Below are 288,358 nucleotides of genomic sequence, written 5' to 3'. Positions count from 1 at the left end.
AAATATAGCAAGTTTTATCCAATGACCATTGGTTTTCCTGTTTTTCTAAATAAGAGTCAAAGTTATATAATAGTTTAATACTAATGAATAAGTTTATCTTATAGGGTTTTGACATGGATTATTCCTCTACTTCCTTTTTCCATTTAAAGATAGAATAGATTGCACTCTCATGCAGCAACCTCATTCGCCTAGAAAGCATGAGTAATTAATTTCCTCATTCATGCCTTGGGGGGCAAGAGCTTTTAAATTAAATATCCATTTGCATTCATTCTGTAAAAGTTTTTTATCCAGATCATCACCACTCTCTCTGAGATCAATTTTTTGCAGACCCCTAAATTTTAATTCATGCTTATTACTATTATGAAAATAGAAAAAATGTCGGGCTACACTACTAATGTCAATCAATTTATTCTTTATATCTCTCTTATGCTCTTTAATTCTTTCTTTGAGCTCTCTGTACGTTTTTTCCTACGTAATAACAGGGACAATTACAGTACACTAAGTACACTACTCCTAAGCTTACACATTTTATGTGCCCCTGGATGTACCATTGTTTGCCAAATTTATCGATGAATTTATTCCCAGTACTCATATTTGGACATACTGAACATTTAGAACACTTAAAATTGCCATCTTTACTTTTATATTGTGACAGCCAGGTTTCAGACTTATTCATATGAAAATGGCTTCTGACTAATTTATCCTTAATATTGGGGGCTTTCTTTGCTGTCATTTGGGGAACACTGCTTATTTGTTTTGTTATAGTATTGTCTAAAATTAGGATATGCCAATGTTTTAGCAATATTGTCCTAATTTTGGCCCAGGAGTCATTATAGATGCTAATAAATCTTACTGTATCTCCTTTTAAATCATCCTTTTGTTTATACAGTATTTCCTGTCGATCCTTATATCTTGCTTTTGTGTATGCCTGTTTTAGACAATTTTGGGAATACCCCCTTTCCCTAAATCTTTTTTGTAGGTCACAAACCTTAATTTTAAATGTTTCAATTTTTGTACAATTTCTCCTATGTCTGAGATATTGGCCATGTGGTATATTGAATAGTAGATGAGATGGATGATGGCTATCAGCATGCAATAGTGTGTTGCCAGCAGTGGGTTTCCTATGGGTTGAGGTAGTAATAAATTGATTTATATTACTAATATTTAAGTCTAAAAAACTTATTTCTGTTTTGCTACTAGTATATGTAAATTTCAGATTGAAGGTATTCTGGTTCAAAACCTCCATAAATTTAATTAATTCTTCCTCAGACCCTACCCATAGCATTAACGCATCATCTATAAAGCGTATCCATAATCCTATTTTGTCCTTGTATTCACCATCCTAAATTACTTCTTTTTCCCAATACCCAAGGTACAGACATGCGTACGTAGGTGCACAGCATGTACCCATGGCTGTACCAAGGTTTTGTACATACATCTTTTGATTGAATATAAAGTAGTTATGTTGCAACAAGAAGTTTAGGAGTGTTAATACAAAATTAGTATGTTCAGAATATTGTTTCCCCCTTTGTTCCAGAAAATACCGACAAATTTCAACTCCTTTTAAGTGTGGAATTGAAGAGTATAACCCTTCAACATCAATTGTTACTAGGAGTGTATCCTTTTGGACTGTTAAGCCCTCTAGTTTTTTAAGTACATCAAGTGAATCTTTCACAAAGGATGGCAAATTTTCAAGAAATGGTCTTAAATTATAATCAACATATTCAGAGATTTTTTCTGTCAGGTACCCCATACCTGAAATTATTGGTCTGCCTGGTGGTGGTAACCTCCCCTTATGTAATTTTGGTATGGTATAGAAGGTAGGTATAATTGGAAACTTAACTTTAAGATAGTCAAACTCGTATTTGTTAATGAGAGCTTCTTTTAAGGCTGCAGATAATATTTGGTCCAATTCAAGAGAATATTGTTCAGTGGGGTCATTTTAAATATTTTTATAGTGGGTTTTATCTTGGACTTGGAGAATACATTCTTTTAAATAGTCTTTTTTGTTCAAGACTACTACATTTCCGCCTTTATCTGACGGCTTAATGGTAATTTCAGAATTTGTTTGTAGCTCTCTTAATGCTAACTGTTGTTTAGTTGTTAAATTTGGTTTTATATCTGTATTCTCTTCCATCTCTATGATATCTTTTTCTACCAGTTTGACAAAATTCTGCACACATGGTACCATTGATAAGGAGGGCATATAAGTTGACTTACTTTTTAAAGTGCTGAATCCTATGTGAGATATAGATGGTTTCTCTTGTGGATCTCCCCCTGAGGCCAATTCCTCTAAGCCAATTAAAATTTGGCGATCGTGAATATCCAGAGTTGTTTCTGGTATTTTATTTGCAAATGATTTCTTTAAAATTAATTTGCGTGCAAATAAATTTAAATCTTTTATTACTGTGAATTTGTCACATTTGTTTGTGGGTGCAAAGGATAGACCCTTGCCTAATACTTCTAACTGAGAATCCATGAGCTTGGCGTCAGAGAGATTAACCACTTTTTTTTATTTTATTAATTTTTCTGCTTCTCTTTCATTTGATTTCTCAATGGATATTTTCTCCCTTCCTGTGAAGCTTGTTTTATATCTCCTCCCTCCTCTCCTGGTTCTTTTGTTTCCTGTTGTCTCTGACCTAAAAAATCCCTTCTTCTACCTCTTCTGGATCTAAATCTTTGTCTATTTGTATCCTCAGTTGATGAACCTCCTGATTCTGAACTACTTGTCTGGAATGTATAATTATAGACTTGATTTTTTTGATTTGCAACATTCAGTTCTGTCTGTACTTGCTGTAATCTTAATTCATTCTCATCAATCATTAACTTCATCCAGTTAAAGGCACATTCACTTGCATAATTATCCCATTTTTTCTGAAACTCATCTAAAAAAGGTTCATTCAGATTGGAGCCAGGTCTTTTTCTCACTCTTAAGCCTCTAGGTATCATTTTGGCTTCTAAATATTTATTGAGGCTTGAAATTTCCCATTTTAGTTTTTGTTCTTTTAATATTTTGGATTTATAAGTTTTAAATACTTTAAAAATATTTTGGCTCTCTTCTGTTTTTGATTAGTGTTTGCTGTATTGCCGGCAAGTGAGAAGGTTTCATCCATGTCAAAATCCCATTCTGTCTTATCAAAACCTGCCATGTCTCAATATGCTCACCTAAAGATATACCTCCCTTAAAAATATGCCTATATTATACAACTTGATGTGCAGGGCAACTTAGAAAGGCCACTTAAATGGTCAGAAATTTAATAGAAAAAGAGAGGGTTGTTGTCAGCACTATCAGTTTTACCAATAAAAGGGGTAGTATACAAAGGTCCAAATATTTAGTACTTATCAGACCTTTGGTGCAAGGGGAAAGTAGAGAATTTTTATTCACAAATGTAGAGATAATGAGCCTCTCCTTTCCAGCACTAACCAATCCCTAAAAAATGTAATGGAATAAGCAATTCTAAAGTGACAAACCCTATAGAAGCATAAAGAATTAGTAAATATCAAAAACATCAATCAATGCTGCAACCAGGGAGCATTAAAAGGAGCATTAAAAGGAGTGATTTATTGGAAAAAAACCATGAGAGTAATATTAAGCAACCTGAAGGGTACTCAAAACAATTCCGATCATAGTGCACTATGAAATATCCTACCAGCTGGATGCAAAAACATAAAATTAAAAATAATAAAGCTGAAACAATATAGAGCTAAATACTTCAAATACCCAAAAAGAAAAAACCTGTTTAGAACCACAGGTAATAAAGTCCCAGTAGGTAGTATAAAGAGAGTTCCCAGCAGATCAATCATAAATATTGTAGCAACCTGCAAAAATGGTTACATTATCTTCCTTGTTATGCAGAGATTCATGAAATGGATATTCTAGTGTGATGCAAGATATAATCCACACTTCACTTCCAGACACTATTTTAACTAACAATTCCACCTTTGCGGTAAGTATTAACCAGTTCTTGGCTGTCAGCAATACTTCATATTGTTAGAGAAACAGACTCCGCTGTATTTTATTGGTAAAACTGATAGGGCTGACAACAACCCTCTCTTTTTCTATTACATTTCTGACCATTTAAGTGGCCTTTCTAAGTTGCCCTGCACATCAAGTTGTATAATATAGGCATATTTTTAAGGGAGGTATATCTTTAGGTGAGCATATTGAGACATGGCAGGTTTTGATAAGACAGAATGGGATTTTGACATGGATGAAACCTTCTCACTTGCCGGCAATACAGCAAACACTAATCAAAACACAGAAGAGAGCCAAAATATTTTTAAAGTATTTAAAACTTATAAATCTAAAATATTAAAAGAACAAAAACTAAAATGGGAAATTTCAAGCCTCAATAAATATTTAGAAGCCAAAATGATACCTAGAGGCTTAAGAGTGAGAAAAAGACCTGGCTCCAATCTGAATGAACCTTTGTTAGATGAGTTTCAGAAAAAAAGGGATAATTATGCAAGTGAATGTGCCTTTAACTGGATGAAATTAATGATTGATGAGAATGAATTAAGATTACAGCAAGTACAGACAGAACTGAATGTTGCAATTGAAAAAATAGATGAATGGAAAACAAATGAACAATATGAAAAATGAATGGGAGTGGCCAAATTAGAAGTGAGAAAAATTCAAGATACAATAAAATTTAGAAAAAGGAGAAAGTTTGAAAGAGATTGGGATGACTATCAAAAAAATCAAGTCTATAATTATACATTCCAGACATGTAGTTCAGAATCAGGAGGTTCTTCAACTTAGGATAAAAATAGACAAAGATTTAGATCCAGAAGAGGTAGAAGAAGGGATTTTTTTAGGTCAGAGACAACAGGAAACAAAAGAACCAGGAGAGGAGGGAGGAAATATAAAACAAGCTTCACAGGAAGGGAGAAAATATCCATTGAGAAATCAAATGAAAGAGAAGCAGAAAAATTTATAAAATCAAAAAAAGTGGTTAATCTCTCTGACGCCAAGCTTACGGATTCTCAGATAGAAGTATTAGGCAAGGGTCTATCCTTTGCACCCACAAACAAATGTGACAAATTCACAGTAATAAAAGATTTAAATTTGTTTGCACGCAAATTAATTTTAAAGAAAACATTTGCAAATAAAATACCAGAAACAACTCTGGATATTCACAATCGCCAAATTTTAATTGGCTTAGAGGAATTGGCCTCAGAGGGAGATCCACAAGAGAAACCATCTATATCTCACATAGGATTCAGCACTTTAAAAAGTAAGTCAACTTATATGCCCTCCTTATCAATGGTACCATGTGTGCAGAATTTTGTCAAACTGGTAGAAAAAGATATCATAGAGATGGAAGAGAATACAGATATAAAACCAAATTTAACAACTAAACAGTAAACAACAGTTAGCATTAAGAGAGCTACAAACAAATTTTGAAATTACCATTAAACCGTCAGATAAAGGCGGAAATGTAGTAGTCTTGAACAAAAAAGACTATTTAAAAGAATGTATTCTCCAAGTCCAAGATAAAACCCCCTATAAAAAAATTAAAAATGACCCCACTGAACAATATTCTCTTGAATTGGACCAAATATTATCTGCAGCCTTAAAAGAAGCTCTCATTAACAAATACGAGTTTGAATATCTTAAAGTTAAGTTTCCAATTATACCTACCTTCTATACCATACCAAAATTACATAAGGGGAGGTTACCACCACCAGGCAGACCAATAATTTCAGGTATGGGGTCCCTGACAGAAAAAATCTCTGAATATGTCGATTATAATTTAAGACCATTTCTTGAAAATTTGTCATACTTTTTGAAAGATTCACTTGATGTACTTAAAAAACTAGATGGCTTAAAAGTCCAAAAGGATACACTCCTAGTAACAATTGATGTTCAAGGGTTATACTCTTCAATTCCACACTTAAAAGGAGTTGAAATTTGTCGGTATTTTCTCGAACAAAGGGGGAAACAATATTCTGAACATACTAATTTTGTATTAACACTCCTGAACTTCTTGTTGCAACATAACTACTTTATATTCAATCAAAAGATGTATGTATAAATCCTTGGTACAGCCATGGGTACATGCTGTGCACCTACGTACGCATGTCTGTACCTTGGGTATTGGGAAAAAGAAGTAATTTGGGATGGTGAATACAAGGACAAAATAGGATTATGGATATGCTTTATAGATGATGCGTTAATGCTATGGGAAGGGTCTGAGGAAGAATTAATTAAATTTATGGAGGTTTTGAACCAGAATACCTTTAATCTGAAATTTACATATACTAGTAGCAAAACAGAAATAAGTTTTTTAGACTTAAATATTAGTAATGTAAATCAATTTATTACTACCTCAACCCATAGGAAACCCACTGCTGGCAACACACTATTGCATGCTGATAGCCATCACCCATCTCATCTACTATTCAATATACCACATGGCCAATATCTCAGACATAGGAGAAATTGTACAAAAATTTAAACATTTAAAATTGAGGTTTGTGACCTACAAAAAAGATTTAGGGAAAGGGGGTATTCCCAAAATTGTCTAAAACAGGCATACACAAAAGCAAAATATAAGGATCGACAGGAAATACTGTATAAACAAAAGGATGATTTAAAAGGAGATACAGTAAGATTTATTAGCATCTATAATGACTCCAGGGCCAAAATTAGGACAATATTGCTAAAACATTGGCATATCCTAATTTTAGACAATACTATAGCAAAACAAATAAGCAGTGTTCCCCAAATGACAGCAAAGAAAGCCCCCAATCTTAAGGATAAATTAGTCAGAAGCCATTTTCATATGAATAAGTCTGAAACCTGGCTGTCACAATATAAAAGTAAAGATGGCAATTTTAAGTGTTCTAAATGTTCAGTATGTCCAAATATGAGTACTGGGAATAAATTCATCGATAAATTTGGCAAACAATGGTACATCCAGGGGCACATAAACTGTGTAAGTGTAGGAGTAGTATACTTAGTGTACTGTAATTGTCCCTGTTATTACGTAGGAAAAACGTACAGAGAGCTCAAAGAAAGAATTAAAGAGCATAAGAGAGATATAAAGAATAAATTGATTGACATTAGTAGTGTAGCCCGACATTTTTTCTATTTTCATAATAGTAATAAGAATGAATTAAAATTTAGGGGTCTGCAAAAAATTGATCTCAGAGAGAGTGGTGGTGATCTGGATAAAAAACTTTTACAGAATGAATGCAAATGGATATTTAATTTAAAAGCTCTTGCCCCCCAAGGCATGAATGAGGAAATTAATTACGCATGCTTTCTAGGCGAATGAGGTTGCTGCATGAGAGTGCAATCTATTCTATCTTTAAATGGAAAAAGGAAGTAGAGGAATAATCCATGTCAAAACCCTATAAGATAAACTTATTCATTAGTATTAAACTATTATATAACTTTGACTCTTATTTAGAAAAACAGGAAAACCAATGGTCATTGGATAAAACTTGCTATATTTGAAAGTAATATAGTTATTTAGTAAGTTATGAAAGCATGTTCCACTTATGATAAGATAATATTGTTATTGTTAATTGTAGAGTGGATTTCCACATATTAGCATCGACCGGTGCTGCATCACAGGGAAGCATATTTATTTTGTCATTATTATTTTACTACGTTACTTTTTACAATTCCGTAGTTGTTTGACACATAAATATGTATAAAATAATGTTGATACAATTTAAATTTTTAGTCCAAACAATAGTTACCATTTTACCCCAAGAACAACATTGAATTGTTAAAGGCTTCAAGGAAGGGTGGAGTTTTCCTCCGTGATGTTTCTGTTAAAGGTACACCTAATACACCTGCAAGGTATTGACTGAATTTGGAGCCGGAAGAAGCCCCACAGCCTTAGGGGTGAAACGCACATAGCTGGCTGGAGTGTTTGTTTGGGAACTCCATGAGACAAAGAATTCTGGCGGAATTGTTCGAGATAGTAGCAACTTTGGAATCTGTGAACAACTGCAAACTAAAGGTTACTAAGATGTGCGAGAGGAGCACCCCTGGAGGTGTGGCACCGTGATTGTGGGACTCTCAAACAACGCAAGTATAACTGCTACGGCGGTAGATATTTTCAGACACAGTATCTGCCATTTGTACCAACACTGGTAAACCACATTACCGCTACAGCGGAGTCTGTTTCTCTAACAATATGAAGTATTGCTGATAGCCAAGAACTGGTTAATACCACGAAGGTGGAATTGTTAGTTAAAATAGTGTCTGGAAGTGAAGTGTGGATTATATCTTGCATCACACTAGAATATCCATTTCATGAATCTCTGCATAACAAGGAAGATAATGTAACCATTTTTGCAGGTTGCTACAATATTTATGATTGATCTGCTGGGAACTCTCTTTATACTACCTACTGGGACTTTATTACCTGTGGTTCTAAACAGGTTTTTTCTTTTTGGTTATTTGAAGTACTTAGCTCTATATTGTTTCAGCTTTATTATTTTTAATTTTATGTTTTTGCATCCAGCTGGTAGGATATTTCATAGTGCACTATGATCGGAATTGTTTTGAGTACCCTTCAGGTTGCTTAATATTACTCTCATGTTTTTTTTCCAATAAATTACTCCTTTTAATGCTCCCTGGTTGCAGCAATTGATTGATGTTTTTGATATTTACTAATTCTTAATGCTTCTATAGGGTTTGTCACTTTAGCTGGAAAGGAGAGGCTCATTATCTCTACATTTGTGAATAAAATTCTCTACTTTCCCCTTGCACCAAACGTCTGATAAGTACTAAATATTTGGACCTTTTTATGCTACCCCTTTTATTGGTAAAACTGATAGTGCTGACAACAACCCTCTCTTTTTCTATATATATATATATACATACACTATTGTGCCCTTCCCAGTCAACAACTTTTAACCCCTTAATGACCACAATGTACCCTGTATGTCACTGGTCGTTAAGGGTTTTTTTCGGACATAATAGCACAAGTCTAGCAAGAACACGCTATTAATGCCCTCCCTCCAGCAGGCTTTGTGGAATAGAGCAGTCTCAACGTTGGTGGCAAGACCACACTATAAAACAATCAAGTCCCAAAAAAAGGCCAGTGACATACAGGGTACGTCGCTGGTCCTTAAGGGGTTAAACATATATTTGCCCGTTTGCTGGAGGGCAATAATTTAGTGTTCCACTTGTAATCTAGCCTTTATTGAGTATGTAGATCAGTGTTTTATTGCTTAGAAATGCAGTGCTTGTATAAAAAAAATTTATAAAGGGAGATTAAACACACTCAGATTATAATAAAAAAAGGTTTGATTATGTGTAGTAAATACACTGTCATTATTTATTTTGACCCCTTTTTCTGTAATTCAACTTTGAAAACTGTAGACTTTTCAATTCGCTTTAAAGTATAAAAGGGAATCCTAATTAAGCCCTGCTATATTCCACAAAAAAATTGGCCGCACACTCGAGTGACTGATTTATAGCTGTGCCTCAAGAGAGACTTCTGGGCTTTAAAACAAGGGGCATAGGGGTATCTAATCATTTTTGATCACATGTAACAGGAACTTATAGACTCCCTTCCAATAAAATGTTTTTTTTTAAATTTATTTTAATTGGAAAGGGCAGGCGATTACCTATCCAACGATGTGTCTCCCATCCAGCTCCCTTATCCTATTCACTGTGCCTGTTACTTCTGGGGTTTCCGGGTCTAAGTGATCTCCCCACCCCCAAAACCTGTTGACGTCACTTACATCCCAGGAATCCCCCAACTTAGGTCTAACCCAAAGCCGCCTTGTGAACCACCCAAAAAGCTGAACCAGTGCACAGGTGAAATAATCAACTGATTGGTGAGAGCAGATTAGTAACCATGGTGTTACTGATCAGCTAATTACTTGACCTGCGCACTGGTTCAACTATAATGAAAACATTGCCTGTTGGGGGTACTTGAGCACCGTGGTTGAGAAACACTGGGTTAAACAAGTAATATAATTTTAAAAAATTAATCTGCCTATTATTTTCAGGTTGATTTTTTATTTAAACACATAATTCCATATATATATATAAGTATATATATATATATATATATATATATATATATATAGGCATACCACATTTTATTGTGCTTTGCTTCATTGCTTCTTGCAGATATTGCTCTTTTTGCAAATTGAAGGTCTATGGTAACCCTGTGTCGAGCAAGTATCTCAGAGACATTTTTCCAACATATATACATATAAACACATACATACACATGAGTACACATATATATACAAACCACCACCACCAAGATTATGGGTGCCAATTTATTAAATGCCGGGTGGACATGATTCACTGTAGCAAATCATGTCCGCCCAACATCACTAAATGCCGACATTTAACATTGCACAAGCATTTCTGCATTATTGCAGTGGTCTCAAACTAAACCTGCAATATCTCTGAGGTACACCTGTATGTATATATATATATATATATATATATATATATATATATATATATATATATATATATATATAATATGTATAACATATATTTAGGTGTATTGTGGTATAAACGTGAAACAATATAAACTTAAAACATTTCTTTAACAGGTTATTTATGACACCTCTGAAAAGGATTTTAATTGACTAAAAAAAGAGGTCCAAAAAGTTTATCCATCGGCTAACTTGGAGTTCTAGACAGATGTATTAAATATCTTGGTTTGATTATGTTTAACAGTAGTTGTATATATAAATAAGAAGAGTAAAGTGTGTATTAAAAGTAAAGGGAGTAATAAGAAGAGTAAAGTGAGTAATAGGAAAAGTAAAGTGTGTAATAAGAGTAAAGGGAGTAATAAGATGAGTAGAATAATAAGAAGAGTAAATTGAGTATTAAGAAGAGTAAAGTGAGTAATAGGAAAAGTAAAGTGTGTAATAAGAGTAAAGGGAGTAATAAGAAGAGTAAAGTGAATAATAAGAAGAGTAAAGTGTGTAATAAGAGTAAAGGGAGTAATAAGAGTAGAGTAATAAGAAGAGTAAAGTTAGTAATAAGAAGAGTAAATTAAGTAATAAGAACAATAAAGTGAGTAATAAGAAGAGTAAAGTGAGTAATACGAAGAGTAAAGTGACTAATAAAAAGAGTAAAAAGAGTAATAAGAAGAGTAAAGTGTGTAATAAGAGTAAAGGGAGTGATACGAAGAGGAAAGTTAGTAATAAGAAGTTTAAAGTGAGTAAAGAAAAGAGTAAAGTGAGTAATAGGAAGAGCAAAGGGAATAATAAGAAGAGTAAAGTGAGTAATAAGAAGAGTAAAGTGTGTAATAAGAGTAAAGTGAGTAATAAAAAGAGTAAAGTTAGTAATTAGAAGAGTAAAATGAGTAATACGAAGAGTAAAGTGAGTAATAAGAATAAAGTGAGTAATAAAAAGAGAAAAGTGAGTAATAGGAAGAGTAAAGTGAGTAATAAGAAGAGTAAAGGGAGTAATAAGAAGAGTAAAGTAAGTAATTAGAAGAGTAAAGTGAGTAATAAGAAGAGTAAAATGAGTAATAAGAGTAAATTGAGTAATACAAAGAGTAAAGTGAGTAAAAAGAAGAGTAAAGGAAGTAATATGAATAAAGTGAGTAATAAGAAGAGTAAAGTGAGTAATATGAAGAGTAAACAGAGTAATAAGAATAAAGTGAGTAATAAGAAGAGTAAAGTGAGTAATAAGAAGAGTAAAGGGAGAAATAAGAAGAGTAAAGGGAGTAATACGAAGAGTAAAGTGAGTAATAAGAAGAGTAAAGTGAGTAATAGGAAGAGTAAAGGGGGTAATAAGAAGAGTAAAGTGATTAATAAGAGTAAAGGGAGTAATATGAATAATAAAGTGAGTAATAAGAGTAAAGGGAGTAATATGAAGAGTAAAGTGAGTAATAAAAAGAGTAAAGGGAGTAATACAAAGAGTAAAGTGAGTAATACAAAGAGTAAAGTGAATAATACAAAGAGTAAAGTGAGTAATACGAAGAGTAAAGTGAGTAATAAGAAGAGTAATGTGAGTAATAAAAAGAGTAAAGTGAGTAATAAGAAAAGTGAAGGGAGTAATAAGAAGAGTAAAGTGAGTAATAAGAATAAAGTGAGTAATAAAAAGAGAAAAGTGAGTAATAGGAAGAGCAAAGGGAGTAATAAGTAGAGTAAAGTGAGTAATAAGAAGAGTAAAGTGTGTAATAAGAGTAAAGTGAGTAATAAGAAGAGTAAAGTTAGTAATTAGAAGAGTAAAGTGAGTAATAAGAAGAGTAAAGTGAGTAATAAGAATAAAGTGAGTAATAAAAAGAGAAAAGTGAGTAATAGGAAGAGTAAAGTGACTAATACGAAGAGTAAAGGGAGTAATAAGAAGAGTAAAGTAAGTAATTAGAAGAGTAAAGTGAGTAATAAGAACAGTAAAATGAGTAATAAGAATAAATTGAGTAATACAAAGAGTAAATTGAGTAAAAAGAAGAGTAAAGGAAGTAATAAGAATAAAGTGAGTAATAAGAAGAGTAAAGTGAGTAATACGAAGAGTAAACAGAGTAATAAGAATAAAGTGAGTAATAAGAAGAGTAAAGTGAGTAATAAGAAGAGTAAAGGGAGAAATAAGAAGAGTATAGGGAGAAATACGAAGAGTAAAATGAGTAATAAGAAGAGTAAAGTGAGTAATAGGAAGAGTAAAGGGGGTTATAAGAAGAGTTAAGTGATTAATAAGAGTAAAGGGAGTAATAGGAAAAATAAAGTGAGTAATAAGAGTAAAGTGAGTAATAAGAAGAGTAAAGTGAGTAATAAGAAGACTAAAGGGAGAAATAAGAAGAGTAAAGGGAGAAATACGAAGAGTAAAATGAGTAATAAGAAGAGTAAAGTGAGTAATAAGAAGAGTAAAGGGGGTAATAAGAAGAGTTAAGTGATTAATAAGAGTAAAGGGAGTAATAGGAAAAATAAAGTGAGTAATAAGAGTAAAGGGAGTAATATGAAGAGTAAAGTGAGTAATAATAAGAGTAAAGGGAGTAATAAGAAGAGTAAAGGGAGTAATACGAAAAGTAAAGTGAGTAATAGGAAGAGTAAAGTGAGTAATAGGAAGAGTAAAGGGAGTAATAAGAAGAGTAAAGGGGGTAATAAGAAGAGTAAATTGATTAATAAGGGTAAAGGGAGTAATAAGAAGAGTAAAGTGAGTAATAAGAAGAGTAAAGTGCGTAAAAAGAAGAGTAAATGGAGTAATAAGAAGAGTAAAGGGAGTAATATGAAGAGTAAAGTGAGTAATAAGAAGAGTAAAGTGAGTAATACAAAGAGTAAAGTGAGTAATACAAAGAGTAAAGTGAGTAATAAGAAGAGTAAAGTGAGCAATACGAAGAGTAAAGTGAGTAATAAGAAGAGTGAAGTGAGTAATAAGAAGAGTAAAGTGAGTAATAAAAAGTGTAAAGTGAGTAATAAGAAGATACAAAGAGTAAAGTGAGTAATAATAAGAGTAAAGTAAGTAATAAGAAGAGTAAATTGAGTAATACAAAGAGTAAAGTGAGTAATACGAAGAGTAAAGTGAGTAATACGAAGAGTCAAATGCGTATTAGGAAGAGTCAAATGTGTAATAAGGAGAGTAAATGGACTAATACGAAGAGTAAAATCAATAATAAGAATAAAGGGAGTAATAAGAAGAGTAAAGTGAGTAATAAGAAGAGTAAAGGTAGTAATAAGAAGAGTGAAGTGAGTAATAAGTGTAAAGGGAGTAATAAAAAGAGTAAATGGAGTAATAGGAAGAGTATAGGGAGTAATCAGAAGAGTATAGTGAGTAATAAGAAGAGTAAAGGGAGTAATAAGAAGAGTAAAGGGAGTGATATGAGTAAAATTAGTAATAAGAAGAGTAAAGTGAGTAATACGAGTAAAGGGAGAATTACGAAGAGTAAAGTGAGTAACAAGAAGAGTTAAGTGAGTAATTAGAAGAGTAAAGTGAGTAATAAGAAGAGTAATGTGAGTAATAAAAACAAAAAAGGGAGTGATAAGAAGAGTAAAGTGAGTAATAAGAGTAAAGGAAGTAATAAGAAGAGTAAAGTGAGTAATAAGAAGAGTAAAGTGAGTAAAACGAAGAGTAAAGGGAATAATAAGAAGAGTAAAGTGAGTAATAAGACGAGTAAAGTGAGTAATAAGAAGAGTAAAGGAAGTAAAAAAGAGGAGTAAAGGGGGTTATAAGAAGAGTAAACTGAGTAATCCAAAGAGTAAAGTGAGTAATAAGAAGAGTAAAGTTAGTAATAAGAAGTAAAGGGGGTAATATGAAGACTAAAGGGAGTAATAAGAAGAGTAAAGTGAGTAATAAGAAGAGTAAAGTAAGTAATATGAGTAAAATTAGTAATAAGAAGAGTAAAGTGAGTAATAAGAGTAAAGGAAGTAAAAAAGAAGAGTAAAGGGGGTAATAGGAAGAGTAAACTGAGTAATACAAACAGTAAAGTGAGTAATAAGAGTAACGTGAGTAATAAGAAGAATAAACGGGGTAATAAGAAGAGTAAAGGGAGTAATAAGAAGAGTAAAGTGAGTAATAAGAAGAGTAAAGTGAGTAATTAGAAGAGTAAAGTGAGTAATCAGAAGAGTAAAGGGAGTAATAAGAAGAGTAAAGACAGTAATAAGAAGAATAAAGTGAGTAATACTAGTAAAGGGTGTAATAAGAAGAGTAAAGTGAGTAATAAGAAGAGTAAAGTTAGTACTAAGAAGAGTAAAGGGAGCACTAAGAAGAGTAAAGTGAGTAATAAGAAGAGTAAAGGAAGTAAAAAAGAAAAGTAAAGGGGGTAATAAGAAGAGTAAAGTGAGTAATAAGAAGAGTAAAGTGAGTAATAAGAAGAGTAAAGGGAGTAATATGAAGAGTAAATGGGGTAATAAGAAGCGTAAAATGAGTAATACAAAGAGTAAAGGGAGTAATACGAAGCGTAAAGTGAGTAATACGTAGAGTAAAGGGAGTAATAAGAAGAGTAAAGGGGGTAATAAGAAGAGTAAAGGGAGTAATAAGAAGAGTAAAGTGAGTAATAAGAGTAAAGTGAGTAATACAAAGAGTAAAGAGAGTACTAATGTAACATATCTCAGCCTAATGTCACTATCCCTTTAAGACTTCCTTCTCTGACTGCTGCATTTGGGCAGTATTCACATTCAGCTTGCTTGCCTGCCTGGTTAATCATTCATGCACCTGATTACCTCAGCCTCTTTTTAAGCCTTCTCAGGTCTAATGTGCTTTGCATTAACATTGAAGTGTGATCCTGAACAACAGAGGCTTGTGTCAGTTTCCTGCTTGAACTTACCAACTATTCCAAGATACAGCAATTTCTTTTACCTATGCTAAATATCATCAAAGCGCAAGTATCAATAATATCTCCATTCTGTTTCCTGGACACAGCTGCTTAACAATCTCTGAACTTTATTATAAATCAACTATGCTTTTGCTTACCATTACTCTCTAATTACAATAACATCATCTTACTCAGAACTTTATATCCATTTCTGTGCTTCTAGTTGTCATTGCTGAATTAACCTGCAACAAACCTAGTTTGATCAAACAGTAATTAATGCCTGAGACTTGTAACTTGTCTATCACCTATGCTGCTCTGATTATACTGATATACAGCTTTACATAATTTAATGAACTGTGAACCTGCAACAAACCTTGGTTTGCATATAAATGCACAAAACAGTAATTAATGCCTAAGACTTACAACTTGTCTCATTTGTGTTACTCTGCTTATACTGATGTACAGCTCTACATAATATTATGAACTGCGAACCTGCAACAAACCTTGGTTTGCATATATATGCACAAAACAGAAATTAATGCCTAAGACTTGCAACCTGTTTATCACTTGTGCTGCTGTGTTTAACCCTGACATACAACCTTATAAAACATTATGTACTGTGAACCTACAACAAACCTTAGTTTGCATCTAAGTATCAAACTTCTACCTGTTTACTTTGGAGCCTGAACATTGCTATATATTTCTCTCATTGAATCCTGCAGCTACTCCTGTTAACTAATTATAACTCACAGTGAAGCCAGAATATATTGTAAACAAATATTGCACCCTCCATTAATTCTTCAATAACTTCTAGCAACTATGAATCACAGAATATCATCTATTGACGTCCAGGATACTCTTCCCCGGGTCAGGGGTCGGTGTCTTCAAATCCCTACCACTGCCCCGAGGGTTTGTTTCCTGAGCGCATGTACACCGGATCATGACAGAATGTTAATGCCACAAAAAGGGATTCGCAGTGGTAGTGGATGCACCGACCCTCAAAGGAAAATAAAAAATTAAAACATATCTCAGACCCAAGCAATCCCTAAAGGAAAAACAGAAGATTTTCAAACTTTTAAAAATTTAAAGACACAGTACTCCCATTCTAGACAATCCTCTACTCATGTTCGTGGTTACCATTTTGGTGAAACTGATCCTGAATCTGACTATGAAAATGAAGAGGATTTAACCATAGCTTCAGCAGAAAAAATTCAGATTTTTAAAGATTTAAAGAGACAGAACCACTTTTCTAAAATGTCATCTGTTCCTCAATTTCATGCTTACCATTTTGGTGAAACTGATCCTGAATCTGACTATGAAAACGAAGAGGATTTAACCATAGCTTCAGCAGAAAAAATTCAGATTTTCAAAGATTTAAAGAGACAGAACCACTTTTCTAAAATGTCATATGTTCCTCATGTTCGTGATTACCATGTTGGTGAAACAGATTCTGAGTCTGACTATGTAACTGAAGAGGATGCATTCATAGATTCAGCAGAAAAAATTCAGACCTTTAAAGATTTAAAGAGACAGGACTACTGTTCCAGATTACCATCTAATCCTCCTATTTATGATTCCTATCCTGGTGATACTGATTCTGAGTCTGAATATGTCAACAGGGAGGATGACTTCACGGATCCAGCTGAACTGGCATTAGACTGGTATGAGCGCAAGTGTAATTTGCCACAGACTCAGACAAAACCTCAATCTATTGTTTATAATGACATGCTTGGTTGTTATATTTATGAAACAGACAGCTCCCATCAAGAAACCTCTCATGGAAATACTGATCTTCCTATTTCTGATACTCTCATGGATTCGTTAGATTGGACAGATTCAGAGCCAGAAGAAAAAACATCTGGTTTACAGACCGCTGTATGGAGAAAAAGTTCCCTCAACTACTATGCTGATTTATTATATCAGAATTATGCATCCAGTGATGAAGAGGATTTCTGTTCTCAACCTGATATAAGGTACTACAAGCCACAATGGCAGCAACCTAAGAAGCCTCATACTGGGAAGAAATATCAGTTATCTAAGCTCTCTAAGAAAAAGAAGAAGAAAATCCTTCTGCCCACAGAAAATCAGAAGTGCAAAGAGGAAACTCAGCCTGATTCCCCTGTTTTAGTTTCTGTTGTACCAGACCCTCTCTTGCCTCCTGACACTGTCAACACCGAGCTGGATCATGTCTATAGTCACTATCAGTCTGTTCTTAAAGCATCTAATGGTATCTCTTCTCAGACTCTACAACAACTACAAAAACTGTTTCCAACTATTGATTTCTTGCATCCCACTCATGCTGCCTCAATGTCTATAAATCCTGTGCTAGAAACAAAAGATAATTTTGTTCCAGATATACAATCTAACAGTTTACCAGAGATAGTCCCTGGAGAATTTAGCTCTGATATTCAAACTCAAATAAGTATGCCTGCTGAACCCCAGACAACTTCTCAGTCAGAATCTTGTGTCACAATTCCTCCGCATCTACCTGAGTGTGGCATATTTCAGTACACTTCACCTTCTCAAAATTCTTCTGTTACTGCATCTAAGAAATTGTTTCCCTTGGGAGATACTTTGCACCAAATTAAATTTTCTACTACATCAGTTTCCTGTACAGGAATTCCTGAAACTGAATCCTGTGAGGACAACATTGAACCAAGTTCGCAAGTGGACATTCTTGACCCTGAAACTTGTACAAAAGTTCTTCAAGAAGATTCCCTAGTGGTCAATCCTGTCCCTGTTTTCCATGATGATACCACTAAACCTGGCATCAAGGTTGTCTCTCCTGTTTTTGACCCTGGTATGGGTATTCCTTTGTTTAACCCAGAAATGGGTGTAATAATACTTGATCCTGAAGATAGCCATGCCCTCTGCTCAGAAGCGAGTATGGTTCTTGGCTCTAAAGTGGGTCTTGTAAATTCTTTGTTTGTGAACCCTGAAGAAAGCCTTGCCCTCTGCTCAGAAGAGAGTATGGTTCCTGGCTCTAAAGTGGGTTCTTTTTCTTTCTCTATAGTTGAACCTTGCCCTGGCATGGGCATTCCTTCACCCGATCCTACTGAGGATATTCCTGAACCTTGCCCTGGTGAGGGCATTCCTACACTTGATCTTATTGAGGATATTCCTGAACCTTGCCCAGATGTGGGTATTCCTGAACCTTGCCCTGGTGTGGGCATTCATATACCTGTTCTTAGTGAGGACACTTTTGATTCTGAATCCAGTAAGGAGACATTTCATATTGAATTAGAAGATGGCAAGAACTGGACAAATCTTGCACTCTACACTCCTATCTCCTACTTTGAAGAAAGCCCTGCTATTGCGTTAGAAGTGGCTATAGCTTTTTCTTTTGGAGTATATCTAATCCTCAGCCAAGAGGTTAATTCTGAGGATACTCAAATCTCTGACCCAAAGGTGGTTAATCTGGTTATCAATCCAGAATGCTGCATCTCTATTTCTGAAGCTGAGGAAAGCCTATTCATCTCTCTAGGACTGGCTGCCTTTTCATTGGCTATGTACATGGTCATCTATCATGAAGAACATCCGCCTATCTACCCTCATGATGATTCTGTGGTAGGAAGCTTATTGTATGTTACGTTCATGCATTCTCACGATGACTACAAGAAAGATGACTTCAAGTTTTGCTCTCATCATTGTCAAGATCTTTTGATACCTGAATTACATGGCCTTTGCTTCATCATTCAACTTTTTCAAGAGATATCCAACCCTCCTTTCTTGATTTCCGATTGGACTCACTACCTCCATACACCTACTACCGGTTCTCCATATCATTTTTGTTCTCTCTCCTTTTGGATTGTGTTGGGCGCCCGGAGGTCACCTTTGAGGAGGGGGATCTGTAACATATCTCAGCCTAATGTCACTATCCCTTTAAGACTTCCTTCTCTGACTGCTGCATTTGGGCAGTATTCACATTCAGCTTGCTTGCCTGCCTGATTAATCATTCATGCACCTGATTACCTCAGCCTCCTTTTAAGCCTTCTCAGGTCTAATGTGCTTTGCATTAACATTGAAGTGTGATCCTGAACAACAGAGGCTTGTGTCAGTTTCCTGCTTGAACTTACCAACTATTCCAAGATACAGCAATTTCTTTTACCTATGCTAAATATCATCAAAGCGCAAGTATCAATAATATCTCCATTCTGTTTCCTGGACACAGCTACTTAACAATCTCTGAATTTTATTATAAATCAACTATGCTTTTGCTTACCATTACTCTCTAATTACAATTACATCATCTTACTCAGAACTTTATATCCATTTCTGTGCTTCTAGTTGTCATTGCTGAATTAACCTGCAACAAACCTAGTTTGATCAAACAGTAATTAATGCCTGAGACTTGTAACTTGTCTATCACCTATGCTGCTCTGATTATACTGATATACAGCTTTACATAATTTAATGAACTGTGAACCTGCAACAAACCTTGGTTTGCATATAAATGCACAAAACAGTAATTAATGCCTAAGACTTACAACTTGTCTCATTTGTGTTACTCTGCTTATACTGATGTACAGCTCTACATAATATTATGAACTGCGAACCTGCAACAAACCTTGGTTTGCATATATATGCACAAAACAGAAATTAATGCCTAAGACTTGCAACCTGTTTATCACTTGTGCTGCTGTGTTTAACCCTGACATACAACCTTATAAAACATTATGTACTGTGAACCTACAACAAACCTTAGTTTGCATCTAAGTATCAAACTTCTACCTGTTTACTTTGGAGCCTGAACATTGCTATATATTTCTCTCATTGAATCCTGCAGCTACTCCTGTTAACTAATTATAACTCACAGTGAAGCCAGAATATATTGTAAACAAATATTGCACCCTCCATTAATTCTTCAATAACTTCTAGCAACTATGAATCACAGAATATCATCTATCGACGTCCAGGATACTCTTCCCCGGGTCAGGGGTCGGTGTCTTCAAATCCCTACCACTGCCCCGAGGGTCTGTTTCCTGAGCGCATGTACACCGGATCATGACAACTAAGAAGAGTAAAGTGAGTAATAAGAGTAAAGGGAGTAATAAGAAGAGTAAAGTGAGTAATAAGAGTAAAGGGAGTAATAAGAAGAGTAAAGGGAGTAATAAGAAGAGTAAAGTGAGTAATCCAAAGAGTAAAGGGAGTAATAAGAAGAGTAAAGTGAGTAATAAGAAGAGTAAAGGAAGTAGACAAGAAGAGTAAAAGGAAGTAAAAAAGAAGAGTAAAAGGGTAATAAGTAGAGTAAACTAAGTAATACAAAGAGTAAAGTGAGTAATAAGAAGAGTAAATGGAGTAATAAGAAGAGTAAAGTGAGTAATAAGAAGAGTAAAGCGAGTAATACGAGTAAAATTAGTAATAAGAAGAGTAAAGTGAGTAATAAGAAGGTGTAAAGTGAGTAATAAGAAGAGTAAAGTGAGTAATAAGAAGAGTAAAGTGAGTAATAAGAGTAAATTGAGTAATACGAAGAGTAAAGAGAGTACTAAGAAGAGTAAAGTGAGTAATAAGAGTAAAGGGAGTAATAAGAAGAGTAAAGTGAGTAATAAGAGTAAAGGGAGTATTATGAAGAGTAAAGTGAGTAATAAGAAGAGTAAAGGGAGTAATAAGAAGAGTAAAGTGAGTATTAAGAGTAAAGTGAGTAATACAAAGAGTAAAATGAGTAATAAGAAGAGTAAAGTGAGTAATAAGAAGAGTAAATGGAGTAAAAAGAAGAGTAAAGTGAGTAATAAGAATAAAGGGAATAATAAGAAGAGTAAAGTGAGTAATAAGAGTAAAAGTAGTAATAAGAAGAGTAAAGGGAGTATTAAGAAGAGTAGAGGGAGTAATAAAAATAGAAGATGGAGTAATAAAAAGAGTAAAGTGAGTATTAGGAAGAGTAAAGGGAGTAATAAGAAGAGTAAAGGGAGAAATAAGAAGAGCAAAGTGAGTAATAAGAAGTGTAAGGGGGTAAAAAGAAGAGTAAAGGGAGTAATAAGAAGAGTAAAGTGAGTAATACGAAGAATAAAGTGAGTAATAAGAATAGTAAAGTGAGTAATACAAGTAAAATTAGTAATAAGAGTAAAGTGAGTAATAAGAAGAGTAAAGCAAGTAATAAGAAGAGTTAAGTGATTAATGAGAAGAGTAAAGTGAGTAATAAGAAGAGTAATGTGAGTAATAAAAATAGTAAAGGGAGTAATAAGAAGAGTAAAGTGAGTAATAAGAAGAGTAAAGTGAGTAATAAAAGTAAGGGGAGTAAGAAGAAGAGTAAAATGAGAAAAAGGAGTAAAGTGAGTAATAAGAAGAATAAAGGGAGTAATAAGAAAAGTAAAATGAGTAAGAAGAGTAAAGTGAGTAATAAAAAGAGTAAACTGGGGGGCGGAGCTGGCCGCAGCTAAGATGGCTGCATAACTCCGATGCTCTGAACGCCAGCTTCAAGATTTTAGCCACACCATGCCTTAATCTTTATTAAATAGCCCCAAGACCTGCTACTTAGATACGGAACAGCAGGGAGCATACAGTGATACCACATTTGGCCGAGAAGACAGCAAAGACACACATCCCTCACCCTCTAAGAACTAGTGTCGCACATGGAAATAAATATTACAGTGACACGTAGGAGCCGGAAGACAGACGCGGCGGAGAGGCGGTAACAGGTTAGTCGCGGAGAAGTGCAGGGCTCTAAAGAAAGGGCATCACCCGGTCCTTAAAACAAACAAAAAAACGGAGCTGTCACACGCAAAAAATATACAGACATAAAGGACACAACACCGAACGAGACAGCAGGCCCGCACATCCCCAGAGACAGGATTGAAAGCATTACCTGCATCAAATACCCCTTAAACAATCACGTCACACAAATAATTGGCAGGCCTAATTTAAAAATAACAAGGGCAACTTTGGTCCATGTATTTCTTAAGCTACAGTTCTACATAAGGCACAGAGAATAGGAACTGAGTCACTTTGTAGCTCCAAGCTTTACCGTGTGATACACTGGGCTCAGGAAAAGTAGTCTCAGGCAGGAAAGTCACAAAACCTATGAGAGATACAGAACGGCCTGTACTGCAACTCTTAAGGCATTCTAAAAAGCAACCCAAGGACCTAGTGAGAAGTTTGTGTGTCTATAAAGTGGATAATTTTATTAACACAGCAGCTACAATTAGATAAGGGGGAAAGTACAGTCTTATCTTTTCTGGATCTCTAACAGTACCCCCAGCACACGTGGCTGCGCTAGAACTACCTGAAATATGTATAGCAAACGCACATCTAAACCCACAAAACCACCTAAGACTCCCAGCCAAAAAGATAACTCTGTGGAACAATTTTTTTCCCCATCAGGCCCTAAAACTAGGATGGAGAGAATGGGAATGATAACCCCAGGGCAGAAGGAAGCCTCGCCACAACGCCTCACAGATTCTTTAGAAGAAAACACACAAGTACCTAACACCCTGCTACCCTCTCTAGCGTCTAAGCAGGACATAGCGGATATAATCCGCTCCTGTATTAGGGAAGAAATTGCAGAAATAAAGCAAGACTTGCATACCATGGGTAGCAGGATAGAGGCTATAGAAGAATATACTGATACTTTGCAGGAAGACATCAACACTGTCCAGGATTCTACTACACAACACACAACCCTGATAGCAGAATTGTATGACAAAATAGAGGACTTGGAGAACCGGAGCCGCCGGAAGAACCTAAGAATACGGGGCATCCCAGAATCAGTGCTCCCTAAAGACCTTCCAACATATCTACCGGCTCTGTTTGGCCACCTGAGAAATGCTGCACCAACAACGGATATACCATGGGTTAGGGCTCATAGGGCATTAAGACCGAGACCTCCCGATACAGCCCCTCCTAGGGACATAATTATGAAGTTCAAAGAATTTACAGAGAAGGAGGAACTTCTAAATCTTTCCAGAAAAAATCAACCTGTAAAATTTCGAGGAGTAGTGCTGCAATTCTATCAAGATCTGTCTCAACGCACACTACAAAGACGAAGAGAATTGGCGCCACTTACTACTCTGTTACGCCAAAAGAAAATCTTATATAGATGGGTTTTTCCCTTCCATCTATATGTCTTACATGGCAATAGAAAAATCCTGTGTAAAAATATTGAGGACATAAGAGACTTCTGTTCGGCACTGGACTTAGAACCACCAAGGATGGAAGAACCTGAGGAAATACAACCACCACCAAAGAAAAAAGCAACATATACAGATCCAAAAAGATGGCAAAAGATAAATTCTAAAGATAAGGCCCACAAACCTTCGGGCTCCTAACAGCTTATTGCAAAGACTTCCTGGGACGACATGGGCTGCTGGCTCAGTCTACAGTTTCTCTGCTTATAACTCGTTTATCCTAGGTACAAGTGGTTAAAGGACCCCAAGGATGGGTAAGGTTGTAAGACTCTTCTTGTTGCTCCAAAATTGTTCTTACAGATACTAGAGACTTTAGTAAATGATGGTAATGTATAAGTTAGAAATGTTTGGTAATCTGCAAAGATCTTTTGAATTGTAAACCAATGTAGAATGCAGGCCTATATTTTAGACAGGCATGCGGTAGGCTCTAGTTAGAATTTAAATTGTGAGCTTGTAATTGAGCTGGTAATATCCCCGTCTAAAAGACTTATGTTACTTGACATTATATCTGTTTTTAAAATACCAGTAGGGTATCTTTTGTTTCTATGTTATATCAAGTTCTACAGTCTGTTTTTTCAATATCTTTATCATCAGTTTAAAAAAATGTACGTTGTTTTGTTTTTGATATTATTCCGTATAGATTCAGATGGAAAACAAACCTTTGAAAAATGGTTATCATTAGATATATTCATGTCTTGAGGTACAGGCTAAACTACCACCATGACACATAACAGTAGAAACATTGTACTTATCTCACAGAACACCAAAGGCTTAAACTCCGCACAGAAAAGAGCTATGGCCTTTTTAGATCTTTCCAAAAAGAAAGGAAACATCCTTTTCCTACAAGAAACGCACTTTATAAATCATAAAGAACCGAGATATTTCGGGAACCAGTTTACTCAACACTTCCATAGCTCAGCTACCACCAAAAAAAATGGAGTAAGCATACTGCTCCATAGGGATATCCCTTTCAAGCATATACAGACTCACAGAGACTCAGAAGGTAGATTTTTAGGTATCTTTGGCCTTTTGTATGGCATCCCGACAACCCTAGTCAATATATATGCACCGAACTCCAAACAAAGACATGAAAACAAAGACAGGAAATCATTTAATAGAATTATAGATATAACAAAAGGAGTATTGGTGGTGGGAGGTGATTTTAACCTCCCCCTTAATCCAGTAGTTGATACTTCAAATCCTAGCAAAAATACACCAAATAAAACCGCTAGAATCCTAGGGAAAATGCTAAAAGATTGTAACCTGCACGACATTTGGAGACTCTTACATACGGATAAGAGAGACTATACATTCTTCTCACACCCACACTGCACCTATAGCAGAATAGATTACACACTCACAAATGCTGATGGCCTAGCGCTCACACAAACATCCAGAATCTCTCACACCAGTTGGTTTGACCACTCAGCAGTAATCACACAATTTCAGTGGCCAAACCTACCAATACACCCCTATACCTGGAAACTAGATGATGCTTTATTAGACCCAAAAACTCTTTTTGAACAAACCGCAAATACACTCACTGAATATTTCACTTTCAATGCTTTAGAAGAGAGTGACCCATTTGTAGTGTGGGAAGCGCACAAATGTTATATGAGAGGAGAATTTATCAGGATAAAGTCGCATCTAAACAAAATAGCTAGGCAACAATATCTAACTCTATCTCAAACCTTGACAAGGACAGAATATGCACACAAACAGAAACCTAATGATACACACATATACACCCAATTGCAAAAACTAAGAGAAGATTTACAGAACTTACTTCTCAGGGAATATAACCTGATGGCGCAGCGCACCAAGCAGAAATTTCATTTTGAAAGCAACAGAGCAGGGAAAATGTTAGCCCGCTCATTGAAACTGAAGAAACTCAAAACATATATACATAGCGTCAAGTCACAGACGGGCAAGACAGTACACGCCACCCCAGATATCATGAAACAATTCGAAACTTATTATAAAAACCTATATGACATAGGCAGCAAAGAGAAACTAAAAGCTTCCCCGCTGGCAGTATCCTCATATTTAGAATCGGTACAAATTCCCCAACTGACTAAAGACCAGAAAGAATCAATGGATAACCCAATACTGGAATCAGAAATCAAGAAGGCTATTACCCTATTAAATAGTGGAAAAAGCCCAGGGCCAGATGGTTTCTCGGTCAAATATTATAAGAAATTTCAACAAATATTGATCCCTCATTTAAAAATAGTCTTTAACAGTATAAATGATAAAACTCAATTTCCCCAGTCAATGCTAGAGGTCCAAATCTCAGTTATACCGAAACCAGGAAAACCTAACGATACGCCCTCAAATTTTAGACCGATCTCACTCTTAAATGTAGATTTAAAAATTTATGCTAGAATTATCGCAACACGCATTAATGCCTTTTTGACACAATTGATACACCTGAATCAAGTAGGTTTTGTTCCTCATAGAGAAGCGCGTGATAACACCCTTAAAGTATTAAACTTACTAGAATATGCGCAAACGCATAAGATACCAACGGCCTTTTTGGCAATAGATGCGGAAAAGGCCTTTGACAGGTTAAATTGGTCTTTTCTTAGAGAAACCCTATATAAATTTGGATTTGGACACACAGCGATTGACCGAATACTGGCACTATATACCAACCCCGTAGCCCGCATAAAATTAAACGGCTCCCTCTCAGATAAAGTGTATATTCGTAACGGAACACGGCAGGGCTGTCCTCTGTCCCCGATTCTATTTATATTAGCTATGGAGATATTGGCATCTAGAATCCGGCAGAATAAGGATATTAGAGGGCTAAAAGTAAATAATATGGAATATAAGATGTCACTTTACGCAGATGACGTACTATTAACACTTACGTCACTGATAAGTTCTTTAGAAGCTCTGAAAACTGAATGTAACACATTTGGTTCATTATCCTTCTATAAAATAAACACTACCAAATCGGAACTATTGGGTATAGGGATCCCAGACACAGAAAGCAAACAGATAGAATTCACATACGGATTTCCTATCCAACAGAAGTCTATAAAATATTTAGGAATTCAAATAGCTAAAACTCCACAGGAATTGTTCTTATTAAATTATCAAAAACTGTTAAAAGATTTACAAACAGACTTTCATAATTGGCACCCGAAACCTCTCTCCTGGTTAGGTCGTATCCATTCCTTCAAAATGACCATGCTTCCGAAAATACTTTATCTTTTCCAAACCTTGCCCATACAATTGCCTGAGACATACATCAGGACCCTACAAAACCTCGCCTTTGAATTTATATGGCATAACAAACCACCTAGACTAGCTAGAACCTACATGTACAGAGACCGGGATAACGGGGGGTTGGGAGTACCAAACTTGTCTTATTACAGGGTAGCTACGCATCTGACTAGAATCATAGACTGGAGTAAACACACTGAACATAAGGAATGGATAGAACTGGAACATAATATGGCAGAAAGTATATCCTTAAGCAGTCTCTGCTGGCTACATAAACTGAAGCGCCACCTCCCTCCACATCCCTCAAGTATAACTCTCGAAACTTTTAACACTTGGGACAAACTGCTCAGAGGGGCAACTGCAATCTCCAGCATACCTTCGCCACTAACCCCACTTCTATCTAACCCCGATATCCCATTACTACAAATAAAAAATGAAACACTCTCTGCTTCCATACACTCACTACTCCCAATATGCACGATATTAAACAAAGGCAAACTGATATCTGTAGCAGAATTAAGAGATAGAACACCAATGATAGAGCAAAACTGGTACTCACATTTTCAAATGTCACACTACATACAAAGTAACATGAACAAACCGGACCTCACTAGACAACTATCACCGTTTGAGACCTTATGCCACTCCCAAGGTCTTACTAAAAGAGGACTCTCATTATCCTATAGGATAGTGTTGGATACCTACACGAAACACCTCCCACGATATACCAAGCACTGGGAAACAGAACTAGATATAGCAATCACTCCCAAAGAATGGCAAACCATTTTCAAACACATGGGAAAATCACCATCTTCAATGAGTATCACAGAAACAAACATGAAAATTTTAACTAGATGGTACTTATACCCTGTAAGATTAAATAAAATGTTCCCATTGACTAGCAAGCTGTGCTGGAGAGAATGTGGAAATGATGGCACATTGTCTCATATATGGTGGAGCTGTCCGCATATTATAGATTACTGGGAAAAGGTAAATAGGGAAATTTCAACAATTATAGCTCAGACTCAGATATTAGACCCCAAAATATTCCTCTTTAATAAACCACCGAAAATCCCATGTCATTACAGACTAACACTGTTCTATCTGATGGTTAGCGGAGCCAAGCAATTAATCCCAAGATTATGGAAAACGTCACAAATCCCAACAATAACAGAGTGGAGGGCCAACGTGACTAGATTACTGTCCCTAGAGGAATACCACTATCGCCAAACCAATAGGTTAGACTATTATTACTCAATGAGATTCTTCTGGGATAAGTCATAACTATAATAAGGCTGGCTGTAATATAGAACACAAGGGATGCATACCCCACACATTCAGATAAGGAGTAAGAAGAAGGCCATAGAAATAGCCTATATAAAAACAGACTAACATCAAAGAGACAATATAAACTAGATTAACAGGATATGTTGGAGGATGACCTACACAATAAGGGAATGAACACTATCAAAGTGGAATGATAACCTCTATATGCTTGCTAACTATACTGATCAACATGCATTAAGTTCATTGATATAATACTGAATCTATGGGGGTTTTTTTTGTTTGTTTTTTTCTTTTTTCTATGTTCTTGTATTTTTGATTTTGTTTGTTAGGGAGAATTTCTTATGTACTCCCTTATTGTCACATGTATGTTCTAATTATTTCAATAAAGCTTTTTCAAAAACTAAAAAAAAAAAAAAAAAAAAGAGTAAACTGAGTAATACTAAGAGTAAAGTGAGTATTAAGAAGAGTAAAGTGAGTAATAAGAAGAGTAAAGTGAGTAATAAGAAGAGTAAAGGGAGTAATAAGAAGAGTAAAGGGGGTAATAAGAAGAGTAAAGGGAGTAATAAGAAGAGTAAAGTGAGTAATAAGAGAAAAGGGAGTAATAAGAAGAGTAAAGTGAGTAATAAGAAGAGTAAAGACAGTAATAAGAAGAGTAAAGTGAGTAATAAGAAGAGTAAATGCAGTAATAAGAAGAGTAGAGTGAGTAATAAGAGGTAAGGGTGTAACAAGAAGAGTGACGTGAGTAATAAGAAGAGTTAAGTGAGTAATTAGAAGAGTAAAGTGAGTAATAAAAATAGTAAAGGGAGTAATAAGAAGAGTAAAGTGAGTAATAAGAAGAGTAATGTGAGTAATATGAGTAAAGGTAGTAATACGAAGGGTAAAGTGAGTAAGAAGAGTAAAGTGAGTAATAAGAAGAGTAAAGTGAGTAATAAGAAGAGTAAAGGAAGTAAACAATAAGAGTAAAAGGAAGTAAAAAAGAAGAGTAAAAGGGTAATAAGACGAGTAAAGTGTGTAATACAAAGAGTAAAGTGAGTAATAAGAAGAATAAAGGGGGTAATAAGAAGAGTAAAGGGAGTAATAAGAAGAGTAAAGTGAGTAATAAGAAGAGTAAAGTGAGTAATATGAGTAAAATTAGTAATAAGAAGAGTAAAGTGAGAAATAAGAGTAAATGAAATAAAAAAGAAGACTAAAGGGGTAATAAAAAGAGTAAACTGAGTAATACAAAGAGTAAAGTGAGTAATAAGAAGGTGTAAAGTGAGTAATAAGAAAAGTAAAGGGAGTAATAAGAAGAGTAAAGGGGGTAATAAGAATAGTAAAGGAAGTAATAAGAAGAGTAAAGTGAGTAATAAGAAGAGTAAAGTGAGTAATAAGAGTAAAGGGAGTAATAAGAAGAGTAAAGTGAATAATAAGAAGAGTAAAGTGAGTAATTAGAAGAGTAAAGTGAGTAATAAGAAGAGTGAAGGGAGTAATAAGAGTAAAGGGGGTAATAAGAAGAGTAAAGAGAGTAATAAGAAGAGTAAAATTAGTAATAAGAAGAGCAAAGTGATTAATAAGAGTAAAGGGAGTAATAAGAAGAGTACAGTGAGTAATAAGAAGAGTAAAGTGAGTAATAAGAAGAGTAAAGTGAGTAATAAGAAGAGTAAAGGGAGTAATAAGAAGAGTAAAGTTATTAATAAGAAGAGTAAAGGAAGTAAAAAAGAAGAGTAAAGGGGGTAATAAGAAGAGTAAAGTGAGTAACACAAAAAGTAAAGTGAGTAATAAGAAGAGTTAAGTGTGTAATACGAGTAAAGGGAGTAATAAGAAGAGTAAAGTGTGTAATAAGAGTAAAGGGAGTAATAAGAAGAGTAAAGTGAGTAATAAGAAGAGTAAAGTGAGTAATAAGAAAAATAAAGTGAGTAATAAGAAGAGTAAAAGGAGTAATATGAAGAGTAAAGTGATTAATAAGAATAGTAAAGTGAGAAATAAGAATAGTAAAGTATTTAATGAGAGTAAAGGGAGTAATACGAAGAGTAAAGGGAGTAATACGAAGAGTAAAGGGAGTAATAAGAAGAGTAAAGTGAGTAATAAGAAGAGTAAAGGGAGTAATAAGAATAGTAAAGTATGTAATAAGGGTAAAGTGAGTAATAAGAAGAGTAAAGTGAGTAATAAGAAGAGCAAAGGGAGTAATAAGAAGAGTAAAGTGAGTAATAAGAAGAGTAAAGTGTGTAGTAAGAGTAAAGGGAGTAATAAGAACAGTACAGTGAGTAATAAGAAGAGTAAAGTGAGTAATAAGAATAGTAAAGTGAGAAATAAGAATAGTAAAGTATGTAACAAGAGTAAAGGGAGTATTAAGAAGAATAAAGTTAGTAATAAGAAGAGTAAAGTTAGTAATAAGAAGAGTAAAGTGAGTAATAAAAAGAGTAAAGTGAGTAATACGAAGAGTAACGTGAGTAATAAGAAGAATAAAGGGAGTAATACGAAGAGTAAAGGGAGTAATACGAAGAGTAAAGTGAGTAATAAGAAGAGTAACGTGAGTAATTAGAAGAGTAAAGTGAGTAATACGAAGAGCAAAGGCATTAATAAGAAGAGTAAAGGGAGTAATAAAAAGAGTAAAGGGAGTAATTAGAGTAAAGGGAGTAATTAGAGTAAAGGGAGTAATAAGAAAAGTAAATGGGGTAATACAAAGAGTAAAGTGAGTAATAAGAAGAGTAAAGTGAGTAATTAGAGTAAAGGGAGTAATAAGAAGAGTAAAGGCAGTAATAAGAAGAGTAGAGTGAGTAATAAGAGGTAAGGGTGTAACAAGAAGAGTAACGTGAGTAATAAGAAGAGTTAAGTGAGTAATTAGAAGAGTAAAGTGAGTAATAAAAATAGTAAAGGGAGTAATAAGAAGAGTAAAGTGAGTAATAAGAAGAGTAACATGAGTAATATGAGTAAAGGTAGTAATACGAAGGGTAAAGTGAGTAAGAAGAGTAAAGTGAGAAATAAGAGTAAAGTGAGTAATAAGAAGAGTAAAGTGAATAATAAGAAGAGTAAAGTGAGTAGTTAGAAGAGTAAAGTGAGTAATATAAAGAGTAAAGTGAGTAATAAGAAGAATAAAGTGAGTAATAAGAAGAGTAAAGTGAGTAACACAAAAAGTAAAGTGAGTAATAAGAAGAGTAAAGTGTGTAATACGAGTAAAGGGAGTAATAAGAAGAGTAAAGTGTGTAATAAGAGTAAAGGGAGTAATACGAAGGGTAAAGTGAGTAATAAGAAGAGTAAAGTGAGTAATAAGAAGAATAAAGTGAGTAATAAGAAGAGTAAAATGAGTAATATGAAGAGTAAAGTGCTTAATAAGAATAGTAAAGTGAGAAATAAGAATAGTAAAGTATTTAATAAGAGTAAAGGGAGTAAAAAGAAGAGTAAAGGGAGTAATAAGAATAGTAAAGTATGTAAGAAGAGTAAAGTGAGTAATAAGAAGAGTAAAGGGAGTAATAAGAATAGTAAAGTATGTAATAAGGGTAAAGTGAGTAATAAGAAGAGTAAAGTGAGTAATAAGAAGAGCAAAGGGAGTAATAGGAAGAGTAAAGTGTGTAATAAGAAGAGTAAAGTGTGTTGTAAGAGTAAAGGGAGTAATAAGAACAGTACAGTGAGTAATAAGAAGAGTAAAGTGAGTAATAAGAATAGTAAAGTGAGAAATAAGAAGAGTAAAGTGTGTAATAAGAGTAAAGGGAGTAATACGAAGAGTAAAGTGAGTAATAAGAAGAGTAACGTGAGTAATTAGAAGAGTAAAGTGAGTAATACGAGGAGCAAAGGGATTAATAAGAAGAGTAAAGGGAGTAATAAAAAGAGTAAAGGGAGTAATTAGAGTAAAGGGAGTAATAAGAAGAGAAAAGGGGGTAATACAAAGAGTAAAGTGAGTAATACGAAGAGTAAAGTGAGTAATTAGAGTAAAGGGAGTAAAAAGAAGAGTAAAGTGAGTAATAAGAGTAAAGTGAGTAATAAGAAGTGTAAAGGCAGTAATAAGAAGAGTAGAGTGAGTAATAAGAGGTAAGGGTGTAACAAGAAGAGTAATGTGAGTAATAAGAAGAGTTAAGTGAGTAATTAGAAGAGTAAAGTGAGTAATAAAAATAGTAAAGGGAGTAATAAGAAGAGTAAAGTGAGTAATAAGAAGAGTAACGTGAGTAATATGAGTAAAGGTAGTAATACGAAGGGTAAAGGGAGTAAGAAGTGTAAAGTGAGTAATAAGAAGAATAAAGGAAGTAAACAATAAGAGTAAAGGCAAGTAAAAAAGAAGAGTAAAAGGGTAATAAGAAGAGTAAAGTGAGTAATAAGAAGAATAAAGGGGGTAATAAGAAGAGTAAAGGGAGTAATAAGAAGAGTAAAGTGAGTATTAAGAAGAGTAAAGTGAGTAATATGAGTAATATTAGTAATAAGAAGAGTAAAGTGAGTAATAAGAGTAAATAAAATAAAAAAGAAGACTAAAGGGGTAATAAAAAGAGTAAACTGAGTAATAAAAAGAGTAAAGTGAGTAATAAGAAGGTGTAAAGTGAGTAATAAGAAGAGTAAAGGGAGTAATAAGAAGAGTAAAGGGGGTAATAAGAATAGTAAAGGAAGTAATAAGAGTAAAGTGAGTAATAAGAAGAGTAAAGTGAGTAATAAGAGTAAAGGGAGTAATAAGAAGAGTAAAGTGAATAATAAGAAAAGTAAAGTGAGTAATTAGAAGAGTAAAGTGAGTAATAAGAAAAGTAAAGTTAGTAATAAGAAGAGTGAAGGGAGTAATAAGAAGAGTAAAGGGGTAATAAGAAGAGTAAAGAGAGTAATAAGAAGAGTAAAATTAGTAATAAGAAGAGCAAAGTGATTAATAAGAGTAAAGGGAGTAATAAGAAGAGTACAGTGAGTAATAAGAAGAGTAAAGTGAGTAATAAGAAGAGTAAAGGAAGTAATAAGAAGAGTAAAGTGAGTAATAAGAAGAGTAAAGGAATTAAAAAAGAAGAGTAAAGAGAGTAATAAGAAGAGTAAAGTGAGTAATATAAAGAGTAAAGTGAGTAATAAGAAGAGTAAAGTGAGTAACACAAAAAGTAAAGTGAGTAATAAGAAGAGTAAAGTGTGTAATACGAGCAAAGGGAGTAATAAGAAGAGTAAAGTGTGTAATAAGAGTAAAGGGAGTAATAAGAAGAGTAAAGTGAGTAATAAGAAGAGTAAAGTGAGTAATAAGAAAAATAAAGTGAGTAATAAGAAGAGCAAAGGGAGTAATAAGAAGAGTAAAGTGAGTAATAAGAAGAGTAAAGTGTGTAGTAAGAGTAAAGGGAGTAATAAGAACAGTACAGTGAGTAATAAGAAGAGTAAAGTGAGTAATAAGAATAGTAAAGTGAGAAATAAGAATAGTAAAGTATGTAACAAGAGTAAAGGGAGTATTAAGAAGAGTAAAGTGAGTAATAAGAAGAATAAAGGGAGTAATACGAAGAGTAAAGGGAGTAATACAAAGAGTAAAGTGAGTAATTAGAAGAGTAAAGTGAGTAATAAGAAGAGCAAAGGGATTAATAAGAAGAGTAAAGGGAGTAATAAAAAAAGTAAAGGGAGTAATTAGAGTAAAGGGAGTAATAAGAAGAGTAAAGGGGGTAATACAAAGAGTAAAGTGAGTAATAAGAAGAGTAAAGTGAGTAATTAGAGTAAAGGGAATAATAAGAAGAGTAAAGTGAGTAATAAGAGTAAAGGGAGTAATAAAAAGAGTAAAGGGGGTAATAGGAAGAGTAAAGTGAGTAATACAAAGAGGCCCATTTCCCGTGTTTCTGGCGAGTCTTCGTAGTCGCCAGAAAAATGCAAGTTGTGGAGCAGCAGCTCCATAACCTGTCCTCCTGCTCTGATGAGGCGGACAGAGATCGCCACAATTCAACCCGATCGAGTACAATCATGTTGATTGACACCCCCCCTGCTGGTGACCGATTGGCCGCGAGTCTGCAGGGGGCGATGTTGCCCCAGCAGCTCACAAGAGCTGCTGATGCAATGCTGAATATGGAGAGCGTATTTCTCTCCACTTTCAGCGATGTCTGTCGGACCTGATCCACACTGTCGGATCAGGCCCGACAGACCTTTGTTAAATAGGCCTCAAAGAGTAAAGTGAGTCTACATATACTGAGAATAATGATTTTTACCCACTTCTAAAGGTAAACTTACCAAGCACCTTAGCTAACATTGCACTTGTCCAATTCTTTGTTTATTGTAGATGTGGAATTTTAATACACAGAACTTTTTCACCTCATAAGATTTCTACAGAGTCACATAAAAACCGAGCAAACAGCGAGCTTCTCCCTGTGGATAAGATTTTTTGGTTACAAAATTGAATGTCACACACTTTTAGATTTACATCCGCAGAGACGTTTTGAAACATTTGCTTATTTCATCTTAGAATCTCAAAAAAAAATGTGTTTTTACTTTTATGGCCAGTATAAATAATAAATATTTCTGAACTACAAGAGTGTATGATAATTACACTTCCTGCGCTTGGTGTAGCTATATTGGCTCCAATCTAATTAGGTTTACAGGAAATATTGGATTAACTATGCCAACTATATCTTAATTAATGCATTTATCTTGGATTTCTCTTCAGTATATTCTTTTTTTTTAAATCTGTTTATATATCAGCACTATCATTAAATTAAATCACATTTCATGCCTTGAAGAATCATGGTTCATTTATGGAAGTTAACTAAGTTAAAAAAAAATTGCCAAATACATTACTTATTGGAAGATTTTATAAAGTTTTGTCTGGGAAATGTTAAAGGGACACTGATTATTACAAGACATTTATATTGTCTTCCTAGTTTTTATTTTTATAACTAATTTGCTGCAATTATTTTTAATTGCCAAACTCCATCCAACATTTGCTTTATTTGGAGGAACTAAACTATGTTTACTGTTCAAGTTACCATTTCATTACACATTTATGAAACTCTTTGGCCGATTGCTTTTTAGGTGAGGCAGTAGGATTTAAATATATGTTTCCTTCACAAATAATAGTGCATTTGTTTAAAAATGCTTGACCCTACGTTATTGAGCTCACGGTCACGAATGTGCGTTCCAGTTTGAAAGTTCAATAATGTAGGTGCAAGCTCTTTAAAACTCACTTTTGTGAATGAGTTTGTACTTAGTGTGCATGGAGGCTTATCCCCTATAAAAAACCCAGTCATGAAGGCATTGGGGCCGAATTATCAATGCCCCTGTTTCCGTGCAAGCCTTCAGGCTCACCGGAAACAGCTGTTATGAAGCAGCGGTCTTAAGACCACTGCTCCATAACTGGTCTGCTGCCTCTAAGGCTGCGGTCTGCAATCCGCCCAATCCTATACGTTCGGTCTGATTGACACCCCCTGCTAGCGGCTGATTGTCTGCAAACCTGCAGGGGGCGGCATTGCACAAGCAGTTCACAAGAACTACTTGTGCAATGATAAATGCCAACAGCATATGCTGTTGGTATTAATCGATGTCTGTCAGACATGATCCACTGAGCGGATATGTCAGACAGACCAATGATAAATGGGCCCCATAATCTAGTTTAAGGGTCTTCTAGGCAGATACAAGGTAGCGAGGCTTTGGGTTCAGGATTTACAGTTTAAAAAATGGTTAGATCCAGTAAAAGAAGGTATTATAAATCTTTTGAATAGAAAGCCTTAGTCACCATTTCATTTTCAGTTCATGCCAAAATAAAAAAAATAAAAAAAATGCTTCAACAAACAATAGGTGTAAAAATTGTCAAATAAATACTTGTCAAAGTTTAAAAAGCGACCGTTTAGTGATAGAAAAATAGTGCATAGTCTGCCCAATATAAAAGATGCATTCAGATGATTTAGCAGTGGTGCTGTATGAAACAGATTACAATAGGTTCTTATGAAATTTGCGATTGAGAGATCCCCTTTTAAATCCTTATTTAAAAGACGCCATCTAGAGGTGTTGAATTCAAAAAGCCAAAACTGACCTTGAAAAGGGTGCACTCAAAAGTGGATTGTAATTTTTAAAAATATTTTGGCCCATGGTAGAAATAGAGCTTTTATCAAGGATCCAAAAACCCATGTGCGAGTGATATTGTGATAGATACAAATAAAAAAAATAGACTGATAGATTGTGATGTAGACCTATAGGTTTTGGTTAAGGCCATACTAATTGACTATACAATGCTGATCTCACATACGTTTTTGAACTTATTGTCCCCCCCCCCTAATACCTAAAACTGGAAGAAAACTTTTTTTTTTTTTTTTTTAAAGGGGCAATAATTAAACCATTTTCTTCAGCTTTCCAATAGATTGAAGGGACATGAAACCCAACATTTTTCTTTCTTGATTCAGAAAGAACATACAATTTTAAACAACTTTCCAATTTGCTTCTATTATATAATTTGCTTCATTCTTTTGTTATCCTTTGTTGAAAAAGCAGCAATGCATTACTGGGATCTAGTTAACGTATTGGGTGAGTCATTCATGAGGCATATATATGTGCAGCAACCAATCAGCAACTCCTGAGGCTACCTTGGTATCCTTTTCAGCAAAGGATACCAAGACAAAAAAACAAAACAGATGACAGAAATAAATTGGAAAGAAGTTTAAAATCACATGCTCTATCTGGATCATGAAATAAAAAAATGTTTTTTTTGTACCTTTAACATATAAGCAGAATAATACTAGAACAGAATAACACCTTGTTTTCTGCAAATGTTTTTCAATAGTCAAAATGTAATCAATACTTTCATTTTTTGGAGGAGCCAATCTGGAGATGAAAGGGGTTCATACTCTTATTGTGTTAACATAATCTCCATTGATTGGCTTAAGCAGAAAAGATTAGATAAAAAATGCAAATTAGGAAGAGGTATGTAGTGAGGTTATGCTTGTGAAGCCTGCCGTGTGATCTTCAGTTTTCAGAACTGGAAAATCCATCATTTTCAAGTTCAAATTGCAGGAGAAAGAGGCAAAATATATAATCAAAGTTATTATTATTATTATTATCAGGTATTGGTAGAGCACCAACAGATTCTGCAGTGCTGTAAACATAGTCGGTATACAGGATAACTTTTGTAGCGATCAAATGGGTAGAGGGCCCTGCCGAGAGTTTTACTGTTGTAGTCACCTCTTATGAAGGCGATCTGCAAACAGCTGGGCTCATAGGCTTACATTCTAAGGGGTTCAAGGGGAAACCAACGGAGTTAGGGAAGTTTAGTGTAGGTTGTATGCATCCCTGAATTGTAGAGTCTTTATGGAGTGCTTGAAGCTGTTAAAACTAGGGGAGAGTCTTTGGGAGCAAGGCAGGGAGTTCCATAAGATGGGGGCCAGTCTGGAGAAGGCCTGTAAATGGGAATGTGAGGAAGTAACAAGAAAGGAGGAGATCATGAGCAGATCGAAGGTGACGGGAGGGAGAGTATCTGGAGACAAGTTCTGAAATGTAGGGGGGAGCAGTGCAGTTGAGGGCTTTGTATGTCAGAGTGAGGATTTTGTGTCAGTGAGCCAGTGAAGGTATTGGCAGAGAGGTGCAGCAGATGAAGAGCGACGTGTAAGGAAGATGATCCTGGCAGAGGCATTCATAATGGATTGTAAAGGAGCTATGCGGCAGCTAGGTAGACCAGAGAGGATGGAGTTGCAGTAGTCGAGGCAGAAAGGATGAGATAGTGGATTCAAATCTTAGTTGTATCTATTGTAAGGAAATGATTAATTTCTCTTGCAAGATGTATCAAGTCCACGGATTCATCCAAAACTTGTGGGGGATATTCTCCTTCCCAACAGGAAGTGGCAAAGAGAGCACCCACAGCAGAGCTGTCTATATAGCTCCTCCCCTAACTCCACCCCCCAGTCATTCTCTTTGCTGGCTCTAAGCAATAAGGCAGGGTAAAGTGATTGTGGTGACAAAATGTTAGTTTTTATTTTCTTCAAGCAAGAGTTTGTTATTTTAAATGGTACCGGTGTGTACTATTTACTCTCAAGCAGAAAATAGATGAAGATTTCTGCCTGGAGGATGATGATCTTAGCATTGGTAACTAAGATCCACTGCTGTTCCCACAGAGGCTGAGGAGTACAGGAAACTTCAGTTGAGGAACGGTTTGCATGCTATGCTGCACTGAGGTATGTTCAGTCATTTTTTCTAGAAAGACTGTGATATTTCAAGAAAAGGCTCACAGTATAGCCATGAGGGGAAGGGGAAGCTGTAATCAGAGACTTATTGTAGTATTACAAGCTTGCATAAGGGCTAAGTTACTTTCTGGTTGACACTTATATAATAGAGGAAACGTTTTTATTGAGAAATATGGTAAAACGTTTTTGGGACTTTTATTTAGAGGGTTCATTTGGCTTATTTTGAGGTTTTACATCCCACATGGCTGTTTGAAACACATGAGGTGTTACATTAAGGCCCCACAGACATCGAGTAAGAGGTGGGTGGGGCCTAATTTCACGCCTTAACAGTTGTTTTTCATTCTGGACAGCAAGCGGCAACACAGGAGGGTCCTGACTCGATTTTGGGGCCAAAACAGAGCCTTATTCCCTCAGATTCAACCCCTAAGGGCAGGTAGGTGCCACAGCAGAGCTGTGGCAAGGTGCTAACTGTATATTTTCCGGGGGTTTTTTTACACTTGTCAATCCGGTTTCGTTATTAAGGGGTTAATTTCTTCTTTTACTAGTGGTGCAACCTTACTAAGGCTTACTACATATACTGTAAAAAATTAGAAGAGTTTGTTGCATTTTTAAGCAGTTTTGCAGAACGTGTACATCTTTTTTCTCTTAAAGGCACAGTACCGTTTTTTGAAATTGTTGTTTTACATTGAATAAAGTGTTTTCCAAGCTTGCTTGTCTCATTACTAGCCTGTTAAACTTGTCTGACATCAAGGAAACTCCTTGTTCAATGTGTTTAGAAGCCATTGTGGAACCCCCTCTTAGAATGTTTCCCACTTGTACTGATATGTCTATAAATTTTAAAGATCATATTGTAGCACTTAAAAATGTAGCACTAGAGGATTCTCAGACAGAAAGAAATGAGGTTATGCCATCTAGTTCTCCCCAAGTGTCACAACCAGTAACTTCCACACAAGTGACGCCAAGTACCTCTAGTGCGTCTACTTCATTTACCTTACAAGACATGGCAGCAGTTATGAATTCTACCAGAGGTTTTATCTAAACTGCCTGGGTTGCAAGGGAAGTGTGATGGCTCTGGGTTAAGAACAAATGCTGAGCTTTCCGATGCTTTAGTAGCCGTATCCGATATACCAATGTTCTGAATTAGGCGTACGGGAGTTGCTGTCTGAGGGAGAGATTTCTGATTCAGGAAAGACGCTCCCTCAGACAGACTCTGATATGACGGCCTTTAAATTCAAGCTAGAGCACCTCCGCTTGTTGCTCAGGGAGGTATTGGCGACTCTGGATGATTGTGACCCTATTGTGGTTCCAGAGAAATTGTGTAAAATGGACAAATACTTAGAGGTTCCTGCTTACACTGATGTTTTCCCGGTCCCTAAGAGGATTGCGGATATTGTTTCTAAGGAGTGGGATAGACCAAGTATTCCGTTCGCTCCCCCTCCTACTTTTAAGAAAATGTTTCCCATATCTGACACCATGCGGGACTCGTGGCAGACTGTCCCTAAGGTGGAGGGAGCTATTTCTACACTAGCTAAGCGTACAGCTATACCTATTGAAGACAGTTGTGCTTTCAAAGATCCTATGGATAAAAAATTAGAGGGTCTCCTAAAGAAAATTTTTGTTCATCAAGGTTTTCTTCTCCAACCTATTGCATGCATTGTTCCTGTAACTACTGCAGCTGCTTTTTGGTTCAAGGCTCTGGAAGAGGCTCTTCAGGGGGAGACCCCATTAGATGATATTCTGGATAGAATTAAGGCTCTTAAGCTGGCTAATTCTTTCATTACAGATGCCGCTTTTCAACTGGCTAAATTAGTGGCAAAAAAATCAGGTTTTGCCATTTTAGCGCGTAGAGCGTTATGGCTTAAGTCCTAGTCAGCTGATGTGTCATCAAAATCAAAGCTTTTGACCATCCCTTTCAAAGGAAAGACCCTATTTGGGCCTGAACTGAAGGAAATTATTTCAGACATCACTGGAGGGAAGGGCCATACTCTCCCTCAGGATAAAACAAATAAGATAAGGACCAAACAGAATCATTTTCATTCTTTTTGAAACTTCAAGAGTGGTCCCGCTTCAGCTTCCCCTGCTGCAAAGCAAGAGCGGAATTTTGCTCAATCCAAGTCAGTCTGGAGACCTAACCAGGCTTGGAACAAGGGTAAACAGGCCAAGAAGCCTGCAGCTGCCTCCAAGACAGCATGAAGGGGTAGCCGCCGATCCGGGACCGGATCTAGTAGGGGGCAGACTCTCTCTCTTCGCTCAGGCTTGGGCAAGAGATGTTCATGATTCTTGGGCTTTAGAAATTGTTTCCCAGGGATATCTTCTGGACTTCAAAGATTCCCCCAAGGGGGAGATTTCACATTTCTAAATTGTCTGCAAACCAGACAAAAAGAGAGGCTTTCTTACGCTGTGTAGAAGACCTACATACCATGGGAGTGATTCACCCAGTTCCAAGAGCGGAACAGGGGCAAGGGTTTTACTCCAATCTGTTTGTGGTTCCCAAAAAAGAAGGAACATTCAGACCAATCTTGGATCTCAAGATCCTAAACAAATTCCTCAGAGTCCCATCTTTCAAGATGGAGACTATTCGAACTATTCTGCCACTGATCCAGGAGGGTCAATATATGACCACCGTGGACTTAAATGATGCGTATCTGCACATCCCTATCCACAGAGATCATCACCGATTTTTCAGTTTTGCCTTCCTGGACAGACATTACCAGTTCGTGGCCCTTCCCTTCGGGTTGGCCACGGCTCCCAGAATTTTCAAAAAAGTGCTAGGGTCCCTTCGAGCGGTTCTAAGACCATGGGGTAAAGCAGTGGCGCCTTATCTAGACGACATCTTAATTCAAGCAATCAACTTTCCAACTAGCCAAGTCTCACACGGACATCGTGTTGGCTTTTCTGAGATCTCATGGGTGGAAGGTGAACATAAAAAAGAGTTCTCTCTTACCTCTCACAAGAGTTTCCTTCCTTGGAACTCTGATAGACTCGGTAGAAATGAAAATATTTCTGACGGAGGTCAGGAAATTAAAACTCGTAACCACCTGCCAAGCTCTTCATTCCATTCCTCGGCCGTCAGTGGCTCAGTGTATGGAGGTTATCGGACTAATGGTAGCGGCAATGGACATAGTTCCGTTTGCTCGCCTACACCTCAGACCACTGCAACTATGCATGCTCGAACAGTGAAATGGGGATTATGCAGATTTATCTCCTCAGATAGATCTGGATCAGAAGACCAGAGATTCTCTTCTCTGGTGGTTGTCACAGGTTCACCTGTCTCTGGGAATGTGTTTCCGCAGACCAGAGTGGGTCATAGTTACGACAGATGCCAGCCTACTGGGCTGGGGTGCAGTCTGGAACTCTCTGAAAGCACAGGGGTTATGGTCTCAGGAGGAGACTCTCCTCCCGATAAACATTCTGGAACTGAGAGCGATATTCAATGCGCTTCAGACGTGGCCTCAACTGGCTGCGGCCAAATTCATCAGATTTCAGTCGGACAACATCACGACTGTAGCTTATATCAATCATCAAGGGGGAACAAGGAGTTCTCTAGCGATGATAGAGGTTTCCAAAATAATCCGATGGGCAGAGACTCACTTTTGCCATCTTTCAGCAATCCATATCCCAGGGGTATAGAACTGGGAGGCGGATTTCCTAAGTCGTCAGACTTTTCATCCGGGGGAGTGGGAGCTCCATCCGGAGGTGTTTGCCCAACTGATTCAGCTATGGGGCACACCAGAATTAGATCTTATGGCATCTCGTCAGAACGCCGAGCTTCCTTGTTACGGGTCCAGGTCAAGGGATCCCCAGGCAGTGCTGATAGATGCTCTAGCAGTGCCCTGGTCCTTCAACCTGGCCTATGTGTTTCCACCATTCCCTCTCCTTCCTCGTCTGATTGCCAGAATCCAGCAGGAGAGAGCTTCAGTGACTTTAATAGCACCTGCGTGGCCACGCAGGACTTGGTATGCAGACCTGGTGGACATGTCATCCGTCCCACCATGGACTCTGCCACTGAGGCAGGACCTTCTGATTCAAGGTCCATTCAAGCATCCAAACCTACTTTCTCTGCGTCTGACTGCTTGGAGATTGAACACTTGATTTTAGCAAAGCGTTGTTTCTCTGAATCGGTCATTGATACCTTGATTCAGGCTCGAAAGCCTGTCACCAGAAAAATCTATCATAAGATATGGCGTAAATATCTTTACTGGTGTGATTCCAAGGGTTACTCATGGAGTAAGATCAGGATTCCTAGGCTATTATCTTTTCTCCCAGAAGGATTGGAGAAGGGATTATCAGCTAGTTCCTTAAAGGGACAAATATCTGCTTTGTCTATCCTTTTACACAAGTGTCTGGTGGATCTTCCAGACGTTCAGGCGTTTTGTGAGGCTTTAGTTAGAATCAAGCCTGTGTTTAAACCTGTTGCTCCGCCATGGAGTTTAAATTTAGTTCTTAAAGTTCTTCAAGGGGTTCCGTTTAACCTATGCATTCCATAGATATTAAGCTCTTATCTTGGAAAGTTCTGTTTTTAGTAGCTATCTCTTCGACTCAAAGAGTTTCTGAGTTATCTGCTTTACAGTGTGTCTCACCTTATCTTGTTTTCCATGCTGATAAGGTGTGTTTTGCGTTCCAAATCTGGATTTCTTCCTAAGGTTGTTTCTAATAGGAATATCAATCAGGAAATTGTTGTTCCTTCTCTGTGTCCGAATCCTTCTTCCAAGAAGGAACGTCTGTTGCACAACCTAGATGTGGTTCGTGCTTTAAAGTTCTACTTACAAGCAACTAAAGATTTCCGTCAAACATCTTCATTGTTTGTTGTCTATTCTGGAAAGCGGAGAGGTCAAAAGGCTACGGCAACCTCTCTTTCTTTTTGGCTGAAAAGCATCATCCATTTGGCTTATGAGACTGCTGGCCAGCAGCCTCCTGAAAGGATTACTGCTCACTCTACTAGAGCTGTGGCTTCCACATGGGCTTTTAAAAATGAGGCTTCTGTTGAACAGATTTGTAAGGCGGCGACTTGGTCTTCGCTTCATACTTTTTCCAAATTTTCCAAATTTGATACTTTTGCTTCTTCGGAGGCTATTTTTGGGAGAAAGGTTCTACAAGCAGTGGTGCCTTCCGTTTAGGTACCTGTCGTGTCCCTCCCTTCTTGTCCTAAAGCTTTGGTATTGGTATCCCACAAGTATTGGATGAATCCATAGACTCAATACATCTTGCAAGAGAAAACAAAATTTATGCTTACCTGATAAATTTCTTTCTCTTGCGATGTATCGAGTCCACGGCCCGCCCTGTCTATTTAAGACAGGTAGTATATTTTATTATAATACTTCAGTCACCTCTGCACCCAATAGTTTCTCCTTTTTCTTCCTAGCCTTCGTTCGAATGACTGGGGGGTGCAGTTAGGGGAGGAGTTATATAGACAGCTCTGCTGTGGGTGCTCTCTTTGCCACTTCCTGTTGGGAAGGAGAATATCCCCCATAAGTATTGGATGAATCCGTGGACTCAATACATCGCAAGAGAAAGAAATTTATCAGATAAGCATAAATTTTGTTTTTAGAAATGTTTTTAAGGTGGAAGTGGCAGGCTTTAGCCAAGGATTGAATGTGAGGAGTGAAGGAAAGGTCTGAGTCAAGTGTGACCCCAAAACATCAGGCATGCGGGGTAGGGATAATAATGGAATTATCAACAGTTATAGAAAATTTGGGTTGGAGATATTGGAAGAAGTGAGAAAAATAAGGAGTTTAGTTTTGGAGAGATTTAGCTTAAGGTAGTGAGAGGAGAACCAAGATGAGATATGAGGAAGACAGTTAGTGACACGGGTTAGAAAGGAAGGAGGTAGGTCTGGTGAAAAGAGGTAGATTTGGGTGTCATCGGCATAGAAATGATATTGAAACCCATGGGACTTTATTAAGGAACCTAATGATGATGTGTAGATTGAAAAGAGAAGGGGACCGAGGACAGAGCCTTGAGGTACCCTAACAGAAAGTGGTAACGAGGCAGAGGGTGCTCCGGAGAAGGCTACACTAAATGTACGGTTAGTCAGATAGGAAGAGAACCACAGGAGAGTTGTGTTGCAGATGCCAAAGGATTGGAGGGTTTGGAGCAAAAGAGGGTGGTCAACAGTGTCAAAGGCTGCAGACAGGTCAAGGAGGATAAGCAGAGAGAAGAGACCTATGGATTTTGGTGTAAGCAGGTTGTTGGTACCCTTGACAATTGCTGTCTCTGTAGAGTGATGGGGACTAAATCCAGATTGCAGTGGGTCAAGAAGAGAGTTTAGTGTAAGGAAATGGGATAGACATGCGTATACTAGCTTTTTGAGGAGCTTTGAGGCAAGAGGGAGTAGGGAAATAGCGCGGTAGTTGGATGGGGAGGTTGGATTAAGGGAAGGTTTTATGTTTTAGAGATGAGGGAAATATACCAGTGCTGAGGGAGAGGTTGAAAATGTGTGTGAGTATGGGAGTGAGGGTAGAAGAGAGCGAGGGGAGTAGCTGTGAGGGGATGGGGTCGAGGGGACAGGTAGTGAGGTGGGAGGACAGTATAAGGGCAGAAACTTTGTCCTTGTTAACAGGGGCAAAAGTGCTGCATTTTTGGATATTTGGGTTTTGGATGATTGTGAGCTTTTGAAGGGGTGGGAGATTGGTAGTATGTTGAGAGCTGATTTCACTTCTGATGGAGTCAATTTTGTTATTGAAGTGGCTGACAAAATCTTGAGCTGAGAGAGAAGTTGTATTAGGAGGTGGGGGTGGACGGAGAAGAGTATTGAACGTGGAAAACATTTTGGGTTAGAGGAAAGAGTAGAGATGAGATTAGAGAAGTATTGTTGCTTATAAAGATTAAGGGCAGAATAGTAGGAGTTCAGGATGACCTTGTAGTTAAGAAAGTCAGCTGAACTCCAAGATTTCCTCCAGTGTCGCTCAACAGTATGGGAATATCTGCTTAGGTACCGTGTCAGAGGAGTATGCCAGGGCTGAGGATGAGAGTGTGGTTTCTGAGCTATGGTTGGAGGGGCCAGATTGTCAATGACAGATGTAAGGGTGGAGTTATTATGGCAGATAGATTGGTCAGGGGAGGAAAAGGAGGTGATGGATGAGAGGAGAGGTTTGAGAGAGCTAGTGAGCTGTTGCAGATCTTATGACTTAGTGCTTCTGTGAAGTTTGGTGTGAGGGGTAGAGGGAGTTGGAGTTGTAGGTAGGGGAGGGATGTTGCAAGTTAGGAGATGATGATCAGAAAGAGGAAAAGAGGAGTTTGTGAAATTTGAGATTGCATTGATGCATTGATAGGTGAAAATCAGATCAAGGGAATGACCATCTTTGTGAGTGGGAGTCAGTCCATTGTGACAGGCTGAAAGAGGAAGTGAGTTGAAGAAGTTGTTTGGCAGAGGAGGCAGTGGGATTGTCAAGAGGGATGTTGAAGTCGCCAAGAATTAGGGCAGTGGTGTCTGAGGAAAGGAAAAAAGGAAGCCAGGCAGCAAAGTGATCTAAAAATGATCTTGATAAAGGCCACCTGGGCCGAAACTGGTAGAGAGTTCACTGTTACTTTGACATTTGTTTGGAACTTTAAATAACACTGCATTTAGGAGTCCTCGGTGCAAATAATTTTTAACTTAGTGATTGGCAGGATCTCGCAGTTTACTTGAACTTAGAACAGACACTGTCTGTCAGGAAATCCATTGTTTTACACAGACGCTGTCTGTAAGAAGTCACTACAGCCTCTGATTTGCTTCATCACCTGTGGGAAACTATCAATCAAACGCTGTCTTTCTGGAATATCAAAACACACAGACGCTGTCTGTTGGAATTGTAGCACTCAATTACAGACGCTGTCTGTTGAAGCTATTGCTTAAAGTAACCCACCAATCCCAAGATTTGGATTGTGAGCTGACTTAGCTGTCACTCTTTCCTCCTACGACACACTCTGGAGTGAATTACATGATCTACTTTCTCCACCTAACCCGCAAAATCAAAAAATCAACACTTTTTTAGCTTTGTTCTTTCATTAGCGATTGTTGAAAGATATAACTGCTCATCCTAATCTGCAAATCTGCAAAATCATCAAAATCAACACTTTTTTTTATCCTTGTTCTTTCATTAGCGGTTGTTGAAAGATATAACTGCTCATCCTAAACTGCAAAATCATCAAAATTAAAATTTTTTATCCTTGTTCTTTCATTAGCGGTTGTTGAAAGATATAACTGCTCATCCTCGCAAAAGGATTGTTTGGGCTCTTGGTCTATTAAGGTACTATTTACTGTTATTTAACCACCGCTCTAAGAGACATTATTTTAGACTTGCATTGTACTCCTATCAAGAAATGCACTTCTAATTTTATTAATTTAATAGATTTTTTAGATATTGTTGTTATTGTACTTGTTTGCACATATTGTTCTTAAAATATTGTTCCTGACATATTGCATCTCACTCAATGGCCCCTATTTAAGAAAGGTCTTGCGGACCTGATCCGACAGTGCGGATCAGGTCCGCAAGACCTCGCTGAATGTGGAGAGCAATACGCTCTCCACATTTAACATTGCACCAGCAGCTCACAAGAGCTGCTAGTGTAACGCCGCCCCCTGCTGACTCGTGGCCAATCGGCCACCAGCAGGGTGTCAATCAACCCGAGCAGCGGTTATGGAGCAGCGGTCTTTTCTGAAGACTCGCCAGAAACACGGGGCCCACAAGTTCCCTACAGAGCTTGTTAAATGGGCCCCAATGCCATTTTAGTTTAGCTAATACTTTGCAAGGTTTAGTGTTTTTAATGTTTATATGAATGTACTCACCTGCATATTAAAGTGTTTACATTTTTAAACAGAGCTTTAGGTCTCTTTTAGTCCTTTATATAGTATAACAGTTATCATAAACTATTACATTTTATACTATCTCATTTAGTGCTCACCTTATATATTAGGTATCATATACATTTTTATACATTATCACATATTTTATTTTCTCAATTTGCTATTAATTTAGCGCTTTGTGACCGCTGCTTCATAACTGCTGTTTCTGGCGAATCTGAAGACTCGCCAGTAACACGGGCCGTCAAGCTCCTTTCGGAGCTTGATAGATTGGCCCCTTAGAAGTGTTTCCCTCATATTGTTGTTTTCTCAGAAAGGAAAAAATTAAGCCAGGCAGCAAAGTGATCTAAAAATTGAGTTGGGGAGCCAGGGGGGCAGTATATGACTGCAACACGTATAGAGAGGGGAGAGAATAAATTAATCATGTGTGCTTCAAATGAAGAAAATGTGAGGGAAGAGAAGGGTTGTATTTGTTGAAAGGCGCAATGAGAGGAAAGTAAAATGCCCACACCACCTCCTTGTCTATTACCAGACCTAGGAGTGTGACTGACATGGAGACCCCCATGTGACAGTGCAGCAGTGGATGCTGTGTCTGACGCAGAGAGCCAGGTTTCTGTAAGAGCCAGAAGGTTAAGAGAGTGGGAGATAAAGAGATCATGGAAAAAAAGTGAGCTTGTTGCAAACAGAGCAAGAGTTCCAGAGTGCACAAGTGAAGGGGGAGGTGGTTTTAGATGTAAGAGGAATGAGATTAAGGTTACCAGAGTTTTGTTTATGAAGTCTATTGAAAGGCACACGAGGATGTGAAAGGCTAGGAAGTTGTGAGGGACCAGGATTAGGGGAGATGTCGCCAGCAGCTAGTATGAGCAAGAGGGAGAGTGACATGAGATGAGAAGCAGATTTGCAGTAATGAGGGCTGATTGGGCTGATTGGGCTGAAGTGCAAGGGGGAGAGAGAGTGTTTAGGAATAGGTAAAGTTCATGAGTACAAAAGTAAGGTGAGTATAAGAGAGATGGGCTAACGAACAGTGCAAGTGGAGAGGGAGAAGGAGTAATTGAGTAATGTAGTTTGTTATAGAGATAGGAGGTAGCAAAAAGGAGTATGAACATATGCTATTGTTACAATATACACTGCCCAGGCAAAGTTGTTTTACAAATATCTGTTATTATAGAACAACTTTATAATAATAAATTATATTATATGCAGACTATACAAAGATATTTAACATCAAAACCTTCATTATTGAAGATAAAAAAATTAGTTAAAATGTTAACATATATTCAGCTCATTGGGCTCATACATTTGCACAAAATGAAGCTTTTCTGCCCGCTATTGAAAGATTGCAAGTTCTAACATTTTCAGTTACTTTGTATGTAACAAATAATGTGAATTATCCCAGATGGGGATAAAGAAAGCGCGCTGAAAAAAAGTGTGAAGCATAAAACATATCTTAACTAACAAAGTCAGTATGCAACTCTACCGTAAAACCGGTTAGTGATTATGTCCTTGATACAAAAGGGATTCCTGTTGGTTCGTTTCAATATGTTTGTCCCTTTTCGGAAAAGAAGATGGTAAATGTATTTCTTCTGAGATGAAGTGGTGAAGTAGACGTAGGCAGCTCCTCTTGGTCCCAGAGAGTAGGGAATAGACTAATGCAGGAAGGAAAAGAGAGAGGGCGCCACAATAGCGTAATATTGTCTGGTATTGTGAGCAAACATATGTAGACAAATGGTGTGCTTACCAGAACTAGAGGCACTGTGCTGTGACCAGTGCGTGATAGCTTGCTAGCACTTAACAGTGGCTAGTACACTGGATGGATAACGTTCCTTGGAGTCTTTGCTGGTGCCCCCTAGGCAACCTTTTTCTTAGTATGGATAATTTCAACTGGAAAGTAGAACTTGGTGTGTTGTTGTATGGTATTGGAATACCACAAAGCATAGACAACTTCTTGTAATAAAAAGCTTTAATATATGACGCGTTTCTCAACCCCAACTGGGTCGTTTCCTCCGATAAAAGCGCTCTTTTATCTGAGGAAACGACCCAGTTGGGGTTGAGAAACGCGTCATATATTAAAGCTTTTTATTACAAGAAGTTGTCTATGCTTTGTGGTATTCCAATACCATACAACAACACACCAAGTTCTACTTTCCAGTTGAAATTATCCATACTAAGAAAAAGGTTGCCTAGGGGGCACCAGCAAAGACTCCAAGGAACGTTATCCATCCAGTGTACTAGCCACTGTTAAGTGCTAGCAAGCTATCACGCACTGGTCACAGCACAGTGCCTCTAGTTCTGGTAAGCACACCATTTGTCTACATATGTTTGCTCACAATACCAGACAATATTACGCTATTGTGGCGCCCTCTCTCTTTTCCTTCCTGCATGTAACAAATAATGCATGCAATTTAGGATAGTCCAGATATTTACCGATCCAATCACTCATAGGTGTTTCAGCAAATCAGCTTACAAAACCGAAAGAGGGCGTAACTACAATGAGCCCCAAATTAGCATTAAGGATACACCACTTCATACTTCCCAATCACGTGGCCACCAACACCCAATAGGAAGCTAAATAACAATCGATTTCACAACCCAGGAGTTTAACCACTTACTTCTAAAGAAGAAGCGATATGCGTAAGATGTAGCTGTTAGATCTCAACACTTTATATTGTGTGTGATTTTAAGACACTACTACCTTCCTTATACAATTGAGGGTTTGTATGTGAGCGTAACTTTATAACTCTACACTGCTTTAATTTATTAAACATATATATTAAATATTCTGCATTATGCTTATATTTGAGAACTGCTGACAACCGCTGCCAAATTAATTCAACTGGATACTGCAAAATTTCTACCTATTTCTCGAGACCCTGAAGTACGGTCACTGTGAGAAGTTTCACCCAAAGAGTGCATTACTAACCTCATCAGATTGAGGGTTATTTATGTGAGTAGATTGTTTGCTAATTTTTCCCAGTTATCATTCTGCCTTTCTAAAACGCATTATTGTGAAGAATCTTACTCAACATAAGAATAACCAGAATTTATGGACTCCAAATGATAATCCTGTGTATAAGGACTCATATGTACATATAGTTTTACTGGCTGTTTTATGGATCTATTTTGATTTTTAGAATAGAATCTCAGGAATTCTGAATATATGATAAATATCTATATCAACACCCACATAAGAATATTATATAGAGACACTTCTGTACCTCATTGTTTAGATTCTATCATTAGCGCTGCAAACTTTCCTTTTTCTGTTCAAATCATATATATATATATACACACAATACAACACACATAAAGTCCAGTACTCACTTAAAAGCTCTCAGCTAGGATTAAAAAGCAAAACCGGAAGAGTTAGTTACCGCATTTGGCCAAATGGGACAAGTCCAGGTACCACGTCAAGGTCTCTTCCACAAACCTGGGACCCTAATACAGCCACACAACTGCAGCTGTGCCCACAAATGCAAGCTAATAATCAAACAAACTGGGAACAAGTCAGGGTTCACAGACTTATGTAATCACTCTGGGCATAAGCAGAATTAGGAAAAAGGACAGCACATCCAGACTGGACCGGGTACACATCCCATGACCCTTAAACAGGCTCAGCTTTGGTTGCTATCGCACTCACATAAAGCTCCACTATTTACAGAGTCACAGGCAGTTAACCTCGGACCTGCCAGGGTGCAAGTCCTTAGGGAGAATTACAAAAACAGACAATACAACACACATAAAGTCCAGTACTCACTTACAAGCTCTCAGCTAGGATTAAAGAGCAAAACCGGAAGAGTTATTTACCGCATTTGGCCAAATGGGACAAGCCCAGGTACCACGTCAAGGTCTCTTCCACATACCTCCCTAATACAGCCACACAACTGCAGCCGTGCACACAAACTGCCTGTGACTCTGTAAATTGAAGAGCTTTATGTGAGTGCGATAGCAACCAAAGCTGAGCCTGTTTAAGGGTCATGGGATGTGTACCCATTCCATTCTGGATGTGCTGTCCTTTTTCCTGATATTTCTTATGCCCAGAGTGATTGCATAAGTCTGTGAACTCTGAATTTTTCCCAGTTTGTTTGATTATTAGCTTGCATTTGTGTGTACGGCTGCAGTTGTGTGGCTGTATTAGGGACCCAGGTATGTGGAAGAGACCTTGACTTGGTACCTGGGCTTGTCCCATTTGGTCAAATGCGGTAACTAACTTTTCCGGTTTTGCTTTTTAATCCTAGCTGAGAGCTTGTGAGTACTGGACTTTATGTGTGTTGTATTTTCTGTTTTTGTAATTCTCCCTAAGGACTTGCACCCTGGCAGGCCCGGGGTTAACTGCCTTTGACTCTGTAAATATAGGAGCTTTATGTGAGTGAAGATAGCAACCAAAGCTAAGCCTGTTTAAGGGTCATGGGATGTGTACCCGGTCCAGTCTGGATGTGCTGTCCTTTTTCCTGATTTTGCTTATGCGCAGGGTGATTACATAAGTCTGTGAACCCTGACTTGTTCCCAGTTTGTTTGATTATTAGCTTGCATTAGTGTGCACGGCTGCAGTTGTGTGGCTGTATTAGGGTCCCAGGTATGTGGAAGAGACCTTGACATGGTACCTGGGCTTGTCCCATTAGGCCAAATGCGGTAACTAACTCTTCTGGTTTTGCTTTTTAATCCTAGCTGAGAGCTTGTAAGTGAGTACTGGACTTTATGTGTGTTGTATTGTCTGTTTTTGTAATTCTCCCTAAGGACTTGCACCCTGGGTTAACTGCCTGTGACTCTGTAAATAGAGGAGCTTTATGTGAGTGCAATAGCAACCAAAGCTGAGCCTGTTTAAGGTTCATTGGATGTGTACCCGGTCCAGTCTGGATGTGCTGTCCTTTTTCCTGATTTTGTATATATATATATATATATATATATATATATATATATATATATGTATATACTAAAACAATAGTTCAAAAGTTGCGCACACAGAGTCCCAACGTAGACAAATCTAGTAATAACTAGAAAACAACAGTACCTGATGCATGCTGAAAAATCATCTCACGGAGAAAAGGAGGTGTGTTCCATTGTAGGAGATCTGCAGCTGTGACGCCCTGAGCTTGTCTGAAGCGGCTCCAAACAGTAATTAGTGATCCAAAGATAGGTGGGCGCCTTAGAGCGCAATAAGGACTCCAATGATTAGTAAAAAATATGAAACTTTATTTCGTTGAAGGGTAAAATCATGACAGCAAAAAAAGCAGCTGTTAAAGCACTTTAAAATGGAATAGATACAATGTCAGTGATCAGACCTCACGCAGACATGGGATCATTGTCATGCTGAAAGACCCAGCCACGTTTCATCTTCAATGCCCTTGCTGATGGAAGGAGGTTTGCACACAAAATCTCACGATACATGGCCCCATTCATTCTTTCATGTACACGGATCAGTCGTCCTGTTCCCTTTGCAGAGAAACAGCCCCAAAGCATGATCGTGCCACCCCCATGCTTCACAGTAGGTGTGGTGTTCTTTGGTTGCAACTTCTCTCTCCTCCAAACATGACAAGAAGTGTTTCTACAAAACAGTTCTACTTTGGTTTCATCTGACCATATGACATTCTCCCAATCTGCTTCTGGATCATCCAAATGCTCTCTAGCATACTTCAGATGGGCCCGGACATGTACTGGCTTAAGCAGGGGGACACGTCTGGCATTGCAGGATCTGAGTCCATGGTGGCGTAGTGTGTTACTGATGGTAGCCTTTGTTACGTTGGTCCAAGCTCTCTGCAGGTCATTCACTAGGTCCCCCTGTGTGGTTCTGGGATGTTTGCTCACCGTTCTTGTGATCATTTTGACCCTACGGGGTGAGATCTTGCGTGGAACCCCAGATCAAGGGAGATTATCAGTGGTCTTGTATGTCTTCCATTTTCTAATTATTGCTCCCACAGTTGATTTCTTCACACCAAGCTGCTTACCTATTGCAGATTCAGTCTTCCCAGCCTGGTGTAGGTCTACAATTTTGTTTCTGGTGTCCTTCGAAAGCTCTTTGGTCTTCACCATAGTGGAGTTTGGAGTGTGACTGTTTGAGGTTGTGGACAGGTGTCTTTTATACTGATAACAAGTTCAAACAGGTGCCATTAATACAGGTAATGAGTGGAGGACAGAGGAGCCTATTAAACAAGAAGATACAGGTCTGTGAGAGTCAGAAATCTTGCGTGTTTGTAGGTGACCAAATACTTATTTTCCACCATAATATGCAAATAAATTCTTTCCAAATCAGACAATATGATTGTTTGGATTTGTTTCCACATTTTGTCTCTCATAGTTGAGGTATACCTATGATGAAAATTACAGGCCTCTCTCATCTTCTTAAGTGGGATAACTTGCACAATTGGTGGCTGACTAAATACTTTTTTGCCCCACTGTATATAAAACGCATTCTACCTTATGCTTCTTTTGAAGCGCAAACTGACACTATAAAAATCATGTAACAAGAGATATATGTATCCCTTTACTGTGTCTTTACCTGTATTTGCAATTGGTACATATATTTCATGAATAGAGAACTCCTAAAGCTTGTTAGCATCCTGTATTACTAAGGGGCCTATTTATTAATGTGCGAACGGACATGATACGATTTAGCGTATCATGTCTGCCCCACATCGATAAATGCCAACAGCATATGCTGTCAGCATTTATCATTAAACAAGCAGTTCTTGTGAACTGCTTGTGCAATGCCGCCCCTGCAGATTCACGGCCAATCGGACTCTAGCAGGGGGTGTCAATCAGCCCGATCGTATAGGCAGGCAGACAAGTTATGGAACATCGGCCTTTAGACTGCTGCTTCATAACTGCTTCATAACTGCTGGGGCATCAAGCTCCATTCGGGGCGATGAGCAGCGGACTGTTGTTAACTAACAGTTATCGATCTCGCTGCTATTTGGCTTTTTACCAACTTTATTTATACCCTGTCACTAAACGCCGCCACTATACTAAAATGTTTAATCCCTATCCCGCCACTCACGGACCCCGCCGCAACTTTAATAAAGTTAATAACCCCTATCCCGCCGCTCCCCGAACCCGCTTCAACTTTAATAAAGTTATTAACCCCTATCCTGCTGCTCCCGGACCCCGCCGCCACTAAATAAACGTATTAACCCCTAAACCTCTGGCCTCCCACATCACTACCATTAACTAAAACTATTAACCCCTAAATCGCCAGCCCCCCACATCTAGGGTGACCATATTGCCGCTTTAAAAAGAGACACATATGAAAAATACATATGTCAGGGTTTTTATACATATATTTATTTAAACAGTCCTGAAACCAGCCCTGACATATGTATTTTTCATATGTGTCCCTTTTTAAACCGGCAATATGGTCACCCTACCCACATCGCCATAAACTAAATTAAGCTATTAACCCCTAAACCTAACAACCCGCTAGCTTTACATTAAAATTACAACATCCCTTTTTTAAAATAAATTTAAACTTACCTGTAGAATTAAAAGACACTAATTCTAAACTATTAATTAACCTACCATAACTATTATACTAAAATTACATTAAACTAGCAATTAAATTAACTATATTACATATTAAAAAACCCTAACCCTACTCAAATTATTTAAATCTACTATTAAAAATTACTAAATTACAAAAAAATAAACGCTAAGTTACAAAAAATAAAAAACACTAAATTACGAGAAAAAACCCCCACAGTATCAAAAATAAAAACGAATTACACCTAATCTAATAGCCCTATCAAAATAAAAATGACCCCTCAAAATAAAAAAAAACCTAGCCTTCAACAAACTACCAATGGCCCTTAAAATGGCCTTTTGCGGGGCATTGCCCCAAAGAAATCAGCTCTTTCACCTGTAAAAAAAAAATACAAACACCCTCCCACAATAAAACCCTGAAAAGGGCATTTGTATGGGCATTTCCCTTAAAAGGGCATTTAGCTCTTTTAGCTGCCCAGACCCTACTCTAAAAATAAAACTTACCCAAAAACCCTAAAATCACTAACCCCGATGATCCACTTACAGTTTTTGAAGTTCCGCTTGAAGGATCCATCCAGTCGGCAAGAAGTCTTCATCCGGACAGCAAGAAGTCTTCATCTATGTAGCCTCTTCTATCTTCATCCATCTGGCACGGAGCGGGTCCATCCTGAAGACATCTGGCGTGGAGCTCCTCTTCAATACGGTCACCGCCGTAAACTGGAACTTGAATGCAAGTGACATCATCCAAGAGCTCAAACCTATTGGCTGTTCCAAGACCGTTGCTCCATAACCTGTCCGCCTGCTCTGAAGCGGCGGACAGACATCTCCGAAAATCAATCCGATTCAATCCGATTGGGTTGATTGACACCCCCTGCTAGCTATGGATTGGACGTAATTCTGCAGGGGGTGGTATTGCGCCAGCAGTTCACCAGAACTGTTGGTGCAATGATAAATGCAGAGAGCGTATGCTGTAGACATTTATCGATGTGCAGCTGACATGATCCACAATTGGATCATGTCCACTTGCATCATGATAAATCATGTGAAGAAGAGGGATGGATTAGTGCTGCTCTCCAGCATGCTAAAGGTATTTTAACTATTTAAAGGAAATTAATTACTTTTCTTTAAATTTTGCGTTGCATTCGTTCAGATATATGTTATTAAAAACAAGACAAATATCCGTGTTTCATTAACAAATGTGCATTTGTAACTAAACAAATGCATATGTCTAGTATTGATGCACATCCACTTGCAAATAAACAAAACATATTTAAATGCTGCAACAATTGCCTGCAAAATGCACCTGTCCTTTTTTAATAAAATTGTGGTCTTTGTCACACAATATGGTCATATTCAGCTTAGCAACTCACCAACTTTCAAGATGTCAAAATGTTGACTGGTCCTAACACTACAATACTTTACCTATATGGGCTGTATCATTCCTGCTTTTTCTCTTTATAATAGAACTAGACGATAAGCCTGCCCAGAGGACAGTCTATGTTTAAAAACTACAAACCCCCAAGCTAAAGTTACAAAAAATAAAAAAGTAAAATTGCTGAAAAAAATAAACAAAGCTATCCAAAATAAAAAAAAATTAAGCCTAAACCAATACCCCTATAAAAATACTTCCCCAAATAAAAGCACCCCCAAATCTATTACTAAACTATCAATAGCCCTTAAAAAAGGCATTTTGAAGGGCATTGCCCTAAGTTAAACAGCTCTACCAATTACCAATTACCCCCTAACAGTAAACCCTTACCCACCCACAAAAGCCCCAAAATAAAAAACCTGGAGGGACTTTTTTATTTTCATAGGAATTAGGTTTTAATTTGTTTTTTTATCATTTTGTTTATTTTTTTCTGTAATTTTAGTGTTTTTAATTTTTTGTAATTTTAGATTATTTTTCTTTTGTAATTTAATGTTAGGTCTTATTTAAGTGTTACTTATTATTGGGGTTAATTTATGGGTGTTAGGTTAGGGGGCTTAGTAATTAAATTAGTTATTTACCTTGTGGAGGGGTTGGCGGTTTAGGGGTTACTAAGTTAATTATGTTTATTGCAATGTGGAGGTTTGGCGGTTTAGGGGTTAATAGGTTAATTAGGTTTATTGCGATGTGGGGTTTTGTTGGTTTAGGGGTTAATAGGTAAATTAAGTTTATTGCGATGTGGGGGTTTGTCGGTTTAGGATCTTTTTTAATTTTTTTTAAATATATTTTTTATTGAGATTTGTAATACATATAACATTGTCAATATGTTCAACAGTACAAAAACAAAGTCTTACAAATGTTTTAACAGGAACAATAAGCATATTATGCAACACATGTATGGAAGCGCCTGTGTTAAACTGGTTAATATGAAATCTCAGTTTTTAGGATAGTGGAGAAGATGAATGAAGATCATGTTATATGAGTAAATAGGTAGATTCAGGAGGGGGGGGGATGATTTTCTTCTTATCTGCCAAAAGGGAGGGGCAGGATCATATCAAGGTATCATTTTTAGGTGACATAGTAGTTAAGAGTACAGAGCAGATAAGTACCGCTTAGGATATGAGATATATGATAAGGCAGGCTGTGTGGGGGACAGGGACGAAGTTAACATGTGGGAGGTTCAATGCTCATTATAGATAAATCAGCATCTTAGAGAATGATATTACATATATTATATATTATGGGGCCAACAGATAAGGAGGCAGAGCATACATATCTGAGTCACATCTGTATAGGGTAAGCTATAGGAGAGGTACCTATATCATATGGGAAGTTAGAAGATGTTATGTGTGCAATATCGTCTAAATAGGATATGAACTGGGGCATGCTAGACTAAACAGATATCTGAAGTTAATAAATGTTCCTATTGAGGGTGCTCAAGCTAATGAGATCTATGTTAGCGACACACGCTGAACCTTAAGACTAAAGCCATAAAATATATTCAAAGACTGTTATAGACACGAGAGACTACAATACTAATTCCTAAATTGAAGTATAATAGGTCCACTCTTGCCGTCCCGGCCGCAGACAACCCGAGATGAACCCTTCACCACAGTATGGGATATAATATAAGTATTATATGGCTAATAGAGTATAAGCTGAGATCTAGCTAGATAAAAACTATTATTCCTCTTATCAGAATAGACCCATACATTGCGTATTAAACAAGCATATAAATTATAGCATACCTCAGATTATTACTCGTGGGAGCAGTTAACAGGAAAATTGTATGTATAGTAACTATATAAAGTGAGGGCTATACGTATTGCATAGGTATTATGTTCATACAGTTTCACGGCCAGTTTCAAGCTATACACCTACTGTAAAATGCATTAAAACAATAAATAGAGATTCACAATCCAACCCACCTACATGTATTGCCTCAAAAAGAAATAACTGTCTCATTAGAGCATTCTGAAGGGCAAAATCCCTCTGCATGATTAATTAGGTACAACATCCTTAGTAAGTAGAAAACAATATAACAAACCAACCAAGCTTATACATTGCATTTCCCATAAATATAAATTTGTTTGTATACTAACATCTTCTCAGGTTGTATTGTGCTTATGAAGTTAACAACAGGGGTAAGCATAAGTGTGAAAAGAACCCACTCTATAACTCGAATACGCTCGCCGTATTCAGCATTGCACCAGCAGCTCACAAGAGCTGCAGGTGCAACGCCGCCCCCTGCAGACTCCGGGCCAATAGGGGGGTGTCAATCAACCTGATCGTTCTCGATAGGGTTGATTTCTGGTGATGTCTGTCCGCCTGCTCAGAGCAGGCCGACAGGTTATGGAGCAGCAGTCTTTGTTTAAAGAGAGATGAGACCCCCTAGTAGGGATGGGCGAATGTTTCGCAACATTCAAAAACGGAACGAATTTTAACACATTCGTTCGTTCGAATCGAATTTCGAATGTTTACATAACATTCTAACATTCAATTTTCGAATGTTCGATTTCGAATTTTATGATTACATTCGAAAATATTCTTTTCAAAAATTCGAATTTAGATTGTAATAGTATTTCTAATGCTTTTTCTTTAAATGTAATATTCGAATTATGCAATATTCGAATTCGAAAAATTCGAATTTCGATTGTAATAGTATTTCTAATGCTTTTTCTTTAAATGTAATATTCGAATTATGCAATATTCGAAATTCGAAAAATTCGAATTTAGACTGTAATAGTATTTCTAATGCTTTTTCTTTAAATGTAATATTCAAATTATGCAATATTCGAATTCGAAAAATTCGAATTTAGATTGTAATAGTATTTCTAATGCTTTTTCTTTAAATGTAATATTCGAATTATGCAATATTCGAATTCCAAAAATTCGAATTTATATTCGAATTCGAAAAATTTGAATTTATATGTTTGTAATAGTATTTCTAATGCTTTCTTTAAATGTAATATTCGAATTATGCAATATTCTATATGGAAACATTCGAAATGATATATTTGTATCTATTTATGTATCAATTTACTAGATTCCCGCCCTACCACATAAACTATTGAACTTCTGAATAGTATTTGTTAATAGAATGTTAAATTCGAAAATTTAGAATGTGGACATTCGATATAATTATAAAAATTCGAATTCGAAAGTGACATTCAAAAACTGTAAATAACATTCGATTTTCGAATTTTTAAGAATATTCGTTCTTATCGACATTCGGATTTAGAATTCGAATTTCGGTAATAACATTCGTTCTACATCCGAAATTCGAAAATTTACACATTCGCCCATCCCTACCCCCTAGTAGTGAAGCTACATAGTTAGCTATGTAAGAGTATTTAAAATAAAAATATAAGGCTTTATCCTGCGGCCAACTGACATTTAAGAACTACATAATAAAGATAGACACCCCAAATAAACCCACAGCACTAACAGAATCATATGAGTCTCAAAGGCATAGCGTGAACATTTAAACAGTTATGAAAACAGAGAGTATCAAAACTTTTCTGGCAAACGCAGAGAAAACGATGGGATATCACCTAATATGCCGTATATACATGACCTAATTGTCTCAGGTACCTTCATGTTACCCATAATATACATTAAGTGTACACAATAGTGAGCAAGTAGAAACATATTACTGTGGACGAATACAAGACAGGTAAAATTGGCATTAATATCTAGAACGCTATTAATGTTGGTGTAACTTTTACATATATAATTCTATAATAACTGCAGACTAATCAACCAATGTCAGCTCTTAACTAGTATAATATTAGATGAACTAATACATTTCTGGAACATATGTATCTGGAACCGTTCATTTCAGGGTTTGATTGAAAGGCATAAAGTGTGCAGCAACACAAAACTATCTTAAAGTCTGATAGAGAGTTCACATAATCAAGAGTGAACTGGAAATGTCCTTAGATTCAGTGAACAGCCACTAAAACATGCAGAGCTGCAAAACAAACAGGCAGATCCAAGAAATAGTGCAGACCATGTACAGGAGCCATACTGAAAAAGCCTGGATCAACAGTAGATAGGTAACAATGTAGCCTGTTTTGTAGAGTTAACAGCCTCTCTAGAGTTAACCGATACCTCTCCTATGCAGCTGTACAGATCCAAGTATAGGTGGCAGGGAAGGTTGAGAGAGTTGATAGACATGCTGCCACAAAACGGGTGATGTTAGTTAACAAAGGTTGTCATATATTAGTAGGATTAAGCAGCTGCATGTTACCTTTGGATCACACTGAGCTGTATGGCCACAAATGTTATACTGGGGTCTTCCGCTGGTTCTTAGTTTTGCTAGTGACTGTATCACAGCCCACAAAGCCCTGATCAGTTCAACATCGCTCGCCAGGAGACCAACACCCCTATCCAAGATCATGAGCATGGAGAGCTTCAAAAGATTAGACTGCTCAAACTGCCACTCAGGCAAACCAGTATGTGACTCCGTTTCCCCTACATCAACCTGCGATGCTCGGCCTCGAATCAGCAGTGCAAAAAAATACCTATATTTTTATATTAAAAGTGGGATCTTAGTCACACAATGTGGCCATATCACAATGTTGTGTGACTAAGACTAATACTGGGACTAAGACAAGGGCCTCTATTTATCTATTTATCAAGGTCTGTCGGACCTGATCCGACAGTGCAGATCAGGTCCGACAGACCTCGCTGAATACGGAGAGCAATACGCTCGACGTATTCATCATTGCACCAGCAGCTCACAAGGGCTGCTGGTGCAACGCGGCCCCCTGCAGACTCGCGGCCAATAGGCCGCCAGCAGAGGGGTGTCAATCAACCCGATCGTACTCGATCAGGTTGATTTCCGGCAATGTCTTTGTGACCACTGCTTCATAACTGCTGTTTCAAGCGAGCCTGCAGGCTCGCCAGAAACACGGGGCATCAAGCTCCATTCGAAGCTTGATAAATATGCCCCTAAGGCTCCGACAGTCAAAACATTTTCCAGACTGATGAGAAACTGACTGCTTGAGTTTGCCAGGCTCGCAGTCCATCTGTCGATATATTCAAAAAAAGGGGGTTGAACTGCAAAGTGCTGACGAGTGGCGATGTATCTCCCATAGGATATAATTGGGATCGCTACATGTGCAAAAGTCCCCAGGCATCGTCACTCATCTGGCTATCAGCGGATGGGGCTATATTTCAAGTATTGATACGCAGCACAGATGAAACAAAAAGACATTTCTGTGTAGGAACACTTCAAATACTACATACCTAACCCTACATCTACTGAACCTACACTACCTGCATCACATTGGGAAATCTCGCCACTGAAAAGTTGGTGAGACAAATATGGCTGTAAACCTGTACCTAACCTGCAGGGCACTGCTTGGAATATATTGCACTACTGGCGACGTTTCCCAAGTAAAATGCAGGTTACTCCCCTGGAACACTGAGCTAACTTACCCATATAAGTCATGTTTGCAATCTACCTTACTAATAAAAAGCCAGATTACAAGTGGAGCACTAATTAATGCTCTCAATTGAGCATTAACTGCGCTAGAAATAAGCTTGTTGCGATCATCGGGTTGCGCTCATATTATGAGTTGAAAGTAAACAGTTTTCGCTAGCACAATAATCCGACAAGTGCAAAAAGATGAATTTAGAATATCACACGTGCAATAACCTATTCCCCCATAGCAGTCAATGGAGAAAAAAACCTACTCGCACGCAAAACCCGATAGCATATTCTCAAGTGCGCTAACCTGACATGAAAATATGAAATGTTCTATGTTCTTCACATAGAATAATATTTTCTATTTATTTATAAATACCTATTTCTACATCTATATGATGGTATTTTTGTAAAATATAATATATATATATATATATATATATATATACAGTATATATATATATATATATATATATATATATTTATATATAGAAAGAGAGATTATATATAGGTATAGATATATATTAATATATATATATATATATATACACACTTTATATATAACACCATATTCTGCTATGCGCTGAACATTGAAATGACAAATATTTACAGTGAATACACTGTATAACACTTTATTAAATGTGAATATTGCATAATTATGTTTTTACATGTTTTCATCTACTTGACTGCAAAGTGCTCCAATACACTTGTACATACACTCACCAGCCACTTTATTAGGTGCACCTGTTCAATTGCTTGTTAACACAAATTGCCAATCAGCCAGCAACTTAATGCATTTAGGCATCTAGACGTGGTGATGACAACTTGCTGAAGTTCAAACTGAGCATCAGAAAGGGTAAGAAAGGGGATTTAAGTGATTTTGATGGGCTGGCCTGAGTTTTTCAAAAACTGTTGATCTACTGGGATTTTCATGCACAACCATCTCTAGGGTTTACAGAGAATGGTCCAAAAAAGAGAAAATATCCACTGAGCGGCAGTTGTATGGACGAAAATGCCTTGTTGATGTCCATTGTTCGGGATGATAGAAAGGCAACAGTAACTCAATTAACCACTAGTGATGTCGCGAACCTAAAATTTTCGGTTCGCGAACCGCGGACTTGAACTTCCGGTATTGTTCGCGAACGCGCGAACCGCGCGAACCACCATTGAATTCAATAGGCAGGCGAACTTTAAAACCTACAAGGACTCTTTCTGGCCACAATAGTGATGGAAAAGTTGTTTCAAGGGTCCTAACACCTGGACTGTTGCATGCTGGAGGGGGATCCCTGGCAAAACTCCCATGGAAAATTACATAGTTGATGCAGAGTCTGCTTTTAAGCCATAATGGGTCTAAATCAACTAACATTCCCAAAGTGGCTGTCTCAAAACATCCCGGACAGAAGATAGATTGATAGTGATAGATAGGATAGATAGATATACATAGATTGATAGTTAGATAGAATCGATAGAAGAGAAATAGATATATTTGTTAGATATATAATTACCCTAATAAATTCTAATAATCAAACATGCGTTCTTGGACCCAACTAGCTTGTGTCAATTAGTACTTTTCTTAGCACTTTAATCCCTGTTCCCCCCCCCCCCTATCGTGGGAGTTCTATATGGCCTGCCAGATTACCCTGAAAAATTATAAGTTTTAAGTACTACCATTCTTAGCACTTTAATCTCTGTAACTCCCCCTATTTGGTGAGGTCTATACGGCCTGGATGATTACCCATACAAAATATAATAATAAGACATCTGCTCTTGGTCTGCGACCCATGGTAACTATGTTGTGTTAATTAGTAATGTCCTTCGCATTTTAATAGCTGTTACTCATACTCACCCTAACGGTGGAGGTCTATATGGCCTGCATGATTACCCTTACAAAATATAACAACCAAACATATGTTCTGGGACCCATGGTAAGTAGGTTGTGTTATGTAGTACTGTTCTTTGCATTTTCATACCTGTTACAACACCAAATGGTGGCAGGTCTATCTGTCCTTCATGATTAGCTGCACCCAAACCCAAAAAAAAGCTGAGTGGTCTTAGACTAACACCCATGGCTAACTCTGTTGTTTCAATTAGTACTATTCTTAGCACTTTCATCCCTGTTACGGGCGGTCTACATGGCCATCATGATTAGCCGAACAAAATACTACAATCCAATCTTTGCTCAGTCTTCATAGGCCCTTCATTGTCTGTATTTTGATAGTACAGTTCTTATTATTTTTATAGCTGATACAACACCGAATGTTGTCAGCTCTATATGGCCTGAAGGATTAGCTGCACCCAATACAAAAATAAATCCAAGCGGTCTTGGATTAACACCCATGGCTAACTCTGTTGTTTCAAGTAGTACTATTCTTAGCACTTTCATCTCATCATCCCTGTTACTTCCAGGACTCTCGGTGGTGGTGGTCTACATGGCCATCATGATTAGCCTAACCAAATACTACAATCCAACCTTGGCTCAGTCTTCCTAAGGCCCTTCATTGGCTGTATTTTGCTAGTACTGTTCTTATTACTATGGTGGTCTACATGGCCATCATGATTAGCCTAACCAAATACTAAAATCCAACCTTGGCTCAGTCTTCCTAAGGCCCTTCATTGGCTGTATTTTGGTAGTACTGTTCTTATTAGTTTAATAGCTGATACGACACCGAATGTTGTCAGCTCTATATGGCTTGCATGAATAGCCGCACCCAAAGCCAAAAAAAAGCCAAGTGGTTTTGCACTAACACCCATGGCTAACTCTGTTGTTTCAAGTTCTACTATTCTTAGCTCTTTCATCTCATCATCCCTGTTACTTCCAGGACTCTCGGTGGTGGTGGTCTACATGGCCATCATGATTAGCCTAACCAAATACTACAATCCAACCTTGGCTCAGTCTTCCTAAGGCCCTTCATTGGCTGTATTTTGGTAGTACTGTCATCCTTTTGAATAAAAGATTACAGTAAAGGCATTGATTTTAGAAAGCCACAGATCATTATTTGCAACCGTGAATTTAGAAAAAAAAATTGATTACACAGCCGTGACACTTATTTATGCTCAGGCCTTTTTAATACGAGGGTCCCGGAGCCTCAACCGAAACAACAGCATGAAAGAGGAGATATGTCATCCTTTTGAATAAAAGATTACAGGAAAGGCATTGATTTTAGAAACCCACAGATCATTATTTGCAACCGAGAATTTAGAAAAAAAAATTGATTACACACCCATCACACTTATTTATGCTCAGGCCTTTTAATACGATGGTCCTGGAGCCTCAACCAAAACAACAGCATGAAAGAGGAGATATGTCATCCTTTTGAATAAAAGATTACAGGAAAGGCATTGATTTTAGAAACCCACAGATCATTATTTGCAACCGTGAATTTAGAAAAAAAAAAATGATTACACAGCCGTCACACTTATTTATGCTAAGGCCTTTTTAATATGAGGGTCTCGGAGCCTCAACCGAAACAACAGCATGAAAGAGGAGATATGTCATCCTTTTGAATAAAAGATTACAGGAAAGGCATTGATTTTAGAAACCCACAGATCATTATTTGCAACCGTGAATTTAGAAAAAAAAATTGATTACACACCCGTCACACTTATTTATGCTCAGGCCTTTTTAATACGATGGTCCCAGAGCCTCAACCGAAACAACAGCATGAAAGAGGAGATATGTCATCCTTTTGAATAAAAGATTACAGGAAAGGCATTGATTTTAGAAAGCCACAGATCATTATTTGCAACCGTGAATTTAGAAAAAAAAATTGATTACACAGCCGTGACACTTATTTATGCTCAGGCCTTTTTAATACGAGGGTCCCGGAGCCTCAACCGAAACAACAGCATGAAAGAGGAGATATGTCATCCTTTTGAATAAAAGATTACAGGAAAGGCATTGATTTTAGAAAGCCACAGATCATTATTTGCAACCGTGAAATTAGACAAAAACATTGATTAGACAGCCGTGACACTTATTTATGCTCAGGCCTTTTTAATACGAGGGTCCCGGAGCCTCAACCGAAACAGCATGAAAGAGGAGATATGTCATCCTTTTGAAAAAAAGATTACAGGAAAGGCATTGATTTTAGAAACCCACAGATCATTATTTGCAACCGTGAATTTAGAAAAAAAAATTGTTTACACAGCCGTCACACTTATTTATGCTCAGGCCTTTTTAATACGAGGGTCCCGGAGCCTCAACCGAAACAACAGCATGAAAGAGGAGATATGTCATCCTTTTGAATAAAAGATTACAGGAAAGGCAATGATTTTAGAAAGCCACAGATCATTATTTGCAACCGTGAAATTAGACAAAAACATTGATTAGACAGCCGTGACACTTATTTATGCTCAGGCCTTTTTAATACGAGGGTCCCGGAGCCTCAACCGAAACAGCATGAAAGAGGAGATATGTCATCCTTTTGAATAAAAGATTACAGGAAAGGCATTGATTTTAGAAACCCACAGATCATTATTTGCAACCGTGAATTTAGAAAAAAAATATTGATTACACAGCCGTCACACTTATTTATGCTCAGGCCTTTTAATACGAGGGTCCCGGAGCCTCAACCGAAACAACAGCATGAAAGAGGAGATATGTCATACTTTTGAATAAAAGATTACAGGAAAGGCATTGTTTTTAGAAAGCCACAGATCATTATTTGCAACCATGAAATTACACAAAAACATTGATTAGACAGCCGTGACACTTATTTATGCTCAGGCCTTTTTAATACGAGGGTCCCGGAGCCTCAACTGAAACAACAGCATGAAAGAGGAGATATGTCATCCTTTTGAATAAAAGATTACAGGAAAGGCATTGATTTTAGAAACCCACAGATCATTATTTGCAACCGTGAATTTAGAAAAAAAAAATGATTACACAGCCGTCACACTTATTTATGCTAAGGCCTTTTTAATTTGAGGGTCCCGGAGCCTCAACCGAAACAACAGCATGAAAGAGGAGATATGTCATCCTTTTGAATAAAAGATTACAGGAAAGGCATTGATTTTAGAAACCCACAGATCATTATTTGCAACCGTGAATTTAGAAAAAAAAATTGATTACACACCCGTCACACTTATTTATGCTCAGGCCTTTTTAATACGATGGTCCCAGAGCCTCAACCGAAACAACAGCATGAAAGAGGAGATATGTCATCCTTTTGAATAAAAGATTACAGGAAAGGCATTGATTTTAGAAAGCCACAGATCATTATTTGCAACCGTGAATTTAGAAAAAAAAATTGATTACACAGCCGTGACACTTATTCATGCTCAGGCCTTTTTAATACGAGGGTCCCGGAGCCTCAACCGAAACAACAGCATGAAAGAGGAGATATGTCATCCTTTTGAATAAAAGATTACAGGAAAGGCATTGATTTTAGAAAGCCACAGATCATTATTTGCAACCGTGAAATTAGACAAAAACATTGATTAGACAGCCGTGACACTTATTTATGCTCAGGCCTTTTTAATACGAGGGTCCCGGAGCCTCAACCGAAACAGCATGAAAGAGGAGATATGTCATCCTTTTGAATAAAAGATTACAGGAAAGGCATTGATTTTAGAAACCCACAGATCATTATTTGCAACCGTGAATTTAGAAAAAAAAATTGATTACACAGCCGTCACACTTATTTATGCTCAGGCCTTTTAATACGAGGGTCCCGGAGCCTCAACCGAAACAACAGCATGAAAGAGGAGATATGTCATACTTTTGAATAAAAGATTACAGGAAAGGCATTGTTTTTAGAAAGCCACAGATCATTATTTGCAACCATGAAATTACACAAAAACATTGATTAGACAGCCGTGACACTTATTTATGCTCAGGCCTTTTTAATACGAGGGTCCCGGAGGCTCAACCGAAACAATAGCATGAAAGAGGAGATATGTCATCCTTTTGAATAAAAGATTACAGTAAAGGCATTGATTTTAGAAACCCACAGATCATTATTTGCAACCGTGAATTTAGAAAAAAAAATTGATTACACACCCGTCACACTTATTTATGCTCAGGCCTTTTTAATACGATGGTCCCAGAGCCTCAACCGAAACAACAGCATGAAAGAGGAGATATGTCATCCTTTTGAATAAAAGATTACAGGAAAGGCATTGATTTTAGAAACCCACAGATCATTATTTGCAACCGTGAATTTAGAAAAAAAAATGATTACACAGCCGTCACACTTATTTATGCTAAGGCCTTTTTAATATGAGGGTCCCGGAGCCTCAACCGAAACAACAGCATGAAAGAGGAGATATGTCATCCTTTTGAATAAAAGATTACAGGAAAGGCATTGATTTTAGAAAGCCACAGATCATTATTTGCAACCGTGAATTTAGAAAAAAAAATTGATTACACACCCGTCACACTTATTTATGCTCAGGCCTTTTTAATACGATGGTCCCAGAGCCTCAACCGAAACAACAGCATGAAAGAGGAGATATGTCATCCTTTTGAATAAAAGATTACAGGAAAGGCATTGATTTTAGAAAGCCACAGATCATTATTTGCAACCGTGAATTTAGAAAAAAAAATTGATTACACAGCCGTGACACTTATTTATGCTCAGGCCTTTTTAATACGAGGGTCCCGGAGCCTCAACCGAAACAACAGCATGAAAGAGGAGATATGTTATCCTTTTGAATAAAAGATTACAGGAAAGGCATTGATTTTAGAAACCCACAGATCATTATTTGCAACCGTGAATTTAGAAAAAAAAATTGATTACACAGCCGTCACACTTATTTATGCTCAGGCCTTTTAATACGAGGGTCCCGGAGCCTCAACCGAAACAACAGCATGAAAGAGGAGATATGTCATACTTTTGAATAAAAGATTACAGGAAAGGCATTGTTTTTAGAAAGCCACAGATCATTATTTGCAACCATGAAATTACACAAAAACATTGATTAGACAGCCGTGACACTTATTTATGCTCAGGCCTTTTTAATACGAGGGTCCCGGAGGCTCAACCGAAACAATAGCATGAAAGAGGAGATATGTCATCCTTTTGAATAAAAGATTACAGTAAAGGCATTGATTTTAAAAAACCCACAGATCATTATTTGCAACCGTGAATTTAGAAAAAAAAATTGATTACACACCCGTCACACTTATTTATGCTCAGGCCTTTTTAATACGATGGTCCCAGAGCCTCAACCGAAACAACAGCATGAAAGAGGAGATATGTCATCCTTTTGAATAAAAGATTACAGGAAAGGCATTGATTTTAGAAACCCACAGATCATTATTTGCAACCGTGAATTTAGAAAAAAAAATGATTACACAGCCGTCACACTTATTTATGCTAAGGCCTTTTTAATATGAGGGTCCCGGAGCCTCAACCGAAACAACAGCATGAAAGAGGAGATATGACATCCTTTTGAATAAAAGATTACAGGAAAGGCATTGATTTTAGAAACCCACAGATCATTATTTGCAACCGTGAATTTAGAAAAAAAAATTGATTACACACCCGTCACACTTATTTATGCTCAGGCCTTTTTAATACGATGGTCCCAGAGCCTCAACCGAAACAACAGCATGAAAGAGGAGATAAGTCATCCTTTTCAATAAAAGATTACAGGAAAGGCATTGATTTTAGAAAGCCACAGATCATTATTTGCAACCGTGAATTTAGAAAAAAAAATTGATTACACAGCCGTGACACTTATTTATGCTCAGGCCTTTTTAATACGAGGGTCCCGGAGCCTCAACCGAAACAACAGCATGAAAGAGGAGATATGTCATCCTTTTGAATAAAAGATTACAGGAAAGGCATTGATTTTAGAAAGCCACAGATAATTATTTGCAACCGTGAAATTAGACAAAAACATTGATTAGACAGCCGTGACACTTATTTATGCTCAGGCCTTTTTAATACGAGGGTCCCGGAGCCTCAACCGAAACAGCATGAAAGAGGAGATATGTCATCCTTTTGAAAAAAAGATTACAGGAAAGGCATTGATTTTAGAAACCCACAGATCATTATTTGCAACCGTGAATTTAGAAAAAAAAATTGATTACAGAGCCGTCACACTTATTTATGCTCAGGCCTTTTTAATATGAGGGTCCCGGAGCCTCAACCGAAACAACAGCATGAAAGAGGAGATATGTCATCCTTTTGAATAAAAGATTACAGGAAAGGCAATGATTTTAGAAAGCCACAGATCATTATTTGCAACCGTGAAATTAGACAAAAACATTGATTAGACAGCCGTGACACTTATTTATGCTCAGGCCTTTTTAATACGAGGGTCCCGGAGCCTCAACCGAAACAGCATGAAAGAGGAGATATGTCATCCTTTTGAATAAAAGATTACAGGAAAGGCATTGATTTTAGAAACCCACAGATCATTATTTGCAACCGTGAATTTAGAAAAAAAAATTGATTACACAGCCGTCACACTTATTTATGCTCAGGCCTTTTAATACGAGGGTCCCGGAGCCTCAACCGAAACAACAGCATGAAAGAGGAGATATGTCATACTTTTGAATAAAAGATTACAGGAAAGGCATTGTTTTTAGAAAGCCACAGATCATTATTTGCAACCATGAAATTACACAAAAACATTGATTAGACAGCCGTGACACTTATTTATGCTCAGGCCTTTTTAATACGAGGGTCCCGGAGGCTCAACCGAAACAACAGCATGAAAGAGGAGATATGTCATACTTTTGAACAAAAGATTACAGGAAAGGCATTGATTTTAGAAACCTACAGATCATTATTTGCAACTGTGAAATTAGAAAAAAAAATTGATTACACACCCGTGACACTTATTTATGCTCAGAACTTTTTAATACGATGGTCCCGGAGCCTCAACTGAAACAACAGCATGAAAGAGGAGATATGTCATACTTTTGAATAAAAGATTACAGGAAAGGCATTGATTTTAGAAACCCACAGATCATTTATATGACCCGTGTAATAGAAAAAAACATTCATTAGACACCGGTTACACTTATTTATCCTCAGGCCTTGTTAATACGAGGGTCCCGGAGCCGCAACTGAAACAACAGCATGAAAGAGGACATATGTCAATCTTTTTGAATTATAGATTACAGGAAAGGCATTGATTTTAGAAACACTGAGATAATTACTTGCAACCGGGAAATAAAAAAAAAAATTGAACAGACACCCAGTACACTTTATTATCCATAGGCCTTTTCAGCAGAGGCTCCAGGACCCTCAACAAAAACAAGAGCAGGGAGCTGGGCATAGGAGTACAATGGAGTGTGACAATAATAATCTGAAGGTGAAGATTGCATAGTTGTGGCATTTTAATTTTGTTATCGTGGGAACTTAGTACTTGCAATGACCTTGCTCTGGTGAATCCATATCGCAAATGTGTTATTTAAGGCACTGTTTGTCTATTTTTTTGAATATCAGCATTTGTTAAATGAAGCTCAACTTAGGCTGGTGAGAAGCGACCTTTCTTCTGGCTGTTTGCAAATGTTGTGGCTCTGGACAAACATGTGAATAAGGGGCCATCAGCCATATTCTGCACTCAACCCCTTTGATGATTGACGATAAACATGTGTCACCTGCAAGCAGAGCTCGTTACTTCTGTCTAAATTATCTTCCTGGTATGGACAGGCCACTGTTTCCCACAGCAAGTACGAATTTTGAAATACAAGATTGTCTTGAGTATGGTAGGAAACCAAAGTTTATTTAATTCAGTACTATCTATCACCACAAAAAATGAACTTCTTGAAGCAACAAAAATGCCAGCAATTTCATGTGCTTATGGATGACAAGGACGTCATGTCCTTTGGTGCACAGAGATGGAGATGATTTTTGCCCTCCCTGTACACTACCCAGATGTCTCAAACATCACCAGAAACACAATACAGCCACTCTTGTGAAGTTCCTGGTGTTCCGGTAGCCATCTCTTTGCGCTCCTAAAGGAATACTTTATCAGTGTTTTTGTATACATCCGACAACAGCTTCGGAGACTGTGGTGACGCACATGTTATTTACTGTTGTTCCAGCTGTGGCAATATCAATTGGCATGAAAAAGTTAAGATTTTTGGGTTGTGGAGCCTATAGCTGTTAAGGTAGGACGTGTGTTTGAGGAGCTCCAGGTCTTACAAGTTACTTTGGAGTTAGTTTTAAACCTTAATTTAATTTTCTTTTTGGGATTCATAGTCACACTTTCTGGGGCTATCCAAGAGGAGCCTGGTAAAAGCAGTAGTAGTCACCCCTTATATCAACGGGTACGGAGACCTGTTTTTTGCGTTTCCAATATTGCGCCGTACCCCAAACTAATCCTGAATGAAAAAAAAAATATTAAAATTTGGACTAGTGACGCACATTTTATGCACGCTGTGGCAATTGCAATTTGCAATAAAAATAATCTGCTAACAACAACCACTACCTACGACCACACCTGACTCCTGAAGTCATGCTTCAGTTATTAAGTCAAGTTAAATTAATTTTTCTTTATTATGCGCAGCAGAGGCTCCAGGACCCTCGACAAAACCAGCAGCAGGAAAGAGGACATATGGCATCCTTTTGAAAAAAATGATTATAGGAAAGGCATTGATTTTAGAAACACAGAGATCATTAGTTGCAACCGTGAAATCACAAAAAACTTCGACTATACACCAAGTACACTTATTTATCCTTAGGCCTTTTTAGCAGAGGCTCCAGGACCCTCCACAAAACCAGCAGCATGAAAGAGGACATATCGCATCCTTTAGAAAATTAGATTACAGGAAAGGCATTGATTTTAGAAACACAGAGATCATTAGTTGCAACCGTGAAATCACAAAAAACTTTGATTATACACCAAGTACACTTATTTATCCTTAGGCCTTTTTAGCAGAGGCTCCAGGACCCTCCACAAAACCAGCAGCATGAAAGAGGACATATGGCATCCTTTAGAAAATTAGATTACAGGAAAGGCATTGATTTTAGAAACACAGAGATCATTAGTTGCAACCGTGAAATCACAAAAAACTTCGATTATACACCAAGTACACTTATTTATCCTTAGGCCTTTTTAGCAGAGGCTCCAGGACCCTCCACAAAACCAGCAGCATGAAAGAGGACATATGGCATACTTTAGAAAATTAGATTACAGGAAAGGCATTGATTTTAGAAACACAGAGATCATTAGTTGCAACCGTGAAATCTAAAAAAACATAGATTATACACCCAGTACACTTATTTATCCTTAGGCCTTTTTAGAAGAGTGTCCCGGAGCCTCAACAGAAAGAACAGCATGAAAGAGGACATATGGCATCCTTTTGAAAAATAGATTACAGGAAAGGCATTGATTTTAGAAAGACAGAAAAAAATTGTTACAAACGGGAAATCTAAAAAAACATTGAATAGACACCCAGTACACTTCTTTATCCTTTGGCCTTTTGAGCAGAGGCTCCAGGACACTCAACAAAACCAGCAGTAGGAAAGAGGACATATGGCATCCTTTGTGAAAAAAAGATTATAGGAAAGGCATTGATTTTAGAAACCCGGGGATAATTTGTTGCAACCGTGAATTTGAATTAAAAAAAAAGATTGGATGGACACCAGGTACAATTCTTTATCCATAATGCCTTTTTATAAGAGGATCCAGGACCCTCAAACAAAAAACCAGCAGGAAAGAGGACATATGGCATATTTTTGAACAATACAGTAAGAGTACAGGAAAGGCATTGATTTTAGAAACCCATAGATAATTTTTTGCAAATGTAAATTTGAATCAAAAAAATGATTCGATGGACACCCAGTACACCACTTTCTCCTTAGGCCTTTTTATAAGAGGGTCCTGGACCCTCAAAAAAAACACCAGCAGGAAAGAGGACATATGGCATACTTTTGAAAATTAGATTACAGGAAAGGCATTGATGTTAGAAACACAGAGATCAGTTATATGACCCGGGAAATAGAAAAAAAACATTGATTGGACACCCAGTACACTTCTTTATCCTTAGGCCTTTTTAAAAGAGTGTCCCGGAGCCTCAACAGAAAGAACAGCATGAAAGAGGACATATGGCATCCTTTTGAAAAATAGATTACAGGAAAGGCATTGATTTTTGAAAGACAGAAAAAATAAGTTACAACTGTGAAATCTAAAAAAACATTGAATAGACACCCAGTACACTTCTTTATCCTTCGGCCTTTTTAGCAGACGCTCCAGGACACTCAACAAAACCAGCAGTAGGAAAGAGGACATATGGCATCCTTTGTGAAAAAAAGATTATAGGAAAGGCATTGATTTTAGAAACCCGGGGATAATTTGTTGCTACCGTGAATTTGAATTAAAAAAAAAAATTGGATGGACACCAGGTACAATTCTTTATCCATAATGCCTTTTTATAAGAGGGTCCAGGACCCTCAAACAAAAAACCAGCAGGAAAGAGGACATATGGCATACTTTTGAACAATAGAGTACAGGAAAGGCATAGATTTTAGAAACCCATAAAAAAAAATTTTAAAATGTAAATTTGAATAAAAAAAATGATTCGATGGACAGCCAGTACACCTCTTTCTCCTTAGGCCTTTCTATAAGAGGGTCCTGGACCCTCAAAAAAAACACCAGCAGGAAAGAGGACGTATGGCATCCTTTTGAACAATAGAGTACAGGTACAGCATTGATTTTACAAACCCAGAGATCATTTTGGTCAATTGTTAAATAGAAAAATAAAAATGAGTGGCCAACCAGTACACCTCTTTCTCCTTAGGCCTTTTTATAAGATGGTCCTGGACACTAAAAAAAAACACCAGTAGGAAAGAGGACGTATGGCATCCTTTTGAACAATAGAGTACAGGTACGGCATTGATTTTGCAAAACCAGAGATAATTTAGGTCAAATGAGAAATAGAAAATAAAAATGAGTGGACACCCAGTACACCTCTTTCACCTTAGGCCTTTTTATAAGAGTGTCCAGGACCCTCAAACAAAATACCAGCAGGAAAGAGAACATATGGCATACTTTGGAACAATAGAGTACTGGTACGGCATTGATTTGTGAAACCCACAGATAATTGTTTGTAAAAGTGAAATAGCACCAAAAACCATGCTTGGACTCCCACTCCAGGTCGTTCACCTTCAGCTTTTTTATAAGAGGGTCCAGCACCCTCAACAGAAACAACTGCAGGAAACACCACCACATATGCCATCCTTTTGCACAAGCGAGTACAGGTATGGCATCCATTTTAGAAACCCAAAGATAATTGAGAGGAACCAGGAACATTTTTATAAAAACTGGATGGGGCAACCATTACTACAGGTCGTTCTCCTTCAGCCTTTTTATATCATGGGCCACGACCCGCAACAGGCACAACAGCATGAAACAAAACATATTCCACCCTTTTGCACAATAGAGTACAGGTATGTCATAGATGGAACACGGAGATAATTTAGATCAACCAAGAGACGGATAAAGATGCTTGGTCGGTCCTACTCTTTCAAATTTGTTGCATTTTGCGTTCAATTGAATGGTCCACCGGATATGAGTTGTGTGTAAAGTTGTACAATTCATAACAGTTTAATCACTAGTGTTATGTGCCTTATTTTTTTATTTGAGTTTTGTACCCACAGAGATGCAGCAGAGGCCAGAAAAATTAGGAATGTACAAATGACTGAAACATTGGGGTATTGTTGGAGCAACTGCTGTAGCAGCGGCCAGAAAAATCGATGTTTGTAAAACATTTATAAAGTGCCCTAAAAGCTTGTGGCTTGAACACTAGTTGTTGGCGTATAAGTCAAGCAAGTCCTCCGTCTTTATAACCAAAAAAAAAAGGCCAGCCTGTGTACCAGTTGTAGCCCAATGCAGCTCATATCATCATCAGTAGTTTTTTATTCAAATGTATCTCCCAATGTCAGTCCCTTCGGGATCCAGCCCTCATTCATTTTTATAAAAGTGAGATAGTCAAGGCTTTTTTGACCTAGGCGACTTCTCTTCTCAGTGACAAAACCTCCTGCTGCACTAAATGTCCTTTCGGACAGGACACTTGAAGCGGGGCAGGCCAGAAGTTCCATTGCAAATTGGGATAGCTCAGGCCACAAGTCCAGCCTGCACACCCAGTAGTCAAGGGGTCCATCGCTCCTGAGAGTGTCGAGATCCGCAGTTAAAGCTAGGTAGTCTGCTACCTGTCGGTTGAGTCTTTCTCTAAGGCTGGATCCCGAAAGGCTCTGATGGTGCATGGGAGTTAAAAAGGTACGCATGTCCTCCATCAACAAGACGTCAGGAAAGCGCCCGGTCCTTGCCACCGTGGTCGTGGGAGGAGGAGGATTAATTTCATCTCTTCCCCTGTTACATTCCCGTGGTGCTGTGACATCACCCTTATACGCTGTATAAAGCATAGTTTTCAATTTATTATGAAAATGCTCCATCCTTTCCGACTTGCGGTAATTTGGTAACATTTCAGGTACTTTATGCTTATACCGGGGGTCGAGGAGCGTGGACACCCAGTACAGGTCGTTCTCCTTCAGCTTTTTTATACGAGGGTCCCTCAACAGGCACGACAGCATGAAAGAACCCATTTGAACGAGGTTGGATGCTGAGCTAATCATGTCGCGTTCCTCCTCCTCACTGATCTCACTGATGGTATCTTCTTCCCCCCAGCCACGTACAACACCACGGGTACCAGAGAGGTGACAACAACGAGCACCCTGGGATGACTGTTGTGCTCGGTCTTCCTCCTCCTCATCCTCCCCAAAGCCACATTCCTCCTCTGACTCCTCTTCCTTACAATCCTCTTCCTGCGTTGCCGCAGGTCCAGCAAGCAATGCTGATTCGGCTGCTTGCGGGGGTGATGGACACCACAACTCTCTCGCTTCCTCTTCACGCTCATCTACTACCTGATCCAGCACTCTTCACAGGGCACGCTCCAGGAAGAAAACAAATGGTATGATGTCGCTGATGGTGCCTTCGGTGCGACTGACAAGGTTTGTCACCTCCTCAAAAGGACGCATGAGCCTACAGGCAATGCACATGAGCGTCCAGTAATTTGGCAAAAATATCCCCAGCTCCCCAGAGGCTGTCCTAGCACCCCGGTCATACAAATACTCATTAACAGCTTTTTCTTGTTGGAGCAGGCGGTCAAACATTAGGAGTGTTGAATTCCACAGTGTCGGGCTGTCGCAAATCAAGCGCCTCACTGGCAGGTTGTTTCGACGCTGGATATCAGACAAGTGCGCCATGTAGGAACGCCTGAAATGGCCACACACCTTCCTGGCCTGCTTCAGGACGTCCTGTAAACCTGGGTACTTATGGACAAATCGTTGTACAATCAGATTACACACATGTGCCATGCACGGCACATGTGTCAACTTGCCCAATTTCAATGCCGCCACCAAATTACTTCCATTGTCAGAAACAACCTTGCCAATCTCCAGTAGGTGCGGAGTCAGCCACTGATCCACCTGTGCGTTCAGGGCGGTCAGGAGTGCTGGTGCAGTGTGACTCTCCGCTTTCAGGCAAGTCAACCCCAAGACGGCGTGACACTGCCGTACCCGGGATGTAGCATAGTACCTGGGGAGCTGGGGGGGTGCCATAGATGTGGAGCAAGACGCAGAAGTTGAAGAGGACTCAGCCGAGGAAGAGGTTATGGAAGAGGATAGAGTAGGAGGAGTAGAGGAGGTAGCAGCAGGCCTGCCTGCAAGTCGTGGCGGTGTCACCAACTCTTCTGCAGAGCCACGCATTCCATGCTTGTCAGAAGTCAGCAGGTTTACCCAATGCGCAGTGTAGGTGATATACCTGCCCTGACCATGCTTTGCAGACCAGCTATCCGTGGTCATATGGACCCTTGCCCTAACGCTGTGTGCCAGACATGCCATAACTTCCTTTCTCACAACAGAGTACAGGTTTGGGATTGCCTTTTGTGAAAAGAAATTTCTGCCAGGTACCTTCCACTGCGGTGTCCCAATAGATTCAAAATTTTTTGAAAGCATCAGACTCCACCAGCTTGTATGGTAAAAGCTGGCGGGCTAAGAGTTCAGACAAGCCAGCTGTCAGACGCCGGGCAAGGGGGTGACTTTGAGAAATTGGCTTCTTACGCTCAAACATGTCCTTGACAGACACCTGACTGTGGGCAGATGACCAGGAACTGCTACGTAAGAGAGACTGAGTGGAGGATGGTTGAGAGGGGGCAAGGAGGACAGCACTGGTTGACGTGGCTGAAGATGCTGGAGCAGGAGGAGGAGGGCGGCTTTCACTTTAGGTGGCTGTTGGACTTCCCACGACTCAGTTTCTTTTGGCACAGGTTGCAAATGGCATCGCTGTTGTCAGAGGCAGACACACAAAATAAATGCCACACTGCTGAGCTCTGCTCTGCGATGACGGCATTCTGGTGGTGGCAACAGCATGCGTTGATGGGCGTCGGCGGGCTGTCTGGCTGACCCCTGGTGACGATGCATGCTGTCTGACTGTGCCACTAGCTCCTTGAGACGACCTCCCCGTGCTTCCAAATCGTCTCCTCCTCCTCCTCTCTGTCTCCCCATCTGAACTTTCCCCCTCTTCTTCTTCTCTTCTAGCAGGCAACCACGTGACATCCACCGACACATCATCATCAACCGCTTCACTTGTATCTGAAATATCAAGAAAGGAAGCAGCAGCGGGTACAACATCACCATCATCATCACACCGTACCTCCATGTCGGTAATGCTGCCTGACTGAGACTGATCACTATTATCTACATCCTCTGTCAATGATGGTTGCGCATCACTCATTTCTTCAAAATGATGTGTCAATAACTCCTGTGACAGATCAAGTGAAGCGGCTGTGGTGCTAGTGTTGGTGGTGGCGACAGGCGGCGGAGTGTCACTGGTCACTTGAGACCTGCCCAAAGCACAGCTGGACTTAGTGCGTCAAGGTTAGGAGGACTAGCAGCGGAAGCTGAAGAAGATTGGGTTTCCTGTGTTAGCCATTCAACTAGGTCCTCCTGAGAAGTTTTTGCATCCCCCCTGGCACCCGGCGTCTGAACAATGTGCATATTTGTAGGGTCTAAAGGAATCACAGCACCACGACCACGACCACGGAACCTGCGGGGTGGCCTGCCTGTGCCTGTCATTTTTTTTTAAATGGACACTAACAATACTATTACACCAATTGAGTGGTGGCACTGTGAAAGTGGGCACAGTATACGCTGTGAGACTGACAACAACAATAAAGACAGATGTTTTAAAAATCACAAATTGTTAATTTTTTTAAATATTACTAGTACTGTGGCAACAAATATGATTGTTTGGCACTATTTGGCAAATGAGTCTGTCTGGCACACACGCTGGGAGAAATGAAACTGCAATTCAATGGCACTAGGAGACTGAAGAATCACAGTCAAAACAGTTATGATTAACAAAAATTCCAATCCTGTTACAATAAATATGAGTGGTGGCACTAATTGGCTAGTTGGGACTGGCACACAGGCAGGCAGGCAGGAGTAAAATGCAATTCAAGGGCACTAGTAGACTGCAGATTGACAGTCAAAACAGTGTTGATTGACAAATTTTGCAATACTGTTAAAAGAAGTATGATTGCTAGCACTAATTGGATAGTTGGGCCTGGCACACAGGCTGGCAGGCAGTAGAAAAGTGCAATTCAATGGCACAAGCAAAATGAGGATTAAGATCAACCATCAAGATTTATTTTATTTAAATTAGTAACTATACTGTGACAACAATTAGAATTGGTGTAAATAGTTGGCAAGACGGCCTGGCACAAAAGGATGGCAGGCAGGAGGGAGATGCAATTCAAGGACACTAGGAGACTGATTAATGACAGTCAAAACAGTGATGATTGACAATTTTTGCAATACTGTTAAAAGAAATATGATTGCTGTCAACAATTGGCTAGGTGGGCCTGGCTCACAGCAGGCTGCAAGGCAGGAGGAAAGTGCTATTCAATGGCACCAGCAAACTGACGATTCAAATCACAGCAACAATTACCAAAAATTGTAATTTTTAATTATTAGAATACTGTCACAACAAATATGATTGGTGTAAATATTTTTTAAGTAGGCCTGGCACACAGGCTTGAAAGGCTGTAGAAAAGTGCAATTCAAAGGCACGAGCAAACTGAGGGTTAAGATCATCAACAATAAAGATTTTTTTTATTTTAATTAGTAACTATACTGTGACAAAAAATTAGGATTGGTGTAAATAGTTGGCAAGACGGCCTGGCACAAAAGGATGGCAGGCAGGAGGGAGATGCAATGAATCAAGGACACTAGGAGACTGATTACTGACAGTCTAAACAGTGATGATTGACAATTTTTGCAATACTGTTAACAGAAATATGATTGCTGACAACAATTGGCTAGGTGGGGGCCTGGCTCAAAGCAGGCTGCAAGGCAGGAGGAAAGTGTGTTTCAATGGCACCAGCAAACTGACGATTCAAATCACAGCAACTATTACCAAAAATTTTAATTTTTAATTATTAGAATACTGTGACAACAAATATGATTGGTGTAAATATTTTTTAAGTAGGCCTGGCACACAGGCTTGGAAGGCTGTAGAAAACTGAATTCAAAGGCACGAGCAAACTGAGGGTTAAGATCATCAACAATAAAGATTTTTTTAATTATAATTAGTAACTATACTGTGACAAAAAATTAGGATTGGTGTAAATAGTTGGCAAGACGGCCTGGCACAAAAGGATGGCAGGCAGGAGGGAGATGCAATTCAAGGACACTAGGAGACTGATTACTGACAGTCTAAACAGTGATGATTGACAATTTTTGCAATACTGTTAACAGAAATATGATTGCTGACAACAATTGGCTAGGTGGGGGCCTGGCTCACAGCAGGCTGCAAGGCAGGAGGAAAGTGCGTTTCAATGGCACCAGCAAACTGACGATTCAAATCACAGCAACTATTACCAAAAATTTTAATTTTTAATTATTAGAATACTGTGACAACAAATATGATTGGTGTAAATATTTTTTAAGTAGGCCTGGCACACAGGCTTGGAAGGCTGTAGAAAACTGAATTCAAAGGCACGAGCAAACTGAGGGTTAAGATCATCAACAATAAAGATTTTTTTAATTTTAATTAGTAACTATACTGTGACAAAAAATTAGGATTGGTGTAAATAGTTGGCAAGACGGCCTGGCACAAAAGGATGGCAGGCAGGAGGGAGATGCAATTCAAGGACACTAGGAGACTGATTACTGACAGTCTAAACAGTGATGATTGACAATTTTTGCAATACTGTTAACAGAAATATGATTGCTGACAACAATTGGCTAGGTGGGGGCCTGGCTCACAGCAGGCTGCAAGGCAGGAGGAAAGTGCGTTTCAATGGCACCAGCAAACTGACGATTCAAATCACAGCAACTATTACCAAAAATTTTAATTTTTAATTATTAGAATACTGTCACAACAAATATGATTGGTGTAAATATTTTTTAAGTAGGCCTGGCACACAGGCTTGGAAGGCTGTAGAAAAGTGCAATTCAAAGGCACGAGCAAACTGAGGGTTAAGATCATCAACAATAAAGATTTTTTTAATTTTAATTAGTAACTATACTGTGACAAAAAATTAGGATTGGTGTAAATAGTTGGCAAGACGGCCTGGCACAAAAGGATGGCAGGCAGGAGGGAGATGCAATTCAAGGACACTAGGAGACTGATTACTGACAGTCTAAACAGTGATGATTGACAATTTTTGCAATACTGTTAACAGAAATATGATTGCTGACAACAATTGGCTAGGTGGGGGCCTGGCTCACAGCAGGCTGCAAGGCAGGAGGAAAGTGCTTTTCATTGGCACCAGCAAACTGACGATTCAAATCACAGCAACTATTACCAAAAATTTTAATTTTTAATTATTAGAATACTGTGACAACAAATATGATTGGTATAAATATTTTTTAAGTAGGCCTGGCACACAGGCTTGGAAGGCTGTAGAAAAGTGCAATTCAAAGGCACGAGCAAACTGAGGGTTAAGATCATCAACAATAAAGATTTTTTTTATTTTAATTAGTAACTATACTGTGACAAAAAATTAGGATTGGTGTAAATAGTTGGCAAGACGGCCTGGCACAAAAGGATGGCAGGCAGGAGGGAGATGCAATTCAAGGACACTAGGAGACTGATTACTGATAGTCTAAACAGTGATGATTGACAATTTTTGCAATACTGTTAACAGAAATATGATTGCTGACAACAATTGGCTAGGTGGGGGCCTGGCTCACAGCAGGCTGCAAGGCAGGAGGAAAGTGCGTTTCAATGGCACCAGCAAACTGACGATTCAAATCACAGCAACTATTACCAAAAATTTTAATTTTTAATTATTAGAATACTGTCACAAAAAATATGATTGGTGTAAATATTTTTTAAGTAGGCCTGGCACACAGGCTTGGAAGGCTGTAGAAAAGTGCAATTCAAAGGCACGAGCAAAATGAGGGTTAAGATCAACACTAAAAATTTTTTTTATTTAAATTAATAACTATACTGTCTGACTGTGACAACAATTATGATTGGTGTAAATAGTTGGCTAGACGGCCTGGCACAAAAGGCTGGCAGTGGCAGGCAGGAGGTAAATGAAATTCAATGGCCCTAGGAGACTGAATATTTGCAGTCCAAAAAATTATGTTTTTTTTATTTTTTTATTACTGTTACAAGAATTGTGATTGGTGCCACTAATTGGCTACTTGGGCCTGGCAGACAGGCTGGCAGATATGAGTCGTGGATGGTAGGTAGGGCAGTAATTTAACACAGTATGCTGTGTAAGTGACAAAAACACAGGACTGATAGAAAATTAAGTTACATTACACTAGCAAAATATTTTAAAATTTTAGATTTTAATATTAAAATTATGTTAAGAAGTGCAATGCACATATGACTCTATGAGTGGTCGCACTGGCTGGCTGCTACGTAGGGCAGCAATTATAACAACAGTATGCTGTGTAAGTCAGATAGACAGTTAGACACAGGCCTGATAGAAAATACAATTAGATTACACTAGCATAATGATTTAAAGACTTTTTTTTGGAAATTTTACGAAAAAGGTTAAGCACATACATATGAGTCGTGGCTGATAGCCTTGGAAGGGCAGCTATTAAAAACAGTAGGCTATGTATGTCGGATACACACACGCCTGATAGAAAATACTATTAGATTACACTAGAAAAATGATTGAAATTATTTTTTGGGGGGGGGGAATTAAAAAAAGGTTAAACACATATGAGTCGTGGCTCATAGACTAGGGAGGGCAGCAAGTAAACACAGTAGGCTCTCTATGTCAGCAAAACACACAGGCCGGATAGAAAATTAGATTTTGATTACACTAGCAAACAAATTTAAACTTTTTTTTTTTTATATTAAAATTAAGGTGAAAGAAAAATAGATATGAGTGCTGGGTGGCTGCCTGGCACAGACCAATTAACCAAAAGACTGAAAAAAAAGAGGTATATTAATGCTGAGTGAGCCTGACAGACACAGGCCTGATAGTAAATGTAATTAGATTACACTAGAAAACAATTTTTTTGTGTTTTTTTTTTTAAATAAAAATAATGTTATTAACGGATATTAACACTGCTGGCTGCTGGCTGGCACAGAGCAATGAACCAGATGTTAACTAATGTTGTTAGAGAGATATCAGTGGTGGCAGTAGTCACAGCATATGCTGTGAGCCTTAAACACACAGCTGAAAGCCAGGCAAATGCTAATAAAAAAAAAAAACGGCACGAAATATAGCCCTAAAAGGGGCTTTTTGGGGTGCTGTGCTTGCAGCAGAGATGAGTGGAGTCCTTCTGGACTGTAAATACACTAGCCTAGCTATGTTTTTCCTATTAATGTCAGGAGCAAAAACACAACACGTCCTCTCATTAAAAAAGCAAGGTCGTTATGAGTCTAAAATGGCGGATTCCGAGTAGCTGGGAGTGTCTGTGAGGGAGTGTCTGATGTTGATTGGCTCTAATGTGTCAGGCGGCTGTGACATAAAGGGTCAAAGTTTCCACAATGATGACACATAGGGGCGGATCGAACATCGCCATGTGTTCGCCCACAAATGCGAACGCGAACAACCTATGTTCGCTGTGAACCGTTCGCGGGCGAACAGTTCGGGACATCACTATTAACCACTTGTTACAACCAAGATATGCTGAATACCATCTCTGAACGCACAACACTTTGACGGCCTACCTGAGTATTGTTGCTGACCATGTCCATCCCTTTATGACTACAGTTTACCCATCTTCTGATGGCTACTTCCAGCAGGATAATGCACCATGTCGCAAAGCTCAAATCATCTCAAACTGGTTTATTGAACATGACAATTGGGCATATTTATCAATGTGCAAGCAGACATGATACGAAGTAGCGTATCATGTCCACTGCACATCGATAAATGCCGACAGCACATTGCTGGTGCAATGCTGCCCACTGCAGATTCGCGGTCAATAGGCCGCTAGCAGGGATGTCAATCAACCCAATCGTATTAGATTGGGTTGATTTCTGTCTGCGGCCTCAGAGAAGGCTGACAAGTTATGGAGCAACGGTTTATAGACAAGGGGCATCAAACAAGGGACCTCAAGCTCCATACAGAGCTTGATAAATATGCCCCAATGAGTTCACTGCGCTCCAATGGCCTCCACAGTCATCAGATCTCAATCCAATAGAGCACCTTTGGAATGTGGTGGAATGGGAGATTTGCATCATGGATGTGCAACCGACAAATCTGCAGCAAGTGTGTGATGCTATCATGTCAATATGGACCAAAATGTCTGAAGAATGTTTACACCTTGTTGAATCTATGCCACAAAGAATTAAGGCAGTTCTGAAGGCAAAAGGGGGTCCAACCCCGGTGCTAGAAATGTGTACCTAATAAAGTGGCCGGTGAGTGTATATATATATATATATATATATATATATATATATATGTGTGTGTGTAGCATTTACCCTATGTAGAGAATAAAATGCTGCACTCACCGGTCTTCATGAAAAAATGTTTTCACTTTAATCTCATCAATTCAGCATAGTCGATATACATAGTATGCTGAATTGATGAGATTAAAGTGAAAAACTGTTTTCATGAAGACCGGTGAGTGCAGCGTTTTATTCTCTACATAGGATAAATGCTACTGATGTATACACTTTGCGCAGCACCCCGGCGGTTGTTGATTTGTAACAGTGAGTGCACTTAATCTGAACTTTTATATATATTTATATGTCTATATGTGTGTACAATACATATGTATTTATGTGTTTATATATGTCTGTAAATATATAAATACACATACAAATACATAAATACATATGTACACACATATACATACATATCCTTCTTTACACATGTATATGTGTGTACAATACATATGTATTTATGTGTTTATATATGTCTGTACATATATAAATACACATACAAATACATAAATACATATGTACACACATATACATACATATCCTTCTTTAGACATGTATATGTGTGTACAATACATATGTATTTATGTGTTTATATATGTCTTTAAATATATAAATACACATACAAATACATAAATACATATGTACACACATATACATACATATCCTTCTTTAGACATGTATATGTGTGTACAAAACATATGTATTTATGTGTATATATATGTCTGTAAATATATAATACACATACAAATACATAAATACATATGTACACACATATACATACATATCCTTCTTTAGACATGTATATGTCTGTGGGGTCTATTTTTGAAAGGCCTGTCGGACATGATCGGACATTGCGGATCATGTCCGACAGACCTCGCTGAATGCGGAGAGCAATACGCTCTCCGCATTCAGCATTGCACCCGCAGCTCTTGTGAACTGCTGGTGCAACGCCACCCCTGCAGATTCGCAGCCAATCGGCCGCTAGCAGGGGGATGTCAATTAAATTGCGGCAATCTCTGTCCGCCTCCTCAGAGCAGGTGGACAGGTTATGGTGCAGCGGTCTTCATAACTGAAGGCTCGCCAGAAACACGGGCGCTCAAGCTCCAAACGGAGCTTGATAGATAGGACCCTGTATGTCTATGTGAAAGCCTGTTGCCTGTTTTTTTTCTCTAACACCTGAGACCTCATATATTTGAACCCTTATAACTATTTTGTGCAATATTTTTTTTTTCATAATTTTATTAGATGGTGTTATTATGAGTATAATGTATTTTTGTTGTGTTTTATGACACTTTTTTGTTTTGCAAAACAGTTAACCAGAGCTCTGAGGATGTGCCTACCCGACGAGCGTTAACTTGAATTACACGCAAGCAATCGCGTTTAAGTTCAACTTCTAATACCAGCGATAAACCTGATGCAAACACCCACAATAAATCCCTTATGGCTAGTGCGCACACGTTTGCACGCCACTAGTAATCTGGGCCAAATAAATAAAAAAAACTTCCTATTAAAACTATAAGAGCTATGTCGATACGTATATCAAATGTTTCATGTATATGCATTTTCTGGTACAATGCATATTATTGTAATTATTATTTTGATTTTAAACAGTCGTTTGCATGTTTTTTTAACAGTAATATTTATTTGTAATTATTTTAAAAAAGAAAGTAGCGGCAACTAAATAAATAAATATTAATGTTTAAAAAAAAAATTGTACTACCCAAAGTTACACAAAATAAAAAACACTAGCATTACAAAAAATTAAAAATTACCAGAAATAAAAAGACATTACCAAAAATAAATTCTCCCAACCAGTAAGAAATATCCTAAACCTAAAGTCCCCTTAAAATAAAGCCAACCCCTAAAAAAAACAAAAACTAGCACTAAAACATTTCTAAAAATTCCCCAAGTTAAAATGATTAGCTCTTTTGCATAAAAAAAAACCAATACTAAAACCATAGTAACCCTCCTTATTTAGAACATTGTTTTTAATATAGGTATTTTTGGAGATTGTTTTTTTTTGGGAGGATGGGGGTTACTTTGGTTTTAGTATAGGGATTTTTTTTTATCCAAAAGAGCTAATCACTTCAACTAGGGTACTGCCCACGAAATGGCCTTTTCAGGTTTAAGACCTCTACTTATCAAGCCGTCGACTTTCTTGCATTCGTCAGCACCAATACACTCTCCTAAGATCGCCTAACATCGCTGACGTGGACCTGAATACGCTCGCCAAAATTATCAAGAAAGCTGTCAAAAAGCAGCGCACCAAGTACGGACTGTTATTAACTAACAGTCATCGATCTCGCTGCTCTTCACAGCTTTCTTGCTATACTGTCACTAAGCACTACTATACTGTTTACCCCCTAAACCGCCGCTCCCGGAGCCCCCCGCAACTAAATAAAGTGTTTAACCCCTAAACCGCCGCTCCCGGTCCCCGCCACCACCTACATTATACCTATTAACCCCTAATCTGCCGCCCCCTATACCGCCGCCACCTGCATAAAGTTATTAACCCCTATCCTGCCAATCCCGGACCCCAACGCAACTAAATAAATTGTTTAACCCCTAAACTGCCGCTCCCGGAGCACACCGCCACCTACATTATATTTATTAACCCCTAATCTGCCCCCCCCTACACCGCCGCCACTATAATAAACAGTTAATCTATTTAATTATTTTAATTATAGTGTAGTGTTAAGTGTAATTTTTACTTAGGTTAGGTTTTATTTTACAGGTACTTTTGTCTTTATTTTAACTAGGTAGCTATTAAATAGTTAATAACTATTTAATAACTATTGTACCTAGTTAAAATAAATACAAAGTTGCCTGTAAAATAAAAATAAACCCTAAAATAGCTACAATGTAACTATTAGTTATATTGTAGCTAGCTTAGGGTTTATTTATAGGTAAGTATTTAGTTCTAAATAGGAATAATTTAGTTCAGTGTTTTTCAACCAGTGTGCCGTGGCACACTAGTGTGCCGTGAGATCCTCAGGTGTGCCACGGCAGACTGACAACAGTGTGATATATTTTTTAAACTTTGCTTGTTTTTTACTCCCAGTGCAGGGGTAGTTTGTAGGAGGCATGGCATAACAGCACAATACATACAGTATGTGTGTGTGTGTTTGTGTGTATGTGTATATATATATGCTGTATTAGGCTACAATGCGTGATTTTTTTTAAATTTGGGATGGTGGTGTGCCACAGGATTTTTTAATGTAAAAAAGTGTGCAACGGCAAAAACAAGGTTAAAAATCACTGATTTAGTTAATTGTAGTAATATTTATTTGGAGTTATTTAAATTATATTTAAGTTATTGGGTGTTAGGTTTAGGGATAGACTTAGGTTTAGGGGTTAATATGTTTATTATAGTGGCGGCGGTGTAGGGGGGGGACATTTTACAGTTAGAATTATGAAGAACTGATATTTAATTATTATATGTAAAGGGAGTATTTTTGAATGGGGTATCAAGTTGATACTTATGTTTAAGTGAGGGACGTATCTATTGGGGAATCACATAGAGGGCTCGATCGGACATGAAACATTTTAAAGGCAGAGGCAGAATCTGTATAGTAGCAGCCGGTAGCTGATTTACTGAAGCTGAAACACTGTTCGGGTTAATTTGGGTTGTGCTGGGTACAATAGGGGCTTTACAGCTTGAGGTAACAACCAGATGCAAGGAGCCATTATCATTTAGTGACATGTAATGGTTCTCTGCAAATAAATTATGGAGATCTGGGTGTGATCTGCTAAAATGTAGATGCTATATAGGGCTCCAATTAAGTCTATGGGGAGAAGAAGCTAGCGTGGTCATGATATACTAAGGGGCCCATTTATCAAGCTCCGGATGGAGCTTGAGGGTCCGTGTTTCTGGTGAGCCTTCAGGCTCACCAGAAACACCAGTTATAAAGCAGCAGTTTAAAGGCCGCTGCTCCATAACCTGTCTGCCTGCTTTGAGCAGGCGGACAGACAACACCGTAATTCAACCCGATCGAGTACGATCGGGTTGATTGACACCCCCTGCAATCAGCCAATAGGATTGTATTCTATTGGCTATTCCAATCAGCCAATAGAATGCAAGCTCAATCCTATTGGCTGATTGGATCAGCCAATAGGATTGAACTTCAATCCTATTGGCTGATTTCATCAGCCAATAGGATGTTTTCTACCTTAATTCCGATTGGCTGATATAATTATATCAGCCAATAGGAATCTAAGAATGCCATCTTGGATGACGTCACTTAAAGGTACCTTCATTCTGTTTTAGTCGTCGCCAGAAGAGGATGCTCCGTGTCGGATGTCTTAAAGATGGACCCGCTCCGCGCCAGATGGATGAAGATAGAAGATGCCATCTGGATGAAGACTTCTGCCCGTCTGGAGGACCACTTCTGCCTGGCTTGGATGAAGACTTCTGCCCATCTGGAGGACCACTTCGCCCAGCTTGGATGAAGAGTAGACGTCTCCTGGTAAGTCGATCTTCAGGGGGTTAGTGTTAGGTTTTTAAGGGTGTATTGGGTGGGTTTTATTTTTTAGATTAGGGTTTGGGCAGCAAAAGAGCTAACTGCCCTTTTAAGGGCAATGCCCATCCAAATGCCCTTTTCAGGGCAATGGGAAGCTTAGTTTTTTTAGATAGTATTTTATTTGGCGGGTTGGTTGTGTGGGTGGTGGGTTTTACTGTTGGGGGGGTTGTTTGTATTTTGTTTTACAGGTAAAAGAGCTGATTACTTTGGGGCAATTCCCCGCAAAAGGCCCTTTTAAGGCTAGGGTTTTTTTTATTGGGGGGGGGGGGTTATTTTAATAGGGCTATTAGATTAGGTGTAATTAGTTTACATTTCTGTAATTTGTTTATTATTTCTGTAATTTAGTGTTTGTTTGTTTTTGTACTTTAGCTAATTTAATTTAATTTAGGTAATTGTATTTAATTTAGTTAATGTATGTAATTGTAGTATAGTGTTAGGTGTTAGTGTAACTTAGGTAAGGTTTTATTTTACAGGTAAATTTGTATTTATTTTAGCTAGGTAGTTATTATATAGTTAATAACTATTTAATAACTATTCTACCTAGTTAAAATAAATACAAACTTGCCTGTAAAATAAAAATAAATCCTAAGCTAGCTACAATGTAACTATTAGTTGTTAGACTTTTTTTTCAGCCGGCTCTCCCCCGTTGATTCCTATGGGGAAATCGTGCACGAGCACGTTACATCAGCTCACCGCTGACTTAAGCAGTGCTGGTATTGGAGTGTGGTAATGAGCAAAATTTTGCACAACACTCACTTCTTGTCTTTTAACGACGGGTTTCTGAAAACTTGAAATACCAGCGCTGTAGGTGAGTGAGCGGTGAGGGAAAACTGCTTGCTAGCACCGCATAGCCTCTAATGCAAAATTTGTAATCTAGGTAATGGTTTCTTACTTTCTTTTCTTTTTTGTGTGAATTTAACAACAAATCCATATCAAAGATAGATAGAAATCTTAAAATATAATACATACAATTCATCAATTACTATAAACTTAATAACTTAATTTACAAACTGAGTTTAGGCCTAAATTAGCCGGAAAAGAGATTCATTAATTAATTTTAAACTCTCTTGGATTTCCTTTGTTGTAATATTAGGAAAATATCTTAACCATTTATTTTGTATTCCTTCCAACTGCAACATGTTGTTAAAATAATTTAAAGTATTATAAAAAGGTGATATAGAGTAGGTAACCTGTTTAAATAATTGTATTCTACTCGCCAATGTACCCAGTGTCCACTCAGCCTTATATATGTAGGCTTCAGCTCTGTGATGAAATGCCTGATCTGCAGGTAAGCAAAAAAATCCTCTTTGGGAATGCTAAATTTCTGGCTTAAAGGGACAGTCAACATCAGAATGTTTGTTGTTTAAAAAGAAAGATAATCCCTTTATTACCCATTCCCCAGTTTTGCATAACCAACACTGTTATAGAAATACACCTTTTACCTCTGTGATTACCTTTTATCTAAGCCTCTTCAGACTGCCCTCTTATTTCAGTTATTTTGACAGACTTGCATTTTAGCCAATCAGTGCTCACTCTAGGGTAACTTCACGTGCATGAGCTCAATGTTATCTATATGAAACATATGAACTAATGCCCTCTAGTGGTCAAAATGCATTCAGCTTTGAGGCAGTCTTCAAGGAGGTCTAAGAAATTAGCATATAAACCTCCTAAATTTAGCTTTCAACTAAGAATACCAAGAGAACAAAGCACAACTGGTGATAAAAGTAAATTGGAAAGTTGTTTAAAATTGCATTCCCTATTTAAATCATGAAAGTTTTTTTTGGACTTGACTGTCCTTTAAATGTCTGAAAGACTCAATTGACCCGTCATGCATCAATAATTGATTAATCCAAATCATGCCCTTATTCTCCCATGTGACAAACTCCTTATGCAGTAGACCTGGAAGGAATTTAGGATTACCCCTATACGGGAGGAATTCTGTTAGATATGGCGTAAGACTAATCTCTGTACAATATTTTTGCCAGGCTGCGATTATGTTTTTAAAGGTCAGAAGATTAGAAACGTTGGAGGGTAGTTTCAAAATAGGACAATGTATGATGGCTTTTAAATTTAAGGGAGCTATCAGATTAGATTAGATTAGCAAGCATAAAACGTATAGTGTTCCTTAGCTGTAACTCAATAGAGAATTTAAATAATGCAACTATATTATAATGATTAATATTGGGGAATGCCAAACCAGCCGCTAGTCTTGAACTCATCAATTTACTCAAAGCAATTAGTGGCCGGAATCCTTTCCAGATAAATCTGGTACAAAGCTGATTAAACAAATTAATGTCTCTCTCCACTCGTATTACAAGTTGAAAGTAAACTAGATTGCTTAAGTTCATTTCAAGTTAACTCTAGTCAGGTTAGCGAGTCTTTAGAGCTCTGGTTAAATGTTTCAAGAAACAAAAAAGTGTCACAAAATTACATTACAAAGTACAGTTACACTCATAATAACGCTATCTAATAAAAATATTGCACAAAAAAATCATAAGGGCTCAAACATATGAGATCTCGGGTGTTAGAAAAAAAAGGCAGGCAAAGGGCTTTAACCTAGAGATACATTCATATACATGTCTAAATATGTATTTATGGATATATATATATCTATATATGTATTTGTGCATTTATAAGTGTATACATATATTTACAGTCAAATATACACATATAAACACATAAATACAAATATACACACATATAAACATATATAGAAATGCATTGGAACCCTTTGCAGTTAAAGGGACACTAAACCCAATTTTATTCTTTCATAATTCAGATTATGGGGCCTATTTATCAAGCCGTCAACTTACTTGCATTCAACGGCACCAATACGCTCGTCTAAGATCGCCTAACATTGCTGCTGCAGAACTGAATACACTCTCCAAAGTTACCAAAAAAGCTGTCAAAAAGCCGTGCACCAAGTACGGGGTGATGAGCAGCGGACTGTTGTTAACTAACAGTCATCGATCTCGCTGCTCTTCGGCTTTTTCCCAGATTTATTGGTAAACTGTCATTAAACACCGCCACTATACAATACTGTTTTACCCCTAAACCGCCCCTCCCGGAGCCCACCACAATTCGAATAAAGTTATTAACCCCTAAACCACCACTCCTGGACCCCGCAGCAATTAAATAAACTTATTAACCCCTAAACCGCTGCTCTCGGACCCCGCCTCAACTAAATAAAATTATTAACCCCTAAACCACCACTCCCAGAGCCCACTGCCACCTACATTATGTTATTAGCCCCTAATTGGCCACCCCCTACACCGCCGCCACCTACATTACATTTATTAACCCCTAATCTGCCGCCCCCAACGTCGCCGCCACTATTCTAAATGTATTAACCACTAAACCTAAGTCTAACCCTAACCCTAACACCCCCTAACTTAAATATAATTTAAATAAATGTAAATAAATATTACTATCATTAAATAAATTATTCCTATTTAAAACTAAATACTTACCTATAAAATAAACCCTAAGCTAGCTACAATATAACTAATAGTTACATTGTAGCTATCTTAGGGTTTATATTTATTTTATAGGCAACTTTGTTTTTATTTTAACTAGGTAGAATAGTTATTAAATAGTTATTAACTATTTAATAACTTCCTAGTTAAAATAAAGACAAATATACCTGTAAAATAAAACTAAGTTACAATTACTTAGTATATACAAGCTAAAAAAACCCACCAAACACCACCAATAGCCACTACTCCTAAAATACTTCAAGCATTCCACTCATATTATTCTGATCTATACAACATATCACCAAATGTCAATCTGTCTGGTTTGCAATTAGATGAATATATGGGGAAATGCCCCTTACCCACACTGACAAAAACCCAATTAGAACAACTTAACTCCCCTTTCTCTTTACCAGAAATTAAAAAAGCAATACAGACGATGAAAAACGGGAAAAGCCCAGGCCCTGATGGGTTCTCTGCGAAATATTATAACATTTTTCAAGATAGTATAGCCCCGCAACTAGCTACAATCTTCAACGAAATTAGTCAAGGGGCCAAATTCCCACCCTCAATGTTAGAGGCACATGTAGTAGTCTTACCTAAACCAGGCAAACCAGCCACGACCCCGTCAAATTTTCGGCCCATATCATTATTGAACGTGGATGTTAAGCTGTATGCTAAGATTCTTGCCACCCGTTTAAATAGAGTATTCCCAGATCTAATCCACCTTAACCAAGTGGGATTTACCCCAAATAGGGAGGCTAGGGATAATACCACTAAAATTATAAATCTTATAGAATTTGCAAACACGCACCATATCCCTTCAGTGGTCCTTTCTATGGACGCTGAAAAAGCATTCGACCGATTGAACTGGTCCTTCCTAAAGCATACGTTATTAAGATTTGGATTTAATGTTGAGTTCCTCTATAAGGTCTTTGCCCTATATAACACCCCTACAACAAAAATTAAGCTAAACGATTCTTTATCTGAACCATTCCAAATTGCTAATGGAACTAGGCAGGGCTGCCCCCTATCCCCTACCCTATTCATTCTAGCAATAGAAGTTTTGGCCACATACATTAGACACAACCCAGCGATAAAAGGGATAGTGGTGGGTCAGGATGAATACAAGACGTCTCTGTATGCGGACGATGTCATACTAACCCTAACAAATTTACAAACCTCAGTCCCCGCACTTATGTCAACATTACATGAGTTTGGAAGGGTGTCATTCTTTCGCATTAACTACTCAAAGTCAGAGTTCATTAACATAGGAACACCGCAACATGAACTACATCCTCTTATGATCCACCAATTCAAGCAACAACCCATAGCACTTAAATATCTGGGCGTTTACATAACTCCCTGTTTACATAAAATAATCCCTTTAAATTTTGAACCTCTTAAAACACATATTGTATCTACCTTAGCCTCGTGGAGAAGCAAACCTTTATCATGGTTAGGCAGGATTCTATTAAAATGATCATCCTCCCGAAAATCCTCTATCTTTTTCAAACAATTCCTATTAACATCCCTGACAAAACAATACACCAACTACAAAAAATAATAAACTCATTCATATGGAACAATAAAAGACTGAGAATTGCTACACAGACTTTATACCGAAATAAGTTAAATGGCGGAATAGGGGCACCAAACCTACAGCTGTACAGATATGCAACTTATATGTCTAGAATTGTAGATTGGTGTAAGCATGCTACACATAAGGAGTGGGTAAACTTAGAAGCTAAAATATGTAACGATACTCAATTAGGAAGCCAATGTTGGATATCAAATAAACAGGATCATAATAATTATGCTCAATTTAGCGGAACTTCAATAGTTCAAGAAACATTCAAGACATGGCACAAAATCCTAAGATCACACAAGTCTATCTCGACTATCCCTTCTCCTCTGACTCCAATATCCTGGGACATTAAATCTCTTAACCAACCTCACTCGCAGAATCTGCACTCACTAACAATGCATCAGATGGCAACTTGGCACAAAGTCTTACAGAATGGCAAACTTAATCTTCTACAAGAGATCCTAGATACTTTAGGCCTTGAACACACCAATTGGCTGTTATATCACCAGATATCACACGGACATAGACAACATCCGCATAGGAAGGATATCTCTAGATCTATGACACCTTTTGAATCCATATGCTATGCACCATTACCACATAGCGGCACCCTATCCGTGTCTTATCGACTTCTTCTCACACACCAGACCACACGACCACCAACTTACGTTGCCAAATGGGAGTCAGAGCTGAATGACAATTTACCACAAATTGACGTGGGATATAATATTTAGACAGATGAGCTCCTCAGCCTCATCAGTGCAGGTAGCTGAAATGAACACCAAACTGCTATGTAGATGGCACTATACCCCAGATAAACTGGGGAGAATGATCCCCAATTATGACGCGAGGTGTTGGAGAGGATGCGAAGATAGAGGCACTTTCACGCACATATGGTGGTCTTGCCCACTTGCACAACAATATTGGTTAGATATAGGTAGAGAAATGAAGACAGTCTTAGGGTCCCCAATTCCTCACACACCATGGACGTTTTTGTTTAACGTTCGCCCTAAGATAAGGTGTACATACAGACTAAAATTGTTGACAATTATGATTAATACAGCTAAAAGATATGTTCCATATAACTGGAAAAAATGCACATTACCTACGGTACAGTTTTGGAGGGACAGGGTCACGGTAGCCTTAAACTTAGAACAATACCATTACACCAAAATAGACAAATTAGGGGATTTCTATGACATTCGCTTCATCTGGGAAGAATATACTCACTCCTTAGCGAACACTATCCAATCCACCTCTGTCCCTACCCACTAATCTCACTGTCACCTGTACATTATTTAAGGGCTTGAGTGATTATTCATAAATGAAAATGGTACAAGAAACGTTTAATGATGTTACGTATATATGTTGTATCAAGTTAATAAATGATGTTACGTATATATGATGTATCAAGTTAATAAAATGGTAGATGGAAAGGACTAAGTAATACATGGACCCATGATGATACCGATCTAGATAAGCCACTGTTTTTGTTTGTAACAGGTCCATGAAAAATTTCTGTTTTTGTGGTTATGTATATAATGATGACATGTGATATGTTTGATATTTTTCTTTTACAAATAAAGTTCATTTAAAAAAAAAAAATAATAATTACAAGATTTTTAAACTAATTACGCCTAATCTAATCCCCTAACAAAATAAAAAAGCCCCCCAAAATAAAAAAAGCCCTACCCTACACTAAATTACAAATAGCCCTTAAAAGGGCCTTTTGCAGGGCATTGCCCCAAAGTAATCAGCTCTTTTACCTGTAACAAAAAGAAATACAACCCCCTTCCCAACATTAAAACCCACCATCCACACAACCAACCCTACTCTAAAACCGACCCAATCCCCCCTTAAAAAACCTAAAAAGCATCCTCTTCATTCAACGGCAACTGAAGAATGAAGGTTCCTTTAAGTGACATCATCCAAGATGGCCTCCCTTCAATTCCGATTGGCTGATAGAATTCTATCAGCCAATTGGAATTAAGGTAGGAAAAATCCTATTGGCTGATCTAATCAGCCAATAGGATTGAGATTGCATTCTATTGGCTGATTGGAACAGCCGATAGAATGCAAGCTCAATCCTATTGGCTGATTGGATCAGAAAATAGGATTGAACTTCAATCCTATTTGCTGATTGCATCAGCCAATAGGATTTTCCTACCTTAATTCCGATTGGCTGATAGAATTCTATCAGCCAATCGGAATTGAAGGGACACCATCTGGGATGACGTCACTTAAAGGAACCTTCATTCTTCAGTCGCCGTCGAACGAAGAGGATGCTCCGCGTCGGATGTCTTGAAGATGGAGCCGCTCCGGGCCGGATGGATGAAGATAGAAGATGCCGCCTGGATGAAGACTTCTGCCCATCTGGAGGACCTCTTCTGCCCGGCTTGAATGAAGACTTCTGCTCGTCTGGAGTACCACTTCTGCCAGATTAGTTGAGGACTTCGGCCCGGTTGGGTGAAGACTTCTCAAGGTAGGGTGATCTTCAAGGGTTTAGTGTTAGGTTTTTTAAGGGGGGATTGGGTGGGTTTTAGAGTAGGGTTGGAGGTGTGGATGGTGGGTTTTAATGTTGGGGGGAGGTTGTATTTCTTTTTGTTACAGTTAAAAGAGCTGATTACTTTGGGGCAATGCCCCGCAAAAGGTCCTTTTAAGGGCTATTTGTAATTTAGTGTAGGGTAGGGATTTTTTATTTTGGGGGGCTTTTTATTTTATTAGGGGGATTACATTATTTGTAATTAGTTTAAAAATTGTAATGTATTTTATTATTGTAATTATTTTATTATTTTCTGTAATTTAGTGTTTGGTTTTTTTTTGTACTTTAGATCACTTTTTTAAATTGTATTTAGTTTAGTTAATTTATTTAATTATATTGTAGTGTTAGGTGTAATTGTAACTTAGGTTAGGTTTTATTTTACAGGTATATTTGTCTTAATTTTAACTAGGAAGTTATTAAATAGTTAATAACTATTTAATAACTATTCTACCTAGTTAAAATAAATACAAAGTTGCCTGTAAAATAAATATAAACCCTAAGATAGCTACAATGTAACTATTAGTTATATTGTAGCTAGCTAAGGGGTTTATTTCACAGGTAAGTATTTAGTTTTAAATAGGAATTATTTATTTAATGATAGTAATATTTATTTACATTTATTTAAATTATATTTAAGTTAGGGGGTGTTAGGATTAGGGTTGACTTAGGTTTAGGGGTTAATACATTTAATATAGTGGCGGCGGTATAGGGGGGTCAGATTAGGGGTTAATAAATATAATGTAGGTGGCGGTGGGCTCTGGGAGCAGCGGTTTAAGGGTTAATAAGTTTATATAGTTGCGGCGGGGTCCGGGAGCGGCGGGATAGGGGTTAATAACTTTTATTTAGGTGGCGGCGGTGTAGGGGGGCAGATTAAGGGTTAATAAGTATAATGTAGGTGGCGGGGGTGTAGGGGGTGTTTAGACTCGGGGTACATGTTAGGGTGTTAGGTGTAAACATTCCCATAGGAATCAATGGGATATCGGGCAGCAGCTAACATAAGCTTTCGCTGCTTTCGGACTCCCATTGATTCCTATGGCATCCGCCGCCTCCAGGGCGGCGGATTGAAAACCAGGTACGCTGGGCCGGAATAGTGCCGAGTGTACCTGGTAGACGTTTGATAACTTACAAAAGTAGTCAGATTGTGCCAAACTTGCGTTCAGAACATCTGTAGTGACGTAAGCATCGATCTGTGTTGGACTGAGTCCGGCGTATCGTATTTTACATCACCAAATTCTACTTTTGACGGTTTGTAGGGTTTGATAACTAAGGCGAATCAGTCTCGCCACAAATACGCTGCGGAATTCCAGCGTATTTGCGGTTGACGGCTTGATAAATAGATGCCTATGCATGCAATTGTAAGCAACTTTCTAATTTACTCCTATTTTCATTTTTTTTGTTCTCTTGCTATCTTTATTTAAAAAGCAGGAATGTGATGCATAGAATTCGGACCATTTTTGGTGTAGAACCTAGGTTATGCTAGCTTATTGGTGGGTAAATGTAAGCCTCCAATAAGCAAGTGCTATCCATGGTGCTGAACCTTTAATGGGCTGGCGGCTAAGATTTACATTCCTGCTTTTAAAATAAAGATAGCAAGAGAACGAAGAAAAATTGATAATAGGAGTAAATTAGAAGTTGCTTAAAATGTCATGCTCTTTCTGAATCATGAAAGAAAACATTTGGGTTCAGTGTCCCTTTAAGTAGAAAAAAAAACATGTAAAAGCATATTTATGCAAAATTCATTTTTAATAAAGTGTTATACTGTGTATTTACTGTAAATATTTCTCATTCCTATGTTCTGCACGTAGCAGAATATGTTCTAAGTATTTATAAATAGATATTCATATATATATATATATATATATATATATATATTTATGAAAAATGGTGGAGTCACGAAAATCACACTTTGAAGAAGCCACATAGAGTATCCCTTGTGGCAAAACGCGTGTAGCGTTGTTTTGCACTATCACACTGGCTAGGCCAGCCAAGGGTCTTGCATCCTGTTGCCCATTGGGGAGATCATCCACCACACCTGTCTACCTCCACCAGTAATAAGGGTTAGTCAAAAGTACAGCACGTTGCAGAGCACACAGCAAACACATAAGGGAAGCAGCTTTCAGGCATCTACTATACAGAGAGCCGTTTTCCGGATCATCATAATCGACGGGTGAGATATAACCAGTTTCCCACTCCTGACGAGGGGTTCCTTGTGCAAGGGTATATCCTCAGTAGGTTGTACCCTGTTGATGAGTATCTTGTGGCTATTTGCTGGGGACCTACACCTGATATACTGACACACGGCTTGTGTACATCTATATGCACTGTTAAGCTGGCTGCTTTAGCGCTTCTCTGCCTATATGTGTTGCTTATATGTGCTGCATGAATTGCTATTTGGCTACTAACATCTCTTCAGACTACATTGCTACTGAAATGTACCTTATATATATATATGTGTGTGTGTTTATATTTATATATATACATATTTGTGTGCATTTATATATATATATATGTCAATGTGTATTTATATATATATATATATATATATATATATGTGTGTGTTTTATATATATATATATATATATATATATATATATATATATATGTGTGTGTGTATTTATATATATGTGTGTGTAATTATATATATGTGTGTGTAATTAGCCATGTGTTTACCTATGAGTTTGTTTCAGGGTTTATTTTAGGGTTTACTCATGTTTTCTTATCCATCTAGGTATATAACAGAATAGGAATGATAATGATTACAAATTTAGCAGAAGTACAGGCTGTGTCTTATCCTAATAGAATTTGATGATTAAGTGGGCAATGTTGCTTATGTTTCTTATGCTTATGTTTGTATTTCAGTTGTATATATTAATAATGTAATGTTTACACTTTTGTTTTTCACAGGGTTTTAGTGTTGACTATGCGATCACTGATATTTGAGCCTCCAGCCACATACAACGTCTATTCTGACGTATACTTGCTGTGGTTGGCACGGGTAGGTGGTTGGCGGCTTCCGGGGGTGTAACCCAATAGAGTGCGGTGTCTCCTCTCTGATGACGCAATTGAAGTGCCAGGTATGCACTGCTGTGAGCCGGATCATGAGGATGAGGAAGTTTAGGTGATTGTATCTTATATTGTTTATTACATTATTGTTTTATTGAATGCATAATTGGTGTAAGGGGGGTATAAGTATGTCACAGTTCTTTAGTCACTGTTGTTATAAGTCTGAGGACGGGGGTGAAACCCCGAAACGTCATGTAGTAAATTATTTTGAAAATTCAAACGGAGAGTGCCTGCTTCTTTTTGGGATTGTTTGTACTTATGCTGTGCACCCCGGACTTTAATTGCGAGTGCTTCACCACTGGATTTTGCTATATATATATATATATATATATATATATATATACATATATGAATAAATAGAACATATTCTTCTATGTGAAGAACGTTGGAATGTTAAATATTCATATTTTCATGTCAGGTTAGCACACTTGAGAATATGCTATTGGGTTTGCGTGCAAGTAGGGATTTTTTCCACTTTTTTTCTCCATAGACTGCTATTAGGGAATAGGTTATTGCACGTGTGATATTCTAGGTTCATCTTTGTGCACTCATCGGATTATTGTGCGTGCAAAAACTGTTTACCTTTAATTCATAATATGAGGCCCATTTATCAAGCTTCGAATGGAGCTTGAGGGCCGTGTTTCTAAAGAATGCTGCTCAATAACCCTGTCCGCGGACAGGAATCCCCACAATTCAACCTGATCGGGTACGATCAGGTTGATTGACACCTCCCTGCTGGTGGCCAATTGGCCGTGAGTCTGCAGGGGCGGCATTGCACCAGCAGCTCTTGTGAGCTGCTGGCGCAATGCTGAATACGGAGAGCGTATTGCTCTCCGCATTCAGCGATGTATGTTGGACCTGATCCGACAGACATTTGATAATTCGGCCTCAATGAGCGCAACCTGATGCTCGCAACAAGCTTATTTCTAGCGCAGTTAACGCTTAAGCGGGAGCGTTAATTAGTGCTCCACTTCTAATCTGGCCCTTTTTCAGTAAGGTAGATTGCAGACATGATGTAGATGGGTAAGTTAGCTGGGTATTCCAGGGGAGTAACCTGTATTTTACTTGGGAAACATTGCTAGTAGTGTCATATATTCCAAGCAGTGCCCTGAAGGTTAGCTACAGTTTTTCAGCCATATTTGTCTCACCACCTTTTTAGTGGCGAGATTTCCCAATGTGATGCAGGTAGTGTAGGTTCAGTAGATGTAGGGTTAGGTATGTATTATTTGAAGTGTTCCTACACAGAAACATCTTTTTGTTTCATCTGTGCTGTGTAGGAATACTTGAAATACAATTTATCGCACTTTAGAATATGCATTCGGGTTAGCGTGCGAGTAGGATGTTAAGTTTTTTTTTCACTTTTTTGCTCCTTTGACTTCTATGGGGGAATAGGATATCACGTGTGCTTTATTCTAAGTTCAGCTTTTTGTGCTCGTTTTCAACTTGTAATACGAGCTCAAGCCGACGTGACCTAAAAGCTTACTTCTAGTGCAGTTAACGCTCCACTTGTAATCTGGCCCTAAATGAATCATAGCTTGAATTATGTATTCAGAGCAAAGATTAGCCTGAGAATATTCTGTACATGTATTTTTAAAAATTATTTTTGTTGTTTTAATCTTAAGAAAATAAGGGTAAAGTTACTGTCTATAAAGCAGTGGGTGCCATCATATTGTAACTTAGGTTACCTTTTCTGCTGAGGCCAATTAGGAATGGTTATAAAAGGCTTACTAGAGTGTGTAAACAATGACTGTGTGCGATACAGCTGTGTCTGAACTTCCATGTTTAACAGGAATTGGAAAGCCCACAATATTCAGAATCAAATGACAGGAACAGAGAACAAAATAAATAATGGAAGTAAATTGCAAAGTTTTTCTACTACATTTATTTAAAATATCCCTTTAAGGGTCTCTTAGTAAGATACAATGTTGCAAGGCAGTGGGGTCACATTTTAGTTTATGTTAAAATCCAGTAAAACATTTTTTATCTATATAAACCAATAAATTCATAGTCGCCATTTTGTTTTTAGTTCACTCCAAAATGGAAAAAGTGCTTTAACAAACAATCGGCTAGATTATGAGTTTTGCGTTATGAGGGGTGCGGTGCTAACTTACATGTTATTGTCACCGCTCGCTTACCTACAGTGCTGGTATTACAGGTTTTTATAAACCCGGCGTTAAAAGACAAGAAGTGAGCATAGAGCAAAATTGTGCTCCATACCACACTCCAATACCAGCGCTGCTTAAGTCAGCGGTGAGCTGGTTGTACTTGCTCGTGCATGATTTCCCCATAGACATCAATGGGGAGAGCCGGCTGAAAAAAAGCCTAACACCTGCAAAAAACAGTGTAAAGCTCCGTAACGCAGCCCCATTGATTCCTATGGCGAAACTAAATTTATGTTTACACCTAACATCCTAACATGAACCCCGAGTCTAAACATCCCTAATCTTACACTTATTAACCCCTGCCGCCCCTGACATCGCCGACACCTACATTATATTAATTAACCCCTAATCTGCCGCCCGACATCGCCGACACCTACATTATACTTAATAACCCCTAATTTGCCGCTCCGGACATCGCTGCCACTATAATAAACATATTAACCCCTAAACCGCCGCACTCGCACATCACAAACATTAGTTAAATATTATTAACCCCTAATCTGCCGCCCCTAACATTGTGTAAGGACTACCCTGTTAGCATCTGGAATTGTGTACTATACCTTTAAATCTAAACACCTCTCCCTATTTAAGCTCCCTCCTACTCGCCTTTCATTGCTGGCAAATTGAGTTACTGAGAAGAGGTTTAATTGCTCAGTCCTAATCCCTGCTGCTCTTCCAAGTAGAATTACTCGAAACCTGGCAGTTCACATTGGTTTGTTACCTTGATTATCCTTAGAACTATACCGGGCCTGAGGGTTGTCAGCGGCTCCTCCGCTAACACGCTACATCTTCAATCACTGACAGCCTGCTTCCTCCCGCTGACGTAATCAGCTACGGACAGTCAGCGTCTCCTGCAGTCTTCTGTGTGGGTAATACCGGTAAAGGTTCTGCTCTGTCTCAGCGTGTGAGTTCTCCAGCGTCACCTCAGCTCCTTCTGACCAGTTCACGGAACATATGAGGTAAAAGATACTTCTGCTTAACGTCAGCTCTGTCTCAGCGTGTGAGTTCTCCAGCGTCAACTCAGCTCCTTCTGACCAGTTCACGGAACATATGAGGTAAAAGATACTTCTGCCTAACGTAACATTGTATTAGTGTCTCTCTTATTTAACTACTAGTTACTTGGCACATATTAAGTCACAAATGTAACCTAGGAACTCTCACATTGGTTACCTTTGTGACACAAAATTCCACTTTACTTCTTATGCATATTACTCTAATTTGTTAAATTGATTTATCCAGTTAACCTGAACACGCAGGTAGTACATGATCCCTATATAATTTGCCAGCCACAAAAGGAATTTAGAGGAATTATTCTCACCTAAACTAAATTCCAGTGTACTACTATCAGGCAACACTTTAGCTAACCAGATTCAAGCTTTATCTGATAGAATGGGTATTATAACTAACTATTTCATTGAGTTGCAAGTTGAGAATCAGGCTTTAAAGGCCTGTCTGAGGGAGGTTCTCTCTACAAAACCTAATCCCTCAGAATTACACCCAGAACCCCTAGTCTCTCCCCCTGAAAAATTTACTGGTACTCGCTCTCAATTTAGGGAATTCAAAAACTCCTGTTTGCTACTCTTCTAACTCAAACCCAGAACAAACCTTTCAGAGAGAGTTAGAGTCTTGACTGTGATCTCATATATTAGGGGAGAGCCTAGACCCTGGGTGGACTCATTTTTTTATAGACAAGATTCTATCCTGGATTCCTTAGATGGTTTCTTTGCTGAAATGTTGGCTTTATACGATGACCCATTTAAACAAATCTCAGCAGAAAACACCTTGAGATCCTTGAGACAATCAAAGAACCCAGTGGAAGTATACATTACTCTATTTAAAATTTCTGCTACTGATTCCATGTGGAATGAAATCTCACTAAGGACATTAAAGATGAGTTTTCTCATACAGGAATTCCGGATACCCTTGAGGAACTGTATGCTCTTTCTACTAGTATACACAGATGCCTCAGAGAGAGGCGTTCTGAGAAGGCAAGTTCCTTTCCTCAAAGAAATATTTCCCTTCATCTTAACATTATTCTTGGCATAAATTGGTTACAATTGCATAAACCACTTATTAACTGGTCTGACCTTAGCCTAACTATCCCTTCTTCTACATCACATGACACCATTAACAGTTCTCCCCTGTTACACTTAACAGATATCAGTGTATAACATTATTCTGATTTTGCAGAGAGTTTACCCCCTCATTGTGCTTATGATTGCCCGATTGATTTGCTTCCAGGGGTTTCTATCCCCTTTGGGCATATATACCCCCTATCCAAGCCTAAACTAGAACACCTTAAAATTTACATAGATGAGAACCTCAGGAAGGGGTTTATAAGACCTAGCACCTCCCCTGCAGGAGCAGGCATGTTTTTTGTCACTAATAAAGATGGCTCCTTAAGGCCTATCATAGACTATAGGGAGCTTAACAAACACACCAGGAAAAATAGATACCCGCTCCCGCTTATCCCTGAATTGATTGAGAGATTGAAAGGTGCCTCGATTTTAACAAAATTGGACCTCCGGGTGCCTATAATTTAATCAGAATGAGAGTATGGACTATTTGAGTATACTGTAATGCCATTCAGCTTATGTAATGCCCCAGCAACATTTCAATGTTTGATCAATAAAATTTTCAGGGACATACTGGATGTGTATGTAGTCGTATACTTAGATGATATTCTCATCTACTTCCAAAATCTCACTCAGCATAGGTTACATGTTAAGAATGTTCTGACCAGGCTTAGGGGACATCGGCTTTATGCTAAATTATAAAAATGGATTTTCGACACTAATGATATCACATTCCTTGGATATCATATTACACCACTTGATATAAGTATGCAAAATGACAAAGTACAAGCCATACTAACCTGGCCTGTTCCTTCCTCAAAGAAGTATGTCCAACATTTCTTGGGATTTTCTAATTTTTATAGAAAATTCATTCCTGAATTCGCTAGAGTAACCAAACCCCTGTCTGATCTCACCAAGTTAAAGTCAGTCTTCAGATGGACTACTCACACACAAACCGTATTTGACCTCCTAAACATAAAATCTCCTCAGCACCTATTCTACAATTTCCGGATTTAGATAAACAGTTCATACTCAAGGTTGATGCCTCAGAGTTCGCTATTGGAGCTATTCTTTCACAAAAGAAGTCCTTCAAGGACCCCCTGCATCCGGTGGCTTTCTTTTCCAGGCTCATGCATCCAGTGGAATTGAATTATCCTGTCAGGGAAAAGGAGCTATTGGCGATCAAGTGTTCTTTCGACCATTGGCGTCACCTTTTGGAAGGTGCTGCTCATCCTATTGTTATTTATATGGACCATAAAAATCTGCAATATCTACAGTCTAACAGAACGCTCTCTTCCAGGCAGGAACGCTGGAGCCTTTACTTCTCCAGATTCCAGTACATCATTTCTTATAGACCAGGAATAAAAAATGGAAAGGCAGATGCTCTTTCTAATAAGGAACACAGATTATCCATAACCCAGTCTCCTTCTACCATAATACCCAAAGAATGCATATTAGGTTTACTAACAGATATAATCCCACGTCTTAAAAAGGCACAAGCATCTGACACCTCTAAACCGGTTGAGGCTTTATGCACGGATGGTGAAGGCCTGTATCGAAAGGACGGAAACCTGTATGTTCCACCCTCTCTTAGACCTTTGATTTTTTACATGATACACACTTCACCTCTTGCAGGGCATATGGGAATAACAAAATCTTTGGATCTCCTGAAGCGGTCCTTTTGGTGGCCTTCCATGTTTAAAGACCTAAAGCTGTTCTTGTCGCAGTGCCCTGTATGCACTACTTCTAAACATTCTAGACAACTGCCCACTGGGTTACTCCATTCATTACCTCTACCTCAGGTTCCTTGGAAGACAGTTTCAATGGATTTTATAGTTGACCTTCCTAATTCCATGTCCCACACTACCATACTGGTTCTTACTGATATTTTCTCCAAGATGGCACATTTCATCCCTATAACAGCTCTTCCCAATTCTGAAAAGACAAGTGACATATTCATAAAGGAGGTGATACGATTGCATGGCATTCCTAAGGTTTTGGTAAGCGATAGAGGGACTCAGTTCACCTCCAGATTCTGGAGGCATATCTGTAAGGCCTTACATATCGACCAATGGTTTAGTACTTCCTTTCACCCTCAGACAAATGGGCAGAAACAGCGTGTGAATCAATGGCTCGAACAATACCTGAGATGTTTCTGTTCACACCAGCAGGATTCTTGGGCCTACTATTTACCTCTAGCTGAGTTTGCCTGCAATAATAACAAAAGCACCTCAACTGGATTCAGTCTCTTTTTATCAATTATGGCCTGCATCCCCGATTCGATCTTCTACCAAAGATCGACACTCCATGTCCATGAGTGAATGATCTTGTAAATGACATATCCCGAACCTTCCCCTTAGTAAGAGAAAATATTCTACAAGCTCAGTCTGCTCAACAGAGGTACTATAACTTTTGCCATCAGAAGAGTCCTGAGTATGCTGTGGGACAACATGTATGGCTTTCTACGAAGAACTTGAAACTTTCCTACCCTTGCCAAAATCTCAGGAAATTATTAATTGGACCTTATCCTATCCTCCGTATGTACAACCCAGTCACCGTCACTTTGGACCTTCCCTCATCCTTCAAGATTCATCCCACATTCCACATTTCGTTAGTTAAACCTTGCACCTCGCCTCTGTCAACTCTTGGTGCCACAGACGGTTCCTGAGTGGGGGTTCCTGATGACCAGTATGAAGTGCATAGTACCCTTGATTCTTGTTTCCGTTATGGTACATTATACTATCTCATACACTGGAAGGATTATGGTCACGAAGAAGACTCTTGGGAACCTGCCTCCAACATTTCCACCCCTAAATTGATTTCTCTTTTCCATTGGAGAAATCCAGATAGACCGAGACCCTGAACTTCACTGTGGTTCTTTACTGGGGGGCCTAAGTAAGGACTACCCTGTTAGCATCTGGAATTGTGTACTATACCTTTAAATCTAAACACCTCTTTCTATTTAAGCTCCCTCCTACTCACCTTTCATTGCTGGCAAATTGAGTTACTGAGAAGAGGTTTAATTGCTCAGTCCTAATCCCTGCTGCTCTTCCATGTAGAATTCCTCAAAACCTTGCAGTTCACATTGGTTTGTTACCTTGATTATCCTTAGAACTATACCGGGCCTGAGGATTGTCAGCGGCTCCTCCGCTAACACGCTACAGCTTCAATCACTGACAGCCTGCTTCCTCCCACTGATGTCATCAGCTACGGACAGTCAGCATCTCCTGCAGTCTTCTGTGTGGGTAATACCGGTAAAGGTTCTGCTCTGTCTCAGCGTGTGAGTTCTCCGGTGTCACCTTTGCTCCTTCTGACTAGTTCACGGAACATATAAGGTAAAAGATACTTCTGCCTAACGTCAGCTCTGTCTCAGCGTGTGAGTTCTCCAGCGTCACCTCAGCTCCTTCTGACCAGTTCACGGAACATATGAGGTAAAAGATACTTCTGCCTAACGTAACATTGTATTAGTGTCTCTCTTTTCTAACTACTAGTTACTTGGTTGGCACATATTAAGTCACAAATGTAACCTAGGAACTCTCACATTGGTTACCTTTGTGACACAAAATACCACTTTACTTCTTATGCATATTACTCTAATTTGTTAAATTGATCTATCCAGTTAACCTGAATACGCAGGTAGTACATTATCCCTACACATCGCCGCCACCTACCTACAATTATTAACCCCTAATCTGCAGCCCCTAACGTCGCCGCCACTATACTAAAGTTATTAAACCCTAAACCTAAGTCTAACCCTAACCCTAACACCCACTAACTTAAATATAATTAAAATAAATCTAAAGAAAATAACGAAATAATTCCTATTTAAAACTAAATACTTACCTGTAAAATAAACCCTAAGCTAGCTACAATATAACTAATAGTTACATTGTATCTAGCTTAGGGTTTATTTTTATTTTACAGGCAAGTTTGTATTTATTTTAACTAGATAGAATAGTTACTAAATAGTTATTAACTATTTACTAACTATCTAGCTAAAATAAATACAAATTTACCTGTAAAATAAAACCTAACCTGTCTTACACTAACATCTAACCTTACACTACAATTAAATAAATTACATAAATGAAATACAATTAACTAAATTAAATACAAATACCTACATTACAAAAAAAAACCCACTAAATTACACAAAATAAAAAACAAATGACAAGATATTTAAACTAATTACACCTAATCTAATAGCCCTATCAAAATAAAAAAAAAACCTAGCCTAAACTAAACTACCAATAGTCCTTAAAAGGCCTTTTGCGGGGCATTGCCCCAAAGAAATCAGCTCTTTTACCTGTAAAAAAAATAGAAACAACCCCCAACAGTAAAACCCACCACCCAGACAACCAGCCCCCCAAATAAAACCCTAACAAAAAAAACCTAAGCTCTTCATTGCCCTGAAAAGGGCATTTGGATGGGCATTGCCCTTTCTTAATCTAAAACTAAATTTTGTGTAATTTAGTGTTTGTTATTTTTGGTAATTTAGGTAATTGTGTTTAATTTATGTAATTTATTTAATTGTAGTGTAAGGTTAGGTGTTAGTGTAAGACAGGTTAGGTTTTATTTTACAGGTAAATTTGTATTTATTTTAGCTAGGTAGTTAGTAAATAGTTAATAACTATTTAGTAACTATTCTACCTAGCTAAAGTAATTACAAACTTGCCTGTAAAATAAAAATAAACCCTAAGCTAGATACAATGTAACTATTAGTTATATTGTAGCTAACTTACGGCTAGATTTAGAGTTTTGTAGGTAACGACCCTCGTAGCTAACGCTGGCTTTTTTCTGGCATCACCTTTTAAATAACTCTGGTATTGAGAGTCCACAGAATGGCTGCGTTAGGCTCCAAAAAAGGAGCGTAGAGCATATTTAACGCAACTTCAATTCTCGATACCAGAGTTGCTTACGGACGCGGCCAGCTTCAAAAACGTGCTTGTGCACGATTCCCCCATAGGAAACAATGGGGCTGTTTGAGCTGAAAAAAACCCTAACACCTGCAAAAAAGCCGCGTTCAGCTCCTAACGCAGCCCCATTGTTTGCTATGGGGAAACACTTCCTACGTCTGCACCTAACACTCTAACATGTACCCAGAGTCTAAAGACCCCTAACCTTACACTTATTAACCCCTATTCTGCTGCCCCCGCTATCGCTGACCCCTGCATATTATTATTAACCCCTAATTTGCCGCTCCGTAAACCGCTGCTACTTACATTATCCCTATGTACCCCTAATCTGCTGTCCCTAACACCGCCGACCCCTATATTATATTTATTAACCCCTAATCTGCCCCCCACAACGTCGCCTCCACCTGCCTACACTTATTAACCCCTAATCTGCCGACCGGACCGCACCGCTATTATAATAAAGTTATTAACCCCTAATCCGCCTCACTAACCCTATAATAAATAGTATTAACACCTAACTTCAAACATTAACCCCTAATCTGCCGACTGGAGCTCACCGCTATTCTAATAAATGTATGAACCCCTAAAGCTAAGTCTAACCCTAACACTAACACCCCCCTAACTTAAATATAATTTAAATCTAACGAAATTAATTAACTCTTATTAAATAAATTAATCCTATTTAAAGCTAAATACTTACCTGTAAAATAAACCCTAATATAGCTACAATAGAAATTATAATTATATTATAGCTATTTTAGGATTTATATTTATTTTACAGGTAACTTTGTATTTATTTTAACCAGGTACAATAGCTATTAAATAGTTAAGAACTATTTAATAGCTAAAATAGTTAAAATAATTACAAAATTACCTGTAAAATAAATCCTAATCTAAGTTACAATTAAACCTAACACTACACTATCAATAAATTAATTAAATAAAATACCTACAATTACCTACAATTAAACCTAACACTACACTATCAATAAATTAATTAAATAAAATACCTACAATTACCTACAATTAAACCTAACACTACACTATCAATAAATTAATTAAATACAATATCTACAAATAAATACAATGAAATAAACTAACTAAAGTACAAAAAATAAAAAAGAACTAAGTTACAAAAATAAAAAAATATTTACAAACATCAGAAAAATATTACAACAATTTTAAACTAATTACACCTACTCTAAGCCCCCTAATAAAATAACAAAGACCCCCAAAATAAAAAAAATGCCCTACCCTATTCTAAATTACTAAAGTTCAAAGCTCTTTTACCTTACCAGCCCTGAACAGGGCCCTTTGTGGGGCATGCCCCAAAGAATTCAGCTCTTTTGCCTGTAAAAAAAAACATACAATACCCCCCCAACATACAACCCACCACCCACATACCCCTAATCTAACCCAAACCCTTAAACCTAACACTAAGCCCCTGAAGATCATCCGACGGCTGAAGAAGTCCAGAAGAGGCTCCAAAGTCTTCATCCTATCTGGGAAGAAGAGTAGATCCGGACCGGCAACCATCTTCTTCCAAGCAGCATCTTCTATCTTCATCCGATGAGGACCGGCTCCATCTTGAAGACCTCCACCGCGGACCTATCTTCTTCTTCCGACGACTTCCCGATGAATGACGGTTCCTTTAAGGGACGTCATCCAAGATGGCGTCCCTCGAATTCCGATTGGCTGATAGGATTCTATCAGCCAATCGGAATTAAGGTAGGAAAATTCTGATTGGCTGATGGAATCAGCCAATCAGAATCAAGTTCAATCCGATTGGCTGATTCAATCAGCCAATCAGATTGAGCTCGCATTCTATTGGCTGTTCTGTTCCGATCCAATAATAACTTTATTATAAGTGTAGGCAGGTGGAGGCGACGTTGAGGGGGGCAGATTAGGGGTTAATAAATATAATATAGGGGTCGGCGGTGTTAGGGGCAGCAGATTAGGGGTACATAGCTATAATGTAGGTGGTGGCTCTTTGCGGTCGGCAGATTAGGGGTTAATTATTGTAGGTAGCTGGCGGCGACGTTGTGGGGGGCAGGTTAGGGGTTAATAAATATAATATAGGGGTCGGCGGTGTTAGGGGCAGCAGATTAGGGGTACATAAGTATAACGTAGGTGGCGGTCGGCAGATTAGGGGTTAAAAAAATTTAATCGAGTGGTGGCGATGTGGGGGGACCTCGGTTTAGGGGTACATAGGTAGTTTATGGGTGTTAGTGTACTTTAGAGCACAGTAGTTAAGAGCTTTATAAACCGGCGTTAGCCCAGAAAGCTCTTAACTACTGACTTTTTTTCTGCGGCTGGAGTTTTGTCGTTAGAATTCTAACGCTCACTTCAGACACGACTCTAAATACCGGAGTTAGAAAGATCCCATTGAAAAGATAGGATACGCAATTGATGTAAGGGGATCTGCGGTATGGAAAAGTCGCGGCTGAAAAGTGAGCGTTAGACCCTTTCCTGACTGACTCCAAATACCGGCGGTAGCCTAAAACCAGCGTTAGGAGCCTCTAACGCTGGTTTTCACGGCTACCGCCAAACTCTAAATCTAGGCCTTAGGGTTTATTTTACTGGTAAGTATTTAGTTTTAAATAGATTAGGGGTATGTGGGTGGTGGGTTGTAATGTTGGGGGGGGTATTGTATGTTTTTTTTACAGGCAAAAGAGCTGAATTCTTTGGGGCATGCCCCGCAAAGGGCCCTGTTCAGGGTTGGTAAGGTAAAAGAGCTTTGAACTTTAGTAATTTAGAATAGGGTTGGGCATTTTTTTATTTTGGGGGTCTTTGTTATTTTATTAGGGGGCTTAGAGTAGGTGTAATTAGTTTAAAATTGTTGTAATATTTTTCTGATGTTTGTAAATATTTTTTTATTTTTTGTAACTTAGTTCTTTTTTATTTTTTGTACTTTAGTTAGTTTATTTCATTGTATTTATTTGTAGATATTGTATTTAATTAATTTATTGATAGTGTAGTGTTAGGTTTAATTGTAGGTAATTGTAGGTATTTTATTTAATTAATTTATTGATAGTGTAGTGTTAGGTTTAATTGTAACTTAGGTTAGGATTTATTTTACAGGTAATTTTGTAATTATTTTAACTATTTTAGCTATTAAATAGTTCTTAACTATTTAATAGCTATTGTACCTGGTTAAAATAAATACAAAGTTACCTGTAAAATAAATATAAATCCTAAAATAGATATAATATAATTATAATTTATATTGTAGCTATATTAGGGTTTATTTTACAGGTAAGTATTTAGCTTTAAATAGGAATAATTTATTTAATAAGAGTTAATTTATTTTGTTAGATTTAAATTATATTTAACTTAGGGGGGTGTTAGTGTTAGGGTTAGACTTAGCTTTAGGGGTTAATCCATTTATTAGAATAGCGGCGAGATTCGGTCGGCAGATTAGGGGTTAATAATTGAAGTTAGGTGTCGGCGATGTTAGGGAGGGCAGATTATGGGTTAATATTATTTATTATAGGGTTATTGAGGCGGGAGTGAGGCGGATTAGGGGTTAATAACTTTATTATAGTAGCGGTGAGATCCGCTCGGCAGATTAGGGGTTAATAAGTGTAGGCAGGTTGAGGCGAAGTTGAGGGGGGCAGATTAGGGGTTAATAAATATAATATAGGGGTCGGCGATGTTAGGGGCAGCAGATTAGGGGTACATAGCTATAATGTAGGTGGTGGCTCTTTGTGGTCGGCAGATTAGGGGTTAATTATTGTAGGTAGCTGGCGGCGACGTTGTGGGGGGCAGGTTAGGGGTTAATAAATATAATATAGTGGTCGGCGGTGTTAGGGGCAGCAGATTAGGGGTACATAAGTATAACGTAGGTGGTGGTCGGCAGATTAGGGGTTAAAAAAATTTAATTGAGTGGTGGAGATGTGGGGGGACCTCGGTTTAGGGGTACATAGGTAGTTTATGGGTGTTAGTGTACTTTAGAGCACAGTAGTTAAGAGCTTTATAAACCGGCGTTAGCCCAGAAAGCTCTTAACTTCTGACTTTTTTCTGCGGCTGGAGTTTTGTCGTTAGAATTCTAACGCTCACTTCAGACACGACTCTAAATACCGGAGTTAGAAAGATCCCATTGAAAAGATAGGATACGCAATTGATGTAAGGGGATCTGCGGTATGGAAAAGTCGCGGCTGAAAAGTGAGCGTTAGACCCTTTCCTGACTGACTCCAAATACCGGCGGTAGCCTAAAACCAGCGTTAGGAGCCTCTAACGCTGGTTTTCACGGCTACCGCCAAACTCTAAATCTAGGCCTTAGGGTTTATTTTACTGGTAAGTATTTAGTTTTAAATAGGAATTATTTAGTTATTAATAGTAGGTTTTCTTTAGATTTATTTTAATTATATTTAAGTTAGTGGGTGTTAGGGTTAGACTTAGGTTTAAGGGTTAATAAATTTAGTATAGTGGCGGCGACATTGGGGGCGGCAGATTAGGGGTTAATAATATTTAAATAGTGTTTGCGATGCGGGAGTAAGGCAATTTAGGGGTTAATATGTTTATTTTAGTGGCGGCGATGTCCCGAGTGGCAGATTAGGGGTTAATAATTTTATTTTAGTATTTGCCTCGGTTTAGGGGTTAATAGGTAGTTTATGTGTTAGTGTACTTTTTAGCACTTTAGTTATGAGTTTTATGCTATGACTTTGTAGTGTAAAACTCATAACTACTGACTTTAGAATGCGTTATGAATCTTGCGGGATAGGCTGTACCACTCACTTTTTGGCCTCCAAAAAAAAGCTTGTAATACTGGCGCTATGGAAGTCCCATTGAAAAAAGTCTTTACAAAAATCGCGTAAGTTAATTTGCGGTACGGCCAAAAAAGTGTGCAGGACAGGTGTACCTACAAGACTCGTAATAGCAGCGGTAGTGAAAAGCAGCGTTATAACCCATAACGCTGTTTTTATACTCATAACGCAAAACTCGTAATCTAGCCGAATATAAATAAATATTGTTTAAAGCAATACTTGTGAAAGTTGGAAAGCTTCCATATAGCGAAAGATAAATAGTGTGCAGACCGTCCATCCTGAAAACATAAAAGATGCATTGATAGTTTGGAGTGGTGAAGATGGAAACAGATTACAAGATTTAGCTATGAAAGTTATGACCATGTATGTTAATACATTTCTAGAAGGTTTCCTGTGGCCATTTCAGTGATTTTAACATATGTGCAAGATAAAAGACTATTTGCAAATAGCTGTGAAATAGTGTTAAAGATGTATAAATTGCATTTTCGAGGACTTATCAAGTGCCTTGAGGTTTTGAATTCAAATAGCCAAAACTAGGTTCGAAAAAGGTGTCAAAAATGTATAGTGATTGCTGAGAACTTTTCGGCCCCATAGAACAAAATTGGGTTTTCAAATGCAAGAATCAGTTGAAAAATCACTATTGGGATAGAGCCGGCGCCATATTCGAACAATAGGTTTTTCAGCCAGAAAAAGAGCCAAAAACCCCCACTGCCAATAGATTGTGATCAAGGCCCAAATTCTAAAACTTAGAGTCACCAGTGTTCTATTTTATCTATTCTAGCAATCTTCTTTTTGTCTGAGACATATTTGTCTTTTATCCTAGCTGTTCATTATTAGTCTGGAAGAGAAAAAAGAAAGCTTTACAAGATTTAACAAAGTGGCACCTGCTTATATTCTCTTGTCAGTACTGCCTTAGTTTTTAGAGTTTATTTTTAGAGCTCATATTTTTATGGCCTTGTGTTGAGCAAAGTCCTTGCAGTAAACAGACATTTCTAAACAGAAGTTTTCCATAGCCTAGGATATCAGTACAGCTTAGCACATTCAATTGCATTACAGAACAAAAATGGAAGCATTGAAACAGCAACACGCAACTGTTTGTGGATTGTTTGTAGACTATGGAGCAAAGGTATTGGGGTCAATTTATTATAGTGCAAGCGGACATGATACAATGTAGCGTATCATGTCCGCTGCACATCGATATGCACATCAATACGCTGTTGGCATTTATCATTGCACCAGCAGTTCTTGTGAACTGCTGGTGCAATGCCGCCCCCTGCAGATTCATGGCCAATTGGCCGCTAGCAGGGGGTGTCAATCAACCCGATCATATTGGAACGGGATGATTTCTGACCGCCGCCTCAGAGCAGGCGGACAGGTTATGAAGCAGCGGTCTTTAGACCGCTGCTTCATAACTTCTGTTTCCAGCGACTCTGAAGGCTCGCACGGAAACAGGGGTCTCAAGCTCCATACGGAGCTTGATAAATCAGCCCCTTAGTCTTTTTAATTCCCCCCACACTTTTTTTTCTCTCTTTTCCGGCCAGTTTAGGCCTAAACTCAGTTTGTAAACCAATCGTCCGCTAGCAGGGGGTGTCAATCAACACGATCGTATTCAATCGGGCTGATTGCTGTCCGCCACCTCAGAGGTGGTGGATGAGTTAAGGAGCAGCGGTCTTAGGACAGACCTGAAGCGGAGTGGGTCAGAAGCAGCATCCTGTGCTTCATAAATTGACCCCTTAAACTTAAAAGGATACTAAACCCAATTTTTTTATTTCATGATTCAGATAGAGCATGAAATTTTAAGCAGCTTTCTAATTTACTAATATTATCAATTTGTCTTTGTTCTCTTGCTATCTTTATTTGAAAAAGCAGGACTAAAATCTTTCAGAGCTGGCCCATTTTAGGTTGAGAACCTGGGTTGGGCTTGCTTATTGGATGGCTAAATGCAGGTACCAATCAGCAAGCCCTATCCAGGGTACTGAACAAACAAATAGGCCAGTTCCAAAGCTTTCATTCCTGCCTTTTCAAATAAGGATAGCAAGAGAATGAAGAAAAATTGATGTTAGGAATAAATTAGAAAGTTGCTTAAAATTGCATGCTCTATCTGAATCATAAAAGAAAAAAAATGGGTTTAGTGTCCCTTTAAAGTTAAAGTAGTAGCTAGTGCTACTGCTACAGCTCTTTAACTGAGTCAGGACTGTCCAAGAACAAAAATAAAGCTCACATACTCATTGGCTGACACAGGAATCAATCTAGTCACAAGGTTATTGCTAAATAGTTATTGAATAGTGTCAATTTAATTTTTAAGCATGTCCTGCCTGCACAAAAGCTATTGTTAATAAAATACATTTTTTTGTTGCATACATTTTTCTGTTAATTTCCTTTAGAGGGTCTTCTCATTAATTACATTAGAATAGTTTTAACGTTTTATAAGTTAAAATATTATGTAAATTGCAAGAATGATTTGCCATAATTATAATATGTAGTGTAAGCACTGGGCATTTTGTAATTATCTAATACATGATACAATAAGCAGTGTGTTTTCTATGATTCCACTGTCGTATAAAATTATATGCCATTTATTTACCCATTGACATTGTGTTAGAGTTGTATTTACACTGTTAAACATTAATCTATGGAAAATAAGGTGGATCAAACTGTACTTATTTTATTTCCCATAACCAGCATGCCTATCTGGCACCTAAAAGCTACTGGCTTTTAATTTATGAAAGCTATATTTGATATCCCGAAGCAGACATTTTGCAGTTCAGAACATATCACTTACATGATGTAATTAATGTTGCTAATTAATGCTTTGTACATTTCTGGTAACAACGTGTGTGCGCTACATAAAAATTCATTAATACTATAAGGAATCAATTAGAAATAACAGTGCTCATATGGATAAATGTATCATTGCCAACCTTATGAATTTTTAATAACAATTTGCTGTGTATAATATTGTTCTCATCTATATAGAAGATACTGTACTAAAACATTACTCATTAGATAAAAACCAAAACCATTCAAGGTATTTTATAAATATCCAAGGCCTTTGTAAATGTATTAAATATAGATGTATAAATATAAGTACACATAGATTTAAATATGTACGTTCTAGTATATAAACTTTATTAAACCCCTTAACAACAGCCGACGTACCCTGTAGGTCAGATGTCGTCTTCACATTAAAGGGTTAAATAATGCAGCTCTAACCGAGTGATATTGCCAAATACCTCCTGTTGGGGAAGGCATGTAGTAATAGGTTGTCTTAATGCTGTTGGTAGTTGGTAAGCTGAAACTTAGCTTCTTTACATAATAGCATACCTAGGTATGCCCAGAAGCAAGCATGTGTTTTTACCCTGTACATAAATATATTTTATATTTATGTATCGAAAATTCAGGCACTGCACATGCTGGAATTTTCACATCTGTGCAATAAGTTTATTTTGTTGTGTTTTGTGGGGACTAGCTCACCGTTTGTCTGAAGAGGGGGAACCAGTCCCTGAAACGTACCAAATACAATTTTTGAACAGATGTGAAAATTCCAGTGAGTGCAGTGCCTTCCTTTCATATATATATATATGTGTGTGTGTGTGTAAGCATACCTGCCAGACTATGTTTATCTCATTGTACAAAAATGCATCTCTTTGAGGGAGCATAATATAAAAACTTACTGAAAATGAAAGAAAATGAATTATGTATACAGAGTCAGAAATTAAACTTGTATTCCAAAAGCCTGTACTGTAGATATGCACTAAACAACCTTTTGTAAAATGAAAAAGCCAATCTGTAACTTGCTAGTCGAACAACACATCAACAACTGTTAGAGCTGACTTGAAGGTTAAATATTAGGAAGGAATCCAATTTCTCTTGTCTATTCAGCTCAGCGGTGTGTTAGATTGCGGTTGGAGTGCTTATGGAGTGTGGGATATGAAGTAGTCTAATCAATCCCTGCTGCTTCATTTTGTGATTCCTCTCATATCAGGTCCCTGCCCTAAGGCAGCGTTCAGCTTTCCAAAAGCCAATTCCATACAAATAAAAATTGTGACCTGCAGCTAAAGGGTAAAGCTGAGTTTCCCCTTGTGATTAATCTCTTCTTGGGTGGCTCTCGGTGGTAAAAAAAAAAAAAAAAAAAACACATATAGTCTGCAGCCTTGTGAAAGTTTCCTATTGAATAAGCCCACTGCTCTGTAGCCAGCTTATCAAATGAAAGAATTCATTTTTTTTTTCAACACTGCCTCATGTTGACATTGAGAAAATGAGCTATCAAACAGTATGATTAAACTTCAGCTGCCATAATTGTCGTCCAAGCAACTGCATGGTACATCTGAAAAGCATTTTTTAACCAGCTCTATACGGTTCAACAGTAATACTCCATTTTAAAAGGTTGTTGCTGCTAGCAAGAGAAACAAGGCTTGAAATTAACTTTTTCCAATCCGCAGACAAAATTAAACAGAGGTACTTGAATCACATCAGAACTAGATTAATGTAAGTGCTTCTAAATTTCATTTTCAATGCCAGAAGGTTGGTTTGGACTGCCGCAGAGTCCATATTTTGTTTTATATTAGAAAATATGAGAACTCCTCCATCTCATGCAGGAAATGCAGACTGCACTTATCTACAGTGGCTTGAAAATTCAAGATCTCCTACTGACTTTTAGTAATTGGTTTATTTACTGTGTTTACATACAGTTAAACAATACCGTTCAATGTTTTTTGATCCCTTTAGAGCAGTTTTCTAAGCCATGTGGTAGCAATGGAACTTCTGTACGTCTGCTGTAATGGAGTGTTTAAAACAATTCCTCTCTGAGGAATAGTATGTATACCAGGGTTTTGTAAGCACTAATGTAAGTCTTGTAATTCAAAAGTATAAAATGAAAATGGGTTACATTTTGGAGTTTTAAATATTTAAGGGTGTTATAAAAAGGCTTGGCAATGCAGGTACATAACTATATAAAGTGCAAGATATTTTTTAGCTTTTGTACTATTTGCAAAACACAAAACTATAACAAGAAAAATAGAATTAGATCACCAGATATTAGTCTCTGTCCTGTTCTTCTGTCCCTGGTGCAGTGCATTAGGCTGGATTTAATTGGAAGGAAAATGTATTTTAATCTACAGTAATTCTCTGAAACTTCTTTCTAATAGACAGTTACGGGAATGAAGCAAAGAGGGATCCAAATATAACACTGCAAATATATAGAAGAGCAAAGCTTGGCATTATATCAAACACATTGCAGTTTTGAGTAATACGGTATATTACTCTGGATAATACCAGTTTCCATATATGCAGATGGTCATAGTAAAATCACTCCAGTGAGAAAATGAAGTATATAAAATGTGCCTATTTAGTTGTCGATGCTTAAATATTATACTGTATATTCAGGTACCCATACTGTAGTAGACTTTTATTACTGTTTCTTTATAAGGAGAAAAAGAAAGTTTCCTAGCCCTGGCAAATGGGGGGAGGGCATTACCAGCGAGAGGACAAGTAGATGGGGCACATCCAGGCTAATGGTATTACCATAAGACCTAAAGCTGCTCTGCTTCAGTGGTTAAGGTTAAGGGACGCATTAGAACTATTGGGCTAAACTTGCTTTATATTTGCTACTGGATGAGGCTTTGAAGCCAATATGTCAGGGTAACAGGGCTGTTCAGGGGTGATCAATAATGGTGGCTGGCCCTTGTAGACACATTTTGGTCTCTGACAGTTTTTGGTTGCCCAAGACTTCTCAAGAAAATAGCATAATCTATTTTATCTAAGGATCTGAGACATTTTCTAAAGGGTAAGAGGTCATAGGCTAATTTCCTTTTTCCTCCGCTCCCAAGGCTTGGTGCAATGTGAAAATGAGCTTGTATGCATGGGAAGACATACCTAATACCATGGGGACCATAGGTTGCACCAATGTGGCACTCAGGGCACCCAAAAAACAATAAAATATTTATAATGGCCTCAACATGTTTTACTGTATCAGTCTTTACATTTTTGCGATCACCCATGTACATTATAAATGTTTATGTAGTATTTCCTTGTAACACATGTATAATGTGTCAGTCTTCCATCTTTAGCATTCCTTTATCATAGTCAATATTATTGTATAAAACCAAAACATTTTTTTAATATACCTTGAAATTCATTAAAGTAGATGATGTATTAATATTAAAGGGACAGCACATTTTCTGTATGTAAAATATATATCTTAAAATACATTATAATAAATAAAGACATGGTAAAATAATGTCAGTTTACGATGTACCCACATACGGATACACAATTAAACAGATATCAATGATTTATTTAATTATATTTCAAGAAAAGTTTAATAATAAAGTTACATAACATTATTTAGTTTTCAACATCTATATATCTTAATAGATAGATAGATAGATAGATAGATAGATAGATAGATAGATAGATAGATAGATAGATAGATAGTGTATGCTTGATGTGTTTAATTACAGTTACAATGTCTGGACCACTCAGATGTCACTTCTACAATACTCTCCTCAAAATGGCATTAATATTATTTATTATTTTAATATTATTTATCATCTTGTAGACTAAACTCAGAAAAATTGCTTTCTGGTTGACTCTGATTATGAGGATTAGCACATCCATTTGGGTAAGTGGAAGCTGTCAGACGATAACCGGAGTTATACGTGAGGTTTTTCTCAAGGTATAGTGATTTTAAAAAGAAAAGGATATGGAGCACATATACGCTAGGCCAAGCCAATGTAGTGTCACAGTGATGACGAAGTGGTAAATCCAAGCCAGCTTTAAAGAGTAGCGAGTTCAGGCAATTGCTACCCCAGGAGATGGTGGAAAGATCGAGGATCCCTCACTATTCACCGTGACAGTGTCTCAAGAGACAGACCATGTGGTAGGAAGAACGCTCCATCGATGATCAGATATGGTACAGAGGGAGGAAGTACTCATACTTTAATGAGGTTTTGCTCGTGAGTGTAATTTTATCTGAATAATATTAAGGGACAGAATTATCAAGCCCTGAATTGAGCTTCAGGCTCGCTGGAAACAGCAGTTATGAAGCAGTAGTCTTAAGACTACTGCTCCATAACTGATCCACCTGCTCTGAGGCTGTGGACATCAATCTGCCCGATTCTATACAATTGGGCTGATTGACACCCCCTGCTAGTGGCCGATTGGACTCAAATCTGCAGGGGGCAGCATTGCACAAGCAGTTCACAAGAACTGCTTGTGCAATGATAGATGCCGACAGCGTATGCTGTTGGCATTCATCAATGTCTGTCGGACATGATCCGCTGATATCTATACTTTTAAATCCACATATCTATACTTTTAAATACTACACTCAGAGTGGTGTTTGTACTCTCCATATAATTTTCTTTCACCTAGATTACAAGTTTTACGTTATGGTTTTAATGCTGAAAAAAATGACAATTTCAGCTTAAAAACAGTAACGCAGGCATTACGAGTCATGTTGGTATAGCTATACCACAAGCATTTTAGCCTGTAACGTGTCAATCCCACACTAAAAAAAAATGACTTTTTTGTGGGGGATTTCCATAACGCCGGTATTACAGGTTGTGCGGCAAGGCTAAAATGCTTGCATTACAGCCTATACTGACGCAATTCATATTGCCATCTGAGAGTAGTAGTTATCGATTTTGAGTAAAAAAAATGTTTCACAAAACTCATAACTAAACTGTTACAAAGTACACTAACACCCATAAACTACCTATTAACCCCTAAACCGCCACCCTCCAGCATCGCAAACACTATCTTAAACTTATTAACCCCTAAGCTGCTGCCCGCCCACATCCCACCACTATAATAAAGTTATTAACCCTTATCCTGCCGCTCCCCGACAGCGCCACAACTGACTAAACCTATTAACCCTTAAACTGCCAGCCCCCCACATCGCCACTACAAAATAAACCTATTAACCCCTAAACTACCAGCCCCCACACAGAGATCGCAAAAGAGAGGGGGAGACAGAGAGCAAAAGAGAGGGGGAAAGAGAGCACAAAAGAGAGGGGGAGAGAGAGAGAGCAAATGAGAGCTGGAGAGAGAGAAAAAGAGAGGGGAGAGAGAGAGCAAAAGAGAGGGGAGAGAGAGAGCAAAAGAGAAGAAGGAAGAGAGCAAAAGAGAAGAGGGGAGAGAGCAAAAGAGAAGAGGGGAGAGAGCAAAAGAGAAGGGGAGAGAGAGCAAAAGAGAAGGGGGAGAGAGAAAAAGAGAAGGGGAGAGAGCAAAAAAGAAGGAGGGAGAGAGCAAAATAGAAGGGAGTGAGAGCAAAAGAGAAGGGGGAGAGAGCAAAAGAGAAGGGGGGAGAGAGCAAAAGAAAAGGGGAGAGAGCAAAAGAGAGAGGAGAGAGAGAGAGAGAGAGAGAGAGAGAGAGAGCAAAAGAGAAGGGGCGAGAGAGCAAAAGAGAAGGAGGATAGAGAAAAAGAGAAGGGGAGAGAGCAAAAAAGAAGGGGGGAGAGAGCAAAAGAGAAGGCAGTGAGAGCAAAAGAAAATGGGGAGAGAGCAAAAGAGAAGGGGGGAGAGAGCAAAAGAGAAGGGGGGAGAGAGCAAATGAGAGGGGGGAGGGAGAGCAAAAGAGAGGGGAGAGCAAAAAAGAGGGGGGAGAGAGTAAAAGAGAGGGGGAGAGCAAAAGAGAGGGGGAGAGAGAGCGCAAAAGAGAGGGGGAGAGAGAAAGCAAAAGAGAGCATAAAAGAGAGGGGGAGAGAGAGAGCAAAAGAGAGCGTTAAAGAGAGGGGGAGAGAGAGAGCAAAAGAGAGAGGGAGAGAGAGAGAGCAAATGAGAGCTGGAGAGAGAGAAAAAGAGAGTGGAGAGAGAGAGCAAAAGAGAGGGGAAGAAAGCAAATGAGAGGGGAGAGAGAGAGAGCAAAAGAGAGGGGTGAGAGAGAGCAAATGAGAGGGGAGAGAGAGAGCAAATGAGAGGGAGAGAGAGAAAAAGAGAGGGGGGAGAGAGCAAAAGAGAGGGAGGAGAGAGCAAAAGAGAGGGAGAGAGAGAGAACAAAAGAGAGGGGGAGAGAGAGAGCAAAAGAGAGGGGGAGAGAGAGTGCAAAAGAGAGGGGGAGAAAGAGCACAAAAGAGAGGGGGGAGAGAGCAAAAGAGAAGGGGAGTGAGAGAGCAAAAGAGAGGAAGAGAGGGGGAGAGAGAGAGAGAGTAAATGAGAGCTTGACTAAGAGCAAAAGAGAGAGGAGAGAGAGCAAAAGAGAGGGGAGAGAGAGCAAAAGAGAGGGGAGAGAGTACAAAAGAGAGGGGAGAGAAATAGTAAAAGAGAGGGGAGAGAAAGAGCAAAAGAGAGGGGGAGAGAGCAAATGAGAGGGGAGAGATAGAGCAAAAGAGAGGGGTGAGAGAGAGCAAATGAGAGGGGAGAGAGAGAGCAAATGAGAGGGAGAGAGAGAAAAAGAGAGGGGGGAGAGAGCAAAAGAGAGGGAGGAGAGAGCAAAAGAGAGGGGGAGAGAGAACAAAAGAGAGGGGGACAAAGAGCACAAAAGAGAGGGGGGAGAGAGCAAAAGATAGGGGGAAAGAAATTGCAAAAGAGAGGGGGAGAGAGAGTAAAAGAGAGGGGGAGAGAGAGAGTAAAAGAGAGGAAGAGAGGGGGAGAGAGAGAGCAAATGAGAGCTTGACTAAAAGCAAAAGCGAGAGGAGAGAGAGCAAAAGAGAGGGGAGAGAGAGCAAAAGAGAGGGGAGAGAGTACAAAAGAGAGGGGAGAGAAATAATAAAAGAGAGGGGAGAGAAAGAGCAAAAGAGAGGGGAGAAAGAGAGCCAAAGAGAGGGGAGAGAAAGAGCAAAAGAAAGGGGGGAGAAAGAGAGCAAAAGAGAGGGAAGAGGGGGTAGAGAGAGCAAAAGAGAGGGGGGAGAGAGAGCAAAAGAGAGGGGGCAGAGAGAGCAAATGAAAGGGGGGAGAGAGAGCAAAAGGGGTGGTGAAAGAATCCACCTGGATGGCAGGGTGGTGAAAGAATCCACCTGGATGCAGCATAAGCTGCATCCTGGTGGATTCCGAAAATGGCAGGATGGTGAAATAATCCACATGGATGCAGTATAAGCTGCATCCAGGTGGATTCTCTCACCACCCTACCATTTTTCTGAAAATGGCAGGGTGGTTCCATCACCACAATAGAACGCCCTTCAAAAAATGGCAGGGTGATTCTGTCACCACAACATACTGCCCTCTGGGCAGGCTTTCCCACTTATTTGTATAAAAGAAGAGTTACAAAATAGGTTGTTTCTACATCTGTAGCTTAAACAAAAATTAGACTGCCCTTTGGGCAGGCTTATCAACTAGTCAATCATAAAAACAATTACACCTAATCTAATAGCCCTATAAAAATACCCCCCCCAAATAAAAACACCCCCTAGCCTACAATAAACTAGTAATAGCCCTTAAAAGGTTTGTAGGGTATTGCCCTAAAGAGATCAGCTATTTTACCTGGATAAAAATACAAAGACCCCCCAACATTAAAACTCACCACCCAACCAACACCGCAAAATAAAAAAACTAACTCTAACAAAAACCTAAGCTACTCATTGCCCTTAAAAGGGCATTTGTATGTGCATTGCCCTTAAAAGGGCATTCAGCACTTTTTCATTGCCCTGAAAAGGGCATTCAGTTCTTTTACCTAAAGACCAAAAGCCTAATCTAAATAAAAAAAACTCCCAAAAAGATTTAAAAAAAACCTAACACTAACCCCTGAAGATCCATTAACAGTTTCTGAAGTCCGGACATCCATCCTCATCCAGGCGACTAGAAGTCTTCATCCAGGCGGCTGAATAAAAGAGCTGAATGCTCTTTTAAGGGCAATGCCCATATAAATGCCCTTTTCAGGTTTTTTCAGGTTTTTTATTTTGAGGGGTTGGTTGGGTGGTGAGTTTTACTGTTGGGGGGGTATTTTTTTTTTTGTATTTTTTTCCAGGTACAAGAGCTGATTTCTTTAGGGAAATGCCCTACAAAAGGCCCTTTAAGGGCTATTGGTAGTTTATTGTAGGTTGGGGGGGTATTTTGGAGGGCTTTTTTATTTTTATAGGGCTATTAGATTAGGCGTAATTGTTTTTATTTTTGATAATTTCGTTATTTTTTATAATTTAGTATTTTTAATTTTTTTAATTTTAGACAATTGTTTTTAGCAGTGTTAGGTTTTTTTAATGTGTAATTTAGTTTTTTTTAATTGGTAGTTATTTTAATTTTAGTATAATTAGTTATGTTAGGTTAATTTATAGTTTAAAAAACAAAACAAAAAACAAAAAACATTATTGATCAATACATCCTCCAATGAAATTTGAGCACTGGATATTTAAGCCGGTGTGTATTAACTTGTTTTAATGACTATGAGTACGGCTTTCCCAGCCGAAACGCGTTAGTCAGTTCTGCTGGAGGGTACACACTCTCTTTGTATCTTCTATATATTTTTAATGTATACTAATAAAGCTTGATATATTTTATATATTTGAGTGCTGGGCTTTGTTCCTGCTTTTTTGGCTAATTTATAGTTTAAACATAGTTTTTTTTTATTTCATAGGTAAGTTTTTATTTAATTTAAGATACGGATATTGTAATTTTAATATAAAGTTAGGGGGTTGTTAGGTTTAGGGGTTAATAACTTAATTTAGTTTTTTGAGATGTGGGGGATTAGTGGTTTAGGGTTTAATAGCTTTGTTTAGTGGCGGTAATGTGGGAGGCCAGAGGTTTAGGGGTCAATAAATTTATCATAATGGCAGCGTTGTTGGGGAACGGTGGAATAGGGGTTAATAACTTTTATTAGTGGCAGCAATGTCGGGAGGAGCAGATTAGGGGTTAATAACTTTATTTTGTGTCAGCGATGTCGGGGGGGGGCGGCGGATTAAGGGTATTTAGATTTGGGGTTTATGTTAGGGTGTTAGGTTTAAATGTAACTTTTTTTCCCCCATAGATATCAATAGGGTTGCATTACGGCGACTGCCATTCCGCACTTCAGGTTTTAATTTTTTTTCTAACACTCTCTCCCCATTGATGTCTATGGGGGAAAGTGTGCATGTGCACGTCAAAGCAGCCCCTGGATTTTGTGAGGTATGGAGCTTAACGCCACCATATCGCACGCACAAGAAGTATTTTCAGTAACTGGCAGCGCTATGGAGGGTGAAATAACGCAATCTTTGCATTTTTTTCGCACCCTCGAAAGAGCAAAACTCGTAATCTCGTAATTCCTGTTTGAGTTACGCAGCCACAAACATTTAACCGGTGGGCTTAAAATGGAGCGGCATGTCACCAGAAATACTGAGTTAATTATTTGGCTTCCTGGATTTGGATGTTTATCTTTTGAAAGAAGGTTTTTTAACCAGGACTTTCAACATATGAATGTTACTAGATGTGCATATAGTCCTCTAGAATGTGAACAACAATCTGAACAAATGGGTGTTTTATTGATTGATATAAATTGCTCAGTAACTTTGAGAAAAGCAAAGGGACATTATTTTGCAACCCCACACAAAAGCCCTATATATATATATACACACAGTATATATATTCCATTTCCCTTCCTATCATCATTGTTACTTTCCCATTAATAAGTTGTTTATACAACTTTAATTTGACATCACATTTAATCATTTTACATCATATAACTTATGTGAAAATTATCACTTTTAGGGCAAGATTAAAAGTGGAGCTGTATTTTGCGTTTCCGCTGTAGCGATAACTCAGCTAGAATTAAGATTTTTGCGTTGGTATTAGAAGTTGAAAGTAAACTGTTTTGCTCCAGCGGTAACCCGACTAGCGCAAAAATGAAAACTTAGAATATTGCGTGCAGGTTTACGTCTTCCCCCAAAAAAGTCAATGGAGAAAAAAAGTGGGAAAAAAACTAACACCCCAGTCTCACGCCAACACCATCGCATATTCTCATTAGAGCTAACCAGACATGAAATTATGAATATTTCATATTCCAATGTTCTTTACTAAACAGAATATGTTCTATTTATTCCTAAATAAATATTTCTACATATATCCAATGTTTTTTTAAACAAATATATATTTATACCTACATATATACATGATTATATATAGGTATAGATATATGTTCAGAACATTTGAATGTGAAATGTTTACATTAAATACATAGTTGAAACCTTTATTAAATATGAACACTGCATAAATATATTTTTTACATGTTTTCATCTACATAATGGCAAAAGGCCCTAATACACTTATATATATGTCTATGGGGCCGATTTATCATGGCCCAAATGGGGCCAGACACATCTGTTTCTGTGCGAGCCTTCAGGCTCGCCGGAAACAGGAGATAAGAAGCAGTGGTCTTAAGATCACTGGTCCTTAACTCATATGCCACCTCTGAGGCATCGTACAGCAATCAGCCCGATGACATACGATCGGGTTGATTGACATCCCCTGCTAGTGGCCGATTGGCCGTGAATCTGCAGGGGGCGGCAATGCACAAGCAGTTCCCCAGCATTCAGCGTTGTCGGGTGTACAAATATATATATATATATACACATATAAATACATAAATACATAAATACATATGTACACACATATATATATATATATATATATATATATATATATATACAGTATATATATATATATGTAAAAGACAGTGTTATTATAAGTGTAACTGTACTTTGTAATGTATATTTGATATGGTTTTTGACACTTTTTATTTTCGCCAAACAGTTAACCACATCTAAAATCGCGGTAATTATTCTAGCATAAATTACAATTGCGCTCAACTTGTAATATCAGCACAATTTTTTTTATTTTTTTTTTATTTTAATTTTTATTGATTTTTAAACAAAAAAGATCTCAACAATTGCAAATTCCACATTCTGTAGGTAGTTTGCCTACCCAAAAACATCATTCCATCAAAATACAACAAAATACAAGACCAAAATACAGTCCAGTGAAGTGTATCGTGCTTCACTGGCTCTCAATCCGTATTCACATTGTTGCCAAATCGTTAAGACGCTGGAACCCGGGGGAAAAAAAATAAAGAGAAAAAGGGGGGGGGGGGGGGACAAAAACTCCCCGACTCGCCATTACCTTATTCAAATGACCATGTTCTTGGGAACCCTCCTGCCTGTATCTGCTGTAGAAACCACTCGGACTTCTTGAAAGCTGCCACTATTTGCCTTTGAATAGTTAAGGGGAGAGATAGAATCATCAATTTCCATTTAGTGAAAAATTGCCATAATTGTTTATTGTTGCTAATTTTTATATTGTGCTGATCCAATATTATTTTATACTGAGCTTTCCTGCAAAATTCAGACAACTTAAGGTGACACCTATTCTTCCAATTGGTGAGGATCACATTTCTCCCTACTAATATCATTGTGTTCAGGAATTTGTGGTTAATTCCGGGTTTACTATACTGAAAAAGAAAAAATACCTCCAGCTGTGAAAACTCCACCTGGGCTCCCATAACCTTATTACACCAGTAATTAACTTTATTCCAGAATTGCCTGACTTTAGGGCACTTCCACAAGCAGTGAATTAAATCTGCCTTGTCTTGTCTACACTTGGGACACTCCCCTGATGTCACATTACCGCTCCATTTGGATACTCGAGCGGGGGAAAAATATGCCATATTGAGTAATTTAATGTGGGATTCCCACCAGGTAACTGAAATCGTTGCTTTCATTGTTAACCTAACACTGGTGGTAATCCACTCTTTCTCCACTAATGATACCACCTTATCCCATTTTCCAAGTAATTTATAAGTATGGGCTTCCCCTTGGATATTAATTAAGGTTTTATATACTTGTGAGATTCTGTTGAGCCCATCTGTGTAGAATTGAATTACTCTACCTAGTTCCCCCCTTTCCAGATCCATCCCTGTTTCGGTTCTTAAATTCGAAATCCAGTGACATACTTGCAGGTAAGCATAAAAGGATGACCCTGCTATATTATAGCACAATTTAATAGGCGCGCAAACACTCGCTTGTAATCTAGCCCTAATGTGTTCTTATATGACAAGATTATAAGAAGTGAAAACAAAAAGAAAGCGCCTCATGGTGTAGTAATGTCAACTAGATGTGAAGCAATATGTAACAATGGTGAACAGGTACTCACAAGTGTGATGGCACTCTTAGTGAAAAAAGTGCAAATGAGCAGGGTGACCTTTAACAGCAGTCAGTACGCTGGAAGGACGATGTCTTAAAGGTAGCAGGGTGAGACAGAATAGATATCCATAGTCAAGCTGATATCCCGTTATCCGTATGGGGTAATGAACATATCCTCCAAATGGAGAAAGGTAAGACCTCCGGATATCGTCTCGGCTACGAAGAGTTCAGAGCGGGAGGGCAAGGTGAAGCCTCCGGATGTCGTCTCAGCTGCAGAGGATTTGGACCAGAGGGTAGCGATATAGAGGAACCTGCAGTCTGCAGTCAGGAATCTACTGGTCTGTAGGCCGAGTGTTATTCTACTTTCCGTTCATCTGCATCCTGTGCTGCTTTGCTGGCAGAGACTAACATGCTTTGATATTGTACCTAATGGAACCAAAGCAGATGGTGAAAGTACAGCATACTCGACCAGACCGGGTTTTATCGATTTCTGCCCAGGATTTTTGGAGTGCTTTGAAAAGTTTGCAACTGCCGCTTGCTGAGTTGCTGAACCACTGTTTGTGGGATAAGGTTTTCATCAATGATTCAAACACATTGTGTTACATGCTGATTTTATTGGTCTATCTTGTGAGTGGCCATTTTATCTGTGTGCGTAAAATTAAAGAAATTTTACTCTGCATTTGAGTCTGCACTCTTCTCCTTTCTTTCAGATATAGAGGAACCCACAAGGAAGGAGTGATGTTTGCTCCTAATAACTGGTCTGACAATGTAATATGGGAGTTCAGAAAAGGATTAAAAACATCTGAGTATGATAAAAACAATTTCTAATACTTTGTTGGTCGCACTCAGACACTCTACGATTGCATTGCACTCATGCAGGTAATACTTCAAATTATATAACATATAGTTCAGATGCAGGTGATACTCCAAACTGTGTAACAGTATAAGTGCAAATATGCTCATATGTGATCCACTGTAGAACAGAGAGCATTAAACTCCTGACTTAAGGTATAAATAGTATGGACAGTAAAAAACCAGTATCTAAGCATATAAAGATTACCTGGTGTCCGTTATGTATCTCTTCATGGGTGATAAGAAAATACCTTATGTCCGTTGTGTGTCTCTCCGTGGATGATAAGGCTCCTTGTGTTCGGAAATAGAGACACTCCTCAGTCTCTTGTGAGAAAAGCTTGAATACTGATAAGAAGATCCGTTACAAGGGAAAAAACAACAGCCGCAAACATTGCAAATAAAGGCCGACTTTATTGAAAGTCAAGGTGAAGCCCAGGTACATACAAGCTCGGGAGGGAGCACAAAAAATGAAACGTCCAACGCGTTTCCTGCCCGGAGGCACTTCGTCAGGGACTTACACACAGTAAAACACTTGGTTCTTTTAAACATGTATTGCTTCCTGTTACGTATGCTCACCTGTGTTGCAGCACACCTGTTGTCTTAGGTTAATCACATCCGGCTGTCTGCATTCCTGGTCTGGTCGTATCCAGCTATTGCGGTCATGCGCCAACGGTGGTTCACAGTCAAATATACACTTTTAGTATATGGATCTTATATCCACAAGTGCCGCTGTCAGTCCGTTAGCTGTCTACGACAAGACCACAAGGCATCCGCTAATGGTTGCATATTATCGCAAATACAGCAGATAAGACAAATACGTAACAGTTTGTTACCAATAGATATGTACATTTTTAATATGGAACATCACACTAAATGTAAAAAAAAAATTTTATATATAAAATTTGAACCAAAAAACTATTTCTTGCCTGACATCTAAGTCTATTCTCATGTTACTTGATAGTATTTCACAAACCTATTGAATCAAGCACTGAGAGGGAAAAGAAATTCCCAGAATCTAGAACTGAAACATATATTAATTATATATATATGTATGGATATTTAGATATTTAGATGTCCAAAAATTCCCCTTTTATGAAACGTACCTACGAGTTGTGTATGCTTCTACCTAATTATAAGTATTTTATTTTACTTGGTTTCTTTTGTTTTGTTTAACATTTCATCTCATAACATTCTACTTTGTTTTCTAAATATTACAAATATTTCTAAAGAAGTGGAGTTATTTAGTGTCCTTTTTGACTGGTTTAACTCAGTATACCTGTATATGTATATAGTGTATTATGTATTATATATATTGTTATACCAATCGTTACTCCACCTAATACGCAACCCCAATATTATAAACTTAGATATAGATATATGGCCTTTAATCTTTATTCTAGCATATTTCTTGACATTATGTGAACTACGTGTCTGTGTATGCTGATGTTTAATATAGTGACTGACTCTATTTAGAATCTAATTCCTTCTATACCCTAAACCTTGTGACTAAAAATGAAACAAAATTAATTAAAATTGATGAAAATTGTAAAAATTGATAAAGAGATTGTGACAACATTTGGTGATCTCAGTGCATGAAGTGTTATTAATAAAATAATAATTTAACAATATCTTATTATCATTGTATTCATTATTATTGTGTGTAAATAACTTCTGTGATTCATGAACACTTACTGTACTAACTATGACAGTTAGTATGTGACTAATGTGTCTTTTGAAACAGTGAACTAACAAATAAATGTGAATGAATATTAACTTTAACGTGACTAGACCACTCACTAATAGAATTATAATTGAGATTAAAGTTGATTAAGATTTCCTCAATGGAATTAATATTATAGTTAGTAACTATCTTGTCATACCAATGAGGTAATTGTTATATGTATTGTGTACCTCCTATGCATCAATATCCTGCTTAAGTAGAGAAAATGCTTCTCCTTATAAGACTATGTATGACTCATTATAAATATTCTGGGTTGTGTATATCTGCTAACTTCCTTTCTACAAAGTATGGTTATGGAGGGTCGTACTCTCAGGGGATTTAAAATTTGAAGACTCGGAACCAACAGATTGCTATACCAACATCTGCTGCAATCCCTATCCAGGTGTTATATGTGGTGTGTTGATGGATCACATTTACTATTTCTAAACTACATTTATCTAAATACATTAGTCTACAAAGTATCTGAGATCTGTAATTTTATTTATTCCAAGTGGGACTCCTGTGGATAGATTGAAGATCCAAAAGGCCTCTTTCCTGTTTAATGCAGCTACTCTGTCACCTCCTTTAACACTTTTGACAGCTGTATCGATACCTTGAAACCCTAACACTGTACCTATATTAGTATCATTAATCGGTATTCCCATAGTATTGAAGTGTGCCACAAAATGTTTTGCTATCGGAGTTTTCGGAGGGTCTTGTTTAATGGATAACAAGTGTTCTCGGATTCGATCTTTGAGCAGTCTTGTGGTTCTACCCACATATTGTTTATTGCACAAATTGCATGTGATTAGATAAACCACAAAATTAGAATGACAAGTCATTCTATGTCTAATTTCAAAGGTTTTACCAGTGACAGTAGATTTAAAAGAATCACCTGTTATGACAAAATCACAACTTTTACATGGTATTCTTTTGCACTTGAAGAACCCAGTCTGACTTGGTAGCCATGTTGTTACCTGTTTCTTTGAGAAATCCCTCGTTAAATGATTACCTATTGTCTTAGCTCTTTTACTGACACATCTGATTCCCTGTTTCCTTACCACCTCTTGGAGGAGAATGTCTTTCTCCAAAACTGGTATATACTTTCTTATAATACGATTATTTCGCTCAAACTGCTTACTATAACTGGTGGTGAATGTAATAGGGCCTTCTGACCTATTGAGATTTTGTGCATTCCCTTTCCTACGGTTCTTGTTACTGTCCCTCAATAATTCTTCCCTACTCATTACTTCTACTGCTTTACTGGTTTGTGAGAGGATAGTTCTGTCATATCCTCTAATGACAAGACGTTCAGATAATGAAGCAGCTTGTTCCTTGTACACATCTAAATGGGTACAATTTCTACAGGAGAAAATTTTGAAATTGGTAGATTTTTCAACTGTAACTCTAGCTTTATGGTTTACGTTTTGGAATGTATTTGTGGGGTCCAATACGTTGAGCGCACTTCTAGAAAAGCCAGGGTGCGTTGGGGAGAACACTGGCGTAACTGCAAAAATAAAAATATTAAACACAGTGTACCAGAACACTGTCTTAATAAACAGGATGGCAATTATCATATTTTCCAATTTTATCCAATAGATTATGTCCCTCCATCTACAAACTAAAATCGAATCATTAAACTTAGACAACGTGAGACCTTTTGTATACTGCTTTAGATTCCCCTTTCCCATTCGATTTCTTTTTGCCAACACCCATTTTTTATTTTACTCTCTTTTTTTCTCATCAACATTAGTGTTTTTTCATTATTTCCATCAAATTGTTTTTTTAACAATAACAGCAGACCATTATTATTTTTGTTTAATATGCTTCCAAAATTATACACAGCTAATAATATATATATATATATATATATATATATATATATATATATATATATATATAGCAAACAAAAAAGGATAAAGTAAAGGGACTCCTAGGGATAAGTGTGTATTAAGCCACCATGTGGATATCTATTCCATTCAACCCCTTATGCAGGCTTAAAAAACAGTTCACTGTACAAAGCAGCAATGTCCAAACACAGAATGCGTAAACATCCCCTCAAGCAGTATTAGCAGAGATAAAGATCATCAGAGTAGGCAGGTGAGTCTCATATAAGGCAACTGAGGATGCGTCACCCTCATGTACACAATGCAGTGTTGCCACAGGATATCTATAATAATACCCAAACAGCTAGTAGCTGTGTAACTCACCACTCTTGCTTGTAGTTACGATCTTGCAACCTGTGTAGAGAGATCCTGCTATGTGCTCCGTGATCCACGGCATCTAAGACAGCCCTGATGCCACTATCCAGCCGGTTCCGGTCATGTGATGAGCGTCGGGCGTCACAGCCAATGGAATCAGTTAGCCTACCAGGAGGCTTGCAGAATTCAACATCGGAGGGGATGCCCAATGTAGAGAGGAAAAGGGGGAGTGGAATAGAGGCACGCTCCTGATGCAGCCCAAAGCGCTGGAAAGATTAGGCACAAAACGAAAAATGATATCCAGGCTGCAGTTAAAAACAAAGTCTTTATTAAATTCCACTTGGGATAAAAAATTATGAGACAGGGGGATCCAGCATATCAGTGTAACCAAAGAAGTTCCGCTAACATGTTTCGGTAAAAACCGTAATCATAGCTAATTGGAGACTGGTGTGCTGGCTATTTAAAAGACAAAAACAACACTCATTGGACAATGTTAAAACCAATGAAGTGGTACACAGATAATCACAAATCAAAATGGAATTAAGAACAGATACTCCCTGACATCTAAATAAATAAACTCACATGTCACACCACAAAAGACAATCTCTTAAGTGTAGGCTGCGAGCGCTAAGAGAAAGAGGAAATAACAGAAACAGAAACACATATAAAGTATTAAATGGTAAATGTTAGATCCTGCACCTACAGTATATGACAAAAATTGCAGACAAGAAAACAAAAATATATGTATTTGGGACATAAAGTACTCACATAGATCAAATTAGAACACACACCTAAAACACAGGAACCACCTCGCATATGAATATGTGTATATGAATATATGGGCAATAAAGTATGTGTAAGTAAAATAGTGTAAATAAAAACATATATAAAAGAGTAAATATATATATGCACATATACAAACACATTTATTGCATCGCTAATGCAAGGTATATCTAAGTGTGGCCTGCTAGAATAACTACATAGCCTAATCACAAACATAATGATAGTTCATTGTGTTTATTTACTTCATTGTACTTAACATTTGATTCTCTACCTAGTTAAAGTAACAGGTGTGTATCAATGTACAAGGGTAACAGTGACCCATATGTATAAAGAGATAGAGCAGTTGATAGTGCAACTACACTAATCAAAAATACTAAGAAAATTAACAATATATAAGTAAAATGGGAAATATGATGTTAAAAGTATAAAGAACTATATAGGTACACTACACATAGGTGTGGATAAAAATGAGTAAGCCCTATACTTAAGTATTATATTAAGAAAATTAATAATCGATTAACAAGTTGTAAAATATATTTAGATTTTAGAATTCCAAATATCCAGTATCGAATTAAATATATAGGATATTAAGTAGTGATCACAAGTAATCAAAAAGTCTAAATGGTGCCCGGCAAGCGTGAGATGCAATAGAAATTATTTCCAATAATTGATCAAATCGTATTCAGAGTTTAAACCCTCTGGTACTCTAGTACGCAATTTAAAAATCCAAAACATCTCACGCTTGCCGAGCAGCTGATTCCTGTCACCTCCTCTAGGTGGTGCCTTGACATGTTCAATAGCCTGCCATCTAAGTGTGGCGTTACTTTTGTTGTGAAAATTTCCGAAATGTTTAACCAAGGGGGTACTGGCTTCACCCAGTTTAATTGTAGATTTGTGGAAATCAACAGTGTGCCATCAACAGTGATACATTCCAAGTGGAATTTAATAAAGACTTTGGCCTAGATTTGGAGTTTGGCGGTAGAAGGGCTGTTAACGCTCCGCGGGTTTTTTTCTGGCCGCACCATAAATTTAACTCTGGTATCGAGAGTTCAAACAAATGCTGCGTTAGGCTCCAAAAAAGGAGCGTAGAGCATTTTTACCGCAAATGCAACTCTCGATACCAGAGTTGCTTACGGACGCGGCCAGCCTCAAAAACGTGCTCGTGCACGATTCTCCCATAGGAAACAATGGGGCTGTTTGAGCTGAAAAAAAACCTAACACCTGCAAAAAAGCAGCGTTCAGCTCCTAACGCAGCCCCATTGTTTCCTATGGGGAAACACTTCCTACGTCTGCACCTAACACTCTAACATGTACCCCGAGTCTAAACACCCCTAACCTTACACTTATTAACCCCTATTCTGCCGCCCCCGCTATCGCTGACCCCTGCATATTTTTTTTAACCCCTAATCTGCCGCTCCGTAAACCGCCGCAACCTACGTTATCCCTATGTACCCCTAATCTGCTGCCCTAACATTGCCGACCCCTATATTATATTTATTAACCCCTAATCTGCCCCCCTCAACGTCGCCGACACCTGCCTACACTTATTAACCCCTAATCTGCCGAGCGGACCTGAGCGCTACTATAATAAAGTTATTAACCCCTAATCCGCCTCACTAACCCTATCATAAATAGTATTAACCCCTAATCTGCCCTCCCTAACATCGCCGACACCTACCTTCAATTATTAACCCCTAATCTGCCGAGCGGACCTCACCGCTATTCTAATAAATGTATTAACCCCTAAAGCTAAGTCTAACCCTAACACTAACACCCCCCTAACTTAAATATAATTTACATCTAACGAAATAAATTAACTCTTATTAAATAACTTATTCCTATTTAAAGCTAAATACTTACCTGTAAAATAAATCCTAATATAGCTACAATATAAATTATAATTATATTATAGCTATTTTAGGATTAATATTTATTTTACAGGCAACTTTGTAATTATTTTAACCAGGTACAATAGCTATTAAATAGTTAAGAACTATTTAATAGTTACCTAGTTAAAATTATAACAAATTTACCTGTAAAATAAATCCTAACCTAAGATATAATTAAACCTAACACTACCCTATCAATAAATTAATTAAATAAACTACCTACAATTACCTACAATTAACCTAACACTACACTATCAATAAATTAATTAAACACAATTCCTACAAATAAATACAATTAAATAAACTAGCTAAAGTACAAAAAATAAAAAAGAACTAAGTTACAAAAAATAAAAAAATATTTACAAACATAAGAAAAATATTACAACAATTTTAAACTAATTACACCTACTCTAAGCCCCCTAATAAAATAACAAAGCCCCCCAAAATAAAAAATTCCCTACACTATTCTAAATTAAAAAAGTTAAAAGCTCTTTTACCTTACCAGCCCTGAACAGGGCCCTTTGCGGGGCATGCCCCAAGAATTTCAGCTCTTTTGCCTGTAAAAGAATAAATACAATACCCCCCCCAACATTACAACCCACCACCCACATACCCCTAATCTAACCCAAACCCCCCTTAAATAAACCTAACACTAAGCCCCTGAAGATCTTCCTACCTTGTCTTCACCATCCAGGTTCACCGATCCGTCCTGAAGAGCTCCTCCGATGTCCTGATCCAAGCCCAAGCGGGGGGCTGAAGAGGTCCATGATCCGGTCAAAGTCTTCATCCAAGCGGGGCAGAAGAGGATCTTCCATCCGATTGAAGTCATCATCCAGGCGGCATCTTCTATGGTCTTCCATCCGGAGCGAAGCGGCAGGATCCTGAAGACCTCCAGCGCGGAACATCCATCCGGCCCGACGACTGAACGACGAATGACTGTTCCTTTAAGGGACGTCATCCAAGATGGCGTCCCTTGAATTCCGATTGGCTGATAGGATTCTATCAGCCAATCGGAATTAAGGTAGAAATTTTCTGATTGGCTGATGGAATCAGCCAATCAGAATCAAGTTCAATCCGATTGGCTGATCCAATCAGCCAATCAGATTGAGCTTGCATTCTATTGGCTGTTCCGAAAATTCCTACCTTAATTCCGATTGGCTGATAGAATCCTATCAGCCAATCGGAATTCGAGGGACGCCATCTTGGATAACGTCCCTTAAAGGAACAGTCATTCGTCGTTCAGTCGTCGGGCCGGATGGATGTTCCGCGCTGGAGGTCTTCAGGATCCTGCCGCTTTGCTCCGGATGGAAGACCATAGAAGATGCCGCCTGGATGATGACTTCAATCGGATGGAAGATCCTCTTCTGCCCCGCTTGGATGAAGACTTTGACCGGATCATGGACCTCTTCAGCCCCCCGCTTGGGCTTGGATCAGGACATCGGAGGAGCTCTTCAGGACGGATCGGTGAACCTGGATGGTGAAGACAAGGTAGGAAGATCTTCAGGGGCTTAGTGTTAGGTTTATTTAAGGGGGGTTTGGGTTAGATTAGGGGTATGTGGGTGGTGGGTTGTAATGTTGGGGGGGGGGTATTGTATTTATTCTTTTACAGGCAAAAGAGCTGAAATTCTTGGGGCATGCCCCGCAAAGGGCCCTGTTCAGGGCTGGTAAGGTAAAAGAGCTTTTAACTTTTTTAATTTAGAATAGGGTAGGGAATTTTTTATTTTGGGGGGCTTTGTTATTTTATTAGGGGGCTTAGAGTAGGTGTAATTAGTTTAAAATTGTTGTAATATTTTTCTTATGTTTGTAAATATTTTTTTATTTTTTGTAACTTAGTTCTTTTTTATTTTTTGTACTTTAGCTAGTTTATTTAATTGTATTTATTTGTAGGAATTGTATTTAATTAATTTATTGATAGTGTAGTGTTAGGTTAATTGTAGGTAATTGTAGGTAGTTTATTTAATTAATTTATTGATAGTGTAGTGTTAGGTTTAATTATATCTTAGGTTAGGATTTATTTTACAGGTAAATTTGTTATTATTTTAACTAGGTAACTATTAAATAGTTCTTAACTATTTAATAGCTATTGTACCTGGTTAAAATAATTACAAAGTTGCCTGTAAAATAAATATTTATCCTAAAATAGCTATAATATAATTATAATTTATATTGTAGCTATATTAGGATTTATTTTACAGGTAAGTATTTAGCTTTAAATAGGAATCATTTATTTAATAAGAGTTAATTTATTTCATTAGATTTAAATTATATTTAACTTAGGGGGGTGTTAGTGTTAGGGTTAGACTTAGCTTTAGGGGTTAATCCATTTATTATAGTAGCGATGAGCTCCGGTCGTCAGATTAGGGGTTAATAATTGAAGGTAGGTGTCGGCGATGTTAGGGAGGGCAGATTAGGGGTTAATACTATTTATGATAGGGTTAGTGAGGCGGGTTAGGGGTTAATAACTTTATTATAGTAGCGGTGCGGTCCGCTCGGCAGATTAGGGGTTAATAAGTTGCATACAAAGAGAGAAGCGCTCTACCAGGAACGAACAACAGCTCAGTGGCTTATTCTATGGCGACTTACCACCCGGAAGCAGCCTCTTTTAGACCAGTGTGCTTTTCACAGAAGAAAAATTTCCTGAAGTATATCAGTCTGATCCCGCCAAGTAAGGTCAGTCCAGCCCCGAAATACCAGGCAATTCTCCTCTGAACAAGGAACATGACAACCCCAGACGATCGTTTCGGCCTCCTATGGGCCTCGTCAGTGAGGTGCAGCCACATTCCTCTAAGCACACTGGGCAAGGAGTCCACGTCTGGTTTCCCCCATCACCCATAGGGAGACTTCCCCAGGGTCATAATAATTTGCATACAAAGAGAGAAGCGCTCTACCAGGAACGAACAACAGCTCAGTGGCTTATTCTATGGCGACTTACCACCCGGAAGCAGCCTCTTTTAGACCAGTGTGCTTTTCACAGAAGAAAAATTTCCTGAAGTATATCAGTCTGATCCCGCCAAGTAAGGTCAGTCCAGCCCCGAAATACCAGGCAATTCTCCTCTGAACAAGGAACATGACAACCCCAGACGATCGTTTCGGCCTCCTATGGGCCTCGTCAGTGAGGTGCAGCCACATTCCTCTAAGCACACTGGGCAAGGAGTCCACGTCTGGTTTCCCCCATCACCCATAGGGAGACTTCCCCAGGGTCATAATAATTTGCATACAAAGAGAGAAGCGCTCTACCAGGAACGAACAACAGCTCAGTGGCTTATTCTATGGCGACTTACCACCCGGAAGCAGCCTCTTTTAGACCAGTGTGCTTTTCACAGAAGAAAAATTTCCTGAAGTATATCAGTCTGATCCCGCCAAGTAAGGTCAGTCCAGCCCCGAAATACCAGGCAATTCTCCTCTGAACAAGGAACATGACAACCCCAGACGATCGTTTCGGCCTCCTATGGGCCTCGTCAGTGAGGTGCAGCCACATTCCTCTAAGCACACTGGGCAAGGAGTCCACGTCTGGTTTCCCCCATCACCCATAGGGAGACTTCCCCAGGGTCATAATAATTTGCATACAAAGAGAGAAGCGCTCTACCAGGAACGAACAACAGCTCAGTGGCTTATTCTATGGCGACTTACCACCCGGAAGCAGCCTCTTTTAGACCAGTGTGCTTTTCACAGAAGAAAAATTTCCTGAAGTATATCAGTCTGATCCCGCCAAGTAAGGTCAGTCCAGCCCCGAAATACCAGGCAATTCTCCTCTGAACAAGGAACATGACAACCCCAGACGATCGTTTCGGCCTCCTATGGGCCTCGTCAGTGAGGTGCAGCCACATTCCTCTAAGCACACTGGGCAAGGAGTCCACGTCTGGTTTCCCCCATCACCCATAGGGAGATTTCCCCAGGGTCATAATAATTTGCATACAAAGAGAGAAGCGCTCTACCAGGAACGAACAACAGCTCAGTGGCTTATTCTATGGCGACTTACCACCCGGAAGCAGCCTCTTTTAGACCAGTGTGCTTTTCACAGAAGAAAAATTTCCTGAAGTATATCAGTCTGATCCCGCCAAGTAAGGTCAGTCCAGCCCCGAAATACCAGGCAATTCTCCTCTGAACAAGGAACATGACAACCCCAGACGATCGTTTCGGCCTCCTATGGGCCTCGTCAGTGAGGTGCAGCCACATTCCTCTAAGCACACTGGGCAAGGAGTCCACGTCTGGTTTCCCCCATCACCCATAGGGAGACTTCCCCAGGGTCATAATAATTTGCATACAAAGAGAGAAGCGCTCTACCAGGAACGAACAACAGCTCAGTGGCTTATTCTATGGCGACTTACCACCCGGAAGCAGCCTCTTTTAGACCAGTGTGCTTTTCACAGAAGAAAAATTTCCTGAAGTATATCAGTCTGATCCCGCCAAGTAAGGTCAGTCCAGCCCCGAAATACCAGGCAATTCTCCTCTGAACAAGGAACATGACAACCCCAGACGATCGTTTCGGCCTCCTATGGGCCTCGTCAGTGAGGTGCAGCCACATTCCTCTAAGCACACTGGGCAAGGAGTCCACGTCTGGTTTCCCCCATCACCCATAGGGAGACTTCCCCAGGGTCATAATAATTTGCATACAAAGAGAGAAGCGCTCTACCAGGAACGAACAACAGCTCAGTGGCTTATTCTATGGCGACTTACCACCCGGAAGCAGCCTCTTTTAGACCAGTGTGCTTTTCACAGAAGAAAAATTTCCTGAAGTATATCAGTCTGATCCCGCCAAGTAAGGTCAGTCCAGCCCCGAAATACCAGGCAATTCTCCTCTGAACAAGGAACATGACAACCCCAGACGATCGTTTCGGCCTCCTATGGGCCTCGTCAGTGAGGTGCAGCCACATTCCTCTAAGCACACTGGGCAAGGAGTCCACGTCTGGTTTCCCCCATCACCCATAGGGAGACTTCCCCAGGGTCATAATAATTTGCATACAAAGAGAGAAGCGCTCTACCAGGAACGAACAACAGCTCAGTGGCTTATTCTATGGCGACTTACCACCCGGAAGCAGCCTCTTTTAGACCAGTGTGCTTTTCACAGAAGAAAAATTTCCTGAAGTATATCAGTCTGATCCCGCCAAGTAAGGTCAGTCCAGCCCCGAAATACCAGGCAATTCTCCTCTGAACAAGGAACATGACAACCCCAGACGATCGTTTCGGCCTCCTATGGGCCTCGTCAGTGAGGTGCAGCCACATTCGTTCCTGGTAGAGCGCTTCTCTCTTTGTATGCAAATTATTATGACCCTGGGGAAGTCTCCCTATGGGTGATGGGGGAAACCAGACGTGGACTCCTTGCCCAGTGTGCTTAGAGGAATGTGGCTGCACCTCACTGACGAGGCCCATAGGAGGCCGAAACTATCGTCTGGGGTTGTCATGTTCCTTGTTCAGAGGAGAATTGCCTGGTATTTCGGGGCTGGACTGACCTTACTTGGCGGGATCAGACTGATATACTTCAGGAAAGTTTTCTTCTGTGAAAAGCACACTGGTCTAAAAGAGGCTGCTTCCGGGTGGTAAATCGCCATAGAACAAGCCACTGAGCTCTTGTTCGTTCCTGGTAGAGCGCTTCTCTCTTTGTATGCAAATTATTATGACCCTGGGGAAGTCTCCCTATGGGTGATGGGGGAAACCAGACGTGGACTCCTTGCCCAGTGTGCTTAGAGGAATGTGGCTGCACCTCACTGACGAGGCCCATAGGAGGCCGAAACGATCGTCTGGGGTTGTCATGTTCCTTGTTCAGAGGAGAATTGCCTGGTATTTCGGGGCTGGACTGACCTTACTTGGCGGGATCAGACTGATATACTTCAGGAAAGTTTTCTTCTGTGAAAAGCACACTGGTCTAAAAGAGGCTGCTTCCGGGTGGTAAATCGCCATAGAACAAGCCACTGAGCTCTTGTTCGTTCCTGGTAGAGCGCTTCTCTCTTTGTATGCAAATTATTATGACCCTGGGGAAGTCTCCCTATGGGTGATGGGGGAAACCAGACGTGGACTCCTTGCCCAGTGTGCTTAGAGGAATGTGGCTGCACCTCACTGACGAGGCCCATAGGAGGCCGAAACGATCGTCTGGGGTTGTCATGTTCCTTGTTCAGAGGAGAATTGCCTGGTATTTCGGGGCTGGACTGACCTTACTTGGCGGGATCAGACTGATATACTTCAGGAAAGTTTTCTTCTGTGAAAAGCACACTGGTCTAAAAGAGGCTGCTTCCGGGTGGTAAATCGCCATAGAACAAGCCACTGAGCTCTTGTTCGTTCCTGGTAGAGCGCTTCTCTCTTTGTATGCAAATTATTATGACCCTGGGGAAGTCTCCCTATGGGTGATGGGGGAAACCAGACGTGGACTCCTTGCCCAGTGTGCTTAGAGGAATGTGGCTGCACCTCACTGACGAGGCCCATAGGAGGCCGAAACGATCGTCTGGGGTTGTCATGTTCCTTGTTCAGAGGAGAATTGCCTGGTATTTCGGGGCTGGACTGACCTTACTTGGCGGGATCAGACTGATATACTTCAGGAAAGTTTTCTTCTGTGAAAAGCACACTGGTCTAAAAGAGGCTGCTTCCGGGTGGTAAATCGCCATAGAACAAGCCACTGAGCTCTTGTTCGTTCCTGGTAGAGCGCTTCTCTCTTTGTATGCAAATTATTATGACCCTGGGGAAGTCTCCCTATGGGTGATGGGGGAAACCAGACGTGGACTCCTTGCCCAGTGTGCTTAGAGGAATGTGGCTGCACCTCACTGACGAGGCCCATAGGAGGCCGAAACGATCGTCTGGGGTTGTCATGTTCCTTGTTCAGAGGAGAATTGCCTGGTATTTCGGGGCTGGACTGACCTTACTTGGCGGGATCAGACTGATATACTTCAGGAAAGTTTTCTTCTGTGAAAAGCACACTGGTCTAAAAGAGGCTGCTTCCGGGTGGTAAATCGCCATAGAACAAGCCACTGAGCTCTTGTTCGTTCCTGGTAGAGCGCTTCTCTCTTTGTATGCAAATTATTATGACCCTGGGGAAGTCTCCCTATGGGTGATGGGGGAAACCAGACGTGGACTCCTTGCCCAGTGTGCTTAGAGGAATGTGGCTGCACCTCACTGACGAGGCCCATAGGAGGCCGAAACGATCGTCTGGGGTTGTCATGTTCCTTGTTCAGAGGAGAATTGCCTGGTATTTCGGGGCTGGACTGACCTTACTTGGCGGGATCAGACTGATATACTTCAGGAAAGTTTTCTTCTGTGAAAAGCACACTGGTCTAAAAGAGGCTGCTTCCGGGTGGTAAATCGCCATAGAACAAGCCACTGAGCTCTTGTTCGTTCCTGGTAGAGCGCTTCTCTCTTTGTATGCAAATTATTATGACCCTGGGGAAGTCTCCCTATGGGTGATGGGGGGAAACCAGACGTGGACTCCTTGCCCAGTGTGCTTAGAGGAATGTGGCTGCACCTCACTGACGAGGCCCATAGGAGGCCGAAACGATCGTCTGGGGTTGTCATGTTCCTTGTTCAGAGGAGAATTGCCTGGTATTTCGGGGCTGGACTGACCTTACTTGGCGGGATCAGACTGATATACTTCAGGAAAGTTTTCTTCTGTGAAAAGCACACTGGTCTAAAAGAGGCTGCTTCCGGGTGGTAAATCGCCATAGAACAAGCCACTGAGCTGTTGTTCGTTCCTGGTAGAGCGCTTCTCTCTTTGTATGCAAATTATTATGACCCTGGGGAAGTCTCCCTATGGGTGATGGGGGAAACCAGACGTGGACTCCTTGCCCAGTGTGCTTAGAGGAATGTGGCTGCACCTCACTGACGAGGCCCATAGGAGGCCGAAACGATCGTCTGGGGTTGTCATGTTCCTTGTTCAGAGGAGAATTGCCTGGTATTTCGGGGCTGGACTGACCTTACTTGGCGGGATCAGACTGATATACTTCAGGAAAGTTTTCTTCTGTGAAAAGCACACTGGTCTAAAAGAGGCTGCTTCCGGGTGGTAAATCGCCATAGAACAAGCCACTGAGCTCTTGTTCGTTCCTGGTAGAGCGCTTCTCTCTTTGTATGCAAATTATTATGACCCTGGGGAAGTCTCCCTATGGGTGATGGGGGAAACCAGACGTGGACTCCTTGCCCAGTGTGCTTAGAGGAATGTGGCTGCACCTCACTGACGAGGCCCATAGGAGGCCGAAACGATCGTCTGGGGTTGTCATGTTCCTTGTTCAGAGGAGAATTGCCTGGTATTTCGGGGCTGGACTGACCTTACTTGGCGGGATCAGACTGATATACTTCAGGAAAGTTTTCTTCTGTGAAAAGCACACTGGTCTAAAAGAGGCTGCTTCCGGGTGGTAAATCGCCATAGAACAAGCCACTGAGCTCTTGTTCGTTCCTGGTAGAGCGCTTCTCTCTTTGTATGCAAATTATTATGACCCTGGGGAAGTCTCCCTATGGGTGATGGGGGAAACCAGACGTGGACTCCTTGCCCAGTGTGCTTAGAGGAATGTGGCTGCACCTCACTGACGAGGCCCATAGGAGGCCGAAACGATCGTCTGGGGTTGTCATGTTCCTTGTTCAGAGGAGAATTGCCTGGTATTTCGGGGCTGGACTGACCTTACTTGGCGGGATCAGACTGATATACTTCAGGAAAGTTTTCTTCTGTGAAAAGCACACTGGTCTAAAAGAGGCTGCTTCCGGGTGGTAAATCGCCATAGAACAAGCCACTGAGCTCTTGTTCGTTCCTGGTAGAGCGCTTCTCTCTTTGTATGCAAATTAGGGGTTAATAAGTGTAGGCAGGTGTCGGCGACGTTGAGGGGGGCAGATTAGGGGTTAATAAATATAATATAGGGGTCGGCGATGTTAGGGCAGCAGATTAGGGGTACATAGGGATAACGTAGGTGGCGGCGCCTTGCGGTCGGAAGATTAGGGGTTAATTATTTTAAGTAGCTGGCGGCGACGTTGTGGGGGGCAGGTTAGGGGTTAATAAATGTAATACAGGGGTCGGCGGGGTTAGGGGCAGCAGATTAGGGGTACATAATTATAACGTAGGTGGCGGTCGGCAGATTAGGGGTTAAAAAAATTTAATCGAGTGTTGGCGATGTGGGGGGACCTCGGTTTAGGGGTACATAGGTAGTTTATGGGTGTTAGTGTACTTTAGGGTACAGTAGTTAAGAGCTTTATGAACCGGCGTTAGCCCAGAAAGCTCTTAACTCCTGCTATTTTCAGGCGGCTGGAGTTTTGTCGTTAGAGCTCTAACGCTCACTTCAGAAACGACTCTAAATACCGGCGTTAGAAAGATCCCATTGAAAAGATAGGATACGCAATTGGCGTAGGGGGATCTGCGGTATGGAAAAGTCGCGGCTGAAAAGTGAGCGTTAGACCCTTTAATCACTGACTCCAAATACCAACGGGCGGCCAAAACCAGCGTTAGGAGCCTCTAACGCTGGTTTTCACGGCTACCGCCGAACTCTAAATCTAGGCCTTTGTTTTTAACTGCAGCCTGGATATCATTTTTCGTTTTGTGCCTATATATATATATATATATATATATATATATATATATATATATATATATATATCTGCAAGGAAAGGGAGAAAAAAAAAGAGAGGTGCTTGTGTGTACCAGTAGAACAATATGGAAGACTTGTATACATCCACAACAGGGTACTCACATTTTAGTGGAGCACTCAGACAGTGCTAATATGCACGTACTGGGTAATCACAGCAACCCAGCTTGCTGAGTTTCCCAACATGTGTACAGGAACACCTTTGGCTCCGATCTCCTGGAGCTGGATATGGAGACCACTTACAGAAGCAACCCCACAAATCAATGCAGGATGCGATAAGGCACACAAGGACTTCCACACAGAGCGGATCCGGTCCCAGTGAAAATGATTGGTAGGAGGTGATTGACATATAAAAGGATCAGTAACGGTTCCAATGTTGGAATATATAATGTATATATTATACATATACAGTGGGGCAAAAAAGTATTTAGTCAGCCACCAATTGTGCAGGTTCTCCCACTTAAGAAGATGAGAGAGGCCTGTAATTTTCATCATAGGTATACCTCAACTATGAGAGACAAAATGTGGAAACAAATCCAGACAATCACATTGTCTGATTTGGAAAGAATTTATTTGCAAATTATGGTGGAAAATAAGTATTTGGTCTCCTACAAACAAGCAAGATTTTTGGCTCTCACAGACCTGTATCTTCTTTTTTAAGATCTTTAAGATCTTTCTCGATCTCATTGGGGCTGATTTATCATTGGTCTGTCCATAATGATCCGCTTAGCAGATCATGTCCGACAGACATCGATGAATGCCAACAACATACGCTGTTGGCATTTATCATTACACAAGCAGTTCTTGTGAACTGCTTGTGCAATGCCACACCCTGCAGATTTGCGGCCAATCAGCTGCTATCAGCGGGTATCAATCAGCCTGATCATATAGGATCAGGCGGATTGCAGACTGCAGACTCAGAGGCAGTGAACCTGTTATGGAGCAGCAGTCTTTAGCTACTGGTTCTGGTGAGCCTGGAGGTTCGCACGGAAACAGGGGCATCAATCACCATTCGGAGCTTAATAATGCAACCCCATAATTTTGTTTATATGAATATATTCTTCAATAAAATTGTTTTTAATCCCTTTGATTATCTTCCCCACTGTTGATGTCAGACTAACTGTTCTTTAGCTTTCTGGACCAGCTGTAATATTGTGTGATACTTCTAGTTGTTTATATGTTAAATTAACCATGTATTCTATGCTTAGGACAACATTGCATTGCTCACATAATATCAGTTATGACAATAATGTTTTAGCGGGGATAAAAAAAACTTCCACATATTGTCAAAGCGTCAATTTTGTAAACAGGGAAAATTTTGGGAGTAAACAAAATTCCTGTAGACCAGAACAAGTTAATAAGGATTAGTGAATCTCTTTTAAATTAGAATTGTAAAAAAACAAACAAAACAAAAAACGCTCCCCTTGAAACTTGAAACAGAATATTTCTAATGAAAAACTGTTAACTATTTCAAATGTTATTTTATTTGAGAAAAGAAACAACATTCAAAATAGTTAAAATCCTATCTAAATGTACAGTATATGCTTTGAGAATCAACGTTTGAATTGTAATATTTGAATTCTCATAGTGCAAATTTATTTGTTAATTTAGCTATTTCAAATGTAATATTTCAAATAGCAAATTTAAACAGACATGAAAAAAATAACAAAAATAACATGAAAAAATAATTAACACTAAAATTACAAAAAATAAAAACTACCATTACAAAAAATAACAAATTAAATTACCCAAAATAATAAAAATTATTCCTATTCTAATACCCCCGTTTAAAAAAACACAACACCCCAAAATAAAAAAACCCTAATCTATAAATAAAGTACCAATAGCCCTTAAAAGGGCCTTTTGTAGGGCATTGCCCTAAAGTTAACAGCTCTTTTGCCACTAAAATAAGCCAAATACCCCCTAACATTACAACCCCCAAATCATCCAAAATAAAAAAACTAACTAAAAATAAACCTAATCTACCCATTGCCCCAAAAAGGGCATTTGTATGGGCAAAGGACATTCAGCTCTTTTTCAGCCCATTAAAAATAAAAAAGCCCTAATCTAAAAAAAAAAAACACCCACGAAAATAAAAAATAAACAACACTAACCATTGCGATCCATCTACATCCGAGCGGCCAAACATCTTCATCTAGACGGCTTCATTTTCATCCATTGCGGGTCCATCTTCTATCTTCATGGGGGAGGCGGATGCGCGGAGGCGGATCAGAGGCGGAGGTCCATCGGTCCGATACTGAGGTCCTCTTCATGCGATCATCCACCGCACACTGAAGATTGAATGAAATGTACCCCTTTTATATTGTGGTACCCTTGCATTCCTATTGGCTGAAAAATTCAAATCAGCCAATAGGATGAGAGCTGCTTAAATACAATTGGCTGTCGGACCAATGGACCTCCGTCTCGACGCATTCACTGACCGCTTTGCCTCCGCCATGAAGACAGAAGACGGATCCATGATGGATGAAGATGGAGCCACCTAAATGAAGATGTTTGGCTGCTGGGATGAAGATGGATCGCTGGCTTCATCAATAGTGAGTACCGATTTTGGGGTTAGTGTTATTTTTTTTTTGAAGGGGTGTTTTTTTTTTAAGACTAGGGCTTTTTTATTTTTAATAGACTGAAAAAGAGCTGAATGTCATTTTAAGGGCAATGCTCATAAAAATGCCCTTTTTGGGGCAATGGGTAGATTAGAGGTTTTTTTTTTAAATGGGGATATTAGAATAAGAATAATTAGTAATGTTAGTTTTTTTTTTCTAGTTTAAGCTTAGGTTTTATTTTTATTTCACAGGTAAGTTTATAATTATTTTAACTAAGTAGTTAGTAATATTGTAACTTTAATTTAGGTGTATTTTAATTATGTTAACGTTGGGGGTGTTAGGTTTAGGGGTTAATCATTTAACTTAGGTAATTGCGATGTGGGGGACGGCAGTTTAGAGGTTAATAGTTTTATTTAGTGTTTGCGATGTGGGACTACGGCAGTTTAGAAGTTAATAGGTTTATTTAATTTTGGCAATGTGGGGAGCGGCTGTTTAGGGGTCAATAGTTGTATTTAGCGTTTGTGATGTGGGGTGGCGGCGGTTATGGGTTAATAGGTTTATTTAGTGTTTTGGCGATATGGGGTGATAGTGGTTTAGGGTTTAATAGGTTTATTTAGTATTCGCGATGTGGGGGGACGGCGTTTAGGGGGTTAATAGCTTTATTTAGTTTTGGCAATGTGGTTGGATGGAGGTTTAGGAGTTAATAGGTTTATTTAGTGTTTGCGATATGGGGGGGCAGCGGTTTAGGAGTTTATAGGTTTATTTAGTGTTGGCGATGTGGGGGGATGGCGGTTTAGGAGTTAATAGTTTTTTTTAGTGTTGGCGATGTGATGGTGCGGCGGTTTAAGAGTTAATAGGTTTGTTAAGTGTTTGCGATGTAGGGGACGGCAGTTTAGGAGTTAATAGCTTTATTTAGTGTTGGCGATGTGGGGGGGGGGGGGGCGGTTTAGATTTAGATTAGATGAATCTGAATAAAGAATGTATCCGAAAATAAGGAAACAGATTTATTCGTTTTGGGGATTTTTTTACAATTTTATTTATGGTGCTGATTCGGAAATTCAGATTGAACCAAATCTCTGAATAAGCCAAAATTCATCCGAAAACGCTTCCACTTAATGGGATTTGTATCTATCCCTCATCAAAGCAATGAGTTGCAAGATCTTTTATTGAATTAATGGAGCCGCTTCTATTTTGCAACATTTAACTTCCATCAGTATAGAACGACCACCAATGTCAAGGATACCGGCATCACAAAAAACATTACTAAACAACATTACTAAACAAACACTGCGTATAAAACTCTACTCGATTCTAACATGTGAACAAAAGAGAATGTGAAAAAGAATATAAAAATAAAAACAAGGTAACCTAACCACCTTTTATATGAGGAGACACAAAAAACGCCTTTTTAAATCCCACATTCTGATTCGCAGTTAAGGCAACCAATCCTGACCACACCTTGATCACACTTTGAGAACACCCTGGAACACAACAGGAAGCTCACAGTCAGCCCCTCTGTTGTGTTGTTAGATTTCCAAGACAAATTCAGATTTATCCAGCAAGAATATTTCAACAAAACTAGACATGCACATATTTAAAGTGTCATAATAATAATAAATCTCAAAGGGGTTAACCACACAGTAGAAGTATCACTTAGGACCAACAGAGCACTGCTGGTCTTGAATAGAAACCAGCACTGATCCAATACACAGTGCTGGTTACACATCTGAGTTGTGCGACTAGCGCTACTGATTGGATCAGCAATGGTTTCTGCTCCGCACCAGTAGAGCTCTTTGAGTTTAAAGCAGTATTTCTACTTTGGGCTTAATCTCTCTGCCGAGGTTAAAAAACAGTAGTGCAGGGTTAAAGGGACATTATACACTAAATTTTTCTTTGCATAAATGTTTTGTAGATGATCCATTTATTAAGCCTATACAGCTTTTCTTTTCTTTTTTTAAAGTATAGTTTTGCTTACTTTTAAATAACATTGCACATTCAGACTCCTAACCAAGCCCCAAAGTTTTAACAGAATACCAACGTATTCAGCTTCAGCTTGCCCCTGTTTGTATAAAGAGTCTTTTCATATGCAGAGGAGGGGGGGGGGGTCTGCTTTTTTGTTATAGAACTAATTTGCAGTGTGTGTTCCAGTTAACCATTTTAACAGAGCTAAACTGGGAAATTCTAAGTATGTTTTTAACGGTTTTATACTGGATTTTTAGATCAGTATCTGTGCATATTATTCTTTATAGTAGTGTCTATTGCATGCAGTTAAATAAATATATGGTTTATACTGTCCCTTTAATAGTCTTAAAATGACATGCATGTAATGTAAATATTATTGTGTCCCTTTAGCAATTACATCTATAGACACATCCCCTTTTGCAAATGTGTTTCTACAGTTTTGTGGTTGTTGTTATTTTTTCTGTATTGTTACTGGTTATTCTTTAGCAAGTAAAAACATAGTAAAAACATAGATCAAGTAAACCTCAATGAATTTCGAAATATGATCGCAACTGAACAGAGAGCCGAATCTACTCTCGTTTTAAATGAACGTAGTTACTACTTCTCATGGTCTAGCGATATGTTTTGTTGAAAGTGCAGATGATTTAGTTACATTTAGTATAGACTAAATATGTACAGAATAAAATATCAAGGTTGCAATAAATATAAAAGACAAGCCGAGAATAAATAGATTAGGTGGGTTAAGCATTTTTCCCTCTTGTTAAAACCTATTTTCTATTCCTTATATGTAAACAAAAGCATCCCCAGCTTCTATTCACTTCAATTTGTCAAACTGCAAAACTGTGTAATTAGGAATCATTTTTATGTAAATTGGCATAATGAATTGCAAAGCCCCAGTCTTTACCTGCTACACTAAATTCCATAGCATTCTCATCTCCTGTAATGTTTACTTATGAGCCATTTGCGAATCCTTGATAATTTATGAGCAGTTATATAAAGCCCCTGATTTACCTATTAGTCTGAAAGATGTTGCGTAGAGGGAATAATTTATTGTATATGTGTCTGAAATGTATATGCCAGCAGAATTCTGCGTACAACGTGAAATAATTAATCATTAAAAATGTTTTGAATGCACTAAACAACCTTGAAGCTCTCTTCATCAACATCGTTAGTGTTCCCTAATCATTTACTGTATATTATATTTTAGTCTGCAATTTTTACTTCCTTCCACGAATTCTAGATAATCCCTTGGGATTTGAAATAAAAAAGTATTGGGTTTCACACTCATTTCAACCAAAATATGCTAAACTGGTTACTAATGTTTAATTCCCAACATCACCCAGGAGGATGGTATATGCCAGGACAATGGAAACAGGGTCCAAAGTGACTATGAAATAAGTGGCACTTTAGTGGTGTTTTGGTTTAGCAGAGTATATCTTATAATAGCCTGTGCAAGTTTTTATTGCAAAGAAAATAATATGGAAAAAATTCAATAATTATTAGTCACAATCTGAATCTAAGCATACAAGAAAACTATATATTGCTGTTTAAATTAAAATACATAAATATATATCTATACTTTAATCGTATTTGTAATGCATCCGTCGGTGTCACCAGTTGCACACACATCCTCAAAGGAATATTGGCTGCGTGAGGTGGATTCCAAAAATGGCAGGGTGGTGAAAGAATCCACCGCAGGTCAACCACCCACATCGCAATAAACCTAATTAACCTATTAACTCTTAAACCACCAACCCCCCACATCGCAATAAACCTAATTAACCCATTAACCCCTAAACCACCAAACACCCACATCGCAATCAACCTAATTAACCTATTAATCTCTAAAACGCCAAACCCCCCACAACGCAAATAACTCATTTAATTACTAAGCCCCCTAACAACCCCTAAATTAACATCAATTACTACTAAATTACAATTAAAATAAAAAAAACTAACATTAAATTACAAAAAATAAAAAATTCTTACATTACAGAAAAAAATAAAGAAAATTGACAAAAATAAAAAAATATATACCTAATCCCTATAAAAATAAAAAAGCCCCCCAAAATAAAAACACCCCCTAATGCAAACTACCAATAGCCCTTAAAAGGGCCTTTTGTAGGGCATTGCCATAAGTTAAAGAGCTATTTTACCTCTAAAAAATACTAAGTCCCCCCTACAGTAAACACCCCCACCCACCAAACCCCCCAAAATAAAAATAACTAACACTAAAAAAAACTAAACTATCCATTGCCCCTAAAGGGGCATTTGTATGGGCATTGCCCTTAAAAGTGCATTCAGCTCTTTTATTGCCCTTAAAAGGGCAATCAGCTCTATTTCAAGCCCAAAAAAACCCTAATCTAAAAAAAACACCCAAAAAATTTAAATAAAAAAGCCTAAACATAAGCCCCAAATAGGTACTTACTGTTCCTGAGAAGGTTTATTTCCAGGCGGCACCATCATCATCTATCTTCATTTGGAGCGAAGGCGGTGCAGAGCGGTGGTGCGGTGCAGTCTTCCCGATGCCTGGATCCTCAGAAGCGGTCTTCAACGGGGGCGGTCCTTGGCGGCGGTGGTCCTCAGCAGCAAGTAGACTCCTCTTTATGCGATCGTCCGTCGCACACTGAATATTGAATGCAAGGTACCCCATATTTATTGGGGTACCTTGTTTTCCTATTGGCTGAAATTTTGAAATCAGCCAATAGGATACTGAATACTGAAATCTTATTGGCTGATTTGAACAGCCAATAGGAATGCAAGGTACCCCAAATTGATAGCTGTACCTTGCATTGAATCTTTAGTGTACTATGGACATCAGATGAAGAGGACCCTCTATGCCGCCAAGGTCCGCCCCGACGACCGCCACTGAGGATCCATGGATCGGGGAAGACAGCTCCGCAACTCCACTCTGCACCGCCGGTGAGGACCGCCGCTGAGGATCCACAGCTCCGCACCTTCACTCCACTGCGCCTTTGCTCCGGATGAAGATAGAAGATGATAGAGCCGCCTGGAAGAAGACCTTCTCCGCCGGACTTCAGGAGCAGTGAATACCTATTTGGGACTTAGTGTTAGGATTATTTTTTATTTTTTTTTTAAGATTAGGGATTTAATGGGTTGGAAAATATATATATCTTTTGTCCAAACATAGCAACTATGATCCTGGTCTCAGAAACTGCATTTACAGGGCCCTTGACTTTCTCTTAAAGCATAATTACTTTCAATTTGAAGGGGAGTTCTTTCTCCAGAGCGTACGCCAACATTTACATGAATTGGTGGGAGCGGTCCCACATCTTTGGAGAGGGAAACCTGTTCAGAAAGTATATGCAACTATACAAACGTTATATTGATGACCTCCTCTTCATTTGGACCAGAACTGAAGAGGAGGCATCTCAATTTGTACAATATTAAAATCTAACCATGCTGGGTTACAATTTACCTATCAATATGAGAAAACAAGGACTCCATATCTTGATATTATCTTAAATGGTAATTTTGACACCACTAAAATTAGCAGTACACTCTACAGAAAACCAATAACATCAAATACAATTTTACGTGCCAACAGTTGCCACCCCAGGCATACAGGCTTTGGGGTGGCAAAAGGCCAGTTTATATACATCAAGCGCAATTGTACTAAAATGTCTGATTTTTTGTTGGAGAGTGAGAAGTTGAAACAATCATTATTACAAAGAGGTTACATGCTAAAAACACTCAATAGAGCATTGCTAGAGGTTTCTCGCATAAACAGGGCTATACTCATAGGTAATCAGAGCCCTCGCCATAACTTGAAATTTTATGCACGCAAACTAATTTTTTCGACCACATTTAGTCCTCAATTTAAAGATATCTGTGGTATTATAACTAAACATTTACCAATAGTTACAGCTGAGGATGGCCTTAAGGATTATGTCCCGGTGGGTGGCTCCCAGTATGCTCAAAAAACTAAAGACAGGAAAGTGTATTGCTTGTACATATACAAAGGTTAGGTCTCAATTCCAGTCTAGACGCACACACAACATTTTTCAGCTTGACTGTTGTACTAACTGTCCCACCACATTTGTAGTATATTTAATAGAGTTTACACATTGTGAGGTTTAGTAGACTGGTTGCTCCACTAGGGAGGTGAGGTCCCATATTAGGGAGCATCTAAATGATATCAATAATGGTAGGGAATGTTCGGACCTGGCCCGGTATTTTATCTATTGCAATAACCAGGATGTCTCCTCATTCAGTTGGCAGGTCATAGAAACCGCACGCCCTAAACCAAGGGGTGGAGACAGGGTCAACAGATTATTATATAGAGAAGCCTTTTAGATCTTTCAGTTACAAACTAGGAGACCAAAGGACCTCAACATTGATGTAAAAAACTATTGGCAACGAAAATAAATTATGGATGTCCCTCTAGTTATTGATGAAGCCATGGAATAGCTCCTAGTTTAAGAATCATAGATTAGTACTCCATGTGCAATTTGAAATCCTTCCAGCATGTGTAGCTTCTAATTTCTTATTTAGCGTTGATCAATATGCCAATGCCAGTACCAGTACCCATTTGCAGTGAGTTAACTCCAATATATTATATCATATGTAAGAATGGGATGTTGACTTAATATGCTGTATATGTTCTTTTATACTTTGAGATTATATGTACGGTACCATTATAACACAGGGATATTAAGTTAATGTGCATTTGCTCTTTTTTCATGACAAATTTATTTAATTCTGTTATTAAAACTACTCATTATTTAAAGGGACACTGAACCCAAAATATTTCTTTCATGATCCAGATAGAGCATGCAATTTTAAGCAACTTTCAAATTTACTCCTATTATCAATGTTTCTTTGTTCTCTTGCTATCTTTATATAAAAAAGAAGGCATCTTTGGGTTCAGTGTCCTTTTAATCTCATATTACATAGGGACGTACAACAAATGTTCATTAGTACTTGCTCTCTTTCTATAAAATATTAACCCTATTAACTCTGTTATTGAAATCATGAGTCTTATTTAAGTTTTATTAGGGATGTATATATGATATAGTATGACCATTTGTGCACATATATTGCCCAAGGACGGCCTGTTCCTTTAAGACTGTATAGCTAATTAACACCTAGATTATGAGTTGTGCATTTGCGTTTAACGCTGAAAAAAATGGCCATTTCAGCATTAAAACAGCACCGCAGCCATTACATCTTGTCGGTATAGCTGTACCGCAAGCCTTTTAACCTGTAACGCAACATCAGTGCCGCACACATAAAAATGACGTTTTTTCATGGGACTTCCATAGCGCAGCCATTACGAGTTTTGCGGTTAGGCTAAAAAGCTTGTGTGGCAGCCTATACCGTCAAGATCCGTTCCCCAATCTAAAAGCAGTAGTTATGAGTTTTAGGCTACAAAACTGTAACATAAAACTCATAACTAAACTGCTACAGAGTACACTAAACACCCATAAACTACTTATTTCCCCCCAAACCGAGGCCCTCCCGCATCGCAAATACTATATTAAAGTTATTAACCCCTAATCTGCCGCTCCTGACATCGCCGCCACTAAAAATAATTATTAACCCCTATTCCACCGCTCCCCGACATCGTCACCACTATAATACAGTTATTAAACCCTAAACCGCCGCCCTCCCACATCGCAAACACTATTTAAATATTATTAACCCCTAATCTGTAGTCCGCCCACATCGCCCCCACTGTATTAAAGTTATTAAGCTCTACACCGCCGCCATTATAATAAACCTATTAACCCCTAAACCGCAAGCCCCCATAACAAAATATACTAGAGTAAACTATTAACCCCTAAACCAAAAGCCCCTACATCTCAATAAACTAAATTAAACTAGTAACTCCTAAACCCAACGCCCCCAAACCTTATATTAAAATTACAATTTCCCTACCTTAAATTAAATTAAAATTTACCTGTCAAATTAAAAGAACTAAGTTTAAACTAACAATTAAACTAATATAATTATTAAACTAAAATTAAACTAACTACCAATTAAATAAAAGTAAACTACGCATTAAAAAAATTCAAATGCTACTCTAAAAATTACAAAGTATCTAATTACAAAAATAAAAAAGACTACATTTCAAAAAATAACAAATACTAAATTACGAAAAATAACATACGAAATTATCAAAAATAAAAAAGAATTACACCTAATCTAATAACCCTATACAAATAAAAAAGCCCACCCAAAATAAAAAAAAAACTAGCCTACAATAAACTACCAATAGCCCTTAAAAGGGCTTTTTGTAGGGCATTGCCCTAAGTTAAACAGCTCTTTTAACTGTAAAAAAAAATACAAAGACCCCCCAAAAGTAAAACCCACCACCCAACCAACCCCCCAAAATAAAAAACCTAACTCTAACAAAAACCTAAACTACCCATTGAATCATCCAATAGAATGAGAGTTGCTTAAATCCTATTGGCTGATTCAAAATTTTCAGCCAAAAAGAATGCAAGGGTTGCAATTTTAAAACGGATCCCTTGCATTGAAGATTCAGTGTACGGTGGCGACCGTATGAAGAGGATGCTCCACGCCGGATGACTTCAGGATGGACCCGCTCCGCGCCGCCGGGATCAAGATAAAAGATGCCACCTGGATGAAGATAGAAGAGGCCGTCTGGATGAAGACTTCTCGCGCCTGGATGAGGATTTTGCGCCTGGATGAAGATAGAAGAGGCCGTCTGGATGAAGACTTCTTGCCGCCTGGATGAACATCGTTCACATGGGACTTTAAAAACTGTAAGTGGATCGTAGGGGGTTAGTGTTAGGGGTTTTTTTAAGGTTTTTTGGGGTGGAGGTTTTTTAAATTAGCGTTTGGGCAGTAAAAGAGCTAAATGCCCTTTTAAGTGCAATGCCCATACAAATGCCCTTTTCAGGGCAATGGGTAGATTATTTTTTTTAGATAGTTTTTTTTATTTTGTGGTTTTAGGGGGGTGTGGGTTTGTAATGTTAGTTAGTCTTTGTAAAAAAAAAAATCATGTAAAAGAGCTGTTTAACTTAGGGCAATGCCATACAAAAGGCCCTTTTAAGGGCTATTGGTAGTTTATTCTAGATTAGGGTTTTTATTTTGTGGTGGTTTTTTTTTTAATGAGTATTAGAACATGAATATTTTTTATTATTTTGGATAATTTGTTTGTTATTTTGTGTAATGTATTTCTTTCATTTGGTGTGGGTTTTTATTTTTAGATTGGGCAGCAAAAGAGCTAAATGCCCTTTTAAGGGCAATGCGCATACAAATGCCCTTTTCAGGGCAATGGGTAGATTAGGTTTTACTTTATTTTTATTTTGTGGGTTTGGGGGGTGGGGGGTTGTACACTGTTAGGGGCTGTTTGCTTTGTTTTGTAGCAAAAGAGCTTTTAACTTTAGGGCAATGCCCTACAAAAGGCCCTTTTAAGGCCCCCCAAAAGTAGTTTATTATAGATTAGGGTTTGTATTTATTTTAACTAGGTAGTTAGTAAATAGTTAATAACTATTTACTAACTATTCTACCTAGTTAAAATAAATACAAACTTACCTGTGAAATAAAAATAAAACCTAAACTAGCTACAATATAACTATTAGTTATATTGTAGCTATCTTACGGCTAGATTACGAGTCTTACATTATGAGTAAAAAAGCAGCGTTAAGTTTCATAACACTGCTTTTTTACTAGCGCTGGTATTACGAGACTTGCAGATTTAGGGGCACTGCACACTTTTTTGGCCTTACCACAAATCGACTTACGCAATTTGCGTATAGCCTTTTTTCTATGGGACTTCCATATCACCACCCCTGGATAGTGGTGGAACATGATCAATGATCATATATTTAAGTTCGGATACAGAATGTTTAGCCAAAAGGAACTGCTTGGCAACTGGTTGGTCAGCTTTGCCCGTGGTCAGGGCGCTCTTTATCGCACACCTGTGATTGGCCATACAGGTCCTCAGGTCATCATTTGTCTTTCCAAGATAGTATCTTCCACAGCTACAATGTAGCAAATATACCACATACCTAGTGGTACATGTTAGCCGAAACTTAATATAGTACCTCTTATTAGTCCAGGGGTGTGTAAAGAATTTGCCTTGTGTTAAGCCATTGAAGGTTGTACATCCGCTACATTTGTAGCATCCAGCTTTAGGTGTTCCCAGCCAAGTTCCCATAATAATATTTCCCGCAGTGATCTACCTCTCTTGTAACCAACCCTCGGTCCTCATGATTATATAGTGGAAAGAATTTGTCAATTCTGATTATTTCCCAATTTTTCTTCAAAATCCCCAGAGTTTCCCATTTGTTAAGGGTAATGGTAGTCACAAAGGTAAGTCTCTTCTCATCATTGTTTTCTGGCTGTTTCTTTGTTAATGCTTCATCTTGAGTTAATCCTTCTACTTCAATCACAGTGGATAATAAGTTCTTCTCATAATATCCTCTCTTGCTGAACTTATTCTTCATGTCCACCAACTGTTCATTTTTCAAAGTACCCATAGAGTTGTTCATTACAACCCTTTTCAGCTGTTATTTAGGGAGAGCACGTTTTAGTGCCGGTGGATGACAATTGTCAGCCCTGAGTAAGGAGTTTCTATCAGTTTCTTTGCTATACAAAGTGGTTTCTAAATGTTGTTCTTTCTTAAAGATTCTAAGATCCAAGAAATCTATGCTGGACTTAGAAGAAGTCATTTTGAACTTTAAATTGTTAGTAGTTTGGTTCAGGATCTCAAACCATTCATCCAGTTCATCTTGTGTTCCCGACCAAATCAGGAACAGGTCATCTATATACCGTCTGTATGACCGAATCCTATCATCCTTAAAGCAGTTCGTATTCAGATCTTCAAAATCAGACATGTAGAGGTTCGCATATGATGGGGCCACATTGGACCCCATCGCTGTTCCTGCTTTCTGTAGATAATAACTCTGCTCAAATTTGAAGTAATAACAGTGTATATATATATATATATATATATATATATATATATATATGTACAGTGTAGAAATATATATATATTTATATATATATATATATATATATATATATATATACACACATATACATATATATATATATATATATTTATATATATATATATATATATATATACAGTGTATATATATATATATATATATATATATATATATATATATACACATACATGTATATATATAAATATATATTTTATATATATATATATATTTACATTTAAACAACATATATCGTTTTCTTGTATGCTTGAAAACACAGTTTAATTTCAATAGGCTTTAATACTTTAAAAGCAATTTTAAATTTTTAAATGATTCTTGTTTTTTAATGGCTGAACTATCGGCTAGATTACGAGTTTTGCGTTAGGCTGAAAAAGCAGCGTTAACAGGTCCTAACGCTGCTTTTTCACTACCGCTGGTATTACGAGTCTTGCAGGTTTAGAGACACCGTACACTTTTTTGTCCTTACCGCAAAACGACTTACGTAAACTTCGTAAAGTCTTTTTTCTATGGGACTTCCATAGCGCCGGTATTACGAGTCTGTCCTAGGAGGCCAAAAAGTGAGCGGTACACCCTACCCCGTCAAGAGTCCTAACGCATTTAAAATTCAGTAGTTAAGAGTTTTATGGTACAACGCCATAGCTTAAAGATCATAACTAAAGTGCTAAAAAAAACACACACACATAAACTACCTATTAAGCCCTAAACTGAGGCCCTCCCGCATCGCAAACACTAAAATAAAATTGTTAACCCCTAATCTGCCGCTCCGGACATCACCGCCACTAGAATAAACATATTAACCCCTAAACCACTGCACTCCTGCCTCACAAACACTAGTTAAATATTATTAACCCCTAATCTGCAGCCCCAAACATCGCCGCCACCTACCTACATTTATTTACCCCTAATCTGCTGCTACGGACATCGCCGCCACTTACATTATACTTATTAACCCCTAATCTGATGCCCCCAACATCGCCGACAGCTACATTATTTTTATTAACCCCTAATCTGCCGCCCCCAATGTCGCCGCTACCTACCTACACTTATTAACCCCTAATCTGCTGCCCGCAACATTGCCACCACTATTCTAAATTTTCTGACCCCTAAACCTAAGTCTAACCCGAACCCTAACACCCCCTAACTTAAATATAATTTAAATAAATCTAAACAAAATTAACTCATTAACTAAATTATTCCTATTTAAAACTAAATACTTAACTATAAAACAAACCCTAAGCTAGCTACAATATAACTAATAGTTACATTCAGTGTTCCCTCTAAGGCCAGTTTTGTGTGCAGCCTAGCAGTGAAACAGTTAATTAGGTAACCACACCCTGCAATTAGCAGACACTGCACAATGCAGATGGCAAGGTATGACTCTCTTGTTAACTGTTTCACTGCTGGGCTGCGCACAAAACTGTCCTTAGAGGGAACACTGGTTACATTGTATCTTTCTTAGGGTTTATTTTTATTTTACAGGCAAGTTTGTATTTATTTTAACTAGGTAGAATAGTTATTAAATAGTTATTAACTATTTAATAACTACCTAGTTAAAATAAAGACAAATTTACCTGTAAAATAAAATCTAACCTAAGTTACACTTACACCTAACACTACCCTACAATTAAATAAACTAAATTAAAAACAATTAAATAAATTAAATTAAATTAGCTAAATCACAAAAAAACCCCACTAAATTACAGAAAATAAATATGGGCATTGCACTTAAAAGGGCAGTTAGCTCTTTTGCGGCCCAAACCCTAATCTAAAAAATAAAACCCACCCAATACACCCTTAAAAAAAACTAACACTAGCCCCCTGAAGATCGACTTACTGTTCTGAAGACCGGACATCCATCCTCAAGGAAGCGGCAGAAGTCTTCATCTAACTGGGCCGAAGTCCTCAACGAGGCCGGGAGAAGTCTTCATCCAAGCCGGGCGAAGTGGTCCTCCAGACGGGCAGAAGTCTTCATCCAGACGGCATCTTTTATCTTCATCCATCCGACGCGGAGCGGCTCCATCTTCAAGACATCCGACGTGGAGCATCCTCTTCATCCGGAGTCTTCTTACTGAATGACGGTTCCTTTAAGTGACGTCATCCAAGATGGCGTCCCTTAGATTCCTTAGATTCTGGAATTAAGGTAGAAAAAATCCTATTGGCTGATGCAATCAGCCAATAGGATTGAAGTTCAATCCTATTGGCTGATCCAATCAGCCAATAGGATTGAGCTTGCATTCTATTGGCTGTTCCAATCAGCCAATAGAATGCAAGCTCAATCCTATTGGCTGATTTGATCAGCCAATAGGATTGAACTTCAATCCTATTGGCTGATTGAATCAGCCAATATGATTTTTTCTACCTTAATTCTGATTGGCTGATAGAATTCTATCAGCCAATCAGAATCTAAGGGACGCCATCTTGGATGACGTCACTTAAAGGAACCGTCATTCAGTAAGATGAAGAGGATGCTCCGCGTCGGATGTCTTGAAGATGGAGCCGCTCTTCGTCAGATGTATGAAGATAGAAGATGCCATCTGGATGAAGACTTCTGCCCTTCTGGAGGACCACTTCGCCCGGCTTGGATGAAGACTTCTCCCGGCTTCGTTGAGGACTTCGGCCTGGTTAGATGAAGACTTCCGCCGCTTCCTTGAGGATGGATGTTCGGTCTTCAGAACAGTAAGTCGATCATCAGGGGGTTAGTGTTAGGTTTTTTTTTAAGGGTGTATTGGGTGGGTTTTATTTTTTAGATTAGGGTTTTTTGCCGCAAAAGAGCTAACTGCCCTTTTAAGGGCAATGCCCATCCAAATGCCCTTTTCAGGGCAATGGGGAGCTTAGGTTTTTTTAGATAGTATTTTATTTGGGGGGTTGGTTGTGTGGATGGTGGGTTTACTGTTGGGGGTTGTTTGTATTTATTTTTTACAGGTAAAAGAGCTGATTACTTTGGGACAATGCCCCGCAAAAGGCCCCTTTTAAGGGATATTGATAGTTTAGTTTAGGTTAGGGTTTTTTATTTTGGGGGGCTTTTTTATTTTGATAGGGCTCTTAGATTAGGTGTAATTAGTTTAAAGCTCTGTAATTTGTTTTTTATTTTCTGTAATTTAGTGTTTGCTTGTTTTTGTGATTTAGCTAATTTAATATAATTTATTTAATTGTTTTTAATTTATTTAATTTATTTAATTGTGGGGTAGTGTTAGGTGTTAGTGTAACTTAGGTTAGGTTTTATTTTACAGGTAAATTTGTCTTTATTTTAGCTAGGTAGTTATTAAATAGTTAATAACTATTTAATAACTATTCTACCTAGTTAAACTAATTGCAAACTTGCCTGTAAAATAAAAATAAACCCTAAGCTAGATACAATGTAACTATTAGTTATATTGTAGGTAGCTTAGGGTTTATTTTATAGGTAAGTATTTAGTTTTAACTAGGAATTATTTAGTTAATGATAGGGATTTTATTTAGATTTATTTAAATTATATTTAAGTTAGGGGTTGTTAGGGTTAGCGTTAGACTTAGGTTTAGGGGTTAATAAATTTAGAATAGTGGCGGCGACATTGGGGGCGGCAGATTAGGGGTTAATAAATGTAGGTAGGTGGCGGCGATGTTAGGGATGGCAGATTAGGGGTTTATAAGTATAATGTAGGTGGCGGCGATGTCCAGAGCGGCAGATTAGGGGGGTAATAAATATAATGTAGGTGTCGGCGATGTCGGGGGCGGCAGATTAGGAGTTAATAAGTGTAAGATTAGGGGTGTTTAGACTCGGGGTTCATGTTAGGGTGTTAGGTGCAGACATAAATTTTTATTTCCCCATAGGAATCAATGGGGCTGCGTTACTGAGTTTTACGCTGCTTTTATGCAGGTGGTAGACTTTTTCTCAGCCGGCTCTCCCCGTTGATTCCTATGGGGAAATCGCGCACGAGCACATACGACCAGCTCACCGCTGACTTAAGCAGCGTTGGTATTGAATTGAAGTGTGGAGCTAAATTTTGCTCTACGCTCACTTTTTGTCTTTTAACGCCGTGTTTGTAAAAACCCGTAATACCAGAGCTGCAGGTAAGTGAGCGGTGAGAGAAAACTGCTCGTTAGCACTGCATAGCCTCTAACGCAAAACTCATAATCTAGCCGTAAATTAGCTAAAATTTAATATTTTATCTTAGATAATTAGTTACTATAACCTAGGAATCGTATTATCCAGATAGTCAGTGACTACAGATTGATTGGCAGTACAACATTAAATCATTCTGATTCTATGCACCATACAAATTACACAATAAATATGAGGGGAAGCCTAATATTCATTTTCACTTTAAAAATATCTTTTAAAAAAAAAAAAAGGAATGTATGAAAAAGAAATGGGATTTTTGAATTTAAATTTACCTTAAATGGACAAACCCAAACTCTTACTTTTATGTTTTAGATAGAACAGTTTACTTCTGTTATGCTACTTAACTTTAGAGCTAGAGTTTAAGTGTGCAAAGTTAACAGCTCTAGTGTTTAGAACTTAACCCTTTCGTGACTGGGTTACATTGAAATTACACGATCGCGAGATTTCAATTATGGGATCTGGTCTAGGGGGCGTCCCTATGACGCTAGGAACGCCCTCCAGACCGCGATCAAATCCTGGAAGTGCAGTAGGCTTCAGGACAGCTGTTGGCTATGACGTTGTATTCCGTCATAATGGTTTAAAGCCCAGCACCGTTGTGACGGAATACGGAAGGTTAATTAAAATGTCTAAAACATTTTTTTAAAAAGAGCTTGGACAATGCAAAATTCTATAACGGATTGCAGTTTGGATCTTAGTTTGAGCGCTATATAAAGGGATAGGAAAGTCCAAATTAATCTTGAATGATTCAGATAGAACATGTAATATTAAGACACTTTTAAATTCACTTCTATTTTCAAATGTGCTTTGTTCTCTTGGTATCTCTTGTTAGAAATGAATATGCACATATCCTACCCTAGTAGGAGCTGCTGCTAATTTGTGCCTGCACTTATTTGTCTCTTGTGATTGGCTAACTAGATGTGTTCATCTTGCTGCCAGTAGTGCAATGCTGTTCCTTCAGCAAAGGATAACAAGAGAATGAAGCATATGTGACAATAAAAGTACATTTTAAAGTTGTTTAAAATTGTATGTGCTATCCAAATCATGAATGAAATATTTGGGGTTTCCTGTCCCTTTAATTATTCTGGAGGAACTGGGAGGAACTGGGAATCCCTTGTCCAATTGGTCTCTTGTAGCAAAATAAGGTGTAGCTTATGTGTCAATAGGTAGCGAGTTAGTAGGCTGCGTTTTGTGGGGGAGCTAAGCCCCTGAGTGTTTAGGGTGGCTTCTTTGATCGGGGCCATGAGCTTACTCGGTCTGTGTCTGGGTAAGATGATAGAAGGGAAGAAGGATAAAAAAAAATTAAAAAGGGGGGGGCTTTGAAGAGTAAGGAAAGAAAAAGGGAAGGAAGGTATTAGTTAATAAGGTCAGTGAAAATTCCAAAGGATGATCATGTATTCGACTTTCACAGGAATGTATGACCTCTAGTCCTCCAGTGGGGAGACCTGTCTTGTGGGTTTTGCAGATGTGTGTTATTAACACTATTTCAATGAGGGGTCTCTCAAGGTTTAAACTGAGAGAACACAACTAAATATGTGGGGGGGGGTAGAGGCTGGTGTATATATCCTAAGCCCCGTCAGTTTTGTGTTGGAATATTTTAGCGTACAGGAAATAGTATGAAGAGTTGGATGAATCTGTTTAGTCGTATGTGTCTGCAGAGCCTGGTTTATTGTTAGTGCAGGTCCTGATAAATAAATTTACTTTAAGGGATCTGAGTGTGGGTGAAATTTCAGGGTATATCGACACTGGTTGGTGCAGCTGTATCTAGTTGGAAACATCAGGAGGTTCTTAACATTATAAACCGTAATATACTACAACAGTTAAAAATAACAACATTTGGTATGATTATTATCTTCCACTTAAAATTTGCTCTAACCTTTCTTAAATAAATCTGAGTGGAGAGTTAGGGTCCCTAGCATGGATCACATTAAATTGTTTCTCCTCAGCTTTCAGGATATGGGGAGGGGGAACCTGGTCAGCGTCAGGGCATGAGTGGGCACCTATAGTGCAGTTAGGGAGGGTTAGCAAAGGTGTGCTCCACTAGGTGTGACCATTTGGAAAGTAGATCTTGTCATCTATACATTATAAATGCAAGGGCCATGTATTACTTTGAGACAATTACATCATGTTCTGATTTTTCATCTACATACTTTAGGCTGATTCCGACTCCACCCTGGTAAGCAGTAGGGGGCCTTGCCATGTCCATTTACTGTTGGAAAAGTTTACTTCCCAGGTACCGGGGGGGAATAAGGTTTCAGGTGTGATTTTAGGTTCATGCTTTACTGAATTTGTAGGAAAACTCCTAGTTACCTGAGGTTATTAACAAATAATTCTGGAGCGGTTGCTCGCAGGCCTAGGGATCCGTTAGGGCCTGGGTGAGTTTCTTCCGTCTCTGTTGTCTGGATATCCCATCTTTGGAGGAGTTTTCTGGCTTGCTGCGGGGAAGCAGCTACGTACTGTTGCCCATCTTTGGTGATGAAGAGCCTCACCGGAAATCCCCATCTGTATTTGATGCCCCTTTCTCTCAGTGTTTTAGTGAAAAATTGATAGTATCTACGAAGCTGGAGAGTACGGGGTTAGAGGTTGGGATAAATCTGTAGGTCTGCAAACTTGTCAGGCAGAGCTTTGTTTTTGGTTAAGGCTCGCAGAAATTTCTCTCGAAAGGTGTAATAATGAAGACGTGCTATGACGTTATTTGGTTTTTCCCTTTCTGTTGCTCTCAGTCTCAGTGTTCGATGTACTCTATCTATCAAAGCCTCTTTGTCTAGGGTGGGGCCCAGCACTGTTGAAAAGAGATCTTGCAGATAGCTCTCCAGATCTTGGGGTACAACTGTTTCAGGAATGCCATTTTGCGGATATTATTGTGGCGTATCCTGTCTTCCAAATCAGCAATTTTTGTTTCCAAATCTGATAGTTGTTCAGCTAGGATCTGCGAATAATTTAGGAGGTTGGTGTGGTTGATGATTAAATCCTCTTTCTTGCGCTGAAGAGAATCTGTGCACTCATCAATTGTAGCGATATCTCTCTACAGGTCAGCATGTGCTCTATCGATCCTTTCAGAGAGGGAGTCATGATGGGAGGCTAGCAAATGTAACGGAAGCTTCCGTTGCTTTTGTACTTGGAGAGGACTGCAGGCCAGCCTCCTCCCCACTGACTATGGACCCAGGAACTTGAGGGGATTCTTTGATTTGGGAGGTGGGTGTCCAGGGTACATTTGGAGTACTTTTACTCTGGATTCAGGTTTACACAGTTTCCATCAATTCCCAGAGACTATGAGGACTGGAGGGAACTGATACAGAGTTGGGATTCCTGTGTTTTATTGGAGTATACTGTGACAGCCCAATTCAGTATTGCCTGCTCCAACCCCCCCTAGTCTCAGAATGTTTGAGCTTATTGCAACCTCCTGCTGTTATGTGTCTGCATATCTAGTCTTGGTGTAAAGTGTCTGCTATTGTGTGAGTCATCTATTGTCCTTTTGTAAGTCAAGATGTGATTAGAATCTTGTTTAACTAACAATTGTCTGATGTTTGTCTCATTGTATAATATTTGTTTCTATTGATTATGTGGTGACTACCCCCTTTTGTTGGAAATGTACGATGAAAAGCTGTGTTTTCTGTGCAATAAAGCAGTTCCTATTTTGACCCTCAAGCATTCAGTCTTGGCTAATGTTCTTGGGGGTAGCTATAACAACTTGCAGCGGCCGTTATTCTAATAGCGGAAGGTATCCAGTGGAGGTTCATGGGTTGGCATTTGGTGGAAGGAAACTGACTTTAGCGGGTATACCCAGTCTTGGGTACCAAGACCCACTGCAATTGGCTGGCAGCGGTGGGATCTGCTTCCTCCTTACAGAGCAGTTCCAAACTACCAGTGGGACCTCAATGGAAATGGAGGCTGAATTGCAGTGCAAATTGCAGGCACTGCTGGCCCAGTTTGATGGAGCTTTCTTGGCAGAGGGCAAACTGGCCTGGAAGGATATAGTTTGATGGAAACTCTGGCACGATGCTCTCCAGTTCGAACAAGACTACCAAGGGAAGTCCCTTCCTACTCCAGAGCAGCAATACTGGCTCTAGATGTATCTACGAATGCCGTTCCTGGGAAAGCAGCCCCAGGAGGAATGGATGGCCGAATTGGATAGATTGGTCCAGACAGAGATGGAAGTGGATGAAGGGTACCAGGCACTGCGGTGGTTTGTGGCCCAGGTGTGTCCGGATATGGAGACGGATGATCCTACAGAGGGCTATGACTATGGCAGCCCAGGATTGTTATTTGAAAGTCTCACACAGGACCCCCACTGCGGGAGTACGGGAGAGTGGCATCAGGAGGACATACTGGAACACAGAGAGCTGAGGCTGAACTTTACAGAAGTACCCGGACTGAGAGACGATCTTTATTACCTAGCTGCCCATGAGTGGGAGCTAGAAAAGGCATATAAAAGGCTGTTATATCTCGTTCAGCAGCATGCCTCAGAGCCTGAAGAGGGCTATGATGCAGCGATCAGGGATTTATTGGACTTTTCCTCAGAGGAGTGGCAACTGGTAATGAGCAACCATGAGCTTCAAAACCACAATCAGCAGCATGGCCCTGAGCTTGCTACACCAGTAGAAGCGCTGGCAACAGGGCAGGGCACCAATGGTCTCTGTCCAGCACCTGTGATATCTCTGGAGTACCATGGAGAGGAGGTAGTCAATTTCTCTACACAGCCACAGGCTTCAGAGATTGATAATTTAATAGACTTTTCTTCTGAGGAGGGAAAGACCAGTGAGCCTCCAGCAGAAGAGATGGCCACAGGGCATAGCACCCCTGGCCTCTGCCCAGCACCTGCAGCAGCTCCGGGAAGCCAGGGAGAGGAAGTAGCCAACCTCTCTCCACAGCAACAGAGTCAGTTCCAGGGAGGGGAGGTAGATGACCTATCTCCCCAGCAGCAGAGCTGTTTCCAGGGAGAGGAGGTAGCTGACCTCTCTCCACAGTGGCAGAGCGGTTTTCAGGGAGAGGAGGTAGCCGACCTCTCTCCCCAGTGGCAGAACCAGTTCCAGGGAGAGGAGGTAGCTGACCTCTCTCCACAGCAGCAGAGTCAGTTCCAGGGAGAGGAGGTAGCCAACCTCTCTCCACAGCAGCAGAGTCAGTTCCAGATAGAGGAGGTAGCTGACCTATCTCCCCAGCAGCAGAGTGGTTTCCAGGGAGAGGAGGTAGCCGACCTCTGTCCACAGTGGCAGAGCGGTTTTCAGGGAGAGGATGTAGCCAACCTCTCTCCACAGCAGAAGAGTCAGTTCCAGGAAGAGGAGGTAGCCAACCTCTCTCCACAGTGGCAGAGTGGTTTTAAGGGAGAGGAGGTAGCCAACCTCTTTCCCCAGCGGCAGAACCAGTTCCAGGGAGAGGAGGTAGCCGACCTCTCTCCCATGCAAAAGAGTGGTTTCCAGGGAGAGGAGGTAGCCGACCTCTCTCCCCATCGGCAGAACCAGTTCCAGGGAGAGGAGGTAGCCGACCTCTTTCCCCAGCAAAAGAGTGGTTTCCAGGGAGAGAAGGAAGCTGACCTCTTTCCCCAGCAAAAGAGTGGTTTCCAGGGAGAGGAGGTAGCTGACCTCTCTCCCCATCGGCAGAACCAGTTCCAGGGAGAGGAGGTAGCCGACCTCTCTCCCCAGTGGCAGAGCGGTTTCCAGGGAAAAGAGGTAGCCTTCCTTTCTCTCCAGAGGCAGAGCGGTTTCCAGGGAGAGGAGGTAGCCAGCCTCTCTACCCAGCAACAAAGCAGGTCTCAGGGAGAGGAGGTAGCTGACCTCTCTCCCCAGCAGCTTAGCATGTTCCAGGAAGAGGAGGTCAGCATTCTCACTCCCCAGTGGCAGTGACCAAAAACAAAAATGGAAGAAAGTTTTGGGCTGGGCTATTCGACTAACTCAGGTCCAAACCAGTGAGAGGTCTGGTACCTGGTTAGTCTACCCCGGGGGGGGGGGGAGAAATGTAATGGAAGCTTCCATTACTTTTGTACTTGGAGAGGGCTGCAGGCCAGCCTCCTCCCCACTGACTATGGACCCAGGAACTTGAGGGGATTCTATGATTTGGGAGGTTGGTGCCCAGGGTACATTTGGAGTACTTTTACCCTGGATTCAGGTTTACACAGTTTCTATGAATTCCCAGAGACTATAAGGACTGGAGGGAACTGATACAGAGTTGGGATTCCTGTGTTTTGTTGGAGTATACTGTGAGAGCCCAATTCAGTATTGCCTGCTCCAACCCCCCCTAGACTCAGAATGTTTGAGCTTATTGCAACCTCCTGTTGTTATGTGTCTGCATATCTAGTCTTGGTGTAAAGTGTCTGCTATTGCGTGAGTCATCTATTGTCCTTTTGTAAGTCAGGATGTGATTAGAATCTTGTTTAACTAACAATTGTCTGATGTTTGTCTCATTGTATAATATTTGTTTCTATTGATTATGTGGTGACTACCCCCTTTTGTTGGAAATGTATAAAAGCTGTGTTTTCTGTGCAATAAAGCAGTTCCTATTTTGACCCTCAAGCATTCAGTCTTGGCTAATGTTCTTGGGGGTAGCTATAACAACTTGCAGCGGCCGTTATTCTAATAGCGGAAGGTATCCAGTGGAGGTTCATGGGTTGGCATTTGGTGGGAGGAAGCTGACTTTAGCGGGTATACCCAGTCTGGGTTACCGAGACCTGCTACAGGAGGCTAGCAGAGTTTTAATTGAGTCCATTAGATTATTGGAGAGATTGTTAGTCTGCAGTAAGTGGTAGGTGTTATGTGTCAGTGCCGCATTAATCTGTGCCTCAGACAGGCTACCATGATCCGAGCCTTCCTCATCTGAGCCTGCTTGGGCCACTGCATTTGGGTGGTTAATGGTATCTGCTACAGTGCATTTAGGGGAAGAGTGGGTTTTTTGTTTCTTCTTAAATGTTTGAAACATCTTTTGTCTTTGCTGGGGGTAGAAACAATTCAGATGCCAAAACTTGGGTAGGGTATGCTGAGAATTATGAGTTGACTGACAGGGGTCTGGGTTGCTGGATATCTATTACATACTGCAGGGAGTCAGGGGTGCTGGGTTATGAGTTGTTCTTTCAGGAAGGGTTGTGATAGGCCTCTCTCAAAAGGATGTACCCATGTAGGGCGGCAGAAGGGTAGGGTAATTAGTATATTTCCACTTGGAACGTGTAAAATGGGAGGGGTGAGAGAAGTCTATACCCTTTAATCAACGTAGAACACACAGAGGAGTTGGGGTTAGGGCAGGGTTGCAGAAGAGACTGCTTTAGTTGAACTTTATTTCCCCTTCCTAACTGGGTGGTCTCTATATGCAGACTTGATAAGTGGCTATCTAATATAGGGGCTGGCTGCTCAGAGATTACATAAATCCCATGATTGGATGCATAGACTGATCACAAAAGGATATAGCAAAAAATCTCTCAAAAGAGCTAAATATAAAGCACTACACATTAAAAGAGAACAACTACTACTCCATAAAGACAAAACACAAAATGAAGCATACCCAAGATTAATAACTACCTATAATCCCCAAATTACACAAGTGATCTGGATCATAAATTATAATTGGAAAATATTACAGAATGATCATACATTAAATCACGCAATAGGAGATAGAATCTCTGTAGGATACAGGAGACCTACAAGTCTGAAACATAAACTAGTCACCAGCCACTTTATACGCACTACAAGAAAAAAGGACACTGACCCAGGCATGTATCCTTGAGGTAGTCCTATACTGGATATTAAGATGTTACAACAATGGGGGCCTGCTGGTGCAATGCTGCCCCCTGCTGACTCGCGGCCAATCGGCCGAGAGCAGGGAGTTGTCAATCAACCTGATCGTACTCGATCGGGTTGATTTCCGGTGATTCCTGTCCTCCTCATCAGAGCAGGCGGACAAGGTTATGGAGCAGCGGTCTGAAGACTCGCCAGAAACACGGCCCACAAGCTCCGTTTGGAGCTTGATAAATGGGCCCCATTATCTGTACAGAAATGACAAATACTCCCCTCTGGATGGACCGCTGCCTTCTATCAGTCTCTCCCAAAAGACTGTTACAGAAGTATAGGTAGTGGATATAGAGGCGCAGATCCTGTAATATTCTAATTCGATATTCCAATAAACCGTAGTTCCCAATTTAAACTGGGGAAGAAAAAGCTCAGCTTTGATTTGTGTAGATCAACACCAAATAATTAGTGCAGTATACTTACTCCGAATATATCAGAGTCCAACTTCCTCAACTTTAAAGGGCAAATAATCAATAGAGAATGGAGCTTCTGTCTATAATCCCCCAGATGTTTAGCATAACTGCAGATGATAAAGCTTTCACTGAAATATGTTATATGCACCAGTATAAATAATGTGCAGTATACTCACTCCGAGATTTTCGGAATCCAGCTCCTCACACAATGGCTGTGGTGATAGTGTTGCAATTCCAACAGGCAGCAGACAAATATTTGTCTGCAAAACAAACATTTATTAAAACATATAAAATGGCTCTATAAAGTAGCTCTACGCGTTTCAACGATAAACTCGTCTTTCTCAAGAGCAATGTAATTTTTTTTTTTTTTACTTTCATTTTTTAAATTGCTCTTGAGAAAGACGAGTTTAAGTATAAGGAGTAAGTATACTGCACTAATTATTTGGTGTTGATCTACACAAATCAAAGCTGAGCTTTTTCTTCCCCAGTTTAAATTGGGAACTATGGTTTATTGGAATATCGAATTAGAATATTACAGGATCTGTGCCTCTATATCCACTACCTATGCATCCTTGTGGAACATGCTCTGCCTGTAAGTATGCATTGAAAGTTTTACTGACAAAACAGGAAAGAATTATATTCTACAGTCTCACTTCTCATGTAGAACCATAGGAGTAGTGTATGCACACGTGAAGTGAGAGTCTGTATTCTTGAACATGCTAACAACATATAAAATGCCATTAGAGATGAACTGAATGGCAAAAAAACTGACATTTGTTGAAAAACATTTCCAGCAAAATCAAAATAGCAGCACAACATGCCTAAAATACACAGTCATCCAAAAAGCCTCCTTCTGTATCAGAGGTGGCAAAAAATGGAGTCTAAATGGATCTATTTATTAAATTCTGTGAAACCACATGGTATGAATGACTATAATAACTTTTTGGTTTATCTACAGTCTTTATTTGCTTCTCAGTAATTTACTATTTGTGATATCATATTCATAACTGACACAGATTATATATTATTCTCTCTCTCTTCATATATTTATTAAGCTTGATGCCCCGTGTTTCCGGCGAGCCTTCAGAAACAGAAGTTATGAAGCAGCGGTCTTTACTCTCTCACCATCTATTATTATTGGTGCTACTTTGACTTCACAACATTTTATATTATCCAACTTATACATTTTATCACTATTAATCTCATATAATTTCTTTAGTTTGTTTATTCTTGCGCTCCAAAGTAATTTTTTTATAGCAGAAGCAATAGGGCGAACTAACATCTGAATGTCTGATAGCGCAGGTGTGGTAAATCCTTTTGCAGGGGTTAAACACAAAGATATGTAGAGTCAGTAATGCAAAAATGATCTAATAATTTTTACCTTTAAAGGGACAGTAAAGTCAATATTGAACTTTCATGATTTCGATAGAGCATACAGTTCTAAACAATTTTACAATGTGCGTCTATTATCTAATTTGCTTTAATCTCTTTGTATTCTTTGTTGAACAGCATACCTACCTAGGCTCAGGAGCAGCCATGCAGTGCAGGGAACTGATTGATTGGTGGCTGCACATACTGTACATGCCTCTTGTTATTGGCTTACCCTATGTGCTCAGTTAGCTCCCAGTAGTGAATTGCTACTCCTTCAGCAAAATTTACCAAAAGAATGAAGCAAATTTGAAAGAAGTAAATTTGGAAGCAATTTTAAAATGTTATGCCCTGCCTGAATCATGAAAAAAAAATTGGGTTACATATCCCTTTAATAACCATTAATTAATTTTAAAATGACATATTTTATTACAAAATCTATGTTGGATGAAAATATGTTTATTGATTCACATATTGATGTTGCCTTTTTCATTTCAACAGTTTTTTTCCTTTTAAAAAGCACTAATTTAACATCTAGTATTACCTCTGACCAATGTTCAAGTGAAAAGTTGGTTAAAAAAATGCAGCTGGCAAAGCTAAGCACTCAGTAGAAATTGAAGTGTAATTAAATACACTTATACAATTCTGTGCTTAGCTCATTTTAAGATCAAGTAGTTCTTTGTAGCAATTTCCTTTCTTTAATTACAATTTCCTGTCTAGTTTGACATTTACAATGCAATCTTGGTGGACATGTTTGTAATATATTATTCTTTATCCTATCAGTATATCATTCAACAAAAATGAGTTTATAAAATAAGAGTTCAAATTATTATGACCTCTGACCAATAAAGCTGGTACGTAATACCGAGCCCCAGGAAATATTTTACACAAGTAAATGCAGAAGAGCAGTTTATGGTATGTTGGATCCAATCTTGTGGGAAGCAGACTGCTTAATATAAAACACCAATCAAACTAAAATACTATGATGAACAATGTATTAGGTTCATGACATCCATTTATCTTTTTCGTAGACCACTGCAAAGTTCATCTGTCTCTGCTTATTTATAGCAGCTCCAATATATGTTTGTCAGTATTTGCTGATTTAGATATTATAATGATAAGATGTTGTTTTAGACAATTGCAGATAAGATTAACACAATTTTTACAGCATTTAAATACTAGTTATCTGTAGCTATGTTGTATTTGACCGAAAATTTGCTTTTTATGCTTAAAGGGACATGATACCTAAATGTTTAAACACTTGAAATTGATGCAGCATATCCGTAAAAAGATCTCTATGTAAAAAAGAAAGATATTTTACCTCAAAATGTCCTAAGTATTCAAATCCCATTGTAAAGGGCTTTAAAGTGAAGGGGCACTTTCATTCATCAAAGTTTACAAAGCAGCCATTTTAATTAAAAGCTTACCTCTCTTTTTTTGCAAAGCCAGAGCAGCTTCCCCCACACGGAGATCCTCTCTTCACATATCATCAATGACTAATCCATCTTCCTCCAATCACGGCTTTCCCCCCAGGGTAGTCATTGCCTGAGGCCATGCCGTGATTGAAGGAAGCTGAATTAGTCATTGATTATGTGTGAAGAGAGGATCTCCGGGTGGGGGAAGCTGCTCTGGCTTTGAAAAAAACAAAGGTAAGTTTTTAATCAAAATGGCTGCCTTCTAAACTTTGATGAATGAAAGTGCTCCAGTTTTTGTTTTTTTTTAAACTTCATACATTTTATTTTGACTTACTTAAATATGCAACTAACACATTTCAGCAATAAGTTTAATCATAGATGCGTAAAACACTCTCTTATTACATCTTAGTTGATATATGTGCAACATTTTGACTTATTCAGTCTAAGCATGTGATCAGTTACCTTCATGAAACTTTTTTTTTTTTTTTTTAATGGTTTTTATTGAGCATAAGGAAAAACATAACAAACAGTAAAAGGTAACACAGAGTTACAAACCGTTCTGGGTTTATATATATTATACATTGCAGTCAAAGTTATCACATTGATTTAGTAGTCCATATTTCTGTATTTCCTCTAAAATTTCCGTAGCTCTGTTTTCAATTTTTAACTGTAAACAATAACATAATAGTAAGTTATAACTTAATAGATGAACTATCCATTAGTGATCCAAAAAACAATTCTTATACATCTATCTTGATAAGTCTCTGGTGTAAAGAGAATATTAGAGTATTTAAGAAAAGTGTCAGCAAAGATATTGGAGTGAGAGGTAGGACATGAAGAGAAGGGAGGGGGAGGAGGAGGGGGCAAGAGGAGGAAGAAGATTTATAGGGAGTAGAGTGGAAAAGACAGAGAGAAAAAAAAAAAAAAAGGAAGGGGGGAGGGGAGTTATGAGAGAGTATGCCCTGACCGGTTGGGCATTTATATTAACTAATTAATTAATTAATGAATTGGGGGCTGGGTGGAGATGAATGCTATTCTGCTCAGAAGAGCATGGGTTGTCTGTTAAGGGTCTCATTTAACCAGGGAATGTGGCCACAGATGGATTCCATAAGTCCACCATTGCCTCATGTAGTTCCATTGTGCCATTTTTCATATGTTGATACATTTCTATTTGGAGCATGGAGGAGACCTGTTCTTTCCATGTCTCCAGTGAGGGAACTTCACTTGATTTCCATCTTTGCGGGACAAGGAGTTTGGCGCTATTAAGCATAATATATAGTAAAAGTTTTTTAGGTTTGTTTCGAATTTTAGGAATGTCTAGAAAAATAAGGATGCCTGGGTCTTTTTGTAACTGAATGTCGAGTTTAGTTTCTATTTCAGAGAATATCCCCGACCAGAAAGCTTCCATTTCCCTACACGACCACCAGATGTGTATTATATCTGCCTCCTCCCCACAACCCCTCCAGCATTTGCCACTGCTCTTTTTGTATATATGACGTATTCTGGCTGGTGTAAGATACCACCTCGCCAGTAACTTAAAGTTCATTTCCATAATATTAGAGGAGATTGTGGCTTCTTTGTGACATTGTAAGGCACGATCCCATGTCTCCTGGCTGATTTCTCTTTCTAGATCTTCGGCCCATTTAAGAGTGAATGAGGGATATACTGTGCCGCTATTGGTCAGTAATATGTTGTACAGTTTAGATATGATATGTCTGGGTTGGGTCTGCTGTGAACATAAATTTTCAAATCTAGTCAATGGGCGGTTAAATTCTTCTCTTTTCTTGTGCGTCTGAACAAAATGTGCTAATTGTGTGTAAGCGAACCATGGGGGGGGAGAACCCCCTCCGGTGCTTGTCAGGTTCTCCCTCTGTATCAGCTTGCCTCCGTCTAAAATACTTTTTAAGGTGAGTTCTTGTATATGTGGAGAGAGATTGGTCAGGCTGGGGAAACCCGCGGTCGGTAGGTCAGGATTGCCCCTGTATGGTGTCATTGGGGAGGGCATGGTGGAGAGGTGGTTGGACGTTTTAAGAAGTTTGTCCCATATTTGGAACAATTCGCCCCATAGTGGATATTGCGAAATTTCTACGGCTCTTAGTTTTGGAGAGATCCAAGCCCATACTCCCATATTTTCTGTGTTTAGAATTTTTCTATCAAGTTGGATCCACCGTTTATCTACTGAGTTGTAGCACCACTCCACCAGGCGTTGCAGTATTGATGCCTGTCTGTAGATTTCTATATTTGGTACCCCTAATCCCCCTTTGTGTCTGGGGAGGAACATAGTAGCTTTTGGGATGCGTGGTCTGATTTTTTGCCAGATGTACTGTCCTATGATCTCTTGCAGGTTCGCAATGTAGTGTCTGGGTAATGGGGTAGGTAATGTTTGTAATATGTATAGGATACGCGGTAGAATAGTCATTTTAACCACCTGGACTCTTCCCAACCATGAGATCTGTTTATTGCTCCAGCTAGATAGATCTGCTGTGATTTGGTCTCGTAATGGTTTGTAGTTGGCTGTAAAAAGATCTTTGGGCTCTGCCGTCAGATATATACCAAGGTACTTCATTTTATGGGGCTGGATGACTAGGGGATACCTAGATTTTATTTTGAGTATAGTTTCTGAGGGCACATTAATATTTAAGATTTCCGACTTAGAAGCATTCAGATGGAAATTAGAAAATCTACCATATACATCGAATTCATCTAGTAATGTTGTCAAAGAGTGCTCTGGGTTGGTTAACGTAAACAAAATATCATCGGCATATAATGCCATTTTATGTTCCGAATCATTGATTTTAATGCCACTGATCTGGGGGTTCTGCCTAATTTTATGAGCCAGTGCTTCCACAGACAAGGCAAATAGGATTGGAGACAGGGGGCAACCCTGTCTTGTCCCATTGGTAATCCGAAAAGGATCCGACAGGATGTCATTAACTCTCACCCTGGCTGTGGGGGTAGAGTATAGTGCGAATATCTTGGAAATAAATTTGTTACTCATATTCATTTGTTGTAGGACAGAGCCGAGAAAGCCCCAATTGACCCTGTCAAAGGCCTTCTCGGCATCTGTGGAGACCAAAATCATAGGAATCTGTTTATTACGGGCGTAAGAGATTAGCTGGAGTATCCTTAGCGTATTGTCTTTTGCCTCGCGCCCTGGCACAAAACCTACTTGATCTCACTAGTTTGGGCAGTATCCTATTAAGTCTGTCCGAAAGGATTTTAGCATAAATTTTTACATCTACATTAAGGGCTCCATGTACTAAGCAGTCAGCGAGCTACCCACAACAAATCTCGCGTCCAAACTCGCAAACTGATATGTACAAAGCCGTCAATTATGTAAAAACTTGCATCTTTAAAATTGCGAGCGTACTTATCCGCCATACCTCGCTACCTCTCCATTTTTTACTGTAATTAGACACATTTGACCACCAACTCGCCAAAAACGAATGTACTAAAAAATCTATTTGTCCGCTCGCGTCAATCTCCGCCCCCACCTCGTTATTTTTGCCTCGCCACCTTTTAGGTGGCGGGCAAGGTACAAAACAATAGGAAAGCCACTAGACACCAGTCTATACATATATAAAAGGCAGTAATATCAGCATTGTACTTACATTGTTCATTTCAGCAGCTATGGAGAGAATTCTGTTTTTGTTTATTCTCCGTTTGATGCAAATCCGGGCTAGAAGACAGAATACTGGAAATGTAGCTAATCGATTGGTTAGAAGAAGGAGAGTTCAAGTCCCCCGTGTATTCCTTCCACGGGTTGGTTTGCACGGCCTTTCTGACCGAGAGATCATACAAAGATTCCGGCTTGATCGTGAATCGATATTACACCTGTATCGAGAGATTGAAGATCATTTGGAGCCGATGACTGCTCGTTCACAAGCTATTCCGGGACTTCTGAAACTATTAGCGGCATTGCATTTTTTTGCAACAGGCTCCTTTCAGGCAGTTTCTAGCGTCATTATTGGAATGAGTCAATCTGCTTTTTCACGCCACTTATCCAAAGTAATAGGGGCTATGATGGTTATTTTTCATCGATATGTTTGTTTGCCATCTACCCCTGAAGAATGGCAATCTATCAAGTCAAATTTCTATAGGATGGCTGGGATGCCCAATGTCCTAGGTGCCATAGACTGTACCCATGTTGCTGTAAGACCACTTCAAGCTCGTGAGGAGATCTATAGGAATAGAAAGCATTTCCATTCCTTGAATGTCCAGATGGTCTGTGACCCCAACATGAGGATTATCAGTGTCCGATCTAACTTTCCTGGCTCCTGTCATGATTCTTACATTTTAAGGCAGACTGGGTTATACCGGAAGTTCGAGGAGGGAAATATGCCTGACGGATGGCTTCTAGGTAAGCATAACTGGCGTCTAATATGTCTCTCATTTCAATGTACCAAAATTGCGCCCAATTTGTCGACTGTAATCTGTATAGTTTAATTGTATTGTATAGTTCTGAATCTTTATAATTATTCTTATATTAATATTTATATTTATTATATCTTCTATTAGGAGATGGAGGGTACTCATGTACAGAATGGCTGTTGACTCCCTATAACAACCCACAGTCCAGAAGTCAAGTACGTTTCAATGAAGCTCACCGATCTACCAGGGGGATTATTGAGAGGACTTTCGGTCTTTTGAAAATGCGGTTTCGATGTCTTGATCGTTCTGGTGGTGCTATGCAGTATGCACCAGAGAAAGTTGCAAAAATTATATTGGTTTGCTGCATACTGCACAATATTGCAATTAAAAGAGGCTGTCCATTAGAAGATGAAGATCCAATAGATGCTGATGATTTACCAGAAGAAATATGTGTAGAACAAGCTAATAGGCGTGGAAATGCAACAAGGGACATGGTTTCAGAACAATATTTTGTGTTTGAGGATTAAAGTTTCAGTTGATCAATAAAAAACTTTCTTTATTAACTTGTCTCCATTTTTTTTTTAAAATTAAGGTTATTAAAAATCACTCACTTAAAAATCACTCATGATAAACAGTTAAATACATAACAGTTGTTGCTCTTCAATTATCAAAGGTTTCAAATAAATAAAGTTTGTGATCAAAGTTATTACAGACAATATTATAGGTAATACATTGTCTTTGTGACATCACACTAGTGTCTACAGCTGCTCTCACTTTTTTACATATGTGATTATTGTAATGTAATCCCTCCATAGCTGATGCTAATTCATTGTATTGTGTCATTGAATTGTAGCTGTAACAAGCGACAGTATATTCAACAGTGCTTTATGTTATCAGATTGGATTTTTGAGTTAAAAAATAATTGCTAATTTTATTTGTTTTATTCTAACCTCTATTTTTAACAGCTACTAGGTTTTCCCATATTCAAATAAATACCTTAAGGGCTTACTCTTAGCACTTATTTTCTTAACCTTTATAATATATTTTTGCATTCAAGATTTGTTAAAAGAATAGTGGCATATAGAAAATAATGGCAAAATAAATTATTTTATTACAAAATTATAATCTTTAAACATTATATATTAACAATTGTAAACCAAAGTAACTTTTAATACATATAAACACATCTGAAAAAAAAGGAAATGTTTAGAAACCAAATAACAATTGTAAACCAAAATAAATTCTAATACATATAAACACATATGAAACAAAGAAAATGTTTAGAAACAAAATAACAATTGTAAACCAAACAACATTTTAATACATATAAACACATCTTAAAAAAATTAAATGTTTAGAAACAAAATAAAAAATGTAAACCAAAATAAATTTTAATACATAAAAACACATCTGAAACAAATAAAATGTTTAGAAACAAAATAACTATTGTAAACCAAAGTATAAATGTTAATACATATCAACACATCTGAAACAAAGAAAATGTATAGAAAACAAATATCATTTGTAATAACTATAAACATCGATATTTACAAACCTTCATAAAATACATTAATCTACATATACATTATATTTTTCTCTATTTTTCGGGGATACATATCTATATCAATGCGCTAATGATTGACATAACGATTAATCACGTCATCGTCTAACATGTCGCGTCCTGAACCTTTTGGTGCTGGAGAATTGGTGATATTAGTTTATGCCATGGATAAATATTTCCCTAAACGGATTGGTGGTGTGAGGGGAGTGAGACAGGAATGCAGAGACAAAATTATATACGAGATGCTGAGAAGAATGCATCGTATTTCAAAAATTAAAAGAACAAGACGACAGTGTCTTAGAAAATATAGTGATTTGAAGAGAAGAGAACCGAAGTACTATAAATCGATTCGAAGATTGATAAGGACATGTAAGTTTCAAAATTATATATGAAATAATTTTTAATTAAAAATAAAAAGGGTTTATTTTTGAACTGCGTCATCATTGACGAATCCATGAAAATAATATTTTCTGAGTGTTACTTTGACTATATTAGTATATACAATTGCAAAAAGTTACAAAAGTAAGCATGCAGAACTGAGTTAGTAGATTAAAATTTAACTATATTACTATATACACTTAAAAGGTTAGAAAACTTAGCATACAAAAATGAGTTAGTAGAGTAAAATATAACTATATTAGTATATACCATTGAAACATGCAGAACTGAGTTAGTAGAATAAAATATAAATATATTACTATATAACATTGAAACATGTTAGAAAAGTAAGCATGCAGAACTGAATGTTTTGAAAACAAAAAATTACTTGGAATAATTAATTAAAAAAATTTTATTACAAATTTTTATTATATATATGTTTATAGATATGAGAAGTAGGAGAATGAAGTGTGCACACCCACCACGCTACTTAAGGTCAATGTTGGTGCAAACACCCAGAAGTGAAGCTCTTTCTCCACCTTTGCAAATATCACTATTGGATATTGAATTATCTCCAAATCCATATGAAATTTGTCATAAAAACACACAGACAGGTAATGACTTATTTAAATGTTAAATCATATATTTTAGGTTTTGGCTTAAAAAGTTTTAGCATGCAATATTAATCAAGTTGCTAATTTACTTCTATTATCATTTTTTTCATCATTAACTTTCTATCTTTATTTGAAAAAGAAGGCATCTAAGCTAAGGAGCCAGCCAATTTTTGGTTGAGCACCATGGACAGCACTCTTTGATTGGTTCTGTCCAATTAGCAAGTACAACACAGTTGGTTCACCAAAAATGGGCTGGCATCTAAACTTAGATTCTTGCTTTTCAAATAAAGATACAAAAAGAATGAAGTAAAATTGAAAGTTTATTTAAATTGCATGCACTATCTGAATCATGAAACTTAGAAATTGGGTTCTGTGTCCCTTTTAATGATTATTATTATTATTGTTTTAAATAATATATACAAGGTTTTTGATTTAATAGTTTTCTATCTTTATCTTTGTAATTTCGTTCATAGATATTACCATGGAAGACATGGAAACTAGTATGGAAATGGAAGAATTTCAAAATCCTGATAGTGTGACAATATTTGAAGCATTGACTTCAGATGATACTCAACCAAGGATAGAAGTTTTACCAACAATGATGTTAGATAAAGGTATGTTTCATACTCAGTAATCTTAAATCTAAGAAAATCCAAGTTTTAACTAATACATATTGTATATTTCAAATAGGAGTTGGCTCAGATGAAAGCTTTAAAGGAGTGGACATAAGTGTAGAAGCTAATATAGTAGATAACGTAGATAACAGCACATCAAGAGGTAATATTTGTGATGAAAAACCCTATCATACATTGAATATGTATATGAAAATTGAATTAAAATTTGCTTTGCATTTATTTTTCTACAGATTTATCTTCAACATCAACTATTGAAACTGCAGACAAAAGTACTCAGAGTTGTCTAGAAGATCATGTTAAACAAAAAAATTCTAAAATTAGGGCAACTTTGGGAATGTTAATGGAGCAAGTAGATTTTTTATACCGTAAATATGTAATTTGATTTCATTTTTTGTTTTGTCATGATTAATAACTGAGAAAAACTTTTGTGTTGAAGAATCAAAAGTGAGTTTGAATTTATGTAAATAAACGTTATTTTTGGCCATAAAAAAATTTGTCTTTATTAAATAATAACATTTTAAACTTAAAGGGACACTGTATCCAAATTTTATCTTTTGTGATTCAGATAGAGCATGCAATTTTTTATCAACTTTAATCAAAATTGCATGCTCTATCTGAATCACAAAAGAAAAAATTAGAGTACAGTGTCCCTTTAAAATACACAAAAAATAACTTAGTAAACAATATACAGATTAAAAAAATGAACAGTGACTAACATTTTAAACGTAAAGGGACACTGTATCCAAATTTTATCTTTTGTGATTCAGATAGAGCATGCAATTTTAATCAACTTTAATCAAAATTGCATGCTCTATCTGAATCACAAAAGAAAAAATTAGAGTACAGTGTCCCTTTAAAATACACAAAAAATAACTTAGTAAACAATATACAGATTAAAAAAATGAACAGTGACTAACATTTTAAACGTAAAGGGACACTGTATCCAAATTTTATCTTTTGTGATTCAGATAGAGCATGCAATTTTAATCAACTTTAATCAAAATTGCATGCTCTATCTGAATCACAAAAGAAAAAATTAGAGTACAGTGTCCCTTTAAAATACACAAAAAAACTTAGTAAACAATATACAGATTAAAAAAATGAACAGTGACTAAATAATACAAAATGTTCACTCCAGACGTGGCCTCTTTGGGTCTGTTGTAGCCTCCCTTTCACTGACAATAGCCAACAGAGATTGTAATGTCCTTTCGCTGATGGTTAAAGCTCTGTTAATTTGATGGTTTTTCTCTTCATCCATCTGCCTCTGCCACTGGAACATCTCTCTTTGCAGCTGTAATTTCTGCATCTCTATCTCATTCCTTTGCATTTCTATTTCCATATTTTTTTCTGACAGAGCAGCCCAGCGGTCAATATTTGTGTTAATAATATGTTGCATTTCTCTGTGGTCCTCTCTGTATTGCCTTGCCAGTGTCAACATTTCCCTCAATGCAACATCGCCCAATAGTCCTTCTGCCGGTGTATTGTCAATATTTACACCACCTGTTTGCAGTGCAATTGGTGGTGCCTGTGTTTCAACAGGTTCCTCAATGTTTTCTGGTGTGTGAATTTCATCCGGTTGCGCATCTCCCAAATCTTCAAGAATATCTGGAGTCTCACTTCCATCATTCCCTCCTGGTGGTTCATCTTGAATGGGATTTTCCACTATCGGCATGAGATTGATAGTGATCTCCCTTGATGAGTTTTCTTCTTCTAGATCAAGACATAACAAATTGTTAGTAAATAAAAATAAATTGTTATAAAAACACTTGCAGAAATAGAATAGAAGGAGAGAGCTGATACAACCGTCATACACCAATATATATTTATACATATGTGATACATACCATCAAATAATGGAGATGAATGTCCAGTCAATCGCTGGAAAAGACGTCCCAAATCACATATAAAAAAATAAATAACATAAAAATAAATAAATAAAATGTTTTTTTGTCAATGTAACGATATATTCAAAATTATTAATGGAAATGTATTTTGCAATTAACTGGACACTGAAGCAAAAATAATCTTTTTGAGAATAAGATATATTGCATGGAATTTTTATCAGCTTTCTTATGTAATACTATGATCAATTCTCAAAAAGAAAATAATGATAAATTTTAAAACCATTAGAAAGTTGATTAAAATAGCATGCATGCTCTACACGAATCCTCATTTAAAAAAATTGGTACAGTGTCCCTTTCATGAAAATCTATGATCATTGCTATTTGAACTTCAAATTACATTCCATCTGTAAAAGATCTCGAAATAGAATATGTCAATAATGACATTTGACATTTAAATGATAAAAGAGATAAAACACACAACATTGAAATTATTCATTTGTAAAGTACTTACCAGTTGCTCTACCAACACCAGTTTGTGGAGTGCTGGTCCTTAGATCAGGTAGTGTGTCCGCCGAGGAAGTTGTGTGTGTAACATTAGATGATGAGCGTATTAATTGTCCATATGTAAAACTGGCCGAAGGTCTGGAAACAGCTGCACTGGGTGGTCTTGAAACCGCAGAAGATGAAGTAGAAGTAGAACAAGTGGGCACTTCGTTACTCCTCACAGGCTCTGCTTGTGATGTTGGCATCGCTTTAAAAAATAAAATTAAAAAAAATTAGGTTTATTTTTATTTCTAGTTGAAACTGAAAGCTAAAAGTGTTAATAATAATAATTACAGCAGAGAATGCATTTATAAACATCTTTCTAATTTAATTATATTATCTAATTTGTTTTATTCTCTTGATATTCTTTGTTGAAAAGCATTTGATTGATGCACAAAGAAGCCTCGTGTGATTGGCTCAACATGTGTATTTATTTTTCTTCAACTAAGAATATCTAGAAAATGAAGCCAAAGAAATAATGGAAGTAATATGTTGTTTAAATTTCAATTCTCTATCCGAATCATTAATAAAAGATTTTGGGTTTAGTGGCCCTTTAAAGGGACATGAACAAATATAATTACCTTTACAAATTGCATAAGAAAATGCTTTTTCAAAAATATTTAAATGTATTATGTTTTTGCATTCATTGGATTTTTATACTTTGAGGAAAAGCAAATCTATACAGGCACAGTAAATGATCATTGGTTGATGCACAGATGGTTCATGTGACTGCGTCAACTATGTGCATAGCTATATCTGAAAAAAGTATGTTTATAAAGCGGAGAACAATTTGGAAAGATGTTAACAATAATATTCTATAGTCAAATAACGCAACAATCCCTTATACATATATGCGACATAAATGATTACAGTATTTGGGGCCTAAATGGCTTGTACAATCCCTTATACATATATGCGACATAAATGATTACAGTATTTGGGGCCTAGATGGCATATAGGATACTAAAGCGTAAGAAGTCAGATAATGTTATTTTAAAGAAATATATATTGGAGACAATGACCTATCATAACTTTAAAAAAAACATTTACGTCAACTATGTTGTACATTTACCTCTTAAATCACTGTCACAATCATCCGTTATGCCAGTGATGATCTCTGGTCCCAGACGCTGAACAAGCTTCTGCTCATAGTCATTGAGGTCGGCCACATATGCTGGTCCACCTCCGGTAGCACGTGCCGAATTTTTTTCTCTGGCCAATTTAGCTTTGGCGAAGCGTTTAATGTCGTTGTAACGCTTCTTCAGCTGATCGACATCCTTTTTTCCTGGACCCTGGGCACTAACAGCGTCGCTGATCCTTTGCCAGATGTGCTTCCTTCTAGAAAAATTTGTCTGTTTGACACGACATCCAAACAAATAATCATAAGAGTCGATAATCATGTCAATCAAAACGACGTTTTGCTGATGAGAAAAGTGAGGATTCTTGGATTTTGAAGCGGTTTCAGATCCAGATGAAGCCATATCGAAATTGTAAATAAAGATCACAACAACGAGCGCTCTGTAATTACTCTCCAAAAATTTTGGAACAATAATACAGTTGTTTAGAAAAGTTGTCCATTTATAGGAGCAAAATTCTATTCCCGCGTCTACTATGACGTTCATGACACCTTACATGTCACGTGTTAACAATTGGCCAGACAATTGAACTGAAAGTTAAGTACATCAGCTTATTCGCGGCGAGCGAGGCGTCAAATTTATCAATATTCCGCCACTGCTCGCGGCGGGCTAGAGGTGTCTATTTATTGTGGGATTATTAGTACATAGCTACAGCGGACACCATTTCGCCCGCGGCGAGTAACGGCGAGTTTAGCCGCGTCTAAAATGACGGATGAATTGACGGCTTAGTACATGGAGCCCAAAGTAGAGATATTGGTCTAAAATTTTCAGGTTTTGTAGGTGATTTGCCAGGTTTGGGGAGGACTGTGATGTAAGCTTCTAACATTTGTTTAGAGAAGCCACCTACTTCGTCAATGACATTAAATAACTGTGTGAGATGGGGGGTTAAGTCAGCAGAATACATTCTGTAATATTTACCTCCAAAACCGTCCGGTCCAGGGCTCTTACCCACTGGGGTGTGTTGTATGGCCAATGATACTTCCTCACATGTGATAGGGTGGTCAAGTAATGCTGAGTCTGTTAAATCTAGCTGGGGTAGTTCCAAGTCAGAAATATATTTATGTGCGTCGGGGGAACCCCGATACTGCTGGTCCTGATTGCTATCGGCTGTTGGTTGTACAATATTATAGAGGGTCTCATAATATTTTCTAAAGGTTTCTGCAATACTAAAGCTGTCATTTTTAGTGTGTCCCTTTTTATCTGTCAGTGTGAGAATGTAGGATTTTAAGTGCTTGCGCTTAAGAGATCTAGCTAGTAATCGACCTGCTTTATTCCCGTAAGTATAGTAGTGCTGTTTGAGAGCTAAGGTTTGCTTTTGATGATCTAGGTGGAGAAAGTCCCTAACCTTTGTACGGGCTTGTGTTAAATGGTCTGAGAGGGTTGTATTTTCTGGGTTCAGTTTGTGAGCTCTCTCCGCCTCCGACAGATTCTGTAATAAATCATTATATTTTTCTCTGTGTAATTTGCGTATTCTTGCTTTATGTTTAATCAGTGTCCCTCTGATCACACATTTGTGTGCTTCCCATCTATTCACTTCTGAGGTCATATTTATCTTGTTAATTTGGAAATATTCTGGGATGGCTTTCTCTAGGTCTGCTCTGACCAAAGGGTCATCTAATAAGTGATCATCTAGTCGCCATTGGAACGGGGTGAGGGGTGTTTCGGGCCATTCTACCATGCACAGAACTGGTGCGTGGTCTGACCAGGTGATAGATAGGATCTTAGATATTTTTATTGTAGATAGAATTAGTGGATCTGCAAAAAAATAATCTAATCGGGAGTAAACCCCGTGAGGATGAGAAAAAAAAGTATAGTCTCTCCTAGTCGGGTTAGATAGTCTCCATACATCATGGACGGTTAGATCTCTGAGGAGGTGGCTAATACTTTTGAGGTCTCTTTTAGGGATTGTGGAGCTACCCCCTGATGTATCTAGTTTGGGATCCATAGGAGTGTTAAAGTCCCCTCCCAGGATGAGTGGGCCTTTCTTCTGATCTAGTATGTGGTTAGATAGGTGTCTCATAAATGTCTTTTGATCCTTGTTTGGGAAGTAGGTGTTTACAATTGTGATAGGGCGTCGATAAAGCAACCCATGAATAATAATAAATCTACCTTCATGATCTTTATCTGTATGAATAATCTGGAATGGGATAGATCTTTTAATTAAAATGCCTACTCCGTTCTTTTTGTTAGGGCCGGAGGCAAAAAAATGCAGTAGGGTAATCCCTATTGTGCCACTTTGGTTCATGTCCCTTCTTAAAGTGGGACTCCTGTATGAGGACAATATCTCCACCCAGTCTATTGAGGTCTTTCAAAACAATACTGCGTTTCATGGGGCTGTTCAGGCCCTTAACGTTAATGGTTATGAATTTAAGGTTTTTACATGCCATTATTAAGGTATACTTTGGAAGGGGAGGAGAGAAAAAAAAAAAAAAAAAGGGGAGGGGGAGGAGTTTAAAAGATGGGAGAAAGATGTAGGTAAATAGAACGAGTAGAAGAAGTAGGGAAAGTTAAGAGTAAATGGTAGTAGTGGGATAAGAGGCTAGGTGGTAGAAGAGAGATCAGAGAAAGAAAGAAAAAGAAATAAAATTATTGAAGTTTCAATAATTAAATACAAGTCTTGTAACCTGTCTACTAAGAGAAGTGTACGGTTACTACTAAAGAGAAAGAGGAAAGAGCTTAGTCTCCTAGGGGTCCTAGGGAAATGTAAGTCTTGTATTGTATACAATTTAGTTCCCGGTCTATGGGATCTGTATGGATAAAGTCACTCTTGTTCATGGTAGTTATATCTTGAATTGTAAAGTATTGAGATAGCTGACTCCTAAGTATGTAAACCTAATAATGTGTTTTTTTATTTGTCATGGTGTTCTTGGGGTTGTGTGGTTGCTTGGGTTGTAGATTATGTGTCGTCAGTAGTATTTCAGTCAGAATCAAGCCCTGTCCTAGCGGGTAAAAAGGTGTGAGTGGAGTGATAAGCCAGAGAGCATGATAAGATAGCCATTTTTAAACTGTTGAGCAGGGCATAGGCAGACATACAATAAATATAGTAATATGCTATATAAAGTCTTGTAGTTTTATCAACAGAAGAGGGAGAAGTAACATAGTAAATAATTCAAGAATATTAGTAGGTAACTAAATGGTTAGTACAATTTGTATTTGTAGCATATACATACATCTCCATTGTATTATTATGGAACCGATACATATCTCATTGTTCCACATCAAACATAGTTCTGATTTTCTGTTACGGTGGTAAGATATATTATTTCGAACTAGTAAACAAATCAAATCGTCAGACATACATGTAGTATTGAAGTATTGCATTTCAAAAAACTTACATTTCTAGTGATGAATGATAACAAACTGTGAATGTGAACAGTTCCTATATAACATAAGTTAGCTAGTCATTTAAGACTAATTGTATCAAAAAGCATACACATAACTTCTCTTCTCATACACATAACCATTTGATAAACTGCTTTTAAACTAGAAAATGTCTAATTAAACTGAGGTATACACATCGCCCAAGGTTTGTCATTTACTATAATATTGTAATGATTATCATGCAAAAGTCCAACCTGGAGTGACACAGATAAGTCACCTTATCCTTTGCTGGAATCACAAAATATCACATTCTAGTCTCATTTTTTATACAGCCTCCTAACGCATGGGCTGTAAAGTCTTTTCCATAAGCAGTAATAGATGATAAAGCTTTCATTTGAAAAACATACAATACCTCATCTAGGCGTGGAAACAGAGGGTTGATTATCCTCGGATTGAGAAGAGGGGGTGATTCTCAAGTTATCTGTTTCTGTGTCTGGAAAGGGGATCTTGAGGCCCAATTTTTCATTAAGCCTATGGAGGTCATCCTGGCCCCGATAAATGATCGTTTCCCCATTTTTTGTAATGATTAAACTTACTGGGAACCCCCAGCGGTATTGGATTCCCTCTGCTCGAAGTGTGTCGGTAATAAATCTTAGATCTCTGTGCTTCTGGAGGGTGGCTGGACTTATGTCCGAGAATATTTGAATCTTGACGCCTGCATGTGTAATGGGGGATTTGACTCTTGCGTTCTTTAGTACTTCTTCTTTATCAAGGAAATTCAGGAAACGAACTATGACATCTCGTGGGGGTGCTTTACCCACTGGTTTCGGCCTGAGGGCCCTATGTGCCCTTTCTAGGATCACTTCTGGTGCAGACGGGGTGCCCTTAATGGTGCGAAACAGATCTTGCAGACATCCCGGAAGGGCAGATGGGATGATGGATTCGGGGATCCCCCTGACTCTCAAATTGTTTCGTCTGTTTCAATTGTCGAGATCTTCGACCTTGTCTAATAAAAAGTTAATACTTTCTTCATGGTCATGTAACTGTTTTGTAGATTGCTGTACATCATCACACAACATTGTTTGTATATTTTCCAATTTGGTGACTTTTTGCTTAACTTGAGAAATGTCTTTTCGCAATTCACCAAATAAGCCCCTGACCTCCGTGAGCACTTCCTTAATATCATCTTTGGATGATAAGTTTTTGAGGTCCTCTCTTGTTATAAAAGGGCTATTGTTATTAGATGTGGTGTCATGCAATGAGGCCTGAGCTTGTGCCTCAATAGGATCAGGCCCTTTTTCAGTTTGGGGTTCCACTGTCTTAAGGTATTGATTGAGAGTGGTATTGTTCAGTGGTTTCTCCATTCTAGTTGCCCGTTTACAGGGCATTCCAGATCACCCCCTGTTGTAACTAAAATGTTCCTGATGTAAAAATTAAAGCCGGATTCAAGTGATTGGGCTTAAGGTGTCAGAGCTTATTGAGCCATGTATAGGCCGTGTCTTAATGTGAAATAAAGTGTGTAACAGTATTGTTAGGGCCTATCTTGTGCCCCTTGCTGATTTTTGTATGTCCATGGGCTTTAAGGTAATGCAGGAGCCTTTCAGTTTGTGCTTATAGCTCTCCTCTATTAGTGTTTTATCAGCAATATGGTGGCCCCCACCGGAGCAGAGCTATCTCACCACCCTATCTCGATGTATTAAAGACCCGGTGCATCGGGTGTGTACCTCTGTGTAATACTGCACCTTCAAGACGCTGACTCTGGTGTTTGTCCGGTCGGGAAACAGTCCGCGACCGGAGCTATATAGGAGCTGCGTGGTAGGTCTCACCGCTGTATCTTGGGCCTGGGTTGTAATGGCGTCTGGCGTTTCTGGTGCTTGCCGGGGAAGGGTTTTAGACCGGTCCTAGCTGACGATCCTGGTGAGTATTCAAACGGGCAACAGTCTGTGTCCCAGGCAGAGCCTGAGCTATGTGGGAGTTGTGCTATCTGAGGTAGCTGCGTGATGTTTAGCTGGTATGGGCCGTTGCAAACTTCTCCTCGCTCAGGTCTCACATTTCTTTATCCAATTTCGCTGTAGTTCCAACCCAGATGGTCAGGGGTGCTGGATAAGCTGGGAACAGTATTTATTACCGGGAACTCGAGGTCTGACCCCTTGAAGGAGAAACTTAGCTACGGAGCTTAGTTAGTGTGCGGCCATTACCCTGCTTGGCCAGGCTCCGCCCCCGAAAGTGCTCCTGTTTTTAATAGTATTTTACAAAAACAGGCTTTCATTCATCAAAGTTTACCTTCACTTTAAGCAGCCAGTCAGTATGCCTGTCCCAGGACTTGCAAGGGAGCGTGCCTCATGCACACTCATGTTATTTGTCTATTCAGTTGAAGGAATTGACTATGAAATCTCATGAGATCACAGTTAAACAGTTCATGACCTCACTGCTGATGCTGATTGGCTGCTGTTCATTTCTTCCTCTTTTTTTTTAACCTGCAGCTGGGCAGTAACTGAAAGATAAATCTTTACACAGCACTAACTCTGGTGAGCTGAGGAAATTGGGTGGTAAAATATCTTCCTTTTTTACATAGAGATTCTCAGGTGATATTTTCTAGTCAGCTTTTTACAGTTATACTGCATCACTTTCAGGTGACTTAGCATATGAGTATTGTGTCCCTTTAATTTTATTTACTGCAGTAATGACCAACTTATTAAAACATGGAGACGCAGATCAATATTTCAGAAACTCTACTGGAATAGTCTAGTCAAAATCAAACTTTAATGATTCAGATAGAGCATACAATTTTAACCACCTTTCCAATTTACTTTTACTATCTAATATACTTTCTTCTCTAGGTATCCTTTGTTGAAACTCATACCTAAGTATGTTCAGGAGCAACAATGTACTACTTGGAGCTAGCTGCTGATTGGTGGCTGCACATATATGTCTCTTGTCATTTACTTTTTCCTTACCAGATCTTATCAGCTAGCTTCCAGTATTGCATTACTGCTCCTTCAGCAAAGGATACCATGAGAATAAAGCACATTTTATAATAGAAGTAAATTGGAAAGTTGTATGCTCTATCTGGATTATAAACAAAAATTGTGGTTCATGTTCCTTTAAGCATTGCATATTAAGTTATGGCAATAAACACACAAATAATGATATATTTACTAAAACCTTCCAATGGCACAGGGTTTGCTATAGCGAAGGTTCCAGGGTACCCCCTATATAATGTTCTCCATTTTGTATACCCACTCACCAAAAGTCCCCAAAAAACTAGTGCAGAGGGCCACATGTGATACCCCCTGATTTAATTCATTGTTTATTCTGGAAAAAAAGTTATTGATGACTTTGCCATTTTGTCCTTCTAATTAGTATAAATTTTGCAACAATGTATCGGTCGTTAGCCATTAAAATTTCATATTCACTTGTTTCTACACCTTAAAGGGACATGAAACGGGAAAAACAAAAGGTTTGCATCAATCAAAAGATGGTTACAATAAAATGTTTTCACTAGTAACTTACTAATACAGCTTTTTCACACTTTTCATGTATTTTTATTCTGAAATTCCTTCCTTATCCAAATCCATCATTATATGAGTCCTATCACGGTGGTCTACCTGGGTAGGAACTCTGTGCATTTTCAAGATGATGTGCATGTGCAGTTGGTGCCGCTGACATTGTTACCTTTGTCAAGTACACAGCTACAGCGCCCTCCCAGCATCACAAGAGCTGCGTCTGTAACAGCAAGCGTCACAGAGGTGCAAAATCTCTGGTAACTAAGGTGCACACCTAGAATGAATTGCCCATGGAGTAACGAGGATTGATATATATCATAATAATAATAATGTATTTGTAAATAGAAGGAATCATTAATTGAAATATGTTTTACTTGTTTTACATATAAAATAATGTAGCAAATAATACTGTAATTTAACTTAGCAATAAATAATTTCATTTTGATTAATGAAATAAGAACATAGCTACTGAAAAAACAACAATCATACATATAAAGTACCTTTACCCAGTGGTGCTTGTAAACAGATAATCATGAGGGAAACACAGAACTTTAAGTTACTAATCAATGCAGTGTAATGCAGGTTGATTTCTTGAAGTTCTATATGTGTGTGTAACCCTTGTGATTGCTTTAATGACCCCAAGCACAAAAAAGTCTCACACCCTCTGGCATGTGTAAATTAACTTAGCTCACACAGCACTGCAATAGTGACAGATAGCGAGAACTCAGAACCTTTTCAAAATGCGCATGTGCAAATCCAAGACTGGACGGATATTTGTCAAGAGGAATGGTGCGCATCTGATAAATTAATAGCCTTTAATATCCATGCAGTCGGGAGCATGCACTTGAAAATGTAATATGCAGAACGGAAGATTCTGAATGTCCGCATTGTTTGCTTTTGGCACAGCCCTTTTTCATGGGCTGTCGCTAGTGGCGTAATTTGGAAAATAATATTGTTAATTTAACAATATTAAGAAGCTTACGGCTAGATTACGAGTTTTGCGTTAGGCTTAAAAAGCAGTGTTAGCCGGTCCTAACGCTGCTTTTTAACGCCCGCTGGTATTACGAGTCTTGCAGGTACAGGTGTACCGCTCACTTTTTTGGCCAGACTTGAAAATACCACAAATCCACTTACGTAAATTGGGTATCCTTTTTATTCAATGGGACTTGCATAGCGCTGGTATTACAAGTCTGCCAAAAAGTGAGCGGTAGACCCTCTCCTGTCTAAACTGGTAACGCATAGTCAGTAGTTAAGAGTTTTAAACTACAACGCCGTAGCATAAAACTCTTAACTAAAGTGCTAAAAAGTACACTAACACCCATAACCTACCTATTAACCCCTAAACTGAAGACCTCCCACATCGCAAACACTAAAAGAAAATTTTTAACCCCTAATCTGCCAAACCGGATATCGCCACCACTATTAAAAATATATTAACCCCTAAACCGCCGCACTACCGCCTCACAAACATTAGTTAAATATTATTAACCCCTAATCTGCTGTCCCTAACATCGCCGCCACCTACCTACATTTATTAACCCCTAATCTGCTGCCCCCAACGTTGCCGCCACTATATTAAAGTTATTAAACCGGAAATCTAAGTCTAACCCTAACCTAGCACCCCCTAACTTAAATATAATTAAAAGAAATCTAACTAAATATTCCTATCATTAACTAAATTATTGCTATTTAAAACTAAATACTTACCTGTAAAATAAACCCCTAATAGTTACATTGTAGCTAGCTTAGGATTTATTTGTATTTTACAGGCAAGTTTGTATTTAGTTTAACTAGGTAGAATAGTTATTAAATAGTTATTAACTATTTAATAACTACCTAGCTAAAATAAATACAAAAGTACCTGTAAAATAAAACCTAACCTAAGTTACAATTTCACCTAACACTACACTATAATTAAACAAATAAATTAAATTAAATACAATTAAATAAATTGCATACAATTACCTAAATTAAATGAAATAATCTAAGTACAAAAAAAACATACACTAAATTACAGAAAATAATAAACAAATTACAGAAATTTAAACTAATTACACCTAATCTAATAGCCCTATTAAAATAAAAAAGCCCCCCAAAATAAAAAACCCTAGCCTTAACTAAACTACCAATAGCCCTTAAAAGGACCTTTTGAGGGTTATTGCCCCAAAATAATCAGCACTTTAACCTGTAAAAAAAAATACAAACAACCCCCCAACAGTAAAACCCACCACCCACACAACCAACCCCCCCCAAAAAAAAATACTAACTAAATAAACCTAAGCTCCCCATTGCCCTTCAAAGGGCATTTGGATGGGCATTGCCCTTAAAAGGGCAGTTAGCTCTTTTGCAAGCCCAAACTCCTAATCTAAAAAATAAACCCACCCAATATACCCTTTAAAAAACCTAACACTAACCCTAGAGTGTTTCATTTTTCCAAAGATGTGATTTTCATATGACTTTGCTTACGCTCTGAGTCTCAGTGATGTAAAAGATATATATGCCAAATTTCAAGAAGATTAGATAATATTTAGGGGTTGCACGCATTGATCACTTTTATCACAAACTAGTGAAATTTCTAACATTGAATTGCTTTACAGTAATGGTATTTCTTTCATCTTTTGCAGGTAATTGAACTTTAAAATGGGAACCAAAAGAGGAATTTGGCTGCTAGAAAAGGTGCCTAGTGGTGAGTTTTTAGGAGCTCGGCTCCCTTCAAAGGAACAAGTACTTTTTGTTTTTATTTACCATCACAAGGAAATGAAATAAACACTTTTGGATACTGCTAAATCTACCAGTACTAAACTACAGGAAGTGTGGAGGAAAGCAAATATCCCTGTTAAGATGGAGGAGAATATCCATGCTGGTATACAGAAGCTGTACAAAGAATACCAAAATCTGGGTAAAGAGAAATTGAGAATCATGGATAAAGCAAAATGGCAGATTTGGAAAGGTGATCTCGTCGAGTTATTTGACATTTCCCGGCAAAATGTGATGGACATGAATAGAGTATCACAAGAAGATAAAGAATTTCTTAGGGCACAAAGAGAAGATCGTATGAGTTCGTCAATGAGCGGAGTAGACAAGGTTTTCGCCTCGAAAATAAGAACTAAAAGTGTACAAAAGAAGACAAAAAAGATTCATATAAGAATAAACATTACATTCAGGATCCCAGGGGCACTGCATTAAGCAAGGTGGATTGCAAAGGCAATATATGCACTTAACATTGTCCTCTTCACTAAACAGTTGAATATTCCTCAACGACAATTGGAAGGAATGAAATGGGTTGCACATTTTGTCAGCCTCATATATGTTCACTTTTGGCATGAGGCAATTGTAAGTTGATGGGCTCCAAATAATGATGATTTGGATATGCTACAGCTTCTGAGCACTTACCCAGATGCAGACGTCAAATAATGTGCTCTCACAGTTGCTAAGAGACACCTTTGGTATCTGTCAGAAACAAACGTAGGATTGGCTTTTTTGGACAACCGTATTACTTATTAAAATTTAGAAACCAAATCTGCAAAGAAAAATGAAGTGAAACGATTAGAGGGTAAAAACATGGTTTTTGAAGGAAAAGACCTGAGCCATTTCGTTACTAATAAAACAAAGACGTTCTTTGAATTGTTTGGGATCCACAACGTGACAGAATACTGCAGTGATTCTCTAAGAAGCCATGTGAACGCCATGGAACAGCAAATAGAATGCGAGCTCAATCCTATTGGCTGATTGGATCAGCCAATAGGATTGAACTTCAATCCTATTGGCTTATTGCATCAGCCAATAGGATTTTTTTCTACCTTAATTCCGATTTACTGATAGAATTCAGCCAATCGGACTCTAAGGGACGCCATCTTGGATGACGTCACTTAAAGGTACCTTCATTCTGTGTTAGTCATCGGATGAAGAGGATGCTCCACGTCGGATGTCTTGAAGATGGACCTGCTCCTTGCCGGATGGATGAAGATAGAAGATGCCGTCTGGATGAAGACTTCTGCCCGTCTGGAGGACCACTTCTGCACGGCTTGGATGAAGACTTCTTCCCGTCTGGAGGACCACTTTGCCCATCTTGGATGAAGACGTCTCCCGGTAAGTTGATCTTCAGGGGTTTAGTGTTCGGTTTTTTGAAGGGTGTATTGGATGGGTTTATTTTTTAGATTAGGGGTTTGGGCTTGCAAAAGAGCTAACTGCCCTTTTAAGGGCAATGCCCATCCAAATGCCCTTTTCAGGGCAATGGGGAGCTTAGGTTTTTTTAGCTGGTATTTTATTTGGGGGGTTGGTTGTGTGAGTGGTGGGTTTTACTGTTGGGGGATTGTTTGTATTTTTTTTTACAGGTAAAAGAGCTGATTACTTTGGGGCAGTGCCCCGCAAAAGGCCCTTTTAAGGGCTATTGGTAGTTTAGTTTAGGCTAGGGTTTTTTTATTTTAGGGGGGCTTTTTTATTTTAATAGGGCTATTAGATTAGATGTAATTAGTTCAAATATCTGTAATTTGCTTATTATTTTCTGTAATTTAGTGTTTTTTTTTTTTTACTTTGTATTTAATTTAGTTTATTTAATTATAGTGTAGTGTTAGGTGTTAGTGTAACTTAGGTTAGGTTTTATTTTACAGGTAAATTTGTCTTTATTTTAACTAGGTAGTTATTAAATAGTTAATAACTATTTACTAACTATTCTACCTAGTTAAAATAAATACAAACTTGCTTGTAAAATAAAAATAAACCCTAAGCTAGATACAATGTAACTATTAGTTATATTGTAGCTAGTTTAGGGTTTATTTTACAGGTAATTGGGGGCGACAGAGTAGGGGTTAATAAATATAATGTAGGTGTCGGCTATGTTGGGTGCAGCAGATTAGGGGTTAATAAGTATAATGTAGGTAGCGGCGGTGTCCGGAGCGGCAGATTAGGGGTTAATAAAAATAATGCAGGTGTTGGCGATGTCGGGGGCGGCAGATTAGGGGTTAATAAGTGTAAGATTAAGGGTGTTTAGACTCGGGTTCATGTTAGGGTGTTAGGTGTAGACATAACTTTTATTTCCCCATAGGAATCAATGGGGCTGCGTTAAGGAGTTTTACTCTGCTTTTTTACAGGTGTTAGACTTTTTTTCATATATATATGATTTTTTGGTAAATTTATATCTATAAAAATAAAAAGGAAATAATACCAGCACTAAGTAACACACTTACTAAAAACGTGATAAAAAGTGGGTTAAAAATATTATTCTGATAAAAACAATATCCTTATAATAAAGATAGTGTGGTGCTCCACCCACTTTGGGTGTCCCACACAAATCAGAATTAAACACGGTATAAATATGAGCCTGATGGGTCGATATCAGCTATGACACCTATATACATAAATAATAGTCAAATGAAGGTATCAAGGAGTATAAAAAAAGAGAACAGAGTACTTGGTAGTAGTATCCGTCAACGTATCAAAAGTGGGAAGTCACCATATAAATATACATGCCCCAAAGATCGAAAACAGGGCTCAAGATCTATGGAAACAATCCCACCGATGTTAATCCCAGTTTGCAGATTTGGGTAGGTGTTGCTCTCTGTAAAGGAGTCAATTTCTACTTGAAATCCCAGACAGCGAACTGGAAAAACACAAAGAGAAAGAAGCTCACCTCTTCTAAGTGTAGCGTTTAATGTAGCAATAATAAAAAGCACAAGTACAGATGCACTTACAAGATTTAAATGTAACAAAGCCTTGAAAAGGTTAAAATAATGCAGCTCAACACCCGGTACCTCACTGCATCAGCCATACACGTTACTCATCTAATATGTCCAACAGCATATCTGTGCGACTGTGTAGGTAAGTGGTGGGTCTCTAAAATAAAGGACGTGCGTGGATCAAATTGGACATCAACACACTGATCCATGCTCCTCCCCATCTTGACACGTTTCCTCCAGACCCGGTAAGACTTCTTCAAGAGGTAATTATTGTCCTAAAACTGAGAGCCATTTAAAAGAACCCTCCTCCCTGCTGATTTGCTGTGGTGGTTGTCAGTCACACCTACGTGTGCTCTGTCTTCCTTACATAGATCTCAGGCTACATATATGCAGCTTCCAGCAAACCAGGGTCAATAGAAGAAATGCAGGATCTCAGGATCTCAGCAGAGGCTACATCAAATCAGCAGCATATATATATACTTATACTTATTACATATTCCCCTATATAAAGAACAGTACATACACAAACACTTTATTAAATATGAATATTGCATACATATGATATTGCATGTTTTCAGCTACTTCACTGCAAAGGTCTCCAATGCACTTAAATATATGTCTTTATATGGATACATATGTATATATTGTACAAATATAAATATATAAATACATATGTACACATATATATATATTGTATATAGACATACATACATATACTGTAAATATATATATATATATATATATATATATATACATTGTTAGACATGTGCATGCAACTTGAGACCTCATATCTTTGAGCCCTAATAACTTTTTAATGCAATGTTTTTGTAAAATAATTTTTTATCAGATAGTGTTATTATGAGTGTAACTGTACTGTTAAATGTATTTTTCATGTGCTGTGTGCAATTTCTTTGTCTCACGTAACAGTAAGTCACGTGACGTAACTTGAAGCGTTAAATTCGATTGTGCTAAAACAAACGCGTTTACTTTTGACTCAAAATATCTGCGCTATTTCCTTCAGGCCAAAGAGCTTGGAAATACCCCATGTCACTTGCGAAATACAGTTAGCGTGCCACTTGTAGTCTAGCCCATAATTGGTAACCTTAATAAATTAAATCCTATAAAAATAAAAAAATATTCGGCTATTCTGGCCGATTGCTGTTACTGTAGTAATATGTTTTCATTCTTTGTTAATATCCTCCCCCTCATTTCAGTCACATATTACTTTGTGCTGGATAATCAATATATCTCTGGGCTGGCAAGATTCTATAAGAAAGCTCGCCACTACTGATATTCCCCTGGTAGAATTATTTTAAGCCACTTTTTACACTAAAAACAGGGTCTCTTGTTAGGGACGTATACTACATTTTTGTATGAGAAGGAGATGTGTACATTACAAAAGGGCACAATGAAAATCTTCATTTTAAAAATCATACAAAATGAATAATTGAACCATACACACAAAAATACACAGGAAAAATGTTATTGCTAAAAAATTGCATAAAAAATCGTAACAAAATTGTTCACTAAAAATCGTATTTTATCGAAAACATAAAATTTGTATATAATTTACACAGGAATAAATCATATGAAATATGCACAGCGTAAACTGTAATTTAAGTAGGCTGGATGTGCAAAAAACACAGACATTAATATTTATAATTATTTGAATAAAAGAATGATCACCAGCGCTAAAACTTCAGAAACTCTAAAAAAATTGTGCAATCAATTTAGTGGTCTAGAGTATAGATGTTATGCCACTGTGGCCCCTAGTTATCAAGCCGTCAACCTCAAATACGCTGGAATTCCACAGCGTATTTGTGGCGAGGCTGATTCGCCTTAGTTATCAAGCCCTAGACACCGGCAAAAGTAGAATTTTGTGATGTAAGCTTCGATCCGCCGGACTCAGTCCAACACAGATCGATTCTTACGTCACTACAGATGTTCCGCACACAAGTTCGGCACAATCTGACTACTTTTGACAGTTATCAAAAAACTAGCAGGTACGCTCGGCACTTCTTCGGCCCAGCGTACCTGGTTTTCAAACCGCTGCCCTGGAGGCGGCGGATCCCATAGGAATCAATGGGAGTCTGACCATAGCGAAAGTTAATTTTCGTTGCTGCCAGACATCCCATTAATTCCTATGGGAGATGTCTGCACCTAACACCCTAACATGTACCACGAGTCTAAACACCCCTAATCTGCCCCCCCTACACAGCCGCAACTAAATAAAGTGTTTACCCCCTAAACCGCCGCTCCTGGAGTCCACCACAACTATAATAAATATGTTAACCCCTAAACCGCCGCTCCCGGAGCCCGCCGCAACTATAATAAATATGTTAACCCCTAAACCGCCGCTCCCGGTCCCCGCCGCAACTATAATATATGTATTAACCCCTAAACCGCCGCTCCCGAACCCCTCCGCCACCTACATTATATCTATTAACTCCTATCCTGCCACCCCTATACTGCCACCACCTATAATAAAGTTATTAACCCCGATCCCGGACCTCGCCGCAACTAAATAAATAGTTTAACCCCTAAACCGCTGCTCCCGGACCCCGCCGCAACCTATATTAAACTTATTAACCCCTAATCTGCCCCCCTACACCGTCGCCACCTATAATAAATTTATTAACCCCATCCTGCCCCCCAACACTACCGCCACTGTAATAAAATTATTAACCCCTAAACCTAAGTCTAACACTAACCCTAACACCCCCCTAACTTAAATATTAATTAAATAAATCTAAATAATATTTCTCTTATTAACTAAATTAATCCTATTTAAAACTAAATATTTACCTTTAAAATAAACCCTAATATAGCTACAATATAAATAATAATTATATTGTAGCTATCTTAGGATTTATTTTTATTTTACAGACAACTTTCAATTTATTTTAACTAGGTACAATAGCTATTAAATAGTTATTAACTATTTAATAGCTACCTATTTAAAATAAAGAGAAATTAACCTGTAAAATAAAAACTAACCTAAGTTACAATTACACCTAACTCTACACTATCATTAAATACATTATTCCTATTTAAAACTAAATACTTACCTGTAAAATAAATCCTAAGGCCTAGATTTAGAGTTCGGCGGTAGCCGTCAAAACCAGCGTTAGAGGCTCCTAACGCTGGTTTTGGCCGCCCGCTGGTATTTGGAGTCAGTGATTAAAGGGTCTAACGCTCACTTTACAGCCGCGACTTTTCCATACCGCAGATCCCCCTACGCCATTTGCGTAGCCTATCTTTTCAATGGGATCTTTCTAACGCTGGTATTTAGAGTCGTTTCTGCAGTGAGCGTTAGAGCTCTAACGACAAGATTCCAGCCGCCTGAAAAAAGCAGGAGTTAAGAGCTTTCTGGCTAACGCCGGTTCATAAAGCTCTTAACTACTGTACCCTAAACTACACTAACACCCATAAACTACCTATGTACCCCTAAACCGAGGTCCCCCCACATCGCCGCCACTCGATTAAAATTTTTAACCCCTAACCTGCCGACCGCCACCTACGTTATACTTATGTACCCCTAATCTGCTGCCCCTAACCCCGCCGACCCCTATATTATATTTATTAACCCCTAACTTGCCCCACACAACGTCGCCGCAAGCTACTTAAAATAATTAACCCCTAATCTTCCGACCGCAAATCGCCGCCACCTACGTTATCCCTATGTACCCCTAATCTTCTGCCCCTAACATCGCCGACCCCTATGTTATATTTATTAACCCCTAATCTGCCCCCCACAACGTCGCCGACAACTACCTACACTTATTAACCCCTAATCTGCCGAGCGGACCTGAGCGCTACTATAATAAAGTTATTAACCCCTAATCCGCCTCACTAACCCTATCATAAATAGTATTCACCCCTAATCTGCCCTCCCTAACATCGCCGACACCTACCTTCAATTATTAACCCCTAATCTGCCGACCGGAGCTCACCGCTATTCTAATAAATGTATTAACCCCTAAAGCTAAGTCTAACCCTAACACTAACACCCCCCTAAGTTAAATATAATTTTTATCTAACGAAATAAATTAACTCTTATTAAATAAATTATTCCTATTTAAAGCTAAATACTTACCTGTAAAATAAATCCTAATATAGCTACAATATAAATTACATTTATATTATAGCTATTTTAGGATTAATATTTATTTTACAGGTAACTTTGTATTTATTTTAACCAGGTACAATAGCTATTAAATAGTTAAGAACTATTTAATAGTTACCTAGTTAAAATAATTACAAATTTACCTGTAAAATAAATCCTAACCTAAGATATAATTAAACCTAACACTACCCTATCAATAAAATAATTAAATAAACTACCTACAATTACCTACAATTAACCTAACACTACACTATCAATAAATTAATTAAACACAATTGCTACAAATAAATACAATTAAATAAACTATCTAAAGTACAAAAAATAAAAAAGAACTAAGTTACAGAAAATAAAAAAATATTTACAAACATAAGAAAAATATTACAACAATTTTAAACTAATTACACCTACTCTAAGCCCCCTAATAAAATAACAAAGACCCCCAAAATAAAAAATTCCCTACCCTATTCTAAAATACAAAAATTACAAGCTCTTTTACCTTACCAGCCCTGAACAGGGCCCTTTGCGGGGCATGCCCCAAGAATTTCAGCTCTTTTGCCTGTAAAAAAAAACATACAATACCCCCCCCCCAACATTACAACCCACCACCCACATACCCCTAATCTAACCCAAACCCCCCTTAAATAAACCTAACACTAAGCCCCTGATGATCTTCCTACCTTGTCTTCACCATGCCAGGTTCACCGATCCGTCCTGGCTCCAAGATCTTCATCCAACCCAAGCGGGGGTTGGCGATCCATAATCCGGTGCTCCAAAGTCTTCCTCCTATCCGGCAAGAAGAGGACATCCGGACCGGCAAACATCTTCTCCAAGCGGCATCTTCTATGTTCTTCCATCCGATGACGACCGGCTCCATCTTGAAGACCTCCAGCGCGGATCCATCCTCTTCTTCCGACGACTAGACGACGAATGACGGTTCCTTTAAGGGACGTCATCCAAGATGGCGTCCCTCGAATTCCGATTGGCTGATAGGATTCTATCAGCCAATCGGAATTAAGGTAGGAATTTTCTGATTGGCTGATGGAATCAGCCAATCAGAATCAAGTTCAATCCGATTGGCTGATCCAATCAGCCAATCAGATTGAGCTCGCATTCTATTGGCTGTTCCGATCAGCCAATACAGGGTTTTTTTTCAGCTCAAACAGCCCCATTGTTTCCTATGGGAGAATCGTGCACGAGCACGTTTTTGAGGCCGGCCGCGTCCGTAAGCAACTCTGGTATCGAGAGTTGTATTTGCGGTAAAAATGCTCTACGCTCCTTTTTTGGAGCCTAACGCAGCATTTGTTTGAACTCTCGATACCAGAGTTAAATTTATGGTGCGGCCAGAAAAAAACCCGCGGAGCGTTAACAGCCCTTTTACCGCCAAACTCCAAATCTAGCCGTAAGATAGCTACAATGTAATTAATAATTACATTGTAGCTATTTTAGGATTTATATTTATTTTACAGGTAACTTTGTATTTATTTTAGCTAGTTAGAATAGTTATTAAATAGTTATTAACTATTTAATAACTACCTAGCTATAATATTTATATATAATATATATACATATGGTATATAAGAACACACATCAAATATGGTAATATGGAACTAATACGTTGGTATTATGAGGATAATTAGTTCCTAATAGTCCAGTGCTGAACTGTAGTAAATAGTAGAAGGTAGGTGATCTTCTTACCAGATGTTACCTCAATCATATGAGGTAATGTATGCACTCGAATGAAGGTGGAAACACTTCTCCCGTGTCTCCCTATGTAGCTCTCTTGGGCTGTATTTTCGTGGATCTACGTTGCAGGTCAATTTGTGTAGAAGGCTTGCTGTAATTTGCGGATGTACTCCAGATTCTTTTTAGTGAGAGCTTCCAAATTTATTCCCTGTGACTTTGTATCCTCCGTTATGGCAGATAGAATCCAGGGGTTGTTTGTCATAGAAGAAAAGAAGAAATCACATAGCGTAACTCTGTCATTTATTGCATTTATTGAAGAGCATAGTAAAAAAGTTTGCACTTACATTTTAAGACCTCAATCTATGATGAGGTAAGTGTTCAAACATATAATATGGGGTTTAGAATGTGTGGAAGGGATAAATCTATCAGCCGTTTATGCTGCCTCCGATCAACGTTGTTTATCCGTTATTACAGTCCACCAAGATTCTTAAATCCCCCTTAATTAATAAAATACTATAGTCTATTATAAAGTAGTATATATAAAAAAAAATTTTGAAGAAATAGGTGTATAAAAATGTCTAAAACAATTATACAAATTTCAATCAATATACACTCAAGGCTGCAGGTAATTGATAATAAAATTCTGTACGTCCACTCAAATAAATCCTTACTCATTTCAAAGTTATATAAACTTCTTCATCAGAGGAAAAATGTGGGTTGGAAGCTCTCACTAAAAAGAATCTGGACTACATCCACAAATTACTGCAAGCTTTCTACACAAATTGACCTGGGACGTAGATCCACGAAAATACAGCCCAAGAGAGCTACATAGGGAGACACTGGTTCCCACCTTCATTCGAGTGCATACATATGATTGAGGTAACATCTGGTAAGAAGATTACTTACCTTCTACTGTTTACTACAGTTCAGCACTGGAATATTAGGGACTAATTATCCTCATAATACCAACATATTAGTTGCATATTACCATATTTGATGTGTGTTCTTATATACCATATTTAGGGTTTTTATCTGTGCACTGGACAACATTTTGATTTTCTCTTTATTACTACATTAATACTTATAATTACAAAATACAAAGCGTAATAATGTTTTTAGGATAAAATGGGCTGAACATGGGTGTTCCATGGGTCTGTATGAAATTGTCTCTCAAATTCAAGCGTAATTATCTAAACATTTCACCCTACAGATTTCACTGTTTTTTTTCACAACTTAAAAGGTGACAAGCTTTTATCAAAATACTCAAAACACTAATTACTCTGAAAGGAAAACCTATGCATAAAAGACAACAGCGATGTTAAGGTAGAGTGCACTGAAAACAGTGTATTTTGATTTGTATTAGATTTAACATTAAAGATTAAACATACGCCGGGTTCTCCCTGTGTTCTTTGTCCTCCACTGTGAACTTTTGCTTAGTAAACAGCTCTCATTATTTATATGGAAGACAGCTCGCCATTAGCACTGACAACGTATTTTCTTTGATAATTGCACTGACAGTCCCTGTAAGGCTAAAAGGGAATTTTCACTTTTTTGCTTGTGAACTTTTGATAATCTGGCCCCTAGTCTTTTTTTGTGGAAGAGAATTATGGCAACCCTATTTTTAGATGACAAAAAGGTGATGAAATAGCGTCAGTGCCGGACTGGGAATAAAAATCAGCCCTGGAAAATTTTGAAGACCAGTCGTTTGTTCCATTGAGTCCATAGAATTTACACAACCCATTTTTCTCAAGTGGATTACTGGGATTATCCTTCCCAAAAGTTTTTTTATTTAAATTCAGAATTAAATAAATAATTAAGTATAAAAAAATGCAAGATTGTTATTTATATATGCACCGTACAACCCATGTTCATCCATGGTTCCCTTTCATAGAGTGAAAAAGATTATCCACAGTGTAATCTGTAGAAGACACTCAAAACAGAGTGTCCCTCTGTCTCACAGTGTGACTTGACTAGACACTGTTCAAAATAGGCCAACTAAAATGCTACATGTTCTAAGAAATAAAACTTACTAGGAAATACTATGTGATCTTAATATGTCTAGCTTAGGGGAGAGAAGAATAAGTGATACCACTGTATCTCCTCACCAGCAGCACCACCCCCTTAAATTGTAGCTGGCAAGTTCTTGCTGCTGCAGCCCACTGGGAAATTTCCTGGTGTCCTGGTAGGCCAATCCGGCCTTGCCTTGCATGTCTTTTAGTATTAGCATGAAATCTGCCAATTAAATCTTCTAGATAAAATGACAATTGGTTGTAGAGTAATCTTTTAAAACTAGTATAGGTGTAGCAAGTCAGCTACCATACAGACATCCAACCATAGGTGTACCAAGTTAGCTACCTATATACAGACATCCAACCATAGGTGTAGCAAGTCAGCTACCTATATACTGACATCCAACCATAGGTGTAGCAAGTCAGCTATCTATATACAGACATCCAACCATAGGTGTAGCAAGTCAGCTATCTATATACAGACATCCAACCATAGGTGTAGAAAGTCAGTTATCTATATACAGACATCCAACCATAGATGTAGCAAGTCAGCTATCTATATACAGACATCCAACCATAGGTGTAGCAAGTCAGCTACCTATATACTGATATCCAACCAGTTTAAGCCTGACTTGTCAAAAATCAAGGATTTTAAGTCACATGGTCTTCTTCATCTACTGACTTTCTACATTTTGGACTGTAGAAAGGAGCACTAATGTATTTATTTAGTGATTTATTTTTGCATCTAAAACAGTGCATTTTAAATTGTTGTACAGTTTTTTACTTTCTTTCTTTTTTTTTGTAAAATGTATTCCGTTCTACATATTTATTTATTTTTGTGTTGTAATGTGCTACCCACTGTTAAAGCAGTGGGAATTCTTTATATCAATAAAGACAGAAGTTTTGTTTAACTGGTGAGTGCTGCTGTGTACTTGGACATTGTTCTTTATATTAGCCAGTGAGCAATCAATTCTTAAAGCCCAGCTGCACATACTGTTAGCTTCAAAATAACTTTTTTAAAGGGCCATGATACCCAAATTTTTAAACACTTGAAAGTGATGCAGCATAGCTGTAAAAAGATGACTAGAAAATATCACCTGGGCATCTCTATATATAAAAAGAAAGATATTTTGCCTCAAAAATTCCTCAGTAGCCACATCCCATTGTAGAGGACTTCTAAGCAGCAAATCAGTATGTCTGTGGCGGGACAGCTAAGGGAGTGAGCTTTCGTGCACACTCATGTCATTTCCCTATTCAGTTTAAGGATGTTTACTATGAAATCTCATGAGAGTTAAGTGAAATCTCATGAGATCACAGTAAAAGAGTCCATGACCTCAGCACTGCTGATGATGATTGGTGCTGTTCATTTCTTCATTTATTTTTTTTTACCTGCAGCTGAGCAGCAGCTGAAGTATAACTTTTTACACAGAACTTACTCTGTTGAGCTAAGGTAAAAGGTAAAATATCTTCCTTTTTACATAGAGATTCTCAGGTGATATTTTCCGTTCAGCTTTTTACAGTTATACTGCATCAGTTTCAAGTTATTTAGAATATGAGTATTATGTCCCTTTAATGAAAAATATATTTATTTTTCAAAAGTGCTACAGATTTCAGTCCCTTTAAGAATTTAGAAAATGTAGCAAATCACAGAGCATTAAGAAATGCAGATGTAAAGAATTCTTAAGAATTTCTATAATGGCATGCGTAATTAAATAAAGCTACCATGAAGCAAACACATTAAATGCAATTGTGGATACATTCTTAAAATTAAAATAAAGTATTAAATTAAAAAAACAATAACAATATAACATATAAATGTTAATATTAACGCAAACATTAAATAAAAGTAATAGTAAATGAAGTATTTGACATTTCAATGTATTTAATATATTTTTTTCTTTAATACCATGGCATCTATTTATCAAAGCATCGACTTTCTTGCATTCGCCGGCACCAATACGCTCACCTAAGATCGCCTAACATGACCTGAATATGTTCTCCATAATTATCAAAAAAGCTGTAAAAAAGCCGCGCACCAAGTATGGTGCGATGAGCAGCGGACTGTTGTTAACTAACAGTCATCGATCTTGCTGCTCTTCGGCTTTTTTACAGTTTTCTAAAAAATCCTATTGGCTGATGCAATTGATTGGAACAGCCAACAGAATGAGAGCTCAATCCTATTGGCTGATTGCATCAGCCAATAGGAATTTTCCTACCTTAATTCCGAATGGCTGATAGAATTCTATTAGCCAATCGGAATTCAAGGGACGCCATCTTGGATGACGTAATTTAAAGAAACATTCATTCAGCAAGAAGACGTCGAAAGAAGAGGGTGCTCCGCGTCGGATGTCTTGAAGATGTGTAGGGTCACTTCTTTTGTTCCTTAGCTCTGCTCTGGCTGATAAGGGTGCGGCACACGTTTTCTTCAGGGCCCTGGGGTGACCACTGAAATCACACACACATGCAACTGAGTGTTTTCACAAAAGTCGCGTTTATTTGAAGAACACACAAAGAATTTATAGGAATGTATACGTCATACATGAGGTCACAGGAAATATATAAAAAACGTAGTTAACTTCACATCTGCATAAGGGGCCCACAGGAAATAAGAATGTTGTTATAGCACATAACAGAATATGCCCATATCCATTTGTAGAGAGGAACTTATATTAGAAACATATGTTACAACTTATACAGAAAGAAACTTGTGGAATGCTGCTTTATAAACATTTGATACTAGATTTAAAGTTACCCTCAATATGCTTAATATGTGAGATTCAAATTACCCATATAACATAATATATATAATATATATACACACATATATATATATATATATATATACATATATACATATACATACATACACATACATACACATACATACATACACATACATACATACCCATCATTCCCCTCTTTGATCACATCGTGATCACATAATCTGTAATGTTCCTACAATATAAACTATCTGGGTCTACCTCTAATTAAATTTTGCAGTTGAACTTTTTCTGCATCTTGTATCATACCTGATATTTTCTTTCGTAAAGTACAAGACATGTAACAGTTAAACAATGTTAATAATAGTAAACAAAATACAATAATGAGCAGAGGATAAAAAGCAAATTTAACCATTTTTGTCCCAGTGGGGGACCATCCTGTCAAAAAATCATACCAATGATGGCTTAAATCTTGTTGTATTTTTGATGAAACAGTTAATAATTTGTTTTTAACAAAATGGGTTTGTATTTCCCCATGAGAGATAGCTTTAGCATGTCCTTGTAAGTGAGTGAACATTTCTTTTTGACCTTCCATTAATTGAAGGATGGTAGAAACAGGTAACTGATAAGAAGAAATAGGTAGGGCATGGGGTGCAAAGAAAGTATGTTCATGAAAAGTAAGTACAGGGTGTAGAAAGTAACTATTATCATCCCAAGTCAAAAAGCTAACATTAAACACACAGCCAGAAAATGGTAGCTGACTGTCAATAATAGGAATGTCAACTGGCACACTTGTAGACATACACACAGTTTGAGGGACTGTCTCTAGCATGACAGAAAAACTCTCTGGATATATCTGCCACGTACAAGAATTAATCTCAGATGCTAATAAACAGGGTTCAAAGATTGGGGAGGCATGTCTACAAGCTAAACCATGATCAGTTCTATCACAATGCTCAAGGGATGTGGTGGTGTTTTCAGCAGGGATTATATATTTACCAATAAATGTAGGTTTCCACCACGTCCAATTAGAATGTAAGAGATTAAAAACTGGATGAGGTAAAGCAAAAAATTTACAAGCTAATTTAACAACATCAGGTGTGTAGGCAGTAATTGATACTAGACAATAGTGTTTTGAAACATAACCATTATGTTCCCATTCAACGCACTTTACACTAGAAGTGTCAATATTCAACCATACATTATGCTTGGGGTTATCTAATTCTAACAAGGTGCGTAGTTTATCACTCTTAGGGAACATAAGAATGTTTTCTAAATCTAAACGTTGTTGACTCATATATACATAACGTAAACCACAAAGGCTCCAACTACTACTATCAGAGACTAAATTCTCTACGGCCATTGTGATGTTATTCAAATATTTATACATACTAGATTCAAGTTGCAATCCCTTTCGTTGAGGTTCATATATAGTAGGAGCCCATTGACCTGTCAAATGTAATGCTGACCCAATATCTGCACCAGCAGTTGATATTTTGTTACGTATAATTTCACTATCAATACCATTAAGAACACCTAAAGTTACACCAGTTCCTCCTAACAAAGTATCATACCACTCACGTCGTCTGCGTGACGGGCGACATAAGGAGACATCTGGGGTAGAAATATTCAGGGAAATGTGTACCATATGGGAGAATGTTGTAGTATTTACACAAGTGTGGGGAAGGGGTATTGTGTGTAACTGTGTAATACTGGGTGTTGTGTGTGGATTACAAAAGTGTATAAAACCACCATGCACACTTTCTGAGGAACTACCCTTTCTAAACCGTGTACTCATAAATACAAGGTATGTATTATGAGGCCATGTAATCACTGTAGTTTGATTTCCACCATCCTGTATTGTTGTTATGTTAGGCATTGTTAGATTGTTACGATAAAGAAAAGATAGAAAATATTGTATGTTACCAAATATTTTTGAATCTTGTTCATGTGTACTTGAACGTGAATTCATTCTGAAACTAAACTTATTTGGCATTCCCATAAAACGGGGGGGGAAGATCTGACAAGAGGTAGCTTGTATAGTTGATATAAGAAGTAACTTGCATGCTACATTGTTGTATATTATTGTGTGGGGTTAATGTTAATATATTTGAAATGTTATTGTAACATAGATTTTTTGATGCAGATTCCAAAATAAATACTTCACATTTTTCTTCGATATTACACCATTTTGGATCCCTACCTTCTAGGTTTATGCTATAATTATGTATAGCATCACCATACCAAGCAAACAAATTATAACATTTGACAGTTACACGGGGTGTCCTATGTAATGGTGCAAACCTTTTTGGTCTTACTAAAAGATTAGAGTTATTATTTGTTTTAAATAGTTCACAAATAGGTGTAAAGTGTTCAGCATCTTCAGGTGTGTAATAACATGCCGTTATTAATACTATTGGGATATACACAAATATCAATATCCCCATTAGGAAAAGGAAGATCTTGCAGAAATGTCTTGGATCCATGATTGAGATCGTCATCCTGGTCTTTGTGAGGAGTGATCGATACCTTATCACCCACTTCTCCTTTGTGAGGGGTGACCGATAGCTTGTCACCCGCTTCTCCTCTCTTTGGACAGAGTTTCACTCGTGAAGCGTGTATCCAGATGTCCTTGTCATCAGTCAGTACGGCAGTCCTGGTTACAGCGATCACAGTGACTGGCTTGCTGAACGGGAAACCTCCTTTCTTTGCTTTATTCAGCTGGCGAATGCAGACCAGATCTCCAGGCTTGAAAGGATGGGTTGGTTCCTGTGAGGGAAGAGGTAAACGGGAAGACACATCACCATAGATGCCATTCAATTTATCAATCAATTGTTTTACATATTGTTCCTTAATACAATCTAAATCACCATTTTTAATGATAAGTGGGCCTTTTACCCATGGAGTTGGGAATGGTCTACCCATTAGGACCTCAAATGGAGACAACCTGGTTGTCCTATTTGGGGTCATTCTGATTTCTGCTAAAATCGCAGGTAAATAGTTTTGCCATTTAACCCATGTACCTGCTGTTGCCTTTAAAAGTTTTTCCTTGATATTGCGATTCATTCTTTCTACAATCCCTGAGCTTTGAGGATGGTAGGGAATGTGAAAGTTCCAATTAATCTGTAACCATTCTACTAACTCATGTGTGATTTTACTAATGAACGCTGGACCGTTATCAGAATTAATCTGAAGCGGACAACCAAATCTGGGAATTATTTCAGTGGCTAAAATTTTAGCGACTGTTTTTGCATCTTCCCTCTGGGTAACAAAAGCTTCTGGCCACTTAGAAAATTGGTCAACTATTACAAGCAGATATAATTGTTTAGTCCCAGTTTTTGGAATATGTGTAAAATCAATTTGTAGATGTGTGAATGGGGCTGTAGGTGGGGGTAAGTGGTCATGCTGGGCTTTATTGGGAATGGTTGCATTGGTCTGTAAGCAATATACACATCTATTAATATATGCCTTGCAATGATCACCTATACCTCTAATGTAGAAAGATTGCTTCAACAAGTTAGTTGTTGGTTTTATACCTAGGTGTCCAACACCATGGGCTTGTGCTATAAAGAGTGGTGCACTGCTTTCCGGTATGCCCACCTTCCCCTCTTTAGAAAACAAACCATTCTCATCTAAAGCTAACCCATTAGTAGTCCAGAAAGATATGTCACTAGGAGTGGCATGTCCCTGGAGTTCAAGAAGCATATGGTCTGTAGGACATGAAGGTGGGGCTAAAACAGCATACATACGGATGGTGGATTTGGGTGTATGAGAAACATAAGCAGCCTCTTTAGCAATTTTATCTGCAAGTGCATTACCCAAGGAAATAGGGTCAGACTTGTATGTATGTGCACGGCAATGTATGATCGCTATATCCTTTGGGAGTTGTATGGCCTCTAAAAGTTCATTAATCAGGTCTGTATGAGAGATGGTCTTGCCATCTGCTGAAACAAAACCACGTTGTTTCCATATCATACCAAAATCGTGCACAACCCCAAAAGCATAGCGAGAGTCAGTGTAAATGTTAACAGATTTATTTTCAAACAATTTACATGCTTTTGTAAGTGCTATTAATTCTGCAGCTTGTGCAGAAGGATAAGGAATGGGGCCTGCATCTAGAACAATGTCTGGTAGTTGCACAACGGCATAGCCTGTCTTATAAATACCATCACTAGGTCGGGAACAAGAACCATCAACAAACACATTATCAGCATGGTCAAAAGGTTTATCCATCAAGTCAGGTCTTGGTGTGGTAATGTGGTGTATTACCTCTATACAATCATGATCTGTTGGAAAGTCTGGTGATCCTGTAAGTAAGGCACTAAGTATTTGAGTTGGCCCTGAGGATACACTACTATATTTAATAGTCAGATTTGTATTATTCAGTAATATACATTCATAACCAGAAAGTCTTTGAGAAGTCATGTGTTGGGTAGTGACATTTTTTACGAGATGTAAAACTTGGTGACTAGTGTGTAGTACTATTGGATGGCCTAATGTGATTGTTTCAACCATCTCTACAGCCATGGCGCAAGCTGCCAATGCTCGGAGACACGCCGGCATCCCTTGTACCGGTATTGGAACTACTTTGGAAAAGAAAGCTACGGGACGCATATTGCCTCCACCATGCTCTTGGGCACAGACAGCAGCCATGGTTTTACAATTGTCCCTCGCATACCAGTGAAATGGTTTACAATAATCAGGTAGTCCTAAAGCAGGGGCACTAATAATGCTAGTCTTCAGAGCTATGTAGGATTTAGTCATGTCTGTGGTCCATTGTATATGTTCAGGGCTATCCCCTTTTGTGGCTTGCCTTAGAATGGAATCATGATGGGAGCACTCATGAATCCATTGTCTGCAATAATTAATCATACCTAGAAAGGTGAGCATGTCCTTTCTAGTAACTGGCTTTGGGATCTGTTGAATCGCTTGGATTCGTTTGGGACTAATGGACCGGTGGCCTTGGGAAAGCACAAAACCAAGGTAATCCACTTTTGTCACTCCTACTTGTAGCTTATGTTTTGCTATTTTATGACCTTCAGCAGCAAGGTGTTTTAACAGACTTATTGTATCTACTGTATTAGCCTCCTGGTTAGGACTACACAACAGTAGGTCATCGACGTACTGAAGGAGGACGGAACCGTGGCTGGGAGTCCATGACCGCAAGGTATGTTGGAGCACCAGCGAGTAGACCGCAGGTGAGGCCACATAGCCTTGAGGGAGGCGTGTCCAGGTAAGCTGACGCCCATCATAATAAAAAGCCATAAGTAGCTGTGTCTCAGGGTCCAATCGGACTGAAAAAAATGCGTTAGCTAAATCAATGACTGTAAATATACAGGCATCATGTGGAATGGCTGTGAGTAAGGTTGTAACATCTGGGACAATTGGGGCAATTGGGATTACTATTTCATTAATTGCCCTTAGGTCTTGTACTAACCTATATTCATTGTCTTTCTTTGGGATCGGATTTATGGGGGTATTATAGGGAGAAACTACTGGACGGAGGATTCCTTGTTTAAGGAATTCCTCTATCATGGGTCTTATCCCTTCTTTCTTTTCTCTAGACAATGGATATTGTTTAATAAACACTGGAGTAGTATTAGGTTTTAATCTGGCTTTATATGGGGTACACTGAACTAAACCAACGTCAAGTTTTGAAGATGCCCATACAGAGGATGGGACATCTGTCAATATGTCATTAAAAAAACACAGGTTAGTGGACCCTAGACTCACGTCTAACCCACCCTGTCTAGTGACAGCTACTTTCAAACCAAGGGGACCCATAAGATCACGACCCAAAAGGTTAAGGGGACAACCAGTTATAATACGAAATGGGTGCAAAAGTTGTTGGCCAGTACAGGGTACCCTAACTTCAAGCGGCGGTGTGATGCGAGTCTGAGTCAGCACTCCATTAATCCCTATAGAAGGTTCAGATTTTCCAGTAATGCCATCATACATATCTGAGCATAAGGCAGAGCATGTAGCTCCTGTGTCTACTAGAAATGGTAGGGGTTCTCCCTCTACTTCTAGGACTAAGTACGGTTGCTCATGATAACTTGTTGACACCACTGGAAAAATTGGAGTGCTACCTTCTAGGCACCCCTATGGCCATTGTATGTTGTGTTTGGGTGCATCCATGGGTGCAGGGGCTATGTAAGGCTGTCTGTTATACTGTCGGGGATTGTAAGGGGGGCCAGAATTATTAGGGGGTTTTGGGCATTCATTTTTCCAATGTCCCTGTTCCCCACAGTTAAAACAATGTGTTCTGTTTGAAGTATAATTACCTCTAGCTCTTCCTCTAGCTCTCCCTCTACCTCTCACATACATTCTATTACTCCCTGTATTATCCCTTTCCCTGGCCTGGAATGGATCACAATGTTGTAAACTCTGCTTTTGATAAAAAGCAGCATTTTTTCCTTCTAATTTCCTGATGTCAAAACAACCTGCCCCTTCTTTTTCATGAATTCTTTTCAAGAATTCTGCTGGAGTCAACTCCGGCCAATCAGAGACAAGTTGCTTCACCAACAAGGAAAGCTGAGGTTGCATATTACTAATGCAAGTCTGGACCTTCAGAGAGCCCATTGCATCTCCTGATTCCATTCCAGCCTCTTCCTTCCAGCATTTATAAAAACGCTTAACAAATTCTACTACTGTTTCCTTTGTATTCTGTTTGCACGCTAGTGCAATTGACATACTTTGTTTATCCTTCCATATTCTATGCATTTCTATACTTAATTCTGTCCACATTTCATCAAGTCCTTCACGTGTGTTTAGGGCATAGTTAATTGTTGGATCTCGACTCAATTTACTAATACTCTTTACATTACCCCACTCCCAGCCTGATTCAGGGTCATAGTCTAGAAGTGCATCAATAATAATTCTTATATCTGTCTGTGTCATGTTTTGTCCTTGTAACATTCTTTTAAAATACATAATACAAGCTGATGGATGTTGACGGGGGTTTGGGGCTCCCTTGGTAATTTCCCTTAATTCACCCGGGGACAAAGGTTTAATAATTAATTGGTCTCCCACAGTAAGAAATGGCATACTAGCTTCTGGTACAGCTGCCTCCTCCTCCTCTACTTCTTCATTCCCTCTTTTATATTGTGGGGTTATTGTAGGGGGGTAGGAAGGTGTTACTGGTTCAACCTTAATCGGGGGTTTGGGCATAATTGGGGGTTTAGTGACCTGGTATCGGGGAGTTACAGAAGGTCCTGGCAAGGTCCATTCCTGGGGTACCTGAGCAGAGGCAATAGCAATAGTCTCTAGATCTATGTCACTAGGGGATGGGAGGCTAGGATATAGTCTGTTATATGATGGCAAAGGTAGGTGAGGGGCATTATATGGGGCAGGGGGGGGTGAATATGTTTTCTGTCTTTGCTTCTCACTTTTACCCTTCTTTTTATTCCCATCTATATCAATATATCGCCAGTATGGAGCAACAGTCAGCCAATTTTCCCCACCCTTTTTCATATAATCCATATTCCATCTTGGATCACCATTATACCATGGAAATGCCTCTTCATCACCTAGACACAACCCTTTTACCATTTTCATATGAAATGTATCATTATCCCCCTCTCTGGGGAATGGATCAGAGCTTCTCATAGCTTCTGTCCATTCTGCCATATTCTGAACCCAAGGAATAATATACATAAACCCATCGGGCGACACCCTTCCCACATAATCTTTACAATTTTCACCTGGTCTAGGTGATGGAAATTGTTTAGACTGGGATTTGCCCATTCTCAACTCCTAACTTATCTTTTAAAACATTTACAACAAAATATAATACAATACAAAACAAAAACAAAAAACAAAAAAAATAAATAATAAAAAATAATAAAAATAAAAAAATACAATACCTTTACCTTTAAGAGCAATTAATTATTGAATCTTTTTGCATAAACCACATTAACTAGAATGGTTGTACTCCGTTACCAGCTATTGTGCTTAATGCTTAAGTTTACAACAAGAGAAAGAAAAAAAAATATCACTATGCTGATTCTTTCAGTAGTTTCTGGCATTAATTATCTCTAGGTCAAAGGTCACCCTTCACCAGAAAAAATGTAGCATTTTAACTAACATTCAGAAACAGCAATACATATAAGCAACAGTTTACTTTCTTAATACTTTAAACAATAAGCAGTATTTTACTTCCTTAACACTTTATACAAATAAACAGTATTTTGCCATACAGCATATTTAAAAACAAGCAGCATAAGAATTCATATAAACAATGCAGTATTTATCTTATAACTTTAAAACAATGTTAGCCATACAGCAATATTTCAAAAGCAAGCAATAAGAAAACGTGTGTTTTAACCCTTCAGCCAGACTTTATATAACCTGATTTCTACCAAAGAAATCTTATTCCCTTTTTATTTTTTATTTTTTTAATCAAAAATTTGATTAGAATCTACCAAAGATTCATATATATATTTAACCTGATTTTTACCAAAAAAATCTATTATTCCTCTTTTAGAATCTACCAAAGATTCACATATATATATTCCCCAACTATTCCTATGTAAAATGAAACTTAAGGGGTCTCGTGGTAAGAGAAAAAAGGTCAGAATAAAAAGACTCTTTGTTCAACTCACCTTCCGAGAGTTCCCTGTTTCATTCCACTTCTGACGCCAGTTTTGTAGGGTCACTTCTTTTGTTCCTTAGCTCTGCTCTGGCTGATAAGGGTGCGGCACACGTTTTCTTCAGGGCCCTGGGGTAACCACTGAAATCACACACACATGCAACTGAGTGTTTTCACAAAAGTCCCGTTTATTTGAAGAACACACAAAGAATTTATAGGAATGTATACGTCATACATGAGGTCACAGGAAATATATAAAAAACGTAGTTAACTTCACATCTGCATAAGGGGCCCACAGGAAATAAGAATGTTGTTATAGCACATAACAGAATATGCCCATATCCATTTGTAGAGAGGAACTTATATTAGAAACATATGTTACAACTTATACAGAAAGAAACTTGTGGAATGCTGCTTTATAAACATTTGATACTAGATTTAAAGTTACCCTCAATATGCTTAATATGTGAGATTCAAATTACCCATATAACATAATATATATAATATATATACACACATATATATATATATATATATATATATACATATATACATATACATACATACACATACATACACATACATACACATACATACATACACATACATACATACCCATCAAGATGGAGCCGCTCCGCGCCGGATGGATGAAGATAGATCCTTGTAGTGCATTATTGTAATTTGTAGAGTGTCAAAGAGGTACAAAAAAACTCTGAAATTCGTATTGGATTAAATGGATTGTGTAAAATAGTGTTATACATGGATTAAATGGATTGTGTAAAATAGTTTTATACATTTTTGTGAAAATTCACAAAGTTGATATAATCCTACGAATTAAGGTTGTAACTAACTTTTTTTAGCTAAAAATAAATAAAAAAAAGTACATCAATAAATAAAAAAATATGCCAGTCCTACTGAAAAGGTCCAACATATGTTCAAAAGATTTTTCATATGGCTTTGCTATAAAAATAATATTATATACACGCTATTGTAACATAGCCATCACACTAACAGATAATATAATTAATTATACTAAACTATCTATATATATTTTATTTTTTATTTTGCTTCTATTTAAAAAATACCCCAATAATAGCATCTTCATGAACAATTATAGAGACTCAATTTAACCTTTTCCTCTCTGGATATTGTAAGTGAATGTTCTATATTATAATTGTCAAAGAATGTACTTTGAGTGGTGCATTTTTAAAAACTTGCCACCTTGACTTTTTTTTCTTGGAATTCAGTCATCTTATAACTTGGATAATGCACACAGGAATAAAGTGTTGTACTTTATGATATAGAGTTTATTATCATTGCATGATGACACACTGAAAGTTACTTACACTCCTCATAGCTTTCATGGCAATCCTTTTTAAATTTTAGCCAGCTTAACTTTGGCTACAACATAATGGATTTTGACATTTTGATGGGTTTGCTTATTTTGTTTGTAGCAATTCAAAAGTGCAGAGGAAGCAATGAGATGTGGTAAAAGCCAACTAAATATTTAAAGCAAAAGTCTTCTTTAAAGCTATTAAAAAGACATAATACACTTCTCATTTTTTTTTTAAAAAAATGTGCTTGTCCCATGCTCACTAAAGAAGCCTAAAAACAAATTCGGTAACCTGCATATGCTGCAAATAATCAAATAGTTTGTTTAGGCTATTTGAAAACTTAGGTTATATTTTTTCTTTTCGGGCTCTCTAGAGAGTGTGGTACAAAGCAAAATTTATTTTTCACACAAAAGCAAGAGGCATTTAATACCACTTTAAGTTTGTCTGCTGTATATCGTAGTCAAGAAGGACATTTTCCTACTGATGTGTATAATAATGAAGGTTTATATTCAGGCTATATTTATAAAAAAAATAGTTTCAATATTGTTTCTATTTGCTTTGTAATTATTAATTGTAAGTGAAGATTTTTTGGTTAAGTGCTTGAAACATAAATGTTTTTATTTTTCACGGATGGTCAGAGTTTCTGCACAAGCTACAGATAGGTATTTATTTATACATAGCCCAAGAGACCTTAAAGAGACTGTGGGCCCCGATTCTTTAAAGTTCTCTGCTTATGTGAGATTATTTAAAAGGTTTTATCAGCAGTAAGAGCCTGATTCTAAAATATTTGCCGGCCTAGACTGGTTTTCCAGACTGACACTCACTGGGGCAGCCCTCGTGGAGTTTTATAAAAAAAAAATGGCTGTCCCTATGAGTGGCCAGATCTCTCTCATTGAAATAAGGAGAGCTCTCTGCTGTGTAAAAGTTGTCAGTAGAGAATGAAATACAAAAAGAGAACATTAACATAACACCTAATTCAAATCAAATTATGCTCTTTTGAGTGCACTGTACCTGAAATTCGCTTATTTTTGTATGCACAGGGTTTCCTTCAGAGTAACTAGTGTTTTCAATATTTTAATAAGCATTGCCACATTTTAATCTGTGAGAAAAAACAGTGAGATCTGTGGGGAGAAAATATTTCCAGAATTACGCTGGAATTTGAGAGACAATTTCATATACTCTCATGGAATTCCCATGTTCAGACGATTTTACGAAAAAACAATTACGCTTTGTATTTTGTACTTATAATTTACAAATTTCTATGGACAAGATTACAAGTCGCATTGGAAAATCTGTTTTTCACAATTGCGAAAACAGTGCGCGTTATGGCTTTTCACATTTGGGGTTGCGCAGGTATTACAAGTTGCAAAATAACTTTTTTTGCACGTTAACCCATGTAATCCATAAAGCCAGATTGCATGCACATTCACATATTCCCCCATAGAAGTCAATGGAGAAGACAAATAGAAAAAAAAAACCTAATCTGTTGCGCAAAGCCCATGACATATTCTCGAAAAGTGTACATGAAAATGTGATTATTTCATATTGCAAGAATGTTTTCTTAACGGAATATGTTCTATTTATTTCTAAATAAATATTTCTCTATATATGTGATGATTTTTGGACTAATATTTCTATTTATAGCATGATATGTATATGAATTTATATATGTCTAGATATCTCAACATCTATATGCGAATATCTCTTTGAAAATCCCTCTGAGATATTGTTTAATGTACATAAGATTGTAATGTGAAATATTTTCCTTAGCTCCATAGTTAAACATATCTCTATACATATAAATCCATGTTTCTCTATGTATGTGTATGTTTGTCGATGTAAAATCCCTGCGTCAGGTTTTTTTTCTAACGCCAGAGATATCATAAATGCTTGAGCCTTTATGACTTTTGTGTGCAATATATTTTTAAAATATTTTTTATAAGACAGTTTTAATATGAGTGTAACTGTCCTTTGTAATGTATTTTTGAAGTGTTTCATGAAACTTTTTTTTTGTGGAAAACTGTTGACTACAGCTCTTCGGAAAGGATTGTTGTGTAAAAGGCGCATGAGTGCGCAAACACAATTTTCCAAGACTTGTAATATCTGTGCAATGAAAATTGATTGTTGAAAGACCATATCACGTGCGGAAAATTCATACTATTTATTCTGTGCATATTTAATACAATTTACTCCTTTGTAATTTACATACACATTTTATATTTTTTGATAAAATACAATTTTGCAATAGCGCTAATTGCACTAGAAGCAAAATTTTAAAGTAAAACATTATCGTACTCGCACTTACCTGACACGCAAAAAGGTGAACTTAGAATATCTTGTTCACGTATTCCCCTATAAAAGTCAATGGAACAAAAAATGAGAAAACACCTCACTTGCGAGCAAACCCGATTGCATATTCTCATGTGCGCTAACCCGACATGAAAATATAAATATTTCACATTCCAATGTTCTTCACATAGATAGCTCAGCATGCTAAGGCACTGTGGCTGAGCTCTGTAGCAACCCAAGGGTTGCAGGTTCGATCCCCGGTGAGGTCCACTCAGCCTTTCATCCTTCCGAGGTTCAATAAAATGAGCAGCACCTTGAGACCCTTACGGGTGATTAGCTGCGCTTTACAAGTACCACATACATAGCACAATCTGTTCTATTTATTCATAACTACATATTTATATATATATATATATATATATATATATACAGGGAGTGCAGAATTATTAGGCAAATGAGTATTTTGACCACATCATCCTCTTTATGCATGTTGTCTTACTCCAAGCTGTATAGGCTCGAAAGCCTACTACCAATTAAGCATATTAGGTGATGTGCATCTCTGTAATGAGAAGGGGTGTGGTCTAATGACATCAACACCCTATATCAGGTGTGCATAATTATTAGGCAACTTCCTTTCCTTTGGCAAAATGGGTCAAAAGAAGGACTTGACAGGCTCAGAAAAGTAAAAAATAGTGAGATATCTTGCAGAGGGATGCAGCACTCTTAAAATTGCAAAGCTTCTGAAGCGTGATCATCGAACAATCAAGCGTTTCATTCAAAATAGTCAACAGGGTCGCAAGAAGCGTGTGGAAAAACCAAGGCGCAAAATAACTGCCCATGAACTGAGAAAAGTCAAGCGTGCAGCTGCCAAGATGCCACTTGCCACCAGTTTGGCCATATTTCAGAGCTGCAACATCACTGGAGTGCCCAAAAGCACAAGGTGTGCAATACTCAGAGACATGACGAAGGTAAGAAAGGCTGAAAGACGACCACCACTGAACAAGACACACAAGCTGAAACGTCAAGACTGGGCCAAGAAATATCTCAAGACTGATTTTTCTAAGGTTTTATGGACTGATGAAATGAGAGTGAGTCTTGATGGGCCAGATGGATGGGCCCGTGGCTGGATTGGTAAAGGGCAGAGAGCTACAGCCCGACTCAGATGCCAGCAAGGTGGAGGTGGAGTACTGGTTTGGGCTGGTATCATCAAAGATGAGCTTGTGGGGCCTTTTCGGGTTGAGGATGGAGTCAAGCTCAACTCCCAGTCCTACTGCCAGTTTCTGGAAGACACCTTCTTCAAGCAGTGGTACAGGAAGAAGTCTGCATCCTTCAAGAAAAACATGATTTTCATGCAGGACAATGCTCCATCACACGCGTCCAAGTACTCCACAGCGTGGCTGGCAAGAAAGGGTATAAAAGAAGAAAATCTAATGACATGGCCTCCTTGTTCACCTGATCTGAACCCCATTGAGAACCTGTGGTCCATCATCAAATGTGAGATTTACAAGGAGGGAAAACAGTACACCTCTCTGAACAGTGTCTGGGAGGCTGTGGTTGCTGCTGCACGCAATGTTGATGGTGAACAGATCAAAACACTGACAGAATCCATGGATGGCAGGCTTTTGAGTGTCCTTGCAAAGAAAGGTGGCTATATTGGTCACTGATTTGTTTTTGTTTTGTTTTTGAATGTCAGAAATGTATATTTGTGAATGTTGAGATGTAATATTGGTTTCACTGGTAAAAATAAATAATTGAAATGGGTATATATTTGTTTTTTGTTAAGTTGCCTAATAATTATGCACAGTAATAGTAACCTGCACACACAGATATCCCCCTAAAATAGCTATAACTAAAAACAAACTAAAAACTACTTCCAAAACTATTCAGCTTTGATATTAATGAGTTTTTTGGGTTCATTGAGAACATGGTTGTTGTTTAATTAATCTTCAAAAATACAACTTGCCTAATAATTCTGCACTCCCTGTATATACAGGGAGTGCAGAATTATTAGGCAAGTTGTATTTTTGAGGATTAATTTTATTATTGAACAACAACCATGTTCTCAATGAACCCAAAAAACTCATTAATATCAAAGCTGAATAGTTTTGGAAGTAGTTTTTTGTTTGTTTTTAGTTATAGCTATTTTAGGGGGATATCTGTGTGTGCAGGTGACTATTACTGTGCATAATTATTAGGCAACTTAACAAAAAACAAATATATACCCATTTCAATTATTTATTTTTACCAGTGAAACAAATATAACATCGCAACATTCACAAATATACATTTCTGACATTCAAAAACAAAACAAAAACAAATCAGTGACCAATATAGCCACCTTTCTTTGCAAGGACACTCAAAAGCCTGCCATCCATGGATTCTGTCAGTGTTTTGATCTGTTCACCATCAACATTGCGTGCAGCAGCAACCACACCCTCCCAGACACTGTTCAGAGAGGTGTACTGTTTTCCCTCCTTGTAAATCTCACATTTGATGATGGACCACAGGTTCTCAATGGGGTTCAGATCAGGTGAACAAGGAGGCCATGTCATTAGATTTTCTTCTTTTATACCCTTTCTTGCCAGCCACGCTGTGGAGTACTTGGACGCGTGTGATGGAGCATTGTCCTGCATGAAAATCATGTTTTTCTTGAAGGATGCAGACTTCTTCCTGTACCACTGCTTGATGAAGGTGTCTTCCAGAAACTGGCAGTAGGACTGGGAGTTGAGCTTGACTCCATCCTCAAACCAAAAAGGCCCCACAAGCTCATCTTTGATGATACCAGCCCAAACCAGTACTCCACCTCCACCTTGCTGGTGTCTGAGTCGGACTGGAGCTCTCTGCCCTTTACCAATCCAGCCACGGGCCCATCCATCTGGCCCATCAAGACTCACTCTCATTTTATCAGTCCATAAAACCTTAGAAAAATCAGTCTTGAGATATTTCTTGGCCCAGTCTTGACGTTTCAGCTTGTGTGTCTTGTTCAGTGGTGGTCGTCTTTCAGCCTTTCTTACCTTGGCCATGTCTCTGAGTATTGCACACCTTGTGCTTTTGGGCACTCCAGTGATGTTGCAGCTCTGAAATATGGCCAAACTGGTGGCAAGTGGCCTCTTGGCAGCTGCACGCTTGACTTTTCTCAGTACATGGGCAGTTATTTTGCGCCTTGGTTTTTCCACACGCTTCTTGCGACCCTGTTGACTATTTTGAATGAAACGCTTGATTGTTCGATGATCACGTTTCAGAAGCTTTGCAATTTTAAGAGTGCTGCATCCCTCTGCAAGATATCTCACTATTTTTGACTTTTCTGAGCCTGTCAAGTCCTTCTTTTGACCCATTTTGCCAAAGGAAAGGAAGTTGCCTAATAATTATGCACACCTGATATAGGGTGTTGATGTCATTAGACCACACCCCTTCTCATTACAGAGATGCACATCACCTAATATGCTTAATTGGTAGTAGGCTTTCGAGCCTATACAGCTTGGAGTAAGACAACATGCATAAAGAGGATAATGTGGTCAAAATACTCATTTGCCTAATAATTCTGCACTCCCTGTATATATCTGATGGTATTTTGGTACAATATATATATATATATATATATACATGATTATATATAGATATGTACAAATAGAGGATAGGAATACATATTCTGCTATGTGCAGAACATTGGATTGACAAATATTTACACTAAATACATAGTTAAAACCTTTTTTAAACAAGAATATTGCATTCATATGTTTTTATGTTTTCATCTACTTAAATGCAAAGGGCTCAAATGCACTTATATATATGTTTATATATGTGCACATATGTATTTATGTGTTTATATGTTTATATATATCTGTAAATACACCTCTGATGAAGCGCATGTATGCATGTGCGAAATGCGTCAGTTGGAGCTTACCCTGTGTCTTTAATGAATCCTGCTCCTCAATAAACCTTTTGGATTCTCTGTGAGACCCAGTGTTTTCCTTTCCTCATCTTATATGTAAATACATATGTACATACATAAATAAATACATACATATTTACACATATATGTATATATCTATATAAATTTATTAAAATATATATATGTATACATACACATACATATCTATCTTTAGACATGTATCTGTGTGTATCTCAATATTAAAGCCCTTTGCCTGCTTTTTTTTCTAACACCTGAGACCTCATATCTTTGAGCCCTTATAACTTTTGTGTGCAATATTTTTTTAAATAATTTTATTAAATCGTTTTTTTCATGGGGCATATGTATCAATGTGCGAGCGGACATAATACGAAGTAGCGTATCACGTCCACTGCACATCGCTACACATTGATAAATGCAGACAGCATACACTGTCAACATTTATCATTGTACCAGTAGTTCTTGTGAACCGCTGGTGCAATGGCACCCCCTGCAGATTCACGGCCAATTGGCCGCTAGCAGGGGGTGTAAATCAACCCAATCATATTCGATCAGGTTAATTTCTGTCCGCCGCCTCAGAGCAGGTGGACACGTTTTGGAGCAGCAGTCTTTAGACTGTTGCTTCATAACTTCTGTTTCCGGCGAGCCTTTAGGGGCTGTTTCCGGCGAGCCAATAGGAAACAAGGGACTTCAAGCTTCATATGGAGATTGATAAATGTGCCCCTCTGAGTGTAACTGTACTTCGTATTGTATTTTTGATGTGTTTTATGCAACTTTTTTGTTTTGAGAAGCAGTTAACCACAGCTCTGAGGACGCGCTAATCGTTCCAAATCGCAATTGTGCTCAAGCAATCTTGTTTACTTTCAACTTCTAATACCAGCACAATTTACCCTACGCACAAAGGATCGCAAAGACCCGATATCGCTTGCGTGATAATGTTTGCGCTCCACTTGTAATCTGGTCCTATATGTGCTATAAATTTAATTGCCAAAGAAACAGCCAGATTATGAGTTTTGCGTTATGGCTGCTCGCTAATTACTTGTACGTTATTTTCACCGCTCACCTTTCATAGCGCTGGTATTACAGGTTTTAAAAAAGCAGGCTTTTTCATTCATAACGCCAAACTCGTAATCTATCTGAGAGTTAATCTGGGGTGGAACAATGTATTTCCTTCCTCTACAGACAAGGATACCTACACCATCGTGCATTTCTGTACCTTGTAGTGCCACAATGAAAATTAAGCCCTAGTTTAGTCATAGGCCTCTATTTATCAAGCCGTCAACCACAAATACGCTGGAATTCCGCAGCGTATTTGTGGCGAGCCTGATTCACCTTAGTTATCAAACCATACAGACCGGCAAAAGTAGAATTTAGTGACGTAACATACGATCCACTGGACTCAGTCCGACACAGATCGATGCTTACGTCCCTACAGATGTTCCGAACGCAAGTTCGGCACATTCTGACTACTTCTGATAGTTATGAAATAACTAGCAGGTACGCTCGGCACTTTTCCGGCCCAGCGTACCTAGTTTTCAATCCGCCGCCCTGGACGCCGTGGATGCCATAGGAATCAATGGGAGTTGGAAAGCAGAGAAAGCTCATATTCGCTGCTGCCCGATATCCCATTGATTCCTATGGGAACGTGTACATCTAACACCCTAACATGTACCCTGAGTCTAAACACCCCTAATATGCCCCCCCGACACCGCCGACACCTACATTATACTTTTTAACCCTTAATCTGCCCCCCTATACCGTCGCAACTCTAATAAATGCATTAACCCCGAAACCGCCGCTCCTGGAGCCCACCGCAACTCTAATAAAGTGTTTAACCCCTAATCTGCCCCCACCTACATTTATTAACCCCTAATCTGCCACCCTCAACGTCGCCAACACTATATTAAATGTATTAACCCCTAAACCTAATTCTAACCCTAACACCCACTAACGTAAATATAATTTGAATATATGTAAATAAAATTACTTTCATTAAATACATTATACCTATTTAAAACTACTTACCTATAAAATAAACCCTAAGCTAGCTACAATATAACTAATAGTTACATTGTATCTAGCTTAGGGTTTATTTTTATTTTACAGGCAAGTTTGTATTTATTTTACTTAGGTACAATAGTTATTAAATAGTTATTAACTATTTAATAACTTCCTAGTTAAAATAAATACAAATATACCTGTAAAATAAAGCCTAACCTAAGTTACAATTACACCTAACACTACACTATCATTAAATAAATTCCCTAAACTAAATACAATTAAATAAAATTAAAAACAATTATCTAAAGTACAAAAAAACAAACACTAAATTACAGAAAATAATAAAATAATTAAAAAAATTTAAACTAATAACACCTAATCTAATAAATAAAATAAAAAAGCCCCCCAAAATAATAAAAAGCCCTACCCTATAATAAATTATGAATAGCCCTTAAAAGGGCCTTTTGCGGGGTATTGTCCCAAAGTAATCAGCACTTTCACCTGTAAAAACAAGTACAATACCCCCCCAACATAAAAACCCACCACCCACACAACCAACCTTACTCTAAAACCCATCCAATCCCCCCTTAAAAAACCTAACACTAACCCTTTCAAGATCACCCTACCTTGAGACGTCTTCACCCAACCGGGCCGAAGTCCTCCACGAAGCCAGGCGAAGTGGTTCTCCAGACGGGCAGAAGTCTTCGAGCAAGCCGGCTAGAAGAGGTCCTCCAGATGGGCAGAAGTCTTCATCCAGACAGTATCTTCTATCTTCATCCATCCGGCACGGAGCGGGTCCATCTTCAAGACATCCGACGCGGAGCATCCTCTTTAAACGACATCCAACAACTGAATGAAGGTACCTTTAAGTGACATCATCCAAGATGGCACCCCTTGAATTCCGATTGACTGATAGAATTCTATCAGCCAATCGGAATAAAGGTAGGAAAAATCCTATTGGCTGAGGCAATCAGCCAATAGGATTGAAGTTTAATCCTATTGGCTGATCCAATCAGCCAATAGTATTGAGCTCACATTCTATTGGCTGTTCCAATCAGCCAATAGAATGCAAGCTCAATCCTATTGGCTGATTGGATCAGCCAATAGGATTAAACTTCAATCCTATTGGCTGATTGCATCAGCCAATAGGATTTTTCCTACCTTAATTCAAGGGACGCTATCTTGGATGACATCACTTAAAGGTACCTTCATTCAGTCGTCAGATGTCGTTTGAAGAGGATGCTCCACGTCGGATGTCTTGAAGATGGACCCGCTCCGCGCTGGATGGATGAAGATAGAAGATGCCGCCTGGATGAAGACTTTTGCCCGTCTGGAGGATCACTTCGCCTGGCTTCGTGGAGGACTTCGGCCCGTTTGGGTGAAGACGTCTCAAGGTAGGGTGATCTTCAAGGGGTTAGTGTTAGGTTTTTTTAAGGGGGGATTGGGTTGGTTTTAGAGTAGGGTTGGTTGTGTGGGTGATAGGTTTTAATGTTGGGGGGTATTGTACTTTTTTTTACAGGTAAAAGATCTGATTACTTTGGGGCAATGCCCTGCAAAAGGCCCTTTTTAAGGGCTATTCGTAATTTAGTTTAGGGTAGGGCTTTTTATTATTTTGGGCGGCTTTTTTATTTTATTAGGGGGATTAGATTAGGTGTAATTAGTTTAAACAAATTGTAATTATTTTATTATTTTCTGTAATTTAGTGTTTGTTTTTTGTACTTTAGATAATTGTTTTTAATTTTAATGAATTGTAGTTAATGTAGGTAATTAATTTAATGATAGTGTAGTGTTAGGTGTAATTGTAACTTAGGTTAGGATTTTTTACAGGTAAATTTGTCTTCATTTTAACTAGGTAGTTATTAAATAGTTAATAACTATGTAATAACTATTGTACCTAGTTAAAATAAATACAAAGTTGCCTGCAAAATAAAAATAAATCCTAAAATAGCTACAATGTAACTATTAGTTATATTGTAGCTATCATACGGCTAGATTTAGAGTTCGGCGGTAGCCGTGAAAACCAGCGTTAGAGGCTCCTAACGCTGGTTTTAGGCTACCGCCGGTATTTGGAGTCACTCAAAATAGGGTCTAACGCTCACTTTTCAGCCGCGACTTTTCCATACCGCAGATCCCCTTACGTCAATTGCGTATCCTATCTTTTCAATGGGATCTTTCTAACTCCGGTATTTAGAGTCGTTTCTGAAGTGAGCGTTAGAGCTCTAACGACAAAACTCCAGCCGCCGGAAAATAGCAGGAGTTAAGAGCTTTCTGGGCTAACGCCGGTTTATAAAGCTCTTAACTACTGTACCCTAAAGTACACTAACACCCATAAACTACCTATGTACCCCTAAACCGAGGTCCCCCCACATCGCCGCCACTCGATTAAATTATTTTAACCCCTAATCTGCCGACCGCCACCTACGTTATCCTTATGTACCCCTAATCTGCTCCCCCTAACCCCGCCGACCCCTGTATTACATTTATTAACCCCTAATCTGCCCCCCACAACGTCGCCTCCACCTGCCTACACTTATTAACCCCTAATCTGCCGAGCAGACCTGAGCGCTACTATAATAAAGTTATTAACCCCTAATCCGCCTCACTAACCCTATCATAAATAGTATTAACCCCTAATCTGCCCTCCCTAACATCGCCGACACCTAACTTCAATTATTAACCCCTAATCTGACGACTGGAGCTCACCGCTACTATAATAAATGGATTAACCCCTAAAGCTAAGTCTAACCCTAACACTAACACCCCCCTAAGTTAAATATAATTTTAATCTAACGAAATTCATTAACTCTTATTAAATAAATTATTCCTATTTAAAGCTAAATACTTACCTGTAAAATAAACCCTAATATAGCTACAATATAAATTATAATTATATTGTAGCTATTTTAGGATTAATATTTATTTTACAGGCAACTTGGTAATTATTTTAACCAGGTACAATAGCTATTAAATAGTTAAGAACTATTTAATAGTTACCTAGTTAAAATAATAACAAAATTACCTGTAAAATAAATCCTAACCTAAGTTATAATTAAACCTAACACTACCCTATCAATAAATTAATTAAATAAAATACCTACAATTACCTACAATTAACCTAACACTACACTATCAATAAATAAATTAAATACAATTGCTACAAATAACTACAATTACATAAACTAACTAAAGTACAAAAAATAAAAAAGAACTAAGTTACAAAAAATAAAAAAATATTTACAAACATAAGAAAAATATTACAACAATTTTAAACTAATTACACCTACTCTAAACCCCCTAATAAAATAACAAAGACCCCCAAAATAAAAAAATTCCCTACCCTATTCTAAATTAATAGAGTTAAAAGCTCTTTTACCTTACCAGCCCTGAACAGGGCCCTTTGCGGGGCATGCCCCAAGAAAATCAGCTCTTTTGCCTGTAAAAAAAAACATACAATACCCCCCCAACATTACAACCCACCACCCACATACCCCTAATCTAAACCAAACCCCCCTTAAATAAACCTAACACTAAGCCCCTGAAGATCTTCCTACCTTGTCTTCACCATCCAGGTATCACCGATCCGTCCTGGCATCCGGTGCTTAAGAGGTCCAGAAGAGGCTCCAAAGTCTTCCTCCTATCCGGCAAGAAGAGGACATCCGGACCGGCAAACATCTTCTCCAAGCGGCATCTTCGATCTTCTTCCATCCGGTGCGGAGCGGGTCCATCTTGAATCAGCCGACGCGGATCCATCCTCTTCTTTCTGTGTCTCCCGACGAATGACGGTTCCTTTAAGGGACGTCATCCAAGATGGCGTCCCTCGAATTCCGATTGGCTGATAGGATTCTATCAGCCAATCGGAATTAAGGTAGGAATATTCTGATTGGCTGATGGAATCAGCCAATCAGAATCAAGTTCAATCCGATTGGCTGATCCAATCAGCCAATCAGATTGAGCTCGCATTCTATTGGCTGATCGGAACAGCCAATAGAATGCGAGCTCAATCTGATTGGCCGATTGGATCAGCCAATCGGATTGAACTTGATTCTGATTGGCTGATTCCATCAGCCAATCAGAATATTCCTACCTTAATTCCGATTGGCTGATAGAATCCTATCAGCCAATCGGAATTCGAGGGACGCCATCTTGGATGACGTCCCTTAAAGGAACCGTCATTCGTCGGGAGACACAGAAAGAAGAGGATGGATCCGCGTCGGCTGATTCAAGATGGACCCGCTTCGCACCGGATGGAAGAAGATCGAAGATGCCGCTTGGAGAAGATGTTTGCCGGTCCGGATGTCCTCTTCTTGCCGGATAGGAGGAAGACTTTGGAGCCTCTTCTGGACCTCTTCAGCACCGGATGCCAGGACGGATCGGTGATACCTGGATGGTGAAGACAAGGTAGGAAGATCTTCAGGGGCTTAGTGTTAGGTTTATTTAAGGGGGGTTTGGGTTAGATTAGGGGTATGTGGGTGGTGGGTTGTAATGTTGGGGGGGGGTATTGTATGTTTTTTTTTACAGGCAAAAGAGCTGATTTTCTTGGGGCATGCCCCGCAAAGGGCCCTGTTCAGGGCTGGTAAGGTAAAAGAGCTTTTAACTCTATTAATTTAGAATAGGGTAGGGAATTTTTTTATTTTGGGGGTCTTTGTTATTTTATTAGGGGGCTTAGAGTAGGTGTAATTAGTTTAAAATTGTTGTAATATTTTTCTTATGTTTGTAAATATTTTTTTATTTTTGTAACTTAGTTCTTTATTATTTTTTGTACTTTAGTTAGTTTATGTAATTGTAGTTATTTGTAGCAATTGTATTTAATTTATTTATTGATAGTGTAGTGTTAGGTTAATTGTAGGTAATTGTAGGTATTTTATTTAATTAATTTATTGATAGGGTAGTGTTAGGTTTAATTATAACTTAGGTTAGGATTTATTTTACAGGTAATTTTGTTATTATTTTAACTAGGTAACTATTAAATAGTTCTTAACTATTTAATAGCTATTGTACCTGGTTAAAATAATTACCAAGTTGCCTGTAAAATAAATATTAATCCTAAAATAGCTATAATATAATTATAATTTATATTGTAGCTATATTAGGGTTTATTTTACAGTTAAGTATTTAGCTTTAAATAGGAATAATTTATTTAATAAGAGTTAATTAATTTCGTTAGATTAAAATTATATTTAACTTAGGGGGGTGTTAGTGTTAGGGTTAGACTTAGCTTTAGGGGTTAATACATTTATTAGAATAGCGGTGAGCTCCGGTCGGCAGATTAGGGGTTAATAATTGAAGTGAGGTGTCGGCGATGTTAGGGAGGGCAGATTAGGGGTTAATACTATTTATTATAGGGTTAGTGAGGCGGATTAGGGGTTAATAACTTTATTATAGTAGCGCTCAGGTCCGCTCGGCAGATTAGGGGTTAATAAGTGTAGGCAGGTGTCGGCGACGTTGAGGGGGGCAGATTAGGGGTTAATAAATATAATATAGGGGTCGGCGGTGTTAGGGGCAGCAGATTAGGGGTACATAGGGATAATGTAAGTTGCGGCGGTTTACGGAGCGGAAGATTAGGGGTTAAAAAAAATATGCAGGGGTCAGCAGATTAGGGGTTAATAAGTGTAAGGTTAGGGGTGTTTAGACTCGGGGTACATGTTAGGGTGTTAGGTGCAGACGTAGGAAGTGTTTCCCCATAGGAAACAATGGGGCTGCGTTAGGAGCTGAACGCTGCTTTTTTGCAGGTGTTAGGTTTTTTTTCAGCTCAAACAGCCCCATTGTTTCCTATGGGAGAATCGTGCACGAGCACGTTTTTGAGGCTGGCCGCGTCCGTAAGCAACTCTGGTATCGAGAGTTGCATTTGCGGTAAAAATGCTCTACGCTCCTTTTTTGGAGCCTAACGCAGCATTTTTTTGAACTCTCGATACCAGAGTTAATTTTATGCTGCGGCCAGAAAAAAGCCCGCGGAGCGTTAACAGCCCATCTACCGCCAAACTCCAAATCTAGGCCTTAGGGTTTATTTTATAGGTAAGTATTTAGTTTTAAATAGGAATAATTTATTTAGATGTATTTAAATTATATTTAAGTTAGGGGGTGTTAGGGTTAGTGTTAGACTTAGGTTTAGGGATTAATACATTTAATATAGTGGCGGCGGTGTAGGGGGGGCATATTTACGGTTAATAAATATAATGTAGGTGGCGGCGGTGTAGGTGGGGGCAGATTGGGGGTTTATAAATATAATGTAGGCGGCGGTGGGCTCCGGGAGCGGCGGTTTAGGGATTAAACACTTTATTTAGTTGCGGCGGGGTCCGGAAGCGGCGGTTTAGGGGTTAATAACTTTATTTAGTTGCAGTGGGGTCCATGAGTGGCGGTTTAGGAGTTAATACATTTATTAGAGTTGCGGTTGGCTCCGGTAGCGGCGGTATAGGGGGTAAACAGTATAGTATAGTGTGGGTGTTTAGTAACAGAGTACCAAGAAAGCTGTAAAAAAGCAGAAGAGCAGCAAGATCGATGACTGTTAGTTACCAACAGTCCACTGCTCATCGCCCCGTACTTGGTGTGTGGCTTTTTGACAGCTTTTTTGGTAACTTTGGAGAACGTAACCCCTTTTGTCAACAACAATTTACTGTTGTCCTAAATACTTTGATAAGCCTTGTATTTACTCTCAATCAGTGACTTCATAAATAATAGAACTGAGGTGCTTAAAAACCTACACATAACCAGACATATTGAGGCCTATTTAACAAATGTCTGTCGGACCTAATCTAACAGTGTGGATCAGGTCCGACAGACATCGCTGAATGCGGAGAGCAATTCGCTCTCCGTATTCAGCATTGCACCAGCAGCTCTTGTGAGCTGCTGGTGCAACGCTGCGCTCTTGTGAGCTGCTGGTGCAACGCCGCCCCCTGCAAACTCTCAGACAATCAGCCGCCAGCAGGGGGATGTCAATCAACCCGATCATACTCGATCGGGTTGAATTCCGACAATTCCTGTCCGCCTCATCAGAGCAGGCAGACAGGGTTATGGGGCAGCGGTCTTTGTGAGCGCTGCTTCATAACTGCTGTTTCTGGCGAGCCATTCGGAGCTTGATAGATAGACCCCATTGGATGTGCACCAAAACCTTCCCTATATGCCTTGCTATTACAACTTTTATTTCTGGAATATTCACATAGTTACTTCTTTAAAGCATACTGTACAAAAAGATTAGGCCTAACAAACATGGCAAAGCAATTCAAAGAAGACTTTGGCATAGCCTTTGTTTTAATAAGGACATTGTCATGTAGCCTTTGATTAGAGTATAATAGACCACACCTGATAAAATTAGCAATAACATTTGGATCAACCAGTAATCAACCATCCCCACTCTTTATCACCTAGCTGTGGTAAGAACACTATCATTATTGTACATTATTTTCTTAAATAAATTATATTGGCTAGATTACAAGTGGAATGCTTATTTATCATGCACCCGTAAATGGGCAAATTTGCCTGTTTGTGGGTGCGAGATAAATAACCAGCCATTACAAGTGGTAGCAATTAGCGCTTATAAAATTAACTAGAGATCAGATCTCTGGTTAATTTTATAAATGTGCCCAGAATGCCCTCAAAATACAGTGTAGTGTATTTTATTAAAAAATAAAAATTTGACCATTTTTATTTTTTTAATAAAATAACTGCACTAGGCAGTATTTTGGGGGTAAAGTTGGCGGGAGTGGGGTGTTAGAAATAAAACGGCACTGAAAATTGCCTTTAGATTGTGGTCTATGGGAACTGAGTGTTTTTCTGTAAATATATGAGTATATGTTAATATACACATATATATATATATATTTATATTTATGTGTTAATAAGTGTATATACACATATTAACACATAAATATATATGTATATAATCATAATAATATATATTTATATTGGCTGCCATCAGAATATATTGACGGCATCAGAACAAGGCTCCCATTGGAGCCTATGGAAGTGCAATGCTTGCTCTTAACTTGTAACACTAGCGCACATTAGCATGTGCTGGTATTACTCAGTGGAGCGCTAATATTGCAAGCTATATTTAGTGCTCCACTTGTAATGAGCAAATTGGGGATTATGGAAGTTAAAGTAATGCTCGTGTGATAGTTCACTATCACCGAACTCGGCCAGAAGTCTTCTTATTTGAGTCGGAATGATAGGGAATATCCCAGAGCAGAGAAAGTTTGCAAGATGAGGTAAGCGGTACTCACTATAGGCAGGATAGTCTTTGACAACAACAGGGGGGAAATCAGAGGAAGGTGGTTCAAGGGTAAACCACTAGAATGGTCAGGCAGGCAGGGTTTGGCAACAGTAAGGCAGTCCAAAGCTAAACCACTAGAATGGTCAGTAAGACAGGCAGGCAGGGTTTGGCAATGGTAAGACAGTCCAAAGGTAAACCACTAGAATGGTCAGGCAGACAGGGTCCAGCAATGGTAAGGCAATCCAGTATATTAAGGGTTAACAAGCAGAGTAGTCAGACAGGCCGAGTTCATCAAAAGTGAGGCAATCCAGTACTTTAGGGATTAAGCAAGTAGAGAAGCCAGACAGGCAGATTTCATCAACAGTGAGGCACTCCAGTACTTTAGGGGTTAAGCATGCAGAGTAGTCAGACAGGCAGAGTTAATCAACAGTGAGGCAATTCAGTACTTTAGGGGTTAAGCAAGCAGAGAAGCCAGACATCCAGAGTTCATCAACAGTGAGGCAATCCAGTACTTTAAGGGTTAAGCAAGCAGCGTAGTCAGACAGGCAGAGTTCAGTAATGTTATGGCAATCCAGTATACAGTAATAACAATTACACCCCGGAGCACACAAAGTAACACCTATACTTGGACAGTGAAGGTAGAAACGTGAGCAACTTACATAGGCACAGGATTCACGCCACAAGAGATCATGACCGGCTTCAGAGTGAGAGGAGCATGCGGCAATGATGTCACTGCCGCACACAACAGGAGCCAACACAGCCCTTGACAACGAGCAGGGAAGCAGGCTGCTGCCCCTATCTACGGCTAGAGTGGTGCGGCGTGGCAGTTAGAGGGGTCTTATACAAGTAAGACAGGATATTTGTGTTTTTGGAATGTTTGTGTAATACAAGTTTTAGCTTGTAAACTTTATTTGTATGCTATTTGACTTCCAATAAAATATATAGCAAAAGTGGACAAATCTTTTAGTTATATCGCACCTTTGGGAAACATGAAGGCATATTTTCATCTAGCTCTAACATTTCACCAAACCCTGTGTTAACGGTTCTGTACCAGTAAAGTGTTTCTTTTAAAGTACAGATTAAAAACTACATTTAGAATATGAGCAATGAGCCGCACCATCAAATCTCAAATCTGCCTTATTTCATAAAGACAGGCGGTAAAAGACTAATGCAACACTGAATTTTTCGTTTGCCTCTTGTCTTTATGAAATAAGACAGATTTGAGATTGGATGGTGCGACTCATCAGTTATACTCTTTATGTGAATTCTGGCCACTGCAGGGGCCACACAGTTATACAGCCTGTTATATTATTACACTTGTGCTGGACAATTTCAGTGTTTTTGTAAAAACTTTATCTAACCCAAATGAGAGATAACACTGTATTGCATAACACACATCAACGCACCAAAACATTCCAACTCTCCTCCAGCACATCAAATAGAGGAACAGTAAAACATTATCTATACAGTCAAGGGGAGCTGTAGATACTCATTAATCTTAATAATCAATAAAAACTGTTCCTCTGTATTTGTATGTCAGACTTTTTGTGAGTGTGTGTATATAAAGGGCTTCTTTACTCAAGCTGCGTAGGGAGCTTTTTCGGTTTAGGATTGCAAGAAAAAGTCTTCCAATGCTTTTACCATGGGGGGAGCTCTAGCCCCCTCAACTTAATGGCTGGTATCCCTAATGAGCCTCACAGCTGATGTCTCCCACCAGCACTTTTCCAGACCCGAACAAGATTCACCCAGCCCGCCCATGACATGAACGTCTCCATCCACAGCACACCAACCAGGCCTATAGCACACCCGTCCTCTCATTGTGACCCCCTCAAATAACCTGTGGCCCTCCTGGAAGTGCCACCCCTCATATATCATTTCTGGAAACCCCACTGGAGCCTGCAGATGACAGTAAAAAAGCAGCTGTTTCTTAACCTTTCTGCCACCTCAGAAGTCGCAAATTAAAATCATCTCAGACTGATCCGACCATGGTAATTGACAGCCTTTGCTCCGGCAAGATTGGTTTCATAAGAGAGTTGCACAAAAATAATATTACATTACCCATATATTCCTGCTCATTATACAGCCTTGATCATTTTGTGTATTTACCTGCTTTTCCCCCCAGCTCCATTTTCTACATTATGTTTGCCCCTTATTACATTTTAACTTTATATGCATAGAAACCCTGCCATATCACATAACATTTCACCCAACTGTTTTTTTCTGGTTATTTTATATTGGCTTGTTTACTAGAGATAAAGGCCTCTATTTAACAAGGTCTGGTGGACCTGATCCGACGGTGCGGATCAGGTCCGCCAGACCTCGCTGAATACGCAGAGCAATACGCTCGCCATATTCAGCATTGCACCAGCAGCTCACAAGAGCTGCTGGTGCAACGCCGCCCCCTGCAGACTCGTGGCCAATGGGCTGCCAGCAGGGAGGTGTCAATCAACCCGATCATACTCGATCGAGTTGATTTCCGGTGATGTCTGCCCGCCTGCTCAGAGCAGGCGGACAGGTTATGGAGCAGCGGTCTTTGTGACTGATGCATCATAACTGCTGTTTCTGGTGAGTCTTGATAGATAGGCCCCAGTGTGTTTGTGTTGCACAAAAAAACACCAAAACCAATAGCTCAATCAAGTCACACAAACCCATAAGTTCTAATCCAAACATTGTGCTGATCCAAATACACCTTTGTGGAAAAAGACTAGTTATGGTTGCATTTATTAATATTAATATTATATTTTAGGCAAGATATTAAAGCAAACTAAACTTTTTCATAAGTGTAATCATTAGGATGGTGGCAACTTTCTACCTGAATACCACAACTACAGCTATTCACAGGCCCAAATCAGGTACGTACAATAGAGCATGCTTGCTTGACACACTATAGAGTCACAGGATACTCATGAGCTTCCATGAATGTTAAGACCAATCACAGTCATGAGAGTGCATTTCAAAGTACTTAAGCCTATACTATTAAACTTATAATCAGGAACGCACCTTTGTGTAAATAAAGTCAATAAATTAGGCACAAGCACTTTTATTCTTACTCTTGTGACTGTTATTGGACTTATAAAATCCAGGTTACGAAAGCACAATCTTGTTTAAGGGTCTGCTAGGCAGATACTATGTTGCAAGGCAGCATGTTCAAGATTTACAGTTTAAAGGGATATGAAACACAATTTTGGGCTTTCATAATTAAGGTACAGTATTGGATTTTAATCAACTTTCCAATTTACTTCTATAATCTAATTTGTTTCTTTCTCTTGGTATCCTTTGTAAAAAAGATACCTAGGCACGCTCGGGAACATCTGCACATATATGCCTTATGTTATTGGCTTACCCATATGCATTGCTGTTTCTTCGACAAAGGATACTAAGAGAACAAAGCACATTAGATAATAGAAGTAAGATGGAAAGTTGTTTAAAATTGTATTCGCTATCTGAATCACAAAAGAAAATTTTTGGGTTTCATGTCCCTTTAAAGGGACACTGAACACAATTTTTTCCTTTTGTGATTCAGATAGAGCATGCAATTTTAAGCAACTTTCTAATTTACTCCTATTATCATTTCTCTTGTAAGGTGTATCCAGTCCACGGATCATCCATTACTTGTGAGATATTCTCATTCCCAACAGGAAGTTGCAAGAGGACACCCACAGCAGAGCTAACTGTCATAGCCAGTCATTCTCTTGCAACTCTCAACAAGCAAGGACGTTGTAGGAGAGAGTGGTTAAATATAGCTAGTTTATTTTCTTCAATCAAAAGTTTGTTATTTTTAAATAGTACCGGAGTTGTGCTATTTTATCTCAGGCAGTAAATAGAAGAAGAATCTGCCTGAGGTTTCTATGAGCTTAGCAGGTTGTAACTAAGATCCATTGCTGTTCTCACATGTCTGAGGGGATTACACAGATGAGGTAACTTCAGTGAGAGAATGGCGTGCAGTTTATTCTGCTATCAGGTATGTGCAGTTATAATTTTTTCTAGAGATGGAAAACACTAGAAAATGCTGCTGATACCGGATTAATGTAAGTTAAGCCTGAATACAGTGATTTAATAACGACTGGTATCATGCTCACTCCCTGGGGTAATACCCTTATGATATTTACAATATAAAACTTTTACTGGCATGTTTAATCGTTTTTATATATGCTTTGGTGATAAAACTTTATTGGGGCCTAGTTTTTTCCACATGGCTGGCTTAAATTTTGACTAGAAACAATTTCCACTGTTGTAGTATAAAAGTTACAGTTGGTGCAGTTAAAATTACAAACTGTGACATCCAGCTTCCCTCAAAGGCCCTCTGAATGCTATAGGACATCTCTAAAGGGCCCAAAGGCTTTCCAAAGTCGTTTATTGGGGAAGGTAGGGCCACAGCTTGCTGTGGCAGTTGGTTGTGACTGTTAAAAAACGTCTATTTCGTTTTTTTTTTTTATCCGTTTTTTTAACTAAGGGGTTAATCATCCATTTGCAAGTGGGTGCAATGCTCTGTTAGCTTATTATGCACACTGTAAAAATGTTGTTTGATTTACTGCATTTTTTCACTGTTTTTCAAATTCTGACAAAATTTGTTTCTCTTAAAGGCACAGTAATGTTTTTTATATTTGCTTGTTAACTTGATTTAAAGTGTTTTCCAAGCTTGCTAGTATCATTGCTATTCTGTATAAATATGTCTGACATAGAAGAAACTCCTTGTTTATTATGTTTAAAAGCCATGGTGGAACCCCCTCTTAGAATGTGTACCAAATGTACTGATTTCATTTTATGCAATAAAGATCATTTTCTGTCTTTAAAAAATGTATCACCAGAGGAATCTGACGAGGGGGAAGTTATGCCGACTAACTTTCCCCACGTGTCAGACCCTTTGACTCCCGCTTAAGGGACTCACGCTCAAATGGCGCCAAGTACATCTAGGGCGCCCATAGCGTTTACTTTACAAGACATGGCGGCAGTCATGGATAATACACTGTCAGCGGTATTAGCCAGACTACCTGAACTTAGAGGTAAGCGAGATAGCTCTGGGGTGAGACAAAATGCAGAGCATACTGACGCTTTAAGAACCATGTCTGATACTGCCTCACAATATGCAGAAGCTGAGGAAAGAGAGCTTCAGTCAGTGGGTGATGTTAATGACTCAGGAAAGATACCTGATTCTAATATTTCTACATTTAAATTTAAGCTTGAACACCTCCGCGTGTTGCTTAGGGAGGTTTTAGCTGCTCTGAATGACTGTGATACCATTGCAGTGCCAGAGAAATTGTGTACACTGGATAAATACTTTGCAGTGCCGGTGTGTACTGATGTTTTTCCAAATACCTAAAAGGTTTACAGAAATTATTAATAAGGAATGGGATAGACCAGGTGTGCCGTTCTCTTCCCCTCCTATTTTTAGAAAAATGTTTCCAATAGACGCCACCACATGGGACTTATGGCAGACAGTCCCTAAGGTGGAGGGAGCAGTTTCTACTCTAGTAAAGCGTACTACTATCCCTGTCGAGGACAGTTGTGCTTTTTTTTTTAGATCCAATGGATAAAAAATTAGAGGTTACCTTAAGAAAATATTTATTCAACAAGGTTTTATCCTACAGCCCCTTGCATGCATTGCCCCTGTCACTGCTGCTGCGGCGTACTGGTTTGAGTCTCTGGAAGAGGCTTTACAGGTAGTGACTCCATTGGATGACATACTTGGCAAACTTAGAGCACTTAAGCTAGCCAATTCTTTTATTCTGATGCCATTGTTCATTTGACTAAACTAATGGTTAAGAATTCTGGTTTTGCTATACAGGCGCGCAGAGCGCTATGGCTTAGATCATGGTCAGCTGACGTGACTTCAAAATCTAAGCTACTTAACATTCCCTTCAAGGGGCAGACCCTATTCGGGCCTGGTTGAAGGAGATTATTGCTGATATCACTGGAGGAAAAGGTCATGCCCTTCCTCAGGACAGGTCCAAATCTAGGGCCAAACAGTCTAATTTTCATGCCTTTCAAAACTTCAAGGCAGGTGCGGCATCAACTTCCTCTAATAATAAACAAGAGGGAACTTTTGCTCAATCCAAGACGGTCTGGAGACCAAACCTGACATGGAAAAAAGGTAAGCAGGTAAAAAAGCCTGCTGCTGCCTCTAAGACAGCATGAAGGAACGGCCCCCTATCCGGGAACGGATAAGTTCCGTCGTTCAAGATGGAAACTATTCGTACCATCCTACCACTGATCCAGGAGGGTCAATATATGACTACAGTGGATCTAAAGGATGCTTATCTTCACATTCCGATACACAAAGATCATCATCGGTTTCTCAGGTTTGCCTTTTAAGACAGGCATTACCAGTTGTAGCTCTTCCCTTGGGATTAGCTACAGCCCCAAGAATCTTTACAAAGGTTCTAGGGTCACTTATGGCGGTCCTAAGGCCGCGGGGCATAGCAGTAGCCCCTTATTTAGACGACATCCTGATACAGGCGTCAAACTTCCAAATTGCCAAGTCTCATAGGGACGTAGTACTGGCATTTCTGTGGTCGCATGGGTGGAAAGTGAACGAGGAAAAGAGTTCTCTATCCCCACTCACAAGAGTTTCCTTTCTAGGGACTCTGATAGATTCTGTAGAAATTCACCTGACGGAGTCCAGGTTATCAAAGCTTCTAAATTCCTGCCGGGTTCTTCATTACATTCCGCGCCCTTCGGTGGTTCAGTGTATGGAAGTAATCGGCTTAATGGTAGCGGCAATGGACCTAGTGCCGTTTGCACGCTTACATCTCAGACCGCTGCAACTATGCATGCTCAGTCAGTGGAGCGGGGATTACACAGATTTGTCCCCTCAACTGAATCTGGACCAAGAGACCAGGGATTCTCTTCTCTGGTGGCTATCTCGGGTCCATCTGTCCAAAGGTATGACCTTTCGCAGGCCAGATTGGACAATTGTTACGACAGATGCCAGCCTTCTAGGTTGGGGTGCAGTCTGGAACTCCCTGAAGGCTCAGGGATCGTGGACTCAGGAGGAGTCTCTCCTTCCATTAAATATTCTGGAACTAAGAGCGATATTCAAGGCTCTTCAGGCTTGGCCTCAGTTAGCAACTCTGAGGTACATCAGATTTCAGTCGGACAACATCACGACTGTAGCTTACATCAACCATCAAGGGGGAACGAGAAGTTCCCTAGAGATGTTAGAATTTTCAAAAATAATTTGCTGGGCAGAGATTCACTCTTGCCACCTATCAGCTATCCATATCCCAGGTGTAGAGCGCTGGGAGGCGGATTTTCTAAGTCATCAGACTTTTCATCCGGGAAAGTGGGAACTCCATCCGGAGGCATTTGCACAACTGATTCATCGTTGGGGCAAACCAGAACTGGATCTCATGGCGTCTCGCCAGAACGCCAAGCTTCCGTGTTACGGATCCAGGTCCAGGGATCCCAAGGCGACACTGATAGATGCTCTAGCAGCGCCCTGGTCTTTCAACCTGGCTTATGTGTTTCCACCGTTTCCTCTGCTCCTTCGACTGATTGCCAAGATCAAGCAGGAGAGAGCATCGGTGATTCTGATAGCACCTGCGTGGCCACGCAGGACCTGGTATGCAGATCTAGTGGACATGTCATCCTTTCCACCATGGTCTCTGCCTCTGAAACAGGACCTTCTACTTCAGGGTCCTTTCAACCATCCAAATCTAATTTCTCTGAGGCTGACTGCCTGGAGATTGAACGCTTGATTTTATCAAAGCGTGGCTTCTCCGAGTCAGTTATTGATACCTTAAGACAGGCACGAAAGCCTGTCACCAGGAAAATTTACCATAAGTTATGGCGTAGATATCTTTATTGGTGTGAATCCAAGGGTTACTCATGGAGTAAGGTCAGGATTGCTAGGATATTATCTTTTCTCCAAGAAGGTTTGGAAAAAGGATTGTCAGCTAGTTAAGCGTCTGGCAGATGTTCCAGACGTTCAGGCATTTTGTCAGGCTTTAATTAGAATCAAGCCTGTGTTTAAACCTGTTGCTCCACCATGGAGCTTAAACTTGGTTCTTAAGGTTCTTCAAGGAGTTCCGTTTGAACCTCTTCATTCCATAGATATCAAGCTTTTATCTTGGAAAGTTTTTTTTTTGGTAGCTATTTCCTCGGCTTGCAGAGTCTCTGAGCTATCTGCCTTACAATATGATTCTTCTTATCTGATTTTTCATACGGATAAGGTAGTCCTGCGTACCAAACCTGGGTTCTTACCTAAGGTGGTATCTAACAAGAATATCAATCAAGAGATTGTTGTTCCATCCTTGTGTTACACAATTTGGACGTGGTCCGTGCTTTAAAGTTTTACTTACAAGTTACTAAAGATTTTCGTCAAACATCTGCTTTGTTTGTTGTCTACTCTGGACAGAGGAGAGGTCAAAAGGCTTCGGCAACCTCTTTTTCTTTTTGACTAAGAAGCTTAATCTGCTTAGCCTATGAGACTGCTGGACAGCAGCCTCCTGAAAGGATTACAGCTCATTCCACTAGAGCTGTGGCTTCCACTTGGGCCTTTAAAAATGAGGCTTCTTTTGATCAGATTTGCAAGGCGACGACTTGGTCTTCGATTCATATTTTTTCTAAATTTTACAAATTTGATACTTTTGCTTCTTCGGAGGCTATATTTGGGAGAAAGGTTTTACGGGCAGTGGTTCCTTCCATTTAAGTTCCTGCCTTGTCCCTCCCTTCATCCGTGTACTTTAGCTTTGGTATTGGTATCCCACAAGTAATGGATGATCCGTGGACTGGATACACCTTACAAGAGAAAACACAATTTATGCTTACCTGATAAATTTATTTCTCTTGTGGTGTATCCAGTCCATGGCCCGTCCTGTCATTTTAAGGCAGGTAATTTTTAAATTTAAACTACAGTAACCACTGCACCCTATGGTTCCTCCTTTCTCGGCTTGTTTTCGGTCGAATGACTGGCTATGACAGTTAGGGGAGGAGCTATATTACAGCTCTGCTGTGGGTGTCCTCTTGCAACTTCCTGTTGGGAATGAGAATATCCCACAAGTAATGGTTGATCCGTGGACTGGATACACCACAAGAGAAATAAATGTATCAGGTAAGCATAAATTGTGTTTTTTTCATTCGTTCGTTTGCTATCTTTATTTGAAAAAGAAGGCATCTAAGCTACTTTTTTGATTAAGCACTCTGGACAGCACTTTTTTATTGGTGGATGAATTTATCCACCAATCAGCAAGAATAACCCAGTTTATTCACCAAAAATGGGCCGGCATCTAAACTTACATTTTTGCATTTCAAATAAAGATACCAAGAGAAGGAAGAAAATGTGATAATAAGATATTATAAGTCATTTCAATAAAAACCCATAGATGCCATCTTGTTTTCAGATCACTCCAAAATAGCACCGTATAGAAAAACGGTGCAAAGCCAGACAACATAAAATATACATTCAGATATTTTATTAGTGGTGTGTATGGAAACAGATTACAATAGTTTCCTATGAAAGTCTCAGTTGTGAGCTCCCCTTTTAAAAACCCAATTTTAAAGATGCCAGCACTATTAGTGACAATCACAACATGTGTGACTTGCAATCAAATATTAAAATGAAAAATAAAAACACACCATTAGTAGATGTCAATGTCCTGATGTGACTATTGAAGTATGCTGATCATGCCAATATACCTATTGCATTCATTAACACCTAGATTTAGAGTTTTGCGGCCAAAGGGGTGCGTTAGCTACACTTGTTTTTTTTCCCCCGCACCTTTTAAATAACGCTGGTATTTAGAGTTGTCTGAATGGTTGAGTTAGGCTCCAAAGAGGGAGCGTAGAGCATAATTTTCCGCCACTTCAACACCAGCGTTGCTTACGGTAGCGGCCAGCTTGAAAAACGTGCTTGTGCACGATTCCCCCATAGGAAACAATGGGGCAGTTTGAGCTGAAAAAAAACACCTGCAAAAAAGCAGCGTTCCTATGGGGAAACACTACCTAAGTCTGCACATAACACCCTAACATGAGCCCCGAGTCTAAACACCCCTAACCTTACACTTATTAACCCCTAATCTGCTGCCCCCGCTATCGCTGACCCCTGCATTATATTATTAATCCCTAATCTGCCGCTCCGGACACCGCCGCAACCTACATTATCCCTACGAACCCCTAATCTGCTGCCCCTAACACCGCCGACCCCTATATTATATTTATTAACCCCTAATCTGCCCCCCAACGTCGCCGCTACCTTATCTACACTTATTAACCCCTAATCTGCCGACCGGATCTCGCCACCACTATAATAAATCTATTAACTCCTAAACCGCCGCACTCCCATCTCGCAACCCCTATAATATATTTTATTAACCCCTAATCTGCCCTCCCTAACATCTTTGACACCTAACTTTAAGTATTAACCCCTAATCTGCTGACCGGACCTCGCTGCTACTCTAATAAATGTATTAACCCCTAAAGCTAAGTCTAACCCTAACACTAACACCCCCCTAAGTTAAATATAATTTAAATCTAACAAAATAAATTAAATCTTATTAAATAAATTAATCCTATTTAAAGCTAAATACTTACCTGTAAAATAAATCCTAATATAGCTACAATATAACAAATAATTATATTGTAGCTATTTTAGCATTTAAATTTATTTTACAGTCAACTTTGTATTTATTTTAACTAGGTCCAATAGCTATTAAATAGTTATTTACTATTTAATAGCTACCTAGTTAAAATAATTACAAAATTACCTGTAAAATAAATCCTAACCTAAGTTACAATTAAACCTAACACTACACTATCAATAAATTAATTAAATAAACTACCTACAATTACCTACTATTACTATTAAATCAACTAAACTAAATTACAAAAAAAAACAAACACTAAATTACAAAAAATAAAAAAAGATTACAAGAATTTTAAACTAATTACACCTACTCTAAGCCCCCTAAAAAAATAACAAAGCCCCCCAAAATAAAAAAATGCCCTACCCTATTCTAAAATAAAAAGTTAACAGCTCTATTACCTTACCAACTCTTAAAAGGGCTTATTGCGGGGCATGCCCCAAAGAAATCGACTCTTTTGCCTGTAAAAAAAAACATACAATACCCCCCCCCAACATTAAAACCCACCACCCACATACCCCTAATCTAACCCACCCAAACCCACCTTAAATAAACCTAACACTACCCCCCTGAAGATCTCCCTACCTTGTATTCACCCAGCCGGGTATCACCGATCCGTACAGAAGAGGGTCCGAAGTCTTCATCCTATCCGGCAAGAAGAGGTCCTCCAGAGGGTCCAAAGTCTTCATCCTATCCGGCAAGAAGAGGTCCTCCAGAGGGTCCGAAGTCTTCATTCTATACGGCAAGAAGAGGTCCTCCAGAGGATCCAAAGTCTTCATGCAGGCGGCATCTGCTATCTTCTTCCATCCGGAGCGGAGCGGGTCCATCTTGAAGCAGCCGGCGCGGATCCATCCTCTTCTTCCGACGTCCTAACAACAAATGAAGGTTCCTTTAAATGACGTCATCCAAGATGGCGACCCTCGAATTCTGATTGGCTGATAGGATTCTATCAGCCAATCGGAATTAAGGTAGGAAAAATCTGATTGGCTGATTGAATCAGCCAATCAGATTCAAGTTCAATCGGATTGGCTGATCCAATCAGCCAATCGGATTGAGCTTGCATTCTATTGGCTGTTTCGATCAGCCAATAGAATGCGAGCTCAATCTGATTGGCTGATTGGATCAACCAATCCGATTGAACTTGAATCTGATTGGCTGATTGAATCAGCCAATCAGATTTTCCCTACCTTAATTCCGATTGGCTGATAGAATCCTATCAGCCAATCGGAACTCGAGGGACGCCATCTTGGATGACGTCATTTAAAGGAACCTTCATTCAGTGTTAGGACGTCGGAAGAAGAGGATGGATCCGTGCCGGCTACTTCAAGATGGACCCGCTCCGCTCCGGATGGAAGAAGATAGAAGATGCCACCTGGATGAAGACTTTGGACCCTCTGGAGGACCTTTTCTTGCCAGATAGGATGAAGACTTCGGACCCTCTGGAGGACCTCTTCTTGCCGGATAGGATGAAGACTTCGGACCCTCTTCTGGACAGATCGGTGATACCCGGCTGGGTGAATACAAGGTAGGGAGATCTTCAGGGGGGTAGTGTTAGGTTTATTTAAGGGGGGTTTGGGTGGGTTAGATTAGGGGTATGTGGGTGGTGGGTTGTAGTGTTGGGGGGTATTGTATGTTTTTTTTTACAGGCAAAAGAGCCGATTTCTTTGGGGCATACCCCGCAAAAAGCCCTTTTAAGGGCTGGTAAGGTAATAGAGCTGTTAGCTTTTTATTTTAGAATAGGATAGGGCATTTTTTTATTTTGGGGGGCTTTGTTATTTTTTTAGGGGGCTTAGAGTAGGTGTGATTAGTTTAAAATTCTTGTAATGTTTTTTTTATTTTTTATAATTTAGTGTTTGGGTTTTTTTGTAATTTAGTTTAGTTGATTTAATTGTAGGTAATTGTAGGTAGTTTAGTTAATTCATTTATTGATAGTGTAGTGTTAGGTTTAATTGTAACTTAGGTTAGGATTTATTTTGCAGGTAATTTTGTAATTATTTTAACTAGGTAGCTATTAAATAGTTAATAACTATTTAATAGCTATTTAACCTAGTTAAAATAAATACAAAGTTGCCTGTAAAATAATTATAAATCCTAAAATAGCTACAATGGAATTATTAGTTATATTGTAGCTATATTAGGGTTTATTTGATAGGTAAGTATTTAGTTTTAAATAGGATTAATGTATTTAATAAGAAATAATTTATTTCATTAGATTTTAATTATATTTTACTTGGGGGGCGGAGCCAGCACTAGAACTGAGCGGTCACAAGCCTGTATAGCTCCGGCTATTTATTATTTATAAATACATCATTGACCGCTCAGCCCAGCCCAAACTATCGAAAACTGTGTGGCCAAAGATTTAAGTGCTTCAGTTGGGCAGTTTTGAGCCTGTACACCATTCGCAAGTAGCGAGTTTCGAGCCTGAAAAGCACTGGCCAGCAGCAAGTTTCCATATAATGGCGGCCATGAATCTAGCTGAACGCAATGGACCCGCGATGAAACCCTTGAGCCTTGCATTTTTGGAGGAACTACATAGCCTAATACGTGATCACTTTTTTAGGTTAGAAAGGACCGCAACGCTGGTGTGGGAAAATTCTGCAGATACTAATATACCTCAATGCCTGCAGCGCACTTATCCGATGGTACCAACTGCTCCAGGCCTGAAGCCTAAAGAGAGTCCGATTGATTGGGCTTTGACTGCATCAGCTCAATCCCTGCCTGACATGTTGCGGCTGCAGACGCATTGAGGGGATCTACTTTTAACTCGGTCCCGCAACGTCTGGCGACTGCGGCACATATGTCTGTAACCGGCAGGCAACAGGGGCACAGAGGAGACAACACGGAGCCCCCCATGAGCTTTAAGGTACCGGAGCACCTAAACATGATGAGCACCAGTATACAGACGGAGACTGTCTTAAAATCTTTATACCGGGAGGATAAGACAGAAGTAGGTGGGGTGCACATTATGCCGATCCCTAGCAGTCACAATTCGGTCATGCGGGGCACCACCCTGGTGATCGAGAGCGAGATAAGCGCCACTGTACAGGCAACACTTTCTAGAGACTCTTCTACGCAACCTACTACTGTGTTTGTGGGGACTTTGATCCCCTGCGATGAGGGCACTGATAGTGAAGTGAGCCACCAGTATTTAGACTACTCAGGGATGATTTATTCCTCTAAAGGTCCATAATATATTAAGTATACAGGAGACTGTTACCGTTGCTACAGCTGTCAGACTTTACTTATTTATCTCCAGTCAATAGACTTGAAAACAATGCAGTTGTTTGGAATATTGAAATTTGTCCACAATTAGACTAAAAGATATTTGTTTATGTATGTCTATTTGCTGATTTAATGGCAAGAAACCTCACTAGTTTTATTTAATCCAGCCCGCAGTAGAAGTATGCTACCTTAAATAAAGCAATATAGTTAAGACACTTGTATACCCGACATAAGATAACAGGTACTCACATTTTCATGACTTTTCTCTCCTTAACTTTAATGGTGTTTCATTTGAGTATGTTGGGCTTTGCCCGATGCTACATTATACCCCAGGTGGTTGTACCCTATATATCGGTCCTTTAAAACATTTTTTATAAGTTTGTACCATGGATCTCCATTGTGCTTTTTAGCTGCAGATGGATAAATTCTATTCTAGTTCCCATGCACTTGTATATGTCTGAGTAGGGTTTTTCTAATTGCAACCATTTATTTTATATACCATTCTTGTCTATCATGAATAAGGAGTCTATAACTATATAACCTTGTGAAAAGGTCCATAACCTGCTATATAGGGGTGTGTATATGTTAGTTTAACTCTTGTATTATGGTTGTAGACTTAGGCCTAGATTTAGAGTTCGGCGTTAGCCGTGAAAACCAGCGTTAGAGGCTCCTAACGCTGGTTTTAGGCTACCGCCGGTATTTGGAGTCAGTGATTAAAGGGTCTAACGCTCACTTTTCAGCCGCGACTTTTCCATACCGCAGATCCCCTTACGTCAATTGCGTATCCTATCTTTTCAATGGGATCTTCCTAACGCCGGTATTTAGAGTCGTTTCTGAAGTGAGCGTTAGAGCTCTAACGACAAAACTCTAGCCGCAGGAAAATAGCAGGAGTTAAGAGATTTCTGGGCTAACGCCGGTTCATAAAGCTCTTAACTACTGTACCCTAAAGTACACTAACACCCATAAACTACCTATGCACCCCTAAACCGAGGTCCCCCCACATCGCCGCAACTCGATTACATTTTTTTAACCCCTAATCTGCCTACCGCAACCTACGTTATACTTATGTTGGGGGGGGGGTATTGTATGTTTTTTTTTACAGGCAAAAGAGCTGATTTTCTTTGGGCATGCCCCGCAAAGGGCCCTGTTCAGGGCTGGTAAGGTAAAAGAGCTTTTAACTCTATTAATTTAGAATAGGGTAGGGAATTTTTTTATTTTGGGGGTCTTTGTTATTTTATTAGGGGGCTTAGAGTAGGTGTAATTAGTTTAAAATTGTTGTAATATTTTTCTTATGTTTGTAAATATTTTTTTATTTTTTGTAACTTAGTTCTTTTTTATTTTTGGTACTTTAGTTAGTTTATGTAATTGTAGTTATTTGTAGCAATTGTATTTAATTTATTTATTGATAGTGTAGTGTTAGGTTAATTGTAGGTAATTGTAGGTATTTTATTTAATTAATTTATTGATAGGGTAGTGTTAGGTTTAATTATAACTTAGGTTAGGATTTATTTTACAGGTAATTTTGTAATTATTTTAACTAGGTAACTATTAAATAGTTATTAACTATTTAATAGCTATTGTACCTGGTTAAAATAATTACCAAGTTGCCTGTAAAATAAATATTAATCCTAAAATAGCTACAATATAATTATAATTTATATTGTAGCTATATTAGGATGTATTTTACAGGTAAGTATTTAGCTTTAAATAGGAATAATTTATTTAATAAGAGTTAATTAATTTCGTTAGATTTAAATTATATTTAAGTTAGGGGGGTGTTAGTGTTAGGGTTAGACTTAGCTTTAGGGGTTAATCCATTTATTATAGTAGCGATGAGCTCCGGTCGTCAGATTAGGGGTTAATAATTGAAGTTAGGTGTCGGCGATGTTAGGGAGGGCAGATTAGGGGTTAATACTATTTATGATAGGGTTAGTGAGGCGGATTAGGGGTTAATAACTTTATTATAGTAGCGCTCAGGTCCGCTCGGCAGATTAGGGGTTAATTATTGTAAGTAGCTGGCGGCGACGTTGTGGGGGGCAGGTTAGGGGTTAATAAATATAATATAGGGGTCGGCGGTGTTAGGGGCAGCAGATTAGGGGTACATAGGGATAACGTAGGTTGCGGGGGTGTACGGAGCGGAAGATTAGGGGTTAAAAATAATATGCAGGGGTCAGCGATAGCGGGGGCGGCAGATTAGGGGTTAATAAGTGTAAGGTTAGGGGTGTTTAGACTCGGGGTACATGTTAGAGTGTTAGGTGCAGACGTAGGAAGTGTTTCCCCATAGGAAACAATGGGGCTTCGTTAGGAGCTGAACGCTGCTTTTTTGCAGGTGTTAGGTTTTTTTTTCAGCTCAAACAGCCCCATTGTTTCCTATGGGAGAATCGTGCACGAGCACGTTTTTGAGGCTGGCCGCGTCCGTAAGCAACTCTGGTATCGAGAGTTGCATTTGCGGTAAAAATGCTCTACGCTCCTTTTTTGGAGCCTAACGCAGCATTTTTTTGAACTCTCGATACCAGAGTTAATTTTATGCTGCGGCCAGAAAAAAGCCAGCGGAGCGTTAACAGCCCATCTACCGCCAAACTCCAAATCTAGGCCTTAGTGTTAATTATTGCCCTCTTTGTACATTACTAGGCTACCCCAATAGTTTACTATTGCATGCCATCTACTTAGGTAAACCCAGCACACCAGAGACCTTAAATTACTCAAGCCCATGCAGCCTCAATACAGCTCTTTCTCCTTCATTGTATCACTCAAGTACATAGCACTTCCAAATTTTTGGAAATATGCATAGGATTTAGTCATATACTTTTATGAGCTCATTATAAGCTTGAACAGATTTTTCTAACCGGCACACATTACCTCACTGAGCTTGGGGATAAACTATAGAATCAGGTTTTTGCTCTGACAGCGGCCGAGTTAGGGCAGAAGATTTTTGGGTTATTGCCCCATTCATACAGAACAGTTAGAAGGAAACCATACACAGCAGGCTCCCACCTCATGCTATGCTATTGATATACTTCGTAATTGATTGCTCTATATTATAAAAGCTAAAATTCTTATGTGTGCTATAGCCTACGAGTAGTTGGCATGTTTTGTGCATCTGCTGCTCTAGTCATATACATATTGTATTGTGGTCTCCTGGTGTACTTAAAGCTCCGTTGGTTTCTTGGAATCTAGCAGACCTTATCTGAAATGTATGTACATAACGCGCTAGCTTTCCCTACGAAGTTCAGTTTACTTAAGTCTAGGTTGGTGAACATATATATACGACCTTAAAATATTTGTTTGCTATGCATAATTCTGGGGTATTGCACTATAAAGGCTTATAAGAGCTGTGATGTAAGTTTGTCTATTAGGTATTATATAAGTTTTCCTCCTGTTTTCTGCGTATCGCTTAATGCAAGATTGATGCTCACAACATTTGCAGGTTAGGGCTCTAACAGACTGGGCCTGCGTATATTCTAAAAAAAAATAAGACTCTACCTTGCGTTACACTAAGAATCACTCACTACACACAGTAGGTTCACCCCGGAAACATTGACCCTAATACCCTTATGTGGCATCTATCACTCCAGTCTAAAATGCTATTAGCTCACTCCTACTCCTACTCTTTCTGCTTCTGAGGCGGAATATTTTATTCCTAACATACTCAAGCTACTTTCCCTCCCCACATAATTTACTCCCTATACCAGGAAGATTTAAGGTGACATATTAAGGTTATTATGTGCTGTTAACGGGTGGGATCCATTGCACCAGACAATTCATAGCTCTTATATACAACTAGCTCTTCTCTAACTGTCCCTTAAGGACTTTTATATAGTTTCTGGTAATTATATATTCATCCCTGTTTTATTTTTATCCATTTTTATCTCTTACCGTGACACCAATTATCAAAGCACACTAGCCCTGTAAAGTCTACCCTAACAATTTGGTTTGTTATATTAGATGTACTTAGTGTACGTTTCCCTACACAGTTCTGTCTGCTTTCAGCAAGAGATATGTTATTTCGTGTCTATATACTTGTTTAGTTTCTCAAATGTTCAAGCCACTCTATTTAATGCTAGTTATAGTATTATTACTTTGTAGCTCATAACAGGGCCCTGGCAGTTCTATACCTGCAGTCTATCATAAATCAAGAGTGTGTAAATTTCCAGTTATAATAGTGCCCAAGCACATTTCTTAATATGCCCTGCCGCACAGTTTTAAGTACAGCTATTTTATTATCAGCATATGTAGGGTACCATATTTCTTTATACTGTATTTATATAGCATATAATTATGTGTTTAAGCTCTTCCTGTTCCTGTTTTTTTTATAGCGAAGATAGTTCTAAGTGTATTTTATTTTGTTTTAATGCTCCTAAACGGTGAGATAACTCTGAAAATATGAAAAACGCCACCTCCTCCCCCCCCCTATAATAAAGTATCCCCTATTCTAGGGGAACTAACAAGGCGGTTTATCTCGTCTATACCGCACCTAAGTCACAGCTCTTAATCGCTCCCCAAGAACCTAACCCTTCATAACATAATAGAAATGCGTTTATATGCCCTGTCTAGATCAGCAGGACTGATCGCTAATGTGTACCACATGCGCATGCTATTTTATCATAGTTGTTAGCTAATTTTATGGAGGCGTTCCATTGTTACAGCATAAACCCATTTACCAGTAAAGGAGCTTGACAGTATATTACCCTAGAAAACAAAAAAATGAGTTTTTTTCAACAAGGGTCCATGAGTGGCCCTATCCAATTTATGTTCACCTACTCTCTGCTCTATTCACAGTGGCCTCGTGGCCTGAAAATGACTACTCGATTCATGTAGTAGGTCTTCAGCTACTATGGTGCTTACTGTATTAGGGTTAGGGTTAGACTTAGCTTTAGGGGTTAATACATTTATTATAGTTGCGGTGAGGTCCGGTCGGCAGATTAGGGGTTAATACTTGAAGTTAGGTGGCGGCGATGTTAGGGAGGGCAGATTAGGGGTTAATAAAATTTATTATAGGGTTTGCGAGGCGAGAGTGAGGTGGTTTAAGGGTTAATACATTTATTATAGTGGCGGCGAGGTCCAGTCGGCAGATTAGGGGTTAATAAGTGTAGGTAAGGTAGCGGCGACGTTGGGGGGGGCAGATTAGGGGTTAATAAATATTATGTAGGTGTCGGCGGTGTCCGGTCGGCAGATTAGGGGTTAAAAAAATGTATTATAGTGGAGGTGATGTGGGGGGACCTCGGTTTAGTGGTACATAGGTAGTTTATGGGTGTTAGTGTACTTTAGAGCACAGTAGTTAAGAGCTTTATAAACCAGCGTTTCATGTAGTAGGTCTTCAGCTACTATGGTGCTTACTGTATAATATGAGAAAGTAATTGTCTTTCAACTGTTTGGTTTACCTATTTGTCATATGTTTGCAGCTTACTTTGTATTACTCTTCTGATCTCTTTTTATTGTATGTTGGCAATTACCAAATGTTTATCTTGACAAAAAACCTCAATAAAAATTATTATAAAAAAAAATAAAATTATATTTAACTTAGGGGGGTGTTAGGGTTAGGGTTAGACTTAGCTTTAGGGGTTAATACATTTATTATAGTTGCGGTGAGGTCCGGTCGGCAGATTAGGGGTTAATACTTGAAGTTAGGTGGCGGCGATGTTAGGGAGGGCAGATTAGGGGTTAATAAAATTTATTATAGGGTTTGCGAGGCGAGAGTGAGGTGGTTTAAGGGTTAATACATTTATTATAGTGGCGGCGAGGTCCAGTCGGCAGATTAGGGGTTAATAAGTGTAGGTAAGGTAGCGGCGACGTTGGGGGGGGCAGATTAGGGGTTAATAAATATTATGTAGGTGTCGGCGGTGTCCGGTCGGCAGATTAGGGGTTAAAAAAATGTATTATAGTGGAGGTGATGTGGGGGGACCTCGGTTTAGTGGTACATAGGTAGTTTATGGGTGTTAGTGTACTTTAGAGCACAGTAGTTAAGAGCTTTATAAACCAGCGTTAGCCCATAAAGCTCTTAACTCCTGACTTTTTTCTGCGGCTGGAGTTTTGTCGTTTGAGTTCTAACGCTCACTTCAGCCAAGACTCTAAATACCAGCATTAGGAAGATCCCATTGAAAAGATAGGATACGCAATTGGCGTAAGGGGATCTGCGGTATGGAAAAGTCGCAGCTGGAAAGTGAGCGTTAGACCCTTTCCTGACTGACTCTAAATACCAGCGGGCGGCCAAAAGCAGCGTTAGGACCCCTTAACGCTGGTTTTGACGGCTAATGCAGAACTCTAAATCTAGGCGATAGTTAATGATTGTTAAGGAGGGTTTCGGATTACAATAGGTTAATGTCACAGATATAAACATTTATTTTCCTTACACAATGAACAAAGGGGTTACATGAATAGAACTTTACTGTAACCTTAAGAGGTGTGAATAGGCTGTTGTATTAGTTAGTTTTGGGTGACTTCATAGTTTCTATTTGAAAACAGGTACTTAAAGGGACACTGAACCCAATTTTTTTTCTTTAGTGATTCAGATAAAGCATGCAATTTTAAGCACCTTTCAAATTTACTCCTATTATCAATTTGTCTTTGTTCTCTTGCTATCTTTATTTGAAAAAGAAGGCATATAAACAATTTTTTGGTTCAGACTCTGGACAGCACTTTTTATTGGTGAATTAATTTATCCACCAATCAGCAAGAACAACCCAGGTTGTTCACCAAAAATGGGCCTACATCTAAACTTACATTCTTGCTTTTCAAATAAAGATTCCAAGAGAATGAAGAAAATTTGATAATAGGAGTAAATAAGAAAGTTGCTTAAAATTGCATGCTCCATCTGAATCACGAGAAAAAAAAACATTTGGGCTCAGTGTCCCTTTAACATATGAAAAGGCATTTTCAGGAGGTTTTTGTTGTTGAAAAGTCATTTGCAGCTGTGGGCTTTTTTACAAACCAAACCATATACATTGTGATTACTCAATTTGAGAAACTCGATGACCAATTTAGTCAGAAAGCCAAAATTTTGGGAGTAAATTGCCAATAGATTGTGATTTACCCTTTAATTAGATTATGATGGGGCCGTTGCCGATATCCTGAATGCCAAACAGAAGAATGCAACATAGGGTATATTAGCAATTGTTTTATTTTCTCTGTTTTGTTACTAAAGCACAAGAAGTGCTTGGAAAGCAGAGCGATATCATCACTTATTTGCTTTAACCTATTTTATTAATTTTTGATTAAAAGAAAATTAAAGTCAATTTCCTACTGCAATTTGCATATAATGAAAAACAAAATGCAGCAATATCTATCAACGCTCCTACTGTGTAGGACTTCAACTTTAGGGAATTATGCAGAATTTTCTTTGAATCATATGCAATTTCATAAGAAGCTATAAACTATAAATACATATGCTTTTCAAAGCTTATTTTTTTAATAAAAAATGTGTTTATTTATTTAGATCAGTCCTTTTCACTGCACTGTATTAAAAACTGTTTATATCAGTGTTAAAAAATAAGAACTTTAAAGACAATTTTTTTTAACATTAAAAGGAAACTACAGTGTATAGTTAAATGCTGAAATAACATAAAAAAATGCAGTATATCTGTAAAATCTGACTACAAAATATCACATGAAATTCCCAATTTAAAAAAATGAAGACATTTTATCTTAAAATTCTCCAGTAGCCCCATTCCAATGTAAAGGGACTACAACCATCCAATCAGAATGTTTCTTACTTTATTTCCCTCCTTTTAAGCACGTTTACTATGAAATCTTGCAAGAGTATGCTGAAATCCCACAAGACTACATTAAAGCAAAGTGTGAACTCAGAACTGATAATGCTGATTGGCTGTTTTTTTACCCTTGAGTTAACAGTGGGTGAATTATAACTGCTCATGCAGTGTTTACTCTGGTGAGCTGAAGAAGTGATGTGGTTGGATATTGTCCTTTTTTTTTTTAACAGAGACGTTCAGTTACAGAGATGTTTATGAAGTTATAAGGGTTAGAATCTATATGGTATATGACAAGGTGTTTGAATGGAAAGTGCTATAATGTATATATACATGCATATGCATTTGTATGTATGTGTATATACATATGTGTTTATGAGGCCTATTTATCAAATGTCTGTCGGACCTGATCTGGCAGTGCGGATCAGGTCCGACAGACATTGCTGAATGTGGAGAGCAATAAACACTGGCCCTCAACCTCCATTCGGAGCTTGATAAATGGGCCTCTATATGTGTATTTATGTTTATATGTATAAACCTGGAGCCCGCCGCCACCTATATTAAAGTTATTAACCACTATCCTGCCCCCCACTACGCCGCCGCAACCTACATTAAACTCATTAACCCCTAAACCACCGCTCCCGGACCCCACCGCCACCTATATTAGACTTATTAACCCCTAAACCTAAGTCTAACACTAACACCGCCCTAAATTTAATATTATTTTAATAAATCTAAATAAAACTAACTCGTAGTAACTAAATTATTTATATTTAAAACTAAATACTTACCTGTAAAATAAACCCTAAGATAGCTACAATATAATTTATAATTACATTGTAGCTATTTTAGGGTTTATATTTATTTTACAGGCAACTTTGTATTTATTTTAACTAGGTACAATAGCTATTAAATAGTTAATAACTATTTAATAACTACCTAGCTAAAATAATTACAAAATTACCTGTAAAATAAATCCTAACCTAAGTTACAATTAAACCTAACACTACACTATCATTAAATAAATTAAATAAATTAAATAAATTACCTACAATTACCTAAAATTAAATAAAATAAACTAAACTATAGTACAAAAAAAGACTAAATTACAGAAAATAAAAAAGAATTACAAGAAGTTTAAACTAATTACACCTAATCTAAGCCCCCTAATAAAATAATAAAGCCCCCAAAATAAAAAAAATGCCCTACCCTATTCTAAATTACCAAGTAACCAGCTCTTTTACCAGCCCTTAAAAGGGCTTTTTGCAGGGCATTGCCCCAAAGTAATCTGCTCTTTTACCTGAAAAATAAAATACAACCTCTCCCCCAACATTAAAACCCACCACCCACATACCCCTACTCTAACCCACCCAATCCCCCCTTAAAAAAACCTAACACTAACCCCCTGAAGATCTCCCTACCTTGAGCCGTCTTCACCCAGCCGAGCTGAATTCTTCATCCAATCCGGGCGATGTGGTCCTCCATCCGGTAGAAGTCTTCATCCAAGCGGCAAAGAAGAGGTCCTCCATCCGGGCGATGTCTTCCTCCAAGCGGCATATTCTATCTTCTTTCTTCCGGCTCCATCTTCAGACCGCCAAAGCGGAACATCCACCTTCCCCGACGGACTAACGACGAATGACGGTTCCTTTAAGGATTCTATCAGCCAATCGGAATTAAGGTAGGAAAAATCGAATCAGCCAATCAGATTGAGATTGCATTTTATTGGCTGATCTATTTTATTTTTCAGGTAAAAGAGCTGATTATTTTGGGGCAATGCCCCGCAAAAAGCCCTTTTAAGGGCTAGTAAAAGAGCTGGTTACTTGGTAATTTATAACAGGATAGGGCATTTTTTTAATTTTGGGGGGCTTTATTATTTTATTAGGGGGCTTAGATTAGGTGTAATTAGTTTAAACTTCTTGTAATTCTTTTTTATTTTCTGTAATTTAGTGTTTGTTTTTTTTTGTACTATAGTTTAGTTTATTTTATTTTATTTAATTTTAGGTAATTGTAGGTAAATTATTTAATTTATTTAATGATAGTGTAGTGTTAGGTTTAATTGTAACTTAGGTTAGGATTTATTTTACAGGTAATTTTGTAATTATTTTAACTAGGTAGCTATTAAATAGTTATTAACTATATAATAGCTATTGTACCTAGTTAAAATAAATACAAAGTTGCCTGTAAAATAAAAATAAATCCTAAAATAGCTACAATGTAATTATTAGTTATATTGTAGCTATCTTAGGGTTTATTTTATAGGTAAGTATTTAGTTTTTTATATAGGAATAATTTAGTTAATACGAGTAAGTTTTATTTAGATTTATTAAAATAATATTAAAGTTAGGGTGGTGTTAGTGTTAGTGTTAGACTTAGGTTTAGAGGTTAATAAGTTTAATATAGGTGACGGTGGGCTCCGGGTGCGGCGGTTTAGGGGTTAAACAATTTATTTAGTTGCGGCGGGGTCCGAGATCCGCAGGATAGTGGTTAATAAGTTTAATATAGGTGGCGGCGGTGTAGTGGGGGGCAGGATAGGGGTTAATAGGTATAATGTAGGTGGCGGCGGGGTCCGGGAGCGGCGGTTTGGGGGGTAATATATTTATTATAGTTGTGGCGGGGTCCAGGAGCGGCGGTTTAGGGGGTAATATATTTATTATAGTTGCGGCGGGGACCAGGAGCGGCGGTTTAGGGGGTAATAACTTTATTTAGGTGCAGGGGGCTCCGGGAGTGGCGGTTTAGGGGGTAAAACAGTGTAGTTTAGTGTGGGTGCTTAGTGACAGGCTATCAAAAAAGCAGCGAGATCGATGACTGTTAGTTAACAACAGTCCGCTGCTCATCGCCCCGTACTTGGTGCGTGGCTTCTTGACAGTTTTTTTGATAACTTTGGCGAACGTATTCAGGTCCGCGGCGGCAATGGCAGGCGAGCTTAGGCGAGCGTATTGGGCCGGCGAATGCAGCTAAGTAGACGGCTTCATAACTAGAGGCCTATGTATTTTTAAATAGATATTCCTATATAGACATATCTTTATATACCTATACTATATATATATATTTTACAAAAAAATGAAACATAAATATATATAGAAATATAGACATATCTATTTAAAAATAAATAGAACATTTTCTTTAGTGTGAAGAACAACTGGATGTAAAATATTCATAATTACTTTTGGGCTAGCGCTGTAGCTTTAACCCCCGTCGGTTATCAGACGAGTGATAAATGCGCTCTCTATTGAAGTCTATGGAGAGAAGAACTCCTAAAGTTGGCGTGCATTGGTTTTGCTCATGTGCAAACATTTTACTTTAAACTTACAGGTTAGTGTGTGTTAAAAGCTTACTTCTGGGGCTATTTACGCATGAGTTAATGCACTAAAGAGTGCACCACTTGTAATCTGGCCCTTAATAAATTGTAAATATAATGACAAATTAAAACAAAGATTATTTTGAGAAAAATTTGCAACTTAAATGATTAGTTGTTTACTTATGATTGTTTAAGTTGTTTTAGGTTAAAAAATTATCTTAATATCTATATATTCTTAAATGGTCATGAAATCCCAATTTTTTTTCATGATTCAGATAGAGAATACAATTTTAAAACAACTTTCTAATTTACTTCTATTATGTAATTTGTTTAATTCTCTTGGTATCATTTGTTGAATGAGCAGCAATGCACTGCTGGTTTCTAACAGAACACATGGGTGAGCCAATGACAATTAGTAAATATATGCAGCCACCAATCAGCAGCTAGAACCTAGGTTATTTGCTGCTCCTGAGCTGTCATAGATAAACCTTTCAGCAAAGGATAACAAGAGAAGCAAGCATATTAAACAATAAAAGTAAATTGGAAAGATGTTTAACATTGTATGCTCTGTCTAAATCATGAAAGAACATTTTTGGGTTTCATGTCTAAAGACCGCTACTCTATAACTTGCTATTCAGTGCTGATTGAATACGATTGAGTTGATTGACACCCCCTGCTAGCGGCGGATTGGCCGCGAATCTGGAGGGGGCGGCATTGCACCAGCAGTTCACAAGAACTGCCGGTGCAATGATAAATGTTGACAGCGTATACTGACGGCATTTATCGATGTGCGGTGGACATGATACGCTACTTCGTATCATGTCCGCTCGCACATTAATAAATTTACCCAAATGACCCAAATGACTGATGTTTGAAATATTATATATATCAAGTAGACAAATCGACAACGTTTAGATAAAGCAATAATGAACCACACGAGATTTGTAACAAAATATTTTACTGATTTCAGACTACTAACGCCCAGAAGAATCTGATCAAGGCTAACTCATCTCTGAGGAAGCGCATGTGCAAATGAGAGAAAATCGTCAGATTATTGGGAGCATACTTGTAATCTGTATGCCCCTTATTGAATAAAGCATTGCTTAGTACTAGTAAACAAGGACTCAACTCTGAAAAAATGGAAGGGTATACAGAAGGCGACTCCTAGTGCAGATTAATTAGCAAAGTGTGTACCCACCAACTTATCCCTTCAGAGAGGTACTCACACAGTAAAAAGCACACTGTAGTGCTAATGCAACATGCTGGGTATATTACAGTGGCCCAGCGCACATACCACTCCGGCAAGAAATTGTTCAAAGGTATTATGATGCTCAAAAGAGAAGATAGGAGACTTCAGTAGTAGAAAAACTCTTTATATAAAAATAGATCAATGAACAAGTAAAAACAATCAGTAAAACACGCTACGCGTTTCTCAGAGCTGACCACTCTGTTTCCTCAGGCAAGTAATCTCTGTCAAGGACTCAACTTTGTCTTCATTTGGATTTGTAACCTAGTCTATAATCACAGCGCCACACTTTGAGCAGCAAATTAATTTACAATGTTGTTTTATTTGGATTTTTGGGAGAAAGATCAATAAAGTGTTGGTCCCTAGACTAAGAGCTAGATTACAAGTGGTGTGCTATTCAGTGCTTTTGCTTGAGCGTAAACTTCACTAGATTAAAACTTTTTGGGCTCATTGGGATGCGGCTGTATTACAAGTTGAAAGTAAAAAAATTTCAGTGCGAGCAAAATATTGCAACCATGTTAACCTATTCTCCCCATAGAAGTTAATGGAGAGTGCAGAAGAATAAGAGGGCAATTTTTATGGCCATATTTGAACCAACACCAAAGTGCAATAATGTTATGTCTGCACATTATGGGCTCATTTCTATTGCACGAGGTTACAAACCGATAAATATGCTGTTGGAAGCAATTTCGCTTATCCACTGCTTCAGATAGCGTGTTATACATTAATAGTATTAGAATCCTTTAAGCGATAACTTATACCAGGGCCTCGATCCGATATACAGCGTCGCCCGTAGAAGCCGGCGACGCCAAAATTTGCGTGGGTTTGGTATCCTATATACGGCGTAACCTAGAAGTTACGCTCGTATATTTCTGCCTTCGCCCGTAGTTTTTTTGGGCCACAGACAGGTATACCAAACCTGCACAGTTTGGTATCCAATATACAGCGTAAGGACTTACGTGGCGAAAATGGAGAAATCTTACGCCATTTTCACCTCGCCACAAAATGCAGCCGTAGTACGCCTTACGCTGTCTATTGGAGCCCTGTAACTCCCTAAACTGCCTGCCAAATAAAACCTAACACCTAATGCATGCGCAATGTCTACTTGTCAACCGCGATCCCCCACCGCAATCCCTAATAAAGTATTTAACCCTTAAACCTCCGCCAATCGGCCAATCGGATTGAATGAACCAATCAGCCAATTGGATTGAACTTGAATCTGATTGGCTGATTCAATCAGCCAATCAGATTTTTCCTACCTTAAAGTGAAAGTAAATGTTAGGCCTTTACAATACATCCAGGTATTGTATACATTAAAAATATTAAGATCGCCATATTTTTTTATTTAAATTATGTGAATTTTGACTTTTATTTTAAATTTAATTTCTCCTACCGTTATCCTTCATGCTCCGCCTATCTTCCACTTCCTATGCTTCTGTGTGTTGACGTATAGAGCGGTCCCACCCGCTCTATACGTAGGTCAAATGCGCGTTCACAAGCACAGTGCGCATTGCGCATGCGTGAATTGCAGATCTTAACTTCAATGCGCATGCGACTCTGTGATGATCCGGTGTACAAAGCGCATGCGTGAATCGCGGAGGAGACCTAGTTGCCGAGACGCAGTCTAAACTGATGACATCCTCTGCTGTTCTCAAAGAAAAGGTGTGCGCATGTGTGAATCGTGAACGCGCTTCCTAAACAATGATGTCAAAACAGATTTGCCGCATGCGCAATTCAACACATAGGCGGATGACGTCGGCCTCACGGCCGCCTAATGGCCAGAAAGTCAATTGGTCGATGTTAAAACGTCATCAGGAAGTAAAATGAGAGACAAAAAACGGGTTGAATTGTAAGTCTGAAAATATAGACTTTATTTGAGGCGAAAATGGCATTTATATCAAAATTAGTACAAAATCATGAATGAAACTCCTATGCATTTTAAATCAACTATAGAACTGAGGAGAGCGAAGTGCCTAACTTTACCTTCACTTTAATTAAGATTGGCTGATAGAATCCTATCAGCCAATTGGAATTTGACGGACGCCATCTTGGATGACGTCATTTAAAGGAACTTCATTCGTCGCAAAGTCGTTGTGCCGGATGGATGTTCCGCGTCGGAGGAGCGAAGAAAGAAGATTGAAGATGCCGCTTGATTGAAGACATAGCCCGGATGGAAGACTTCTGCTCTAACGCTTGATTGAAGACATCGCCCGGATGGAAGACTTCTTCTTTGCCGCTTAATTAAAGACATCGCCCGGATGGAAGTCTTCTTTTCTGCCGCTTGATTGAAGACATCGCCCGGATTGGATGAAGAGTTTGGCCCGGCTGGGTGAAGACAAGGTAGGGAGATCTTCAGGGGGGTAGTGTTAGGTTTGTTTAAGGGGGGTTTGGGTTAGAGTAGGGGTATGTGGGTGGTGGGTTGTAATGTTGGGGTGGTATTGTGTATTTTTTTACAGGCAAAAGAGCTGATTTCTTTGGGGCATGCCCCACAAAAAGCCCTTTTAAGGGCTGGTAAGGTAATAGAGCTGTTAACTTTTTAATTTAGATTAGGGTAGGGAATTTTCTTTATTTGGGGGGCTTTGTTATTTTATTAGGGGGCTTAGAATAGGTGTAATTAGCTTAAAATTCTTGTAATCTTTTTTAATTTTTTTTAATTTAGTGTTTGTTTTTGTAATTTAGTTTAGTTTATTTAATTGTATTTTAGTTTTGATATTTGTAGTTTATTTAATTTATTGATAGTGTAGGTGTATTTGTAACTTAGGTTAGGATTTATTTTACAGGTAAATTGGTAATTATTTTAACTAGGTAGCTATTAAATAGTTATTAACTATTTAATAGCTATTGTACCTAGTTAAAATAAATACCAAGTTACCTGTAAAATAAATATAAACCCTAAAATAGCTACAATGTAATTATGAATTACATTGTAGCTATCTTAGGGTTTATTTTATAGGTAAGTATTTGGATTTATATAGGAATATTTTAATTAATAATATTAATATTAATTAGATTTATTTTAATAAGAATTTAGTTAGGGATGTTAGAGTTAGACAGGGTTATTGTACTTAATATATATATAATATAATAACGATATTAACTATATTAACCCTAATATAATTAGGGTTAATATAGTTAATATATATAATATAATAACGATATTAACTATATTAACCCTAATATAATTAGGGTTAATATAGTTAATATATATAATATAATAACTATGTTAACTATATTAACCCTAATATAATTAGGGTTAATATAGTTAATATAGCTGGCAGCGGTGTAGGGGGATTAGATTAGGGGTTAATCTATTTAATATAGGTGGCGGCGGTGTAGGGGGATTAGATTAGGGGGTAATCTATTTAATATAGGTGGCGGCAGTGTAGGGGGATTAGATTAGGGGGTAATACATTTATTATAGGTGGCGGCGGTTTAGGGGGATTTAGATTATAGGCAAAAGAGCTGATTTCTTTGTGACAATGCCCCGCCAAAAGCCCTTTTAAGGGCTGGTAAAAGAGCTGATTTCTTTGGGGCATGCCCCGCAAAAAGCCCTTTTAAGAGCTGGCAATAGAGCTGTTTACTTTGGGGTAATGCCACGCAAAAAGCCCTTTTCAGGGCTATTTGTAGGGTTAGACTTAGGTTTAATGGTAGGGATAGTTTAGTATTTTAGGGGTTAATTAATTTAATATAGGTGGCAGCGGTGTAGGGGGATTAGATTAGGGGTTAATTAATTTAATATAGCTGGCGGCGCGGTAGGGGGATTAGATTAGGGGTTAATAATTTTAATATAGCTGGCGGCGGGGTAGGAGCTCACATTAGGGGGTAGGTAATATAGCTGGCGGCGGTATAGGGGCTCACATTAGGGGGTAGTTAATGTAGGTGGCGGCGGGGTAGGAACTCACATTAGGGGGTAGTTAATGTAGGTGGTGGCGGGGTCTGGGAGCGGCAGTTTAGGGGTTAATAACTTTATTAGGTGCGGCGGGGTCCGGGAGCGGCGGTTTAGGGGTTAATGCATTTTTTATTATTAGGAGAGTGAGGGGGGATAGCGGATAGAGGGGTATCTGTGTCGGGCTATGTTTGGGAGGCGTGTTAGACAGTACGGGAGATTTTATAACTTAGTCAGGTTTTGTAGGCGCCGGCAGTTTCTAAAGTGCCGTAAGTCACTGGCGACTCCAGAAATTTGTACTTACGCAGATTTCTGGACATCGCTGGTTTATCCGACTTACGGCACTTTAGCATCTGACGGCGCCATATATGGGATAGCTCAAGTTGCGAGCTGAAACTACGGGCGGCGGGGATTCCCTCGCTTGCGCCGCAAACTACGATCTATATCGGATCGCGCCCCAGGTTTCCAATGAAAGTGCAAACTGCTAATACACTGTTGGGGGCTGTAGATATATTGAAAAAAATACACGTAGCTCAGCTATGTGTAGAAGAGGAAAAATTAGCTTTTTGAGACCTATTTCCCATTGAAATTTTAATAATAATGCAAGTGTTTCAATGTAGAAAAAAAATTGTAATACGTATATTTATTATTGTCCCATGTATGAATAGTTGCACTTATGTTCTTATAAAATTATCAGTATGTATTTACATATAAAAATATATGGAAGCGCATATCTACAAAATTCAAACTAGACCTATGCCTAGGGCAGCAATACATATAATATACAGTATATTAATAAAGTGGAAAATATAATTATAATAAAAAGTAGTATTTGCTTATATTTAAAAAATATGTATTATAAATAAGTGTATGTTTGTTTTTGTTTCTTTTTAGAGGTGATCGCAGATAAGGAGCGCAGATGCTCAACGTACATTTTATAGGAGGTACAATGTTACCTGCTTACTTAATAACACTAATAAAAGAAAATACCTGCACTGCATTAATTGATACATTCTGCAAAATTGATTATGGGTCAAACTATGAGTGGAGCGCAAAATAGCACTTTCGCAAGCACGATATTTGCGCTCCATTGTTATACCAGTGCACACAATTGTGTGCTGGTATTTGAGGTGACCTGCAATGCGAACTAAACTTTGCGCTCATGAGAGCGTGCTTCCATAGCCTAAAATGGGAGTCTCATTCTCATGCCGCCAGGCACGTCATGAGAACCTAGCACAGCTAAGGGCATAAGTTGAGCAGGGATGGGCACCAAATATTTAATATATATCTATATGAATATATACATATATATTTATGTGTTATTATGTGCATATACATATATTACCACATAAATATATATGTAAATAAGCATATACATATATATTTATAGAGAACACACAGTTCCCCAGAGACCGCTATGTAAAGGCACTTTTCAGTGTTGTTTTTTTCTAACACCCCACACCCGCTCACTTTAACCCTAGTTACTGCTATGTGCAGTTATTTTTTATTTTAAAAAAAAAATGCTACATTTTTTTTTAATAACAAGCAACCTTACACTGAAATTTGGGGGCAATTGGGGCACATTTAGAATATTAACCAGAGATCTTATAAATTAGCGCTCCACTTGTAATTTAGCCCTATATAAGTAAATTGCACACTCTGATTCATGAAAAAAGATTTTAATATCCAGTGGGGGATTAGCAGATTATTTAAAATTTCTTCGAGTCCCACAGTTTACAATGTCTGATAAGGTGCATGGCCGCGTGTCATATTGTGGGGTCATTAACGCTCAGTACACACTTTTACAGTGTTAAGCAAAAGATTATATTTTACAATCATATGTTTTAAGAATCAGAAGCTACTGAATATAACACTTATCAAAAAGGATTTTAAATTAGTATAATAACATTGTACTTTAACATGTCATATTCTATACCTTGTACATTTTGAGACTTTAACAATGATATAAAGATGTATTCAACCACATGTAATTTACAATGACTGTAAAATAAACTGGCCCTATGACAGCTTAAAGGGCCATAGAACACATTCAGATATGAATATTAAATATCTAATTATGCATAGTAAATTATACTTTACATTATTTTACATTATTTTCTTTGGCCCTTTTTATCTGCTATTTATCGCTGGAAATAGTAGGTTTTCCAATTCTGAGAACTGGGAGTGAACACTGCAGACTTCACAAGCATTATCCTGCTACATTTCTGTGCCTAATGTACCTCAGAGGGGATGATAAGATAAAATACTGCAAAACAGAGCTAATTTTGCTAACAAACTGATGGTTTTAAACGTTGTCTACTAAGGGCCCATTTATCATGCAGCGAAAGCCGCTTCGGGGCCCCCCGTATTTTAGGCTCTCCTGAAGGGATAGTCAAGTAGCAGTGGTCTTGAGATTGCTGCTGCTTAACCTTTCTGCCACCTAAAATGTTGCAGATTGAAATCATCCCGATTTGATTGGGATGATTTATAGTCCTGTTAGCGACAAATTGTTCGCCAGCGAGTAGGGGGTGGCATTGTACAAGCAATGTTTGTGCAATAATAAAAGTGGACAGCGTATTCTGTCTGCTCACAGTGAGGTCCAGCGGACATTATTCACATAACAAATCATGTCCGCCTGACCCTTCATAAATGGAGCCCTAAGTCTGAATTGGCATCTCAAATAACGTGGAGGGTTTGTCCATTGAAAAACAATTGCAGCAAAATTGTGAAATGTTAATTGATTGTAATTTTACAGTAACATCCTGGAAGGTAACAATTATTGCACATCCTATATAATAAAAGGCCAAGTGTGTTTGTCCGAAGCTGTCATGCGCAGTAGAGACTGCACGCGAGAACAAATACACCTGGCCTTCCAACTGACCTGGCGTTGTGTGGTGGGGTGGGCGTGGTCATGCTGGCGTGGAGAGGGTGTGGCTGGGCGTGATGTGGGTGGGAACGGGTGTGGCGCGGGCGGGTCGGCCTGACGCAAGCGGGGTGGGGCGTGGTCAGATGCTGGGGCTGGCTGCCAAGAGACAGAGATCTCTAAAGAAGGGGGGTAGAGAGAGCAGAAAAGTGGGGATAGAGAGAACGAGAGAGAGACAGCAAAAGAGAGAGGGGAGAGAGACAGCAAAAGAGAGGGGGGAGAGAGGCAGCAAAAGAGAGGGAGGAGAGAAACAGCAAAAGAAAGGGTTAGAGAAACAGCAAAAGAGAGAGGGGAGAGAGACAGCAAAAGAGAGGGGGAGAGAGCACAAAAGAGAGGGGGAGAGTGCACAAAAAAGTGGGAGAGAGTGCACAAAAGAGAGAGGGGAGAGAGACAGCAAAAGAGAGGGGGAGAGAGACCGCAAAATAGAGGGGGTGAGAGACAGCAAAAGAGAGGGGGAGAGAGACAGCAAAAGAGAGGGAGGAGAGAGCACAAAAGAGAGGGGGAAAGAGCACAAAAGAGAGGGGGAGAGTGAACAAAAGAGAGGGGGAGAGTGCACAAAAGAGAGGGGTTAGAGTGCACAAAAGAGAGGGGGAGAGTGCACAAAAGAGAGGAGGAGAGTGCACAAAAGAGAGGGGGAGAGTACACAAATGAGAGGAGGGAGAGAGCGCAAAAGAGAGGGGGAGAGAGTACAAAAGAGAGGGGGGAGAGAGCGCAAAAGAGGGGAGGGAGAGCGCAAAAGAGAGGGGGATGAGAGTGCAAAAGAGAGGGGGAGAGAGCACAAAAGAGAGGGGGAGAGAGCACAAAAGAGAGGGGGAGAGAGCACAAAAGAGAGGGGGGAGAGAGCACAAAAGAGAGGGGGGAGAGAGCAAAAGAGAGGGGGGAGAGAGAGCAAAAGAGAGGGGGGAGAGAGTGCAAAAGAGAGGGGGAAAGAGCACAAAAGAGAGGGGGGAGAATGAACAAAAGAGAGGGGGAGAGTGCACAAAAGAGAGGGGTTAGAGTGCACAAAAGAGAGGGGGAGAGTGCACAAAAGAGAGGGGGAGAGAGCACAAAAGAGAGGGGGGAGAGAGCAAAAGAGAGGGGGAAAGAGCACAAAAGAGAGGGGGGAGAGTGAACAAAAGAGAGGGGGAGAGTGCACAAAAGAGAGGGTTTAGAGTGCACAAAAGAGAGGGGGAGAGTGCACAAAAGACAGGGGGAGAGTGCACAAAAGAAAGGGGGAGAGTGCACAAAAGAGAGGGGGAGAGAGCGCAAAAGAGAGGGGGAGAGAGTACAAAAGAGAGGGGGGAGAGAGCGCAAAAGAGGGGAGGGAGAGCGCAAAAGAGAGGGGGGTGAGAGTGCAAAAGAGAGGGGGAGAGAGCACAAAAGAGAGGGGGAGAGAGCACAAAAGAGAGGGGGAGAGAGCACAAAAGAGAGGCGGGAGAGAAGACAAAAGAGAGGGGGAGAGAGCACAAAAGAGAGGGGGGAGAGAGCACAAAAGAGAGGGGGGAGAGAGCGTAAAAGAGGGGAGGGAGATCGCAAAAGAGAGGGGGGTGAGAGTGCAAAAGAGAGGGGGAGAGAGCACAAAAGAGAGGGGGAGAGAGCACAAAAGAGAGGGGGAGAGAGCACAAAAGAGAGGGGGGAGAGAGCACAAAAGAGAGGGGGGAGAGAGAGCAAAAGAGAGGGGGGAGAGAGAGAGCAAAAGAGAGGGGGAAGATAGAGCAAAAGAGAGGGGGAGAGAGAGCAAAAGAGAGGGGGAGAGAGAGCAAAAGAGAGGGGGGAGAGAGAGCAAAAGAGAGGGGGGAGAGAGAGAGCAAAAGAGAGGGGGGAGAGAGAGCGTAAAAGAGAGGGGGAGACAGACAGTGAAAGAGAGGGGAGAGAGCGAAAGAGAGGGAGAGAGACAGCAAAAGAGGGGGAGAGAGAGAGAGCAAAAGAGGGGGAGAGAGTGAGAGCAAAAGAGAGGGAGAGAGACTGCAAAAGAGGGGGAGAGAGAGCAAAAGAGAGGGGGGGAGAGAGAGAGCAAAAGAGAGGGGGAAAGAGAGGGGGAGAGAGAGAGCAAAAGAGAGGGGGGACAGAGAGAGCAAAAAAGAGGGGGAGAGAGAGAGAACAAAAGAGAGGGGAGAGAGAGAGAGCAAAAGAGAGGGGAGAGAGAGAGAGCAAAAGAGAGGGGAGAAAGAGAGAGCAAAATAGAGGGGAGAAAGACAGAGCAAAAGAGAGGGGAGAAAGAGAGAGCAAAAGAGAGGGGGTATAGAGAGAGAGAGCAAGGGGTGGGACTGCTGTACTGCAAAAAATGGCCCATGCACGGGCTTTAGGACTAGTTATTTAATAACAGGTAAGAGAAGGTTGGTTCTCTATCTCAATCTAAAGCCAAAAGCATTTGTGTCTAATCCCTTTGGACACTGAACCCAAATTTTTTCTATTGTGATTCAGATAGAGCATGCAATTTTAAGCAACTTTCTAATTTACTCCTATTATCATTTTTTCTTCGTTCTCTAGCTTTCTTTATTTGAACAAGAAGGCATCTAAGCTATTTTTTTGGTTCAGACCATGGAAAGCACTTGTTTATTGGTGGTTGAATTTATCCACCAATCAGCAAGAACAACACAGTGTGTTCAACAAAAATGGGCCGGCATCTAAACTTACATTCTTGCATTTCAAATAAAGATACCAAAAGAATGAAGAAAATTTGATAATAGGAGTAAATTAGAAAGTTGCTTAAAATTGCATGCTCTATATGAATCACAAAAGAAAAAATGTGGGTTCAGTGTCCCTTTAAGGTTTATTTGTCATAACAGTAGCAGACTATAGTGCATTAAAATAAACCTTAATACACTGGTTATGACTGGTAAAGCATTAGAACAATTTTAGTCTCCACAGAATGATCATGAAATGACTGTCGATTTTAATATATTTAGGGACAACTGTAATCTATAGATGGTTGTGAAAGCAGACAAACATCAGCCACTGGCATAATGGTAAAAGCATTATCCATTAAGCCCATTAAATCTAACATTGAAATCAATGTTTAAACCACAAGAAGTAATTAGTGTAATACATACAGAACAGTTTGAGTATTTTTCTCTAACCTTATTTAATTATATGTAAAAATGACAGATTTCTACAGCCTTGTTATATGGTCATTACAATGTGCCTTGTAAATGCAGCAAGTTGAGAGTATTTTAGAATATTAGAATATATATAGTGTATATATTTATTTTATGTTTTTGTATTACCGCTCAATACAATGTGCATTAATTGAAAATTGTATTTTTAGTTCTGGCAAAGAATGCCAGTGTAACGAAAAAGGGAAAAGGTGTATCAACCAAAGAGATTTTGTTTAGCTGATTCATTCTTTATGTTTACAAAATAATAAGAATACTGCTAAATATAGATGATTATAAAAATAATGTTTCAAAAAGGAAAAAAGAAACACTCTAACATATATAGGGCTAGATTACTAGTGGAGCACTAATTTATCGCTCGCCTGTAAATGGGAAAATGTGCCCGTTTACGGACGCATGATAAATAACCAACCATTTCAAGTTATTAAATATAACTGCAAAAAACAGTTAATGCCTTAACATTGAGGTCTATGGGGAACTGTTGTTCTCTGTAAATATATACTTATTTGCTTATTTACATATATATTTATGTGTTAATATGTGTATATACACATAATAACATATATATATATATATATATATATATATATATATATATAAATATGTATTTATTCATATACATTTAAATTTGCTGCCCATTGCTATGCGACGTACCCCTTTTGCTGCGCTAGGTTCTCACGGCATGAGAACAAGGCTCCCATTGGAGCCTATGTAAGCACGCTTTCGTGAGCGCAAAGCTTCTGCGCAATGCAAACGCAGGGTACTTAACTTGTAATACCAGTGCACATATGAGCAGCTTCGGAGCTTCAGCAATGTAAGCTTGCTCTAGGCCTCATAGTGTTAACTTATTTAGGGAAAACCATATAAAGAAGATAAAAACATTGGTATTTTATACTTAAGGACCCTATTATCACAAATTAATCTATACCTAAAAGTGGACCATGGTCAATAAGCATAGTACATAGCATTAGAACAATATATCCTGCCTGGGCAAAGTTCTTGCCCACACGTTAGCTGTACATGCCATCCCTGATTGCTTGATGACTTCCTGATTTGTGATTGACCAGCTAGTCAAGGGAAGGAGTCGTCACCAACGTAATATAGAGAGCATGGGTAGTTAATCATATAGTCTAAAGAATAAGTTGATTAATACTTGATCTTCAAGTATGTGGGTGTTGGACCCTGTCCGCATGCTATTGCAGGTGACACAATCAGAAGCACATTTGTAATATTCAGGTTTTTAAACTTATAACCATTTTTTTATGCGCTATATTTTGGCATTTACAATATTACACTCAATTTCCATTGCCCAGGTATTACAAGTCTTGAAAAATCACAATTGTACGCACACATTCGCCTTTTATGCAACAATCCTTTACACACTCAAAGAGCTGTAGATAACAGTTTTGCACAACATAAAATTTTCACAAAACACTTAAAAAATAAATTTACGCTTACACTCATATTAACACTGTCTAATAAAAATGATTAAAAAGAAATATTGAACACAAAAGTTATAAGGGCTCAAAGATACGAGATATCGGGTGTTAGAAAAAAAAGTTGATGCAGGGATTTTACATTGACATATATACACATATATAAAAAAACATGCATTTATATGTATAGGGATATGTTTAACTATAGAGATTATAAAAATATTTTACACGACAATCTTATGCACATTAAACAATATCTTAGATGTGTTTTCAAAGAGATATTCGCATATAGATCTTGAGATATCTAGACATATATATATATATATTCATATATATATCTCGCTGTAGAAAGATATATCAGTCCAAAAATCATTAGATATATAGAGAAATATTTATTTATAAATAAATAGAACATATATTCTGTTAAGAAAACATTTTTGCAATATGAAATATTCGCATTTTCATGTACACTTTTCAAGCAGTATACATCATGGGCTTTGCACAACATAGTAGGGTTTTTGTGTGTTTTTTTTTCTATTTGTCTTCTCCATTGACTTCTAAGGGAAATACGTGAACGTGCCTGCAATTTCGCTGTTTGCATTACGTGGCTTAACGCACTTGCAAAATAAGTTATTTCTCAATTTGTAATAGCTGCGCAACCCCAAATGCGAAAAAGTCATAACGCTTGCAGAGTTTTCGCAACTGATTTGACGCAAGACTTGTAATCTTGCCCATGTGAGTTGTCTACAGTAAAGACCAAAAACAATATCCTGAAGCTCATGAATTGGTAACCTGCTTTCATAATATTCTATAGCCTTTCACTTTTTTACAAGGATACAGAACATTTATTTTTTCTACTTTTACATAGAGATATTCATAAAAAGAAATATCGCTCTATTTAGACATTAGGGCCTCGATCCGATATAAGTCATCGCCCGCAAAAGCCGGCAACGCCAAATTTTGCACTGGTTTGGTATCACATATACGGCGTAACATAGAAGTTACGCTCGTATATATTTCTGCCTTCGGCCGTAGTTTTTTGGCCAATAGCCAGGTATACCAAACCAGCGCAGTTTGGTATCCAATATACAGCGTAAGGACTTACGTGGCAAAAATGGAGAAATCTTACTCCATTTTCACCTCGCCACAAATTGCAGGCGTAGTAAGCCTTACGCTGTGTATTGGAGCCCCGTAACTCCCTAAACTAGCTGCAAAATAAAACATAACACCTAATGCATGCGCAATGTCTATCTACCTGTCAACCGCGATCCCCCGCCGCAATCCCTAATAAAGTGTTTAACCCCTAAACCGCCGCTCCCGAACCCCGCCACTACCTACATTAATTGTCTAACACCCTAATGTGAGCCCCCTACACCGTCGCCAGCTACATTAAAATGATTAACCCCTAATGTAATTCCCCTACACCGCCGCCATCTATATTAAAATTATTACCCCCTAATGTGAGCCCCCTACCCCGCCGCCACCTATTTTAACTACATTACCCCCTAATCTAATCCCCCTACACCGCTGCCACCTATATTAAATGTATTAACCCCTAATCTAATCCCCCTACACCGCTGCCACCTATATTAAATGTATTAACCCCTAATCTAATCCCCCTACACCGCCGCCACCTATATTAAATGTGTTAACCCCTAATCTAATCCCCCTACACCGCCGCCACCTATATTAAATTTATTAACCCCTAATCTAATCACCCTACACCACCACCACCTATAATAAATTTATTACCCCCTAAAATACTAAAATGTCCCTACCCTAAACTAAATTAAAAATAGCCCTGAAAAGGGCTTTTTGCGTGGCATTGCCCCAAAGTAACCAGCTCTATTACCAGCCCTTAAAATGGCCTTTTGCTGGGCATTGCCCCAAAGTAACCAGCTTTTTGCCTGTAATCTAAATCCCCCTACACCGCCGTCACCTATATTAAATATATTAACCCCTAATCTAATCCCCATACACCGCCGCTACCTATATTAAATATATTAACCCCTAATCTAATCCCCCTACACCGCCGCCACCTATATTAACTATATTACCCACTAATCTAATCCCCCTACACCGCCGCCACCTATATTAAAATTATTAACCCCTAATCTAATCCCCCTATATCGTTGCCACCTATATTAAATTTATTAACCCCTAAACTAATCCCCCTATACCATCGCCACCTATATCAAATTTATTAACCCCTAAAATACTAAAATTTCCCTACCACTAAACCTAAGTCTAACCCTACAAATAGCCCTGAAAAGGGACTTTTGCGTGGCATTGCCCCAAAGTAACCAGCTCTATTACTAGCCCTTAAAAGGGACTTTTGCGGGGCATTGCCCCAAAGTAACCAGCTCTTTTACCAGCCCTTAAAAGAGCTTTTTGCGGGGCATTGTCACAAAGTAATCAGCTCTTTTGCCTGCAATGTAATCCCCCTACACCGCCGCCACCTATATTAAATATATTAACCCCTAATCTGACCCCCCTACACCGCCGCCACCTATATTAACTATATTAACCCTAATTATAGTAGGGTTAATATAGTTAATATAGTTATTATATTATATATATTAACTATATTAACCCTATCTAACTCTAACACCCCTAACTTAATTATTATTAAAATAAATCTAAATAATATTTATAATATTAACTAAATTATTCCTATTTAAAACTAAATACTTACCTATAAAATAAACCCTAAGATAGCTACAATATAATTCATAATTACATTGTAGCTATTTTAGGGTTTATATTTATTTTACAGGTAACTTGGTATTTATTTTAACTAGGTACAATAGCTATTAAATAGTTAATAACTATTTAATAGCTACCTAGTTAAAATAATTACCAATTTACCTGTAAAATAAATACTAACCTAAGTTACAAATACACCTATACTTTCAATAAATTAATTAAATAAACTACAAATATCTAAACTAAAATACAATTAAATACATTAAACTAAATTAAAAAACAAACAAACACTAAATTACAAAAAATAAAAAAGATTACAAGATTTTTAAACTAATTACACCTATTCTAAGCACCCTGATAAAATAACAAAGCTCCCCAAAATAAAAAAATGTCCCTACCCTAATCTAAATTACAAAAGTAATCAGCTTTATTACCAGCCCTAAAAAGGGCCTTTTGTGGGGCATTGCCCCAAAGTAATCAGTTCTTTTACCTGAAAAAAAAACAACAAACCCCCCCATTACAACCAACCACCCACATACCCGTATTCTAACCCACCCAATCCCCCTTAAAAAAACCTAAGTCTAACCCCCAAGTGCTCCTTACCTGTCCTGAAGACCGGCGGAGAAGGTCCTGTTCCAGGCGGAGAAGTCTTCTTCCAGGTGGCAACCTCTTCTTCTTCCAGGATCCAGCCGGCACGGAGCAGTTGAAGACCGATGACCGCAGAGCTGAAGACCGTCCATCTGGAACTGAAGACCGGCGATGCTGGAACTGAAGACCGGCGACGCTGGAACTGAAGACTGCTGGAACTGAAGACCAGAGCCGGAGCATGGAGGATCCTCTTCATACGATCGCGGCCGTATACTGAATAGGAATTCAAGGTACGCGATTAAAAATCGCGGCCCTTGAATTCCTATTGGCTGATTTGAGCCTTCAAATTCAATTCAGCCAATCGGATGCAAGCTACTTTAATTCTATTGGCTGATTTGAATAGCCAATAGAATAAGAGCTATGGTAATTCTATTGGCTGATTAGAATAGCCAATAGAATTACAGTAGCTCTTATTCTATTGGCTATTCAAATCACCCAATAGAATTAAAGTAGCTCGCATCCGATTGGCTGATTTGAATTTGAAGGCTCAAATCAGCCAATAGGAATTCAAGGGACGCCATTTTGAATTGCGTACCTTGAATTCCTATTCAGTGTACGGCGGCGATCGTATGAAGAGGATCCTCCACACTCCGGCTCTGGTCTTCAGTACCAGCGTCGCCGATTTTCAGTTCCAGCATCGCCGGTCTTCAGTTCCAGATGGACGGTCTTCAGCTCCACGGTCATCGGCCTTCAACTCCTCCACTCCGCGCCGGCTGGATCCTGGAAGAAGAAGAGGTTGCCGCCTGGAAGAAGACTTCTCCGCCTGGAACAGGACCTTCTCTGCCGGTCTTCAGGACAGGTAAGGAGCACTTGGGGGTTAGACTTAGGTTTTTTTAAGGGGGGATTGGGTGGGTTAGAATAGGGGTATGTTGGTGGTGGGTTGTAATGGGGGGGTTGTTGTTTTTTTTACAGGTAAAAGAGCTGATTACTTTGGGGCAATGCCCCACAAAAGTCCCTTTTAAGGGCTGGCAATAGAGCTGATTACTTTTGTAATTTAGATTAAGGTAGGGACATTTTTTTATTTTGGGGAGCTTTGTTATTTTATTAGGGGGCTTAGAATAGGTGTAATTAGCTTAAAAATCTTGTAATCTTTTTTTATTTTTTGTAATTTAGTGTTTGTTTTTTTTGTAATTTAGTTTAGTGTATTTAATTGCATTTTAGTTTAGATATTTGTAGTTTATTTGATTAATTTATTGATAGTGTAGGTGTATTTGTAACGTAGGTTAGGATTTATTTTACAGGTAAATTGGTAATTATTTTAACTAGGTAGCTATTAAATAGTTATTAACTATTTAATAGTTATTGTACCTAGTTAAAATAAATACCGTTACCTGTAAAATAAATATAAACCCTAAAATAGCTACAATGTAATTATTAATTATATTGTAGATATCTTAGGGTTTATTTTATAGGTAAGTATTTAGTTTTAAATAGGAATAATTTAGTTAATATTATTAATATTATTTAGATTTATTTTAATAATAATTAAGTTAGGGGTGTTAGAGTTAGATAGGGTTAATATAGTTAATATATATAATATAATAACTATATTAACTATATTAGCCCTAATAAAATTAGCGTTAATATAGTTAATATAGGTGGCGGCGGTGTAGGGGGATCATATTAGGGGTTAATATATTTAATTTAGGTTGCGGCGGTGTAGGGGGATTAGATTAGGGGTTAATATATTTAATATAGGTGGCGGCGGTGTAGGGGGATTTAGATTACAGGCAAAAGAGCTGATTACTTTGTGACAATGCCCTGCAAAAAGCCCTTTTAAGGGCTGGTAAAAAAGATGGTTACTTTGGGGCAATGCCCCGCAAAAGGCCCTTTTAAGGGCTGGTAATAGAGCTGGTTACTTTGGGGCAATGCCACGCAAAAAGCCCTTTTCAGGGCTATTTGTAGGGTTAGACTTAGGTTTAGTGGTAGGGAAATTTTAGTATTTTAGGGGTTAATAAATTTAATATAGGTGGCGGCGGTATAGGGGGATTAGATTAGGGGTTAATAATTTTAATATAGGTGGCGGCGGTATAGGGGGATTAGATTAGGGGTTAATAATTTTAATACAGGTGGCGGCGGTATAGGGGGATTAGATTAGGGGTTAATAATTTTAATATAGGTGGCGGCGGTGTTAGGGGGATTAGATTAGGGGTTAATAATTTTAATATAGGTGGCGGCGGTGTAAAGGGGATTAGATTAGGGGTTAATAATTTTAATATAGGTGGCGGCGGTGTAAGGGGGTCAGATTAGGGGGTAGTACATATAATATAGGTGGTGGCGGTGTAGGGGGCTCACATTAGGGGTTAATATAGTTTAAATAGGTGGCGGCGGTGTAGGGGGATCATATTAGGGGTAAATATAGTTTAAATAGGTGGCGGCGGTGTAGGGGGCTCACATTAGGGGTTAATATAGTTTAAATAGGTGGCGGCGGTGTAGGGGGATCATATTAGAGGGTAAAATAGTTTAAATAGGTGGCGGCGGTGTAGGGGGATCATATTAGGGGGTAAAAACATTTAATGTAGCTAGCGGCGGTGTAGGGGGTCAGATTATGGGGTAATATAGATAATGTAGCTGGCGGCGGGGTCCGGGAGTGGCGGTTTAGGGGTTAATATATTTATTTTTAGGAGTGAGAGGGGGGATTGGTAGAGGGGTATACGTATCGGGCAATGTTTGGGAGGTGTGTTAGGCAGTACGGGTTATTTTATAACTTAGTCATTTTTTTATGCGGTGGCAGTTTCTAAAGTGCCGTAAGTCTCTGGCGAGTCCAGAAATTTTTACTTACGCAGATTTCTGGACATCGCTGGTTTATCAGACTTACAGCACTTTAGCAAATGCCGGCGTCGTATATGAGATAGCTCGAGTTGCGAACTGAAACTACGGGCGGCGCAGGTTTCCACGCTTGTGCCGAAACCTGCGCCGTATATCGGATCGCGCCCTAGAATGGCAGTACAAAAATTATTCTTGATATTCATACTGCTATTTAATGTTTTTCTATAGAATTAATTTGCTTTGTTGTGTATATTTTGAATATGGAATGCAACTTTCATAGATGATATTTCAAGTGTTAAAATTACCATTTGAATGTTGATTCTCAGGGACTTCATTTTATAAGAATCAATATTCAAAAGGTAATTTCAAATTTTCAAATATTTTTTAATCAATTTAATAAACATAAATATAACTTTCATTGGTTAAAAACAAACAAGCAAATAAACAAATGTTAAGGGCTCCATGTACTAAGCTGTGAACTGAGTCTTCTTCAGGCAATGTAAGAAGCAGTGGTCATTAGACAGCTGCTTCTTATACTCTATGCCACCTCTGAGGTGGGGAGGGGAAATCACAGAGAGCTTGCTCACTCTTGGTGATTGACAGTTCCTTCTCTCACGCAATTGGTTGCACAAGAAAAAGGGCGGACATTACACGCTCACTTGAGTGTGTAATTATACATACGGCAGCGGATCCTGCTCTTCCGCTGCCCCTCTGTAGCGATCATGTCCGCCAGACATCAATAAATGCAGACAACATACACTGTCGGCATTTATCATTGCAAAAGCAGTTCTAGTGAAATGCTTGTGCAATTCCGCCCCCTGCAGATTCACGACCAATCGGCCGCTAGCAGGGGGTGCCAATCAACCCGATTTTATGAGATCGGGCGGATCAAGGCAGCGGACAAGTTAAGGAGCAGCGGTCTTAACTCCTGAAGGCTCACGCGGAAACAGCTGCATTAGGCACAATACGGGCCATGATAAATCGGCCCCCAGTGCTGTTTATACCCAGTGCTGTTTGTACATTTCTGTGTGTTTAGTTGTAATTTTCCTCTTACTCATTTACTGTACCACACATATTATACACCGTTTTTCTCATCTTTAAATAGACTTTCTAAAGATACCATTTATTTAATCATATCATTATTATTATTATTATTATTCTTTATTTATTTTTTTTTAAATCAAAGTTTTTTATTGAGGTTATTAGCAATACATCATTCATTACATGACAACATATATATTAATTCTGCAGACATATGACACTATGGATGATCTCTGCAACACACAATGTATAAAGAATATCATGCCATTTCTAGAGAGAGTTAAGTCTACATAAAAAATAAAAATAAAAACAAAAGATTGAATATATACATAATAATGAAACCTCTTTTTCTTTAGCTATGTTCCTCATCTGCTTGAAGTAATACTCTTGAACCAGTCAAGGCTAATGATAAAGGAAAGAGGAATGATAGTAATAACCATAGCTGTGAATAAAAATATATTGGACATTCTTGTAACATATACATTCTATAGTATGGTAAACTAAATATAACATACAGATGTAAGAAAAACTTAAAACAATATATCAGCAATTGCGGATAAATACCGCTGATTTGTTCACTTGCAATAAGGGTGAACCCTGATGGGGGGGGGGGGGCGGAGCCATGTGGGATACCTGGATAGTGGGATGTTACAGGCAAGACCATTAATATACTAGTTTCTGGTCATAGGTTTTCAGGTTATAGGTGAGAAAAATGGCGTAGCTAGCTGACTAGTTAACAGTTCTCTAATAAGTCCATTAGTTTCATGGAAATGGAATAGCACTTGGTAGTCAGTTCTGTGGCCTCTACTGGGCCAAACAGTAGCATAGAATGCAGATGTGCAATATATAGTAGTTAAGACTGTCTAGTCTTTCTCGGCCGCAGAAAGCCAGACAGTTACTCCACATGCTAGCTTAGTTGCACAATTAGCTACGCTGAAATAATACTCCTGAACCTAAGCTGTTTTTGTATACGGTTAAAGAAAGAATGAGCATTAGCAGTACCATAATTATGCATGGGGAACAGGTCTAGCAGGCTTAAATATACACTAATGGCACTATAGGGGAGTTTCTCCATATGCAGGGAGAGGGTAGAGACATAAAGAGAGCTACGTATTACCTGCATATGATTTTACAAAAATCTCTGGCTTGAGTAAACTAGTATGAAGATAAATGGCAAGAAGTTTCCTTATTGCATATTCATGAGACCTATACAGCCTCCCTGAAGATAAATCTAGATAAACTAGCAAAAACACAAACAATAACAAAATATATGTTTGCTCATAGTATATAATAAGAAGAGAGGACTTTATGTGTCTCTACTGTTATTAAAGACTAATAGCATACTCAGGTAGGATACAGAAGTATATATCTAAAAATAGATAATCTCTGAGAGAAATGCACAAGTTAGTAGTGAGATGGTACCTAAAATAGATTTACAGATATCACACAACATACATGCCAAAATAAAATCTATAGGGTAATACTAAACATCTAGTGAGAATAACATCAGATTGAGAGGTAGAGTATCTATCTTAAGGCCAACACAGAACAGCATGTTTAATGTACATGTGAGTAAGTTGAAAGAAAAACATATAACCAGATCTACACCAAATAGGTCAGAGGGGTACATACAGTTGCAGGGTGAAGATAATAGCTATAAACTAAAATGAACTGTTATTAACTGTCTTATAAAAGTGAATAACATCTTACACAGTTGGATCACATCTTAGCACCCCAGTTGCTAAAACTTTGCATAGCATAATGTCAGACTATAGTTAGGTGGATAGAATAGACAAGGTTAGTAAAAGTGCTAACTGTGTTAAACAACTAACAAGATACATTTCTCCCTATGCTATGATGCTGCTTTGAGTAAACTTCCCCTAGTTAACATCTAGCAGACATGGGCATTGATAAAATAGAAATAAAGTTACAGTCTACTATCCAACTCCAAGCCAGATAAAGATTAAAAATAACATCAATCCTTGCTTATGAAAATTGACTAGGGGTTATCCAAAACCCAGCAGAGATGTCCATGAGCCCATAAGTGTGTAGAAGCTCTAGTCTTAGGATTAATTAAAAGGAAAGAGGAGCATTCAGTAAAACTAATAATAAAACAACGGTATCATGACCCACATTAGGAATTGGCTTTCTATAAAATGGATAGGGGTAACTCCCAGCGTTATTAAGTGGGGAGGGGGACATTAGCATGTATGGAACATAAGGGATTTCCAGGTGAGCCCCTCCCCTAGGGATTTACCAGCTATAGGTGATGTGGGAAAAAGGAATAGGGGTATGACCCGCAGGCAACCAGTACCGGCGGGAAAGGGGGGGGAGTAGCCCACCAGAGAGAAATAATTTTGTAATAATATTAAACTCAACATAAGCAATGTCATATCCTAGGAACATAAATATAATAAAGCATAAGCATCTTATCTTAGTCTTTGAACCCATGAGCAAGAGAACTGTCACTCTTAGATAAATATAATCAGATATCTAGTATCATAGGAATGTCACTAAAAAAAAAAAAAGGAGAAACACTGCAGCGCCTTGCCAATAAGTCCCAGAGACAATTACTACACCCTGGTTAAGAATAGGAGGCAAGTTATCTCTACCTACTTTCTAATATATTGGGGGAAGGTTAGACAATTATTAGATTATAAGGGTTAAATGCCCATAGAGAGCAATATGACATCCTGGACCAATATCTTATAATAGAGGTAATATGAGAGATGGACTTAATACTCATGAGATATCAAGGGCAGGCAATTTATGATACATTCACAGCTGTATAAACTGGTGTATGAGCTTCACAGGGACCAAACATCTAAGGAAAATAATGTAGAGCCTAGTCATACCAATATAGCAGGCCTGAGTTAAAGGGGCTAAATACCTAGGAACAGTGGTATATGACACGGGTCTGAGCAGGGTAGAATATAATAACGTTGCTACATCTCTCTCCTAGGGTTCACTATGAAAGAGAAGGAGAGATAATAATAAAAATTAAAAAAAAGGAGAGAAAAAGGTGTATCAGAGTCCGTTGCCATATGGCTAACATTACAGGGAGAATAGTATAATGTCCCGAGTTATAGGTTCACATGCATCAGGCCCAAAAGCCGTCATTCAGGAAAGAAAGCATCTAATGATAAATGGCTTGAGATCCCAAAAAGTGTACTAATTCTGATTAAAGTCCCCAAGCTGTAAATAGAACAGTGGTCTGCTGCGGCTTATGAGAGGGGTGACTGTGCACTGCCCGATATTCGTGTAACACCTGGTGAGAGTCCTGTGCGATATGATCGTTACATGCACTGGATCAAGCAAGAGTTTATGTCTCTCAAAGGGTAGCAGAGACTATCATAGTGTCCTACACGGGGTTCAGAGGGGAGAGTGCTGTGGGTTGATGAGGTATGCGTGCAGCGTATCCCCATGAAGGGTCAGATGGCTAACCTATGCCTAGTCTATGCGGTATTAACTGGGCAACAAGAACCCCCTCTGCCATGAGTAGCCAGCCTGTACCGGAATCTGTGGAGGACACTGGTTCGTCAACCCTCAGTTGCACTTTCAGCGGGACATACAGTTGCGGTCTAATAGGCCCTATTGCTGGGAGATGTAATACTCGCCTTCGAGAGATTTGCCACAATGGCGTGGAAAGCTGTAGTTGTGTCCAGTAAGCCCCAGCTCTGTGGCCCTCAGGCTTCTTAATGTACAGTCCTCTATTTCCCGCGATAGAGGGGACCATTTCAGGATGACAGCTGTAAGAAGGGCCGATCAGGTATTTTGACTCTCCGCATGAGCCAGGGTGGCCGGCCAGATCACTCCCGGTGTCAATAGAGGGTTCAGTAGCGGTGGGTTTAGCTGTAGTAGATCGGCGTGTTTGCTGATCATGACTAGGTGCGGGACATGATGGGGTACTAAGGGACCTCTCTGGCTCCTTATTCCTGAACGTAATTTTGACATCGCTCAGGGGGCTTGCTATGCTTAATCTGTCTCGTATTGGGAGTGATGGTTGTGTCATAACAGACTTTAAACAAGCTGAAAGGTCATCATAGTTAGTTGAGGCTTGCAAAGCGAGTTCCCGCAGAGCCCTATAAATGGTTGATGAGATTTCCTCCATGCCGGGCGCCATAATTGCTGTAGGCCTCAGAGACCTGCGTGTTTCCCAGACTACGATGGCAATCAGTTGTATAAACTAGTATGGGAACGAAGTGAGGGGATCCTCTAACCTTGTAGAAGCAATCCCATCTTCCCAGCAGTGTCTTTAGATAAAATTGCACATGTTTAGCTCCAACTAGTTGTAATAATAAATATATTTCTTCAGGAGCTCTGTGAAACACGTCCTCCATGCTTGGTTGATGGCTCCGCCCCCATTATTCTTTATTTATAAAGCGCCAACAGATTCCGCAGCGCTACCCATGGGTACAAGGATAACAGTACAGTGGAGAAACAATACGATAAGACACAAAATTTTACAGACAAATACAGGGGGAATTGAGGGCCCTGTTCCTGTGGGAACTTACAATCTAGATGGGTAGGAGGATTGGAAACAGGAGGTGGGGACTGCAGAGGTGAGAATGATATTAGTGAGGAGATAGAGGGCAACTGTTAGTTAATTGGTTAGTTTGTTAGTAAGTCGGGTGATAAGCTTCCCTGAACAGAAAGGTCTTTAGGGAACGTTTAAAGGAGGAGAGGTTAGGGGCAAGTCTGACATCTCGAGGAAGTGCATTCCTGGCGTTCCAGAGGGTTGGTGCCGCACGAGAGAAGTCCTGTAGTCTAGAATGAGAGGAGGTGATGGTAGAGGATGCAAGAAGCAGGTCGTTGTTGGATCTTAGGGGACGGGCAGGAGAATATTTGTTGATGAGTGAGGACAGGTAGGTTGGGGCAGCATTGGTGAGGGCTTTGTAGGTCAGGGTGAGAATTTTGAATTTAAGTGTGAGTTGTGTATCCAGGCACCAACAATGGAGGCTAAGGCTAAAGTTAAAACTTGAATTTTTTAATCAAGACAAATCTTCTACACAATAATGATTCTATTATAAAACACTTCTGACAAAAATTGTTAAAAAAATGCAGTTAAAAAAATTGTTCTAGGTACCACCTCTCCAGGCATAAAAGGTTTAGTAGGCGCTGAGATATACACTTATTTACAATTTTGAATTTAACTCTGTTGTGAATGGGGAGCCAGTGAAGGGACTCACAGAGAGGCGCAGCAGAAACAGAGCGTCGAGAGAGGTGGATTAGTCTGGCAGATGCATTTAGGACGGATTGGAGGGGAGAGAGGCGGGAGAGAGGGAGGCCAGTTAGTAAGTTACAGTAGTCAAGTCGGGAAATTACCAGGGAGTGGATGAGCTGTTTGGTAGTTTCAGCACTCAGAAACGGGCAAATTTTGGAGATAGTAGGTGGTTGCGGCAGGATGAAGAGAGCAGTTGGATGTGGGGAATGAAGGACAGATTTGAGTCAAGCGTGGGCTGATGGGGAGATAGTGGTGCCGCCAACAGTGATAGAAAAATTAGAGACTGGAGTGGAGCTATAATTTACTATAAAACAAATATAAAATATGATAAAAAAATTGAAAAAAACACACTTTTTCTAAATTTGATCCCCCAAATCTGTTACGCATCAACAACCACCAAAAAACACCCATGCTAAATAGTTTCAAAATTTTGTTCTGAGTTTAGAAATGATCAATGTTTACATGTTCTTTGCTTTTCTTCCAAGTTATAGGGCAATAAGTACAAGTAGAACTTTGCTATTTCCAAGCCATTTTTTTTTTTTCAAAATTAGCGAGTTACATTGTAACACTGATATCTGTCAGGAATCCCTGAATAACCCTTTACATGTATATATTTTTTTTAAATAAGTCAACCTAAGGTATGAAACTTAGGGTATTTTGACTCTTTTCATGCAACCATTTTACCACCAATCTATGCCAAAGTTTGAAAAAAAAAATTGGTGATTTTTTTGACACACATAGCAATTTAAGAATACATTTACTGAGGACTTAAAGGGTTAATGCCAAAGAACACCCCAATATGTGTCCAGCAATATCTCTTGAGTACAGTGATAGCACCCATGTATAGGTTACTCTGGGGGCTAAAATGCCTTATTTTTAGGGGGCGCCTTTCAGTTTTCCAACTTGGATTTTTTTCACATCTGGTCATCATGCAACCATGTCCTATTTGGGCCATTTTTAAAGCTGGCAATGTAATTTACCCCATCAAACCATATATTTTTTAAAAGTAGACACCCTAGGTGTATTTGAAATGCTGGTACACTCCAGGTTGTTTTCTGCAAGGCCTCCTGAGTACACCCATGCCCCCATGCATAGGTTTGACAAGGGTATTGGTAAAATACAGCACCAATAAAGCAGTGAGATTTAAAAGTCAGGCACAGTAAAACTAAAAAAAAACCACTCAGTAACAGTAAACGTAACCAAAAAAAAAAAAAAAACTGAAAAAAAACTGAACAGCAAATGTAAAAAAAAAATATGGACCAGTGTGTGATACCGCTTGAAGAAGTCCCCAATGCAGAGCCCAGGCTGTCCAGGGCAATCAGCACAGTAAAATGTGGTGTCTTTTCTCTACCCCCTCATGGTACAGACTCTGCATCTTTTTTGAGGATTCTGCTTTGCCACAGTAGGGGGGGATTTTAAAAATAAAGTGGGTAACTCCAACTCTGCTCTTTCCCATAACTGCCCGGGGAGCAGGTGCATCTTGGTACAAAATCCCTGAAATGATCTGGAGCTGAAACTGTAAAAAAAGTCAGTTTCATTCCGGGGTTTGCTTTTTTGAACAACAAAAAAGCGTTGTAGTTTGCAAGCTGCATTAAAGGGATAATCTAGTCAAAATTAAACTTTCATGATTCAGATAGGGCATGTAATTTAAATCAACTTTCAATTTTACTTTTATCATAAAATTTGCTTTGTTCCTTTGGTGGTATTTTTGAAAAGCTAAACCTATGTAGGCTCAAACTGATTTCTAAATTGTTGAAAACCGCCTCTTAGCTCAGAGCATTTTGAAAGTTTTTCACAGTTAGACAGTACAAGTTCATGTGTGTCATATAAATAACATTGTGCTCACTCCCATGGAGTTATTTAGGAGTCTGCACTGATTGGCTAAACTGCATGTCTGTCCAAAGTACTAAGATAAGGGGGCAATCTGCAGAGGCTTAGATACAAGGTAATCACAAAGGTAATATGTGTATTAATATAACTGTTGGTTATGCAATACTGAGGAATGGGTAATAAAGGGATTAGCTATCTTTTTAAACAATAATAATTTTCAAGTAGACTGTCCCTTTAAATAAATTGCAACCTTTTTGTAGCAGGCCCTTGTCTTCAACATAATTAGTTAGGGCTGCAGTAGCTAATCTGCCAGATCAACCATACCCATATTCCGGTTATAAGCCTTGTTTTTTGTTTTTTTAAATAAACAAAGACAGTTATTTCCATTGTAAGGAAAAACATAAATTAACTATTTCCTAAACATTTATTACCAAATAAACCTGTTGTCATTAGGACCACTTTATAGAGAAAAGAAAAGTGTCCCTTTAAAGGGACAGTCTACACTAAAATTATTAATGTTTAAAAAGATAGATAACGCCTTTACTACCCATTCCCTAGCTTTGCACAACCAACATTGTTAAATTAATATACTTTTTTAACATTTAAACCTCTAGATTTCTGCCTGTTTCTAAGCCACTATAGACAGCCTCTTATCACATGCTTTTTTATTTGCTTTTCACAAAAGGAGACTGCTAGTTCATGTGGGCCATATAGATAACATTGTGCTCACGCCCAAGAAGTTATTTAAGATTTGGCACAACACAGTTCTAAATGCAAGTTAATAGATAATAAATAAAAAGTCATGTGATCAGGGGGCTGTCTGCAGATGCTTATATACAAGGTAATCACAGAGGTAAAAGTATATTAATATAACTGTGTTGGTTATGCAAATTGGGGAATGAGTAGTAAAAGGGATTATCTATATTTTAAAACAACAAAAATACTATTGTAGACTGTCCATTTAAGTTGTCATTATCAAACTTTAAGATATCAATATTTTGTTGTTTTAATTATGATTAAATATAGATATGTGCATTTGATTTTCTCACAAATGTAAATTCATGACAAAACACGAATATTCAACTAAATTCAAAGAAAGCGAAGAATTACTGAGTGAATTTGTCAGTATTAATTTGTTTCCTTTAAATTACACTTACTTATAGCACACTGTGGTGTCGTGCAAATCCCGAGCCTTCTTCTTAGAGCCCAGGGCCCCGCTAATAGGTTTTAGCACATGCGCTATGCCTCTTATTAGTGTGGCCCAGGCTCTGTGAATAAATTTCAGGTTTAGCGGGTCTCTCCAGCAGGCAAGCGGTAAATATGAGTAATGCTATAGAGGAACTTTTTCACCAGTAGCAAAGGGACAATTACATTTATTTAACAAAAACTAATTTAAATGTTCCACAAATATTCAGTATTGGTTTTATTCAAACAAACAAATACCAAATAGCAAGAACTAATTTTTCTGAAAATTTGGTCCAAAAGTTTCCTCTGAACTAATTTTTTGCCCATGCACATGTCTAATTAAACTGTTACATTTTGTCTGTTTGAATTGCTTTTAGCAATATATAAACGGATTAATAAATATACAAACATATATGTAAATTAATATGTAGATAAGAAGATGACAGTCAGATAGATAGACAGACAGACAGCTAGATACACAGACAGACAGACCGATAGACAGACAGACAGATAGATAGATAGACAGACAGACAGATAGACAAACAGACAAACAGACAGATAGACCAACAGACAGACAGATAGACCAACAGACAGACAGACAGACAGACAGACAGATAGATAGATAGATAGATAGATAGACAGACAGACAGACAGACAGACAGACATACAGATAGATAGATAGATAGATAGATGATAGATAGATAGATAGATAGATACAATACACTATGATTTGCTTTTACAACAAGCTGGAACAATCTGCAAGTACTTAGCAGAGGTACCATTTTTATACATGCACATCAGCCAATATTGATGGATGTGTCAATGTGATATAGACATTTCAGGCTTTATTAACTCAGATAATGTCACCTATAGCTCTTTCATGCTCTATAACACTGTGGCCTCATATGCATTTATTTTATCATTCTGGTAGAACACAAGAGTTGCAAATCTACTAGAAGGAACTTGAAAACTTATATATCTGTAGCTATTTCTTAGGTTGTAAAAAAACATTTGTCACTTTTATTCCTCCATTTGATACGTTCAGTGACATACTAAAAGTAAACGAGGCACTCTCATGAATGAAATTCTTTGGATATGAAAATGACACCTCAAACAAATTTACTTCTAATTGTCTCTTGCCATCTTATAGAGATTTATAAGAAATTTCAGGAAGACATTAAAAATCTCACAGCTCTACAGTAGCTGAACATAGCTGAGATTTTAAGCTTCCTGCTCTGAAAGATTTGAGAATAATTACACATTAAATAAAAATGTAAAACAGAAAAGTGATTGAAGAACAGTGAAGACAGATTATATAGCAGAGTGATAGGAAACTTTGTATAAAGGTATAAAATATTCTGAGAAAGGCCCGAATATTGTTTTACAATTCTATGTTACATAAATTAAATGCATAGTTAGTAACATTATTTTTGTTATTATTTAAATGTCACCATACCTGATAGACAGGCAGACAGAAAGATCGATAGATAGATAGATAGATAGATAGATAGATAGATAGATAGATAGATAGATAGATGATAGATAGAAAAACATATAAAGTGCAAGAACACAGCTAGACTAAAAGCA

Source organism: Bombina bombina, chromosome 7 (assembly GCF_027579735.1).
Source record: "Bombina bombina isolate aBomBom1 chromosome 7, aBomBom1.pri, whole genome shotgun sequence".
Classification (NCBI taxonomy): Eukaryota; Metazoa; Chordata; class Amphibia; order Anura; family Bombinatoridae; genus Bombina; species Bombina bombina.
The sequence above is the reverse complement of the archived record's forward strand: the minus strand, read 5'-3'. Positions refer to the sequence as shown.